General features: G+C 41.8%; 14 protein-coding genes across 14 annotated transcripts; 11 read left to right on the forward strand and 3 right to left on the reverse strand.

Annotated features, from left to right (window-relative positions):
• Nucleotides 1-3,542: 3,542 nt before the first annotated feature.
• On the forward strand, nucleotides 3,543-11,248 carry LOC134405763 (vomeronasal type-2 receptor 26-like). The gene is made up of 4 exons (XM_063137017.1): nucleotides 3,543-3,830; nucleotides 7,940-8,167; nucleotides 8,701-8,827; nucleotides 10,350-11,248. The coding sequence occupies exons 1-4, from the start codon at nucleotides 3,543-3,545 to the stop codon at nucleotides 11,246-11,248; spliced, it is 1,542 nt and encodes a 513-aa protein (XP_062993087.1).
• A 3,729-nt stretch (nucleotides 11,249-14,977) lies between these two features.
• LOC134405764 (vomeronasal type-2 receptor 26-like) lies at nucleotides 14,978-32,152 on the forward strand. The gene is made up of 6 exons (XM_063137018.1): nucleotides 14,978-15,153; nucleotides 17,813-17,990; nucleotides 21,399-22,250; nucleotides 28,691-28,918; nucleotides 29,414-29,540; nucleotides 31,251-32,152. The coding sequence occupies exons 1-6, from the start codon at nucleotides 14,978-14,980 to the stop codon at nucleotides 32,150-32,152; spliced, it is 2,463 nt and encodes an 820-aa protein (XP_062993088.1).
• A 2,381-nt stretch (nucleotides 32,153-34,533) lies between these two features.
• Nucleotides 34,534-48,421, forward strand: LOC134405765 (vomeronasal type-2 receptor 26-like). Its single transcript, XM_063137020.1, has 6 exons — nucleotides 34,534-34,799; nucleotides 36,939-37,116; nucleotides 39,266-40,126; nucleotides 41,909-42,136; nucleotides 43,532-43,658; nucleotides 47,523-48,421. The coding sequence occupies exons 1-6, from the start codon at nucleotides 34,534-34,536 to the stop codon at nucleotides 48,419-48,421; spliced, it is 2,559 nt and encodes an 852-aa protein (XP_062993090.1).
• A 7,113-nt stretch (nucleotides 48,422-55,534) lies between these two features.
• LOC134405766 (vomeronasal type-2 receptor 26-like) lies at nucleotides 55,535-67,801 on the forward strand. The gene is made up of 5 exons (XM_063137021.1): nucleotides 55,535-55,749; nucleotides 56,625-56,916; nucleotides 64,085-64,312; nucleotides 66,518-66,644; nucleotides 66,900-67,801. The coding sequence occupies exons 1-5, from the start codon at nucleotides 55,535-55,537 to the stop codon at nucleotides 67,799-67,801; spliced, it is 1,764 nt and encodes a 587-aa protein (XP_062993091.1).
• Nucleotides 67,802-72,079: 4,278 nt separating this feature from the next.
• On the forward strand, nucleotides 72,080-80,234 carry LOC134405767 (vomeronasal type-2 receptor 26-like). The gene is made up of 6 exons (XM_063137022.1): nucleotides 72,080-72,270; nucleotides 74,606-74,783; nucleotides 75,149-76,009; nucleotides 77,136-77,363; nucleotides 78,192-78,318; nucleotides 79,330-80,234. The coding sequence occupies exons 1-6, from the start codon at nucleotides 72,080-72,082 to the stop codon at nucleotides 80,232-80,234; spliced, it is 2,490 nt and encodes an 829-aa protein (XP_062993092.1).
• Nucleotides 80,235-86,267: 6,033 nt separating this feature from the next.
• On the reverse strand, nucleotides 86,268-92,637 carry LOC134405768 (vomeronasal type-2 receptor 26-like). The gene is made up of 4 exons (XM_063137023.1): nucleotides 91,957-92,637; nucleotides 90,363-90,467; nucleotides 89,837-89,963; nucleotides 86,268-87,169 (listed from the first exon to the last, which is right to left on the reverse strand). Exons 1-4 carry the CDS (start codon nucleotides 92,635-92,637, stop codon nucleotides 86,268-86,270), a joined length of 1,815 nt encoding a protein of 604 aa, XP_062993093.1.
• Nucleotides 92,638-105,718: 13,081 nt separating this feature from the next.
• On the reverse strand, nucleotides 105,719-120,778 carry LOC134405769 (vomeronasal type-2 receptor 26-like). The gene is made up of 6 exons (XM_063137024.1): nucleotides 120,576-120,778; nucleotides 115,321-115,612; nucleotides 112,352-113,191; nucleotides 110,077-110,301; nucleotides 108,764-108,890; nucleotides 105,719-106,620 (listed from the first exon to the last, which is right to left on the reverse strand). Exons 1-6 carry the CDS (start codon nucleotides 120,776-120,778, stop codon nucleotides 105,719-105,721), a joined length of 2,589 nt encoding a protein of 862 aa, XP_062993094.1.
• A 9,114-nt stretch (nucleotides 120,779-129,892) lies between these two features.
• On the reverse strand, nucleotides 129,893-141,803 carry LOC134405770 (vomeronasal type-2 receptor 26-like). Its single transcript, XM_063137025.1, has 6 exons — nucleotides 141,601-141,803; nucleotides 138,910-139,087; nucleotides 134,590-135,426; nucleotides 133,746-133,970; nucleotides 132,431-132,557; nucleotides 129,893-130,794 (listed from the first exon to the last, which is right to left on the reverse strand). The coding sequence occupies exons 1-6, from the start codon at nucleotides 141,801-141,803 to the stop codon at nucleotides 129,893-129,895; spliced, it is 2,472 nt and encodes an 823-aa protein (XP_062993095.1).
• A 9,821-nt stretch (nucleotides 141,804-151,624) lies between these two features.
• On the forward strand, nucleotides 151,625-162,931 carry LOC134405771 (vomeronasal type-2 receptor 26-like). Its single transcript, XM_063137026.1, has 6 exons — nucleotides 151,625-151,842; nucleotides 153,937-154,114; nucleotides 154,740-155,603; nucleotides 158,365-158,592; nucleotides 159,589-159,715; nucleotides 162,030-162,931. Exons 1-6 carry the CDS (start codon nucleotides 151,625-151,627, stop codon nucleotides 162,929-162,931), a joined length of 2,517 nt encoding a protein of 838 aa, XP_062993096.1.
• Nucleotides 162,932-167,207: 4,276 nt separating this feature from the next.
• Nucleotides 167,208-179,256, forward strand: LOC134405773 (vomeronasal type-2 receptor 26-like). Its single transcript, XM_063137027.1, has 7 exons — nucleotides 167,208-167,425; nucleotides 167,596-167,604; nucleotides 168,098-168,266; nucleotides 170,066-170,926; nucleotides 175,924-176,151; nucleotides 176,513-176,639; nucleotides 178,355-179,256. Exons 1-7 carry the CDS (start codon nucleotides 167,208-167,210, stop codon nucleotides 179,254-179,256), a joined length of 2,514 nt encoding a protein of 837 aa, XP_062993097.1.
• Nucleotides 179,257-181,563: 2,307 nt separating this feature from the next.
• LOC134405774 (vomeronasal type-2 receptor 26-like) lies at nucleotides 181,564-198,416 on the forward strand. Its single transcript, XM_063137028.1, has 7 exons — nucleotides 181,564-181,641; nucleotides 187,209-187,396; nucleotides 189,080-189,371; nucleotides 192,253-193,110; nucleotides 194,380-194,607; nucleotides 196,238-196,364; nucleotides 197,515-198,416. The coding sequence occupies exons 1-7, from the start codon at nucleotides 181,564-181,566 to the stop codon at nucleotides 198,414-198,416; spliced, it is 2,673 nt and encodes an 890-aa protein (XP_062993098.1).
• A 1,122-nt stretch (nucleotides 198,417-199,538) lies between these two features.
• Nucleotides 199,539-219,670, forward strand: LOC134405775 (vomeronasal type-2 receptor 26-like). Its single transcript, XM_063137029.1, has 10 exons — nucleotides 199,539-199,716; nucleotides 201,877-201,947; nucleotides 203,997-204,094; nucleotides 204,690-204,765; nucleotides 204,850-205,037; nucleotides 206,811-207,102; nucleotides 210,592-211,452; nucleotides 212,518-212,745; nucleotides 215,251-215,377; nucleotides 218,769-219,670. Exons 1-10 carry the CDS (start codon nucleotides 199,539-199,541, stop codon nucleotides 219,668-219,670), a joined length of 3,021 nt encoding a protein of 1,006 aa, XP_062993099.1.
• Nucleotides 219,671-223,107: 3,437 nt separating this feature from the next.
• LOC134405776 (vomeronasal type-2 receptor 26-like) lies at nucleotides 223,108-232,565 on the forward strand. The gene is made up of 6 exons (XM_063137031.1): nucleotides 223,108-223,319; nucleotides 224,483-224,774; nucleotides 227,100-227,960; nucleotides 229,022-229,249; nucleotides 230,401-230,527; nucleotides 231,664-232,565. Exons 1-6 carry the CDS (start codon nucleotides 223,108-223,110, stop codon nucleotides 232,563-232,565), a joined length of 2,622 nt encoding a protein of 873 aa, XP_062993101.1.
• A 6,599-nt stretch (nucleotides 232,566-239,164) lies between these two features.
• On the forward strand, nucleotides 239,165-255,481 carry LOC134405777 (vomeronasal type-2 receptor 26-like). The gene is made up of 6 exons (XM_063137032.1): nucleotides 239,165-239,373; nucleotides 247,513-247,804; nucleotides 249,727-250,587; nucleotides 251,606-251,833; nucleotides 253,528-253,654; nucleotides 254,583-255,481. Exons 1-6 carry the CDS (start codon nucleotides 239,165-239,167, stop codon nucleotides 255,479-255,481), a joined length of 2,616 nt encoding a protein of 871 aa, XP_062993102.1.
• The last annotated feature ends 6,836 nt before the right edge of the window (nucleotides 255,482-262,317 follow it).

Consider the following 262,317-nt stretch of genomic DNA (forward strand, 5'->3'; position numbering starts at 1 on the left):
TGTGCGCCCCTTCCAACTCTGCTATTCTATGATTCTATGATTCTAAGAGGAGAACATGGTCAGGGACAGCACTGTGGCTATTCCTAATTGGTTAGCCACAGAGGTCAATATCACAGCTACAACACACCTCACTCAGCATCTTCCAAATATGGAGATATTCAATTTACACATGCACAAACACACACACACACACAAAGAGGCCATAGCTAGATTTACGGTTTATCCCTGGATCGTCCAGGGGTCAAACCTGTTAATCTAGGTGACACACAGGGGATCCAGTGCTCAGGCAGGGGCGAACCCTGGATGATCCTTAGGTCTAGCTGTGGCCACAGAGAGAGCTCTGATTGGGCACGTCTCCACTCAGACATTAATTGGTGGGTTTGGAAGCAGGCAATCTCTGTTCTGGAAGATTGAGTCCTCCATGGATGTTTATGGTTACCAGATAATTCTGGGGTGGAGAGCACACCCCTACTAGATACTAAAATATGCTGGTACTTTAAGCATTTTAACCCTGCTCCTTTTTGCCTTCAGCCTTCCCACATCTAGAATGTTGCCCCTGAGACTTTGGTAGGATCTCCACTACTGCTTTATTGTGATATTGAAGTGAACTGACAACTGTTGGGGCCCATGACACATCTACACCAAGCAGGATATAACACTATGAAAGTGGTATGAAAGCAGTATATGGGATGTGTCATGGGTAGGGTGACCCTATGAAAAGGAGGACAGGGCTCCTGTATCTTTAACAGTTGCATAGAAAAGGGAATTTCAGCAGGTGTCATTTGTATAGATGGAGAACACGGTGAAATCCTGTCTTCATCACAACAGTTAAAGGCGCAGGAGCTATACTAGAGTGACCAGATTTAAAAGGCGGCGGGGCACCTGTAGCTTTAACTGCTGTGATGAAGAGGGAATTTCACCAGGTTCACCATATATACAAATGACACCTGCTGAAATTCCCTTGTCTATACAACTGCTAAAGGTACAGGAGCCCTGTCCTCCTTTTTATATGGTCACCCTAGTCATGGGTCCCAACAGTTGCCAGTGCACTTCAATACTACTATAAAGCAGTAGTGGTGGTCCTGCCACCACATTCCACTTCCATACCACTTCCATAGCACTATATCCTTCTTGGTGTAGATCTGGGTTTTCTTCAAAATTCAGTTTGGCACTAAAACAGAAAGAGGTTCAGCACCGTTGCCATACATTTTACTTCATGACAAGTGAGATTTCCACTTTGTGAATTATTCCTTTTCTTTAATAAACAGACAATGCTTATGCCATGAAAAAATAAAGGCCTTGACAAAAAAGTACCTCTTTATTGGTAGTTATTGGGTAGGCCTCTGTGTCTCTTCCTGTCCCAGCATGGAGGACTAGAGAAAACCTCTGCTGGGATGTGATAAACATGTTTTGCTCTCTACTGTTACATGAACAATTCTAAACAGGTAATTATCTCCTCTGTAACGATCAAATTAACCATGATTACTTCATCTTCAACACCCATGGAAACTGCAGTAAGCACCAGCAAAACTATGAACCAAGATGCAAGGATGTTATTAATATCCCCTGTACCATTCCGACCTGGGGTTGGAGATAGTCAGAGTTCTGTCTGTTTGATCTCTGAGATATTTTAATGCACAGCCAGGTCCACCCATTAACTCAGTGGCCATTGAAGTTAAATGTGGGTTCAGCTGAATGGGACTAAAAAAGGAACAATATCACGCAAATCAGTGTCAGCTTTATTAGTGCTTTTGCCTCAGATGGGGTGCAAGATTCCTAACATCAGATGCAGCATCAGTGACCCTCTTCCTGTTCTCCATAAATATTCCCAGTCTGGAGACCTCATCATTGCTGGCATTATGTCTCAGATCTACATATTTTCAAACCCAATCACCTTCAAAAGTCTTCCCTCTAATGAGCTCTTTGAAGACATGATGTAAGATTAAAACAAAATAAAATAAGGGGGGGGTCTGTGGTAGTCAGAGAGGAAAAGTCTGCTAGTTGGTGATGTGTTTTAGAAGGACTAAGCTGAGGAAGTGAATAGCTGACGCCTGGTTGTTGTGCTACTCTTTCTTTTTGGACAATCATATGTGATGGGTGGAAATTCAGAATACTGAGGAGGTGGCTGTGTTATGCTAAGAGGCTTCCCTAAGATCTTGTCTGAGGAAGGTTACACAAGCAGGCATAAAACAACAACAACAACAACACCTAGGTAACCTGACCAAGCATCTAGCAGTTATTATTATTATTATTATTATTATTATTATTATTATTATTATTATTAATATTTATTTATAAACACCATCAATTTGCATGGCGCTGTACAGAATAAAACAAAACAAGACAATCTGCCATATGGCTTACAATCTATAATCACCGTAACAGACAGGGGAAGGAGGGGGGAAGCCAATAGGAGTAGGGGTATCGAGGAAATCAAGCTGGGTGGTTCTTTTACCTATGCCCACAGGTATAAGAAAATGGCTCTATAAATCTTTGGCTCTATAAATCATAAGATTCATAGCTTTCTGCATAACTAGCACATATACTAAGACTGCTCCCTAATATACTAATATATACTATTTATATATACTAATATTGCTCCCTGCCTCAATCCAGAGGGAGAGGAGGGGAATTATTATTATTATTATTATTATTATTATTATTATTATTATTATTATTATTATTATTATTATTATTGCTACTGGGAGGCTTTAAAGCTGTCATGCAGAACTGGTAGTAGTCGAAAAGGACCAGCTTGTGGAACTCCGAGTTATATTGGCAGAGTGTTCCTTAATTTAGCTTGACCACTTACGACTTACCAGAGAGAGAGAGAGAGAGAGAGAGAGAGAGAGAGAGAGAGAGAGAGAGGGTAGAGTGCAGGGAAACAAATAAACAAACAAAAAACCTTGAAGTTATTCATATGTTTGGTCTCATGTGCTTGATTTATTTTTTATTTTTTATTTTATTTTATTTGGTGGTGGTGCTGGTAATAGCTGACTTGGGAGGGATATGGATCAGGTCGTGGTATGGAAGGGGGTCTTTAATATTTCCACCTGTATTCCCAATCAGTGTCCTTCCTTCAGTGCCTGTATTTTTCAAAGGGAGGGAAGCTCCTGCTGAGACCCATGGGAACTGGACCATGGTGGGAACAATTTGTGAAAGCTCCCTCAACACACACAGCAGAATAATCCATATGAATAATGCCATGTCTAGTTTCCCTCAAAGTATTTATAATTCAGTATTTTGACTAAAGTGTCTCAGTTCTTTTGTTTATTGATATTGAAGGTGGCTGGATTCATTTCTTATCATGGTTTAGATAGATGATGTTCTGATCAGATTGGGGCCATATTTAGTCATACTTAGAGGAGGCCAGTTGAAATCAATGGGACTTATGTTAGTAATGTTTAACTTAAATTTTACTGATTTCAATAGGTCTACTCGAATGGCTTTGCAATCCACTGCGTCAACCTTTAGTTTTTTCACAGAGTATTTTTTTTAACCAAATGCACTGTAACACAGCAAGAAACTCTCATTACAGAGTCATGACTCATATCTACCAGCATATCCTGGCCTTGGCATTTGCCATAAAGGAGATAAATGACAATCCCATGATTTTATGCAATGTCACTGTAGGCTTCGATATCTACAATAGCCATTTCAGTCCAAGTTGGACCTATCGTGCTTCACTGGAACTCTTCTCGACCAAGGGCAGATTTGTCCCGAACTACAAGTGTGACATCCAAAGTAATCCCGTAGCAGTCATCGGAGGACCCAACTCTGAAGTCTGCCTCCACATGGCAACCATCCTGTGCATCAACAAGATTCCACAGGTATGATGTATACATGGAACATGGAAGTTTAAGAAACATTCACACATTCCCTTTACATTTACAGTAGATACAGTTTTGTGGTTTGGAGATGGAAATGGAAAGTGTTGTGACTGAAATAAATTGCGTTGACATATTGCCATTTTTATTTATGCTCCCTTAACCTCCCATTTGACTATTTATAAATAGGCCCTTTCCATACATGGCTTTGCCCTTTAGGACATTCTGAAAACATCAGTAAGTACAAAGAGGAGCTAACTGTCACTCACCTTGCATGCAGAAGTTTTCAGTTTAAATATCTGGCCTCTCCAAGTAGGGGCTTATCTACACCAAGCAGGATATTCCACTATAAAAGCAGTATGAAAGTTGTATATAAAAGGCACGTGCCACACTAGTGCTGTATAGCAGTATTGAAATGAACTGCAGGATCTACACTTCTGCTTTATAGTGCTACTGAGGTAGATTGACAAGTGTTTCGGCCCATGACATGTCTACACCAAGCAGGATACACCACTTCCAAAGTGGTATGAAAGCAATATATGGTATGTGTCATGAGCTCCAACAGTTGTCAGTGCACTTCAATAGTCCTGCCTGAAACCCTGGAAAGGCAGTGTCCATTAGTGTCAACAAAACTAGCCTGATTCTTCTTCTTTTCCTATGTAAAGTGGAGCTGTTGGTGAACCAATTGAGGTCACTAATGGGAACAAACCAGTCAGTGTTGAGAGAACTCCACTCACTCTTGCATGGGCTTTATTCTTTTTCTCAATTGCCAGTTTCGTTGTTTACGAATGGATTTTTCTAGTTTTGTTTTGGTTTTTTATTTGCAATTTTGTAAATTGCCCTGGAAATGAACATTGAAACGCTAGAGGTGGGGTTTTTTTTTGGAGTGGTGGTTGTAATAAAATAGCACATATATTTTATTATCATCATAATGTGACACATGCCACCACTAAAAAATACAGTACTTTGATACTTTGGTGCAACATTCTTCTAGAACGTTGAACCATGTACATTGATGGTGCTATATAAATAAATAATAATAATAATAATAATAATAATAATAATAATAATAATAATAATAGTGTATCCAATCATTGGTGCATCTACACCAGCAGAAAAAATATCTATTATGGTGGTGATGATGATGATGTATCAACTGATATACAGGCAATGCAATATGCAGGCTATTGCACTCCAAAAGCAAACCAAATGACCTCTAGTTGTGTTATAGTGGTCATTTGTTTTGTTTTTGGGGGTACCAAACGAAAGTACCAAGCTATTGGAGGTTATGAAAAGGCGGGTGGAGCTAGGGGAAGGGTGTCTCATCCAGTTTTTGTTTTTGGTTTTAGTAGGCAGTTGGACACAAAATGTGCAGTTGGGAAAAATGTGCAGTTGGAAATCAGATAAGCTGCAGTTGGAAAAAGTGGTGAAAATATAAGACCCGTGTTATGTCTATGTGTTTATTAAGAACTCAACAATAGACAAAGTCAGCGATGGCATGTAACACAAATAATGTAAGGATGCAGGTGAAAGAGCCCTTGATGGTGTGATTGATGTTGCTGGGTCTTGTGACATTGTTGTCTGAATAGATGTGAGGGCAGAGTAAGCACTAGGATCTATTACGTGGTCTGGTACCTTTGTTTGTGTCTCTGTCCTGTGTACTATGGTGGTTAGCATCTGCTTTAGGTTGGGAGGTAGTCTGTAGCCCTGTCAAGGCGACTTTAAATTTAAGGTGCTACTGCTGTTGGTGATAATCTGTCCAGTCATGAAAGAGAAATAATGTGTTTGGCTTGTGTGGTGTGTGTGTGTGTATCTGACAGGGCATTAAATTCTGCTTAACCCCCCCCCCCCCATGGTGTAGTCATCTATGATTCCACTTGGCTGGATTAAGATTTTGCCCCAGGTTTGAGGTCACAACTCCTTTTTAATAGGAAGACTCAAGCTGTCTGGTCCATTGGAATTCCATCAGTGTAAGAGGAAATAAGGAAAAATTGGAAAACTACTGGCTCAAAATTTGATATCTCAACTATATCTTAATTTATGTTTCAATTTAAAGGCGACAATTCTCTTCTTCTTCTCTCATTTTTATTTATGTTCTTTAGCTCCTCTATGGCTCTACTCCAGAGACTCATAATAAAAACCAGGCTGTTTTCAGCCACCAGCTGTTACCAAATATAGACATTCAATATTATGGCATTCTCCAGTTGCTGTTGCATTTTGGATGGACATGGATTGGGATAATGACTGAGAATAATAACAATGGAGAGAGGTTTGTACACAACATGGCTCCCATGTTTTCCCAGAGAGGTATCTGCTTGGATTTCATTGAAAAATTCCCAATGATTACTTTTATTAGTGACATTACTGATATGGTTGCAGAAGGGATTGAAATACAGAGTGTTGTTTTGAGAAGCACTGCTAATATAGTGTTAGTTAATGGTGAAATTGATGTCATGATACTTTTGAGAATGTTTCCTGCCTTCTCAGAATACGATGATATACCAATTAAAAAAGTCTGGATTATGACCGTCCACATGGATTTCACCTCACTTCCCACTCAACGAAGTTGGGATATAGACTTCCTCCATGGTGCTCTGTCATTCACAATTCACTCAAAGGAGGTGTTTGGATTCAAGAGATTTCTTCAGAGGAGAAACCCTACTTTGGAAAACAAAGATGGCTTCATCAGGGTCTTCTGGGAAAATGCATTTGAATGTTCATTCCCCAATTTGTCCAGAGCCAAGCAAGTTGGGACCATCTGCACTGGGGAGGAGAAGCTAGAAACTCTTCCTACTTCTGTGTTTGAAATGAGCATGACCGGCCACAGCTACAGCATCTACAATGCAGTCTATGCTGTGGCACATGCTTTGCACGCCATGCATTCCTCTAAAAGCAAACACAGAGCAATAGCGGATGAAAGAAGACTGAAGCTTCTGCATGAAGAACCATGGAAGGTAATGTTCTGAGCACACTAATTCAGACAATTCACCTTATATGTGGAAAGATAAAGAAGGTTCAGACTGTGTAGCAAGCTGTCTATCTATATCTATCATTCTATCTATCTATGAAGGCTTCTTACCTTCTAAGTGTCATATTGTATATGACATTGCAGATGTCACTTTGAGTTGATGACTCTTTCAAACATTTTAAAAAAGCAGCTGCTAGGAGTCCTAGGTCTCATTGAAAGTGCTGATGGAGACATTTAAGGCCCTCAACAGCCTGAGACCAGATTATTTAAAGGGCTGCCTGTACCTATGAGAGCTTGCATGGATCTTACAATTAGCTACATGCAGCCCTGCTCGTAAGATTCATCAGGCTAGTGGGCTCAAGAGATTGGCAGCCTTCTCAGTTGTGGTCCCATCATTATGGAATTCCATCCTGGGGGAGATGCATCTGGCTCTCTCATTGGTTGTTTTAAATCCTTACACCAGCTAATCAGGTTTGAGGTTGGCCCAGGCTTTCAACTTGTGACTTTAATCATCACTGCTATTTTTGCCATTTTATTATTTTAGTGCTGGCTTTCAGATTTAATTTAAATTGTTATTGTGAATTTCTATTTTTAATTTTTCTAATTTAGATGATGATGAAGATGATGATGATGATGATGTGTATGAAACACCTTCAGAAGGCTGTATAGCTTTGAAATATGGAATATAAATATGAATGCATGTATAGATGAATCATAAATAAATCATATGGCTTCCCACAGCCATATCTGGAACTTCCTGCACACAAAGCCTGTCCGCTACTGAGCAATAAACCTTTTTTTAGTCTTTTGAATATCAATACTGATTTTTTTCCAGCGTTATCCTCCTTGGGTTGCGTTTTCCTTAGGTATTAAGTCAGAAGGAAAGGTTCTGTCCTGATTTCATGTCCTGTGTTTTTTTTCTTTTTTCTTTTTTGGATCTGTTATTATGCATTCTGTTGATGATGATGATGATGATGATGATGATGATGAAGTGCTTAGTAATATTAAAGGCTTAATTGCTACTTGCACAATAGCCTGATTAAAACTTTTAAAGGGTTCATAGGATTGTCCATATGCCTCAAGTGGGGAAATATCATCATCCTTCTGTACCTCTTTATGAATTGTTCTTCCTTTGCTTTACTAGCTCAACCAGTTCATAAGAAGCATCACATTCAATAACAGTGTTGGGGAAAAAGTTTCCTTCAACCAAAATGGAGAGTTAAAGGCTGGATTGGATGTTAAAAACTGGCTCATGTTCCCAAACAAGTCGTTTCTCAGAGCAAAAGTTGGATGGATAGAGCCCACGGCTTCCCAAGGCTATATGTTCACCATTGTTGATGAAGCCATTGTGTGGTCAAGCAGTTTTAACCAGGTAGGGACCAGGCTCTTGTATCCAGCAGTCAGTTCACCAATGTGTTAGAAGTGTTTCACTGAAATGGCAGTGGATTCATCTACATCAAGCAGAATATTGCACCTTGAAACCACATCAAGCAGGATATAGTGGTATGAAAGTGTGTATGGTATGTGTCAATGGGCCCCAACACTTGTCAGTGCTCTCCAACACCGCTATAAAGCAGTAGTGTGGCTCTTGCCTTTTATATACCAGTTTCATAGTGGAATATCCTACTTGGTGTAGATGGTCTACACCAAGGAGAGAGAGAGAGAGAGCGAGAGCATACAGTTCTCTCAATGACCACTACCTAATTGCACAAGGATTTGGTACGTGGATGGTGAACTGCAAAATGTGATAAGGAAAGGCTGGCTATACCTGGCTGGCTGGTGTTTGTCTCCCACTGGCTGCCCTGCATGACTTTGTCTAGAGGAGTTCCAAAATGCAAAGGAAATATTAACATGAAGAACAAACAAACATCAACAAAACTTTCTTTGTCTTTCATGTGTGGACAGGCACAGCCCCTTTCTCTCTGCAATGCCCACTGCCAAACAGGTTACGCTAGAACCAAGGAGGAAGGGAGGCCATTTTGCTGCTATGATTGCCTTCCATGTCCAGTAGGAAAGATTTCAAACCAGACAGGTAAGTGATGTCATTTATACACTTGATCAAGCATCTTAATATTGGACAAGGTCAAGGCAACCTTTTTGGACCAAAAGCACACTTGTCAATTTGAGAAGCTGTCCTGGGCACTACCACAAAATGGCTGCCATGGGAGGCATGGCAAAGAGCAAGTAGCCTGACCCAAAGACTGGGTAAAAAGCAAATGTGGGGTTTGAGCACCAATACACCAGACAACTGTAAGGAACTTACACATTTCAGCACCAACACAAAACATTTTTGAAAGAATCCCAGCTGCCAATAAGAAAAAGTGTTATTAAAAATAAATAAATAAATAAATAAGCAGGGCGGGGCACAGGGCACCTTAGCAAATACACCCCAAAATAATAATTTTATAGAAATTGATCTGAGGCCATAGATACCACATATGCTAACCTTGCATTCGAGACCATAGAAATTTATTTCCCCTGTATTGAAATGGTAGAAGTAATGGTGTTTACTGATATGAGGGTACAGCCTGATATAATTACTGGTAGTTGAAAGGAGTACAACGTTTGTGCCCACCTGCCCTCCAGAGGCTGGGAATTCCATAGAATGAGGCTACCACGCTGAAGACTCTTCCCCTGGTGGGCTCCAATAGGAGGATGGGTCTATGCAGAACCCCCAGGAGCATGCCCTTGGATAATGTCAGTGACCGGGCAGGTTGGTAGGGGAGAAGGCGCTCTCTCAGGTATCCTGGTCCCAAGCTGTTTAGGGCTTTGTACACAAGTACAAGAACTAAGACTGCGCTCCACTTCTCTTCGGGTTGGAGAAGCAGAAGTGGATTGGGATGCTTTTCCTCCCCTTAAGGCAGAGGCGGGGGCAGCAGAGCGTCGCGGAGCAGATTGAGATGAAGGCAGATCCGTCACCTCGATCCGGAGCTCCAAAAAAAAGGTAAGGGGGCCTTACCTGGTGTTGCCACCACCCGTGCAGTAACGGCGGCAGAGCCAGGTAAGGGGGCAGGGTGGAGGGGGTCTTACCTGGTCTATCACGGCTTGTCACTGGCTTCACTAGAGCCTGCAGCTCAACTCGGAAGTGTAGTACCGGGGCCTACAGTTCCGGGTTGAGCCGCGGGCTCTAGTGAAGCCGGCGATGGGCCACAACGGACCAGGTAAGTGAGGTGCGCAAAGGGTTTTTTTACCTGGCCCTGCCGCCGCTGCCCGTGCAGCGATGGCGACAGAGGCAGGTAAGGGGGCAGGGGGAGGGGCTCGCCAGCTTCACTAGAGCCCGTGGCTCAACCCGGAAGTGTAGGCCCCAAGCGGCTTCAACTGAGCCCGAGAACTCAAACCGGAAAACCAGGCCACAGCTACGGCCTGGTCTTCCTGTATGAGTCCTTGGGCTCAGTTAAAGCAGCCGCCAGACCGTGGATGGATGCAGGTAAGGGGGGAGGAGGTAAGGAGGTCTTACCTCACACCACCGCTGGTGCCGCTGCAGAGATCTATTTGATTTATTTGAATTAAAATATTAAAGGGCGATATAACATAACCTGGGTTTTAATTTTCAGATATGGACGACTGCTTTCTATGTCCACGCGACCACTATCCGAACACGGAACAAGATTCGTGCATTCTAAAAGCAATCATTTTCTTGTCTTTTGAAGAACCTTTGGGGATCACTTTGGCCAGTTCTGCTCTTTGCTTTTCTTCCATCACAGCTTTGGTGCTTGGCATCTTCATGAAGCACAAGGAGACTCCCATAGTCAAAGCCAACAACCGGAACCTCACCCTCATTCTCCTCATCTCCCTCCTGCTCTCCTTCATTTCCGCTTTGCTGTTCATTGGCCGACCTGAGACAATGACTTGTCTCCTTCGACAAACTGCTTTTGCCATCATCTTCTCAGTGTCTGTTTCCTGTGTGTTGGCCAAAACCATCATTGTAGTTCTGGCTTTCATGGCCACCAAACCTGGGTCCAGCATGAGGAAATGGATCGGGAAGAGACTGGCATCTCCTATCGTTCTTTCTTGCTTCCTTGTACAAGTCACTATTTGTACTGTGTGGCTGACAACGTCTCCCCCATTCCCAGATCTTGACATGCACTCAATGCCTGAAGAAATTGTACTGGAGTGTAATGAAGGGTCAGCCATCATGTTCTATGGTGTCCTGGGATTTATGGGATTCCTGGCCGTTGTTAGCTTCATGGTGGCCTTCCTAGCCAGGAAGTTACCTGACTGTTTTAACGAAGCCAAATTTATCACCTTCAGCATGTTGGTCTTTTGCAGTGTTTGGTTCACTTTTGTTCCAACCTACCTAAGCACAAAGGGGAAATACATGGTGGCTGTAGAGATTTTCTGCATTATAGCCTCTAGTGCTGGCTTGCTGGCTTGCATCTTCTTCCCAAAATGTTATATTATTATGCTGAGGCCCCAGCTGAACAACAAAGAGCAGCTAAGAAGAAGAAATTGATTGAAGAAGCCAGTTAAAACTAATTTCTAACTTTGACATACAGCTGGAAGTCTAAGACTTATGGTCAATTTTAAAAAGAAAGCAATAATAGCTTTATTCTAAGTAAAAAAGAAAAGAAAAAGGATACATAGTCACTTCTACTACCAGAGAGAGAGAAAATGACAAAACTTCATTACAGAGCAGGAAGGAGGGAGCGTTACGTGCTCTCCTTAGACCTGTGTACATGTTCTAATGAGACTTATACCCGCTTTATAAGGAATCTTTAGACATTGGCAATAGAACATCTGTGACTCAGGCCTTAGCTAGACCTAAGGTTTATCCCAGGCCAATGGAGGGGTCGTCCCTGCCTGCTGCCGGGCTCCCCTGTGTGTCATTTGGATGCACAGGGATGACCCTGGGATGATCCTGGGATATAGGCCTGGTCTAGTCATGGCCTAAGTAAGGTAGGGTGACCATATGGAAAGGAGGACAGGGCTCCTGTATCTTTAACAGTTGTATTTGAAAGGGAATTTCAGCAGATGTTATTTGTACATGTGCAGCACCTGTTGAAATTCCCTCTTCATCCCAACAGTTAAAGCTGCAGGAGCCCTGCCCTCTTTTTTATCTGGTCACTCTAGTGTAGCTCATGCAGCTTTAGCTGCATGCATACAAATGTCTCCTGCTGAAATTCCCTTTTCTATTCAACTGTTAAAGATACAGGAGCCTTGTCGTCCTTTTCATATGGTCACCCTAAAGTAAGGTGATTCTTACTTAGTGTGAGTTTCAGTTTCTGGTCTCAAGTGAAGAAGAAAGAATGAGCAGGAGCCTTTCTTCTAGGAGGAGAGACTCCGCAACTTTGGCAGCAGTGTGCAGCACCATGCCCTCAGCACCCAGTAATTCTAGCATCCTGGCCCCATGGCTCTGGGAACAGGGGGCCCTGACTCTCAGAACCTGGGTGTTTTTTTTACAAGATTGTGCAAGCCTCAGGACTTGGATTGGGAAATCCAAATCAGTGAGGCCATTTCATGGCCGCTCTGCCATTTTATGATGGATCCACCATTTTCTTGCACAGCCCTAGGCCACCCCATATAGCCTACAACTCACAGCATCCAGTACCTTGGAGGGCTGTACTTACCAGGTCCCAGGAGCAGAGGGGATACAGGAAGTAGGTGCCACCATTGCCAGGTCCTCCTTGCGATTGCCAGCTTCCCAGGGCAATTGCTGGCTGCCCAGGTCTATCTCCGGCTGCCCAGTGTGATCAGCTGCTGCTGCCTCAATCCGGAAGTCTCCATTGACCCTGGAGGGATCCACGTAACTTTTGCAGGTGGCCTACAGCTGCCTACTTCAAATGGCGGAAGTCACGTGGACTCCTCCAGGGTCAATGGAGACTTCTGGTTTGAGGCAGCAACAGCTGATCATCACCTTGGGAAGCAGGCAATCCTGTGTCCTTATTGATTCTTATCCATTCTCCTTGGTCTGTTTCAGCGCCTTTCAATAATACTAACCATGGCATGTTACCCAGCATCTGCATGAGACCATTGAGTGTAATAATCAGGATTTTTGGAATGTGCTATCATCAATATGCTGATGGCACAGAGCTCTATTTGGCCTTTTCATTACATCGGGTGAAGCTGTGGACTTGCTAGACTGGTGCCTGGCTGTGACAATGGACTGGATTAGGGCTAATAAACTGAAACTCCATCCAGATAAGACTGAGATGCTGTTGGTGAGTCATTCTTCTGACCAGATGAAGGGGTCTCAGTCTGTTCTGGAAGGGGTAGCACTCCACCGAAGGATTGCATGTGATCCAACTGCCAATTTGACCAGGGTGGCTTCACCTGCCCTGCAACTTCAACCATTGGCTGAGGAAACAGGGCAGTTAAAGCAGGTCCCATCCAATGTAATGGGGCCAAATGATACCAGAGTGTCATTTGGTGAGGTGCTCACCTCAGGCTGCTCAAGCTGAGAGGAAGCCTTCCATTTGTTTCTCATAAACTTGGTGGGTTATTTCGTGGGGTTCTCTGCTTTTTGGCATTTCCTTTCCTATTCTAAAGGCTGAAATGCCAACCCTTAAGGCTTAGTAATTGACATTAAGAGCTAGACACTAGGGGTGTGCAAAGTGGGTGTTCTCTGCCTCAAAATTCAACATGGAGCTCTGTAGATGTGATGCTCTGCCTCGATTTTGGGGAACCCCTCCCTCTCCCCCACTTTCTCCACCTTGTGCCTTCCAGATCTATTGGATGGACCACCCCTCTGCACCCAGACACTGAAATAAGGAGCCTCCTTGTGCCTGACTTAGGTGTAGAAGTATTCTCACTGCCAGCCAGCCCTCAAGAACATTTACACTGTTGAAATGTGGAAGATTGACTACTATGAGTGTGAGCGGAAACACACTCCCTCTTTTCCTCCCCCTCACAATGGCCAGAATCAGCAGCCAATTAGTGTTTCCTATTCCCCCAAACACTGCAATTGGAGGAGAACATAGTCAGGGATACCGCTGTGACTATTCCTAATAGGTTGGCCACAGAAGTCAATATCAAAGCTTCCCGTCACCCTACTCAGTGTCTTCCAAATATGGAGATATTCAGTTCACACACACACACACACACAGAAAGAGAGAGAGAGAGAGAGAGGAGGTTACTTCCAGAAACTTTAGAAGCTTTGATTGGACACATCTCCACTCTGATATTAAAAGATGGGTTTGGAAGCAGCCAATCTCTGCTCTGGAAGATCGAATGTTCCATGGATGTTCAGGGTTACCAGATAATTCTGGGGCGGAGAGCAGATCCCTGCTGGATACAAAAATATGCTGGTTCTTTTAGCATTTCTTTGCTCCCTTTTGTGTTCAACACTCCAACATCTAGAATGCTGCCCCTGAGACTTTGGCAGGATCTCCACTACTGCTTTTTTGTGGTACTGAAGTTCACTAACAACTGTTGGGGCCCATGACACATCTACGTCAAGCAGGATATAACACTATGAAAGTGGTATGAAAGCGGTATATGGGATGTGTCCTGAGCCCCAACAGTTGTCAGTGCACTTCAATCCCACTATAAAGCAGTAGTGGAGATCCTGCCACCATATTCCACTTTCATACCACTTCCACGGCACTATATCCTGCTTGGTGTAAATTTGGCCTTTCTTCAAAATTCAGGTTGGCACTGAAACAGATAGAGGTTCTGCACCGTTGCCATAGTTGTTACTACATAAGTAGGATTTCTGCTTTGATTGTGAATTATTCGTTTTCTTTAATTAATAGGCAATATTTATGTCATGTAAAAATAAAGGCCTTGGAAAAAAAGTGCCTCTTTACAGGTAATTCTTTGGTAGGCCTCTGTGTCTCTTCCTGTCCCCGCAAGGAGAACTAGAGAAGACTTCTGCTGGGATGTGATAAACATCTTTTGCTCTCTAGCATTACATGAACAATTCTAAACAGGTAATTATCTCCTCTTTAACTATCAAATTAACCATGATTACTTCATCTTCAACACCCACGGAAACTGCAGTAAGCACCAGCAAAACTATGAACCAAGATGCAAGGATGTTATTAATATCCCCTGTACCATTCTAACCTGGGGTTGGAGATAGTCAGAGTTCTGTCTGTTTGATCCCTGAGATATTTTAATGCACAGCCAGGTCCACCCATTAACTCAGTGGCCATTAAAGTTGAATGTGGGTTGACCTGATTGGTAGAAAAAAGTAACAATATCAAGCAAGTCAGAGTTAGTATTTTTAGTGCTTTTGCCTCAGATGGGGTGCAAGATTCCTAACATCAAATGCAGTATCAGTGACCCTCTTCCTGTTCTCCATAAATATTACCAGTCTGGAGACCTCATCATTGCTGGCATTTTGTCTCAAATCTACATACTTTCAAAGCCAATCACCTTCAGCAAACTTCCCTCTAATGAGCTCTTTGAAGACATGATGTAAGATTAAAATAAAATAAAATAAAATAAGGGGGCATCTGTGGTAGTCAGAGAGGGAAAAAGTCTCCTGATTGGTGATGTGTTTTAGAAGGACTAATCTGAGGAAGTGAATAGCTGAGGTCCGGATGTTATGCTGCTCTTTCTTTTTGGAATAACCATATGAAACTGATGAAAATAATGACTAGTTCAGGGACTTAAATCTGCCATTAGGCAGTTTTGATGGGTATTTCATTAACTTCTTACTGGGGGACGGTTTCTGAATTGGTGGCCCGGTTTACCATCAGAGCAGCAATTTTAAGGAGAAAAATTTGCGATAAGCTGATCTGTATTGACGTGTAAGCCGTTACAGTTGGGTTTTAACATTATTTTAAAGTGACGTGTATTTTACTTTTGTTTCTACATGTCTTGTTTCTTTGTAAAGGCTTTTGCTACACAAATAAAGTTTGTATTGTTATGGTAATAGTGAGCAGGTGGATGCTTTATGCCAAGAGGCTTCCCTAGAATCTTGCCAGAGGAAGGTTACGTAAGCCAGCATAAAACAACAACACCTAGGTCACCTGACCAAGCATCTAGTATGACCACAGGAAAAGGTTTGGTGTCAGAGGAAGTTTGTATCCAAAACCTGGACCTGGCTGAGAGTGTATTTGGCTGGATTGGAGGTTTACAGAATTTGTCCTGAGGAATAATAATAATAATAATAATAATAATAATAATAATAATGAGATTTTTATCAGCAAAAGCTTATCTTCAACCCTTAAGAATTGTCAGTAAGCAGTGTTCTCAAAACCCCAAAGTAAATATTAGTAACACCTTCTGTATAAAATATCCCTTTAGAAAAATACTGGTTTAATAGTTTGTCTGGTCTCTAGTGTTGGTGCCTATTCATGCCTTAAGCCTTTGATAAATATTGCTCTTTTAACCAGTTTTATATATTGTATTGTAGTATTTAATGTTGTTCCCCGCCTCGATCCAGAGGGAGAGGAGGGTGAGAAATTTATTATTATTATTATTATTATTATTATTATTATTATTATTATTATTCAGCTACTGGGAGACTTTAAAGTTGTCCAGCAGAATTAGTGATAGTCAAAAAGGATCAACTTGTGGAACTCCGAGTTATATTGGCAGAGTGTTCCTTAGCCATACAAATATAAGCATTTTCTCTAAATAAATAAAAAAAAAACATGTACGTGGGATTGCCCAGTAAAGAACTAGTCTAATTATATATGAGGCAGATTTGGGGAGTGCTCTATTGATTTCCATTAGCTTAGCTTGACCATTTATGATTTTCCCAAGAGAGAGAAAGAAAGTGTGAGAGGGAAAAATAGAGAGAAAATGGATCACCAAAAAAGGTGGGGAAGAGTGATTTGCATGAACTTTGCATGTGCTGTTTGATATGTATAGATTAAAATAATTATTATGATCTAAAGAGAAACACAGTACATCTCACCATAGTGACTGTGACAAGGTGACCTGCTTGTTCAGACTGTTTTTCAGGTGCTAATGGTGGATAGGCACCATCAGGTGATAGTGGTGATGACCACCAATTTGGACTGTTTTAAAAGGGGATTAGAGGAATTCCTGAATGAGAAGGTTATCAATGGCTACTAGTCCTGATGGCTATGTGCCACCTCCAGTCATCAGAGGCAATGAGCCAATGTACACATCCAGTATCAGTAAGCCTATATACACCAGTTTCTGGGGAACATGGGCAGGAGGGGGCTGTTGCACCTGTGTCCTGCTTGTGGCTTCCTGGTTGACAGCTGGTTGGCCAATGTGTGAGGAGAATGTTGGACTGGATGGACCCTTGCTCTGATCCAACATGGCCCTTGTTTTATGCATTTTACTGATCAGGGTATCTCATTTTACAAGGTTCTTTGTGGGGTGGAGTGCTGGAAAAAAATTAAATAAACAAAAAATGAAGTTATTCATATGTTTGGTTTCGTAAGCTTAATTTTTTTTGGGGGGGGTGGTAATAGTTGACATGGGAGGGATATGGATCAAGTCATGGTATGGAAGGGGGTCGTTAATATCTCCACCTGTATTCCCAATCAGTATCCTTCCTTCAGTGCCTGTATTTTTCAATGGGAGGGAAGCACCCACTGAGACTAATGGGAACTGGACCATGGTGGGAACAATTTGTGAAAGCTCCCTCAACACACACAGGAAGCTAATCCACATGAATAATGCCATGTCTAGTTTCCCTCAAAGTATTTCTAATTCAGTATTTTTATTACTGTGTTTCAGTTTATTGATATTGAAGGTGGCTGGATTCATTTCTCATTGCGGTTTAGATAGATGATGTTCTGATTAGCAATGCCAATTTCTAGTAGTTCAACAGTTGTGGGATTGTGGCCATATTTAGTCATACTTAGAGGAAACCCAGTGAAATCAATGGGAGTTAGGTTAGTCTTGTTTAACTTAAATTCTACTGATTTCAATAGGTCTACTCTAATGGCTTTGCAATCCACTGCATCAACCTTTAGTTTTGTTACAGAGTATTTTTAACCAAATGCACTAACACAGCATGTAACTCTCATTTCAGGTATATGACTCAGATCTACCAGCATATCCTGGCCTTGACATTTGCCATAAAGGAGATAAATGACAATCCCATGATTTTATGCAATGTCACTGTAGGCTTCGATATCTACAATAGCCATTTCAGTCCAAGTTGGACCTATCGTGCTTCACTGGAACTCTTCTCGACCAAGGGCAGATTTGTCCCAAACTACAAGTGTGACATCCAAAGTAATCCCGTAGCAGTCATCGGAGGACATAACTCTGAAGTCTGCCTCCACATGGCAACCATATTGTGCATCTACAAGATTCCACAGGTATGATGTATACATGGAACATGGAAGTTTAAGAAAACATTCACACATTCCCTTTACTTTTAGATGTTGTTTTGTGGTTTGGAGATGGAAATGGAAAGTGTTGTGACTGAAATAAATTGCGTTGACATATTGCCATTTTTATGTGTGCTCCCATAACCTCCCATTTGACTATTTATAAATAGTCTTTTTCCATATGTGGCTCTGCCCTTGATGGCATTCTGAAAACTACAGTAATTACAAAGACGAACCAACTGTCACTCTCTTTGCATGCAGAAGTTTTCAGTTTAAATATCTGGCCTCTCCAAGTAGGGACTCATCTACAACAAACAGGATATTCCACTATGAATGCATTAATGAGAGGGGTACATAAAAGGCAGGAGCCACACTACTGCTGTACAGTAGCATTGAAGTGCTCTGCAGGATCTACATTACTGCTTTATCGTGGTACTGAAGTACACTGACAATTATTGGGGCCATGACACATCCACACCAAGCAGGCTACAACAGTATGAAAGTAGTATGACGGCTGTATGTAGTATGTGTCAATGGGCTCCAACAGTTGTCAGTGCACTTCAATAATCCTGCGTGAAACCCTGGAGAGCCAGTTTCCATCAGTGTCAACAAGACTGGCCTGATTCTTCTTCTTTTCCTATATAAAGTGAAGCTGTTGGAGAACCAACAGTTGTCCCTCCTGGGAACAAAACTGTCAGTTTTTGGAGTATTATTTACTACATTTCTAATCTTCCAAATAAGTAATGCCCTCTACCCATATCTAAACATGCAAAATTGGAGTATAGTAAGGATGCTGAACCTTTCTGAGCTTGACACCTCGATTCCATTTCTAAGAAGCTTTCGAGGGCTGCATTCTGGCGGTAAGTGGGGCAAAAGGCCAATGAGGCAGGGCCACAATAGACAAAACCTCTGAATGTTTTAGCTTAAAACTCTTACTGCCAGGAAATAAGTCATAAGGGAATAATTTCAACATCTTAGAATGTGGGGAGAATGCAGAGAATTTTTGGAAATGACCAAACGATTGGAGGTTATGGAAAGTGGGAGTGAGCTAGGGAAAGGGTGTGTAGTCTAGGGCTTTTAGTGTGCAGTTGGACACAAAATGTGAAGTTGGGAAAAATCTGCATTTGGAAAAAGTGGTTAAAAATAAGACACGTGTTTTGTGTTATGTGTATGTGTTCATTAAGAACTCAACAGAAGACAAAGTCAGGGATGGCATGTAACAAAAATTATATAAGGATGCAGGTGAAAGAGCCCTTGATGGTGTGACTGATGTTGTGTCCTGTGACAGTGTTGCCTGAATAGATGTAGGGGCAGGGTTGGCACAAGAATCTATTTCATAGTCTGGTTCATCTGTCTGAGGCCTTAGCTAGACCTAAGGTTTATCCCGGGATCATCCCGGGGTCATCCCTGTTCATTTAAATGACACACTGGATAACCCGGGAGCAGGCAGGGACGACCCCGGGATGATCCCGGGATAAACCTTAGGTCTAGCTAAGGCCTCAGTCTCTGTCCTGTGTACTATTGCTGGTTAGCTTCTGCTTCAGGTTGGGAGGTTGTCTGTAGGCCAGGACTGGCCTGTATCCTAAGGTTTGTGTGAGAGTAGTGTCTATTCTGATGATGGGTTGGAGTCCACTGATGATCCGTTGCATTGCTTTCAACTGGAGGCTGTGGGTGACAACCAGTGGTGTACTTCCCTTGGTCTGTCATCCTTTTGGGTATCCTTATGACCCTGTCAATCTTACTTTAAGTTTAAGGTGATACTAGTGTTGGTTATAATCTGCAAGTCATGAAAGAGAAATAATGAGCTTCATCACACCAAGGTTATACTGTGCAATCACTGTGAATTGCGTGTAAAGGACTCCTATATTTTCCAGTTTATAATCGGCTTTGACTGTGAAGTACTCCCATGCATCCTGCTTTAATTGTGCTTCAAAGGCAAAAGAACCTACCTATTTTGGTACTACTTTTGGAGTGAATCATTTATTGTTGTTTTCCGAGCGGCCACTGGGGGTGCAGGAGCAGGATTTGATACGCTTAAAGAAAAATTAAACAAATGCTTACATCTGCGTAAGTTTTAAAGATAAAGACATCAAAATTGGCACAGTAATAGACATTAAGGAGGGCTTTAAGCATACCAAATTTGAATCGGATTGGGTCATCCATTGACGTTTTAAATGCTTTTTTACATTTCTCTGCCTTTGCATACTCCTCCTGGTATGCAAAGGAACTTAGGAGCGTTGCAACAACAAGAACAACAACAAAAGCCTTACAAAAAACACCCAGCGCAGCTTGGGTGTGGTGAGGCCATTGCGGGTGGGGGTGGTTAGACGAGGCGTGGAGGCCATCAATTGGACGGCCTTGCATCGTGCCACTCAGGAGGGGAGGGGTTTCCAAGGTTATTTAACTGGGAAATGCACCCCTCCCCTCCTCTTCTGATTAAAACGGCTCCCTCCCGCCCTTCCCTGTAGGTAGTGTGGTTTATCGGTTGTCACTAGGAGGCCAAGTAGGAATTTTTTACTTACAACCTACCGTTAAGGTTATAAGTTTTTTCGCCTACTTCACACTGCAAGACAGGCTAGGTTGCTGTAAATAGGTTGGTTGGTGTTCTCTGTTTTGGTCACATTGGTTGGCAGGGAAGCGGAGATCTCCACATGGTTAGGGCTGGTGAGCATTCCACGGCACTTAACTGTGATGGGTAAACATCTGAGGCTCAACAGCTGCGAACCCTACGGTCCAGCTGGGGAGATAAGGGTTACCCTTGAGACCGACCTTTCTCACTCACCCGCAGACTTACGTCATGGGGAGGGGTGACACCGGAAGGTCTCCCACCCCAAAAGGGGGAGCCAAGGGGTGGTGGAACGTTTCGCGCCACCCTATGGGCAGGAATGTTTCACCCAAGAGAACACGGCTTCTAGCCGTTTTAGAGGAGATGACCACTTAGGTTCACCCTTCTGCAGTTACGTTTAATAAATGTGGCCCAGTTTTATATCCAAACACTTGTGTCGCCTCGTTATTTCCACACTCCACTCACCGCAACAGCTTTATGCTGTAGAGGATAATTCGAGGGAAACAGGTATGTGGGATTAAACCTAATGTGTTTGGCTTGGTTCTGTGTGTCTGACAGAGCTTTTGTGCAGCTGAAAAAAAATGCTTAAAATCCCCTGTGGTGTAGTCATCTACAATTCCACTGGGCTGGATTAGGATTTTGGGCCAGGCCTGAGGTCACGCTGCCTGGTCCATTGGAATTCCGTCAGCTTCAGAGGAAATAAGCAAAAATTGGAAAGCTACTGGGACAAAATTTGAAATCTTTACTAGATCTTAATTTATGTTTTGAGGCTGCAATTGAGAGGTGAAAAATTCTCTTCTTCTTCCCTCATTGTTATTTATGTTTCTTAGCTCCTGTATGGCTCTACTCCAGAGATTAATAATAAAAACCAGGCTGTTTTCAACCACCAGATGTTACCAAATGTAGATATTCAAAATTATGGTATTCTCCAGTTGCTGTTGCACTTTGGATGGACGTGGATTGGGATAATGACTATGAGTAATGACAATGGAGAGAGGTTTGTGCACAACATGGTTCCCATGTTTTCCCAGAGAGGTATCTGCTTGGATTTCATTGAAAAATTCCCAGTAGTTACTTTTAGCAGTGACATTACTGATATGGTTACAGAAGGGATTGAAACACAGAATGTTGTTTTGAGAAGCACTGCTAATGTAGTGTTAGTTAATGGAGAAATTGAGATCATCATAGGTTTGAGAATGTTTCCTGCCTTCTCACAATATGATGATATACGAATGAAAAAAGTCTGGGTTTTGACATTCCAGATAGATTTCACCTCACTTCCCTTTCAAAGAAGTTGGGATATAGAATTTCTCCATGGTGCTCTGTCATTCACAATTCACTCAAAGGAGGTGTTGGGATTCAAGAAATTTCTTCAAATGAGAAACCCTACTTTGGAAAAAGAAGATGGCTTCATCAGGGTCTTCTGGGAAGAGGCATTTGAATGTTCCTTCCCGAATTCCATCATAGGGCAGGAAGTTGAGACCATCTGCACTGGGGAGGAGAAGCTGGAAACTCTTCCTACTTCTGTGTTTGAAATGAGCTTGACTGGCCACAGCTATAGCATCTACAATGCAGTTTATGCTGTGGCACATGCTTTGCACGCCATGCATTCCTATAAAAGCAAACACAGAGCAATAGCGGATGAAAGAAGACTGAAGCTTCTGCATGAAGAACCATGGAAGGTAATGTTCTGAGCACACAAATTTGGACTTTTCACCTTATATGTGGAAAGAGAAAGAAGGTTCAGACTGCGTAGCAAATTATCTTTCTATCAAGGCTTCTTACCATCTAAGTGTCAGATTGTACTTGACATTACAGATGTCACTTAGAGTTGATGACTCTTTTAAACATTTTAAAAAGCAGCTGCTAGGAGTCCTAAGCAGTATTGGGAGTATGGCACAACGGATGATGGCTTAAACCTTTCCTCTCACCTATGGGAGGTGCCAGTGAGAGCTTTCCTTCTATGTTATTGCAAGGAAAGGCATTAACCCCACCCCACCCCACATGCTGTGGTACTTACCCTGAAAGAGGTCAGCACTGAAACAGCCTTGGGGCTCATCACCACCAAGCAGGATATTCCGGTATGAAACTGGTATGAAAGCGGTTTATAAAAGGCAGGAGCCACACTATTGCTTTATAGTGATATTGAAGTGCACTGACAACTGTTGAGGCCCATGACACATCTACACCAAGCAGGATATAACACTATGAAAGTGGTATGAAAGTGGAATATGTAATGTTTCGATGGGTCCCAAAAGTTGTCAGTGCACTTCAAAACAGCTATAAAGCAGTAGCGTGGCTCTTACCTTTTATATACTGCTTTCATACCACTTTCGTAGTGGAATATCTGCTTGCTGTAGATGAGCCCTTGTTCATCCTGTTTAGTGACTTATGCTGAGGAATGGAGTGGGGTGAGTACAACCCCATTTGTCCCCTTGGACCTCTCAGTGGCATTCAATACCTTCAACCATGGTATCCTTCTGAATTGCCTGGCTGGAGGGTTTGTTGCCATGGTTCCAGGTTTTTGTTCAAGGGGGAACCCAGAAGGTGGTGCTTGGGAACTCCTGTTCTACTTCCACTACTTTGTCATCTAGGGTGAATTAGGTTCTCAACCATAACCACTAAGTTCTCCTGGAAATAGTGCTATCAGTCAAGCACAGATGGCATTAGTAGCCAGAAGTGCCTTTTTCCAGCTTTGACTGATTTGCAGGGGTTACCATATCTGGAGATAGCAGACCTGAGCACCAACACTCATGATCCAGTTACCTCCTGATTAGACTACTTTAATATGCTATGTGGGCATGCTTTTGGAGACAGTTCGGAAGCTTCAGATAGTGTAGAATAAAGCCAAACATTTGCTTGCGGGAGCCACATGATTGGAGCACATTACGCCATTTTTGTAACGGCTACTGTGGTAAGTGACAACTATTTATGACACACTGAACAATTACTATGAACATATAAATACAATGATGAATGCCAAACTGTCAAAGTGGAGTACACAGCAGCATAAGATAGTAGTTAGTCTGTTAAATCACTCCTAACACTTTAATTGCAGGCAGCTGCTCTTGAAGATCCATTGGTGGATAACCATGCTTGAAATGAGAAGTACTCAGTAATTATTATTATTATTATTATTTATTTATATAGCACCATCAGTGTACATGGTGCTGTACAGAGTAATGTAGTATAAATGTGTTAAAATATTTTGTAATTATTATTATTATTATTATTATTATTATTATTATTATTATTATTATTAATGTATTTATTTATTACCCACCTCTCCCTGTGGATCAAGGCAGGGAACAACACTAAATAAAATATAATACATAAAATTAGTTAAAAGAACATATGAAACCAATACAATATTAAAATAACAATCACAGCGTCTTAAAATTCTTAGATTTAAAATTCATCTGTGGGGGATCTACACTATTGCTTTTAAAGTGCTTTAAAGCACTTTGAGAACGTTTTTAAAACTGTATATGCAGTGTGTCCTGGGTCCCAACAGTTGTCAAAACTGTTATAAAGCACTTTAAAGCAGTAGTGTAGATTCCCACCCACCCCGGATAGGCCTAATGGAAGACAGTAGTTTTTACGGCTGTCTTAAACTCAGGCCACAGCTAGACCTAGGGTTTATCCTGGGATCATCCAGGGTTCACCCCCGCCTGAGCACTGGATCCCTTGTGTGTCACCTAGATGAACAGGTTTGACCCCTGGACGATCCAGGGATAAACCTTAGGTCTAGCTATGGTCTCAGAGAGCATAAAAGGAACACAAAAGAAGGATCTCCACCCTGTGGTCAGAATATGAAAGGAGAGTCAAAGGAAGGTTCTATTGTGGTGTAAATGCCACTGCAATTACATCTGCATTGTTGCAAATCATCTATTTTAGAGGAATAATCAAGGTGAGCATAACAAAGGTGTAACTAAGTATAACACTATAATTAACACCCAAATACACATCCAAGTTGTAACATGCCTATATAGTAATATATAAAGTTGAATACGTCAATATAACAAAAATCACACATTACATGTACTGATCTAATGCATGAATACCACACATAACATGATACGACAGAATAATGCATGTAAACCCAGGCAATAAAATGATATATAGTATGTTAATTGATATAAGTGCCTCTGAGCCAAACCCATGAGGTAATCCAAGTATTCAGGTTATTCGTTCTTAAACACCCCTATATCATCAATGTGGATTGGTAAGCTGCTACAGGTAAAAGTCTTACATGTCACTGTGATAGAACCTGGTGGACTGAAAATACTATGGAAAAATGTAGATTCCGGAGATTTAACAACGTTTCAGATTCCTTCTTCAGTAACCATACTATATTTCTCAAAATAGTTCACTGAAAAGTTTGACTCGCCTTTCATATTCTGACCACAGGGTGGAGATCCTTCTTTTGTGTTCCTTCTGTGCCTTTCCTTTTTGTGGAAAGAGAGAGCATTCTCAGAGAGAGCATGGGGGCGGCAGAAGAAAATGTCCTCTGGGTAACAGTTGCCAGCTTAGGGCCTTCCTAGATGAGGCCTTAGCGCGCCTTCAGACCCGGTTTCCCTGCTGTGTGTCCACATGAAGCACAGGGGAATCTGGCGGCAGGCCGCGCTGAGGCCTGGTCTAATGCGCCATAAGCGAATTCGCTTATGGCGCGCCTTTTCCCAAGCTCCAGCCTCAGGCCGGGGCTGGGGGAAGTGTAGTGACTTCCGAGGCTTTTTGCGGCTACTCGCTTACTCGTGAGTAGCCGCGAAAAGCCGCAGACCTGGCACAGCGCTCATACAAGCACTGTGCCCATCGGCCCAGGGGGGGAAAGAGGGGAGGGGGAAGGATGGCAGGGTGGGTGGCAAGGGGGGGCGGGTGAAATCGCGCCGCGTGCCGCCACCCGCCCGAGCAAGCAGGCGAGCGGCGCTTGCCCGGGCAATGCCTGGCATGGGGCGGCATTGCCCGGGCAAGCGCCGCTCGCCTGCTTGCTCGGGCAGCGGCGGCGCGATCTCACCCGCCCCCCCTTGCCACCCACCCTGCCATACTCCCCCCCCCCCCGGTAAAAAAAACACACAAAAAAGGACTTACCAGTCTGCCGTCTTCGGGCCGCACCCGGCCCCTTTAAAAAAATAAATAAATGGTGGACGCCGCAGGGATCCGACGTCCCTGCGCGTCCGACGTCTGGAACCCTGGGCGAGGCGCACTAACGTTAGTGTGCCTTGGCCCCGCCTCCCTGCCGGGATAACCCGGCAGGTCTAGCAAAGCCCTTAGTTGTGGCTGACTGGAGTAAATCCTTCCCAGAGGACTTGAGTGCACGGGGCGGACTGTATAGGAGAAGGCGATCCCTGAGTAACCTGGACCCAAACCATGTAAGGCTTTAAAGGTAATAACCAACATGTTATACTTCACCCGGAAACTAAGGGCCTTCTTAGACGAGGCCTTAGCGCGCATTCTGACCCGGCTTCCCTGCTGTGCGTCCAGATGACGCACAGGGGACGCCACAGACAGGCCGCGCTGAGGCCTGGTCTTACCTGCCATAAGCGAAGTCGCTTATGGCGCGCCTTTTCCCCCAGCTCCGGCCTCAGGCCGGGGCTGGGGAAAGTGTGGAGAGTTCCATGGCTTTTCGCGGCTCCTCGCTTACGAGGAGCCGCGAAAAGCCACGGACCTGGCACGATGCGCTGTGCCCATCGTGCCAGGGGGTGGGTGATCCGGGGGGGGGAGATGGCGGAGGGCGACGAAGGAGACGACGAGGGGATGGCAGAGGGCGACGAAGGAGATGGTGAGGGGGGGCGGAGGGCGACGAAGGAGACGACGAGTGGATGGCGGAGGGCGACGAAGGAGACGGCGAGGGGGTGGATGGGATGGATTAAATAAAAAAAACCCCTTACCTTCTCCGGTGGCTTCGGGCCCCACATGGCCCCTTTTTTTAAAAAAAAACATGGCCGACACTGCAGGGCTTCTGTCGTCCCTGCAGGTCGGCCGTCTAGGAGGCTGGGCAGCGCGCGTTAAACTTAGCGTGCCGTAGCCCCACCTCCCTGCCAGCTTATCCCGGCAGGTCTAGCAAAGCCCTAATTGGCAGCCAGTGAAGTGATTTTAAAGTAGGTAATATGGTCACCCTTAGGTGTACCGATGACCAACCTGGCTGCCATATTTTGAACAAGTTGAAGTTTCTGGACTAGGCACAAAGATAGCCCCATGTAGAGCACATTGCAAAAGTCAAGCCTCGAAGATAAATCTTGGAAGTGACACAGCTGGCTTATCAGCCAAAGCTGATAGTAGGCACTCCTGGCAGTCACATCTATCTGAGCTGTCATTTGGAGTGACTGATCCAGAAGCACCTCCAAGCTGCGAACACAGTCTTTTAGGGGAAGTGTAACCACACCCAGAACTGGTTGACACACCTCCAAACCCACGTTAGGGCCCTCCATCTTGACTGGATCCAGCTTCAGTTTGTTTTTCCTCATCCAGCCCATTACCGCTTCTAAGCATTCATTCAGAGGAGGCACATTATCCTTAGCTGACACTGTTGTCGAAGGCATAGAGAAATATATTTGGGTGTCATCAGCATACTGATAGCACCCCACATCATGCCTCCCAGTGGTTTCATGTAGTGGTTTCATGTTTATATTGTATTTTATATTATGGTTTTATACTGTTGTTTTATACTTTGAATTGTTTTAATTTTTGTGAACCACCCAGAGAGCTCCGGCTATTGGGTGGTATAGAAATGTAATAAATAAATAAATAAATAAATGTCGATGTTGAACTGAATTGGGGATAGGATGGCACCTTGTGGTACACCATACATCAGCCCCTTCTTTGAGGAGCAGCTATCCCCAAGCATCACCATCTGGAACCTACCCGAGAGGTAAGACCGGAACCACTGGAGTGCAGTGCCCCAGTTTCCCAAACCCCTCAAGCATTCCAGAAGGATACCAAGGTCGAGGGTATCGAAAGCTGCTGAGAGGTCCAAAAGTGGGTTTGAGGTTTGGGGTTAAGGGTTTTAATGGTTTGAGGGTGAGCTAGAGGACACCCTAACTTTTCATAAGCCAACTCCAAATATAATCGAATCAAATCCACCTGCTTGGAAAGATATGAGATACCTGGAGGAAGATTGTCTTAATGTGGGTTGAGGGTTTTAATGGAATTGTTTTATATGTTATTGTAAAGTGCCTCGATGCCAGAAATGGTGAGGCGGTGCTATAGAAATGCTTTAAATAAATAAATAAATAAAAGTGCCAGCAGGGATACACTCCTCCTGCCAATACTCCTGCGGAGATCATCCACTAAGGTGACGATAGCAGTCACAACTCCGTATCCTGCTCTGAACCCAGTTTGAAATGAGTCTAGAAAATCTGTACCATCCAAGACTGCTTGGAGATGGAAGAACTGAAATGTATAAATATTACAGAAGTGGAATTTATAAATACCTTCAGTTAGGAGAAAGAACGTACGGTATAAACACTGATTTGTATATTCCCTCTAATGAACATCTGTAAAAATACAACTCGTCAATTTTAATTTGTGTTTCATATTCATTTCTTGTTTTCTATTGTTATTAATAATTATTAAAGGCAACTGGTCTAAAGTTAAGCATATAATTGTTGGAATATTTATCACATAAGGCTGCCTACTGGGTTGGTCCATTGTTTCAATTGCCCACTATGCTGACTGACAAAGATTCTCTAAGTTTTCTGATAGGAACCTTCCACAGCCATATCTGGAACCTCCTGCATGCAAAGCCTAGGTGCTACTGAGCAATAGCCTTTTTTGAGTCTTATGAATATCAATGGTCAATTTTTTCGGGCTTATCCTCCTTTGGAATGCATCTTCATTAGGTATTAAGTCTGAAGAAAAGGTTCTGTCCTGATTTCATGTCCTGTACTTCTTTTTCTTGTCTTTTTTTGGTTCCATTATTATGTATTCTGATGATGGTGATGATGATGATGATGATGATGATGATGATGCAGTGCCTAGTAACATTAAAGGCTTAATTGCTACTTGCACAATAGCCTGATTAAAGCTTTTAAAGGGTTCATAGGATTGTCCATATGCCTCAAGTGGGGAAATATCATTATCCTTCTGTACCTCCTTATGAATTGTTCTTTCTTTGCTTTGCTAGCTCAACCAGTTTATAAGAAGCAACACATTCAATAACAGTGCTGGGGAACAAGTATCCTTTAACCAAAATGGAGAGTTAGAAGTGGGATTGGATGTTATCAACTGGCTCGTGTTCCCAAACCAGTCCTTTCTTAGAGCAAAAGTTGGACGGATAGAGGCTACGGCTTCCCAAGGATCTATGTTCACCATTGGTGAGGAAGCCATTATGTGGTCAAGCAGGTTTAACCAGGTAGGGACCAGGCTCCTGTATCCATCAGTCAGTTCACCAATGCTGTAGAACTGTTTCACTGAAATGGCTCTGTCTCTAGCACCCTCATGAGTATAATAATTGAGGAGAAGGACATTGGGATCACAACTTTGGGGCCAGCCCAAATCCTCACCATGCTTGTAATGGTAGGGCATAGGCAATGGAGGCTGGTGGCTTTGATTACAGTGGGGTTGTGAAGTAGGTTCTGCAACTTGGATAACTCCTTTAGAGTTCTGGCTGGTTCTGAGAGAAACACAGAGAGGATTCAAAGCCCCAGCAAAAGTAAGACAGACAGGCTGAAAGAGTTAGAGTGAGAGAGAGAGGGAGGGAGAGAGGGAGAGGGAGAGAGAGAACATACAGTTCTCTCAATGACAACTACCTAATTGCACATGTATTCAGTAGGTAACATATTGTAGAGGAGTTCCAAAATGTAAAGGAAACATCAACAAAACTTTATTGTCTTTCATGTGTGGACAGACACTGCCTCTTTCTCTCTGCAATGCCCACTGCCAATCAGGTTACACTAGGACCAAGGAGGAAGGGAAGCCATTTTGCTGCTATGATTGCCTTCCGTGTCCACTAGGAAAGATTTCCAACCAGACAGGTCAGTAATGTCACGTATACACTTCATCAGGCATCTTGATATTGGACCAGGTCAAGGCAACGTTTTTGGACCATGGACACACTTGGCAATTTGAGAAACTGTCCTGGGTACCATCACAAAATGGCTGCCATGGGAGGCAAGGCAAAGAACAAGTAGCCTGTCCAAAAGACTAGGTAAAAAGCAAATGTGGGGTTTGAGCACCAATACACCAAACAACTCATAGGAACTTACAGTTCTCAGCAACAACAGATTTTTTTTTTTTGAAAGAATCCCATCTGCCAATAAGAAAAATGTTATTAAAAATAAATTGGCAGGGCAGGGCACAGGGCACCTTAGGAAATACCCCAAAAAATAATTATCTGGAAGTTGATTGGAAACCATGGATACCTCATATGCTATCCTTGCATTTGAGACTAGAGAAATTAATTTCCCCTGTATTGAAACCTGGCATCAGTTATTCACTTCCTCAGTTCACAATGAAATGGTAGAAGTAATGGTGTTTACTGATATGAGGGTACAGCCTGACATAACAACTGGTATGTTTTTGTGCTTCTGTTCAACATCTTCTTGTTCAACATCCAGTCAAATTTTAAAATGTTTTAAAAGATTTTAGGATTTTAATAATATAGTGGTTTTATGTTTTAATCAGTTTTATGTATTTTATATTTTTGTATTCAATGCTGTTCCCCGCCTCGGTCCAGAAGGAGAGGCGGGTAAGAAATTATTATTATTATTATTATTATTATTATTATCATCATCATCGTCATCATCGTCATCACAGTAATAATGACAGAAATTATAGCTGTTCCCCGCCTCGGTCCAGAAGGAGAGGCGGGTAAGAAATTATTATTATTATTATTATTATTATTATTATTATTATTATTATTATTATCATCATCATCATCGTCATCACAGTAATAATGACAGAAATTATAATTTTGACACCTTAGGGGGAGGTCATGACCCACTTCCCATTGAAAGGATGCTTTTGGAATGAGTTTTTACCAGGTTCCTATACCGAAATGAATTTGAACACAGACTGATCTCTGTATCAGAATTTAAGTTTTGCACTACTCTAAATATTGGTCTACCTAATTCCTGTTAACAATGAACTGTTCTGCACTTCTTGGACTAATGTGTGGATCAAAACTAGATTTTGCACTGCTCCATATACACTCATACAAAAATCCTATTCAAAAAAATTAATTGATCTCACTTCTCAGATTAATGTGTGGATCAGAACAGACCTATGCACTGGATGTTATCCTTATTTAAATACCATACAGACAACTCTGGGCATATATATGGAAATGGAAAGGAACAGAATGATAGATAAAACTTTTTTTTAATGTTTTAATCTTTTGCAAACAGTACAGGGGGCTTTGGCTAGGCTGTGGTATAGAAATGTAAATAATAATAATAACAATAACAATAATCATAATCACCAATGTGTGATTCCAAGCAAGGCACATCCAATGATAGCACTGAACTTCCATTAATGAATTGGGTCCACAAAGACCTGGATTATGCATTGAACATTCCTGAACATCAAAAACTGAAAATGTAGCGGTATGAGAAGTCTACAATTTCCCCCACCCCAGCCCTATTTAAAGCCAACCTCTGTCATTCCAGGTTCTGTGGTATTAGAGATTGTTATTTTAGTTCAAATATTAGGGAGCTGTATATTCAAACCTGGGTTTTAATTTTCAGATATGGACGACTGCTTTCTATGTCCACGCGACCACTATCCGAACACGGAACAAGATTCGTGCATTCCAAAAGTGATCATTTTCTTGTCTTTTGAAGAACCTTTGGGGATCACTTTGGCCAGTTCTGCTCTTTGCTTTGATTTCATCACAGCTTTGGTGCTTGGCATCTTCATGAAGCACAAGGACACAGCCATAGTCAAAGCCAACAACCGGAACCTCACCCTCATTCTCCTCATCTCCCTCCTGCTCTCCTTCATTTCCGCTTTGCTGTTCATTGGCCGACCTGAGACAATGACTTGTCTCCTTCGACAAACTGCTTTTGCCATCATCTTCTCAGTGGCAGTTTCCTGTGTGCTGGCCAAAACCATCATTGTAGTTCTGGCTTTCATGGCCACTAAGCCAGGGTCCAGAATGAGGAAATGGATTGGGAAAAGACTGGCATCTTCTATCATTCTTTCTTGCTTCCTTGTACAAGTCACTATTTGTACTGTGTGGCTGACAACATCTCCCCCATTCCCAGATCTTGACATGCACTCAATGCCTGAAGTAATTGTACTGGAGTGTAATGAAGGGTCAACCATCATGTTCTATGGTGTCCTGGGATTTATGGGATTCCTGGCCGTTGTCAGCTTCACGGTGGCCTTCCTAGCCAGGAAGTTACCAGACAGTTTTAATGAAGCCAAATTTATCACCTTCAGCATGTTGGTCTTTTGCAGTGTTTGGTTCACTTTTGTTCCAGCCTATCTCAGTACAAAGGGAAAATACATGGTGGCAGTAGAGATTTTCTCCATTATAGCGTCTGGTGCTGGCTTGCTGGCTTGCGTCTTCTTCCCAAAATGTTATATTATCATAATGAGGCCCCAGTTGAACAACAAAGACCAGCTAAGAAGAAGGAATGATTGAAGAAGTCAATTAAAACTAATTTCTAACATCAGCCGGAAGTAATCATGTGATATTTAAACAATGAAAGTGGTATGAAAGTGGTATATAATAGGCGGGAGCCACACTACTGCTTTATAGTGGTACTGAAGTGAACTGACAAATGTTGGGGCCCATGACACATCTACACCAAGCAGGATATAACACTATCAAAGCCGTATATCATAGAATCATAGAATAGCAGAGTTGGAAGGGGCCTACAAGGCCATCGCGTCCAACCCCCTGCTCAATGCAGGAATCCATCCTAAAGCATCCCTGACAGATGGTATGTGTCAATGGGCCCCAACAGTTGTCAGTGCACTTCAATACCACTACACATCAGTCGTGTGGCTCCTGCCTTTTATATACTGCTTTCATACCACTTTCATAGTGGAATATCCTGCTTGGTGTAGATGAGCCCTATGATTCTCAGATACTTGGTCATTCCTCATTTGTGTGGTTGGCTGGGAAATGGAGTCTGGGTTTTGTTAGAAAGAAGATGGAGACAGGGATGGGGATGGAGGCAGAGAAGACAGATGGTGTCACAAGGCCAGCTACACTCTGATCAATGAGTGGAAGGAGACCAGGGCCTAATCTGCACTAAGCAGGATATTGCACTATGAAAGTGGTATGAAAGCTTTATATAAATAGCAGGATCCATGCTACTGCTTTATAGTGGTATTGAAGTGCACTGACAAGTGTTGGGGCCCATTACACATACAATATACTGCTTTCATACCACTTTCATAGTGTTATATCCTGCTTGGCGTAGATGTGTCATGGGCCATAGCTAGACCTAAGATTTATCCCTGGATCGTCCATGGGTCAAACCTGTTTATCTAGGTGACACACAGGGGATCCAGTGTTCAGGCAGGGGCGAGCCATGGATGATCCCAGGATAAACCTTAGGTCTAGCTGTGGCCATGGTCTCCAACAGTTGTCTGTCCACTTCTGTACCACTATAAAGCAGTAGTGTGGCTTCTGTGTTTTATATCCTGTTTTCATATTGGTTTCTCCGCTGTGGCACCCCGGTTGTGGAATGAGCTCCCCAGAGAGGTCCGCCTGGCGCCTACACTGTACTCCTTTCGTCGCCAGCTGAAGACCTTTTTATTCACTCAGTATTTTAACACTTAATTTTAACTTAAATTTAAATTATACTGTTTTAACTCTGTATTTTAACCTTATATCAATTTTGCTGAGTGGTTTTATCCTGGTTGTGCTTTTTATATTGTATTTTGTATTTGTATTTTTAACTTGTTGGTTGTTTTATGATGATTTTAATTTTTGTGAACCGCCCAGAGAGCTTCGGCTATTGGGCGGTATAAAAATGTAATAAATAAATAAATAAATAAATAAATTCATAATGAAATATCCTGCTTGGGGTAGATTGGTCCCGGATCTAACAGGGTGCCTGATTCTGGTTGCCCTTCTCTTCCAATGACTTTACTGCTGCCACCAGGTGGAATTCTTCTTCCCCTTCCCCTCACAACAACTCTGTGAGGTAGAATAGGCTGAGAGTCAGAGACTGGTCCAAAGTTACCCAATGAGTTACATGCCAAAGGGGAATAGAACCCAGATCTCCCCAGTCCTAGTTCAGCACTCTGACCACTACACCACATTGGCTCCCACCAGAGAGGTGAAACAATTAGTATACATCTGCCTGAACATTAGATGCACATCGTCAACATTGTTTAGGCTGCAAATCAAGTGAGTATCAGACAATTGTACCTATTTCTACATCGTTTCTTGCTAAAATATTGAACTGTTCTCTTACAATACTAAATACTTTGTGACCACCGAAGTTTCTATTTGGGTACTAAAGTATTGCAAGGGGGAGAGAAAACAAAAAGACAAACAAATAAAAAATTGTAGGAATAAGCAATTTGTATCCTATCTCCAAATACAGAAATTACGATCACTTTCTTCCTTGGTAGCAGAATTCTTTCTTCCTCATACCTCATTTTTTCCTGAGCACCTTTTTTTTTTAACTTCCAGTCATTAAATACCCCCTGTATACCTCTTGATGTCCCACTGAAAAGTTGATAATAAACATGTCTTCTTGTACAATGTCCCATGGGGGCTGTAATTACGAGTACATGATTATCTCAGTTCTAACTATCAATTGAACCATGATTACTTTCACTTATCTCTAAGTCTACAGAGAGCTGCAGTACCCAACATGATTCAAAACCAAAGTGCAGGATTCAATTAATATCTCATACACCAATCCAAGCTGCAGCTAGATATTACCAGGACTCTGACAGTTTGGTCGATGGTAATTTTCACTGCACAGTCTGAGCTGCATACCAACCATACGACCATTTAAACCCTGCTGTTCTATTCAGCAAAGGACTCAGTGAAGGATAATGGCAGGATGGGTGGACTGGTTCAGAGCAGACATTGTTTCATTCAAGACAGTGGTATTTGTGGCACTGATATTCCTGTACTTGCCGCAGGTGGTGTGTAAGATTCCTGATCTTAAATGCATCATCAGTGACCCTCTTCCTATTCTTCACAAGCATTATCAGTCAGGAGACTTTATCGTTGGTGGCGTTATGTCTCAGATCTACATATTTTCTTCTCTGGTGACCTTTAAAGGACTTCCCTCCACTGACCTCTTTGATGACATTGTGTAAGGTGTTTTTGTTGTTTTTTGTTAATTTGACTGTTTTAAACACAGACACATTATGCATACATTTAAATCAGTTTTTCAGGGATGTCTGTCCATAGATTAGTGTTAGCTTCAGTGGAGGAGTGAGTGATTACTATTGCATCTTACTCTTTCCCACCTCTCCTCTTTCTTTATCATCATCATCATCATCATCATCATCATCATCATCATCATTTTTTCTTTCCTTTCAGCAGTAGCAGCCAATTCTTCTTCAAGTATGTTGATTCATTAAGAAATTGTTGGCTGGAGGGAACAAATCCTCTGTTGGGGTTGAAAAGTAGTCCAACTTCCAACCTACTTATTTGAAAGAACACTAGGGATGAAAAGAAATATTTAATTTAGGCCACATTGGTATTTTGGTAAGCATAGTTTTTGTCTTTATGGCTTTTTAAAGTCGTCATCATCATCATCATCATCATCATCATCATCACAATGTAAGTATCATTGTGCAGCTCTGGGAGAGAGAATGAAAATGTAGAGGGAGGCCCATCTTAGTTGTGATATGGGTTAAAATGATACACTCATTCTGGAATTGGTTGATATCACTACTCAAAAGTTGAGGCTAAATCAAACTTCAATTTCAAACATAAACAATGAAGATGAGACAGATTTGACAGATACTGCCACCTCTTCTCCTAACTAATTCTTAAAGGAAATCTTAAGGTAAAATTAACTTCTATCCAAATATCTGATTCCTCTAGGGTAGGGCTGGGCAAACCTGGACATTTCTGCTGCCTCACTATACATTTATTTATTAATACATTTGTATCCTGCCTCTTATCACGGGGATCTCAGGGTGGTGTACAAATAAAATCAGAACAATATAAACATAAATAATTTACACAGATAAAAATGCATTAAATTGTTCACAAACTAAAACCAGTAAAAACATTTTTTAAAGCAATAAACCCATAGACATCAGGAATGCCCCACCCCTTGCCCTTTTAAAGACGTATCTACCCAGGGAATGTCTCTTCAAAGTCTAGATTGATGAGGTTGAATCCAAGGAAGTTCTTCTGGATCTATCCCATATACATCCAATGGATGAACCCTCTCTGGACCTACCCCTTATTTGTAGATACTGATCCATAATTGAAAATTGAGTTTGCAACATTTACCAGTGGCTTTATTTTTGTGTGTTTTAACACTTCAACATTGTTGAGGTAGAAGGGCAAGTAGGAGGAAAAGCTGAAGTTACAGAATGCCACAGAAAATGGTACATGCACATTATGGTTCACAAACTCTGAAATAATAAAAAGTGATAACAATTCAAAAGTTGAAAATCTAGAAATTATTAAATTATTTATTCTAAGGATAAATCTAGATGATGAGAATTACAGAAACATCCTTCTATTGACTAATGCCTTTCAAAGAGCTTCATCCCATGTACCTGCTTCCCTCGGATTATCTTCGTAGCGCTAAGCTTTCACGGTTGTTGTTGTTTTTGCTATCGGGCGACAGTGATCCTTTGCATACCGGGAAGTTAGTTTAAGAGGAGAAATGTAAAAAAATCATAAAAAAATAAATGGATGAACCTATTCAATTCAAATTTGGTATGCTTAAAGCTCTCCCTAATATCTATTACTGTGCCAATTTTGGTGTCTTTACCTTTAAAGCTTCCACAGATGTAAGCATTTCTTTAAAATCCTGCTCCTGCTCCCCAGCGGTGGCTCAGAAGATACGCTCAAAAAGTAGGGGCTAAATACAGCAAATCTTTTGGCTTTACAGAACAATTAAGGCAGGATGAATGGGAGTACTTCACAATCAAAGCAGATTATAAGGTGGAAAACTTCTGAGTCCTTTGCATGCAATTCGCAGTGATTGCACAGTATAACGCTGGTGTGATAAAGCTCAAAATGGTACCAGAACTGGGCTTCTGAACACAGATGGATTCGGAAAAATTTGTGCAGTGTATTAATCTGACGTGTAGCATATTCATATCATGGACTAATTGCACTGTGACACAGCATATAACTCTCATTACAGGGTCATGACCCAGATCTATCAGCACAATCTGGCTTTGGTATTTGCTGTGAGTGAGATCAATGAAAATCCCCAGATTTTACCCAATGTCACCCTGGGCTTCCATATCTTTAATAGCCATTTCAGTCCAAGTTGGACCTATCATGCCTCACTGGAACTCTTCTCTACACAGGGCAGATTTGTCCCTAACTACAAGTGTGACATTCTGAACAATCAGGTAGCAGTGATCGGAGGACCTGGCTCTAAAGTTTTTCTCCACATGGCAACCATCCTGTCCATGTACAAGATTCCACAGGTACAATGGAGCATGGGAGGTTAACCACCTGTTCTTATATCCCTTGCCTTTCAAAAGTGCTTTGGGAATATTTGCTTGTTCTGGCAATGGAAATGGGAAGCATTGTGATTGAAATAAAGAAGGGCATTTTGCTCGAAGCACATTAGTGAAAGGTCCAAAACTTATGAAGAAAATCAGATTTGTAAAGCAAATTAGTTCATTAATGCTTCTTTATTCTAGTGCAATATTTATGAATATGAGATTGGAGAACATCTCTCTATTTGATAAGGCTGTGTAAATCATAAACTACAACTTGAGTTTCAGGAACAGTTCATACTACGGATGTTCACAAACACCCGGCTTCAATTTGGACTCACTGAGCAAATTTTTTACAGTTTTGTCATATCAGCCAAGAGTTTGAGACAGTTTCATTGTGAACTTCAAGCCCTTAAAGACAGGTTAGAAACTGCAGTTAGTAACATTGCAGATGTTATACTACTAGTGGGGATCACTTACTGGGGTCCCCTTTAGGTCTCTACTTCATTAACCCTACTGCTGATTAGGATTCAATCCAAAATAGCAGATACCTCTTTTTTTTGTCCTGTTCATTCCGTTGAGGTAAAGTTGTCATCAACACAAGAGAAGAATGTATTGAACATTTTGCAGAATTAAAGGTAGCTCCAATCCCCCATTACTACAATGGGACACCTCCAGGACTGCTCGAAGCACACTAGTGAAAGGTCATTTTAATCAGATTTTTTTTAAAAAAAACTTCCCCTAAGAAAAGATGTTCAAGGGCTAAATAGAAAATGGTTAATAAACAGAAAACAGAACTAAATAAAGTATTTTCTAATGGTGCCATTTTTAGTTTAGGAGTAGTAGCCGAGGGGCTATAGGATATGGTGGAGGCCTTGCTACACTAGCATAATGTGAGAAAGACCTTGGCCATGAAAGATATGCTTGTGTAATTACTGCCTATTGGCTACCAGACCATGTTTAAGGTTTAGGTATTAATGCACAAATCCCTAAACAACTTGGGACCAGGATATGTGAGAGAACACCTTCTCCCTTACCAACCTGCCCAGTCACTGAGGTCATTGGAAGGCATGCTTCTGCGGTTCTACATGGACGTTTACCCAAATTGGAGTCCACCAGGAGAAGAGCCTTTAGTGTAGTGGCCCCTTCTCTTTGGAACTCTTTGCTCCTGGAGGTCAAGCAGATACTAATAGTATGCTGCTTCTGATGCCTCCTGAAAACAACTCTTTCCCAGGAAGCATCTCTGGAATCTATTTTTGATATGGTGTAGTATACAAATTATTATTATTATTATTATTATTATTATTATTATTATTATTATTATTATTGGAACACTTGGTACAGCACTCTGCCAGCTGATCTGATTTGTTGATACAGCTATGTTTAATGCATAATTGATGCATTCGATTATTCCAAATAGGGATGAGAAACACATCTGGTTATCATTTTAATGTGAACATATGAAATGTACACTTCCCTTTCCTAGACATGGACCACAATGTGAACCAAATGAGTTATTCCAATTCCTGCACATTTTCGCATCTATCTGACTCAGGACCAGCTACACCCTGGTCTGTGAGTGGAAGGGTGACCAGGCCAAGCAGAGTGCCATGCTCCTGTTTGCCCTCCATTTTGTGGTCCTTTTCCGCTATCACAAACATGCATATATTACAGAAAGGTGTGCACAAAAATGTTTTAATGGGGGAGGGGGGGGGAGAAATCCCTTGCAAAAAGTTGTATATTTGAAAAAGTACATAAAGAAATGGCTATAATTTTGTGAAATGTTAAGAAACATGTGACATTTCATACAGGGATTCTCTCTCTCTCTTTCTCTCTCTCTCTCTCTCTCTTTTAAAAAGCAAACTTATGTGAAAATGGAATGGGAAGAATCTAAGTATGGAAGAAGGAAAAAAGGGGAAGTGAGTGAAAGTGAGTTTGAGAGGTTCCCTAGTCCTGCAGTAGCTCAACCCATATGCTCCTTGGGCATTTCATTTTATTCAGAGGAATTTTTTTAAAAAATGATGATGGATGTAAATTGGCATTTAAGGTCTACCATATGGAAAGTATAACACTACACAAAAACAAAAACCCTAAGAATTCTTGGCCTCCTTTTGTTTTTATTTCTTTTCTTTAGCTCATATACGGGTCTGCTCGTGAGACACATAAGAAAGAACAGGCTGTTCTCTACCACCAGATGTTCCCAAATTTGGACTATCAATATAAGGGGATTCTTCAGTTACTGCTTCATTTCACATGGACGTGGATTGGGGTGATATCAGGAAATGATGACAGTGGAGAGAGGTTTATACATAATGTAATTCCTATGTTTTCCCAGAGTGATATATGCTTTGAATTTATAGAAAGATTCCCAATAGTGTCTTTTTCCAATGATATTGCCGACATGGTGGAAAAGGGAATAAGCTTATACAATGTTGTCATGAGAAGCACGGCTAATGCAGTGGTGATTCATGGTGAAATTGAGAGCATGATACTTTTGAGAATGTTTCCCAGCCTGTCAAATTATGAAGATATATCGATGTCGAAAAAAGGTAAAATTTGGATTATGACAGTTCAGATGGACTTTACCTCGCTTCCCTTTCAAAGAAGTTGGGATATAGAATTCCTCCATGGTGCTCTGTCATTTACAATTCACTCAAAAGAGGTGTTGGGATTCAAGAGATTTCTTCAGAGGAGAAACCCTACCTTGGAAAACAAAGATGGCTTCATCAGGGTCTTCTGGGAAGAGGCATTTGAATGTTCCTTCTCCAATTCCATCACAGGCAAGCAAGTTGGGACCATCTGCACTGGAGAAGAGAAGCTAGAAACTCTTCCTGCATCTGTTTTTGAAACGAGCATGACTGGCCACAGTTACAGCATCTACAATGCAGTCTATGCTGTGGCACATGCTTTGCACGCCATGCATTCCTCTAAAACCAAATACAGAGCAATGGTGAATGAAGCTAGACTGAAGCTTCTGCATGAAGAGCCATGGAAGGTAACGGCGTCAGCATACTAATCCAGTATTGCTCACTATACCTGTGGGAACAGAAAAGGATTACAGACTGAGTAGGAAGTTATATTTCTACCAAGGACGGATCTACACTACTGCTTTAAAGTGCTTTATAACAGTTATAAAGTGCTTTAACTGCTTTAAAGCTCTATAAAACTGTTATAAAGCACTTTAAAGCAGTAGTGTAGATCCGGCCCAAGTCTGTTTAGTATCTAAAGGCTGAATTGCACATTATGTTAAACAACATTAAGCACTCAGTGTTAGTATAACTTCTACTCGTGTGGGTTCTTTGGGGCTTAATTAGATAAACTTGCAAAGAATATATCTTGAACAAAACCTGCCTGTAATAAACATTCAATCACAGAAATATGCCACAACATGTCCTTCTACATGCAAACAACAACAACAAAACCATGGATCTCTTGCTTGTAGCTCAATCCCACATGGTTTTGCATCTCCAGGTGCCGAATACTCTGGAAGTCCCTTTTGTAGACTCTTTCTCAACTTTTATTTCACAGGGCATTCAGAGTATTAGCTCTGCAATAATATAATTAGCAGAAATATCAAAAATGCAAAGAAATGATTCCCCACCCCTTGAAATGCTACTATACACAGTTAACAGTTCAATTTACCTTATACAAGATGATAAGAGCTTATAATCAAACAGAAATTCTTCTAATACTCAGCTTTCAGCAGAACTCTTTCTCTTTCTTTTTGCTGTTCCTTCTCCAGCCCTCCCTCTGAGTGAGAGCCCCACCCAAGGGACTAAACCATCTACTCCATAGGGGTTACATTAGCTTCTTTCGTAGATTCCTTTTTTCTTATGTTAATAGTATGTATATTCACCTGGGCAAGTGTGCACAAAGCTGTTGGTCCAATTGCACTTGATTTCAAATCAGTTTTCAAAGTGTCATTAAATGGTTGCTTCACAGATGGACATGACTTGACCAAACAGTGGGTGAGAAAAACGATGTAAGGCGGACTCCTTTGCTTGTGAATAGCAGATGAGTGGATTTGAGCTGGCCTGAAAGAGCCCCAAGTCTTTTCTTTTCAATTCGTATCCCACATTTCAGAATATATCGGTTGGGGTGGTTAACAACAGCAGAAGCAAAATAAATAAATACTAAAACAACATTTAAAATCAATTTTATTTATTTATTTATTTATTTATTTATTTATTTATTTATTTATTATATTTATATACTGCCCCACAGCTGAAGCTCTCTGGGCGGTTCACAAAAGTTAAAGCAGTAAACATTAAAAAAGTATACAAAATTTAAAAACCATCAGAAACATAAAAACAACAGTATCCATTGAAAAAACAACAGTTCTGGGGTCCGTTAGAAAACAAACTTAGCGTTGTTAAATGCTGTTAAATGCCTGGGAGAAGAGAAAAGTCTTGACCTGGTGTCTGAAAGATGTTGGCGCCAGGCGAGCCTCATCAGGAAGATCATTCCACAGTCGGGGAGCCATCACCGCAAAGGCCCTCTCCCTTGTTGCCATCCTCCGAGCTTCCCTTGGAGTAGGCACTCAGAGGAGGACCTTAGATGTTGAGCACAGTGTATGGGTAGGTTCGTGTCAGGAGAGGCGTTCCATCAGGTATCTATACCATTTAGCTTGACTAACACCTATACACGACTAGAACTTGTTGGGATGAAGGAGGAACATGAAAGAGAAACAGACATGAAGGATAGGGAAAGAGATGGCTCAGTACCCATACGTCTCAAGATCTTTATGAGTTGCATTCCTTTTACTTGTCCATTTTAGCTCAACTGCTTTCTGAGAAGCGTGTCATTTAATAACAGTGCTGGAGAGAAAATGCATTTTGACCACAATGGAGAGTTAGAGGCTGGATTTGATATTATCAACTGGGTCACATTCCCAAACCTTTCCTTTATCAGAATGAGAGTTGGAATGATATATCCCAAAGCCCTTCTGGGTGAGGAGTTCACCATTTTGGAGAAAGCCATTGTTTGGCCCAGCAGGTTTAACCAGGTAGGGGCCAGGAAACCTTGGGGATGTATCCAGAAGTGTTTTACCAGAGCTCCTAAATGGGTGCGCTGTTTAGACCTGTGCTGCAGAACTTTCACCCATGGGCTGGATATGGACCATGATGCCTTTGGATTTGACCTGCAGCCTTCTCTCATTGCACCCTCCATCTCATACAACAATTAGGATTAGGGGGGATTTATTCACGAGGAGGCAGAAAGAAGCCAGAACTGGAGGACGCAACACCTACAGTCCACAGGATGGTCCTGGGACTGCAGGAAAAGCTGGGTTTTCTGCAGTTTCTCATATCTCCCAGAAAACCCATGCCAATCCCCCCTGCCCCCGGATGCACAGGGACTCGGTCGTGACCAGCCTGGCCTGCTGGCCTAGTGTAGACACAGCTGATGGTAACTAGTGAGGAAAAAGAGAGAGAGGAGAAAAGTAAGATGAGAGGAGGAGGAGGAGGAGGAGGAGGAGGAGAAGGAGGAGGAGGTGGTGTGGGGAAAAGAGGAGGAGAAAAGTGGAAGCATGAGAATGGAATGTGTGTGAATGAATTAATGTATCAATGAGGGTGTGAATATTTTGTGTGGGAAGAAATGAAAGGAAAAGAATGCAGGGTGGATGGATGATTGATTAATTACGTATGGTCTTATTAAGACTAACATGAAAGAGGGGGAAAGGTTTGCATCCACCTTCCCACACATAAGTCCAAAACGTATGGAAGACCCTGGAACTCTTTCTCCTACCTTAAATAGCTGAGGGCTGTCTAAAACTGAGGAAGGCCTCCTGGGGCCTGTTGATCTGCACACTGTCAGTTAGACAATACAAGTTTAGGGTCGCAGCTACTGCAGGGCTTCATCACAATGCTCCATTTTGAAAAAGCCAGGGATATACCTGGACTTTTTCAAAGGAAGCAACATCAACATGACACTTCCACCATGTAACATTGCTCCGTGGCTAACACAAGGGTGTAGCCTGGTGGAAGGCAATCAGCAATTGGTGGCCTTCCACCCGGAAGAAAGCAGAGGTGGCTCCGGAACCCAGATGGCCACCCAGAAACCCTGAGCTCCATCCTTGGTGTCAGGATCACTTGACGGCATCCCAGCAGAGGGAACGTGTGCACTGAAGGAGAGAGGCTCAGCCAACTAGGTGCCATGAAGACAGCCCCCTGGCTGTCTTAAATAGTCTTAAACAGCTGACTGAGTTCTCTCTCCCATTAGTGAGCCTGGCAATAAACAGCTCTGCCATTAACATAATATCTTCCCATTTATCTCCTCTCACTAATTCCAAATACAAATCTGCCCACCTATATGGGGTACTGAAATTGTGTGGGCTTTCTAACTACAGAGTAACCACTGAGATCCCAATTGCAAAATAGAAATCATTCTCATTTATGGACAGGCACGGCCCATTTCTCTGTGTAATAACAATTGCCAGTCGGGTTCCAGCAGGATCAAGATGGAAGGGAAGCCATTTTGCTGCTACAATTGTATTCTGTGTCCAGAAGGGAAGATTTCCACACAGGAAGGTAAGCAGTGTCAACACAGAGGTTACTTTTTCATCAAAAAGGATTCTTGCGATTCCTCACTGAAGGCAGTTGCTGATAGGATGAGGGTAGAATTTGATGTTGGAGGAAAATTCTGAGAGTGCCTTGGACTGCAAGAAGATCAAACCAGTCCATACTCCAGGAAATAAAGCCAGACTGCTCACTTGAGGGAATGATACTAAAGGCAAAACTGAAGTACTTTGGCCACATAATGAGAAGGCAGGACACCCTGGAGAAGATGCTGATGCTAGGGAAAGTGGAAGGCAAAAGGAAGAGGGGCCAACCAAGGGCAAGATGGATGGATGATATTCTGGAGGTGACAGACTTGACCTTGGGGGAGCTAGGGGTGGCGATGGCCGACAGAAAGCTCTGGCATGGGCTGGTCCATGAAGTCACGAAGAGTCGGAAGCGACTGAACGAATAAACAACAAAAATTGATGATTTTAGATTTCTTCTGCTCAACATCTTAACAGAAACAACAAAAAATTGTATAGCTTACCAAAACAAAATGAAATAGAGATAACATAGAATTTTAAGGATGCTTGAGCTATTTGAATTTCCAGAATTCCTGTACAAAATGACCTGATTTCTTCCTCTCAGACTAATATGAAAATACTAAATTGTAGTGTTGCTATCCACTAGAATTTACACTGCTCTGCATGTTCCAAAGCAGCATTTGGAATCTCAAAATATTTATTTAAACAATATATTCAGATAAAACACACATTTAAATACACATCTTAGAGGATTCTTTTCTCTCTCTCTCTCTCTCTCTCTCTCTCTCTCTCTCTCTTTATTACAAACACACACATACACAAGTAGATTAATGACTGAACATAATGGGATGGAATGTGAGATATAGCTGTTAATGACACAGACCAGGAATAGAGAAATTATTTCTTCTCTATCAATGTGTAATATCTTGCTGGAGAAGACAGTTGCTGAGTTGGGTTCAAAGCCCAGGATCACCCAAAGAAATTAAGAGAGTGCCCTTTTTCTTGTCTATTTCCAGTTCTTAAGTGTTCAAATATAATCCCATTCCATCCCATTTTCCATGGAAAGCTTTACACAAAAGCATTTATATTTATATTTAATTGTACATACCCTCCCCCTAAAATCCACATTTTATATGCATTTCCACCTAAAAAGGCAAAATTTGGGGTGTATTTTCTGAGCTCAGAATTGAATTGCACAGTTCAGAGAAATGTACCATCCAAATGACAATTGTGTTTTTAACTGTGAAGCAAATAATAATAATAATAATAATAATAATAATAATAATAATAATAATTCTTATCCGCCTCTCCGTTTGGATTGATGCAGGGAACAATAATAAGTACAAAATACATAAAACTGAATTAAAAACATAGTATATGTAATTAAACCATCCTAAAAGCATATTAAGGACATCCTATGAAGTGTTAATATGGTCAGTTTGCTTAAAAATGCAGACTTGGTAAAATTGTCCAGTATCCTTAATCCACAGAACTTCCCTGAGAATGGAACTTTGAAAGTATAATTGTATAAGACAGGGGTGTGCACGGACCCCCCGCTCTGCTTCACTTGCAGATCTGCGATTTTCGGAGCGGGCCGCTTTGCCCCGCCCCCGCTCCGCCCACTTCCACTCCGCTCCGTTCGGAGATCTGGATCCGGATCGGAGCTCCGTTTTCCCCCCCCCCATAGGGTTGCATTGAAAGCTAAAAAATTATACAACTTTTTTTCTGTTCAAGTTAGAAACCTCACGTTTGGCACCTTGACACCTCATGACACACGCACGCCAAGTTTCAAGGGAATCCCATCATCCCCTGATTTTTGGGGGATTTTTGAAAATCGGGCACCCCATTCACACCCCTTTTGATAGCTCCGTCAATTTGCACGTTAGAAACCTCAAACTCAGCACCATGATAGCTTATCCATGTGTCCACATGGACGCCACGTTTCAAGGCAATTCCATCATCCCCTGATTTTTGGGGAATTTTTGAAAATCGGGCACCCCATTCACACCCCTTTCCATAGCTCCGTCAATTTGCACGTTAGAAACCTCAAACTCACCACCATGAAAGCTTATCCAGGGATACATATGCACACCGAGACTCAAGGCAGTCCCATCATCCCCTGATTTTTGGGGAATTTATGAAAATCCAACACCCCTTTCCATAGCTCCGTCAATTTTGCACGTTAAAAAAACCCCTCAAACTCACCACCATGAAAGCTTATCCAGGGATACATACGCATGCCGAGACTCAAGGCAGTCCCATCATCCCCTGTTTTTTGGCGGGGCTTAAACCTGCAAAATTTGGAACTTCCAAAACTCCAAGTGAGCACAGGAAGGACTTCTCCCCTGAGTCAAAGCCACACACACACAACATCCCTGCGAGGTGGGCAGGGGAGGAGGGAGGAAAGGCAGGCAGGCATGTAGCTGGCATTTCTGGGGGCATAAGGAAGTGAGCCAAGGATAAGCCAGTAATGCATATAAAATGGAATAAATAAACAAATAAATAAACGAAGGAGGGGTGGAATTAAAAGCAGCAGTGTTGCTGAATAAACAGCAAGAAGAACTTTTTTAAAAAGGCTATATCTGTCTTTTACCAGCAATAGGGGGACGTGCCCGGGGGAGAGGGAAGCAGCTGCCAGTTCAGCTCAAGAAAGCCATCGCTTCAACAACAGCTCTAAGAAGTAAAACGCTCACTTCAACTCATAATAGGCATCGCTCCACCACTAAGAGAGAAGTAGAACGCTCACTTCGACTCATGATAGGCATTGCTCCACCGGGTTACTTTCTTTGGAAGGCTCTAATGGCCTTCCGGTACAGGAGAGAGTGGGGGCACGTCCACGATGAGATGCCCTAGGGGAGCTCATCCCCTTGCACCACATATTTTCAGTTGTTCCCCAAAGTTAGGGTGGGTAGCAGTGCTGTGTTTCTATCTCTTATTCTTGGCTTAGTATATGATTTCAGGTTGTGTTTGTGCATTTGGTGGGGCTACTGTGTTAAAAAAACACCGGGAAACGTCCGTTCAGATGAAGAAAGAGAAGTTTCCCAGAATCCCAAGTTACCCGTTTTGCCTATGCCCTCCTCCAACTTTGGGATCATGTGATCATGACCGGGAGCTGACTCTGCCCCTCAGCCCTTTGAAAAAGGTATTTTTCCCGCCGATTTTTTTAAAAATTCTAGTGCGTGACCTGCACCACGCAGAGAGGTGAGAGTAGTCTCAAAATGACCCCCATCCACGACTCTCTGTGCACAAGAATTTTCAGAATGATAGCTTAAAAATCAACCCAGTTATCCCCGATTGTTTTCCTCAATGCAATCCTATAGGCGAAAACCGCCGTTTGACCCGCGCTGTCCGTTTGTTTACCCGATTTGTAAAAAATTCTAGCACGCAACCCGCACGACGCAGAGAGGTGAGAGTAGTCTCAAAATGACCCCCATCCATGACTGTCTAAGCACAAGAATTTCCAGAACGATAGCTTCAAAAACAACCCACTTATCCGCGATTATTTCCCGCAATGCAATCCTATGGGCGAAATGTTTTCAAGATGGCGATCGGAGCGCTCCGCCTGAACTAGGAGCTCTGAAAAATGGTCGCTTCTCTTCGCCTTGCTTCTAGGGGTCCACGGTCCACTTCTACTCCGCCTCTGGGTAAGGTGGAGCAGGCCAATCCGCTACTGCTTCTCCGCTCCTAATCGGAGCGGAGCACATTCCTAGTATAAGAAGTAAGAATTTGATGGTTCCCCCCTCCTCACCTTCCAACTTACCAGTCTTTATTCAGGAAGATATTCAGATTGTCTACTTTTGTTTATGTCAATGTAATAAACATAGGGTTGCTATTTTGTTTTCTTTTGTAGACATGGGTAACTGCGTTCAGTGCCCAGAAGATCAGTATCCAAACATGAAAAAAGATTCATGTATTCCAAAAGAGATCATTTTCTTGTCTTATGAAGAACCTTTGGGGATTACATTGGTCAGTATTGCTCTTTCCTTTTCTTTCATCACAGCTTTGGTACTTGGCATCTTCATCCAGAACAAGGACACACCCATAGTCAAAGCCAACAACCGCAACCTCTCCTACACTCTCCTCGTCTCCCTCCTGCTCTCCTTCCTTTGTGTTTTCTTATTCATTGGCCAACCTGAGACAATGACTTGTCTCCTTCGACAAACTGCTTTTGCCATCATCTTCTCAGTGGCGGTTTCCTGTGTGTTGGCCAAAACTATCATTGTAGTTCTGGCTTTCATGGCCACCAAACCTGGGTCCAGCATGAGGAAATGGATCGGGAAGAGACTGGCATCATCTATTGTTTTTTCTTGCTTCCTTGCACAAGTCACTATTTGTACTGTGTGGCTGACAATCTCTCCCCCATTCCCCAATTTCAACACAGACTCTTTGACTAAAGAAATTGATTGGGAATGTAATGAAGGCTCAGCCATCATGTTCTACTGTGTTTTGGGCTTGATGGGCTTCCTGGCGGTTGTCAGCTTCACAGTGGCTTTCCAAGCCAGGAAATTGCCTGACAGTTTTAATGAAGCCAAATTCATCACCTTCAGCATGTTGGTCTTTTGCAGTGTGTGGCTCTCCTTTGTTCCCACCTACCTGAGCACAAGGGGGAAATATATGGTAGCAGTGGAGACCTTCTCCATCATCGCTTCCAGTGCTGGCTTACTGCTTTTTATCTTTTCTCCAAAATGCTATATCATTGTGTTGAGGCCTGAGTTGAACAACAAGGAGCATCTAAGAAGAAACATTTGAGAGATATAAAATTCACTGGACATTGTCTAACTTATGAGAACCTGGAGTAAGCAATGAGACTTAGGACAGCAATCATGCATCTCCTTACCTGGAAGTAATCCACATTCAACTCTATGGGACTTACTTCTAAAAGTTAGTGTTTTCTCCCCCTATTTTTGGGCAGTTCCATCCTATCCAAGTTTTTCTTGAATAGGATGGAATTCTCCAAGAACTGATTATTGTGGAATTTAGGGATGTACAAAAATACTGTTCCTGTTTGCAAATCATGCTAACATGTCCTGTTTGCACAACCCCAAACATGATTGTAAGGATGAAAATAATTGTGGGAATGTGGATTGTGGGAAATAATGAGACGGACACAAAGTTGGGATTTAAACAGGGCCACATTTATTAATAGATCTGCAGAAAGGGCGTCTTCTCTAATCAGGCCTCATGCCATTGTTTTATCAAGCAAGATGTTCACGGCCTTAGAGTGGCACCTCAATGCTCGCCATCTCCCCGGCTTTCCCTTTTAAGGTAGGGAGGCCTTCCATGTCACCCCCCCTTCTTGTGCCGCAGTGCTCTGAGTGGGTGAGGAAGGTTGGCTTATAACTGCCAGCTGGTCTGCAAGGCTTGCAGCTGGGGAGCCTCAGGAATTACCCATCACCACAACGGTGCCTCTGAATGCTCACCCTCCCCAACCTGCTCAAGATGCTCGCACATACCTGCCACAGGGCGCAACAAGCCTCTTGCTTAGTCGTTCTCCCTCCACCTACACAGGATCTCAATCCAGCAGGTCCTGCTGCAGATCTCGTAAATGCCCAGCATTACTGAGTTCAGACAATTGTGCCTTGTCTGTCCTATAATGCTCCCTCCGCATTACTACAGTTGCTGGGTCTTGGGCACTCCAATCCCCATGTTTAAATAATTCATGTAAATATCCAATTCTCTATTAAATTTATTTATTTATTTATTTATTTATTTATTTATTTATTTATTTATTTATTACATTTCTATACCGCCCAATAACTGGAGCTCTCTAGGTGGTTCACAAAAATTAAAACCATTCAAAGTATAAAACAACAGTATAAAACCATAATATAAAATACAATATAAAAGCTCAACCAGATAAAAACAGCAGCAATGCAAAATTACAAATTTAAAACACCGAGTTAAAAAATTTATTTATAGACTGTTAAAATGCTGGGAGAATAAGAAGGTCTTCACCTAGTGTCTAAAAGCATATAATGTAGGTGCCAAGCGAACCTCCTTTGGGAGCTCATTCCACAGCCAGGGTGCCACAGCAGAGAAGACCCTCCTCCTGGTAGCCCCTAAGTGGGCCCATGCCCTTCTTAGAATTGAGCATGATTGCATCACAATTTCAGGCAACCACCCAAATAGGAACCTACTATCTTCACAGCTCTCTCTGGGAATCTGGCAAGACTGAGTATTCACCTCTTTATGAGTATATGCGCTAGTATTCACCTCTTTATGAGTATATGCTCCTTCCCAAACTCGCTAGGAATCAGCAGGATTACCTCGCAATTCAGGGCAGCCACCCAATTGGTTACATGCCATCTTCCCGGCTCATTTTGGGAATCCCAAGTATCCCAAATTCCACAAAAGCCTGTAACTGCCAGGCTTCTCTTTCAAGCCATATCTGCCCTACCGCTGTACTTTGGCATACCAGCCAATTTGCGTCTCTGAATCAAAGATTGACGTAACAGTGGTGCATCTACACTGATCTGAGAAGACAATAGCTATTAAAATTTTCATGGATGGATGGACATATGTACGAAAAGACTTGGAACACCCTTTGCAAACAGCTTGCACTCTGTTCCGTGTGAATTTGGAAGCTGTGGCCTAAGGTAGCCCTGCCTGGCAAACTTTAAATTGCCAAAAGGGTGTTCAGTTAAGACCCCTTACAAGCATAAGAGGGGCATCCAGATGTCCTACCAAGGACAGAAAAAGACTCCAGGACTTTTACTGGATAAGAATCGGCAATTCACACACTTGAGGCTTTACATCTTAATCACCGAAGCATAATAAAGACTGTACCCTTGGGAGACACAATGTCCTGAACCAGAAGGAGGCATCTTATCATGTACTCATTGCTCATGGATAGGGATCCAGGCTGCCATCTTATTGTAGGTAGATTGGAAAATTCTCCCCGGTGAGATGGTATTATCTGGCACCCCCCAGCACTTGTTAAAAATGGCCAGAGCAGCATCTTACTAGGGATGGTTCTGGCTGAGAAGCTGCATCTGTGAGACACACATAAAGACAGCAAAAGGTCCATGGGAATAGGCCAGTACTGCTTTAAATGCCTTTCCCCTTGAAGGCAAAGGGACCCTGCATTTTTAGGATCAGGGGCCTGTTGCTGGTGGCTAAGGATTGTATCATGTCCTAGTCATCTTAAGCTCACAATTCTCCCCACATGCTTCTGGACAGTCTCTGGATATGCCCTAACCCAAGGCAGGGGGCTCTCACAAACCCTTGTACTGCCTGGTGCATCAGCATGTTAACTAAAGCCAGTCCTCCATATGTAATAACTAGATGTTATATGCAAGAATAAAAGTCAACATCCCTGGACTGTATGAAGGTGGTGTGCATATGTCTGAACTGTTACTGTTGTCACAGCAGAATACTCAATAAGGTTATAGAACGGTTCTCCTGTAATTGAAAGCCACAGCGATAGAGGGGGAAAAAACTCCAAATGAAGGAGGTCCCTCTCCATCCCAGAAACCTCTCCGTCCAGCCCAGCAAAGGATCCTGTGCTCAGATAGTCACACACTTGGGTCGCAGCCCAACCAGACATCCTGGTCCAAGGTTATAGTGTTCGCTATTCAGGCTTACGTGAGAACTGCTCCTGCCAGAACCAGAGAAACAGAAATGTACCTTTATACCACTAAGGGAATTAAATTCACAGAGTTTGGGTATACTACCAGGGCACCTTGGCACTGGACTATACAGCCAGGGCACCCGAATCCACTGAGATATGACAGCTCCTTATCTGCAATCATGGAGTATGTGAACCTGATATTTTCTCCGGGTTCCGAAGGCAGCCGGGCCTGCTGGTAGGTGCAGCCTAACACACATCAACATCCAAAAGTATAAGGTTTGGTAAAATGGTTTAGGAAATGGTCATGGGCCTAAAAAACAGCCCTTGCTGACCCAAACCTCCTTTCCATCCAGCACTGCAACATCTATTTTCACTGGCATCAGCTCTGCCAGCTTCCCACCAACTTCTTTCTTCATCCCAGAGGAAGTTTAGATGTCAGTGCTTGTCCTGAATAGACCAGGCAGGTTGTTACCTGACCGGTTGACAACTTCATCTACTCCTACTTACACTGGAGTAACGAATAAAGGAAGCTGGATGTTACTGATTTCATAGAACCATAGAATAGTAGAGTTGGAAGGGGCCTACAAGGCCATCGAATCCAACCCCCTGCTCAATGCAGGAATCCAACTTAAAGCATCCCTGACAGGATGGTTGTCTGGCTGTCTCTTGAAGGCCTCTAGTGTGGGAGAGCCGACTATAGGGTGACCAACTGTCAGGATTTCCCCAGATTTGTCCTGGTTTTTGTTCTTTCCATGGTGTCAGAGGGTATTTTCTATAATTTTCAATAATGTCCTGGAATGACACGCCTTCCCCTTTAAGGCTGCCATTAGCATGGCAGGAGGGAATGACATGCTTTCTTGAGGCACATCATTCCCCCACCCCGAGCTCCAATTGAGGTCTTAAAGGGGAAAGTGGGTCATTCGTGGACATTATAGAAAAGGCCCCCATTGGAGTGGATGGTGGTGGTGCAGAATGAAATCCTTTCCCCTCCTCCACTCCAATCGGGTTCTTTAAGGTGGCGGGGGAATAACGTACTTTCTGCAGGACTCAGAAAGCTGCTTCCCCACACACACACTAGGTGTCCTCTTTTTTGGTTTCCCAAATATGGTCACCCTAGCCGACTACCTTCCTAGGTAATTGGTTCCTTGCTATCAGTCTCATGAGCCCAGCACTGCCAACATTGTCTGTCATCAACTGTTCAGGGATTCAGGCATGATTCCTTCTCAGCACTACCAAGAGATGAGGGGTTTGAACCTGGGACCCAGTGCATCCCACTGCATGTGGAAGAAGTGTTCTCTTACTTGGAGCTATGGGCTCTCAATCACCTTATACCCAGGTGTTAGAAGAGATGGTATATGAGCCAAGGACTCCCAACCACCCAATAAGGGTTCCACTTGCAAAACTAGGCCCCCTAAACTAAGGGTATAAGAGGAAGGGTGGCAGAGTAGCACTACCCCCCCCCCAATGCTCACACAAATAAGAGCCAGTGTGGTGTAGTGTCTAAAGTGTTGGACTGGGAGTCAAGAGCTCCTGGTTCTAGTCCCCCAGCCATGGAAACCCACTGGGTGACTTTGGGCCAGTCACAGATTCTCAGTGCAACCCACCTCATAGGGTTGTTGTTGTGGGGATAAAATGGTGAGGAGGAGGATTATGTACGCTGCCTTGGGTTCATTGGAGGGGAAAAGGTGGGGTATAAATGCAATAATAAAATAAATATTACTGTCCATTTGAATTAAGAGGCACCAGCCACTGCTTGTCACGCCCTGATAAGCAGTGGCCTACTGAGCAGGCCTCTTCAATTGAGTAGGCCTGCTGTGTTAATGAAGGCCACCAGCCACAGGGCTCACCACCCCTGTGGATTAAGGGGCACCCACCATCCATCGCCTCTCCCTCATTCAAAGGTGGAGACTGCCCTAATAATGGGCTGGGGGGTTCTCACAAGAGCACCCCCCCAGACACTGCAAATTCTTCATTCAAATGGGGTGGGTTAAACCAGAGGCCCCACTCCCCTATAAAAGCATCCCACACAAGGAGGAATGATGGTGGGTGGCTTCTTCCTGCATGAAGGGATTCCTCTTTCAACCACGCCACTGTCATCTCCTTGCTCATATTTGGCTGGAGACGAGAGATCCCGCAAGGCCTGATGGGCTGACAGTGTTACAGCCCATTGCCACTGCTGCCTGGCCTGGCTTGAACAGCCTACCAGAAAGAGGGAGAGGGTGGAGGGTGCAGCAAGGACCAGCAGCTTGGCACAAAGGACTGGTCCTCCTAGCAAACCTATGGCCAGCACGGCCGAAGATGGGCATTTCCCATCCCTAGTTGCAGCCACTCAGGACTCTGCTGCCTCTAGAATGGAGGTGCAGATGTGTTGATCTGGCTGCCGGGTATCTGCCATTGCCACTGCGGCCTCACACCCTCTCTGTTTGCTGCTGCCCGGGAGGAGAAAGGAGGTCACATGAGGAAGTTGCCGCCACCACTGTCATTGCTGCAGCACCTCCTCTCCACAGCGTGCTCTGCCAGCTGCCCGAGCACAACTGCAATGCTTGGCAGCCATCACTCAAGGACATGCCAGGGGATGAGAACAAGGACAAGATCACCAGTATTGCTGCAGCCTCAGCCTCGCCCTTCTCTCTGCATGCAACGGCTCCTGGAACACATCCGAGGCGATCAGCAGCTGTGCTTCAAAGAAGAGGAGGAGGGGAGGGATAAGAGCCAGGAGGGCTCAGATTTCCCCCTCCAGGCATGGTCAGAAGGCATTTCTTCCATATTCCATCTGAAGACTGGCTGGATATAGTTCCGCAGCACGTATGACCCGATTAGCATGTGTGAGCTGAGCGCAAGGTTTCCCCCCATACTCCAGGAACAGTTTTGCATGATGATGATGATGATGATGATGATGATGATGATGCGGGGGAGTTCCTGCACATAACAGCCAAATTGGTACAAATTACTCAGAAATTTGTGTGACTTGCTTCGAAATATGTAGAAATTGCAGAACCTTTTTGGAGTATTAGCCAATAATCACAGCCTCTTGCTGCATAAAGGCCATGGATGGATCACTAAAGTAGTTAAATAGCTTGATTTTGTTGAGAGGTGCATTACAGTGACTTGTGCTATTGTTTGAATGGCCCATAGCACTGTAAACATTCATATTTATGATCAGGTTGCCTGATTTTCATTCTCCTCCTCCTTCCTCTTCCCTGTCTTTTTTCTCTTGCAAAGAACTTGGAGTTGCTCACATTGTCCTCCTCCTCTTATCCTCACAACAACTTTGTTTGGTAGAATAGGCTGAGAATCAGAGAGTGGTCCAAAGTTACCCAGTGAGTTTCGTGCCAAGGGAAGATCAGAACCCAGATCTCCCGAGTCCTAGTTCAAAACTCTAACTACTACGCCATATTGGCTCCTACCAGGATGGTGAAATATTTAGAATACAGCCTGAAGATTAGATGCACATCCTCACCATTGTTTAGGCTGCAAATCAAGTCAGCATCAGACAATCCTTGCAGCTATTTCTATGTGGTGTCTTGCTAAAATATCGAACTGTTCTCTTACAATAGTTAATACTCCATGACCACTGCTGGATTTCTATTTGGGTACTAAAATATTGCAATTTGGGGTGAGGGGACAAAGGGGGGAAAACGCTGCAAGAATACGTAATTTTAAAAAGTTATCTGCAAATCCTTTGAATATTCAGTTTTGTGAATTGCCCAGAGAGCTTCAGCTATTGGGTGGTATAGAAATGCAATAAATAAATAAATAGTTTGTATCCTATCTCCAAATACAGAAATTGCAATCACTTTCTTCCACTAGAATTCTTTCTTCTTCAGGCCTCCTCTCCTCTCCCCCCCCCCACCCCCAGGACTTTTTTTCCACTGCCAGTCATTAAAAATCCCTGTTTGCCTCTTCCTATCCCACTGAAAAGTTGATAAATATGTTTTCTTGTACTATGTCCCATGGGGGCTGTAATTCTGGGTAGGTAATTATCTCATTTCTAACTATCAATTGAAACATGAATACTTCTACTTTGACTCAAGCGAGCTGTAGAAACCAACCTAATACAAAATGAGATGCAAGATTCTATTAATATCCCATAGACCATTCCAAGCTACAGCTAGATATCATCAGGGCTTTGTTAGTCCTATCGATGGTAATTTTATTTTTCACTGCACAGTCTGAGCCACTTACCAACCATACGACCATTTAAATCCTGCTGTTCTAGTCAGCAAAAGACTAGAAGGATAATGGCAGGACAGGTGGACTGGTTCGGAGCAGAGATTGTTTCATTCAAGACAATGGTATTTGTGGCATTGGTATTCCTGTACTTGCCGCAGGTGGTGTGTAAGATTCCTAATCTTAAATGCAACATCAGTGACCCTCTTCCTATTCTTCACAAGCATTATCAGTCAGGAGACTTCATCATTGGTGGCATCATGTCTCAGATCTACATATTCTCTTCTCTGATGACCTTTAAAGAACATCCCTCCACTGACCTCTTTGATGACATTGTGTAAGGTTTGTTTTTTTGTTTTGTTTTAGTTCATTTGTCTGTTTTAAACACACACACATTATGCATACATTTAAACCCAATTTTTAGGAAGGACTATCCATAGATTAGTGTTAGCTTTAGTGGAGGAGTGAATGATTACTATTGCATCTTACTTTTTCCCACCTCTCCATCATTATCATCATCATCATCACCATCATCATCTTTTTCTTTGCAGCAGTAGCAGCCAATTCTTCATCTTCAAGCATGGCAGGATTTCCACTACTGCTTTATAGCACTGTTGAAAAGCACTGTCAACTGTTGGGGCCCATGATACTTTCCATACAAATTTCATAGTGTTAAATTCTGCTTGGTATAGGTGTGTCACATGTTGAAGAAGTGTTCAGCTGTAGGGAACAAATTCTCTGTTGGGGTTGATAGGTAGTCCAACTTCCATCCTACCGACTTGAAAAAATGCTAGGGATGAAAAGAAATTTTTCATTTTAGTCACCCCTACAATTTTGGTAAGCATAGCTTTTGTCTAAATGGCTCTTTTTAAAGGTCATCATCATCACAACGTAAGTATCACTGTACAGCACTGGTTGAAAGAATAAAAATGGAGAGGAAGGCCCATCTTAATTGAGATGTGGGTTAAAAAGATACACTCATGCTAGAATTGATTAACAGCCGAACTCAAAGTTGAAGATAAATCATACTTCAATTAGAAACATAAGAAATGAAGATTCTTATGTTACCTAATATCTTTCAAAATGTTACCAGCACCTGGCTTCTGAACACAGATGGATTGGGAAAAATTGTACAGTATATAAATCTGACATGTAGCATATTCATATCATGAACTAATTGCACTGTGACACAGCATATAACTCTCATTTCAGCGTCATGACCCAGATCTATCAGCATAATCTGGCTTTGGTATTTGCTGTGAGTGAGATCAATGAAAATCCCCAGATTTTACCCAATGTCACCCTGGGCTTCCATATCTTCAATAGCCATTTCAGTCCAAGTTGGACCTATCATGCCTCACTGGAACTCTTCTCTACACAGGGCAGATTTGTCCCTAACTTCAAGTGTGACATCCTGAACAATCCGGTAGCAGTAATCGGAGGACCAGGAGCAGACATTTTTTTCCACATGGCAACCATCCTGTCCACGTACAAGATTCCACAGGTATAACGGAGCATAGGAGGCTAACAAGCTGTTCTTATACCCCTTGACTTTCAAAAGGGCTTTGGTTTCTTTGTTTCATTGTTTGTTCGTTTTGGCAATAGATATGGAAATAGGAAGCATTGTGATTAAAATAAAGAGGCACATCTTGCTTTAATCACACTAGTGAAGGGTCAAAAACTTATCAAGACATTCAGACTTGTGAAACAAAATAGTTCATGAATTCTCCTTTATTCTAGGGCAAAGCTATCAATATCAGAATGAAGAACATCTCTCTATTTGATAAGATTTCATAAATCATGAACTATGACTTGCGTTTCAGGATCAGATTATACTAGGGATGTTCACAGAAACACAGCTTCTATTTGGACTCACTGAGCAAATCTTTTACAGCTTTGTCACACCAGCCAAGAGTTTGAGACAGTACCAGTGTGAACTTCAAGCCTTTAAGACAAGGTAGAAACTGCTGTTAGTAAAATTGCAGATGCTATACTACTAATGGGGACCACTTGCTGGTGTCTCCTTTAGTAATAATCAGTATTGAAGGATTCCACTTCATTAACCGTTCTCTACTGCTGATTAGGATTAAATCCATGATAGCAGATCCCCTTTTTCATCCTATTAATTCTGAGAGGTAAAGTTGTCAGCAACAATAGTGAAAAATGAATTGGACATTCACCAAGTAAAGATAGCTCCAACCCCCCCATTACTGCTTCCATTACTATGGAAGACTTCTGGGAATGTGTTGTAGTTTTTCACACACACACAAATGATACATGTCTTCTGGTTGGCTGAGTAGTGTGTAACTTACTTTCAGGACCACCAATTTGGATGGCTTTCAAAGAGGATGAGACGCATTCCAAGAGGATAAGGAAATTAGTGGCTTCTCAGAATGGTCATACGTGTAGCAACCGCTTGATGCTGCTGTTGCACTCATGCACTTTGTGGATTCACACATAGGGTGACCATATGAAAAGGAGGACCGGGCTCCTGTATCTTTAACAGTTGCATAGAAAAGGGAATTTCAGCAGGTATTTGTATATATGGGGAACCTGGTGAAATCCCCTCTTCATCACAGCAGTTAAAGCTGCAGGAGCTATACTAGAGTGACCAAATTTAAAAGAGGGCAGGGCACCTGCAGCTTTAACTGGTGTGATAAAGAGGAAATTTCAGCCAACCAGAAGACGTGTAGCAGCATCTGCCTGGCGCCTACACTGTACTGCTTTCATCGCCAGCTGAAGACCTTTCTATTCTCTCAGTATTTTACTTAATTTTAACTTAAATTTAAATTTTACTGTTTTAACTCTGTATTTTAATCTTATATCAATTTTGCTGCGTGGTTTTATCCTGGTTGTGCTTTTTATACTGTATTTTGTAATTGTGCTTTTAACCTGTTGGTTGTTTTATTGTGGTTTTAATTTTTGTGAACCGCCCAGAGAGCTTCGGCTATTGGGTGGTATAAAAATGTAATAAAATAAATAAATAAATAAATAAATAAATTTCACCAGGTTCCCCATCTATACAAATGACACATGCTGAAATTTCCTTTTCAACACAACCGTTAAAGATAAAGGAGCCCTATCCCCCTTTTCATATGGTCACCCTATTCACACAAGTAGTTGGTTGGTTTGGTTTTATGTAAACTGAATGCTGATCAAGTTGCATTCTTCTCCTAATCCAGCATGACTCTTCTTATGTTCTTTTACTGCCACAAAGATATCACTTCTCTCTACTGTTCTTCTTTTGTTCTGGCCCAGATATATTGAACAGGGCCTCCAGTCTCAGATTCATGCATTTTCATGCAGATTTATCAATCTATAATCCTACTCCTGCTCCCTTTCTGTTGACCTATTCCTTTTGAACAAGGTATACCATACAATGGCTATATTGCAATCAGGAGTCTAATCACACCAAGTCTCCCTGATACCACTTAGACTATACTTACCTTCTTGAACTGGAATTGCAGGTTTTCTTGTTAGTTTCCCAAGAACATGCATTAGTATAAAAAACAACACAGCCCATTGGATTTCACCCTTCCCTGTTTTCTTACTGAATTTGCCTGCAAATTACTGGATACTATTTTGACTACCATTCTCCTTCATTTCTCATACATGTTCTTGTCCCTAATGTTTGGTTGGTACTTACATGTGGGGCATTGACCACCCATCATAGGAGTCACTTTTAAGCCCTATTGGTCTGGCTTGCAGCACTTCAGCTAATCTTGTTCTTCCCAGTCCTTGCAAAGTGCACCACATCTAGGGTGACCATATGGAAAGGAGGACAGGGCTCCTGTATCTTTAACAGTTGTATTGAATAGGGAATTTCAACAGGTGTCATTTGCATATATGGAGAACCTGGTGAAATTTCCTCTTCATCACACCAGTTAAAGCTGAAGGTGCCCTGCCCTCTTTTAAATCTGGTCACTCTAGTATAGCTCCTGCACCTTTAACTGTTGTGATGAAGAGGGAATTTCACCAGGTTCCCAATATATACAAATGACACCTGCTGAAATACCCTTTTCTGTGCAACTGTTAAAGATACAGGAGTCCTGTCCTCCTTTTCATATGATCACCCTAACCACATCTCATGCCTGTAGTCCTTCATTTTACTAACAAAGGCTTCTGACAAAGAAAACATTTCCCCCCCTAGTGACACCATTTGCACAGGTCATTGTTCCCTTCCAGTATCCTGTTTGACCTAATAACACCTTCACTTTTGACAGGAAGAAGTAATGAAAACTTTTTATGGTTATTTCTCTGTTTAATTTTTATCAGATTTTTTTTTAAAAAAAGTTTCTCCTGAAACCAGATGTTCAAGGGCCAGATAGAAAACTTAATTAACAAAAACCAGAAATAAATAAAATATTTTCTAATGATGGCCTTTTTAGTTTAGGTGTAGTATCTGAGGGGTGGTAGAATATGGTGGAGGCCTTGCTATACAAGCATAATGTGAGAAAGACCTTATTATTATTATTATTAAAGATGGGCTGGTGTAATTGCTGCAAAAAAAGATGGGATAAACCTAAATATGAAAGAAGGGAGGGACTGAAATATGAAAGAAAGGGACTGAAAGTGAGTATTAGAGGTTTCCCAATCCTGAAGTGCTTCAACCCATATGCTCCTTGGGCATTTCATCTTTATCACAGGAAATGGGGGGAGGGGGGATGAAGACCCAAATGTGAAATCTGAGATGGATGTGAATTGGCATTTAAGGTCCGCCATATGGAAAGTATATTACTACACACAAACATTGTTTCCACAGATACCCTAAGACTTCTTGGCCTCCTTTTGTTTTTATTTCTTTTCTTTAGCTCATATGTGGCTCTGCTTCCAAGACACATAAGAAAAAACAGACTGCTTTCTACCACCAGATGTTCCCAAATTTGGACTATCAATATAAGGGGATTCTTCGGTTACTGCTTCATTTCATGTGGACATGGATTGGGGTGATATCAACAAATGATGACAATGGAGAGATGTTTATACAAAATGTAATTCCCATGTTTTCCCAGAGTGACATATGCTTTGAATTCATAGAAAAAATCCCACTAATGACTTTTTCCAATGATATTGAAGAATTAGTGGGAAAGGGAATAAGCTTATACAATATTGTCATGAGAAGCATTGCTAATGTAGTGGTGATTCATGGTGAAATTGAGAGCCTGATATTTTTTAGAATGTTTCCCAGCCTGTCAAACTATGAAGATATATCGATGGTGAAAAAAGGTAAAATTTGGATTATGACAGTTCAGATGGATTTCACCTCACTTCCCTTTCAAAAAAGTTCAGACATAGACTTCCTCCATGGTGCTTTATCATTCACAATTCACTCAAAGGAGGTTTGGGGATTCAAGAGATTTCTTCAGAGGAGAAACCCTACCTTGGAGAAAGAAGATGGCTTCATCAGGGTCTTCTGGGAGGAGGCATTTGAATGTTCCTTCCCCAATTCCTTCATAGGCCAGGAAGTTGGGACCATCTGCACTGGCAAAGAGAAGCTAGAAACTCTTCCTGCATCTGTTTTTGAAACGAGCATGACTGGCCACAGCTACAGCATCTACAATGCAGTCTATGCTGTGGCACATGCTTTGCACACCATGCATTCCTCTAAAACCAAATACAGAGCAATAGTAGATGAAGCAAGGCTGAAGCTTCTGCATGAAGAGCCATGGAAGGTAACGGCATCAGCATACTAATCCAGGTTTGCTCACTATACCTGTGGGAATGGAAAAGGTTTACAGACTGAGTAGGAAGTTATATTTCTACAAGGGGCCTTGCTAGACCTACCGGTGTTCTGTGCTTGAGGAGGGGTGAAAGCGGGTTTTTCTGAATAGGTGTGATGCCTCAGGGTCCATACTTTGTGTGGGTTGTCCCGGTGTTGGAGGGGGGTTGTTGCAGGAGTTTGTTGCGGTTGTGGTTCTGTCGGGTCAAGCACAGGATGCGGAGCCACACCGGCCTGATTTTCGGGGGGTGTGTGTCTGTCCGCGGTGTGATTTGTGGTAGTACGAAAGAGCGCAATCCACGGCGGTTGGCGGCGGCGGCAGATGAAGTGCCGCTGCTGCTTATGTTGGACCCCCCCCCTTGGGCTGGGCACAGGGGAGCCAGTTGGCATTGGGGGATGATCCACAGGGGGCATAGCCAGTGGTGGCAGGAGGATGGGAAAGAGTGGCATTGTTGAGCAGCACCATCGACAAGGCATAGATGCTGTCATTTGCTTTCGGGGTTGATGACAGATGTATTGTGATCTGACGACAGTCGTCTGCATGTGCACTCTGTGCCTACATCTCCCATCTGGCCTCTGCTTATTTCCAGTGATGACCCGCTGTGCACTCCTCCCCCATCCCGCGGAGCGGTGGTATCTCCACGAATAATAGTATGTAACTGATTGTACTACGGGCACGTGGTGGCATTGCTGACTGACCTCTCATTATGGTTCCTCACATGCTGGTACTCTGTCCACATGCCCTTGGTTTTAGTGTGACACTCTTCTGCGGTTCGGTTATGGCCTCTCTTGCCCATCTCCAGTGCCACTTGTTGGAACACATTGAAGTTGCAGTGGCTAGCCCTCAGCTGCTCTTGTATCCTCTGTTCTCCCCAAATGTCCAACAGATCTAGTATCTCCTGGTGCCGCCTAGTGACCCCCTCCGCTGTGGAACCATTCCTGATACCTACACACGGGCCAAGCAGAAAGAAGGGGGGGGGGCTCGTCAGTTTTCTCACCAGCGGAGGTGCGAAACCGGCATCAGCAGCCTGCCACCGTCACTCCGCCCCCCCACCTCACCCAGCAAATGCAGACAGAAGGATGTGTGTGTGTGTGTGTGTGTATTGACACAGTGCAAAGGGGGCCCAGGGCACATGCCCACCCCCTCAGCTGATGCTTCCCTCACCTTCCACCTGCCGCCACATGGGCAATGGAAGATGGCCGCCCACCCTCTCCTGTTGCCCCCTTACACCCAGCTGCCCCGTACCCACACCAATAGGCACACAGCTCTGCCTGCCTCTTCCGTGCCCATCATTCCCCCACTCGCCTTTACATCATCTGCGCAGCCTGCACCACCGGCATTAGGACGGTACCTGCAGCTGCCCACCGAGACAATGGAGAGGGTTCAGCCCACCAACTTCCCGTTAAAGTTGGATGCCCGTCTTCCTGAAAAGTTTCTCACACAGAGGTAACAAGCTGCACATAACCCACACATCCACAACACCCCAACTCACCAGACAGTTTTCTGTTTGTCCATTTGTGCGCAAAGCAGATCCGTTTATTAAAAAAAAGCCACTGCACCGCGCCGCTGCCATAGCTGCACACGGGGCACAAATGGAGGATGAGGTTTGGCCAAAACCACTGGCCACTCCCCTTAGCACACCTTCTTCCTTACCATTATTGACCTCACCAGAAACCGCACTGACCTCATTTTGTCCCACACCTCCTCCGCCCACATCCAAATTAGCCCACGCCGGCAGGAAATACTGGGCTTAAAGCCGATACACAAAACACGGGAAAACAGAGGCTTCTACACAGGATCGACATGAATCCTGGTAAATGTCATGTGGACCTGTAAGGATGACGCCGGTATATAACCTGCACTACAGCCCAGTCTAGCAACGGCCCAAGTCTGGTTAATATCTAAGGGCTGAATTGCACATTATGTTAAACAACATTTAGTTCTCAATGTTAGCCTTTTGTGTAGCTTCCCCTTTTCTGATGTTAATAGTAGGTATATTCATCTGGGCAAGTGTGCATAAAGCTGTTGGACCAATTACACTTGATTTCACATGGATTTTCAAAGTATCATTAAATGGTTGCTTCAAAGATAGACATGACTTGACCAACCAGGAGGTGAGAGAAACGGTGTCAGTAAGCAGCTATCTCCTTTGCTTGTGAATAGCTGATGGGTGGATTTGAGCTGGCTTGAAAGACCCCCAAATCTTTTGTTTTCATTTTTTATCCCAAATTTCATAATATGTCAACTAGGTGGCTAACAACAGCAGAAGCAGAAAAATAAATACAAAAACACCATTTTAAATCTATACCATTTAGCCTGACTAGAACACCCATAGATGACTAGAACACCCATACATGGTTGACATATTTTAATGTTTCCTGCATTTTAATCGTAATTTTTACCCTAATTTTTCTTCCACTAAGAAGCTTGCCTGGAGGCACTTTATTTCATTTCAGGTCATGCTAAGACCACAAAGTATTGGTCCCTGTGAGTGTGTCCCCATGCTGAAGGATTAGTGAAACTCAGTGACCCTGTTCAGATGACACACTAACCTACGGTGGTTAAGCATTTTCAGTTAAACATTATGGCTTAGCATGTCATGTGAACCATGCTGTGTGAAAGATTCCTAAATGTGGTGTCTACATAACCATGGTTTAAACATGCTCACGTATGATTTGCTGCAAAGGGGTTAGCAGCCTAACCATAGCTTAGTGTGTTGTCTGAGCAGGCCCACTCACAATGAAGTGGGAGATCCCAACATGTCCCAAACATATCTTGAGTTGGGTTAGTTCATCTCTCTAACTAGGAGGAGTGATAAGGAAATGATGGGAGGAAGGAGTCACATGAAAGAGAAAGGGATGTGAAGGAGAGGGAAAGAGAGCTTTCAAATGGCTCAGTACCCAGATGTCTCAAGATCTTTATGACTTGCATTCACTTTACTTCTCCATTTAGCTCAACTACATTGTGAGAAGCAACTCATTTAATAACAGTGCTGGAGAGAAAATGTATTTTGACCACAATGGAGAGTTAGAGGCTGGATTTGATATTATCAACTGGGTCACATTCCCAAACCTTTCCTTTATCAGAGTGAGAGTTGGAACGATATATCCCAAAGCCCTTCTGGGTGAAGAGTTCACCATTTGGGAGAAAGCCATTGTCTGGCCCAGCAGGTTTAACCAGGTAGGGACCAGGAATACTTGGAGTTGTATCCAGCAGTGGTTTTACCAGAGTTCCTAAATGGGTGCACGGTTTAGACTTGTGCTGGGGAACTTTCACCCATGGGTTGGGTGTGGACCATGGTGCCTTTGGATTTGGGTATGCCTATATAGGGAAAAACACACACACCAATAAGCGTGGATGCTAAAAAGAGAGATCAACTCTGGTGCTTGATAAACATGTTAAAATTATTTGATTCTTTAAATCCAAAATTGCTCATTTTTGGATTTGAAGAATAAAATAGTTTTTAACACGTTTATCAAGCACCAGAGTTGATCTCTCTTTTTAGCAGCCACACCTTTGGATGTGACCTGCATCCTTCAATCATTGCACCTTCCATCTCGTACAATGGCTTAATCTACACCAAGAGGGATATTGCACTATGAAAGCAGTATGAAAGCAGTGTATAAAAGGCAGGAACCACATCAAACAGGATATAGCGGTGTCTGAAAGCGGTGTTTGGTATGTGTCAGTGGGCCCTAACAGTTGTCAGTGCACTTCCATATTTCCTGGGGGTGGGGAGAGGTTCTATTCCTATGAATGCATTTTTCTAAGTGTAATTGGCATGCAGTGTCATTTGAATAGGCGAGAGGGAGTCACAAATTGCAATGGAAGTACTAACCCACCCAGTGTTCTGTGACCACATGAAGACTACCACCTTGTGGAAACTTTTCTCATGAATAAAGCTCTCATGGATGCAAAAAAGAGCTTAGAAAACAAACCCTAATTGCAACATGTGCTGTCTGTAGAAAGAAGATGCTGTTAGCTAGGGAAGGATGAGACAGAGAGAGAGAGAGAGAGAGAGAGAGAGAGATGGTGATGATGATGATGATGATGATGATGATGATGATGATGATGATGATGATGATGATGATGAAGGCCCTTTCTATACCTAAGGTTTATCCCAGGAAAATGGAGGGATCTTCCCTCCTACTCCCGAGACCCCTGAGTGTCATTTGCATGCACAGGGATGATGGGGGGGGGAAGGCAGGTGTAGAAATGGAAGAAGAAGAAGAAGAAGAAGAAGAAGAAGAAGAAGAAGAAGAAGAAGAAGAGGAGGAGGAGGAGGAGGAGGAGGAGGAGGAGGAGGAGGAGGAGGAGGAGTTAGAGAGTGTAAGAGAAAGAGTGGAAAAGAAAAGTGGAAGCATAAGAATGGAATGTGTGTGAAAGAATTAATGTATCAATGAGGGTGTGGATGTTTTGATTGGGAAGAAATGAAAGGGAAAAGAATATCCCTTGAACATTTTGTGGTTAAGCAGTATGTTTTAGTGCATTGTCTGAACCAGGCCAGAGAGAATGAACAGGGGCAGCTCTGGACCTGCCCTCTTTTTATTCCAGCCCACCTCCCCTAATGTTTGGAAGACACGGGATCTCCTACTGTCCACACCTGGGGAAAGCCTCCAGGGGCCTGTGGATCTGCACGCTGTCAGTTCGACAATACAAGTTCAGGGTCACAGCCACTGCAGGGCTTTGCCACAATGCTCCATTTTGAAAAAGACAGGGATTTACCCCAGCTTTTTCAAAGGGAGTGACGTCAACATGAGATTTCCACCATGCAATGTTGCTCCACGGCTAACACAGAGACAAAAGAGGAAGTAATTTGAGGAAGGAAAACATGGGCTGAGAAGCGAAGTAGGGAGCATGTTAACTCCTGGTAAGATGGAGCTCTATGCCTGTAGCACTTGGTGAAATTCCCTCTTCATCGCAACTGTTAAAGCTGCATGAGCCCAGCCCTCTTTTGTATCTGCTCACTCTAGTATAGCTCCTGCTGCTTTAACTGTTGTGATAAAGAGGGAGTTTCATCAATTGCTGCTTGAGTACACGACACCTGCTGATATTCCTTTTTCTATGCAATTGTTAAAGATACAGGAGCCCTGTCCTCCTTTCCATATGGTCACCTGAGGCAGTGCCAACCCAACACCATGAAGACAGCCCCCTGGTTGACTCAAATGGTCTTAAACAGCTGACTGAGTTCTCTCTCCCATTAGTGAGCCTGGCAATAAACAGCTCTGCCATTAACATAATATCTACGTATTTATCTCCTCTCACTAATTCCAAACACAAGTCTGCCCACCTACATGGGGAAGAGAAATTGTGTGGGCTTTCTAAATATAGAGTAACCGCTGAGATCCCAATTGCAAAATAGAAATCCTTCTCATTTATGGACAGGCTCGGCCCATTTCTCTGTGTAATGATAATTGCCGGTCGGGTTACAGCAAGATCAAGAAGGAAGGGAAGCCATTTTGCTGCTACGATTGTTTTCTGTGTCCAGAGGGGAAGATTTCCACACAGAAAGGTAAGCAATGTCAACACAGAGGTTACCTTTTTGTCAAATAAGTTTCTAGCAATTCTGCAGTGATGGCAGTTGCTGATATGATGAGGGTAGGATCTGAAATAAACAAATAAATAAATAAATATAATTGTATAATAAGAAAGAATTTGGTGGTTCTCCCTCTCTTAGCAATTCTTATTCCAGCAATTATTCAGTTCATTGATCTTCATTTATTTCAGCATAATAAACATGGGGTTGCTGTATTGTTTTCTTTTCTAGACACGGATAACTGTTTTCAGTGCCCGGAAGATCAGTATCCAAACATGGGAAAAGATTCATGTATTCCAAAAGAGATCATTTTCTTGTCTTATGAAGAACCTTTGGGGATTACACTGCTCAGTTGTGCTCTTTCCTTTTCTTTCATCACAGTTTTGGTACTTGGCATCTTCATCAAGCACAAGGACACACCCATAGTCAAAGCCAACAACCGGAACCTCACCTACACGCTCCTTCTCTCCCTCTTGCTCTCCTTCCTTTGCACTTTGCTGTTCATTGGCCAACCTGAGACAATGACTTGTCTCCTTCGACAAACCGCTTTTGTCATCATCTTCTCAGTGGCAGTTTCTTGCATCTTGGCCAAAACCGTCATTGTGGTTCTAGCTTTCATGGCCACCAAACCTGGGTGCAGCATGAGGAAACGGGTGGGGAAAAGACTGGCATCCTCTATCGTTCTTTCTTGCTTCTTTGCACAAGTCACTATTTGTACTGTGTGGCTGACAATCTCTCCCCCATTCCCCAATTTCAACACAGACTCTATGTCTAAAGAAATTGATTGGGAATGTAATGAAGGCTCAGCCATCATGTTCTACTGTGTTTTGGGCTTGATGGGCTTCCTGGCCTGTGTTAGCTTCGCTGTGGCTTTCCAAGCCAGGAAATTGCCTGACAGTTTTAATGAAGCCAAGTTCATCACCTTCAGCATGTTGGTCTTTTGCAGTGTGTGGCTCTCCTTTGTTCCCACCTACCTGAGCACAAGGGGGAAATATATGGTAGCAGTGGAGACCTTCTCCATCATCGCTTCCAGTGCTGGCTTACTGATTTTTATCTTTTCTCCCAAATGCTATATCATTGTGTTGAGGCCTGAGTTGAACAACAAGGAGCATCTAAGAAGAAGAAACAATTGAGGGATATAAAATTCACTGTCCCTTGTCTAGCTTAGGAGAACCAGGACTAAGCAATGAGACTGAGGCAGCAATCATGCATCTCCTTACCTGGAAGTAATTCACATTCAACTCTATGGGGCTTATTTCTAAAAGTTAGTGTTTCCCCCCTGTTCTTGGATAGTTCCATCCTATCCACATTTTTCTTGAATAAAATGGAACTCTTGAAGAACTGGATGTTATGAGAATGTGGAGAGTGGGAAATAATGAGGCAGAAACAATGTTGGGATTTAAACAGGGCCACATTTATTACTAGATCTGCAGAAATGGAAATCCTAAAAGGGCATATTCTCTAATCTGGCTTTATGCCATTGTTCTATCAGGTGAGATATTAATGGCCTGAAACTGGCGCCTCAATGTTTGAAATCATCCTGGCTTCCCCTTTTAGGATAGGGAGGCTTTCTGTGGCCTCCCCCCCTATTCTTGGATAGTTCCATCCTATCCAAGTTTTTCTTGAATAGGATGGAACTCTGTAGGAATTGGATATTATGGACCTTAGGTATTTACAATGACATTGTTTCTGTTTGCAAATCATGCTAATAGGTCCTGTTCGCACAACCCCAAACATGATTGTAATCAGGAAAACCATTCTCTGGATTTTTTTTACAATTTGAAAACTATTTTTGGTGTCTGTTGATTAAGATTCAAGATTAATTCTTTATCTTCACATTTGGTTTAGGTCTATTTTCTATATTCTTCTCAGCAATACCTTACTGGCAGAGCTCTCAGTTTTCATAAGCACTCAGCTATTCCCAAACAGCTTTGTAATTGTTTTTTTCTCTTTCTGACTCTTCTTTTATTTCTCCCTTCCTCTGCTCTTTGAGCTTACCCCCTTTTGCCTCAACTTGAATGACCTTTATTCTGAATTCTGTCTCAAGGAACTAAAGAAAAACCCGTTTAAATGCCAGTGACATTAAGTGCTCCACCACACCTTGGAAGTAACATTGGCTACCATTGCTTCTCCATTAGGGTGACAATATGAAAAGGAGGAGAGGGCTTCTGTATCTTTAACAGTTGCATTGAAAAGGAAATTTCAGCAGGTGTCATTTGTATATATATGGGGAACCTGGGGAAATTCCCTCTTCATCACAACAGTTAAAACTGCAGGTGTCCTGCCTTCTTTTTAATCTGGTCACTCTAGCATAGCTCCTGCAGCTTCAACTGCTGTGATGAAGAGAGAATTTCACCAGGTTCTCCATATATACAAATGACACCTGCTGAAATTCCCTTTTTTATGCAACTGTTAAAGATACAGGAGCCCTCTCCTCTTTTTCATATGGTCACCCTAATTCAGTCCCTTGTTGTGAACATTCTGCTTCTCTCACACACAGCAGGAGAGAGCAGCAACTTTGGTTTAAAACATATTTTGCAGTTAATCTGGTTTTTCTTGTGGTGCAAGGAAGACCAGAATGGGTGGAAGGTGTGCGAGAGGCAGACGACGTCATGTGTGCTACCTCTGAGGAATCCATGAGTGCCCAATAATGAGTGTTCAATAAAACACTTGTTGGATGGAGCTAAAAGTTTCAGACTAAATATCTTGGGAAAGGAATCCCAAAGCAGAGGTGCAGCTGTCAAGAACATCTAGTTTCTTCCTTTTAGCCTGCATGTGTTTCACATTGTTCTCAAAAGTCATTTTCTCTTGAGTTTGTGTGGTGAAGAATATTCCCACACTCTCAGTTCATGAAGGTCAGTGTAACTTGTACACAGCTATCCACCCAATTCTGCTGACAAACGTGGCAAACGTCTTGTGTAATGCCATTTATTTATTTATTTAGTTAGTTTATTACATTTTTAGCTCTCTGGGCAGTTCACAAAAATTAAAACCATAATAAAACAACCAACAGGTTAAAAGCACAAATACAAAATACAGTATAAAAAGCACAACCAGGATAAAACCACACAGCAAAATTGATATAAGATTAAAATACAGAGTTAAAACAGTAAAATTTAAATTTAAGTTAAAATTAAGTGTTAAAATACTGAGTGAATAAAAAGGTCTTCAGCTGGCGACAAAAGCAGTACAGTGTAGGTGCCAGGCGGACCTCTCTGGGGAGCTCGTTCCACAACCGGGATGCCACAGCGGAGAAAGCCCTCCTCCTAGTAGCCACCTGCCTCACTTCCTTTGGCAGGGGCTCACAAAGAAGGGCCCCTGTAGATGATCTTAAGGTCCGGGCAGGTACATATGGGAAGAGGCGTTCCTTCAAATAACCTGGCCCCAAACCATTTAGGGCTTTAAATGTCAATACCAGCACTTTGAATCAGGCCCGGACCTGGACTGGCAGGCAATGAAGTTGTAAAAAGACTGGCGTAATGTGATCTCACCAGCCAGTCCCTGTTAGTAAACAGGCTGCCCTGTTTTGTACCAGCTGAAGCTTCCGGACTGTTTTCAAAGGCAGCCCCACGTATAACGCATTGCAATAATCCAAACGAGAGGTTATCAGAGCGTGGATAACTGTAGCTAGGCTATCTCTGTCCAGATAAGGGCGTAGATGGTATATCAACCTAAGCTGATAAAAGGTCCTCTTTGCCACTGAGTTCACCTGTGCCTCAAGTGACAGTTCTGGATCCAAGAGCACCCCCAAACTACGGACCCGATCCTTTAGGGAAAGTGCAACCCCGTCCAGGACAGGGCAAACATCACCTCACCGGACAGAAATGGATATGAATGAATTGCTCATATCCATTTTAAGGTGGAGATTAACATGTTCTGGCTTTGCATGATCTATCAGGGTGGTTTAGTCACTATATGTGTCTTCATCCATTTACTGCAAATTGAGTTAATATGTTGCATGATCCATGTGTCTGCACACATGTGCTTGCTGGAGAGGGCTTTGCATGGTTTGCTCACCATACTCAGGGCTGGCGCTACCATTAGGCCACCTGGGCAGCTGCCTTGGGCGCAGACCTCAGAGGGGCGCAGTACTGCCCTTTAAGGGTCACAGTTCTATACAAATCACCTGTTTTAAGAAAAAATAAAAATAAAAGGAAAATATAATAGTTCAGAAACGCTTCTTGAACAGCTGAATCGAAGTTGGCAATGTGTGTGTGTGCGTGCAAGTAGCTCGTCTTGCCTAGGGCGCAAAATAGTCTGGCACCACCCCTGACGATACTCATGTTGGGGTTAGGTTTTTACCCACAGAAGGAAAAGGACTCTAAAGAGTTAAAAAGATGTCCTTGGCCAGATTGTCTCTGCCAGGAGAAGTCCAGTATGAAGCAGATTCCTCCCTGGCCTACGTGCGGTACGAGAAGTACAAGATGAAGAGACTATTGGTTAATTGGGCCAAGGAGAAAAGTGTATTTAAGAAGTCCATGTTGTAAGGCTCCTTACTGCTAAGACATTATCCTTACTGCTAAGATATTATCTTCACTGCTACGTTGTGATTGCTGTACTGTTGGTGAAAGGACTGTATATATGACCATTTATTCTGTAAGTAATTTATTTAGTGTCAGTAAAGTTTCTTACTGACCAAAGACCGTGAGTGCTCTATTTTTTGTTCTTAACTCCAAGCTGAAACCATTTCCAGCTCCACGCTGCTGCTGCTATTCGCACTCTGCTAAATTTTTGGGTAAACCATTACCACGATAACTCATGGTTACCCCATAGCAACTGAAATGTCTAATCAGCTTCTTTACTAGGCCAGTTTTGAAAAGCTGTCTTAATATGCAACCTTTGGAAAAAGTCGTTTGATTTATGCCTCAAAAACAAAACAAAACATTTTAAACAACATTTTCTTTGTGGTGATTTTACTTCTTAAGCTGATGTTTTTCTGAGAGCCATTTCCCATTGTAAGTCATTTCAAGACTCCGTATCTTTTGCCAGTCCCAGTGAGGAGGACTGGAGACAATTTCTGCTGAGATGTGATCAGCATTTTTTCTTCTTCTGCAATATCCAATCAACATGTAATTTGAAACAGACAATTATCTCCCCTATAATGATCAAATCAACTGTTGTTACATCAGCGTTGTCTGCATGTCCCAGAGGGTCTGGAACTAGTCCCCACAAAACAGCAGAAAGCTATTAATATCCCCTGTGCCATTCCAAGCTTTAGCTAGATAATCAGGGCTCCATTTTTCTCATCACTGATATTTTTTTAATGTGAAGTCTGAACCAGACATCAACCAATTCTGTGACAATTCAAGTCAAGCAATGGAACCAAGTGAAGAATAACATTGCAACTGGTGAATGGGTTTCCAGAAGGAATTGCTTCACACATAATGATGGGATTTGGCATATTGTTATTAATGCTTTTGAATCCAGTGGTGTGCAAGAGTCCTAACTTTAAATGTAGCATTGCTGAACCTCTTCCTATACTTCACAAGCATTATCATTCAGGAGATCTCATCATTGGGGGTGTCATGTCTCAGATTTACATTTTTTCCCATCTGATAACCTTCAAAGAACGCCCCTCAAAGGAAGTCTTTGAAGAGATTCTGTAAGGATCCTCCCCCATTTTACTATAGCATACATCTATCCAAATAATATTCTCAGTAATTTCTGTCCCATAATGTTGAGGTGTGAATTTGTCTCCAGTGGATTTGCATGGAGTGATTGCATTGTCTTCTTTCTTTAATTAATGACAGCCTACCCCTGTTTATGCCATCTTATTTATCTTCATTGTCACCATTATTGCTGTCTTTGTATTCCTTGTCAGTAGTTTACAGCAAGGATATGATACTCCATGCCTCCATGTACAATATAAGAAGCTCCAACTGATGATTAGGGTTTTAATTGATATATGGTGCAAACAAATTCTTAATCTGAGTAGGCAGGAAGAGCAACTTGTATGGATCTTCTTGTATGGATTATTATCCTCTTCCTCATTCATTTCCATCTAGTAGTTCCAGGCAGGGATCTGATATTTCAAGGCTACTTAGAAAGCTGCCTTGTACTGTGTTAGACCATTGGTTCATCATGCCCAGTATTGTCAACACTGGCTGGCAGCAGCTCTCCAGGATTTCAGGCAGAATTGATATTTCCTTGCTCTACCTGAAGAAGCTGGGGATTGAACCTTCTGCATGCAAAGTGTGGGCTATATTCCTCTGAGCTATAGCCCCTATAATTGTTGTCAAACTTCTGAGAATGTTGTGATTATAAGATATGAAGTAATGGTAGGTTGGGATAGTTGGGCAAATGAAGAATACTAATTTTGCTTTAGCTAGTAACAGGACTAGCATTAACATCTGGGATGCCATCAGAGGGGAAGGAAGCAGCTGCTGAACTTTGCAACATGGGGCTCATCTACATCAAGCAGGATATTCCACTATGAAAGTGGTATATAAAAGGCAGAAGCCACACTACTGCTTTATAGCAGTATTGAAGTGCACTGACAACTGTTGGGGCCCATTGAGACATACTATACACTGCTTTCATACTGCTATATGCTGCTTGGTGTGGCTCCATCCTTTTATATAACTCTTTCATAGTGGAATATCCTGCTTGGTGTAGATGAGCCCTAAGAATCAAATGCCTGAACTTGCTTTTTCTTTTTTCCCCCTTCTCCCTCCCCATCCCCTTTCCTTTTGTGTCATGTTTTTCAGATTGTAAGCCTGTGGGCAGGGACTGTCTTAAGAAATATGTTTGTAAGACACCTTGAGAGCCTTTTGGGCTAAAGAGCAGGATAAAAGGACTAAAATAAAAAAATTCCTGGAAAGTTGCCAGCACCTCCAGTGTCCCAGTAGGGACCAATCCTGATGATTGCTCTGGAATCATCAGCCAAAGCAGTGTCGGGGAGTTGGGTTTAGCCATCATTTTAATTCCCCATTGAGCCATGGAACACTTTGGTGGGGGAAAACACATATAGGATTGTAAAAGTTTACACTAGTAAACTTGTGTTCCATTGAAAGCAATGGTCAAAGGTGATCAGAATTAATTGAAATCTCATTTATTTCAGTGGGGCCTAATTGGGGCTAACTTGCAATTTAATTAAGGCTATTGTCTGATATCTACTCAAAAATAAGTCTCACTGAGTTCAATTGAGCATAGAGTTCAGCCTTAGGTTTGGATCCAAACCATTATCACCGTTAATGTTCAAATGTAAAATCTTCAGGATTTCTAATTCCATTGTTATCCTTGCAGTGCCTAAATCTTCATCATATGACCTTCATTGTTAAGACCAGAGATAAGTCTATCTCATGTTGGCTCAAGCTCCACAAAATCAGGAAATTGGAACCTAAGGGTGATACATGAGCAGATGTTCTCCTTGACCAGTCAAGACATTGCACAATGTCATGAATTCTGCTTGCTTACAAATTTCCCCTCATTTGCCCACATTTTTCCTTGTTTTTTACAAGCCCAAACCCAGAAGGTCCCACCAAAGATACCAAATATTATTCTGGTCTTATATTGTCTCATGTGAAGCATCTGAGCTTTTTTTGCATTGCTGGGAGAATCGTCCTTTGAATTAAGCCATGCCCTTTTTACTGTTAAGAACATAGGGAAATCTCTATTGGGTCAAACCAAATGTATGCCTAGTCTAGACAGACAGATGTGTATGAGAAGTCCACAAGCAGGGCATAAGCATGCAGAAAAATGCTGCCATTTTTTTCATCAGGCAGTATATAGCACTGTTAACCATCACGGTTAGTGTTACATGTGATGGTGCATCTCATATTTTGCAGCAGTTGCACTGTGATAGCATGTAAATCTCTTTGCAGGATACTGAGTCAGAACTACCAGCACATCCTGGCCATGGTATTTGCTGTAAATGAAATCAATACAAAATCACAGATTTTACCCAACATCACCCTGGGCTTCCACATCTATAATAGCCAATTTATTCCAAGTTGGACATTTCATGCCTCCATGTGCGTTCTCTCAACACAGAATAACTTCATTCCAAATTACAAATGTGATGTCCAGAACAATCTGATAGCAGTTATTGGAGGATCTAGCTCTGAAATCTGTCTGTCCATGGCAACCATTGTGGACACGTATAAGATTCCACAGGTAAATTGTGTGGATGGAGTATAAACCTTAATTATCCATTCATATCACCCCCATAAGATTTTGGGTTTTAGAGAAACTAAAATAATGAGATACCTGGCATTGGATGCTGTTCAGATGTCAAATCTAATATGTCAGAGTTGTGTAAAAAACAATTGATGGGAATTTATTTATTCAAGAATGATATAAATCCAGAACAAGAAAAATTAACTCTCAAAAGCATGTGCAAGATGTTGCAGCCTTACACCCTGACCATATCCACATTTATTGGGAGGAAATATGATACTGTAGGAAGTGTATCACTATAAAATTAAATGCTTCTAAAAATTGAATATGTTTTATATCCCATACCATTAAAAATATTTTAGCTCATATATGGTTCTGCTCCAATGATGAATAAACAGTTTGAAGCTCTTTTTTCCCTGTGGATGTTCCCAAATGGAGACCATCAGTATGAGGGGATTCTCCAATTGCTGCTGTTTTTTAAGTGGACATGGATTGGGGTGATGTTTGTGGATGATGACAATGGAGAGAGGTTTGTACAGAATGTGGTTCCCATGTTTGCACAGAATGGTATCTGCTTTGATGTCATAGAAAGATTTCCAACAATTACGTATTTCAATGACATTGATGAAATGGTGTCACAGGGAATTAAAACCTACAGTGCTGTCATGAGAAGCACTGTTAACGTATTGATCATTCATGGTGAAATTCAGACCATGATTTTTTTGAGAATGATTCCTGATTTGTCAAAATATGAGGATATACCAATAAAGTCCAAGGGTAAAGTCTTCATCATGACAGCCCAGATGGAGTTCACATCACTTCCCTTCCAAAGACGTTGGGACATAGATATCATCCATGGAGCTTTAGCATTTTCAATTCACTCAAAAGAGGTGTTGGGTTTCAAGACATTTCTCAAGATGAGAAACCCCACCTTGGAAAAAGAAGACAGCTTCACCGGAGTCTTCTGGGAAGAGGCATTTGAATGTTTATTACCCACATCAAGAGTAGACTTACAAGTTGGGGCTACCTGCACTGGGGAGGAGAAGCTAGAGACTCTTCCTGCATCTGTTTTTGAAATGAGCATGACTGGCCACAGCTACAGTGTCTACAATGCAGTCTATGCTGTGGCACATGCCATGCATGCCATGCATTCATTCAAATGTAAACACAGGCCCCTGATAGATGGACAGAGGCAGAAGATTCTAAATCAACAGCTATGGCAGGTAATGTTCTGAACAAATTAACACACAAGAAATCACCACATCTGTGGGAGCAAAGAGAGGCTATGCTGTGTAGAAGTGAATGTTTCCTGTCCATTTTGCTTTCCCCCATGGTCTACTTGAAAAAATAAAATAAAGTTCTTTCCATCATGAATAAGAAGTCATTTTTAATTTTTTTTTTAGTAAATTATTATCATAGCTGAACTGAAATAAAACTCTCATCCATCTGCACCAGCTAAATTCAATTAGAATATCCTTTCCCAGATTAATAACTGGGACCAGAAGGTCTAAACATATAAGTCCAATTCTGGCCCACGTACCTGTATTTTTCTGAGCTCGATTCAAGGAGCTGATTTTAGCCTTACATGGCTCAGGACTGCAACACCTCTCACAACCTGAACATGCCCTGATACTATGATCAACACCTGAGGCCTTCCTCTGAATGGCATTTACGGACATCATTTATTCAAGAGGGAAAATACGTAATTTCTGAAGCCTCCATTATGGCTCTGAATGAGAGCGGATAGCTGCCAAGCACTCATCACAGGCGCTCAGAGCACAGGTCCACAAATGTACTATGGGTGACCGACTGGAACCAGGGGGCAGACATGGGGGAGTCTGTCAGACTTCTGGACTCAGTCAGGCACCTGCAATAATCCTAACGGCACATTGCTAAAGTGAAGGTTTCTGAAAATGTGTCATAGTAGATGACAATTTTTTGAAAGTGCAGCCTTGCAAATCACCAGGCGAGGATGAAATGTGAGATCACCTTGCTGGACATGATCATCCTTAAGGTCATGGTACCATCAACAAATGGAGAGCAAGAAATAATTTCACTGTCAACTTGTCATTTCCAAAATGGCTTCCTTAATTGGCCTTTTCCAGTCCATACTGAGAGTAGCAGTGAATTTGAATGCCCATTTCAGATTTGCCATCCTATCCTCATGCCTGTCTTAGCCACTAGGAGCTTAACAACAACAACTTCCCCTATTATAAGCCTACATTAAACTTTTAATGGAAAAAACTAACCACAGCCCTGAAATAGGGGGAAAAAAACACCATTGTTCTTTTGTATATTTATATTTGCATGGTTTTTACTTATGACTATTTTTTTCTCCCTCTCATTCAGCTCCACCACTTTCTGAGAAGCATCTCATTTAACAATAGTGCTGGAGAACAGGTTTCCTTTGACCCCAACAGAAAACTGGTCGCTGGATTTGACATTATGAACTGGGTCGCATTTCCCAACCAGTCCTTTCTTAGAATCAGAGTTGGAAGGATAGACCCACAGGCTTCCCCAGACAATGTGTTCAGCATTCATAAAGATGCCATTGTGTGGCCCAGCATTTTCAACCAGGTCTGTGTATATTATCTTTCAACCAAAGTCATATTCAAGGTTTTCAAAAAGTGATTTTCATAACACAATGTGAAAAAGCTGTATATCTGGTATTTAAGTATAGCATGAAACTTATCTGCATTAGGTAACTAAGAACTGATTGTCAGACTCAACATGCATCAACAATAGAAAGAAAGCACATGCAAGTTGTTCAATTAAACACACACACACACACACACACACAGGTTTTCAAAAGAAAGTGATGACTATGGATTTTCAACCAAGGCCAAAAAAGAGTGAAATTGTCAGCTAACGTTCAAAAGTCCCCTTTAAGAGGCAGAAAGTGGAAGTGACATTCTGATTTTTCCAAACCAGATACAGGATGGAGAATACAATATGCAAAGGTGAATATGAGGTTGTGGAAAAGTGATGATGAACAACTGAAGGCCACTTATTTTTCTTCTATTTAGAGCAACCTTCCCCAAGCTGATGTCTTCCAGTGTGTTGCCCTAACCACTGTATCTTATTCCATTCAATACAACTCAAGAAATCTTATCAGCTTCTATCAATGCAGGCATCACCCCTGGCTCACCCCAAACATCTCATACAGATGTTCCCTATTGAAATTGCGCCTGCATTTCCTGGAGGCAACTGAAGTGGTCTCATCACCCTCATTTTATCACTCTAAATACAATAATAAATAGGTTAGTTAGTTATCAGGATGATTAAAATCTAAAAGGAGACAAGCATCCAACCAGAAATAGTCCCAAACCTGGCTGGGTGGATTGGATGGCAGCTGATAAAGTTAAACTAAATTAAATTAAAGTGTTTTCTTCCATTTGGTGACAGGCACAGCCCCTTTCTCTTTGTAATGACAATTGTCATGTGGGTTATAGTAGAGTAAAGAAAGAAGGGGAGCCATTTTGTTGCTATGACTGCATTCCATGCCCACAAGGGAAGATTTCAAACCAGAAAGGTAAGAGAGATATAGATTATATCAAATAGACAGACTTCTACTCTATTGTTTAAACCGTTGTTTATAATTTTTACCACATTTTAAAAGTTGCTCAAAATTCATGTGGAGGAAAAGAGGAGACAATTCCATATTCCAATTAATATGCTAGTGCTCTTCTATTTATCAAATTGGTAGAAGAAGAAAAGTTGGAGCTGGGAATATAATGTAATTCTTGATATTCAAAGAGAAACGTCTCCTTCAGTAATAAGGCCAAGGTCCTTCTACTGGGTCTATTTTCTAAAACTTCTACTACTCTTGGAAACCTTAAATATGCCTTCCTTTGAGTATAATTATGTGAGAAGTTTGCAAACTTGTTTTTCAAGTGTTGACCTTGCAGCTCTCACTTAAGGTTTTGCAATACTGAGGCTTAGGCCTTAGCTAGACCAAGCTTTATCATGGGGCGAACCCTGGGATTGTCCCTGTGCGTCCACATGATGCACAGGGGATCCCAGGATCAGGGAGGGATGATCCCTCCCTTGCCCCGGGATAGAGCCCTCCCCTTAGGGCCCGCTTTTTCCACGGCCCCGAGCTAAGGTCGAGACTGGAACGTGTGGCCCGTTGCTGTGGTTTGACCCGGCTCCGTGCGATTACCCACATGGAACCAGGAACTGCGCACGGCATGCAGCACTCCTCAGGAGCACTACACCCATCGGGGTTAGGGTGGGGACGCAGGAAAAGTACTTTTTTTAAAAAAAGAGTACCTTTAGCACATGAGCATTTGGGCGCTATGTCCCCTTTAACAATAAAAAAATGGCGGGCACAACGCCTCCCTTCCTGAGGTCGTCACACCTCACATGTAAACAGAGGAGGGATCTCGCATTAAACCCAATGTGAGATCTTCCCTCCTCTGTCCTGGATTACACGGTAGGTAATCCAGGATGGAGGATTACCTGTAAGTAAGGTTTACTTACACAGTAGGTAAGGCCATACATATTTTATGTCTAGAAAGATCAGCTGTGCTTTCTTTTTCAGATACGGATGACTGCTTTCAATGCCCAGAAGGACAATACCCAAGCCATGGCAGGGATTTCTGCATTCTGAAAGATATAAGCTATTTGTCTTATAAAGAACCATTGGGGATCAGTTTGTCCACTATTGCTTTTTTCTTTTCTTTTATCACAGCTTTTGTGCTCGGCATCTTTATTAAGCACCAGGACACTCCCATTGTCAAAGCCAACAACAGGAACCTCACCTTCACCCTCCTCATATCCCTTCTGCTCTCTTTCCTTTGTGCTTTGCTATTCATTGGCCGACCTAATAATGTGATGTGTCTCCTTCGGCAAACTGGTTTTGGCATCATTTTCTCTGTGGCTGTTTCTTCTGTGTTGTCCAAGACCATCATTGTGGTACTAGCTTTCATGGCCACCAAACCAGGCTCCAACTTGAGGAAATGGGTTGGGAAAAGACTGGCATCCTCTATTGTACTTTCTTGCTTCCTTATACAAGTGGCTATTTGTACTGTGTGGCTGTCAGTCTCTCCGCCATTCCCAGATTTTGACATGGATTCCATGACTGAAGAAATTATTCTGGAGTGTAATGAAGGTTCACCTATCATGTTTTACTGTGTTTTGGGCTTTATGGGATTCTTGGCCACTGTCAGCTTCACTGTGGCTTTCCTAGCTAGAAAATTACCTGATTGTTTCAATGAAGCCAAGTTTATCACCTTCAGCATGTTGGTCTTTTGCAGTGTTTGGTTGTCCTTTGTGCCATCCTACCTGAGCACCAAGGGGAAAGACATGGTGGCTGTGGAGGTCTTCTCCATCTTGGCCTCCAGTGCAGGGTTATTGGCTTGTATCTTTTCTCCGAAATGTTACACCATCATTGTAAGGCCTGAGCTGAACAAGAGGGAGCAGCTAATAAGGAGAAATAATTTTTAAAGCTTTTTGGAACTTATCCTGCTAAGGTTAGTTGTGATCATGATGCCCCCAGCCCACATTTTCCCCAAATGCTGTATTGTTGTAGTAAAACGTGAGCTAAACAGCAAGGAGCAGAGAAGAGAAAAAGAAGAAATAAAGTATGTTAAAGTCCATGACCCTGAACTAACTAAAGCTATCCATTTGTTGTAAACAATGAGATTTACATTTAATGTGGTTACTGAATGGTTTCTGGTCACAATGGATATAAATAATGATGAACATCAAGGGGTAGGGAGCAAGATTTAAGTTGCTAGCAAAATTGTCTCCTCTCATTTGACCCATTCATTATATCAGCAGACAAATTCATACCTATTGATGTTCATTGATACCCCCCATTAGCTTTTTCAGTGGAATATCTTCCTTGGTGTAGATGAGCCCCAAGTGTCACATTTGGAGGTGAAAGAGTAGGGAGACACTTGTTGTAAGTCTAACCTGTTCCTTTGGTTTCACTGAACTTAGTCTTGTTTACTTCACACAAACAGAACCTTGTTTTCTGATGGGGGTTTATTAACTCAGTAGAGACTGAATGTCTTGGATACAGTGCTTTGAAGTTAGGACAGAATCTAAATGAATACATCATAGTTACATTACATTCTCTTCTTAACAGCTTAATATCAACACAAAACCCATGGAATAAATTTATAAGCTTTTTGCAGCTGCATGGTCATTTCTTTTCAACATCTCAGAGATATTGGTACCAATTGGGTATTGTCTTCCAATGCAATTTCTAGCTTGCCTTAAAAAACGCAGAGGAAATGCTAACACACAACTTTCATCATAACTTGTTTCCCCCCCCCCTTGGTGCCCCATAGTGTAAGACCACAGGAGAATTCTGTTGAGATACAATAATCCTATTTTGTTTTGTTTCCCTCCTGCAATGTCACATTATTTCTGCTGTCATTATCAAATCAAGTACAACTATTTCTAACCATTTCCAAATCCTTAGATAGTTTCAATGGCAACAAAGTAAAAGTACAAAATAACACTGAAGAATGCTATTAATAGCCCCAGTGCTGGGGTCAAAGATAGGAAGTGCCCCGTACGTCTGGTCCCTGATATAGCATCATCCAAGAGCACTTGAAATTCACATTGGGTGATTGATGTTGTAAATTCAAGTTATGCAGTAAAGTTGGGCTGAAAATGTGGGAAGAGATGAATTGGTGTCCAGAAAAAATATATGTTTACATAGAATTATGGTACCAGTGATGTTGACATTGTTGCTGTTGCCTCAAGGGACATGCAAGGTTCCTCTTGTTCAATGAAGCATCAATAGTCTTCCAATTCTCCACAACTATTATCATTCAGGAGAGCTCCTCATTGCTGGCGTCCTTTCTCAGATCTGCATTTTCTCCAGTCCATTAGGCTTTGAATAGGATGACCATATGAAAAGGAGAACAGGGCTGCCATATCTTAACAATTGTCTAGAAAAGGGAATTTCAGCAGGTGTCATTGGTAGGCATGCAGCACCTGGTGAAATTTCCTCTTCATCACAACAGTTAAAACTGAAGGAACAATGCCCTCTTTTGTATCTGGTCACTATAGTTATACTAACTATATATTATAATGTTGGAAGGATAAATGTTCACCTCCCATAATGCAATGGACTGAGGACTTAACAACACTATCACCTTTTGAATGTGTGGTATATAGATGCCACTTGCAAGTGGAAAAATACATGGATATTTGTTCTGCTTTTCTTGAAATCTATGCATAATTCTCTCCTTTTTTATGAATAGTGCATCATATGCATATAATGTTTGTTCTTTTTTCTCTCGCCACAATTTATTTTCTGTTCTGTTTTGTTAAATTCACAATAAAAAATAAAAAATAAAAAAATCTCAACCTTCTTTCTCTCCTCAATATGAAGAGCTGCCTATATATTTTCCTGCTAAATTCTAATCAAAACTGAATAGATACTGAAAGCATCATCACACGAGGAAATCACATTTCCTTACCGTCGCTTCTCCCCCTCCTGCTTTTGTCCCTCATTACTTCTGCTTTCTTCCTGGAGGGGAAAGAAGAAGTAAACAAAGACCATGTGGCCCATTCAGGGCGCATTTTTATTGCAGCATTTTTCCTGCACACAGCTGGAGATCTCACCACATTCCATTTTTTAAAAAGTCAATTTTTGGGGGGTCCCTTTTGTGACAGAAAAACAAGTGGAAGGAATGTGAGGCGCACGGGAGGCAGACATCACAATCTAAAGGATGCGCACACATCTGTAAGTGGGCAGTAGTGAGCATGCAATAAAAAGCTTGTGATATGAACCTCTAAAAGTGGTATGCTCTTGGCAAATTGCCATTTTGCCCACATGATAAAACAGTGGGATCTGAAGTGAGATCTGAATGTTGCACAATTTGCATGAGAATGGCAGGATTTCTGGCCATTGAATAATAGATTGGAATCTTCTCATGGCCCAGTCCAGATAAGGCTTTCATGGCTAGTCCCTTCACTTATTATTTATTACATATGTTTATATACTGCTTTCCACAAATCTTTGAACAATGTGACACCATCAGAAGTGTCTGTCTCCACCATCAGGGGGGGGAGCGCCCCCACAACAACCACAAAACTAGAGGAGATTTTCATTATTCCCTTGTTGAGATACCTAGGGAGAAAATGCACCATCAGTGATGGAGTTTTGGTTCCCCTGGTCATGAATGCCAAGAATACTGGTTTTCTCCAGGGCCATCAGAATGGCTTCTCTTGGACATATAGTTGAATGACAAAGCTGCAGCTTTCAGATTTTGACCTTGTACCCAAATTCAGGGTTTTGTCATAGAAATGTGTGATTAATAGTTAAACTTGATTGAACCATTGCTGTTTACCAGCTCTTCTCCAACTTGGTGCCCTCCAGTTGCATTGAACTACAACTCCTATTATCACCCAGCAAAGATGGTCAATGTTAGCTGGAGGTGATGGGAATTGTACTTCAAATACAAGTTGGGAAAAGCTGTAAAACTAAACACTTTACACAGACATGGATGACTGTTACCTTGGTAAAAAGCACACTCATAATGATTTTAGGGATATTAACTTTAAGTAGTTTAGTACGTTATTGGTAAGACACATTATGTGAACAATCATCTACACCTCCATGAGCCTGCCCAACCATTGAGATCAGTGAAAGAGGCTTTACTTTCTGGGCCACCAGCAACAGCTATTACGATACACAGTACTAGGGACAGGGCCTTCACAGTGGTGATGGAACACCTTTGAAAATCCTTCCCCAGGAAGATACATAGCTTGGGGTGGGAAACTGAATAGACATTTCTTCCAGTCCACATTTGATACCTAAACACTACTACTACTACTCCTTCTCCTTCTCTCTCTCTCTCGCTCTCTCTCTCTCTCTCTCTCCTTAGATAGACCTACCCATTTTAAAATGAATGGAATCTCATTGATTGCAATGTATCTATTCCAGGTATGAAGAAATCTGGAACCAACTCAGTAAGAATCAAACTAGAAAACAGCATAGGAAGAGATCACAGAGAAAACAAATTCTTTACATAAACCTGAAGTAATTTGCACGACTTTTCAAAGGTAATCTGATAAATATACTGCATTGGAGAAATCAGATGTACCAAAGTGATATATTACCATATTCAGCTCTGATATCCTCAGAAACATGCATAGGTGAAGTTCCAGTCTAATCTAGATGTTCATGCATTCCCCTTTCCCCGTTTTTCTTAAAATCAAGGTGCTTTTGAAGTCATGTAGAAATACTCTGTCAATAATGATCAGGACATGTGTGAATGCTTCAGCCTTCAGAAATGCTTCAGCCCCTCTGAAATATTGTTTCTCTGAAGCAATGTTTTTCTGGTTAGATATTGGTTTTGTTTTCTAGAATTGAAACTTTCTCATGTCGTGTGTTAGAGAAAGGCAAGTAGGAAACATTGTATCATAGAATCATAGATTGGTAGAGTTGGAAGCTGCCTATAAGGCCATTGAGTCCAAACTCCCCCCCCACTCAATGATCCCTGCATTATTATTATTATTATTATTATTATTATTATTATTATTATTATTATTATTATTATTATTATTATTGAGCAGGGGGTTGGACTTGATGGCCTTATATCCAAACAGAGAAAGATTTGGGAGCTAGTTTGAATGTGTGTATATGCCTGTGCTATACAATTATAGGGTCTCAAGCATGAGGGTGTTGTGCTGTTTGGTGAAGGTAAAAGTCAAGTTGTGTGAACATAGTTTCTTCATGCTGCCCTGCAATGTGACTGTATGTACAATCTAGTTTAGTGTGATATGGTTTGTAAATATGTGTCAAATTAAAGTGTAGCAAATATATTCTGAAGCAAATTTACTCTGGTGGTCTTCTTCCAGGGTACTGACTCATAATTATCAGCACATCTTGGCCTTGGAATATGCGATAAAGGAGATAAATGAAAATCATCTGATATTACCAAATGTCACTTTGGGTTTTCACGCCTGTAATAGTTATTTCAGTGCAAGCTGGACCTATCTTGCTGCAATGGAGCTTCTGTCCACATGGGACAAATCAAGCCCAAATTACAAATGTGGCAGCCAAAATAATATGAAAGCAGCAATTTCGGGATTGGAGTCTGAAATTGGCCTTCACATGGCAACCATCTTGAGCATCTACAAGCTTCCCCAGGTAAGAAGTGTTCATGGGGTATGGAAAATGAACAAGTTTTCTTTTCTTTTCTTTCTTTTCTTTTCTTTTTACACATCTGTATTTTTTGTTTTGTTTTGCTTTTTTGTAGGATTGTGAAGTTCCTGGAGTGGAAAATACACAACACAATCCAGGGCCCTTTCTACACCTAAGGTGTTATTATTTTGTTCTTGTTTTGTTTATCAACCATGTCTGCTTGGTCATATGCATTACTTTGGGTGGACAATAGACATGCACACTCACACACAAAAGATTAATTATTCCCTCATTCTTTTAGAAGATAAAGAATAAGGTGGCAGCAGCAAAGGAGAGGTTTAATATTAGACGTCACAGAGGCTGGTGACACCACAAAGACATACCCAGCATTGCAGCCTGTATGCTCTACCACTACAGCCTAATTCCACCATCCAAGTGAAATTTTATTTATTTATTTATTTATTTATTTCATTTCTATACCGCCCAATAGCCGGAGCTCTCTGGGCGGTTCACTACATATAATAAATTATAGGTTGGATACTAAAGGAGGAGACACTGGCCTCATCTACACCATGCAGGATATTGCACTATGAAAGTGGTATGAAAGTGGTATATAAAAGGCAGGAGCCACACTACTGCTTTATAGTGGTATTGAAGTGCACTGACAACTGTTGGGGACCATTGACATATAGCATATACCGTTTTCATACCACTATAACCTGTTTGGTGTGGCTCCTGCCTTTTATACACTACTTTCATAGTGCAATATCCCACATGGTGTAGATGAGCCACTGCATGCATGGGGATCACATTTAGCACCCACAAACCCTGCCCCTTTCATCCAAATTGCAGTAAGCTAAATTTTGTGTTTATGATTGGTCCCTATTGGCTGTAATGAATGGTGTTTTGCCCTGCTCAAGATCCAGTTACAATTCTAGTTAAAAGACTCTGAATTACAAGACAAGTAACAACACTCCAGATAATGATTCAATGTAATATTATAGAAGAAAACCTTTTGATAAACCTTTTTTAATGTCAGTTGCAGGATTTTGGAATTCCTTTGGCAAGACAAAGTGAGCTACTAATGCTTCCTCCACAACCACAAATGTTGGGATATAAAAGTATATAAAAGATATAAAAGTAGAGAATTTTTCCACACTCCCTTTTAACTTATTAGGTGTTCTTGGGCAATTACAAGAATGGTGATTCCGCTAGGCTAGAGAATGGCCAACACTGGCAGTTTTTGTAGCTGCCTTGTCTCAGCAGAATATTCTCCTTCTCCTCAGTAGGGCCAGTTATGACTTGGAGTAGATGGACCATAATGCTGGGCTGCTTGAAGCAAAACCCCCAAGAAACATAAACTTTCTTCATCTTTTTCTTTTTGTTAACTGTTCCCTTTTGTTCAGATCAGGACTCAGCAAAATGATGTAGAATTTGGGGAAAAAGACACAAACCAGTAACCCAGCACTAGAGGCCAAGATGGAGAAGATCTCCACAGCCACCATGTATTTTCCTTTTGTGCTGAAATAGGTTGGAACAAAGGACAGCCAAACACCGCAGAAGACCAACATGCTGAAGGTGATGAACTTGGCTTCATTAAAACTGTCTGGTAAAGTCCTGGCTAGGAAAGCCACAAAGAAGCTGAGAATGGCCAAGAAGCCCATAAAGCCCAGGACACAGTAAAACATGGTGACTGAACCTTCATTGCATTCCAGTACAATCTCTTTAGTGGTGGAGTGCATGTTGAAATCTGGAAATGGAGGAGATGTTGCCATCCAGATAGTACAAATAGCAGCTTGAATTAAGGAGCAGAAACAAACAATGGAATTGCCCAGTCCTTTCCCCACCCATTTCTTCAACCTGGATCCTGGCTTGGTGGCTTTGAAAGCTAGAATCACAGTGATCGTTTTGGCCAATATGCAAGAAACTGCTACCGAAAAGATGAAGCCAAAAACAGTTTGCTGAAGAAGACAGGTCCATTTCTCGGGTCGGCCAATGAAAAGCAAAATGCAAAGGAAGGAGAGCAAGAGGGAGATGAGGAGTGTGTAGGAGAGGTTCTGGTTGTTGGCCTTGACTATGGGAGTGCTGTGGTGCTTCATGAAGGTTCCGAGCACCAAAGCTGTGATAAAAGAAAAGGCAAGAGCAGAAGTGGCCAAACATATCCCCAAAGGCTCTGCATACGACAAGAAAGCTATATCTTTGGGAATGCAGAAATCCCGGTTATTGTTCGAATAATGGTCTTCTGCACATTTTAAACAAAAATTCATATCTGGAAGAAAGAAAAAAATTGCATACCCAGGCAAGTTGTATTCAAACACACTTCATATGTAGCAGGGGTCCATAACTTTCAGCCGGGGGCTGCATATGCACTCTAGACCTTAACTGTGGTCCCCACATGTTGTCTCATCTCTTGCCACTACCAAATTTCCTCCCAGGTCCATCCTGATACAGAACACTATTCCCTTATTACTCTTATTTGAGAAAGGCTGTCAATTTATTTCCAGGTGAAATATAAAGTGTTGGTTATTACTTTTAAAGCCCAACATGGTTTGGGTCTAGGTTACCTGTGGGAACACATTCTTCCATACAATCCGCTCCACACACTCAGGTCCTCTGGGAAGGGTTTACTCCAGTCAGCCACAACTAGGCTGGCAACTGTTACCCAGAGGACCTTTTCTTCTGCCACCCCCAGACTGTGGGATGGCCTGCCAGAGGAGATTCATCAGCTAAAAGCTCTCTCAGGCCTCATCTATACCAAGCAGGATATTGCACTATGAAAGTGGTATATAAAAGGCAGGAGCCACACTACTGCTTTATAGTGGTATTGAAGTGCACTGACAACTGTTGGGCTCCATTATTATTATTATTATTATTAGTAGTAGTAGTAGTAGTAGTATCCTGCATTTTGCCCAATACTGGGCCTCAAGGTGGTCTTACAAAGTTTAAAACATACATTGTAAAACCTAGGAAAAGAAATGTTAAATAAAATAAAATAAAATGTTTAAAATACGCAACAAAATTATAAGTCATTAACATAGGGCTTTGCTAGACCTGCCAGGATAAGCCGGTAGGGAGGCGGGGCCAAGGCGCGCTAACGTTAGCGCGCGCCGCCTCAGCTTCCAGACGCTGGATGTGCAGGGACGACGCAAGCCCTGCAGCGTCCGCCATTTTTTTTTTAGTTTAAAGGGGCCACGTGCAGCCCGAAGACTCTGGAGAAGGTAAGGGTTTTTTTAATTAACCCCCCCATCCGTCCTCCCTCGCCATCTCCTGTTCGTCGCCCCCTCCCTCCCTCGCCATCTCCTGTTCGTCACCCCCCGCCCTCCCTCGCCATCTCTGTTCGTCGCCCCCGCCCTCCCTCGCCATCTCCTGTTCATCGTCCTCCGTCCCCCCTCGCCATCTCCTGTTCGTTGCCCCCCACCTTCCCTCGCCATCTCCTGTTCGTTGCCCCCGCCCTCCCTCGCCATCTCCTGTTCATCGCCCCCGCCCTCCCTCGCCATCTCCTGTTCGTCGCCCTCCGTCCTCCCTCGCCATCTCCTGTTCGTCACCCCCCGCCCTCCCTCGCCATCTCCTGTTCGTCGCCCTCCGCCATCCCCTCTCCTGCCGGTCTGGCCTTCCCTCCCCCATCTCCCCCCCGGATCACCCCCCCTGGCACAATGGGCACAGCGCTCGTATGAGCGCTGTGCCAGGTCCATAAGTGAGTAGCCGCAAAAAGCCACGGACCTTCCTAGATGTTTCTCAGCCCCGGCCTGAGGCCGGGGCTGTGAAAAAGGTGCACCATAAGCGACTTCGCTTATGGCGTGTTAGAGGAGGCCTCAGTGCGGCCTGGCGCTGGATTCCCCTGTGTGTCATCTGGACGCACAGCAGGGAAACTGGCCCACAAAGTGCGCTAAGGCCTCGTCTAGCAAGGCCCATAGATGGAGGACCAAATTACTCTCTAAAGGCCCTCAAACAAGTTTTAGCCTGCTTCCAAAAGCCCATCAAGGAGGGAGCCAGTCTAGCTTCCCTGGGAAGAGAGTTCCAAAGCACTGGAGCAGCCACCGAGAAGGCCCTCTCCCATGTTCCCACCAAGCGCGCCTGTGAAGATGGTGGGACTGAAAGAAGGGCTTCTCCGGAAGATCTTAAAGCACGGGCCGGCTCATAAGGGAGAATACGATCTTTCAAATAACCTGGACCCGAGCCATATATGGCTTTATAGGTCATAGCCAGCACTTTGAGTTGTGCCCGGAAACAGACTGGAAGCCAGTGGAGCTGTTTTAACAGGGGAGTTGTCTGCTCCCTGTAACCAGTCCCATTGACACATACCATATACTGCTTTCATACCACTATATTTTATTTATTTATTTATTTATTTATTTATTACATTTTTATACCGCCCAATAGCCGAAGCTCTCTGTTCTGCTTGGTGTGGCTCCTGACTTTTATATACCACTTTCATAGAGTAATTTACTGCTTAGTGTAGATGAGGCCTCAGAGTTTAAGACAGCCGTAAAAATTTGTGTCTTCCCAGCAGGCCTAACCAGATGAATTTTAAACCTAAGAATTTTAAGATGGTGTGATACTTATTTTAATATTGTATTGGTTTTATATGCTCTTTTAACTAATTTTATGTATTATATTGTGTTTGGCGTTGTTCCCCACCCCAATCCAAAGGGAGAGACAGATTATTATTATTATTATTATTATTATTATTATTATTATTATTATTATTGTGATTTGTATCACTGGGGAAGGGGGTGGAGAGGTTTTCGATTTCCTCTCCCTGCAGTTGTCACACAGAGCACTCTTTCTCTGCTGTTGGTGGCAGGGAGGAACAAGTGATTGGTACCTGGATTACTGGGATGCGTCACCTCAAGTGTGCAATGTTTTAGATGTCAGGGAAATGAGTGATATGTAAATGGTGGATCATGGCCAATGTATCAGATGTAACATCTCTTACCCTTCTGGTTTGAAATCTTTCCTTCTGGACATCGGAGGCAGTCATAGCAGCAAAAGGGTTTTCCTTCCTTCTTCATCTTCCTATAACCCAGCTGGCAATTGTCATTGCACACTGAAAGAGGCTGGATCTTCCCATAAATGAAAGAAGAGATGCTTCAGCCTTCAGAAAAATATTATTTGGGAGTTTTCATCTTCAAAATACTGGGGCTGGGGATAATGATTAAAATCTCAGCTGGTTCATTATAGAGGTGGAATCACAATGGACAACAAACCACTTTGGCCATAGCTAGACCTAAAGTTTATTCCAGGATTGTCCTGGGGTCAAACCTGTTCATCTAAGTGCCACACAGAGCATCCAGTGCTCAGGCAGGGACGAACCTGGGATGATCCTGGGATAAACCTTAGGTCTAGCTACGGCCTTTGTGAACTGAGAAAATAACCACCTTGGTTGGTTTCAGAAATCCAGTGTAGAAATGCAATAAATAAAATAAATTGTGCAGCCATGTTGAAAGATGCTCAGGTCCTACCTGGTTAAATACCCTGGGCCACACAATGGCACACTCAGAAATGGTGAATGCTTCATCTTGGGGAGCATTTGGGTTTATCCCTCCAACTTTGAGTCTGAGAAAGGACTGGTTTGAGAAAGTGATCCAGTTTATGATATTGAATCCCCCTACTAATTCTCCATATTTTTCAAATGAAAGCATTTCTCCAGCGCAGTTGTTAAATGAGATAGTTCTAAGGAAGTGGTGAAGCTACATAAACAAACAAATAAATAATAATAATAACAACAACAACAACAAACCTCTCCCAAATGGAATTAAACATCTTTGTAAGATAAGCTTTCACACCTGAAACCTAGCGTTTGGGTGAAACTGTGCTTTGACCACAGTTTAAACTTACCAATTTCACTGAAGGCAAACAAATGAGGTTTAGAGACAAGTACTAGGCATTTATAAAGGCTAATTTCAACATGCAATTGCTATGGTGGCAATATGGTGGTGATGGCGGTAGTAAAAGTATTTTAGAGAAGTATTCCTCTTTTATCCTGTTCCGCCAAATATTCTCACAAATCCCATCCAATCATATTGCAACATATTGGCCTACTTCTCCTCCTCCTCCTCCTCCTCCTCCTCCTCCTTATTATTATTATTATTATTATTATTATTATTATTATTATTGTCTTAGGGCTTAATTACATGAGGCTTTTGTTGCATACTCATGATTGGTCACTCACAGATGTTTACAGGTCCTTTACACAATGTTTTCAACCTCCAGGGTGTCTCCCATGCTTTTAGAGATTTAGCTCACTTTCAAAAACTTCAGGGAAAACCTGATAAGGAGTCTTCAAAGTACAATTCTTTCCCATGAAATTCTGGAGTTGTGCTATAAGCACAGTGCCATCTATTGGCTTTAAAATTAAACATAAGGTATTCCCCAAATCAAAGTATGTCTCCACCCATGTAAAGGAACCAAACTTATTCCTGCAGAGAATCTGGAAGTAGAAGCCCCAGTAAGGATGCAGGATTTTAGCATCATGTGGTGAAGTCATTAAAGATATGGGACTTGAATAAGCATTCCCACTTTGTCTTCCCTCCCAACTTATGTATATCTGTTTTCTAAACACAGTGAGAATTTAAGCATACCCCACCACACACACACATAGATACACAAGCATACAAACACACACTCACAGAGAGATGATCAACTAGATTAGTACATTATTTCCCCAATGGGTACACACAAGATACTACAAGACTAGTAAAAAGTTGTAGTCCTCAGACATGGCCAAAAGAATCAAGTCCATCATGGAATTAATGTGAACTGACTCAGGATCACCAATGATGAACTGGCTTTGATAGACATATACTGACATATCAGTAAAAACATAGCCTTGGGGGGTGGGGGAAGAGAGAGAGATTTCTAAACTGTCCAGTGGATATGGTTGCACAGATTGATTGATTGATTGATTGATTGATTTCATTTATATACTGCCCCATAGCCAGAGTTCTCTGGGTGGTTTACAAAAGTTAAAAACAATGAACCTTAAAAACAAATATACAAAAATTTAAAAGCATGGACACAATGAACTCTCATTAATTTGTATACTCAAGCGATTACCTGCCATGGCTGTTGTTTCAGAAGCTTCATTTTTTCTCCATTCCTCATTGTTCTATGCTTCAAGATGGATGGATGCATGGCATGCAAAGCATGTGCCACAGCATAGACAGCATTGTAGATGCTATAGCTGTGGCTGGTCATGCTCATTTCAAAAACAGATGTAGGAAGAGCCTCCAGCTTCTCTTCCCCAGTGCAAATTTTCTCAATCCACTTTTCTTCCACATTGTTGGGGAATGAGCAGTCAAATGCCTGTTGCCAGAAGTCTTTGATAAAACCATCTTCTTTTTCTAGAGATGGCTTCCTCATCTTGAGAAATTCATGAAATCCTAATGCCTCCTTTGAGTGAATGGCAAAGGATAGCGTGCCATGAAGGAAATCTATGTCCCAACCTCTTTGATAGGACAGTGATGTGAAATCCATCTCCGCGGTCAGAATCCACACTTTGCCTCGCCCCTTCATTGGCATATCCACAATTTCAGAAAACCAGAACATATTTCTCCAGTCTACCATGGTCTGAATTTCACCATGAACGACCACTGTATTGGCTCTGCTACCCATGGCAACACTTAATATTTTTGTCCATTCTCTCACAATTTCAGTGATGATGGTGAAAAGTTGTATTTTTGGTAATTTCTCTACGAAGTCAAAGCAGATACCACTCTGAGTCAAGAGGGGAAGCATGTTCTGTATAAATGTGTCTGCACTATCAACATGGAGGTAAATCACCCCAATCCAGGTCCACTGGAAATGCAGCAGTAAATGGAGAATCCCTCTGTATTGGTGGCAGCCGTTTGGGACTATCCAGTACAAGGAAACAGCAGGGGGTTTGCTATATCTCTCTGGAGCTGGGGCATATATGAGCTAAAGAAAATAAAGAAAAAAGAGGAAAGGGATGTGTGTGTGTGTGTGTGTGTGTGTGTGTGTGTGTGAATTTACCACAATTATACCTTATGCCAATTTATAAATATATATATATATATATATATATATATATATATATATATATGGGGGAGAGAGGGAGAGAGAGAGAACAATCCTTTGCTCTCTAGACAGGATCTGGGGTACACAGGCTATTTTGATTTCCTGGCTCTGAACACACAGACAGGGCTCCAAGCTGGGGGCCAAGAAACCCATTTTCACAGCCTCTTGCCTTACCCCCTTGTAGACAGTATGCAAACAACCATGCTAGCTGCTCCTACAAACTTGCAAACATGAGTTTCTGGATGTAGAAGGGGGCATTCCTGGGGGCAGGGAGGGGAGGAGACTGGGGAAATGTGAGGGACCCCCAAACCTCCCTAACCTCCTTCCTTCCCCCTTCCCAAAGCCTCTGCTAGATGGGGGGTTGGACTCAATGCCCTTAGAGGCCCCTTGCAACTCTACTATTCTATGATTCTATGGTTCTACAGATGGGCAAAATCACCTGTCTAGCTAAAATACAGAGCAGGAGGTGCAACCTACCTCCTTATCTGAATTGGATATGCATAAGCCTCTGAGTTCGGAGGCTTACAAGTACCCTGGATATACCCAAGAGCATTGTGTCCTAAAATACTGCAGTATAGAAGAGTATGATAAATGCAGCTAGAAGAAAAAACAAACCTGTTCAAAGCAGAATAAACCTCACTTACTGGGGATTCTAAAGTCCTGATTTATTTTGTATTAATTTTTAGAATGTCTTCAACTTGATAATTTGGGCAATACCAAGATTTACAGATTCACTCAACCTGCATGTGTATCTAGGTCTGTATGTGCCAAATTTAAGAACCAGGCAGATTAAAAATGTTCTCATTTTATGTGAACGTGACAGAATTACAAAGACAAGACAGATCTACACCTTGTATCACTTATTATGATCCCATCATGGTAACACTATATCTCTCTGGCACATTTATACTTCATATGACACACAATGGCATTTGTTGTAGGGATGTGCTCCACTCCGATTAGGAGCGTAGAAGCAGTAGCGGATTGGCCTGCTCCGCCTTACCCAGAGGCGGAGTAGGAGCGGACCGTGGACCCCCTAGAAGCAAGGCGAAGAGAAGCGACCATTTTTTGGAGCTCCGAGTTCAGGCGGAGCGCTCCGGTCGCCATCTTGAAAACATTTCGCCATAGGATTGCATTGCGGCAAATAACCGCGCATAACTACGTTGTTTTTGAAGCTATCGCTCTGGAAATTCTTGTGCTCAGAGAGTCGTGGATGGGGGTCATTTTGAGACCACTCTCACCTCTCTGCGTTGTCCATGTCGCGTGCTATATTTTTTTGAAAATCGGGTCAACCGCGCGGCTCAAACTGCGTTTTCGGCTTTTCGCCCATAGGATTGCATTGAGGGAAAGAATCGGGGATAACTGGGGGGGGGGTTTAAGCTATCATTCTGAAAATTCTTGTGCACAGAGAGTCGTGGATGGGGGTCATTTTGAGACCACTCTCAACTTTCTGCATCGTACGGGTCGCGGGCTAGAAGTTTTTAAAAAATCGGCGGGAAAAATACCTTTTTCAAAGGGCTGAGGGGCAGAGTCAGCTCCCGGTCATGATGATCCCAAAGTTGGAGGAGGGCATAGGCAAAACAGGTAACTTGGGATTCTGGGAAACTTCTCTTTCTTCATCTGAACGGGCTTTTCCCCGTGTTTTTTAACACAGTAGCCCCACCAAATGCACAAACACAACCTGAAATCATATACTAAGCCAAGAATAAGAGATAGAAACACAGCACTGCTCCCCACCCTAACCTTGGTGAACAACTGAATCGATGTGGTGCAAGGGGATGAGCTCCCCTAGGGCATCTCATCGTGGACGTGCCCCCACTCTCTCCTGCACTGGAAGGCCATAGAGCCTTCCAAAGAGAGTAAAACAGTGGAGCAATGCCTATCATGAGTTGAAGTGAATGGTCACTTTTCAGTGGTGGAGCAATGCCTGTTCTGAGTCGAAGTGAGCGTTTTACTTCTTCTCGGAGCTGTGGCTGTCAGTGTCTTGAACTGGCAGCTACTTCCCCCTCCCCCGGGCACGTCCCCCTATTGCTGGTAAAAGACAGATATAGCCTTTTAAAAAAAGTTCTTCTTGTTGTTTATTGAGCAACACTGCTGCTTTTAATTCCACCCCTCCTTTGTTTATTGATTGATTTATTCCATTTTATATGCATTACTGGCTTATCCTTGGCTCACTTCCTTATGCCCCCAGAAATGCCAGCTGCATGCCTGCCTGCCTTCCCTCCCTCCTCCCCTGCCCACCTCGCAGGGATGTTGTGTGTGGGGTGCCCGATTTTCAAAAATTCGCCAAAAATCAGGGGATGATGGGATTGCTTTGAAACTTGGCATGCGTGTGTATATCTCCATGAGGTGTCATGGTGCCAAACATGAGGTTTCTAACTTGAACAGAAAAAAAGTTGTATAATTTTTTAGCTTTCAATGCAAGCCTATGGGGGGGGGGAAACGGAGCTCCGGATCCGGATCCGGAGCTCCGGGCGGAGCGGAGCGGAAGTGGGCGGAGCGGGGGCGGGGCGGAGCGGCCCGATCCGGAAAATGGCGGATCTGCAAGTGAAGCGGAGCGGGGGGTCCGTGCACACCCCTAATTTGTTGCGATATTTTGGATAATGGGAAATAAAAAGCAGAAAATAATATTATGAAAGCAGTATACAGAATGTGGATTATGCCCCAACAGTTATCAGTGCACTTCAATACCACTATAAAGCAGCAGTGTAGATCTAGCCAAGGTTCTAGAAATGATGGCCATGGCTAGATAAGGCGATCTCCCAGGGATCTCCCAGGGATCATCCCAGTGCAACGACATGACGCACAGGGCATCCCAGGAGCAGGGAGGGATGATCCCTCCCTTGATCCGGGATATCACCCTACCCTTTCCCCCCACTTTTCCTGCAGTCTCAGGATGATCCCGAGACCATGAAACATGTTGCCAGGCGTCACGGGTTGTCCCAGCTCCTCTTGAGTAACTGCAAGGAGCCAGGAACCAGGCACAGAGGTTCAGGAGCTCTGTGCCCATCAGGGGTGGAGTGGAGGGAGGGCGAGTTGTTGTTTTTTTATTAAAAAAAACTTACCTTTTGTTTGAGTGCTCATGCACGCCTTTTCCTTTTAAAAAAATCCAAAATGCCGGCCGCGATGTTGTCGTGGCACGTGTAGATGAGGGCGACGATCTCACGATCATAAAATCATGAGATTGTCGGCCTCCAACCCCCTCATCTAGCCATGGCCTATGTAAATCCAGAATATTTAATTCAGTGGGGGACAAATACAGATGTGTGTGTGTGTGTGTTTAAGGGATTTATGTCCCCACTCTTCGGCAAATTCTTAGGATAGCTTACACAATTTATAATATCAATAAAACAAATTCTACTATTACTAAAAGAAGAAGAAGACATTAAAACACTACAGTGCAAAAGAGTATGGTAAAAGCAGTCAGAAGAAAAAACAAACCAGAAAATTCATCCATTTTGCTCAGCAATTGTATGACACATTAATGAACCTGCTTTGTGTAACTCCTTACTATGTCTCTATATGCGTACGCTTAGGTTGATTATACAATGTTGAATGTTATCGCATTGTAAAAAATAATAATTTGGGTGCAGTTGTGTGCTGTTCAGTATTGTTTCTCTGCTGCCTCAGTTCTGTGTTTTGGCTGCATAGATGCCATAGCAAGCAGTACAAAAACATGCTCTCATAATTTGGATTGACTTACATTAGGGATAGATTGATATTTCAGTTTGGGTTTGTCTCATTTTCCCAGTCTTAAGTTTGGTTCCTCTTGATCTTGGAGAATTTCTCCATATTTATTTATTTATTTATTTATTTATTTATTTATTTATTTCTATACCGCCCAATAGTCAAAGCTCTCTGGGCGGTTCACATTTTTAAGTCAATTTATCCAAATACATGGCAATTGTATAGTGCAAGGTACCTGTGGTTCTCAGAGGAAAGAGGACAACTTGATTTTGCTGAATGTATAGCAACATCAAGAAACATAAATCATTGATTGGGCCTGGGAAGGGATTGAAACGTTCTCTTTGACAACACACAGGTAAAGAAATATTTCTGAATTAATTTATTTCACAAGTCCAAACAAAGATTATTTCCCCCCTTTTCAGGATAGAATCTTTTTAACACCATGCACCACATTCCTCTTTATTTCACTCACCCACTACTTTCAACCTTGAATCCACAAAACCATGGCCGCAGCTAGACCTAAGGTTTATCCCAGGATCACCCCGGGTTCGTCCCTGCCTGAGCGCTGGATGCCCTGTGTGGCACTTAGATAAACAGGTTACTCCTTGTATAAACCTTAGCTCTAGCTATAGCCCATATCTGAAAGGCAAGGAAAATGTGAAGATTGCATTAAATTCCCATGCTCCAAGCACATATCTTACCTGTGGTATCTTGTAGATGCCCAGGATGGCAGCCATGTGGAGACAGATGTTAGAGTTTGGTCCTCCAATGACTGCTACTGCAGTGTTCTGTACATCACATTTGTAGTTAGGGATGAATTTGCCCCATGTGGAAAGAAGTTCCAATGAGGATTGAAAGGTTAAACTTGGTCTAAAATAATTATTATAAATTTTGATTCCTAAAGTGATATTGGGTAAGATTTGAGGGTTTTCATTTATCTCTTTTACAGCAAATGCCAAGGCCACGATATGCTGGTAGATCTGAGGAAGTGACCTGAAATGAGAGTTATGTGCTACTACTGCTGGCATTAGCCACATTACAGCTGGATATATATTTCTGAACAACATTAGACTAAAATATAGGGTATGACTCCAGTTTAGGGGGAAAAACAAATAAACATGGACAATTAGTATACATACACAAAGAAACATAATGATAGAAAGATAGATAGATAGATAGATGAATAGTCCAATACAGAGCAAGTGAAAATGCTACTGCTGCTGCTACTTCTGTTACTACTTGCATTACTTCTGCTGCTACTATTGCTTCTACTATTTTAGCTACTAAACTATGGCCTAATCTACAGCAAGTAGGATATTGGTATGAAAGTGGTATAAAAAAGGCAGGAGTCACACTACTTAGGGTGACCCTATGAAAAGGAGGAGAGGGCGCCTGAATCTTTAACTGTTGCATAGAAAAGGGAATTTCAGCAGGTGTCATTTGTTTATATGGAGAACCTGGTGAAATTCCCTCTTCATCACAACACTTAAAACTGCAGGTGCCCTGCCCTCTTTTAAATCTGGTCACAGTATAGCTGCAGTATAGCTCCTGCAGCTTTAACTGTTGTGATGAAGAGGAAATTTCACCCATGTATACAAATGACACCTGCTGAAATTCCCTTTTCTATGCAACTGTTAAAGATACAGGAGCCCTGTCCTCCTTTCCATATGGTCACCCTAACACTACTGCTTTATAGAAGTATGGGGCCATTGAACACATACCATATACCATTTTCATACCACTATATCCTGTTTGGTGTGGTTCCTGTCTTTTATATACCACTTTCATAGTGCGATATCCTGCTTGGTATAGATTAGACCCATGTGCTGTAGGCATATGTTGCCCTTTTGAAATAAATCAAGATTCAGGGCTGGATATTCCCTAGTCAACTGAAGCAAATGGCAATCCAGAGAGCTGGCCTGCTTGTGAATATTATGAAGAAAAAGAGCTCCTTACATGGGCTCACTAGCAAGTTCCTGATAAGGATGTTTTCTGAAGGATACAAGACGAAATGTGAAGAAGACCTGAGAAATTATACCAGCAATGATGAGATCCCCAGACAGATAATACTTGTGAGGAATAGGGAAAGGCTTAACAGTTGGACATTTAACAATAGCTATATTGCACACACTCACTGGGAGTAGAACTAATACAAACAACAGAAATCCAACCATCTTGCATGAAAATTTGAATTCTGGCCACCAATTCATGAATTCCTACATAAAAGTTACTGAGAGCGCAGCCTGGCATGAATGGCCACTGACCTGGTTAATTAAATGCCAGGACTGTACCATGTAAAGCATCAGCCATCAGAGTGAGAGAACTCTCTACAGCCCCTGTTACTCTGAATGGCTCACGGCATATTAATAGCTTCCTCTAGACTTACTTCATAATTTTGCTGGTGGCCAGTGGAACTCCCTAGAGACTCGGGGAAGAATTGGAAGTAATTCAGGTGAATTTGATAATTATAGGGGGTGGTGGTATAAATACTTATTCAGAACTATTGGTTGTCTGTAGCACTGCAGAAGACAATATGTTTATCACATTTTACCAGAAGTCTTCTTTTTTCATTCTTTCTAACAATTCAGTCACATAAGTCAGCTTGAGGGGAATATTCCTTGCAGAAATGTGAATCTATGCTTGCAGAGTACAGACTGAATCTAATACTATTAGTAATAGACATTTTGGTAGGCATGACCCCATTCTTCACCGCTATTATGGCTGCAAAAACCATCCAATTGTAACTCAGGCCTTAGCTAGACCTAAGGTTTATCCCAGGATCATCCCGGGGTCATTCCTGTTCATCTAAGTAATGCACAGGGGATGCCGCCGTGATGATCCTGGGATAAATCTTAGGTCTAGCTAAGGCCTAAGGGGGGTATACCTGTTTGTTTTATTTTGAATTTATTTCCAATGATAGTCAATGGGAGTCATGAAGCCTCAGATTTCTGAATCTTGGCTCAAGTACAGTACCCAGTAAAAGCAGACAGCCTCTGAATTGGTCCAAGCAGAATTGGACCATTTTCTGAAGCACAAAAAGGAAACCAAGGCCATTGCTAGACCTAAGGTTTATCCCTGGATCGTCCAGGGGTCAAACCTGTTCATCTAGGTGACACACAGGGGATCCAGTGCTCAGGCAAGGGCGAACCCTGGATGATCCCAGGATAAACCTTAGGTCTAGCTGTGACCCAAGTCAGATTTGGGGTCAGTGCATACCTCTATGCCCTTCTGTACAGCTATAACATATTGGTGTTTGAGAAGTATAATCAATAATGAGTTTACCTGGTCAGGAATACTGGTGAAGAATCCGGTTAGCAGTATGTGTCTTGCACATTGTCTTTGTCAGCAGCACCATTCGAGGTAAAATCATCCCATCTAGGCCTTAGCCAGACCTACCTGCTATCCTGCGACGGAGGAGGGAAGATCTTGCATTGTGTTTAACATGAGATCCCTCCTCTGTTTACACGTGATGCATGACAACCTCAGAAGGAGAGGCGTTGCGCCCACCATTTTTTTTATTAAAGGGCCAGCAGCGCAGAAACTTTTTAAATTTTTTAAAATTTAAATTATTTCCCCTGCTCTTCCTACCCTACCCCCAATGAGTGCAGCTCCCAGCTCCTCATGAGGAATCACGCAGAGCTGGGTCAACCCACAGTGCCCAGCCACCCATTCTGCAGCCTCAGAAAAAATGGGGCTAAAAAGGAGGGCGAGATCCTGGGGCAAGGGAGGGATCATCCCTCCCTGGTTCCAGGATCCCCTGTGTGTCATGTGGATGCACAGGGTTGATCCCTGGGATTACCCTGGGATTTTGCCCCATCTAGCTATGGCCCTAGACACCATTTGCCCAGTTGCTGCATTGCTCTGTGTGTGTGTGTGTGTGTGTGTGTGTGTGTGTGTGCACATCTATCTATCTATCTATCTATCTATCTATCTATCTATCTATCTATCCATTCTGGGTTTTCTTTTTAATTTATGTCCACACAACAGATACAGCCATAACCAAAAGAATATGTGCCCCCGCCCCCTAATCCTGACTAAGGATGCCTGAAAATCTGCAATGGATTCAAATGAGTTTTTATTGACTTGCAGATTCTGCAGTGGACTGACTTTTTCTAAGTCACACAAGGTTTGTGGACCAGTGGACTGTTCCCCCCACACACTTTGGTGGTGGTGGGGATTTTGCACTTGTTTGTGTCCTTGTGCAAATGCACATTAGTGCCACTGAAATTGAGAACAAGTAGATTGAAATTCAGGTAAAATAAATTTGATTCCATCAATGAACAGATCATGGAACAAAAGTGTCATTTCCATCCAGAGGCAACCATGTCATCCTGCCTCAAGACCCAATGAAAGAATATATATATATATATATATATATATATATATATATATATATATCAGAAGTGTCTTAGGTGGGATCTACACTAATGGTTTAAAACATTAAGGAAGGGTTGTGATAACTTATTGGGTCACATGACGCTATGGTTCTTAAGTTTTATCATTGTTGTGTTTTTCTTCCTTCTTTCGTTGTATTTCCTCCATTGTGATGTTTAAATAGCAGTGCAAATGTTCGTATGTGCCCCCTTATATCAGAATAGTTGTATCTCACTGACTTTTGAATCACTGATTGTCAGCCAATCACTTTCCTGTGGGCGTGGATACTTCCTTTCGGCGCCTAAAAATAGTGCAGTATAAGCTCCAAAGGGTTTGAGGGAGGAAATTTAAAAATCATAACAAATCAACTGATGACCCAATCTGATTAACATTTGTTATGCTGAAAGCCCTCGTAAAGACCTACCAATGTGCCAATTTTGAACTTTTTATTTTTAAAACTGACACAAATGTAAGCATTTGTTTGATTTCCAATAAAAATCATAAAAATTCAGCAGAGTGTGTGGAAGGAAAAACCAGGAGATCAGGAAGTGGGTGGAACAAAGAGACCAATGATGAAGAGGAAGTACAAGATACAATGATAAAACAAACAGTGTGACCTGCTGTAATCAATGAATACTGGGAAAGCAAAAGGTTAGTAACGTGACGTTACTGGAGTGGGCCACGTGACATTTAAAAATGACACAAATTAAAATGTTTCTAGTGGTAGGAAATTTTTTAATAAGCACTAGTGTAGATCTGCCCTTAATGCAAATACACTCCTCTCTATCACAGTCTACAATAAAAGTAACAGAAAATCCTTTCAATTTTGTCTCTTTATTAGCTGCTGTCTTTTGTTCAAATTGGGCCTCCATACAATAATATAACATTTGGGGGTAACGATGCACCCCAGTAACCCAGCACCAAAAGCCAATATAGAGAAGATCTCCACCATTATGTTCCACTTTGTTCCAACTCAGGTAGGTTGGAACAAAGGACACCAGAACGCTGCAAAAGACCAACATGCTGAAGGAGATAAACTTGGCTTCATTGAAAGTATCTGGCAAATCTTTGGCTTGGAAAGCCACAGAGAAGCTAACAATAGCCAAGAAGCTCATAAAGCCCAAAACACATAAAACATGATAGTTGAACCTTCATTACACCCCAGTATAATTTCTTCAATTAATGAATGTGTGTCAAAAAGAAAGAGTGTGTCAAAATTGTGTTATTTGTGTGAAGTTTTTTAGATCATGCCTAAGACCCAAATTTAGAGCTTATTTGCAGGTCTATGGTCCATTTCGGTGTATCAGTTCATCCTCTGATTTTTAGGATATTTTTTAAAAAGTTTAATGTTTTAAAATTATTATTTTTAGAATACACTGTCATTTTTCAAAGATAAAGAGAGGAAACTTAGCACCATGATAGCTCCTAAATAGGGCTTTAAGCATGCCAAGGTTGAAGCATATCAGTTCATCACTTGCTTTGGGGGTGGGGATTTTTAAAGTTCAAACTCAAACCTCATTGGGGGTCTAGCAACTTGAGAAGTAACCAAGTTTCCCCAAAAAAGAAATGAAATTACAGATACAGACATGAAAATTAGCACCATGGTAGGGCTTCAGTAGGGCTTCAGCCATTCCAAGTTTGAAGCAGATGGGTTCAACCCTTGTTTTTTGTTGGAATTTTATAAATCTGTGCTTTATTGTGTACTGCTTGTGCACAACACACAGCGCACACACACACGCAAAGTAGAAGACAGTGAGAGACTCAACAAGACAGAACTCGGGATATTATTATTATTATTATTATTATTATTATTATTATTATTATTACTGCCTGTGCTTACAGTTTAGTAACTCAACTCTGAAGGAAGGAACCAAAAGGGATCCTCTTCCTAACCTCTTTGATTAAGGGGATGCTTTGCAATCCCAATTTCCTATTAGAGTCAGACAGGCTCTTTTATTAATAAGAATTATTATTATTATTATTATTATTATTATTATTATTATCTGTGCAAACCATGGAGTAAGTTAACTCTGAAGGACCCTGAAACTTTGCAAGCCGAGAAGGAAGTCCCAGAAATAAACACACAGACACCAGAGCTTGGGATTAAATAGGGCCTCTTTATTTACACATGGAGATTCTCCCCTCCATGGATCTGTGCGTGAACATGCGGGAATCAAATTTATTTCCTCAGGCAACTAGCCTGCCCATCAGGGCAAGCCACTCAGCTGAAAACAGGGGTTGGGTGACCCGGCCCCCTTTTCAACTACACTTGCGTGTTTGGTGAGACCAACCCGCGTCATCTCCACTCAGGCTGCACAGCCGAGTAGATGAGACAAGAAGGTCCCCAAAGGCAAACCATATCCTGGGACGAAGGCTGCACAGCCCCTGAAGAGCAGGACCTCTGGATTGCCAATCACCATAAAGGTGCCAGAGTGCTCACCGTCCTTATCCTGACTTTCCAAAATTCCCGCACAGCCCTGCCATTTATAATTAACCTATTTATCTTCCACTTCTAAAGATTGGATCCAGTATGGAGTAGGCGAAAACCTGCATATTACTAAATGACAGAGGAAATTCCTACTCAGCCTCTCCTACAAAGGGGACGACTGGTTATAGGGAGGGAGGGAGGGGTCGAAATCGAAAGAGGCTAATAGCCTCGTGGGGGTGAGCCTTTATATGCTTGGCTCTATCCCCCACCTCGTGAGGCTGTACACGTGCAGAGCACATGCTACATCTTCTCATTATTCCTGGCTCCCCACAGCCCACAAAATCCGTCCTCCGCCCAAGCCGTACCAGCTGGGTGGTGATCGGACATCTTCCTTCTAGCCTCCTATTAAGGGGATGCCAAAGCATCTCTCACTGACTATGTTTTGAACTACTGCGCTGGTTTGTTTACTTTCTGCCAGCTTCTCTGGGCCAGCCTGCCTCTCTGCCCTCCTGGTGCCTGGGAGATGTAGATGGGCTGGGTGGATCATCCCCACAAGCCTATGGCATACTTGCTCCCAGTGCTTCATGGGCATAGCTGCCTGCAGCCTCTCCTCCTCTGTGCCTCCCTCACAGGGCCATTTTGTTTGCTTTCTGTCAGCCTCTCTGTGCCCGCACACATAGCTGCCACTCTGCCTGGTTTGTTTTTCTGGCTTTGAATCAATACAATCCTTGGCTCACTTACTCGTGCCTGCATAGCTACCTGCTGCCTGCCTAAGCACCTACACACTTCTCCAATATTACCTGCCTGTTCCTGCCTTACAGTGCTGGTTTGACTCAGTTTCTGAGGCATATTGCACCCAGCCAGGTAATGTGTGTATTTCAGGTAGCCTGCTTTCCCTGTTTCTTGTCTGAATGGGAAGGGCCTCAGGGATGTGTTAGCTTCAGAACTCACAAAAGAAAACTCAAGTAAGGGAGATTTGCACTTCAAAAGCACACAGAGATTAGGGAAGGGATAGTGTGAGCTTGATTACACACCTTCTCAAATTGCTCTTTGCTTTGAGTGGCTGCTTTGTTTCCTTGAAAAATCACATTTTTAGCATTGGATTACAGAAATTCCACTGCACAGATGTATCTGAAACTTGGCAAACATAAGCAGTTCCAGGGCATCTGTAAGGTCACAAACTTTTGTGTTTGTCTCATGAAAAATGAGAAAGTTACAGCACTTTGCTTTGACTGGCTTGCATGAAAAATCACATTTTCAGCAGTGGATAACAGGAAAACCACTGCACAAATGTGTCTGAAGTTTTGTACACATGAGCATCTCCATGGCATCTGTAAGGTCACCAACTTTCATATTTCTAGGTTGAAAAATATAAAGTTATAGGTGTTTATTTGTTCCAATGCAGGTCTAAGGGAATGATTCAGACTTCCAAACCTTGATTCAGATTCAGACCCAAGGTGAGGCGAACTGGGCCTGAATTGATCTGAAGGGAATTGGGCTCAATTCAAAAGGTCTGAATGATGATCCGAAGTGAATCATGTGTGTGTGTGTGTATCCGTGCATAGACCTACTTAGCATGTTGTGTTTAACATGGCTTAGCATGTTGTGTGGGCTGTTCCTAACTGTGGTGGCTACATAACCATGGTTTAAACATGCTCACTAACAGTGATTAGATGAAAATGAAATCAATGGGATATAGTAGCAATGGGACTTGATAATGGCTTATGTTATTCACATGCAAACTAAAGGATTTCGTATTATTTAATGTTTTCATCTTAGAAGCTGGCTACATTGTATCTCAGGCCTCACCACAATGAAAAATGGACTGGGGTAAGCTGAATAACACAACATTAAGATGGGGGAAGACATCCATTGCCACTATATTACTATCAATTTTAGTTAGACATAATTGCATTTAATCAAAAACAATGCAACAACTAAGGGCTTTGCTAGATAAGGGGTTAGCCTGGGCTGATACCCAGGCTCGCCCCTGTGCGTCCAGATGATGCACAGGGGATCCTGGGTTTAGGCAGGTGCTTGTGCGCTCCTGTGGACACGGCCCTTTAAAAATAAAAAATGGCAGACACAACAGGGCTTTCCTTTAGCCCATCGCATCTGAGGTATAGACTGGGGCGACAGCCCACACTAGCTGCAGCGATGGCTCGCCCCTCCTCCTGACCGGACTTTCAGGTAGGTCTAAGCAAAGGCCAAAGTTTCCATTTTTAAGGCTTGCAAGTGGATGTAGTGAATATGAACAATTTAAATTGAAATGATGTGATATAATCATGTTCTTTACTTCTTTACTCTCATTAGCTGATGTTTATTGTTCAAATCAGGCCTCAGCAAAATCATGTAGCACTTGGGGCAAAAGATGCAGACCAGCAACCCAACACTGGAGGATAACATGGAGAAGATCTCCACAGCCACCATGAATTTCCCCTTGGTGCTCAAATAGGTTGGAACAAAAGAGAACCAAACACTGCAAAAGACCAACATGCTGAAGGTGATATACTTGGCTTCATTAAAACTGTCAGGTAACTTCCTGGCTAGGAAAGCCACAGTAAAGCTAATGATAGCCAGGAAAAATAGAAACCCCAAGACACAGTAAAACATGAGAGTGGAGCCTTCATTACATTCCAGTAGAATTTCTTCTGTCATTGAGTGCATGTCAAGATCTGGGAATGGGGGAGAGGTTCCTAGCCACACAATGCAAATAATGACTTGAATAAGTGAGCTGGAAAAAACAATGGCATTGGACAGTTGTTTGCCCACCCATTTCCTCATCCTGGATCCTGGCTTGGTAGCCATGAAAGCTAGAACCACAATTGTAGTTTTAGCCAAAACAGAAGAAACTGCCACTGAGAAGATGATGCCAAAAGCAATTTGTCGAAGGAGACATGTCATCTTCTCAGGTCGGCCAATGAATAGGAAGGTACAAAGGAAGGAGAGGAGGAGGGAGAGGAGGAGCGTGTAGGTGAGGTTCCGGTTGTTTGCTTTCACTATAGGAGTGTCCTGGTACTTAATGAAGATCCCAAGCACCAAAGCTGTGATAAACGAAATGGAAAGAGCAACAATGGCAAAAGTGATACCCAAAGGCTCTCCATAAGACAAAAACACTATATATTTTGGAATGCATAAATCCTGGACATTATTTGGAAACTGATCTTCTGGGCACTGAAAACAGTCATCCATGTCTGAAAAAGAAAACATAGCTTACAGTATATGGAAGCCTAAGAGGTCATCAATGCTCAATATTATAACACTTTGTTGGAGGACTGCTAGGGTAATTTCTGAAATGCACGTTTATAAGCTTCTCATACAGTTGTAATTCACTGGGAAATGCCAGGAGCATCTCAGAAGTTTGGACCTTCAAGAACAATGCTAAGCACTCCTTTAGTGACATGCATTTGTGACATTGAAAGGCAGCCAGTATGGTTCTCTCCAAACTAACTGTAAGGGTGAGGGGCAGGATTCCTTGGTTCAAAGTCAGACTGTTGTCTCTAAAGTTGGATCCAGGAATCCAAATTATCCTATGCCCAATTCCTTATCCTCTCTAGGGGGTCATAGGATTGTGCTCACTTTACTACATTAAAGTGGAAAAACGCCACAGACTCTTACTGGGTTTTCTACTTGCTGAGTAAAAAGATTAATAAGGGAACAATAAACATTCCTCCCCCATTCCTCCCCCTTTTTTTTGCAGTTTCCATTGTGCGAAAATTCCCAATGTTCTATTTATGCAGCTAGCAAATAGTGATACAACATTACAGGAATATTGTGTTATCCCTTAAATGCAACAGCCCTTTGAGGACGGTGTATATTTTTACTGCATTTTCAGTGAGTTAAATCATGGAATAGTGGGGGGTGGGAAGAGGCACAGGAGGTCAGAGGATGGTGACATCATGAAAAGGAGCCACAAACGTCAGTGAGTAACCGATCTTAATCACACTACCTAAGCCCTGGCTGAAGGAGCCGAAAGAGTTTATTTATGTCCCTCAGAATTACCATTGGTTCCAGTCTTATTTGAGTCACGTGCATTGCACGTTCATTACATTGGGCCTCTTCAGCTGGCTGACTATTTAAAGAACCTATCGGTGGCTAAATATTGTATTGCTTTCTCCAAGGCCAGATGCAATGTTTATTGTATTGAATTCCTTCGGGGCAGATATGCTGGTGTCCCTTATCAGGCACAACGGTGCCCCTGTAGGAATATGGAAGTAGAGATGATGGAGCATATCCTTCTGTCCTGTAGCTTTTATAATCAGGCCCGTCATCTTATGATCACCCCATTGTTGAGTAAATTGTCCAGAAGTTCAGACAAATTTTATGTTAAGTTTCTGTTGGAAGATAAGTCCTCAAAAGTAACTTTGGCTGTTGCTAAATTTCTTACAGTGGCGGCCAGGATCAGAGCTCTCTGTGTATTAGATGAAAGTTGACAATAGTTCTAACTGTCTGATGTTTCCTGTTTGATTCTTGTTTTTTCACGGATCTATGGATCACAATAAATATGTATGGTATTTGATCCACAATTTAATAAAAATAGAGCAAATGGTAATTTTATAAAAATTGCAACTCTATGTGGCTCCTAACCCTTTTGCAGCAAGAGTTTAGTGAGCATGTTTTTTATATATAATTTTATTTAAATTTTTACATTATATAACAGACATCAATTTAATCTTACATATAAACACAATGGATAATAACAGTAAATTATATTAACCATAATAATAATAATAATAATAATAATAATAATAATGCACCCTATCCTAAACTCTGGTCATGTAGCCACCATGGTTAGCAATGGTTCACACAATATGCTGAGTTGTAGTTCATAAGACATGCTAAGCTGTAACGTTTAGCAGAAAATGTTTAAACTTCATGGTTTAGTGTGTAGTCTGAAGAGGGCCAATATGAGGGAAATCAAATTAAAAAAATGATGCCACCTACATCTACCAAATTATAATGTATATTGAAGGAAGTAGAAGACCAGCTAACATACTTGGAAAAATAACAACAGGAGAAATGTTGAATATATTTGGAGTAACTTAAATAGATATACACTCTTCATGTTTTTAACAGAAAATTCAATTCTGCTTCTGACTGAGGGTATTCATTTCAAGTGTGGTGTGTGTGTGTGTGTGTGTGTGTGTGAGAGAGAGAGAGAGAGAGATGGTATGTTGACCGTCTCTCTGTGTGTATGCACAAATGTCATGTGTGCATTGAGTGTTTGGGGCAGAGCAGGGCCTTGTACAGATGGCTACCAATAGGACTATCATGACCTTGATCTATCGCTGACAACAGCTAACCATTTTATTATTTCATTCATTCAATGCAACTTACCTGTCTGGTTTGATATCTTCCCTTTGGGGCACAGAAGACAGTCATAGCAACAAAATGGCTTCCCTTCTTTCTTGGTTTTACTATAACCGAAATGACAGTTGTCATTGCACATGGAGCGAGGTATTTCCTGTGCATGAATGAAAGAACCAGTTGCAGAAATGTTCAGAAGAAAATGTTTTTTGGGATTTATTTATTTATTACATTTTTATACTGCCCAGTACCCAAAGCTCCCTGGATGGTACACAGAAGAATAAAACAGAGCATGATGAAAACATAATATAATCCCATAAAAGATTAAAACAAAATAAAACAAAACACCGGAAGAGTAATGATCTAAAAACAAAGTAACACATTAAAAAAACAAAACTGAGGTCCTAAGACAACAAGTCTAAAAATGCTGAAGGTGGGGGGGGGGATTCAGCTTTTGCCATAAAGACCACAATTAGGTGCCAGGAGAACATATATAGGAAGAGTATCCCACCACTGGAGTGCCACCACTGAAAGAGGCCCTTCTGGAATTGCCCTTCCAAGTAGGAGTGGAATGACTACACTCCTTCAATTAGCTGAGATAGTTTATCCAGAAGAATACCATGGTTGATGGTATCTCAACCCATGGAGAAGTTGAAGATTGGAAAATGAGGAACTGAGGGAAACTGAAGTTGACTCACCCACATCCAATTCATCAGACACTCATCTCTCTGCCGGTACCATCTGCCCCTGCTTGCATTGACACACAAGTTTTTTTGAGGCTTGGTGAGTGTCCAACGACATCTGGAGCCACCATTGAGGCTCTGGAAATTATGTGTTTTCCTTGATGCATAAATGGGCCCTTTTCATTTCTGAATCATTTACACAATCCAGAAAATAAGTAATTTCCAGAGGCTCCATTGTTGCACAAAACATAGGCTTTGGATGAGAGCAGATGGCTGATGAGTGCTCATCAGGCTGCGTGGGCTCATGAATGCACCATGGGCTCCAGACTGCATCTGGAGTTGATGGATGTGAGGGAGTCCTTTGGAGTCCTCTACTCAGTTGGGCATCCACAACATCTCTATACAACCCTGGTCGAGGAAGGCTACATGTGTAGAGAATGCTCCCAGCTTTATAGGTTATCCATACAACTCTTGTAGAGTGTCAGGGACAACCATAGGAGGGAAAAACTACTATGCTCATTTTCAGGATCCATATGTTTCATCATATGTTGATTAAACTCACAAATCAAATGTCTAAACAGCTGGTGCTGTTTAAGTCCCTCAACAGGGTACCACTTTTGGAACACTGAGGGAATGACTTGGAATGTGTACATCCCCTACCTGCTTGAATCTGCTGGGCCATACAATGGCATCCTCATTAATGAACACTTTGGCTGAGGAAGGCTTTGGGTCTACCCTTCCAACTTTGACTTTCAGAAAGGACTGGTTTGGGAATGTCACCCAGTTGATGATGTCAAATCCAGCTATTATTTCCCCATTCTCATCAATGGAGACATTTTCACCAGCATTGTTCTTAAATGAGGTGCCTCTCAGGAACTGGTGTAACTAAATGGAGTTGGAAGGAAATGATGTCATTATATATCCTGTATGGTAATCCTTCAAACTTCAGAATGATGTTTAATAGTTCATTTACAACACCGTCCCATCCATGTCTATCAATACATAAGACCCAAGGAGTTCACTGAGTTTACTCCCAGGAAAATGTGTATAGATCGTTGTGCCACAACACAGGCTCTTTACAACAGGCCTGTCCGTGGACCCTCCCTACTCAAGCTAAGTACCACCATTTTATGAGCCTGAGATGAGGGACAAAACCACCTTTCTACAAACTATGTGGAGAAAGGGGTTAAACAGGAATAATTTCTGGAATAAAATACTGCACTGTTAATTATATGTGCTGATGGTGAATTAAGGTCAGAACTAGTGTTATATGTATATAACTGCAGATGATAAATGCCAAGGAGACACATGAGATTTTTGTGGTAGTAAAACAAACTGAATAAAAATTTATTTCAATGTTCCCAAACTTTGTTTCATAATAAAAATTTTCAGACCCTTGTTAAAACCTCTCATCCAATCCTTCCTCTCTCCTCATACACCCTTTCCTTTCTCTCACACCTTCACTCTTGAACTTTCTTTATTATCAGGATTGTTTAATATACATCAACTGACTATCTGCACACTACACTCAAAAGACAACCCTCTTTACCCTGATTGTCTAATTCTCCCTCGAACCAAAGTACTTTAAACACACACACACACACACCTATCACCTCAGTTATTCCCTTATATATCCTCCTCCCCCCTCCTAAGATATTCAATCTCCACCCACTCAGGTCAACATTCTAAACACAATAGACTTACAAATTCTAGACATACATTAGGGAACTGACTTGTGGGGTGTAATGCCACAATTGTATCCTTCAAAGCTGCACACCAGCTGACAGTAACTAAGGTCTCAGTTGAAGCTCTCAGAGACATTTACAAAAAAATAAAATAAAAAGGAAACCCTCCTCCTCCTCAACAGTAAGACAGAGTGATAATAAAAAGGTCATGGTTAAAAGAGGGGGGTGTCACCTGGTGCTGAACAGTAAATTGACTCAGCACCAGGTGATCCTCCGGGGGGGGGGTGTATTTCCAAAGTTGGAGCATTATAACACAAAAGGCCATGCTGAGAGAAGCACAGAAGACTGAGGGCCCAACATGATGGCACCACGTTGGTACCATGAGGCTTTTGGCTCCCGCATTTTTGCTCCTTCCGGGTATCTGCAGAGGAAGGAGCAGAAATCCAGAGTTGCATCCATAGGGGGAGGAAGAGAGGGATGTGTGGCACTCAAACCAGCTCTCCTCCCTCTGACTTCCCCCTGGCTACCCCATTCCTCTTCCATATTTTAATTTTTTTAATCTGTAATTTTATTTTAAAAAAATGAGGGGAGAGGAATGGGGATATTCCTCCCCACCCACCCCCATTTCTTTTTTTACTTTCTGTAATTACGAAACTTTAGATTTACAGATAAAAAATAAGTAAATGGAGGGGTAAGGAATAGGCCCTGTGCCCCCCTTTTTATTTATTTATTTATTTATAGATAAAAAACTTTTGTAAAAGTACTGGGGAGGGGGGAAGAAACGGGGCAGCCGGGGGGCGGGGAAGAGAGTGATGCATAGTGCCCGGACTCTGCTCTCCTTACTCAGAGCTCCTGGAGTTTTGCCCCCTTCCCTGTCCATCTGACAGTGACCAATCAGGAGTCGCCATCAGCTGTGACATGCCTCTGCAGCACAAAAAAGTCAGGGTAAGTGCCCAAATATTTTAAAGCAGAGTTTTTTGGGGGGTTTGCCCTTAGATGGCTTCAGGATGGCAGCTGCATCACATAGATGACCTGCTGCCACACGAGATCCACAGCATGGCCAACCCCTTGTCAAGATGTACTCCATGACTTTCTCAGCACATATCGTAGAGAGGACTCGGATGACATTGGGATAAACCATCCAAGTCAGATGCCTAATTTGTGTGCCTCTTGCCATCTCAACTAGCAGAATAATTAGATCCCACCACACACACCCAGCTTTTGTGAGGAGTTGCTCCAATAAGACTTACCTGCCATGGCTGTTCATGCATCAGATTCTGTCTCACATGTTCCATCTTTGTTCTCTGCTTTGATTTCATTGAATAAATGGCATGCAAAGCATGGGCCGCAGCATAGACAGAATTGTAGATGCTGTAACTGTGGCCACTCATGCTCATATCAAAAACAGACACAGGAAGAGTCTCCAGTTTCTCCTCCCCAGTACAGGTTCCCCCATTTTCCTTGTCTAAAGAACAGTTAAATGCCTCCTCCCAAAAGCTCTTTATGAATCCATCTTCTTTTTCATTGGCAGGGTTTCTTAACTGAAGAAATTTCTGGAATCCCCAAACCTCCTTTGAGTCAACTGCAAAGGATATCGCACCTTGGATGAAATGTATATCCCAAGTTCTTTGAAACCCAAGTGAAGTGAAATCCATCTGAGCTGTCATAATCCAGACTTTGCTCTTGATGGGTATACATTCAAATTTAGAGAAGTGGAACAGCATTCTTAAAACACTAATGGTCTGAATTTCACCATGAATGAGGAAGGCATTGGCAGTGCTTCCCGTGATGACATGAGATGTTTGAAACCACTCTGCTCCTGTTTCAGCCATGCTATCTGAAAAAGATATTTTGGGAATCCTTTCTAAGAACTCAAAACAGATCCCATGCTGTTCAAATATGGGAAGCACATTCTGTACAAACATTTCTCCATTATCATCATCAAGAAAAACCATCCCTATCCAGACCCATCTGAAATGCAGCAGGACCTTGAGAATCCCCATATTCTGTTCTGTCCCATCTGGGAACATCCGGTGGAAGAAAACAGCTTGAGATTTGTCTTTCATCACTGGAGCAGAGCCATAGATGAGCTTCAGCAAAAAGTATAATGAGAAGAGAAAAGAGATATACTTACTGAAAAGGTTGCCCAATGTTGAATTTTGCTAACCTTTTAAAACATACTATGACAACTAGGTATTTGCAGCAAAGGTTTCCAGAGTATCCTCACTGCCTAATAGTACATGTGCTGTGGTTAGTTCCAGCTTGAACACTGCTTTGGAGCTGGATGGTTTTCAGTGCCACATTGGTGGACCTACATCCAAGAGGTTCTTCAGATGGGGGAAATCACATTTCGCTTCCATCACTTTGCCCCATGCTGTAGAAAGAGGAAGAAAACAAAGACCATATGGCCCATTCAGTGGGCATTTTTATCACGTTGTTTTTCCTGCACACAGCAGGCAATGGTGGAACATTTCACTGTAGGAGAAAAATAATAGATTTTCTGGGTCTTTTTTTTAAAAAAAATGGGGAAATGACCAGAAGGAGTGGGAGGCATGCTGAAGCTGGACAGGGTCATGAAAAGGACCTGTAAAAATCTGTGAGTTCCCAGTAAAGAGTGTGCTATAAAAGAACTCATCTGATGATGCTCCTAGATGTCTCTTTTTACAGGAATAGATTCAGGAAGACTATGCAACTAAATCTATCATGCAACTGAAGCTACCATTCCATGTTACATGTATCCAACTGGCAAGCAATACTATCTTCGTAGAATGACAGAGTTGGAAGGCCCCTTGAAGGTATCTAGTCCAGCCCCTTTGCCACAAGTAGCTCGTCTGAAAGCATTAGGAACATAGGAAGCTGCTTTATACTGAGTCAGTCCTTTGGTCCATCTAGCTCAGTATTGCCAACAATGACTGTCAGCTCTCCTGAAGATGCTGGTGATCAAACCAAGGTCTTTCTGCATGCAAAGCACATGCTCTACCACTGAGCCATGACCCCTCCTCTTTCCCTTCAGCTAGTTGAGACTGCAATACTGCACCCATTTACCCATGAATAAGCTACAGCAAATTCAATGGGTCTTACTGCTCCATAGACATCTATAGGATTGCATTAAATGCAGGACTTTTGTTTCAGGCTTACAAAACTAAACAAAATGCTTTCTTGGAGGGGGGAAGAAGGCATGCAGGGGGTTGATTAGATGAGCTTCAAGGTCACCTTCAACCTATCGTTCTATTTAAATGTTATTGGTTGCAGTTGGCAAACTTACTCTGATTGAATTTGTTATTTAATCAGAAAGTAACCAATTCAAAGTTCTCCAGTGTGAGCACAAAGAAAACTTTAATACAAAATTTTGTTCCATGCATACAGGTTTTTGCGGATGCACAATATCAAGGTGATATTGATATTGTGAGCTATGTCTTGAGTTGGGCATAGCCTCATGTGTCATCATATTATGCACCCCCTTTCTGGTTGGTTGTTGATCACCAGAATCAGAGCTACAACAGTGGCAGCAGGTAATGTGGAAGCAGTTTCCATAATCCCACACAGAAGAAGTAAGGTCTCTCCTCTGCAAGATCTCCAGAGAGAGCTTCCATGTTCAGAGGTAGTATAACTTTGCTTGCAAGAAGAAGGAAGATCTCTCTCTCTCTCTCTCTCTCTCTCTCTCTCTCACACACACACACACACACACACACACACACACACACACACACACACAGAGAGAGAGAGAGAGAGAGAGAGAGAGAGAGAGAGAAACCTGGCTTACTATTGTGGGTTAATAAACCCACAATTTTCTCCCCATGAACTGGAGTGAGGGAGTGCACTGTCACCCACATGCCCATCACTGCTTTTATTCAACAATGTATAATGGGCTGGATCACAACTTCTTCAACTTATTGTATGAACCAGAGCACTGGATTATTCAGGGGCTATTGAGTGAATAGTTTCATGTCTCACATGGATCTAGAATTGATGGACAGCATCTCACCATTTTCACAGGTCATTTAACATATATATGTCGACTATATCACTTAGCCCTAATGCATACCTATCATACACAAACATAAAGTTAAAAACTACTTCGTTAGTGCTTCATTAGCAACATACCATAAAGACCTGTAATGAGACTTGCCACTTTCTATCTTCAAACCACATCACTGCTTTTCAAAGGGAAGGGAGGTGTGGCTTGTTGAACTCCCCTTGCTCTGTTCATAACATGTACCTGTGGAATCTTGTAGATGCCCAGTGTGGTTGCCATGTGGAGGCAGACTTCAGAGTTCGGTCCCCCAATGAGTCCTACTAGAGCATTGTGGATGTCACATTTGTAGTTAGGGATGAATTTGTTCCGTGTGGAGAGAAGTTCCATTGAGGCAAGGAAAGTCCAGCTTGCAAGGAAAAGGCTATTATAGATGTTGAAGCCCAAACTGACGTTGGGCAAGAACTGAGGATTTTCATTAATCTCCTTTACTGCAAATACCAAGGCCAGGATGTGCTGGTAGTTGTGAGTCAATATCCTACAATGGAAGTTTCATGCTGAGTCATGGAACATTGGCTTTAGAATATGGCATACTCTGAAGCATTGGATCCAGACAGCTGGTAACATGGGAACTGGGATAGCTTAAGAAGGAATAGGTGATAGGTGGAGATAACATCTCTCTTTTCCCACTAGACTAGTAGACATGGTGAGGGCTGTCTGTGTAGGAAGAAGTGAGTCTGTGCAGGAAATGGGTCTGAAAAGGAGGCAGAGAACTGCCTTTCCTCTATGCAAGAAATTATGTACCACAATGGGTTCCCCTAGAAATCTGGTGGACAAGAGGAATCTATTGAGTCCACCTTTGTACCCATCTTACCTCGTCTTATGCTCAGCCTGTATTTAGCTCTGTTCAGGTGTAATGCCTGAAAATAATGTATGCCCAGAAGTAATGGTGACAGGACTGCACACGCCAGCATCACTCCCAATGTCCTTGACCTTCCTGTGTTGAGCAGGGAAGTATTCATGGGGCTTTTACTTGTGCTCACTTGAATGCAGGCAGAAGCTTCCATAAGTGCAGGAACCCTGCTTGATCAGGTGTCCTGATCACATGGAGGTTTATCAGGTTTCCTGGTGACACTCATGCTCTGCAGATTTTTCTGTTCATCATGAGAAGTTTGAGGACAGAAGGGGTGGGGTGACACATTTTAGAATATTGGGGACAGTGGATGTGGTACCTTCCCTTTTACTCATGTCATAACACCTGAACAGGGATTTAATAAATCTTATACAATAGACACTCTGTAAGTCTGCAGTGTCCTCCTTTTCAGGAAACTGAACCTTGAGTGAGTGACAGGACACTTGAAACCTTTCACCATTTAGAAGCTGGTGTGCACCACTACACATAACAATAATAGATACAGCCATTACCAACTGCTCCACAGCGGTATCACATTGATAAGGTAGTTCCATATGATGTAGAATGCTGGCATTTGGTACACATGTTCTACATCTTCTACAATTCTCAAAATAGGACTTCTCCCCCCACCACCATACTTAGAAAACAACAACATCAAGTAACTAAAGGCATTGAATGGAATGTTAGTTGGAGCTACATTAACCTTTCATGTGCTTGAATGAGGTTGCATAGTGGGATCTCCAGTAGAAAAGCTCATTTGTTTGCACATATCATAAATAAATAAATTAAATAAATAAATAAAATGGTGTATCAAAGTTCCAAAATTCTTTCAGGATATCTGATCAACTGGTTCTCCAAGCAGTTGTCAAGGGTGATCAAAATATTCCAGCAAGAAGGAACTAAAAGATGTAAATCTAAACACATATTTGAAGAAATAGTTAGAGAATGCTTAATAAATGAAATGAGGAAGTAGCATCATGTCATCTGCTCAGGGACTAGAAATGGTTAGATGAAAGTAGAAATAGAATATTTTCTTCACTTGTATTCAACGATAATCAGGAGTACATTGCAAAAGGCCATAGTTAAAGATAAATTTAGAAAATTCAAAGGAAGTCAGAGATCACAGAACTTGTAATAGGCAAAGGCTCTGTTCTATTCAATATAGATTACATTGACAGAATCAATTTGCAAACCTATTTCCCTACCAATTCAGGATACAGTGTCAAATAATCACTCATAATCATTCCTTTGCTATGGTAATTGGATTGATCTGGAATTAGTCACACTTAGGCCACAGCTAGACCTAAGGTTTATCCTGGGATCATCCAGGGTCCGCCTCTGCCTGAACACTGGATTCCCTGTATGTCACCTAGATGAACAGGTTTGACCCCTGGATGATCCAGGGATAAACCTTAGGTCTAGCTATGGCCTTAGAACTGGACCATTAAAATGAATGGGACTTAAATTGATCACAACTAATGTAATTCCTATTGATTTCAGTGTGTCTACTTTAAGCATGACTAAGTCCTCATCTACACCAAACAGGATATTGCAGTATGAAAGCAGTATATAAAAGGCATGAGCCACACTACTGCTTAATAGTGGTATTGATGTGCATTGACAACTGTTGGGGCCCATTGACACATATCATATACCACTTTCATACTGCTATATGTGCTTGGTGTGGCTCCTGCCTTTTATACTGCAACACATTATACATGGGGCTGCCTTTGAAATGGTCTGGAAGCTTCAGATGGTACAAAACAGGGCAGCCCGTTTACTAACAGGGACTGGCCGGCGAGATCACATTACGCCAGTCCTTTTCCAGCTTCATTGGCTGCCAGTCCAGGTCCGGGCCCGATTCAAAGTGCTGGTATTGACATTTAAAGCCCTAAACGGTTTGGGGCCAGGTTATTTGAAGGAACGCCTCCTCCCATATGTACCTGCCCGGACCTTAAGATCATCTACAGGGGCCCTTCTCCATGAGCCCCTGCCAAAGGAAGTGAGGCAGGTGGCTACAAGGAGGAGGGCCTTCTCTGTTGTGGCACCCCGGTTGTGGAATGAGCTCCCCAGAGAGGTCCGCCTGGCGCCTACACTGTACTCCTTTCGTCGCCAGCTGAAGACCTTTTTCACTCAGTATTTTAACACTTAATTTTAACTTAAATTTTACTGTTTTAACTCTGTATTTTAATCTTATATCAATTTTGCTGCATGGTTTTATCCTGGTTGTGCTTTTTATACTGTATTTTGTATTTGTGCTTTTAACCTGTTGGTTGTTTTATTATGGTTTTAATTTTTGTGAATCGCCCAGAGAGCTTCAGCTATTGGGCGGTATAAAAATGTAATAAATAAATAAATAAATAAATATACTGCTTTCATAGTGCAATATCCTGCTTGGTGTAGATGAGGCCTAAGTCTCAATCCAACTCATTATTTTGTTCAGTGGGTTTGATCCAGATATGCATAGACATAGGTAGGATTGTTCTGGCAAACAGATGTTTTAATAGACATCTTAACACCTCTCACACATTACTTTCCAAAAATACACACACACCTATACCTTGGATTAGTGAAATAAACACATAACTCTAGCCTTAAAAAAGAAATATGTGTGAAAATAAAGACAACCCATATAGTACATTTCTCAATACAGGAGGTGTTGTAAATAATAATAATAATAATAATAATAATAATAATAATAATATATTTGTTACCTGCCTCCCCCTCTGGATCGAGGCGGGGTACAACACAAATGCAAACATCATATAATCAATTAAAACTTTTAAAACTTGAAGCCAAACATAGGAAGAATAGATGCACCTAGGGATGAGTGAATCTCCCAATTTCATATTCTCATGCATTTATATATTTTAAATCTAAAGTTCTTTCTTTGCTGAATATAGAAAACTTCATGAATTTCAGAACGTTCTTATCAGAAACAAACTGAAATGAAACTATGTCCCATCTGCACTGGCATAAACCAATAAATACAGCTACTCCCAAGGTGAAGAGGACCATTAGACAGATAGCTCTTAAAGAAGAGGAACTTGTTAGTAGAAAAATAAGACAGCAATTTGAGTTTGAAAGCACAGTGATTCATGCCCAGACATTTAAGAGCAAAACACAAGATGTCCTGGGCCCAAATTGACAAATCTATCTAGTTCAGTTTCTCCTGCATTCATTTAAAAATGACACAAAACTTGTTATTTATGCCCTGAATGTGGAAAATAATCAACCTTCAATGAAATGGAATTCTCACCCATCCCTACATGCAACAACATTTTATGTTTCTGACAGTGAATAAAGTTCTTATTCTGCAGATCTGTTGTGTCATCAGCTCCAAGAAACAATAGACCATGTAACAACAGAATGTAAAATTCCGGCATGAATGGACTATATGGACAGACAATACAGATACAAAAGTAATTCACCAACAATTGGCCATCAAATTCAACCTCATCAAACAATCTACACCATACTATAGATACTCACCTGAAACTATCTTGGAAAATGCAGATCATAAAATATACTATGAAAGAACAATTCATATGGACAATCAACCACACACAACAGTTATAGACAAAAAAGGGGGGACTCATTGACACAGCAATAATGACAAAAAATGTTGTAGAAAATGAAGAAAAAGATGATGATGATGATGATAATAATAATAATAATAATAATAATAATAATAATAATAATAATAATAATATATTTCTTGCCCACCTCTCCACTTGGACTGAAGCGGGGAACAACAGTGAAAATAAAACACATTAAAAACTGATTAAAACACCCTTAAAACATCCTAAAAACATTCTAAAATTTCACTGGATAGGCCTGCTGGAATAGATAAGTCTTTATTGCTTTTTTAAATGCTAAAAGACCGTCAAGTTGATGAATCTCCTCCAGCAGGCCATTCTGCAGTCTGGGAGCAGCAAAAGAGAAGGTCCTTTAGGTAATACCCATCAGCCTAGTTTTGGTTGACTGAAGTAGATTCTTCCCAGACGACCCGAGTGTGCGGGGCAGATTGTACAGGAGAAGGTGATCCCGCAGGTAGCCTGGACCCAAACCATGTAGGGCTTTAAAGGTAATAACCAACACTTTATACTTTGCCCGGAAACTAATTGAAAAGAAAAATATACACCACTGGCTATCAAAGTTAAAGAACTATGACAACAGGAAAAGGTCACAATTATCTCATTAATCACATCAGTCACTGGTATCACATCAAAAATCTATACAGAAAACCTTCAAAAACTGGGCCCACCAAAATGCATCCACACCAACATCCAGTGAGCAGTCATACTTAAAACATGTCCAATAGTCAAGAAATTTCTGAATCAGTAAAAGACAGCATGATCTGGCAAAGCCTATCATGTCCATCTAGGTAACCTGCCACAAGCAAGAAAAGAGATGATGAAAGTGGTGGTGGTGGTGGTGATGACAATGATGATGATGATGATGATGATGATGGAGGTATAGTGTCAGATATTTCCCAAACCATTGAAGCAAAAACCACTTGGGGCAAATTGCCTGAGAATATTATCTGGACAGATGCATTATATGATTAAAACTATCAACTACTCACACAAGGTCTTCAAAGCGTTCCTGAGAGGGCTGCTTTTCAAAGGTAATTGGAGCGGAAAACATGTAGATCTGAGAAATAATGCCACCAGTGATGAAGTCTCCTGGTTGATAGTACTTGTGAAGAATGGGAAGAGGCTCACTAATGGTGCATTTAGCCCTAGGGACCTTGCACAGCACCTGAGGCAGTACCACTAATACTGCCATCGCCACCACCAGAAATATTATTGTCTTCCAAGATAACCTTCCTTCTTTGCTCCCATTGGCCTTTTCCAACATTGACATTTGAATGCCTCTGACTTGAATGGCTGCTCACTTGGCTGATCAGAGTACAGTGTCAGTAATTTGACTGATGGGGCTCTACAAGCCCAGGATTTTAATAGCATTTCCCCCTCTTATTTTATAATTTCCACAGAGGTTACTGGGATTACTTAGGGAGTTTAAGAAGTAGAACTATTATGGTTATTTTGATAATTATAGGGGAGATAATCATCTACTTGAAGTTACACTTTACCTAAAACTTTTCAGAATATAGCATGTTGACCACATCTTAGCAGAAATCTTCTCCAGGTATTCAAATCCAGACTTTTAAGAGCTAAATACTCAAGGCTCTGGTCTAGTTGAATGACTCTATCAGTTTTAGCTTCTTCCACAGCGATTTCCCCCCCTTAATCTAAATTTATTTACATCCCTTTGTTGCTTATGTTGCTTTTAGCATAGGCTTTGAATTACCTTTCATTCCAATTAGTGCTGTTGTAGTAATTATTATTACTGTTAGTAGTAGTAGTAGTAGAAGTAGAAGTTCATTGATTTATGTATCACTGAACATATACAAGAATATATCTCAGAGGTTCACAACAAAATCCCAAGTACATCAATATACATTGTTATTATTATTATTATTATTATTATTATTATTATTATTATTATTATTATTTCTATACCACCTCATAGCTAAAGCTCTTTGAGCTGTTTACAAAAGATTGAAGCATTAAACAAGGGTCTCTACTTCCCTTGCTCAGCTTCGTCCATTTTCTTCTGCTGCCCCTTACGCCTGGAACGCTCTTCCAGAACAGCTGAGATCCACAAGTTCAATCGCAGCTTTTAAAGCTCAGCTAAAAACTTTTCTTTTTCCTAAAGCTTTTAAAACCTGATGTTGTTTGGACTTAATACTGTTAGTTTTACCCTACCCTGTGCCTGTTTACCCTACCCAGTGCCTGTTTGCATTCTCTTCCCCTCCTTATTGCTTTACTATGATTTTATTAGAATGTAAGCCTATGCAGCAGGGTCTTGCTATTTACTGTTTTACTCTGTACAGCACCATGTACATTGATGGTGCTATATAAATAATAATAATAATAATAATAATAATAATAATAATAATAATAATAATAATTAAAACCATAAAACAGACAACATACAAGGATGACATCCATTTAAAAACAACATCCAAGCTATGGCCACTCTCTCATCCTAGCCAATTGCCCCCCCCCTACCCCTCAGCTCTCACCAGAGGGATGGTTGGATCTCAGCTACACCAGCTATCCTTCACTCTTATCCTAGGATAGCACATACAACACATTCATATACACACTTGCCTGTGATGGGACAAGAACCTTCCCCATTTCCCTGCCATCAGCTAGCCAGCCAGCTTATATATCCCCTTCCCAGGAGGGGGACAGGTGGAGACAATGGCTGCTCAGTACCTAGGGGGGCTGATCCTGTGGGAAGCTGGAGTCAATCAGGCAGCAGTAAAAGGCAGAGTTGGTAGTGATGGTGGCAGCACCCATCCATCCCAGATGAATTTTAAACCTAAGAATTTTAAGATGTTGTGATTGTTATTTTAATATGGTTTGATTTGCTCTTTTAACTCAATCAGTCAATCAATCTTTATTTACAGTCAACAGACCACCATTACAACATATAAGTACAAAGATGTAATAAAAATACATGATGGTAAAGAAGAAGGGATACAAAATCTGTAAAAATGCTAATCAGTAGGCTTCAACTAATGATCAGACATCCATGAGTGGTCTAATGAGAATAGCCAGATACAAAAAAATAAATAAAAATATTTAGTGTTGTTTCCCGCCTCGATCCAGAGGGAGATGGTTCCTCTCTATTCGGCCCTGGTTAGGCCTCATCTAGAGTATTGCGTCCAGTTCTGGGCTCCACTATTCAAGAAGGATGCAGACAAGCCAGAGCGTGTTCAGAGGAGGGCAACCAGGATGATCAGGGGTCTGGAAACAAAGCCCTATGAAGAGAGAATGAAAGAACTAGGCATGTTTAGCCTGGAGAAGAGAAGATTGAGGGGAGACATGATAGCACTCTTCAAATACTTTATTTATTTATTTATTTATTTATTTATTTATTTATTTATTACATTTTTATACCGCCCAATAGCCGAAGCTCTTAAAAGGTTGTCACACAGAGGAGGGCCAGGATCTCTTCTCAATCCTCCCAGAGTGCAGGACATGGAATAACGGACTCAAGTTAAAAGAAGCCAGATTCCAGCTGGACATCAGGAAAAACTTCCTGATTGTTAGAGCAGTGCGATGGTGGAATCAGTTACGTAGGGAGGTTGTGGGCTCTCCCACACTAGAGGCCTTCAAGAGGCAGCTGGACAACCATCTGTCAGGGATGCTTTAGGGTGGATTCTGCATTGAGCAGGGGGTTGGACTCGATGGCCTTATAGGCCCCTTCCAACTCTGCTATTCTATGAATAATAATAATAATAATAATAATAATAATAATAATAATAATAATCCATTGTATATTGAAATATGTGCCCAGTTTAAGAACTGGGTAGATTAAAATTTGCAACTTTTATGTAAATGCAATAGAATTACAAAGGCAGAGATTTGGAAACTATGACAACCGAGAGTACTATATTCACTGGGTGGACAACCAACCAACATTAAAGGTTGCCACCAGTATTGAAACCTACCTGGATGAGAGCTGGAATTCATCAGATCTTGGCATGGCATAGATCTTTGCCTATTCACCTGTCCGTCCTTCTAGTGCTAAGCTGCTGTGTGAGATTTAGAAGACAAGGCATGTCTGGCCACAAAGATACCATAGTGAGCACAACAATAATATGCTGTCATAATTTGTACTGGACTTACATTTAGGAATAGATTATATTTCTAACAGATTTTCCCCACTTATTTATACCCATTTTTTTAATCGAGAACTGATTTGCAAAATTTGGAGAAATGAGATTGCGAAGGACAACTGAGTTTTGGTTTTCATTGTTCAACAGTGCAAATTAGGCAATTAAAATGTTAATTAGATGGATCTTGTCCCCTCCCTGTTTATTACACAGATTCCCACATCATGTTTGGCCCAGGTCACTGATTCAACACTTCTCAGTTACACCCTTTATCCCTTATTTGAATCACATCAAGTTAACTTCTTTTTTAAACAATATCATTGGGTGAGGTAAAGTCTCAATATTTCACTGTGATGGCAACATCTTATTCTCCTATATGAAACGCTCTGGCAAGGAGCCAATGTGCCACTTTAGGTAAACTCCAAATGCTTGTGAAACACTTCCCACCACCCTCTGGCTAGCATAGATTCAGAGAAAATTATTTCACACAGATGCCATGTCACAGAGTGAAACTCTCCTGAGAACCAGTGCATGTGCACTGGTGTTTAAGAAACAGACATTGAGACCATGGGTGTTAGAACTAGTTGCATCCTGTTTGTATCCTGGCTTATATTTACATCATTGTGCCTGTCTTCTTTGTTTCCCACAGTGTATATAAATATATTGTAATAGATTCTTCTATGGGGAAGGCATTCCTCCTCCCTTGATGGCACAGGTCTTGAAGGTCATGCAAACACTCACTTGAAGTAAGAAAAACCTGACTCCTTAGTCCCCTTCACACATGAAATACGCAATTATACTGGAGTATAATTGCTGCTAGCCCTCACCTTGGTGTCAGGTATGCTGTTTTCTCTGCTATGGAAAACACTGTTGGCATATCAGAACTGATGGATTCTATGTGTGAGTACCTGCTCATGCAAAAAACCAATAAGGTGAAGGTGACAAACTTGGCTTCATTGAAAGTATCTGGCAAATTCCTGGCTTGGAAATCCACAGTGAAGGTAACGATAACCAGGAAGCCCATAAAGCCCCCCCAAAGAGTGACCCTGTTCAGACAACTTGCTGCTTAACCACAAAATGGTTAGTGGAATGCATTCCATTAACAATCTTGTAGTTAAGCATCATGGTTTAGTGTGTTGTCTGAACCAGGCTATTAAAACATGATAGTTGAACCTTCATTGCACTTCAGTATAATATCTTCAGTTAATGAATTCATGTGAAAATCTGAGAATGGGGAAGAAGTTGCCACCAATATGGAACAAACAGTGGCTTGAAATAGAGAACAGGAAAGTACAATGGAGTTGGCCAGTCGATTCCCCATCCATTTCCTCGTTCTAGATCCTGGCTTGGTAGCCATGAAAGCTACAACTGCAATAGTAGTTTTGGCCAATACAAACTGTTACTGAGACGATGATGCCAAAAGCAATTTGTCATAGTAGACATGTCACCTTCTCAGGTCAGCCAATGAATAGGAAGATACAAAGGAAGGTGAGGAGGAGAGTGTAGGTGAGGTGTAGGTGATGCCCAAAGTAGTTTGTCAAAGTAGATATGTCACCTCATCAGGTTGGCCAATGAAAAGCAAAGTACAGAGGCAGCAGAGCAAGAAAGATATGAAAAGAGTATAGGTGATGTTCTGGTTGTTGGCTTTTAGAATAGGAGTGTCTTTATGCTTTATGAAGATCCCAGTTACTGAAACTGGGATGATGGAAAAGGAAAGAGCAAACATGGTCAAGCTGACCCCCAAAGGTTCTTCATAAGATAGGAAGCTTGTATAATTTGGAATGCATAAACTTTTGCCATGGTTTGGATAATGTTCTTCTGAGTAATGAAAACAGTTGTCCATGTCTGAGAGGGAAATTGATGTTCAATAGGATGTGACAACCATATTCATAGTAAAATTTATTTATTTATTTATTTATTTTATGACATTTATATACCGCTTCACAGCCGAAGCTCTCTGGGCGGTTTACAACAATGCAGAAATCAACATTCTATATCCCTCTTTTAGATTCATAGAATCATAGAATAGCAGAGTTGGAAGGGGCCTACAAGGCCATCGAGTCCAACCCCCTGCTCAATGCAGGAATCCACCCTAAAGCATCCCTGACAGATGGTTGTCCAGCTGCCTCTTGAATGCCTCTAGTGTAGGAGAGCCCACAACCTCTCTAGGTAGCTGATTCCATTGTCGCACTGCTCTAACAGTCAGGAAGTTTTTCCTGATGTCCAGCCGGAATCTGGCTTCCTTTAACTTGAGCCCGTTATTCCGTGTCCTGCACTCTGGGAGGATCAAGAAGAGATCCTGGCCCTCCTCTGTGTGACAACCTTTTAAGTATTTGAAGAGTGCTATCATGTCTCCCCTCAATCTTCTCTTCTCCAGGCTAAACATGCCCAGTTCTTTCAGTCTCTCTTCATAGGGCTTTGTTTCTAGACCTCTGATCATCCTGGTTGCCCTCTTCTGAACACGCTCCAGCTTGTCTGCATCCTTCTTGAATTGTGGAGCCCAGAACTGGACACAATACTCTAGATGAGGCCTAACCAGGGCCGAATAGAGAGGAACCAGTACCTCCCGTGATTTGGAAGCTATACTTCTATTAATGCAGCCCAAAATAGCATTTGCCTTTCTTGCAGCCATATCGCACTGTTGGCTCATATTCAGCTTGTGATCTACAACAATTCCAAGATCTTTCTCGTTTGTAGTATTGCTGAGCCAAGTGTCCCCCATCTTGTAACTGTGCATTTGGTTTCTATTCCCTAAATGTAGAACTTGGCATTTATCCCTATTAAATTTAATTCTGTTGTTTTCAGCCCAGCACTTCCGCCTATCAAGATCACTTTGAAGTTTGTTTCTGTCTTCCAGGGTATTAGCTATCCCACCCAATTTGGTGTCATCTGCAAATTTGATCAGCGTTCCCTGCACCTCCTCGTCCAAATCATTAATAAAAATGTTGAAGAGCACTGGGCCCAGGACTGAGCCCTGCGGCACCCCACTCGTTGCCTCTCCCCAGTTTGAGAAGGTTCCATTGATAAGTACTCTTTGAGTCCGATTCTGTAGCCAACTGTGGATCCACCTAATAGTTGTTCCATCTAGCCCACTTTTAGCTAGTTTGTTAATCAGAATGTCATGTGGTACTTTGTCAAAAGCTTTGCTGAAGTCAAGATATATGACGTCCACAGCATTCCCACAGTCCACAAGGGAGGTTATCCTATCAAAAAATGAGATCAAATTAGTCTGACAGGATTTGTTCCTGACAAATCCATGTTGGCTTCTAGTAATCACTGCATTGGTTTCAAGGTGTTTACAGATTGACTTCTTTATAATCTGCTCCAGAATTTTCCCAGGGATGGATGTCAGACTGACTGGTCTGTAGTTCCCAGGTTCCTCCTTTTTGCCCTTTTTGAAGATAGGGACAACGTTAGCCCTCCTCCAGTCATCCGGCACCTCACCCGTCTTCCATGATTTTGCAAAGATAATAGACAAAGGTTCTGAGAGTTCTTCCGCTAGCTCCTTCATTACTCTTGGATGCAGTTCATCGGGCCCTGGAGATTTGAACTCATTCAAGGAAATTAGGTGTTCTTTGACCATTTGTTTATCAATCTCAAACTGCAATCCTGCCCCCTCAACTTCTGCTTCACTTTTTCCAGGGGGGTCATAGACCCGCTTTTGGGAGAAGACCGAGGCAAAGTAGGAATTGAGCACTTCAGCCTTTTCTTTGTCATCTGTTATCAATTTGCCATCCTCATTAAGCAGCTGAACCACCATTTCTTTCCTCTGTCTTTTACTACTCACGTATCTGAAGAAAGCCTTTTTATTGCTTTTAGCATCCCTCGCTAATCTCAGCTCATTCACAGCTTTAGCCTTCCTGACGCCATTTCGGCACTTCTGCGCCACTTGTCTGTACTCTTCTTTTGTAGCCTGGCCTTCCTTCCACTTCCTATATGTATCCCTTTTTGTTTTCAGTTCATCAATAAGCTTTTTGTGGAGCCACATTGGTTTCCTCTGTTGTCTTCTATCTTTTCTCCTTGTTGGAATTGTTTGTAACTGTGCCTTTAAAATTTCATTTTTTAGATACTCCCACCCATCCTGCACTCCTTTTCTCTTTAGGCTCCCTTGCCACGGGACCTTACTTATTATAGTTCTGAGTTTATTAAAATCAGCTTTCCTAAAATCCAGAGTACATGTATGGCTACGCTCGACTTTTGTCTCCTTCATAATCAAGAATTCAAGTATGACGTGGTCACTTTCCCCCAGAGTTCCCGTAACTGCCACTTTATCCACTAAGTCATCCCTATTGGTCAATAACAAGTCAAGGATTGCCGATCCTCTAGTTCCTTCCACCACTTTCTGTAGGAGAAAGTTATCACCCATACATGACAGGAATTTCTTGGAAGGGCCGCTTTTGGCAGTAATGGTCTCCCAACAGATATCAGGGTAATTGAAGTCCCCCATCACTACTACATCACACTTCCTTGAAACACTGGTAATTTGTTTCTCAAAAGTTTCGTCCTCGTCTTCTCCTTGATTGGGTGGTCGGTAGTAGACTCCGATTATCATATTCTTTTTATTCCTAGCCCCATTTATTTTAATCCAGACGCTCTCGACGGGGCTCCCAATCTCATCCGCCTGTATTTCTGTGCAGGGATAGGTATTTTTAACATATAGTGCAACTCCACCTCCCTTTCTATTTCTTCTGTTCTTTTTGAACAAGTTATATCCTTCAATTGCTATATTCCAGTCATGGGAGTCATCCCACCAAGTTTCAGTTATACCTATCAAGTCGTATTTGCCTTCATGTAATAAGAGTTCAAGTTCATTCTGTTTGTTTCCTATGCTCTGGGCATTAGTATATAGACATCAAAGACCATGTGTTTTATAGTCTGGCTTTGTTCCTACCTTGTTGCAGACACTATTTTGGGACACTGTTGGAGCTGTTCTCTGTACTGTGGTGCATTGGCCTTCATCCATTGTTGCCTCAAAATTTACGTCTCCCACCCCCGTAAGATTCAGTTTAAAGCCCTCCTGATGAAGTTCTTCATGCTGTGGCCGAACTCATTCTTTCCAGCCCTTGTGAGGTGCAACCCATCCCTTGCCAGCAGTCCATGTTCCAAGTAGCGTAGCCCGTGGTCCCAGAATCCAAAGCTCTCACGACGGCACCACCTTCGAAGCCAGTCGTTCATCCGGAGTATTTTTCTTTCCCTTTCTAATCCTCTTCCAAGAACCGGGAGGATGGATGAGAAAACTACCTGGGCCCCAAAGTTCTTCAGTTTCCTTCCCAGAACTTCAAAGTCTGAAATGATTTCTTCATAGCTCTGCTTGGCGACATCATTTGTTCCCACATGGATGTATCATACCATTATATTTCCATGAACTCATACTCTTGGGTTGATCCGTAATGACGAAGGGTGAAGTGATCAAGTGAATATCAAGTGACTTCCCTTCATAGACCATGGATATTACAATTGTTCTTACTTTAATTAGTATATTGTCTGCATGATACACTGTGATACTTCTTTGTTTTGTTCTTTGACGTGTTATATTCAAGAACATATTAACATGAAGGTTATTTATTATTTATTGGAAGAATTTGCCCTCTCTCTTCAGCCAAAAAAGAAAGGAGAAAGAAAGAAAAGCAGAAAGAGTGTGTCAAAATTGCGTTATTTATGTGAAGCTTTTTAGATCATGCCTAAGACACATATTTAGAGCTAAATCTGGGGTCTATGGCCCATTCCAGTACCTACAAATTGATATCATAAAATTTTCAGCCTTTGCTAAAATTAGCTCCTTTTATGAACATGAATGGAAGTACAATGTTTTAGCTGGAATAATATTATTATAATTTAAAACACCTTGGTGCAAATGATTAGATGAAAATGAAATCAATGTGATGAAGTAGCAATGGGACTTGACAATGGCTTACATTATCCACAGGCAAACTAAAGGATTTCAGATTATTTAATGTTTTCATCTTAGTAGCTGCCTACATTGGATCTTAGGCCTCACCACATGAAATTTGAGGTGGGGAAAGCTGAATAAAACACTGTTAAGATGGGGGAAGACATCCATGGACACTATATTACTATCAATTTTAGTTAGACATAATTGCATTTAATCAAAAATAATGCAACAACTTTGTTTTGATGTTTAATGCTTGCAAAGGGATGTAGTGATGATGAACACATTAAATAGAAATTATGTGATAGAATCATATTCTTTACTTTGTTCCTTTCATTAGCTGATGCTTATTGTTCAAATCAGGCCTCAGCAAAATCACATAGCACTTGGGGCAAAAGATGCAGACCAGCAACCCAACACTGGAGGATAACATGGAGAAGATCTCCACAGCCACCATGAATTTCCCCTTGGTGCTCAAATAGGTTGGAACAAAAGAGAACCAAACACTGCAAAAGACCAACATGCTGAAGGTGATATACTTGGCTTCATTAAAACTGTCAGGTAACTTCCTGGCTAGGAAAGCCACAGTAAAGCTAATGATAGCCAGGAAAAATAGAAACCCCAAGACACAGTAAAACATGAGAGTGGAGCCTTCATTACATTCCAGTAGAATTTCTTCTGTCATTGAGTGCATGTCAAGATCTGGGAATGGGGGAGAGGTTCCTAGCCACACAATGCAAATAATGACTTGAATAAGTGAGCTGGAAAAAACAATGGCATTGGACAGTTGTTTGCCCACCCATTTCCTCATCCTGGATCCTGGCTTGGTAGCCATGAAAGCTAGAACCACAATTGTAGTTTTAGCCAAAACAGAAGAAACCGCCACTGAGAAGATGATGCCAAAAGCAATTTGTCGAAGGAGACATGTCATCTTCTCAGGTTGGCCAATGAATAGGAAGGTACAAAGGAAGGAGAGGAGGAGGGAGAGGAGGAGCGTGTAGGTGAGGTTCCGGTTGTTTGCTTTCACTATAGGAGTGTCCTGGTACTTAATGAAGATCCCAAGCACCAAAGCTGTGATGAACGAAATGGAAAGAGCAACAATGGCAAAAGTGATACCCAAAGGCTCTCCATAAGACAAAAACACTATATATTTTGGAATGCATAAATCCTGGACATTATTTGGAAACTGATCTTCTGGGCACTGAAAACAGTCATCCATGTCTGAAAAAGAAAACATAGCTTACAGTATATGGAAGCCTAAGAGGTCATCAGTGCTCAATATTATAACACTTTGTTGGAGGACTGCTAGGGTAAATTCTGAAATGCACTTTTAAAAGCTTCTCATACAGTTGTAATTCACTGGGAAATGCCAGGAGCATCTCAGAAGTTTGGACCTTCAAGAACAATGCTAAGCACTCCTTTAGTGACATGCTTTTGCAACCTTGAAAGGCAGCCAGCATGGTTTTCTCCAAACTAACTGCAAGGGGATGGGACAGGATTCCTTGGTTCAAAGTCAGACTGTTGTCTCTAAAGTTGGATCCAGGAATCCAAATTAACCTATGCCCCATTCCTTATCCTCTCTAGGGGGTCATAGGATAGTGATCACTTTACTACATTAAAGTGGAAAAACCCCGTAGACTCTTACTGGGTTTTCTACTTGCTGAGTAAAAAGATTAATAAGGGAACAATAAACATGCCTCCCCCATTCCTCCCTACCCCCTTTTTTTGCAGTTTCCATTGTGCAAAAATTCCCAATGTTCCATTTATGCAGCTAGTAAATAGTGATACAACATTACAGGAATATTTTGTTATCCCTTAAATGCAACAGCCCTTTGAGGACGATGTAGTGGGGGGTGGGGAGAGGCACAGGAGGTCAGAGGATGGTGACATCATGAAAAGGACCCACAAACTTCAGTGAGTAAAATTCTCTAAAGTCTCTAAAATTCAATCCAGGAATCCAAACTATCCTATGCCCTAGGACCTGCTACAGATGGCTACCCACCAGATGGCTACCCGCCAGAGGTAATCAATGCTAAATATTATAAATATTTGTTTGAGTACTGCTATGGCAAATTCTGAAATGCACATTTATAAGCTTCTCATGCAGTTGTAATACACTGGGAAACAGTAGGCGCATCTCAGAATTTTGGACCTCAAGAACAACAGTAAGTGACATGCATTTGTGAGCTCATATAGGAAGCCAGCATGGTTCTCCCAAAGGCAACTGCAACAGGGTGGGCCAAGAAGCTCGGATTACAGGGTCCAAAGTCAGACTGCTGTCTCTAAATCTGGTTTCAGGATTCCAAACTATTTCGGATTCCAAACTATCCCCTGATCCTCTCTAGGGGCCGTAGGATTGCTCTCTAAGGACTTCTCTACACTGGGGGGGGGGGAACAAACCCTTACCAGGTTTTTGACCAACAGAGTAGAACATTCCCTTAGTGACATGCGTTTGTTTGTTGCATACGGACCATTCTGTTTAAATTTTAAGTGTATAAATTTGTGTTAAGATTAAATACATATTGTATGAACACATGATTTTACATACACTGGGATACATCAGGAGCATCTCAGAATTTTGGACCTCAGAGAAAAATGCTAAGCACTCCCTGAGTGACATGCTTTTGCAACCTTGAAAGACAGACAGCATGGTTCTCTCCAAACTAACTGAAAGGGGGTGGGGCAGGATTCCTGGTCCAAAGTCAGACTGCTGTCTCTAAAATTCAATCCAGGAATCTAAACTATCCTACGCTCTAAGACCTGCTACAGATGGCTACCCACCAGGCCCATCATGATCTTGATCTATCCCTGACAACAAGTAACCATTTTATTGTTTCATTCATTAAATGCAACTTACCCGTCTGGTTTGATATCTTCCCTTTAGGGCATGGAAGACAATCATAGCAACAAAATGGCTCCCCTTCTCTCCTGGTCTTACTATAACCAAAATGACAGTTGTCATTGCACATGGAGAGAGGTCTTTCCTGTGCATGAATGAAAGAACCAGTTCCATTAATATTCAGAAGGAAATATTTTCAGATATATTTATTTATTACATTTTTATACTGCCCAATACCCAAAGCTCCCTGGATGGTACACAGAAGAATAAAATAGAGCATGATGAACATGTAATATAAACCCTTAAAAGATTAAAACAAAATAAAACCAGAGTAAGAACCACTGGCACGGAAAAGATATTAAAACAAAGTAACACATTAAAAAAACAACTGAAGGCCTAAAACAAGACTAAAAAGCCTGTGGGGTAAAAGGGATTCAACAGGTGACATAAAGACCACAATGTAGGAGCTAAGTGTGTATATATAGGGAGGGCATTCTACCACTGGAGTGCCACCACTGAAAAAGGCCCTCTTGGAACTGGCCTTCCAAGTTGGCACGGAATGGCTACACTGCAGTACCTCCACCACCCAGCTCAGATAGCTTATTTATTTATTTATTTATTATTTATTTATTAAATTTTTATACTCACCCACATCCGATTCATCAGACACTCATCCCTCCGCCACCACCATCTGCCCATGTTTGCATTGATGCGAGCTTCTATTGAGGCTTGTCAAGTGTCCAATGACATCGCCAGCCTGTCCACTCTTGTCTCGAGCCACCATTTAGTGCAATGATGGAGGATTTGGGAACTAGGCATTTTCCCTGTTGCATAAATGGGGCTTTTACAGCTGCCATTTACATGATGGGGAAAATAGGTAATTTCCAGAGCCGTTGTTGCACAAACATTGGCTTTGGATGAGAGCAGATGGCTGATCAGTGCTCATCAGGCTGCATTGTCCTATGAATGCATCACGGGCTCTGAACTGCATCTGGGGTGTGTGGATGTTAGGGAGTCTGTTGGACTCCTGTACTCAGTTGGGTGCCCACAACAACCCTGTACAACCCTGGAAAAGTAGGGTTCTACAACTTGGAGGAAGTCTACATGCACAGCTAGTGCCCCCTGCATAATAGGTTATTCATCCAACTCTTGGAGGGTGTCAGGGACAGCAATAGGAGGGAAGAACTACTGGGCTGTTTTTTTAGGATTCCTCTCACATATGTTGATTAAACTCAACCAGCACCAGCCTGAATAGCTGGTGTTATTTAATGTCTCAACACGGTACCACCTTTGGAACACTGAGGGAAAGACTTGGAATGTGTACATTCCCTACCTGCTTGAATCTGCTGGGCCATACAATGGCATCCTCATTAATGAACACTTTGGATGAGAAAGGCTTCGGGTCTACCCTTCCAACTTTGACTTTCAGAAAGGACTGGTTTGGGAATGTCACCCAGTTGATGATGTCAAATCCAGGTATTATTTCCCCATTCTCATCAAAGGAGACATTTTCACCAGCACGGTTCTTGAATGAGGTACTTCTCAGAAACTGGTGGAGCTAAATGGAGATGAAAGGAAATAATATTATAATATATCCTGTATGGTAAACCTTCACACTTCAGAATGATGATTAAGAGACCATTTATAACACAGTCCCATCCATGTCCATGAATACATAAGTCTCAAGGAGTTCAACTGCGCTTACTCCCAGGTAAACAGTTGTATTTTGCATCCTTCAAAGCTGTATATTGTCTGACAGTAATTAAGCTTTTAGTTGAAATTCTCAGAGTCAATTACAAAAGAAAGAAAGAAAGAAAGAAAGAAAGAAAGAAAGAAAGAAAGAAAAGGAAACCCTCCTCATCCTCCTCAACATTAAGACAGAGTGGCAATAAAAAGAGGGGGTGTCACCTGGTGCTGAAAAGTAAGTTGACTCAGCACCAGGTGATCCTCCCCCAAAGGAGTATTTCCAAAGTTGGAGCACTATAACTCAAAAGTCCAAGCTGAGAGAAGACCATGACTTTCTCAGCACATATTGTAGAAAGGACTCAGATGACATTGGGATAAGCCATCCAAGTCAGGTGGCTCCTATGTGTGCCTATTGTCATCATGACTGGCAGAGCAATTAGATCCTACTACACACCCCTGTCTTAGTGAGAACTTCCAGCCATAAGACATACCTGCCATGGCTCTGTGTACATAAGAGTTTGTCTCACGCCTTCCATCTTTACTCTCCGTTTTGATTTCAATGAATACATGGTGTGCAACGCATGGGCCACAGCATAGACTGCATTGTAGATGCTGTAACTGTGGCCACTCATGCTCATATCAAAAACAGACCCAGGAAGAGTCTCCAGTTTCTCCTCCCCAGTGCAGGCTCCCCCGTTTTCCTTGTCTAATGAACAGTTAAATGCCTCCTCCCAAAAGCTCTTTATGAATCCATCTTCTTTTTCATGGGCAGGATTTCTTAACTGAAGAAATTCCTGGAATCCTCGAACCTCCTTTGACTCAATTGCAAAGGCTATAGCACCATGGACGAAATGCATATCCCAAGTTCTTTGAAACCCAGTTGAAGTGAAATCCATCTCAGCTGTCATAATCCAAACTTTGCTCTTGATGGGTATACCATCAAATTTAGAGAGGTGGAACAGCATTCTTAAAACACTGAAGGTCTGAATTTCACCATGAATTAGCAAAGCATTGGCAGTGCATCCCGTGACAACATTGGATGTTTCAAACCACTCTTCCACCGTTTTAGCAATGCTACCTGAAAAAGATATTTTGGGGATCCTTTCTAAGAATTCAAAACAGATCCCATGCTGTGAAAATCTGGGAAGCACATTCCGTACAAACATTTCTCCATTGTCATCATGTAGAAGAATCCCTATCCAGAACCATCTGAAATGCAGCAGGAACTTAACAATCCCCATATTCTGTTCGATCCCATCTGGGAACATCCGGTGGGAGAAAGTGGCTTGAGTTTTGTCATTCATCACTGGAACAGAGCCATATATGAGCTTAAGCAAAAAGTATAATGAGAAGAGAAAAGAGACATACTTGCTGAAAAGGTTGCCCAATGGCACAGTTTTAACTCTTCATCTTTAATTTGAATTTTGTTAACCCTTAAAAATTACTAGGACATCTTGGCATCTGCAGCAAGAGTTTCTGGAGTATTCTCACTGCCTAATAGTACATGGAATGGAATCCTACTCTGTGCTTAGGTAAAGCTTAACCACAATAGGGATGAACAGCTTCCTCTTTCTTCAGATGCTGAAGAAAGAGGAAGTAAACAAAGACCATGTGGCCCATTCAACAGACATTTTTATCAGACTGGTTTTCCTGCACACAGCAGGAAATATTTGCACATTTCACTGTAGGAGAAAAAAAATCTGATTTTCTGGGGTCTTTTTTCTTTTCTTTTTAATGGGAGCATAACCAGAAGGAGCAGGAGTCATGCAGAAGGTGGATGGTGTCATTAAAAGGACCTGAAAAAAATCATGAGTGTCCAGTAATGAGTGGGCTATAAAATGCTCATCTGATGATGCTCCTAGATGTGTCCGTTCAAAGGAATTGACTCAGGAAATCTGTGCAACTGAAGCTATCAAGCAACTGCAGCTACCATTCCATGTTACATGGATCCAACTGGCAAGCAATACCATCCACCCTCATAGAATGAAAAAAGTTGGAATGGACCTTGAAGGTCAACTAGTCCAAACCCCTTGCCACAAGTAACACATCTGAAAGCATCAGGAACATAGGAATACAGGAAGCTGCTACATACTGAGTCAGTCCTTTGGTCCATCTAGCTCAGTATTGTCAACACTGACTGACAGCTGCCCTGGAGATGCCGGGTTTGAAACAGAGACCTTCTGAATTCAATCAGATGATCTACCACTGAGCCATGGGGCCTCCTCTTTCACTTCAGCCAGTTGAGGCTGCAATACTGTACCCATTTACCCAGGAATAAGCTACAACAAATTCAATGGATCCTACTGCTTAGACATCTATAGGATTATATTATTTATTATATTTATATACCATCCCATAGCTGAAGCTCTCTGGGCAGTTTACATTACATGCAGGGCTTTTGTTTCAGGATTACAAAACTAACCAAAAAGTTTTTTTGTTTTTTTTTATGGGGGGGAAGGGGGAGTGAAGAAGAATGCTTAACTTGTAGCTTATCCTACAACAGGCAGGGGGTTGACTAGATGAGCTTCAGGATCCCCTCCAGTCTACTGTTCTATGTTCTATGTTCTCCATGAGCCCCTGCCAAAGGAAGTGAGGCAGGTGGCTACCAGGAGGAGGGCCTTCTCTGCTGTGGCACCCCAGGTGTGGAATGAGCTCCCTAAGGAGGTTCGCTTGGCACCTACATTATATGCTTTTAGACGCCAGGTGAAGACCTTTTTATTCTCCCAGCATTTTAACAGTCTATAAATAAATTTCAACTTGGTGTTTTAAATTTGTAATTTTGCCTTGCTGCTGTTTTTATCTGGTTGAGCTTTTATATTGTATTTTATATTATGGTTTTATACTGTTGTTTTATACCTTGAATGGTTTTAATTTTTGTGAACCTCCCAGAGAGCTTCAGCTATTGGGTGATATAGAAATGTAATAAATAAATAAATAAATAAATAAATAATGGTATTGGTTGCCAGTTGGCTACTTCTAACTAGTGATTGGCAAACTTACTCTGATTGAATTTGTTATTTAATCAGAAAGTAACCAAACAAAAAGTTCTCCCATGTAACCTCATAGGAGAATTCACTTTTATTATGAAATCTTGTACCATGTATATGTTGTTGTTTTGCAAACACACAATGAATCTTGATCAAGATGAATCTTGGGAGCTATATTTTGAGTGGGGCATAGCCTCATGTGTCATCACATTATGTGCCCTCTTTCTGATCAGTTGTTGATCACCAGTATGAAAAATCCTCATGTTCAGAGTCAGAGCTACAACAGAAGATGAGGGAAGGAGCTAATGAGGAAGCAGCTTCTCTAACCCCACACAGAATTCATAAGGGCTCCATTCAGAAGACACCTTAAACCATGGCTTTTAAGCACAGTGGGTAAGCAAGAAAGCTGAGCTGTGTTCAGAAGACACCTTAAACCATGGCTTTATCCATGGTGAATAAAGCAAAAAGACTTATTAACCATGGTTAAAACCATGGTTTAAGGTGTCTTCTGAACATGGCCTGGCTTTCTGGCTTAACCACTGTGGTTAAAGCCATGGTTTAAGGTGTCTTCTGAATTGGCCCATGGTCTCTTTTGTGCAAGATCTTCAGAGAGCGCTTCCATGTTTGCAATTTTCTGGGCATGAACTGGAGTGAGGGAATACACTGCCCTCCACATGCTTCTGCTTTTAATCAACAACTTATAATGGGCTGGAGCACAACTTGTTGAGCATGCTGTATGAACCAGAGCACTGGGTTATTCAGGGGCAAAACAATCCAGTGTTTAACCCATGGTTTGCCATAGGGTTACTATTGGGTTGTTTAGCCTCTAAATAATTCAGTGCTCTGGTTTCACATCTCTATTTATTTATTTATTTATTTATTTTTATACCACCCAATAGCCAAAGCTCTCTGGGCAGTTCACAAAAAATAAAACCATAATAAAACAACCAACAGTTTAAAAACACAATTACAAAATACAGTATAAAAAGCACAACCAGGATAAAACCACACAGCAGAAATTGATATAAGATTAAAATACAGAGTTAGAACAGTAAAATTTAAATTTAAGTTAAAATTAAGTGTTAGAATACTGAGAGAATAAAAAAGGTCTTCAGCTGGCGATGAAAGGAGTACAGTGTAGGCGCCAGGTGGACCTCTCTGGGGAGCTCATTCCACAGCCGGGGTGCCACAGTGGAGAAAGCATGTCATACTCAAAAACCTTTGAAGTGGCCAATCACAGGTTGTAGATTAAAAGTGGATGTGAGGAGTGTGCTGGAGGTGGCATGCTCACTTGCTCCCACTAATGCCTGGCAAATCATGGGTCAATTAACCCACAGTAGTGTATTGTGTGTGAACCAGGTCACTGTTACCAGTTTGGGTATGCAGTGGATCATTACTATACCATGACATTTGCATATTGTCCAAATGATTATTTACCAATATTTCAGATCTTGAGTGAACATGGAAAATCATTAACACTACATGTTAAATTGAAAGATTTTTTTTGGGGGGGGGGCCTTTGTTTGGTTTATTGAGTGGTAAGACTAGTTTCGTGCCTCACATGGATCAAGAATTGCTGAATGGACAGCATCTCACCATTTTCACAGGCCATCTAACATGTGTATGACAACAATATCTCTATCACCTATCATACATGGACATGAACTTTTTTAAAAAACTACTTTGTTAGTGCTTCATTAGCAACACCCCATAAAGACCTATAATGAGACTTGCCACTTTCTATCTTCAAACCACATGACAGCATTTCAGAGGGAAGGGAGGTGTGGTTTGTTGAACTCCCCTTGCTCTGTTCATAACATGTACCTGTGGAATCTTGTAGATGCCCAGTGTGGTTGCCATGTGGAGGCAGACTTCAGAGTTCGGTCCCCCAATGAGTCCTACAAGAACGTTGTGGATGTCACATTTGTAGTTAGGGATGAATTTGTTCCGTGTGGAGAGAAGTTCCATTGAGGCAAGGAAAGTCCAGCTCGCAAGGAAAAGGCTATTATAGATGTTGAAGCCCAAACTGACGTTGGGCAAGATCTGAGGATTTTCATTAATCTCCTTTACTGCAAATACCAAGGCCAGGATGTATTGGTAGTTGTGAGTCAATATCCTACAATGAAAGTGTCATGACGTGTCATGGAACATTGGCTTTAGAATATGACATACTCTGAAGTGTTGGGTCCAGACATCATAATACTCAGAGTAGACAGATAATATATTTTATAAATATATGTTTTACTAACTGTGCAGAAATATTGACAAAGCTACCTGGAAGTGCATTTGAGAAATACTAGGTAGCACACTCAAACCCACAACCAACAACTTTCAAAACTATGCTCCAAACTCACAGTCTTGGGTTGATATATGCAAGGATGGTAAATTACTGGTGTAGAATAAATAACTTAACTGAAGAAAGACTCTCAAAGATTTGTCTGGAGGAACAAAACAAAAGTCCACTGTGCAAGGCACTTTTGGCTTAAGAAACTTTTTAAACTCCTTCCAAACTTTGGATTTTCTCACCAGACACTCAATCCAACACTGACAGCTAACAGAAATATTTTCAAACAAAAAGTGTTGGATGTAGGAGCGCAAAATGATATAACAGTGCTCACATTCTTAAAAACAGAGGAATGGTTAGCTAGCACTAAACATCTGCACAAATTTGAGAAATATCTATCAGTACCCATGAAAATGGAACACTGGAAAGCTCTTATAAGTTTAAGATTTAAACAAATAGATACTATTATGAAATGGGGGAGATTCCATGGCAGAAGACAGGTTGTGTGTTTGTGGTGAGCCAGTGCCAGAGGACATAGTACATTATGTATTTGACTGTCGACATAAAAAAGGTCATTTAGAGCCTGTTTTAAAGAAAGTAAAATACAGGGGTGTTAAGGAAAAACTGAGTTATTTATTACATTCAACCAACCCATATGTGACTCAGGGGGTTGCACTATTTGCAGCAAAAGAGGAATCTGTTGGAATCCCAATCTTATTGACATCTTATCTCCATTTTATGCACAGCCTGTGTTTAGCTCTGTTCAGGTGTAAAACACCCACCGACCCACACATCTGGGATTAATAAAATAAACACATAACTCTAGCCTTAAAAAAGAAATGTGTGTGAAAATAAAGACAATCCATATCGTACCTTTCTCAATACAGGAGGTGTTGCAAATAACTTGAAGCCAAACACCGGAAGAATAGATGCACCCAGGAACAATTTCTCCCAAATTCATATTCTCATGCCTTTATATATTTTAAATCTAAAGTTCTTTCTTTGCTGAATATGGAAAACTTCATGAATTTCAGTTCATTCTTCTCAGAAACAAACTGAAATTAAACTATCACCCATCTGCACCAGCAAAAAAAAAAGTAAATTCAGCTATTCCCAGAGTGAAGAGGACCATGATGTACCTATTAGACAGATAGCTCTTAAAGAAGAGGAACTTGCCAGGAGAAAAATGAGGCAGCAATTTTAGTTTGAAAGCACAGTGATTCAAACCCAGACATTTAAGAGCAAAACACATGATGTCCTGGGCCTGAATTGACAAATCTGTCAATTTCAGTTTCTCCTGCATTCATTTAATTTTTTTATTATTTATGTCCTGAATTTGGAAAAGTAATCAACCTGCAATGAAATGGAATTCTCACCCATCCCTAATTGCACAATTATTTTTATGTTTGAAACAGTGAAGAAAGTTCTTATTCTGCAGATCTGTTGTGTCATCAGTTCCAAGAAACATTAGACCACGTAACAGAAGGATATAAAATTCTGGCAGAAATGGACTATATCGACAGATACAATAAACCTGCAAAAATAATTCACCAACAACTGACCATCAATTCAACCTCATCAAATGATCTACACCATACTATACACACTCACCTCAAACAATTTTGGGAAATGGAGAACATAAAATATACTAGGACAGAACAATTCATATGGGCAAGACAATGCTTTGCAATCAACTAGACATAACAGTTATAGACCAAAAAAAATAAAACCCACCTCATTGACACAGCAATGCTGAATGACAAAAATTGTAGAAAAGGAAGAGGAAAAGAGAGAATAATATACACCACTGACTATTGAAGTTAAAGAACTATGGCAAACAGAAAAGGTCACAATTATCTTATTAGTCATGTCAGTTACCGGCATCACATCAAAAAACCTTACAGAAACCCTTCAGAAACTGGGTCCACCGAAATACATCCACACCAACTTCTAGAGAGGAGTCAAACTTAAAATATGTTCAATAGTCAGGAAATTCCAGAATCAGTAAAAGACAGCAAGACCTGGGAAAGGCTGTCATGTCCATCTAGGAAACTTCCCATGAACGAGAAAAGAGATGATGATGATGATGATGATGATGATGATGATGATGATGATGGAGGTATAGTGTCAGATATTTTCCAGACAAGTGAAGCAAAAACCACTTGGGGCAAATTGTCTGAGAATATTATCTGGACAGATGCATTATATGATTAAAACTATCAACTACTCACACAAGGTCTTCAAAGAGTTCCTGAGAGGGCTGCTTTTCAAAGGTAATTGGAGCAGAAAACATGTAGATCAGAGAAATAATGCCACCAGTGATGAAGTCTCCTGGTTGATAGTACTTGTGAAGAATGGGAAGAGGCTCACTAATGGTGCATTTAGCACTAGGGACTTTGCACAGCACCTGAGGCAGTAGCACCAATACTGCCATCGCCACCACCAGAAATATGACTGTCTTCCAAGATAATCTTCCTTCTTTGCTCCCATTTGCCATTTCCAACATTGACATTTGAAAGCCTGGAATGGCTGCTCACTTGGCTGATCAGTGTCAGGAATTGGACTGATGAGGCTCTACAAGCCTCTGACCCCCAGGTACAGAAGGCACACAGGTTATTAATAGCATTTCCCCCTCTTATTTTGTAATTTCCACAGTGGTTACTGAAATTACTTAGGGAGCTTAAGAAGTAGAATTATTATGGTTATTTGATAATTATAGCGGAGATATAATTATCTACTTGGAGTTACACTTTCTCTCAAACTTTTCAGAATATAGCATGTTGACCACATCTTAGCAGAAGTCTTCTCCAGGTATTCAAATCCAGTCTTTTAGGAGCTAAATATTCAAGGCTCTGGTCTAGTTGAATGATTCTATCAGTTTTAGCTTCTCCCACAGTGATTTTCTCCCCAAATCTAAATTTCTTTCCATCCCTTTGTTTCTTATGTTGCTTTTATTATATGCTTCAATTTCATTCCAATCAGTGCTGTTGTATTATGGCTCTGTTAACTAAGAACCCCGCAATTTAAAATATTTTCCAAACATATGCCAAAGTTTTGTGCTAGTTTTGTGCCATTTTGTGCCACAAACCCCGAGTTTTGTGCCACCCCATGAAGCCCAGAAATTACATATCCTTAGGTGTGGTCTCGTGAATGGGAAAAGATTCACATTCTCAGATCTACTCCAAACTGGTGCCAAAAATGAGGGCTTGTTTTGTGCCATTATGTGCTGCAAACCCCGAGTTTTGTGCTGCATCCTGAAGTGTGAAAACTACATACCTTTGGTGTGGTCTGGTGAATGGGGGGGGGGAATTCACTTTCTTGGATCCACTCAAAACCAGTGCAAATGTTTTGTGCTAGTTTTGTGCTGCTTTGTGCCACAAACCCTGAGTTTTGTACCACCCCAGGAAACACAGAAATGACATACCCTTAGTGTAACCTCCTCCAGAATAGGCTGAATACTGTCCATCCAGACAGAAGAACCACCCACTAACAGCATCTCAGTCTTGTTTGGATTGAGTTTCAGTTTATTAACCCCATCCAGCCCATTGTCACAACCAGACACTGGTTCAGCACATCCACAGTGTCACTGAAGATGAGAAGAAGTAGAGCTTCGTAATATTAGCATACTGATGACAACACAATTCAAAACTCTGCATGACTGCACAAAATGGTTTCATGTAGATGTTGAACAGCATGGGGGAGAAAACTGACCCCCTGTGGAACCACATGCTGGAGAAGCCACAGTCCCAAACAATGTTCCCCAAGCACCTCCTTCTGAAGTCAACCCGCCAGAAGGTGGTGCTTTCAAGATATTTTAATATATATTTCAATATATGTTAAAATACATCAAAAATAGCTGAAATATTTATATAAAACATTGATGAAATCGTATTCACTCAGGGAAGGCCTAGGTAAAGAAATGGGTCTTCAACTTGTGACTAAGCACGATAAATTTTGGGACCCCTGAATACCAGAAGGGAGATCCTTCCATAAATTGGGTGCCACTATCGAGAAGATGGCAATCTGCAAGTCATGCTGCAACCAGCAAGGCTTCCTCTGAGGAATGTATTGCTCAAAAGGTCTATATTGGGGGGAATCTGATCTACCTGATTCCCATCTATCTGACTTTTCACACTCACAAGCACTTCCTATATCAGCCCACAGGCTATTCAACCCACAGACCCACACATTTAGCTTCCAAGTGAACTAGTCGTCACCCCCAATCTGGTTCTTGTCACAGGTTCTGATTGATTTAAATACTGTTCTTGTGTGTTGATTTGCACACAATTATTTTACCAAATTACTTGCTCCAATTGTAGGGTGTACATTTGAAAGAACTTGCTGGCTGAATGATTTCCCCATTATTTTGAAGAATCTTGTGTGGGTGGACTATTGAGTCCCTAATTCTTGTATGTTTAAAACACAGAGGAATTCATCAGCCTTCAGCAATCAGAATGTTTTTTAAAGAACATGTTATACTGTCAAAACTGTAAAGTGCTGGTAATTTGGTGGGCCTGTAGTACTTGAAAATTCAGAAGGATGACTACTAGGGGTGTGCACGGACCCCCCGCTCCGCTTCACTTGCAGATCTGCCATTTTCCAGATCAGGCCGCTCCGCCCTGCCCCCGCTCCGCCCACTTCCGCTCCGCTCCGCCCGGAGCTCCGGATCCGGATCCGGAGCTCCGTTTCCCCCCCCCATAGGCTTGCATTGAAAGCTAAAAAATTATACAACTTTTTTTCTGTTCAAGTTAGAAACCTCATGTTTGGCACCATGACACCTCATGGGGATATACACACGCACACCAAGTTTCAAAGCAATCCCATCATCCCCTGATTTTTGGCGAATTTTTGAAAATCAGGCACCCCACACACAACATCCCTGCGAGGTGGGCAGGGGAGGAGGGAGGGAAGGCAGGCAGGCATGCAGCTGGCATTTCTGGGGGCATAAGGAAGTGAGCCAAGGATAAGCCAGTAATGCATATAAAATGGAATAAATCAATCAATAAACAAAGGAGGGGTGGAATTAAAAGCAGCAGTGTTGCTCAATAAACAGCAAGAAGAATTTTTTTAAAAAGGCTATATCTGTCTTTTACCAGCAATAGGGGGACGTGCCCGGGGGAGGGGGAAGTAGCTGCCAGTTCAAGACAGCCACCAACAGCTCTGAGAAGAAGTAAAACGCTCACTTCAACTCATAACAGGCATTGCTCCACCACTGAAAAGTGACCATTCACTTCAACTCATGATAGGCATTGCTCCACCGTTTTACTCTCTTTGGAAGGCTCTAATGGCCTTCCAGTGCAGGAGAGAGTGGGGGCATGTCCACGATGAGATGCCCTAGGGGAGCTCCTCCCCTTGCACCACATCTATTCAGTTGTTCACCAAGGTTAGGGTGGGGAGCAGTGCTGTGTTTCTATCTCTTATTCTTGGCTTAGTATATGATTTCAGGTTGTGTTTGTGCATTTGGTGGGGCTACTGTGTTAAAAAACACGGGGAAAAGCCCGTTCAGATGAAGAAAGAGAAGTTTCCCAGAATCCCAAGTTACCCGTTTTGCCTATGCCCTCCTCCAACTTTGGGATCATCATGACCGGGAGCTGACTCTGCCCCTCAGCCCTTTGAAAAAGGTATTTTTCCCGCCGATTTTTTAAAAACTTCTAGCGCGCGACCCGTACGATGCAGAAAGTTGAGAGTAGTCTCAAAATGACCCCCATCCACGACTCTCTGTGCACAAGAATTTTCAGAATGATAGCTTAAACCCCCCCCCCAGTTATCCCCGATTCTTTCCCTCAATGCAATCCTATGGGCGAAAAGCCGAAAACGCAGTTTGAGCCGCGCGGTTGACCCGATTTTCACAAAAGTATAGCACGCGACCCAGACAACGCAGAGAGGTGAGAGTGGTCTCAAAATGACCCCCATCCACGACTCTCTGAGCACAAGAATTTCTAGAACGATAGCTTCAAAAACAACCTAGTTATGCGCGATTCTTTTCCGCAATGCAATCCTATGGCGAAATGTTTTCAAGATGGCGACCGGAGCGCTCCGCCTGAACTAGGAGCTCCGAAAAATGGCCGCTTCTCTTCGCCTTGCTTCTAGGGGGTCCGCGGTCCGCTCCTACTCCGCCTCTGGGTAAGGCGGAGCAGGCCAATCCGCTACTGCTTCTACGCTCCTAATCGGAGCGGATCACACCCCTAATGACTACATGTTTGAATCCACTCTTGTGAGGGGTGGTGGACATCTACCTACACAAAGAAAAGTGGAATGGTATTCAGTTCTAGCCTCAGCAGTTTCCTCTGGCTGGTAATGTTCAGAAAAATGTCTTCTGAAGGACCACACAAATATGGGGAGAAAGGTGTTAAGTGATACATTCCATGAAGAATTAAGAGGCAATTTCAAATCCATGGTACAGGGTTATGTGTTTGAATGATCTCCCATAAGTAGTCAAATAGCATCTGGGAGGCCAATATTTTTATTATTAATGTCACTGTTTTCATCATGACATGCATATCTAAATCTAGATTTAATAGATTATCAAATATACATTAGAACAGCTAATGTGGAATATATCCTCTTTTTCCACATTAGTTGTTCTCTGCTGTTTAATTCAGGTCTCAGAAAAATAATACAGCATTTGGGGAAGAAGATGAAGCCCAGTAATCCAGCAGTGGAGGTTAAGATAGAGAAGATCTTCACAGCTGCGGTGTATTTCTCATTGGTGCTCAGAAAGGTTGGACCAAAGGACACCCAGACATTGCAAAACACCAACATACTGAAGGTGATAAATTTAGCTTCATTAAAACTGTTTGGAAATTTCCTGGTTAGGAAAGACAAAGAGGAAAGACCATGTAAAGGAGAGTGCACCCCAGCGCTCTGCTGGTTTTCACTGGATTTAGCACGGATCCCCAGGCACAGACACTCACAGCTCTCAATGTGAAGTTTAAGACCTTCTTATTTAGGTTAAGGGTAGGATTACATGGGGTAAACAGGGTAAAATTTCAATAAAAAGCATGCATAGTATAAGAACCCAATACTGCCTGCAAATACCTACTCCCACCCAAGACGTACTGGCAGGGAAGGAAACAGTCATAGTTCAATAGCAGTCTCACATTTTATGTCAACTTAGAGATTATCACAGCATGGATAAATAACACCACATATGGACTCAGCTGGTATACAAGCAAAAGTTGGTACCACTGAAATAACTTACATGTCCATTGAAAAAGTTAGATCAAGGAACAATGAGGCAAATGGATCAAGCAATAAACTTGGATGCATTGAATGTATCTTAGAGCAGATCTACACCAAGCAGAATATAGCACTATGAAAGCTGTATGAAAATGGTATATGTAGGCAGGATCTACACTACTACTGCTTTATAGTGGTATTGAAGTGAACTGACAACTGTTGGGGTCCATGACATATTCCATATACCACTTTCATAGTGCTATATTAGGGTGACCATATGAAAAGGAGGACAGGGCTCCTGTATCTTTAACAGTTGCATAGAAAACGGAATTTCAGAAGGTGTCATTTGTATACATGGAGAACCTGGTGAAAATCCCTCTTCATTACAACATTTAAAGGTGCAGGAGCTATACTAGAGTGACCAGATTTAAAAGAGGGCAGGGCACCTGCAGCTTTAACTGTTGTGATGAAGAGGAAATTTCACCAGGTTCCCCATATATATAAATGACACCTGCTGAAATGTCCTTTTCAATACAACTGTTAAAGATACAGGAGCCCTGTCCTCCTTTTCATATGGTCACCCTAGCTATATCCTGTTTGGTGTAGGTGTGTTATGGGCCCCAACAGTTGTCAGTACACTTCAATACTGCTATAAAGCAGTATTGTAGATCCTGCCTTAGTAGGCTCAATTGGCTTGTGGATTGATAACTTTGGATTCTTTACTTTTTCTTCTTATTAGGTGGTCCCTAGTGTTCAATTCAATTCTGGCCTCCTCAAAATGCAGCTTTAACTGTTGTGATGAAGAAGTAATTTCACCAGGTGCAACATGCATACAAATGACACCTTCTGTAATTCCCTTTTCTATGCAACTGTTAAAGGTACAGGAGCCCTGTCCTCTTTTTCATATGGTCACCCTACCTTAAAATTGGTGGTGAGGGTTCCCCTGTTGGATCCTGGAATGGATCTTGGTTATGTTTTCCATTGCTTTGTTAATTGCTGAGGATCTGGAAGAACAGAAGACTCAGCAGAAACTTAAAGGTCAACTCTACACCTGGACATTGAGTGTCATAATTGAATAATTGTCTAACTGATTGTCTTCAATTAAGGGTTGCAAGGAGTTGCATCATTGTACAGGTTGTCTATAAAACTAAATGTGTTTTCATGTTCATTCTTACTTCCATGTCCCTTACCCAACTTGATGTGAGCTGTATTGACTGACCGTTTGTAAGTATTTGTATCTGTACTGCCATAACTAAATTATATATTTATTTGCCAGTAAAAGGTTTGTTTTAACCTACATGAATCTCTGTCTTAATTCACGTCTTTGCTGACTTGGCTGAGAACCACTGCAACCTCTTCTAGTCTCTGGAAGGCCCAGACAGAGACTTAACACAAAAGGTTATGTGCCAGAATCCCAGTCTGTGCCATAACTAACCAGCTATTAAAGCCATAACTCAACAGGTTATGGGCCCAGTACAACAAGCTGAGCCATAACGCACAAGTTTTTCTCAGCAAGTGCAGTAGGACTAAAGAACCTTGGTTGATTAAATCCCTGAGCGTCTTTGTAAAAGTCGTTGGGAACAGACAACAGAAGCTATTTCGGATAGCAGTGTCTGGAAAATCACACAGAAAAGGACTGGCAGGAGTGGTTTGAATTTAAGAGGGCACTGAGGAATCTGAATCTGGATAGACGGTCAGGCCCTGAGAGAAATTAAACCACTGAAGAGGTTGTAAACCAGAAAACAACCTGTTAAATTGAAATTATGGCAGTAAATGTTGGGAACACTGTCCCTATTGAGTTACTTACAGACGAAAATTATATGTCATGGTCATTTAAGATAGAAATGAGCCTAAGAAATCTTGGACTGTGGGAAGTTGTAATAAATGCCCCAGCAGAAGATTTGAATGCAGCCGAGTTACGCGAGTGGGGACGTCGCGCTGAGAGGGCAAAAGCTCAAATTGTTTTGTCTATGAGGAACGATCAACTGTCTTATATAAGCAGAGAAGACACTGTTGACGTTATCTGGACTAAACTCAGACTTGTATATGTCAGAGAGACTGCAGGTGCTAGAATAAGCTTAACAAGAAAGCTTTACCGTACACTTATGAAAGAGGGAGAAGATATAAAAGCTCATTTGCAGGAATTAAGAGACTGCTTTGAAAGTTTAAGTGCAGCGGGCTTACCCTTAACAGATGAGATGAAAGTGTACATGGTTTTGTCCAGTTTACCACCGTCTTGGGACGTGCTGGTGACAACGTTAGAAGCACTGTGAGTCCAGGACATGTCATTAAGTACAATCTCTGGAAGATTGATAGAAGAGCAACAAAAGAAAAAATTACGAAAGCAAGCCCAAAGCAGTTCAGGTGACAAACCAGACATATTTCCAAAAGGGTCTGGGTATGAAGGGGTTAAGGCTTTGGTGAAGAAGGAGGAAGATGAGTCAGCATTTTCAACTTCGAAAAAGTCCAAGCCTAAAAAGTTTCTTCAGGTGCCAAAAGTTGGGGCATATTCAAAAGGATTGTAGAGTCAGATTACAATCAGAGCCCAATGAAGAAAAACCCCGAGGGAAGAGTAAATCAGCGCAGCTAGTCACGGCAGAAGTGAGAAGTCAGCTCTGCAGGCAAGCGGAAGGCGGGAGCAAGAATTGGCTCATAGATTCGGCTTGAACCACCGTGATTTCTAATAGACGTGACTTTTTTCCAGAACTTCAGGGACTCCTCTGAAAAGTCTATAGCGCTGGCCGATGGGACGAAAATCCAAGCGTCTAGGGAAGGGTTGGTCGGTGAGCCTTGAGAGGCAGAGGTCCCTTCCATACCATTTATGCAGAGAATGTTTAGCCCGCCGCAAGTTGGTGATCCACCAGAGGGGCAATGACCTTGGGCTTCTGAATGAGAAGGCCCTGATATTGCAAGTAGGACTAGACGTAGATTATACATGGAGATGTTGGCCAGATATGTGGATCGTATGGTCAAATATGCTGCCTCGATGCCATTGGTGCGAGGGATGGGGAGCCAAGATTTAAATAGGGCTGTTAAGTGTAAACAGGGAGATTAGATGGACCCTACAGGTCCTGTTATTTGCCTTCCAGGCAAGAGCTTTATAGGGCAGACGAAGTTTATCTCTCTGATGCAGGGAGTGATATTTTCCTGCAAGATCTGCATGTGGCTTTGCGGGACTTCATCCCGGGTTGGTGGGGGAAGGGCACCTAAGTCGAGTCTTGGTGCCCTTCATTGGCAGGGATATGTGCGGGAATTGGCTATATTAGATAGGGACGGTGAGCACTCTGGCACCTTTATGGTGATTGCCATATCCGGACGGCCTGCTCCTTGGGGCTATGCGGCTCCAGTGCCGGGATATGATATGCCTTTGGAGACCATCCTGTCTTCACCTACTCGCTGTCCCTTATGGCAGTGGGCGGGGGTGTCATAGGGTGGTCTCCCCACACTTACAAAGTGTCACATAAGGAAGGAGCCGGATTTCCTGACTCCTTGCTTTGGAGGGTGGCTCGTCCATAAGCCAGGCAAGCAGCCTGAAATAAGGACTTAATTCTCGCACTTTCACATGCAGATCCAGGGAGGGATGAATCTTTCTAATTATTAATAAAAAGGCCCTAGTTTAACCCAAGCTCTTGTGTCCGTGTCTTTATTCTATGCTTTTGCTTCCTCTCGCAAATATATGATATGCTGAATAGCAGCTTGAATTAAAATAGGAGAAACTTATCAATTCTGGAACTTTTAACATTGCTGTATCTGTGGCAACACTTTGGATCATAAGAACATGAGAATAGCTGTGCTGGATCAGATCTAGGGCTCATCTACACCAAGCAGGATATTCCACTATGAAAGCGGTATATAAAAGGCAGGAGCCACACGAGTGCTTCATGGCAGTACTGAAGTGCACTGACAACTGTTGGGACCCATTGACACATATACCGTATATCATTTTCATAACACTTTCACAGTTTAATATCTTGCTTGTTGTCCTGCGCCCCAACAGTTGTCAGTGCATTTTGCTACCACTATAAAGCAGTATGTGGCTCCTGCCTTTTATATACCGCTTTCATAGTGGAATATCCTGCTTGGTGTAGATGAGACTCTAGTCTAGCATTATGTTCATTATGTGAACCACCCAGAGAGCTTCGGCTATTGGATGGTATAAAAATGTAATAAATAAATAAATAAATAAATAAAAATAATGTTCACACAGAGGCAAACCAGCTGTCAACCAGGAACCCACAGGTAAGACACGTGTGCAACAGCAAACTCCCACCAATGTACATCAGCAACTAGTATATATAGGCTTTTGGCTTTTGGCATTTTGACTACTCCATGAAGTAGACTGTTGAATCCAAGTTTCAAATTCTTTAGTTCAAAACTTGTCATTTTTATTATTAGAAAGTTGAGGTTTATAATGATAGAACTCTGTGTGTGTGTGTGTGTGTGTGTGTGTGAGAGAGAGAGAGAGAGAGAGAGAGAGAGAGAGAGAGAGAGAGAGTCACTTTAACTAAAGGGGAACTCCTATGTCCGTTTATTTAAAGTATATGGCTTAAATTGAAACTTTTGCCTGACTCAACAGTTTTTGTATTACATTTTCCTATCTTAATGACTCCTTTTTTTGTTCCTGTTAGGTTTTTGTTTGATGGATGGTTTGTTGTTCATTTTAAGTTTAGAGGACCAATAAAGACTTCTCCAGAGTTGTACTAAACATATTTTCTTCTGATATGCTGCAGTTTGCATATAATTCTTGGGTAGATGATTATCTACTCTATACTTATCTAATTTAAGTTGGTTATTTCTACCTCACCCATCCCCCAAGCTCCTAGGAGATCCATTGGTATTTAGCAAAACAATGAGCCAAGAATGTTACTAATATCCACAATGACATTTAAAGTTAAAGCTAGAAGTAAACAGGGTTCCTTCCTTCAGTGTGATCACTGGGGACTTTATGCTGTGCAGACTGAGCTTCAAACCAACCAAGCGAGGGCTCTCCAAAGTCATATTGCACTGTTCTAAAATATTCACAGGATGGTGTGGGAACTGGTCAATTGGTGTCTGGAAGGAAGATTTCTATTCAACATGCTGCTGCTTATGGTGTCGCCATTTATGTTGCTGCCACTGGTATCATACAATGCTCCAATTGATGAATGTGTTGCTAGTGACCGCCTTCATATTGTTCACAAGTATTATCAGCCAGGAGATCTCATCATTGGCGGTGTAATTTCTCAGATCTACACATTTTCCAGACTTATAACCTTCAAAGAACGTCCCTCTGATGCACTCTTTGATGAGCTAGTGTAAGAATTTGATTTCCTATATGCATCATGCATCTCTCTTTCTCTCCCCAGATAATATTTCCTTGTAAAATCACCCACTTGATTTTAAATTCAGATAAATATTAAATGACTGTAACTGTTACTTCTCTTTTGTTTCAGGATGGCAAGGATCTCTTCTTAAGCCACTAGTGATAGTAGCAATAGCAGTAGCACTATCGGCAGGATCAGAAAGGCAGTTTGCCCTCCCTTTGTCAATAATACTAGAGCCTAACCTGGGGGGTGGGGGGTGGGATCTACACTATTGCTTTTAAAGCGCTTTAAAGCACTTTGAAAACGTTTTGAAAACTGTATATACAGTTGTCAAAACTGTTATAAAGCGCTTTAAAGTGCTTTAAAGCAGTAGTGTAGATCCCCCTGGGGTCATCCCATGAAACTGATTGATGGGAGATTTAGGAAAGATATAAGGAAGGACTTCTTAACACAGCACATAGTTAAACTATGGGATTCAATACCACAAGATGTAGTGATGGCCACCAACTTGGATGGCTTTAAAAAGTGAGTTGGATAAATCCCTGGAGGAGAAGGCTATCAATGGCCAGTCCTATGGCTATGTGTTACCTCCAGTATCAGAGGCAGTAAGCCTGTGTGCACCACTTGCTGGGGAACATGGGCTGGAGGGTGCTGTTACACTCATGTCTTGCTTGTGGGTTCCTTGTCAACAGATGCTTGGCCACTGTGTGAACAGTGTGCTGGACTAGATGGACCCTCAGTCTTAGCAGGGGGTTGGACTCGATGGCCTTATAGGCCCCTTCCAGCTCTACTGTTCTATGATTCTATGATACAGCATGGTTCTTCTTATGTTCTTATTAGGTGTAGCAGTAGCACTACCACCACTACTATCCTTTGCATTAATGCCTTTGGCTTGGCCATTTTTGTAAAACTTCTTTGGACTGGGGCCATACAAGCCATGCATTAGGTATACAGTATAACAGACATGTTTAATATGTATAAATGTTTAATATTCATGTTTGTGTTTAATCCATATATTAAACATGTAATAAACATAAGAAACTAGTCATTCTGTGTCTAGTTGCAAGTAGCACACAGCGACCCTGTTCAGACAACGTGCTAAACCATGCTGCCTAAGCACAAAATGGTTACTGGAATGCTTAACCATGGTTTACAGTGTCATCTGACACACCTTTCCCCTAACCATCTGCCCTGTTAACCACATAGCCTTAGTGGTTAGGCTCACTAAGAAAAACTAAACCACAAAAGGGTTAAAAGTGTTGTCTGAAAGCATTCCGCATGTGTTTAGCATTAACCACAGCTGAACATGGTTAAGCTAACCACAAAGCCCAGAGTGTTGTCTGAACCAGGCCTTTAAGAGATATGTAGACAATATGGTAGAGATTCAGAAGGCAGCAAAATGGGCAGGACTGGATCTGAAGGGCTTAAGTTATAGGAGGTCACTGATGGGATAGCATATAGGAGGGAAACTTCACTGTAAGAGATGTTCAGCAATGGCACCAATTACATAGTGGTGCTGAACACTTTTTCTACTGGGTTCCTTCAAGCAAAGATTATTATTTTATTTATTCATTAATTTATTTTTATTTATTGCATCTATATCCCTCCTTCCCCCCCCCATGGAACCCAATGGGGCATACATAGTCCTCCTCCTCTCTATTTTTATCCTCACAACAACTCTCTGCGACTCACCCAAAGTCACCCAGTGAGGTTCCATAGCCTAGTGGGGACTAGAACCCAGATATCCTGACCCCCAATCTAACACTCTAGCCACTACACCACACTGGCTGTCCCCATCATCATGCATCTCTCTCTTGAGGATACACTAGTCTTGGGGTCCCTGCACTGAATATAGTGTTGGATTAGTTGGCCTTCAGGGTCCCTTGTATGATTTTATATTGAACTGAAATATATCAAATCTTATATATAGAAGCAGATATAATGTAATGCTGCACATAACTCTCAATGCAGGGTATTGATTCAGAACTACCAGCACATCCTGGCCTTGGTATTTGCTATGGAAGAGATCAACAAACATCCCCAGATCTTACCCAATATCACCCTAGGCTTCCGCATCTATAATAGTTATTTTCTTGCAAGCTGGACCTATCTTGCCTCAATAAAACTTCTCTCCACACAAGGAAAGTTTGTTGCTAATTACAAGTGTGATGTCGAAAATAATCTAATAGCTGCCATTGGAGGACCTAACTCTGATATTTCTCTCTTCATGGCAAGCATTCTGTGCATGTATAAGATTCCACAGGTAGGTTGTGCATGTGGGACATGGGAGTTTAACAAGCCATATGCCCTACTCTTGTTGGTAAAGGTGATCTTTGGGAGTTGGGATGGTTCTGGAAATAGGAAGTGTTGTGACTTCAGTTATAAGCAAATGTTTGTAGAGGAGGTCTTTCTCCACAAGACTAAATGTATTTCAGCAGAACATCTACATTATATTCAAAGAATAGCAATACTATTTCATAAACTTAAAGGGTGTTGTTGTGGATACCATGGACTGCAAATAAGACAAATAAATGGGTTCTAGAACAATTTAAAGCAGAACATTCACTAGAAGTGAAAATGTTGAAATTGAGGCTATCATTATTTGGACATATAATGAGAAGAAATGACTCATTAGAAAGTATAATAATGCTGGGCAAAACAGAAGAGAGAAGGAAAAGAGGAAGACCATACAAGAGATGGGTTGACTCCATAAAGGAAGATACAGACATGAAGTTACAAGATCTGAATAGGGTGGTTTACAACAGATGTGAATGAAGGTTGCTAATTCATAGGGTCAACAAAAGTGAAAGTTGACTTGAAGACACCTGTTTTTATTGATTTATTTATTTGTAATTTCTCTCCCTACCTCCTCATGCTCTTTTTCTTAGATCATATATGGTTGTTCTCCAGTCATTAACAGCAGAACCCAAGGACATTTCTATCACCAGATGTTTCCAAGTGGGACCTTGCAATATAGTGGAATTCTTCAGTTGCTTCTGTTTTTTGGATGGAAATGGATTGGGGTGATGTTTGTAGATGATGATAATGGAGAGGAGTTTGTACAGAATCTGCTTCCAATATTTTATGACAGTGGTATCTGCTTTGACTTCAAAGAAGCCTTACCAAGAACAACATTTTCCAGTACCATTGAAGATACTGTAGACACGTGGCTTGAAACACATATGGTTATCTTGAGAAGCACGGCCAGTGTTATACTCTTCCACGGTGAAATTCAGACCATGATATTTTTGAGAATATTTTCCCAGATTCCAGAATTTCTCTACATTCCAACGAAAACCAAAGGTAAAGTCTGGATTTTGACAGCCCAGATGGATTTCACATCACTTCCCTTTCAAAGAAGTTGGGACATAAAGTTCATCCATGGTGCTTTATCCGTTTCAATTCACTCAAAGGATGTGTTTGGATTCCAGAAATTTCTTCAGACAAGAAACCCCACCTCAGAAAATGAAGATGGGTTTATCAGGGATGTCTGGCAAAGTGCATTTGAATGTTCTTTTCCTAGCACTCTCAATTTAGATAGAACATTTGAGAAAACCTGCACTGGAGACGAGACGTTGGAGAACCTTCCAGGGTCTGTTTTTGAAATGAGCATGACTGTTCATAGTTACAGCATCTACAATGCTGTCTATGCTGTGGCACATGCTCTGCAATCCATGCAATCATCAAAATTCAAATACACAAAAATGGCAGATGGTCAAAATCAGAAGCTTCTGAATCAAGAACTGTGGCAGGTAATCTCCTAAGGACACTAATGCAGGGGACTTAACATATCTCTGTGTGCCCCAGTAAGGCCTAGATTGTGTGGGAAACTCTCTGTGTCAAGTTAGAGTTTCAGCATCTATCTACTACGGACTTAGCTAGACCTAAGGTTTATCCCTGGATCATCCCGAGGTCATCCCTATTCATGTAAATGACACACAGGGGATCCTGGGAGCAGGTAGGGATGACCCCGGGACGATCCCGGGATAAACCTTAGGTCTAGCTAAGGCCTAGGTCTGTCATAGGGTGCCTTCTCAGCCAGTTTCTGCTGCTCCAACTTGCATAGGTACTGTAGTGGACTTGATTATTTGGGGTATGCCTGATGTGGACAGCTGATTATAACTACTTTTATAGTATTATATTCATCAAAACATATGAGCGCATAGGGCATTTAGATCATCATTTCTTTGTAATGTCCTTGTTGGTTTGATCCCCCCCCCCCCAGTCATAATATGTTTAATTTCATGAATTGCACTTGAGATTTGTTCAAACGGATGGGTGCAATTTATGCATATTAGTATATTACCTAGATATAAATGCTTTTTTGAAGGGGAAAAAAGTGGGGGGGGGAAGGTATGAGAAGATGAACTGGATTTCAGGGAAATGCCCAATGGCTCGTCTCACAAATGCAAGGTGAAATCAGGTGAGCCTAAAAAGACTGGATTTCTCCATGACAGACATTCTGAATTCTGCTTCATTGTTAGGGTGTTTTATCATTTATTTTTGTGGTGTTTTTGATCTTGCATTATCACTGCAAGGTGGCCAAGCGTGTTGTGTGTGGTTTTCTTTCTCTTACACATCTCTCCATTACTCTGCAGCCTCCCAGTCTCCTTACACTTCCTGATCTAATAATAATAATAATAATAATAATAATAATAATAATAATAATAATAATAATAATCCTGCATTTTGCCCAATACTGGGCCTCAAGGTGGCTTTACAAATTTTAAAACATATACAAACCTAGGAAAATAAATGTACCAAAAATTTTACAATATTAAAACATAAACTTCACAAGTCCTTAACATAGATGGAGGACAAGATTATTCTCCAAAGGCCTGCTGGAACAAACAAGTTTTTGCCTGCTTCTGAAAGCCCATTAAGGAAGGAGCCAGCCTAACTTCCCCAGGAAGAGAGTTCCAAAGCACTGGAACAGCCACCAAGAAGGTCCTCTCCCATGTTCCCACCAAGCACGCCTGTGAAGATGGTGGAACTGAAAGAAGGGCTTCTCTTGAATATCTCAAAGCACAGGCAGGCTCATAAGAGAGAATACGGTCTTTCAGATAACCTGGACCCGAGCCATATAGGGCTTTATAGGTCATAACCAGCACTTTGAATTGTGCCCGGAAACAGACTGGAAGCCAGTGGAGCTGTTTTAACAGGGGAGTTGTATGCTCCCTGTAACCAGCCCTGGTCAACAATCCGGCTGCAGCTCTTTGAACCAGCTGGAGTTTCCGAACACTGAAAAATCCATATACAAAGAATTACCTCATGATGTCTTCTCTTGGGCATTAATAGTAATGTGGGAGCCCCTACAGGCTGCTGGAGAGATGATTGTACCATGAAAGTCAGGGTGCCTGCACACACTCCTGGGCCACCTCTGATGTAAGAACAAGAATCAAACGCAACAATGAGGATATATCTGAAATTTTCTCTTCACTGTTGTATTTCTTGTCAAAAGCAATTTCTTTCTTTTTCTTTCCTTTTTTTAAAATCAGATTGAATGAGAATGGTCAGAAAACAATGTGAGAGGAACTTTTGGCACAATAATATTCAATAAATTCATTTGGTAGGGAGGTATACTGGTGGACTCCATCCAGATCTCTACCCATCCCTATGTCATTGGGCCTGTTCAGGAGATACCTTAAACCATGGCTTTAACCATGGTGGTTACACCAGAAAGCCAGGTTGTGTTCAGAAGACACCTAAACCATGGCTTTAACCATGGTGGTTATACCAGAAAGCCAGGCTGTGTTCAGAAGACACCTTAAACCATGGTTTTAACCACGGTGGTTATGCCAGAAAGCCAGGCTATGTTCAGAAGAACTTTAAACCATGGCTTTAACCATGGTGAATAAGGTTTTTTGATTTATTCACCATGGTTAAACCCATGGTTTAAGGTGTCTTCTGAACACAGCCTGGCTTTCTGGCTTAACCACTGTGGTTAAAGCTATTGTTTAAGATGCCTTCTAAATGGGATCATTGTCAATTAGAATATGAATTGGCGCACCTTGTTTACATGATAGATGTTTCCTATAAGTGATCCCTACCAGAAAATGGATCTTCCATGTTTAATTGATTTTCTGTTAACATTGTAGAGTGTGACATATGGGTTTTTTAAAAAATATATTTTTAATTATGTCAGCTGTGATTTTGTTGAATGATGGGTTTTTTTCTCCTTGATTTATTATGTATTTATTTGATATTTACAGTTTTACCTTTGGGAAGGCTATTTGCCAAAATTCATTGACTAGTAGTGTATTTTTACTTCATTTTAACAATTATAGTATTAAAAGGTGAAATGGAATGGCTTTCAACAACACTTTTGGCAGTGCTGAAAAACATCCTTACTTTCGTCACTATTTTGGGGTAATGTGAAAAAGGAATGGAAGTAGCCCTATGAGAGAAGCAGAAAACATTGTTCACAATTCAAAGGGGCACATTTTCCCCACATTGGCCCTTGCATCATCCTGAATATCCTTATTAATTACAATTTCCGTTGTCTCAGTGTAGCTCCACCACTATCTAAGAAGTGTCTCATTCAATAACTCTGCTGGAGAAAAAGTTTCCTTTGACCAAAAGGGAGAATTAGTATCTGGATTTGATATTATCAACTGGGTCACATTCCCAAACCAGTCCTTCCTTAGAGTCAAAGTTGGAAAGATAGACCCCTTTGCTCCACTAGACAAACAATTTACCATTTCTGTGGATGCCATGATATGGCCCAGCTTGTTTAATGAGGTAGGGCTTGTCTGCATTTTGGTGCGTATCAAATCATTTCGTTATATTTGAATAAGTAGTTCACCATTTAGACATCGAAGAAACTGTGTTTTCTGTCAGTTATATAAAATTCTTGTGAATGGATGAAGAATAAACAAAATAAAGCCATCCATCTTTGGCAAGTTGCTTCAAGTGGATGAAAATGGCAGAAAACTAGGGATGGGTGATAAAGCCACTCTGGCCATGGCTAGACCAGGCCTATATCCTGTGATCATCCTTGTGCATTCAAATGACATTCTGGGAGCAGGCAAGGATTTTCCTGGGGTAATCCTTAGGTCTAGCTAAGGCCTAAATAAAAAAAATACTGTATTTGATTTACCCAATTTGCACCTCTCAAACTTTTCAGTAAGTCCAGAACAGGTTGTATTCCCAGATCTGCATTTCTGATAAAGCACATCTTGGGGGGAAATGTGCATGCTAGGGGAAAGTGGACACAAAATGCAGTTGTGTGGTATCAGTGTACACAGAATAGTAAATGGGGATTTCCCAAAGCAAGATTTAGTCTTGAACTCAAAACAAACCAGGCAGGTTCTGTTGTAGTCCAAATTTAATCAGACTGTTTTCCAGAGAACTGAATCAGCATCCAAACTGAATCTTGTGGTTGGTTGTGCATACCTCTAAATGTAACATCTGGATGGGAAGTAAGACCAAAGCTTCCAAAAGCTTATTGGATGCAAAATGCTTTCCACAGATAATACTGTTATGCTATTTCAGTAGCATATTGTACACCATTGTTAAGTGCAGTGTTATTTTTTTGTCAGGCCAGCATCAATATTGCCGTGTGTGCACACATGTGAGTAAGCATATGTATATGACCCTTGACCTGCCACTCAACATCACATGGTGTTCTAGGAGCCAAAGTATTCGTGCAGCCCCACTGTAGATCAATGAGTAAAATGTAAAGTGGAAGCAATGTTCTTTCATTCTTAAAATATACTACCTTTCATTTTCACACAGGTACAACCTCTTTCTCTGTGTAATGACAATTGCCATTCTGGTTATAGAAAGACAAAAAAAGAAGGGAAGCCATTTTGCTGCTACAATTGCCTTCCATGCCCACCTGGGAAAATTTCAAACAAGATTGGTATGATATGTCAAGAACATGGACAATTTTTCTAGTTCATATTTATTTTTCAATGTTTTGATCCAACAGATACAAATCTGGATGTATCAATACTCACTTCCCTGAAGGTTAATGAAATGCTCATAATTCAAGGGAGCTGCTGATAACTGGACAATATCTGAAATAATTGCTGTTTGTGTATGCTGTTTGTTTATTTCTGGGGCACATTCCCCAGAAATAAGCAACTGGAGAATGATTTCAGCTGCACATTCAAGCAAAATACAGGAAACAATAACTTCATGAAAGCAGAGTGTGATCTCATTTGGGGCTTTCTAATAATGCTTGATTACTGCAATAGGCCTTCTGTGTAGATAGACAGATCTAAAAACTAGGGCTGTGCAATGCTTCAGATCTGAGGCCATAGCTAGACCTAAGGTTTATCCCAGGATCATCCTGGGTTCATCCCTGCCTGAGCGCTGGATGCCCTGGGTGGCACTTAGATGAACAGGTTTGACCCCAGGACAATCCTGGGATAAACCTTAGGTCCAGCTAAGGCCTATATCCTGAATCTGAACTGAATCAGGGTGATTCAGACCTCCCTAAAACAGATCCAAAGCAAATCGGGGGAGGTCTGAATCACTCTGAAGCGAATCGGATTGTCCAAATTGTTTCAGACCAATTTGGAGATTTGGACCCTTTCCCAAGCACGTAGAGAAATGAAAACTGGCACCATGATAGGGCATAAGTAGGGCTTCATCTCTGCCAAGATTGAAGCATATCGGTTCATTCCCTGATTTTTAGGAATTTTGTTAATGTTTGAGGTTTTAAAATAAGTTTTTCAAAATACACAATCATCATGTACATTGATGGTGCTATATAAATAAATAATAATAATAATAAGATAAAGAAAATAAACTCAGAACCTTGATAGGTCATAAGTCAGTCTTTAGGCATGCCAAAGACTGACTTATGACTTTTGTAGGAGGTTTTTTAAAAATGTTTGAGGTTTTAAAATTAGTTTTTTAAATTACACTTTCATTTTTAAAGGTAAAGACATATAATTTGGCAACATGATAGGTACTAAGTAGGGCTTTAGGCATGCCAAGTGTGAAGCACATTGGTTTATCCCCTGATTTTTAGGATTTTTTTAAAGATTTCCACCTCAATATTACTGTCCCCATTTACAAAAATACATTCATCTCTTTTTTTAAAGATAAAGAGAGGACACTTAGCTCCGTGATAGATTCTAAATAGGGCTTTAGGCATGTCAAGTTTGAAGCACATTGCTTCTACCCCTGATTTTTAGGATTTTTTTTAAAGTTTGATTTTTTTTAAAAAAAAAATAGTTACACTGTAATTTTTAAAGTTAAAGTCACTTAGTTTGGCAACATGATAGCACCTATGTAGGGCTTTAGGCTTGCCAAGTGTGAAGCACATTGGTTCATCCCCTGCTTTTTAGGAATTTTAAAAATATTTCCCCCTCAATATTACTCTCCCCATATTGCTCCCAGCCTAGTAGTGTGTATTGCAGTCAGTACACAATTGTTTCTTATCTTAATGGGAAACTCATGAATTAACTTCAAAAGACTCACGTAGGGGAGATTAGAACTTCAAAACACACAAGGAACAGTGTGTGCTGATTGTTGATTAGATAAGACACCTTCTGAAATTGCTCTTTGTTTGAAAAATCACATTTTAAAAAAGTTATTGCGACCAAACTGCTGCACAGATCTTTCTAAAAATTTACACACATCACAATCATGACTCCATCTGTTACATCAACAAGGTCCATGTTTATATCTTGGGGGGAAAAAGTTATAGTCATTTATTTCTCCCAATGCATGGCTATACGGAAAATGTGTGATCTGAATCACAATTCAGACCTCTGAATCTTGCTTCAGATCTGGGTCCGAGGTTGGTCAGTGGGGTCTGGATTGGTCCAAGGAAGATTGGGCCCAATTCAGAAGGTCCAAATGAGGCTCCAAAGCAGATTGAGAGGGTCCATGCACAGCCCTACTAAAACCCCATGTCTTTTCGGGCATCAGGTGATTACTTTTTTTCATTCTTCCAGGCATTTAAACAAACCTTTTTCTAGTGTTTTTTATGTTATATTCTGCTGCTGGCTTTAATTTGTTTTCATATGGTGTAATTATTTTTATTATTTGTTGCCATTTTTATCTTGATTTTATTCTGCACTGTTTTTATTCTTTATTTTAACGATTGTATTTATTTTTAATTTATTCTACACCACCTAGAGAACTTCAGTTATTAGGAAGTTTATAAGTAAAGTAACAAATGCATGCATGCATATATACATAAATGTTTTCTTTTCCAGACATGGACGACTGCTGCCAATGTCCAGAAGGTTATTACCCAAACCATTACCAGGATTTATGCATGCCAAAAGATATACACTTCTTATCATATGAACAACCCTTAGGAATCAGTTTGGCAATATCTTCTCTGTCATTTTCTTTCATGACATTTTTAGTGCTTGGGATCTTCATTAAGCACCACGACACTCCAATTGTCAAAGCCAACAACCAGAATCTCACTTATGCACTCCTTGTATCCTTACTGCTCTCCTTCCTTTGTGTTTTCCTATTCATTGGTCGACCTGACAAGGTGACATGCCTGTTTCAACAAACTGCTTTTGGCATCATCTTTTCAGTGGCAGTTTCCTGTGTGTTGGCCAAGACAATCACTGTGGTTCTTGCTTTCATGGCCACCAAACCAGGGTCCATAATGAGGAAATGGATAGGGAGAAGTCTCGTAGCCTTCATAGTTTCCCCCTGCTCCCTTATCCAAGCTGCTATTTGTACTGTGTGGTTGGCAAGTTCTCCTCCATTTCCAGATTTCGACATGCACTCAATGGCTGAAGAAATTGTGCTACAATGCAATGAAGGTTCTCCTATAATGTTTTTCTCTGTCTTGGGCTTTATGGGTTTCCTGGCTATTCTCAGTTTCAATGTGGCTTTTCTAGCCAGGAAGTTACCTGACAGTTTTAATGAAGCCAAGTTCATCACCTTCAGCATGTTGGTCTTCTGCAGTGTCTGGCTGTCCTTTGTTCCAACTTACCTGAGTACAAAAGGAAAATACATGGTAGCTGTGGAGATCTTCTCCATCTTAGCATCCAGTGCTGGATTACTGTGTGGTATCTTTCCCCCCAAATGCTATATCATTTTGCTGAGGCCCACCTTAAACAGTAAAGTGCAGCTATTAAAGGGAAAGCATTGAATAATCTCAGAATAATTACCCTTATTCAGCAAAAGATACCTGTGTGTCACACTGTAAGCAAAAATGGAAAGTTTTGTGTTATCTTTGAAAAATTAGCTGGAGAGAAATTATTGGCTTATTCCTTCCTATATGATCAAAAGGGCAGGGCTCCTGCAGCTTTTACTGTTGTGATGAAGAGGGAATTCCACCAGGTGCTGCATGCATACAAATAATACCTGCTGAAAATCCCTTTTCTATTCAACCATTAAAGATACAGGAGCCCTGTCCTCCTTTTCATATGGCAACTCTATATTAAGGAGTGTCCAAAATGCAAGGAAACTACAGCTGTTGAGGACCACACCATTAGCTTGGAGCTGGCTGGGTCCTCATGGCAGAGCAGTGGTCCCAGGTTTGTCTGTTCACTGAATTGACACATGGAGTCTATGTAATTGAAGCCATGATGCACCTGAAGCTACCATGCAATGACCAAGTTTACACAATCACATGGAATAAAGAAGCTACTCATTAAAAACACTCAAAGTCAAGTTTTTTTTTTTAAAAAAAAATATTTTGTTATAACAAAAGAAATACATGTGAAAATACCAGCGAACTTGGGGCCAGCTTTCGCTACAGAACATAATAAAGAGGCTCCTTGCAGATAGAACACCACCTTGGCAGTTGGGACAGGAAGCTGTATTCCAAACCTGGGATACTGCCTGAAATGTACTAGCCCAATACCTACTTTAAAAAGCAAGGGACAGTAACATCTAGTAGTACTGGCAATTTGTAAATAACTTCTTAGTATTTCTAAGTGTCTATATAGTATATGTGACCTCTGAGGAAGACCCTCCTTTAGGGTCGAAATGCATTTGGTCTGGGTTTTTTTTTTAAAAAAAATCCTTGACTTTGAGTGTTTTTAATGGGTTCTTAGTATTTATTAGTGTGTTCTGAATGTGTTCTTAATGTTAGACTACACAGTCCTACAGTAGAAATATACTTTTTTCTGCACTAGTGAAACTTATTAATGTATTAAAAGGCTTTTATAATACTTATCCACCTCTGTAGTATATGTGTACATGGATAGTGATACGATCTGCCCCTTTCTCTTACTTTATTGTCTTTACTTTAAGGGGCCTGGATAGCTCTTTTGCTTATCGCAGGATAGAACCTGACAAATATGTAGGCAACATATTTGATTTAAACAAACCTTTTTGTTTCATGATGTCAGTTAAAATGTTCATTGTTCCTAAAACCATAATAGGAAGAGGTAGAACCAATCCTAGAAATGTAATAACTATAAGACATGTGATTTTTGAATCTATTGAGGTCAAACACTTCCTGTTATGTATAGAAGAATGTTATAGTATTCCAATCTGGCAAAGAGATGCCAAAGATGGATTAAGGAGAACCTCATGTTTTCAAGTTCTACTTCAAGGAAAGTAGAATCCCATACAGCACAAAGTGAATAACACTAACATAGGAAGTCCAGCCAACCACCAACAGGACCTCCATTTTATCAGGATTGAGCTTAAGTTTATTATCCAATATTCATTATTGGACTGAGGCACTGGTTTAGCAAGATCACTATCTCATCATGATTGGATTTTAAAAAGAGAGATGAAGTTAGGTGCATCATCTGCATCATCATCATCATCATCATCATCATAATAATAATAATAATAATAATAATAATAATTCTTACCCACCTCTCCATTTTGATTGAGGCAGGGAACAACAGTAAACAGTAAAATACATAAAACTGAATTAAAACATAATATACATTGTTAAAACATCCTAAAAACATTCTAAAAACATCTTAAAATTCCACTGGATAGGCCTGCCAGAAGAGATCAGTCTTTACAGCTTTCTTAAATGCTAAAAGACTGTTAAGTTGACAAGTCTCCTCCAGCAGGCCATTCCACAATCTGGGAGCAGCAGAAGAGAAGGTCCTCTGGGTAATAGTTTTTAATCTAGTTTTTGCTAGCTGAAGTGGATTCTTCCCAGAGGACCTGAGTGTGCAGGGCGGATTGTATGGGAGAAGGTGATCCTGCAGGTAACCTGGACCCAAACCATGTAGGGCTTTAAAAGTGATAACCAACACTTTATACTTTGCTTGGAAACTAATTGGCAGCCAGTGAAGAAATTTTAAAACTGGTATAATGTGGTCACCCCTAGGTGTACTGGTGACCAGCCTGGCTGCCATATTTTGAACTAGTTGAAGTTTCTGGACTAGGCACAAAGGTAGCCTTATGTAGAGCACATTGCAGAAGTCGAGCCTTGAAGTTATCAGCACATGCACTACCGTCTTTAGGTCTTCTAACTCTAGGAAGGGGCGCAGGCTGGTAGATGTTAAAAAAGCATGGGAGGCCAAATAAAGCCAGCAGGGTGGCATAGCATAATTGTGAGGGAGTAGAGTAGTGGTCCACCACTTAAAATCAGCCAAGGAGGTAGAACTAGAACCACCTCAATACAAACACCTTATCACAACACTAGAACCACCCCTCATCCCTAATCCAGAAGGATGCATTGCTCAAAGGAATTGAAAGGCACTCAGAGTTCCAGGTGAATCAACCAGGCTGTACTCCCCTTCTTACTCTCCTTGCAAAAGCCATCCTTCAGGGTGAGGAAGGCAGTTTCAGTAACAAACCCAAGTTTGAAGTCCAACTGAAATAGCTCTAGAAACTCAGGCCTTTGCTAGACCTAAGGTTTATCCCGGGATCGTCCTGGTGTCATCCCTGTCTGCTCCCAGGATCCCCTGTGTGTCATTTACATGAACAGGGATGACCCCGGGATGATCCCAGGATAAACCTTGGGTCCAGCTAAGGCCTCAGTCTCATCTAAGAATGATTGCAGTTGCACAGCCGGTGCATACTCCAGTGTGTTCCCTCGGAAGAGGTTGCTAGCTACTGACCCATCAAATAGACCCTGATTTGAGTACCAACTGACTTGACCTGTCTAAGTGCTAGGACTTATATAACAGGGCCTCCAATGATAGGCTGACCATATGAAAAGGAGGACAGGGCTCCTGTATCTTTAACAGTTGTATTTAAAAGGAAATTTCAGTGGGTGTCATTTGTATATATGGAGAACCTGGTGAAATTTTCTCTTCATCACAACAGTTAAAGCTGCAGGTGCCCTGCCCTCTTTTGTATCTGATCATGCTAGGCAGGGCTCCTGCAGCTTTAACAGTTGTGATGAAGAGGGAATTTCACCAGGTTCTCCATATATACAAATGACACCTGCTTATATTCCCTTTTCTATGCAACTGTTAAAGATGCAGGACCGCTGTCCTCCTTTTCATATGGTCACCCTATCCAATGATTATTGTGTATACTGTGCAGGTTCATATGGAAGGCCGTGATCCTTCAGGTATCCTGGCCTCAAACCATTTCAGACTATTTAGGTCAAAACCCTCACTTTGAATTGTTCACGCATCTTGTTCATATAATCAGGGCTCAACAAATGCAACTCATCCATCAATACATAACCAGAAATTACTCTGGATACCTTCGCAGAGTGACCTGACTCAAATGTCACACCAGATGTGAGCAATTTTATCATCACATTGTTTTGCAAGAGTTGCTCACAAAAACATCAGGCTGCAGGAGAACCCAACCACCTATGGTAAAAGAGCTGGATGGTGCTGTGAGAACACACATAATGGAAGCAGCCATATTTTCCCTACACTAATGAACATGGCAATAATGCTACTTCATGATAGAGCACTGTTCACATTTGGACATACTTTCACAAATTACAATGGGGTATTTTGGTGATGAATTTTATTTTAGGGAGTCAGTTTTCATCAGGATTTATCGCCTGTTATTTCCTTCTCATGCCTGTCTTACTTTCTTTTGACTGTGACTCATTAAAACATTCTTGCTCTCCCTTTGATTATGGAGATGACATGACTGAAATGTGATAAACACACACACACACACATACACACACACACACACACACTGTTTTGTAGAGAATCTACAAGGAGATCTGGGGATTATCAGTCCTGTAATTATCATGTGAATCATAATTACTTCTACATTGTCTCTTGTCCCTAAGGGCTTCCAGTGGCCATGTGCAGAACTGTGACCTAAGACCAGAGGATGCTCTTTAAATTTCCTGTATCTTTCAGAGCTGGCGCACCATGTATACACAGACCTCTGTCTGTCTGCTCTTTACACCTCATGATTCTGGCTTTGAATTAGATGAACGAAAGTCAGGATTTGCAACTCAGGGGAAACTAGAATGGCTATGTGAAAAGATATGAATGGTTTAAGTTGAAGATTTCTTTTGAAAGATGGTAGTATTTCTGCCATTCATGTTAGCACTGTTGCCCCAGGTTTTAGGCAAGAATCTGAGTGTTCAGTGTTCCCTTAAAGAACCTACTCCTATTGCTCATAAATATTACCAGTCAGGAGACCTCATCATTGCTGGCGTTATGTCTCAGGTCTTTTTACTTGCAGATACCATAAGCTTTGATAAACATCCAGTGGAGGACATCCCTGAAGACTATATGTAAGGATGATGTTTCTTAATCATATCAGTAACTAATATATTTCTACCTTTGACTTATGGCAATCCAAACTCAATTAGTTGAACATCAGTCCCACTGAAATCAATGGGACAAGTTAGCCACCTCAACTCAAGTCCAGTAAGTAAGTTCAGCTAATTTGGTCTGGATCCAGCTATTACTAGTAATTTATTTATTTATTTATAAAATTTCTATAACTCTGAATGGCCAAAGCCCCCCTAGTTCTCCTTGTCCTCCTCTCCTTTACTGTCAGGGAATTCAGTCTCACTGAAATGTGTGTGTGTGAAGAGTAAGTTGTAAGCAAACAGAATTTGTAACATTGTACAACATCATTACTAATCACGGCTTACATCTCCTAAGGCATTAGCCTTAATTTCCAGTTTCTTGGAACTTGAGCCAATATGACATAGCCATAACTCCAGTTTTAAACTGGGAGAGGTATGTGTGTGTGTGCATTATATTAAACTGAACTGGAGCAAACATCCTGATCTGAAGAAGAGACACTGTTACACAGCATGTAGCTCTCATTGCAGGCTAATGACACAGCTTTACCAGCACATCATGGCCTTGGTATTTGCTGTAAAGGAGATCAATGAAACCCCCCAAATCTTACCCAATGTCAGCCTGGGCTTCCACATCTATAATGGCGATTTCAGTGCAAGTGGGACCTATCTTGCCTCATTGGAACTTCTCTCTAGACGAGGGAGATTCATCCCGAACTACAAATGTGATGTTGAGAATACTCCAGTAGCAGTCATTGTGGGACCTAACTCTGACTACTGTCTTAACATGGCAAATGTCCTATCTATGTACAAGATGCCACAGGTAAGATGTTAGCATGAAGCATGAGTGATCAACAGGATATTCACATTTGTCCTGGACTATATATCTCACCAGGCTACAGGTCTGAGATTGTGTGGTTCATAACAGAAGTGGTTGAAATGGTATCCTAGCTGTATATAATCTACTTGAATGTCAGGCAGAAGGGTGCAGTTTAATATGCTGCCTGTTATGTTAGATTTGTAGGTGCAGTGAAGGTTCCCCCACCATTCATAATTTAGTATCCCAACACACAATCCATAATCAAAAGCAGAGATGTTGAATCACTTTCAGCCTGAGAGCTGAATTCTACTTTGGAGAATGACTTGGGGACCCTTAGAGGCACAGATTGTGTCCTTGAGATGGAGGTTTTGCTCGCCTGATCTAGAGTCTTAATGGGACAACTCTGGAAAAAAATGCTTGATTTTGCTTAATGGGCCAAAGAAATCAATTTGATTTGTTTAATCTCCATTAAACCATGTATGGCTCAACCATAGAATGATGGAACAGTGCTATGAATTCATCTTCAGTAAAAACGTCGTGCTTGACCTATATTATTAGTTGTAACTGTTACAGAATTGTCTAATTAAGTTTCCATATTTTCATAGGTATATGCCTTCCATGTTATAGTGGTGACGTTTATATGTGATAAAGATGTTTGTAGGAAAAGTGGGAGGGTTCTGGTGCACCTGTCCTGCTTGTTCATCTCTGGCCGATGGCTGGTTGGCTACTGTGTGAACAGAGTGCTGGACTAGATGGACCCTTGATCTGATCCATCATGGTGCTTTTTATGTTCCTATGTAATCTCTGCTTGTTCTTTTTATGATCTCTGAAATATGAATGGGCCAGGAACAAAATAAAAATAATCCCAAGAAAATGGTAATTTTGGGGTGTAGGTTGAAGCATATTTATTTATTTATTTATTTATTTATTTATTTATTTATTTTAAAAAGAAATCTTTGCAGAAAACCAAGATGGACAATTTTAAGAATATGTCTGAAGTTATTATTTATTTATTTATTTATTTATTTATTTATATAGCACCATCAATGTACATGGTGCTGTACAGAGTAAAACAGTAAAACAGTAAATAGCAAGACCCTGTCGCTTAGGCTTACATTCTAATTAAATCATGGTAAAACAATAAGGAGGGGAAGAGAATGCAAACAGGCACAGGGAAGGGTAAACAGGCACAGGGTAGGGTAAAGCTAATAGTATAAAGTCCAAACAACATCAAGTTTTAAAGGCTTTAGGAAAGAGAAAGGTTTTTAGCTGTGCTTTAAAAGCTGTGATTGAAGTTATCTCCATATTTCCTTAAAAATGACATGCCATTCTTAGATCATTATGATGCTTTGGATCCAGGATCTGACTTCCTTGAGTGGAAGAACACCACTGATGAAAAGTCCTTCTGGCTGATTTTGGGGGTATCTCCTATTGAGTAGAGTTTCCCATTCTTGATACAAAGTCTCTTATGTAAATGTATTTTCCAAAAATGGAATTTTATGATTTCATTACATCAACAGATTTTTTTCTTTTCCAAAAGAAGTTGTTATTATTATTATTATTATTATTATTTATTTATATAGCACCATCAATGTACATGGTGCTGTACAGATAATCCTCCTCATTCAAAAATACCAATTCAAGAAATAAATGAAACCCAGATTAAAGATTAGTAGTAGTAGTAGTAGTAGTAGTATTTACATTTATATACTGCCTTTTAGTTGAAGCTCTCTGGGCAGTTTACAAAGTTTAGTTAGTGTTTGATATCAGTTCAACTATCCACTTTAATATGTTATTTTTAGCTCATCTATGGCTCTTCTCCCATGGTGAATAACAATATCCAAACTGCTTTCTTCCACCAAATGTTACCAAATGGTGCTCATCAATACAATGGTATTCTCCATTTACTCCTGCATTTTAACTGGATATGGATTGGGGTGCTTTCTCTCAATGATGATACCGGAGAGAGTTTTGTACAAAACATTCTTCCCATGTTTGCTCAGAGGGATATATGCTTTGAATTTATAGAGAGATTCCCCAAACCAACCTTTTCCAGTGAGTTGACTGAAATGGTGAAAGAAGGTTTTGAAACAGGCATGGCTGTTATGAGAAGCACTGCCAATGTGGTGGTTGTGCATGGTGAAATTCATACCATTATGGCAATGAGAATGCTACCCAAGGTTGCAGAAATGGAGGGAATTCCAATGTCAATGAAGACAAAAGTGTGGATTATGACAGCTCAGGTGGATTTCACCTCATTTTCCTTCCAAAGAGATTGGGACATAAATTTCCTCCATGGTGCTGTATCATTTGCAATTCACTCAAAGGATCTTCTAGGGTTCCCGGAATTCCTTCAAATGAGAAAACCAACCTTGGAAAAAGAAGATGGATTTATTAGGCTTTTTTGGGAAATGGCATTTAACTGCTCTTTACCTCATCCTTCATTAGATGAGACAGCTAGGCAACTCTGCACTGGGGAGGAAAACCTATGGACGCTTCCTGGCTCTGTTTTTGAAATGAGCATGACTGGCCACAGTTACAGCATTTACAATGCCATTTATGCTGTTGCATATGCCTTGCATGCAATGCATTCATTCCAATCCAAACATGGAGCAATAGAGGATGGTGTAAGTTGGAAACTTTTGAAACAGCAGCCCTGGCAGGTAATATACTCCTCTGAGTGATGCAGAAGCATCCATATGCCACAAAAGGTACTTTAATGCATACAGACTGTTCTCTCTAAGAAGCTTAGAATGTTGGCATTTAGGTAATAGGTCTTCCATATCTTCCATTTTACAAAGTTCAGTGACTTCTGCTTCGATTAAGATCATATCAGACTTGACTCTAATCATTCATGACAACTGTAGTTGTAGTCTTCTAGGGCCTAATGTACACCAAGCAGGATATTGCACTAAGAAAGCAGTATGAAAGCAGTGTATAAGAGGCAGGAGCTACACTACTGCTTTATAGTAGGGGTGTGCACGGACCCCCCGCTCCGCTTCATTTCCAGATCTGCCATTTTCGGAGCGGCCCGCTTCGCCCCGCCCCCGCTCTGCCCACTTCCGCTCCGCTCCACTCGGAGCTCCGGATCGGAGCTCCGTTTTCCCCCCCATATGGTTGCATTGAAAGCTAAAAAAGTATACAACTTTTTTTCTGTTCAAGTTAGAAACCTCACATTTGGCACCATGACACCTCATGGACATATACACACGCATGCCAAGTTTCAAGGCAATCCCATCATCCCCTGATTTTTGGCGAATTTTTGAAAATTGGGCACCCCATTCAAACCCCTTGGGATAGCTCCGTCAATTTGCATGTTAGAAACCTCAAACTTGGCACCAGGACAGCTTATCCATGTGTCCACATGGACGCCCAGACTCAAGGCAATCCCATCATCCCCTGATTTTCGGCGTGGCTTAAACTTTTTAACTCACCCCAAATCAAGTCCCATTCTACAACTATGTCAATTTGCACATTAGAAACCTATCCTTTGGTCCCATGACAGCTTACCCATGTGTCCCCATGGACACCAAGTTTCAAGGCAATCCCATCATCCCCTGATGTTAGGGGAAGTTTTGAAAATCGGGCACTCCAGTATGTCAGGGATTTAAAGTTGCAATGCAGACAGCTCAATGGGGCCAGTTCAAAGGAAATCCCAACATGCCTCTTCTCATGATGACTAATAAAATATTAATACTACTACTAATATGTATAAGAAGAATAAAATATTAATACTACTAATAATATGTATAAGAATATACTATATACTACTAAGAATATATATAAGAATATAATAATATGTTAAAATGTAGGGAAATGGGACAAGAAGTGTGTGTATGCTTTCCCCAAAATGCTCAATCTGTGGCTGCCTGTTGCACTTCACAAAAGCAGTGCACACACAGCACACTCACAGTCCAAGTTACACAGAGAAGAAAAAGAGAATAATATTTTTTTGGTATTTTTTTGTATATAGATAGAAGGAAACACAATCAGGATTTAAGAGAGGGGAGGGGGGAAAAGAACCAACCAAACACTACTACTAATATGTATAAGAAGAATAAAATATTAATACTACTAATAATATGTATGAGAATATACTAATATACTACTAAGAATATGTAAAAGAATATAATAATATGTTTAAGAATATTACTAATAAATGTAGGGAAATGGGACAAGAAGTGTGTGTATGCTTTCAAAAGAAAGCTTTCACAAAAGCAGAAGGAACACAGTCAGGCTTTAAGAAAGGGAAGGGGGGGGGGACAACCAAACAACCAAACAAACACACACTCCAAAATTTAAAAGTAAAGTTTATATTAAATCAAAGTAAGGGAAAAACACAGGGCAAACTAAGCTAAAAGTCAGAAAGAAGCAAACAAACACACACGCGCCAAGCTAAATCTATCCTAATCGATCTCCAAAGTCCAAACACAGCAGCAGCACTAACTAACTAAGTCCTCTCTCCACGAACACCAACCCACAAAGAGACACAAAGCAGAAAGCTCTCAGGGTGACTCTGGCTTAGTCCCGCCTCAAATGCTGGGATTGGAGGATGATGCTTCATGAGGTGATCAGTTCTCATCAGGATTGGGAGTTGAATGTGCCTGTCATCGTTTCAAAAAAAAACAAAAAAAACCCCAAACCGTTTGTTGACCCGATTTTTAAAAAATTCTAGCACGTGAACCACAGGACGCAGAAAGTTGAGAGTAGTCTCAAAATGACCCCCATCCACGACTGTCTAAGCACAAGAATTTTAGCTTAAAAAACAATTAGCTTAAAAAACAACCCAGTTATCCCCGATTCTTTCCCGCAACGCAATCCTATGGGCGAAAAGCCGAAAACCGCCGTTTGAGCTGCGCTGTCCCTGTTTGTTGACCCGATTTTTAAAAAATTCTAGCATGCGACCCGCACGACGCAGAGAGGTGAGAGTAGTCTCAAAATGACCCCCATCCACGACTCTCTGTGCACAAGAATTTCCAGAATGATAGCTTCAAAAACAACCTAGTTATCCACAATTATTTCCCACAATGCAATCCTATGGCGAAATGTTTTCAAGATGGCGATCGGAGCGCTCCGCCTGAACTAGGAGCTCCGAAAAATGGCCGCTTCTCTTCGCCTTGCTTCTAGAGGTCCGCGGTCCGCTTCTACTCTGCCTCTGGGTAAGGCGGAGCAGGCCAATCCGCTACTACTTCTCCGCTCCTAATCGGAGCGGAGCACATGCCTACTTTATAGCGATATTGAAGTGCACTGACAACTGTTGGGGCCCTTTGACACAGACCATATACCACTTTCATATTGTGGTTGGGGTGGCTCCTGCCTTTTGTAAATCACTTTCATACTGCTTTCGTAGTGAAATATACTGCTTGGTGTAGATTAGGCCTTTGTCTGCTCATGAACATTAGATGGGGAACTGTTGATAAGCATAGTTGATGGTGTGGGGTGGGTTTTTTGTGGGAGGGAGGAGGTATTGGCTTATATCTATAATAATTTTATTTAATGAACAAAAATGCCTTCAAGTTGAAGACCAAAGTGATGGCTTTCTCAAGTTGGTTTAAGGTCCACAAAGTCAGGAAATGGGTAAATAAGGCTGATATTGAGCTGGTTCAGATGACACGCTAAACCATGCTGCTTAACCACAAAATGGTTAATAGAATGCATTAAGGTCAATGCATTCCATAAACCATTTTGTGGTTAAGCAGCATGGTTTATCATGTTGTCTGAACCACATCAGTGTAATGTCACAAATTGTTTACAGCCTGCCCTTCCTTGGTCTTCCAGGTCCAAATAAAAATTGGGAGGAGGGAGTTCATGGGACCAGCACAACAGCCTCACATCGTCCTAGTCCAGTACAGCCTAATGAAGTAGAGCTGTGCACAACTGGCCTCTCCAAATTTTCCACCCTATTTGTGGATAGAGAAATTGGGAGGCAGGAATTTCACCAACTTTCTCCAAGTGGAGGAGAAATTCTCCAATAAATTGTCACAGGTTGGTATCACCATTGGCAAAGGTTGTAGAACAGATTCTTCTTTCCCCCCCTAAAGTTTTTTCCCCAGTGGTTTTCTTTTTTCCTTTGCATACCCACTGCTGCAAATAGTAACATCACCAACTGTGTTGGCAGCCTGTCCACCATTTTGCATCCTCCACAATGCCCCATATACCTAGCATCACCCCAGGACACTGAGGGGAGGGAATGAAGTCACCACAATAATAATAATAAAAAAAGTGGTGGAAAAAAATGGGGAGAAAATTCTTAGAGGTATCCTTTTATTTCTAGGGAGGAAGGAAAAAAAAAACCTCAGGTATTTCCTGACAGTTTTCTTTCCCCATGAAAGGGGCTTCAATTTTTCTGCCTCATTCTCAGGGCAGTCTATAATTTATTTTGAATATGTGTTGGTGGTGTTTTTGACCTTAACTAATCACTGTGAGGTGGCTGAGGATACTGTCTACATTTTCTTTTCCATTACACATCTGTCCATTGCTCTATTGTCTCCCTGTGTGCCTGCATTTTCTGATCTGAAAAGACCCTATGCGAGGAATAAACTCATGAGGTCTTCCCCAGGCAGGAAGTGTGGGAAGCCAAGGAGGCTACAGGCTGTCAGAGAGATGACTGTACAATGAAAGATTGTGCACACTCCTCAGTCATCTCATAAGTAAAATAAGCACAAGAACCCTGAATGAAACCCATGAGAATTTCTCTGAAATTTCTTCTCCTTTGAATTTCTTTTCGAAAGCAATTTCTTTTCAATCAGCTTGAATGAGAATGGTTAAAAATTTCAAGGGAGACATTTTTGGCACAGCGCTATTATAAAGCACCTAAACCATCATAAGCAAGCATAATTTATGACATTGCACATGCACAATGTCATTGCTTTATCCCGGGGCATATATTTTAAGGCACCATCCTTAGCTTCCAATTGCCTGGCTTTGTGGAGCTTGAAGCAGCATTAGTTAATCATTTTGACATGCCAATTAAAAAAATCAATAAACATGGAAATTGTCAGCACTGAAGTCAGAGGGAAATGAAATACAGAGAGTTCCACTTACAGACCACACACTCTGTTTATATATGTGTAACAGAGGATAACACTGTAGTCAATGACATCTTGAAAGGAAAGGAACCTCTCATGTAAGCACTGAGTCATTACTGACTCTTGGAGGGACGCCAGCTTTCGCTGACGTTTTCTTGGCAGGCCTTATAGCGGGGTGGTTTGCCGTTGCCTTCCCTGGCTGTTATTACCTTTCCCCCAGCTAACTGGGTACTCATTTTACTGACCTCGGAAGGATGGAAGGCTGATTCGACCCGAGCCGGCTGCCTGAAACCAGCTTCCGCTGGGATCGAACTCAGGCTGTGGGGAGAGTTTCAGCTGCAGAAACTGCTGCTTTACCACTCTGTGCCACACAGACATCTTATGCCATTATAAATTTGATCATCTTTAAGGAGCCACAAAACACGTTGTTGTTGTTGTTGTTGTTGTTGTTGTTGTTGTTGTTGTATGTAATGAATTCCCCTCTGGAAACTACCATTAAATCTACACCCCATAAAGCATTTAAAGGGTCTCCTACTCATTGTGAACCATGATCATCTAGATGTGGTTGGTTGGTTGGTGCCTGTCTTCATACACATCTTCATGCATTCCTTCCCATTCTCCCACCCATTTAGCTCCACCAATTTCTGAGGTTTGTCTCATTTAACAATAGTGCAGGGAAAGAGATTTCCTTTGACCAAAATGGGGAAATCGTTGCTGGATTTGATATTATCAATTGGATCATATTCCCAAATGCGTCCTTTATTAGATTAAAAGTTGGATTGATGGACCCGGAGGCTCCCCGAGACAAGAGATTCACCATTCAAGATGATGCCATTTTGTGGCCCAGCAAGTTTAACCAGGTATAGTTCTGAGTGAATCAGTTCTTCTGTGCTGAAGAATTAGTTAAGTGTTCAAATACTGAAACAGTGGCCTCTCATGGTCAAGCTAGATAGGAGAAAAATATGGAAATTTCACTGATGCATATAAACCACCCAAAACAGCTCTATTGAGCAATTACAGTGGTAACAGAATCACTCATATTACTACCCTGTTTCTTCGGGTTGTACCCCACCTTGACCCAGAGGGAGAAGCGGGTAACAAATAAATGTAATAATAATAATAATAATAATAATAATAATAATAATAATAATAATAATAATTTTAAAACATGCCAGTGTGATGAAAACCACCAAACTATTCTGTTCTTTCATTTATGGATAGACACAGCCCCTTTCCCTGTGTAATGACAATTGCCATCCAGGTTATAGCAAGACAAAGCAGGAAGGGAAGCCGTTTTGTTGCTATGGTTGCCATCCATGTCCAGAAGGGAAGATTTCCAACCAGAAAGGTAGGAAATGTATTATACAGTATGCACAAACTATATTAGGTATGATGTTGCATGTGCACATAAGAAAGTTATTACTCTGGTTTAAATTGTTTGGAGGTGACTGATAAGAGGATACAGTTTAGTAAAGCATTCCTCAACCTGGAACCTTCGAAATATGTATGTTGGACTAAAATTCCATCCACCCTTCCTGCTCCCACCTCCACTTCACAACCCTCACTCTGTCCTTGCTAGTCCCAATTCAGCCTACACAATTTGTGAAAATTGTGTCTGTAATTTGTAGAAGTGGGGATTGATGGTGGTGGAGAGGAGAACAAGTTCTGGGGTTTGGGGAACAAATCCCTGGCTCGGCTCACAAAAGCTAGCTGAGCCAGTGGCTCCATGGGAGTCCATTGGGCTCTAAAAAGTCCAGACCTACCCATAATGGGCATCCCTATTTGAAACGATAAGGGATCTCTGAGCCCTCAGTGTTCCTTGCCCTCCAGAAGCCAGGAATGAGATGCTTGTTCACTAGAGCAAAGCTCCATGCTGAAATCAGTGTGTGTTGGCTTCGATGGGTTCCAATCATAGCTGTAAGACCGGTACCATCGAGGTCCTCACTACTGAATGCTTTTGACCACATTTTAGCAGAAGCTTCAATTGATCTCTCTCAGAGAGAGACAAATGGAGGGTGCACTGATCTTGACCAGACAGCCTAGTATGGCCACTTTGAGCCCTGCCTTGCCCAAGGTAGAGGAGCAGATAAGCACTTTTAAAAATGGACATAATTTCCCTTCACCTGCTGAGTCCCAGGAGTTTCAGCGTGCCCCAAAAAACTCAGTTACAGGAATGGATAGCGCAGACCCAGAAAGAGGTCAGTTGCCATACAAATTATACCCTCCTACTCTGCATCTGCTTTTCTATTGTATATTGTGTGCATATTTTGGCAGAGGGGACCAACTTCCCCCTGTCCTTTTTGTTATTCTGATGGTGCCTCAGGACTAGCTAGATTGCAGTGCACCTTGTAGGGAGAAACCTCATCAATTCCTTTCCTCCCCACTTCTATGGCCTCATTGCATTCAGCCCTGATGCTTTCCACCTGGAATGAAGCATATGGGACAACGGGCCACTTTAAATAGTGTACCTGCCTGGACCTTAAGATCATCTACAGGGGCCCTTCTCCATGAGCCCCTGCCAAAGGAAGTGAGGCAGGTGGCTACTAGGAGGAGGGCTTTCTCCGCTGTGGAACCCCGGCTGTGGAATGCGTTCCCCAGAGAGGTCCGCCTGGTGCCTACACTGTACTCCTTTCATTGCCAGCTGAAGACCTTTTTATTCTCTCAGTATTTTAACACTTAATTTTAACTCAAATTTAAATTTTACTGTTCTAATTCTGTATTTTAATCTTATATCAATTTCTGCTGCGTGGTTTTATCCTGGTTGTGCTTTTTATACTGTATTTTGTATTTGTGTTTGTAGACTGTTGGTTATTTTATTTTGGTTTTAATTTTTGTGAATGGCCCAGAGAGTTTCAGCTGTTGGGTGGTATAGAAATGTAATAAATAAATCAATAAATAAATTGATTGAAATATATATGAATGAATTACCAATTTAATTTCCAACAATTAAAGACTCTTTTAATTTCTGGTTCATTAATATATCCTCCACAATATGGTATGATTTGTTTCTACCAGGCACAGTACAGGACTTCCATGCATACACAGGTATCTTTTCTATTTCAGACATGGATTATTGTTTTGAATGCCCTGGAGATCAGTATCCAAACAATAAGAAGGACAGATGCCTTCCCAAAGAAATAACCTTCCTGTCTTATGGAGAAACCCTGGGGATCACATTAGCCACTTTTGTTCTCTCCTTTTCTTTCATCACAGTTCTGGTGCTTGGGATCTTCATGAAGCACAAGGAGACTCCCATAGTCAAAGCCAATAACCGGAACCTCAGCTACACTCTGCTCACCTCCCTCCTGTTCTCCTTCCTTTGTATCTTTTTATTCATGGGACAACCGGAAAAGCTGCCATGCCTCCTTCGGCAAACTGCCTTTGGCATGATCTTCTCAGTGGCTGTTTCTTGCATATTGGCCAAAACCACCATTGTGGTTCTAGCTTTCATGGCCACCAAACCTGGCTCCAAGATGAGGAAATGGGTGGGAAAACAACTGGCTAGCTACATTGTTCTTTTATGCTCCCTTATTCAAGCCATGATTTGCAGTGTGTGGCTGGCAATCTCTCCCCCGTTTCCAGACTCTGACATGCATTCAATGACAAAAGAGATTGTACTGGAATGTAATGAAGGTTCAACAGTCATGTTCTACTGTGTTCTGGGCTTTATGGGTTTCCTGGCCATTGTCAGCTTCACTGTGGCTTTCCTAGCCAGAAAATTACCAGACAGTTTCAACGAAGCCAAATTTATCACCTTCAGCATGTTAGTCTTCTGCAGCGTGTGGTTGTCCTTTGTTCCAACGTACCTGAGCACAAGAGGGAAGCACATGGTGGTTGTGGAGATTTTCTGTATCCTGGCTTCCAGTGCTGGGTTACTTGGCTGCATCTTCTTCCCCAAATGTTTTGTGATTTTGCTGAAGCCAGAGTTGAACAGTAGAGGACAGCTTATAACCAGAAATAATTAAAGAATAGATAAGTACATCTGATAGAATTTGCCTGCAATTAAGTTGTGTTATATTCAGATGCATGTACTTCGAAAATAAAGATAGTTGTTTCCAGATCATTGTCACATTTGTATAGGGATTCCATGAGATGATGGGGACGTTAACACTTGGGTGCTTCAGAAACAAATGTTCTCAGTTCAGAAAGGAGCAATCCATTACAAAGAGAGGCCCAAGCCTTGTATACTTTGCCTTAGCTAGACCTAAGGTTTATCCCAGGGTTGTCCCTGCCTGCACCCGGGATTCCCTTTGTGTCATTTACATGAACAGGGAAACCTCAGACTATCCCTGGATAAACCTTATGTCTAGCTAAGGCCTTTGTGTCTTATTTATAGTGCTCACCATTAAGAACTATGCATTGGATTAGTGGGTACCATCACAGGGCAAGTGAATACCCAAGTAGAGCAAGAAAGAGAACACTATTCCCTGTACTTTTGGAAGATACAGTAAATGTCAATTTGAACAGACAATTTACTAATAGCAATAGCTTTTAAAGTAATTTAAAAGTAAGCCATTATCTCTATCAGTGCTTGATTACTGAATGTGCTGCTGTCATACTACTCAGCATGTGAGCAAACAAAATAAGGGCAAGGGGTCTCTAGGCCTGAAATCATAATTGATTTCAACATATTGTGATAAATCTACTATATTGTATCTTCGGCCCAAAATGCATTCAGTTTGTAGTGAAATATAACTTTTGTGTATCGGTCTATTGACTGTTTTTTGTTTGGTTGTTTTCTTTGTGTGTGTGTGTGTGTGTGTGAAACTAAACCTCTTATGAAAAAAAAAGACCATTTATTGATAGAAAATGGATGCAGAATAAAAAGGCAAAGAAAGCTCACACATCTTGTCTCCCCACAGAACTAGCAACTCCCAAAGAGTTGGCCTTCCCTGGCCCCAAATCAACAGCAATTACAGATCATCCCTAGAACCCAATTTCTCCAGCTTGGTGGGAACATTTGTTCCTATTGAATTTGGTCTTCCCACTTAGGTACAAATTTTGTTTCAGTTCACTTTTGATAAGCATTTATTTGTTTATTTATTTATTTACAAAATCCACATTTTTCTTCATATTCCAGTCAAATAGAGCTTGAGATTTATTCATTTATTTTTTTTAAAATGTGGGGGATGCAAGAGAAAGTGGAACTGGCAGATTCATTTACTTACTACTCTATTATAAATGAAATTAAGAAACCCAATGAGACATGGGTTACCATATTGAAATGGTGGCCCTCTTACTGGCTCTTGCCCATATGGCTACAGGGTGTAAATCAGAGAGAAAACAATTCACCCACTCAAGATGAAAGGCTTTTCAACCATTTTCCTGTTTGTGTGAATGCAAAGATGTGCACAGATGGTCTTCCCCCCATGTATACCAAATCCTATTGAGGCCATCAAATGTTGTATGTGAAAGTCTGAATAAGTTTTCTGGCTAAACGACATACTACATTAAATTTGTAGCAAGGAGCTGGTCCTCATTTTTTTGTTTGTTAGTGTATGCAACCAAGACCTGATCCACTGGGACACATTGTGTAATTAGAGGAGAGTTAGCCACTCCCCCACCCCCAAATTCACATCCACACATCCACAAGGATGAGAGAGAGAGAGAGAGAGAGAGAGAGAGAGAGAGAGAGAGAGAGAGAGAGATGAATAAACTCTATTGGCACCAGCTGAGTTGTTGTTGCTGTTGTTGTTTTAGTCCTCTAACTAACTCATAAAATATATAAAACAAATACTTATCGCTACTAAGTTTGCTACTAACACAGTCCTCTGCAAATCATTTGAAGGGGCCATTGCTCAAATTTGTGTACCTCATTGTAAATCCTCAGTGAAACACTAAGGGTGCAATCATATGCATATTTAGACAGGAAAAAAGTCCTAAAACTCCCAGTATGCTGGGAACTGTAGGACTTTTTTTCTGTCAAAATATGCATAGAATTATACCCTGTGTCTCAGAAGTGTCTAATTCAACATCTACTAAAATGACTCTGTAGTCATCTTTTAAATTAACAATGAATCATAGCACTCAAGTGTGAAAAGCAATCACTGTCTTGTGATACTGAATCCTTTTGTTCATCTTCATGGATTGCTTTCCCCCCGCCCCACCTTCTCCTAATTTAGCTCCACCAGTTTCTGAGAAATGTCTTATTTAACAACAGTGCTGGGGAAATTATTTCCTTTGACCAAACTGGGGAATTAGTTGTGGGATTTGATATTATCAACTGGGTCACATTTCTCAAACAATCATTTCTGAGAGTTAAAATAGGAACGATGGATGTGGAAGCTCCCCTAGACAAGAAGTTCATCATTCATGGTGGTGCCATTGTGTGGCCCAGCAAGTTTAAGCAGGTAAGATCCATTTCTGAGTGAGTGCAGACACACCCAAGAAAAACCATCAACAGATATTGTCATGAGTTTGCTTGGCTGCAAATAAATCACTTTCCCATTATTCTATGATTCTTCATTGGAGAAATAGTTCTTACCCCTTCCCTCATGGCCAACAGAAAAGTGCTCCTAGATAGACTGTATTAACTTCCACAGATTGAAATGAGCTAATAATATTTCTCCATTCTGTTTCCTTTCCTAAACTGTGAATATTAACTTTTGGATGCCATAGGCTAAAGAAGAATAAGAAGAAGAATAAGAATAAGAAGAAGAAGAAGAAGAAGAAGAAGAAGAAGAAGAAGAAGAAGGAGAAGAAGAAGAAGGGGTGTGTATCACCTTAGACCCTAACCCTGAATCCAAGCTGAAGTGAGTGAATTCAGCCCACTTCAACCCAAACTCTATTCAGGACCTTGGCCAAGAGCAGCTGAAGTCTTTCAGCCAATTTGGCCCAATGGCCAGCCACTGCTCCCCGCCTGCCAGCCTGCCTGCAGGACTTACCTGCAGCCTCTGCTTGTACCAGCCAGCCAGCTGTCCTCCAGGAGAGCCACTTTGGCCTGCCATTGATCTACTGTTGCAAACTATGGCGCCTGGAAAAGGCCATTTCCCACTACTGTAGTTTGCATCAGTAGATCTATGCCACCATAGAGCAGCTCTCCTGGAGGACTTTTGGCATGCCATCACAAGTGAAAGCTTCAGGTAAGTCCCAAAGTTGGGGGGGGGGTAGCAGCTCACTGGTTTTGAGAGAGAGGAGGGGTGGGGAGTCCTATGGACTCCCCATTGGCCTTGTGTCCAGTTTTCTGGACAGCTATCAACAATGTGGGGGGTGCAACAGCCAACCTGCTTTGGATACAGAACCAAATCTGAAGTGGGCAGAGGTGGTTCCAAGGTGCCTCGAGTTGAATCAAGACCAATTTGGAAGCTCTGAATCAGCCTCTGAGTCGAATTGGGTGGCCTAGAAAAATCACACTTTATTTCAAAACCTACGAATAGCTTACATTTCTTGTGAGACACAGCACATTTTACACCTTTCCCCTTACCTAAGAGGGCAAACTGTTTTCCAAAAGATGCTGTACAAATAGATACATGTTACTTATAATATATGCGTCTCTTATCTGTAGATGGGTCAGTGAGGTCAAACCTACCATATGATTCTCTCTCTCTCTCTCTCTCTCTCTCTCTCTCTCTCTCTCTCTCTCTCTCTCTCTCTCTCTGATTTATAGGTAGGCAGTAGGCACAACCCTTTTCTCTGTGTAATGAGAATTGCCATTTAGGTTATAAAAGGACCAAGAAGGAAGGGAAGCCTTTTTACTGCTAAGATTGCCATCAACGACCAGAAGGAAAGATTTCAAACAAGAAAGGTAGGAAATGCACTACATAGTATACAAAGTATATTAGGTATGATCTTGTATCTGCACATTGGAAATTCATTTCCCTAATATTCATGTTGTTGTTTGGAAGTGGCTGACATGATAATACTGTCTAATACAGCAGTTCCCATCCTGGAACTCTCCAGATGTGTTGGACTACAGTTCCCATCATTGGATATGATGGCTGAAGATGATGAGAGTTGTAGAACATCACATCCTCTGGGCAACAGTGTGAAAAAGGGATTTGAATAACCCCCTAAGCTGCCCAGTTGATCAAGTTGGAACAGCTTGGATCTTATGAGAGGGAAGCAGGAGACACAACTGGTTTCTGAAGCAAGCAAGGAAGGGAATAGCAATGAATATAACAAGACAAGGCAAGCAAGCACAAGTATTTCACAGAGAGTCTCACGCCCCCTCTGGGCAAAGAAAAGCTTAGTTACAACACTCACAGAGTTACACACAAACCCTCTGAGGGCAAGAATGTTTTGGAACTGTGCAAGCTGAGCCAATCAGGAAGTGGGAAACAGAGCTCTCTGGATCATCTTTTGCTTTCAATGGGCATAAGGTGATTCCCACCAGATACAGTCCTCTTAGCCCTCCTCCAATCTGTATCACAACCCCATTGAGTCACACCAATACAGCCAACTGAGTCTTGGCAGCAGAGCTTCCAGGATTGCCTCTTGCTTTCAATGGGCAAAAGAAGGTTCACAACAGAAACAACCCCTTCCGCACCCCTCAGTTGACAGTGTGGCTCCTAAGGAGCTTATTTGCTCCTGGTTATCATGGCACTTGGACCATAGCTAGACCTGAGGTTTATCCCTGGATCATCCAAGGGTCAAACCTGTTCGTCTAGGTGACATACAGGGGATCCAGTGCTCAGGCAGGGGCGAACCCTGGATGGTCCCAGGATAAACCTTAGGGCTTTGTACACAAGTACAAGAACCTTAAACTCAGCCCGGTAGCAAATTGGCAGCCAGTGCAGTTCCCTCAGCAGAAGATTTACATGCTGGAAAGGGGCAGCTCCAGAAAACAGCTGAGCTGCAGCATGCTGCACTAGCTCCAGCTTCCGGAGCAGCTTCAAGGGCAGACCCACATAGAGCACATTGCAGTGATCCAATCTTGAGGTTACCAGGGGGGATCTATACTACTGCTTTTAAAGCACTTTAAAGCACTTTGAAAACATTTTGAAAACTGTATATGCAGTGTGTTCTGGGCCCCAACAGTTGTCAAAACTGTTTAAAGCGCTTTAAAGAGCTTTAAAGCAGTAGTGTAGATTCCCCCCCCCCAATGCCAGTACCACCGTGGCCAAGCTTTCCCTGTCCAGGAGAGGCCATAGTTGGCGAACCAGCCAAAGCTGGTGAAAGGCACTAGGGGTGTGCACAGACCCCCCGCTCCGCTTCACTTGCAGATCCGCCATTTTCCGGATCGGGCCGCTCCGCTCCGCTCCCGCTCCGCCCACTTCCGCTCTGCTCCGCCCGGAGCTCCGGATCCGGATCCGGAGCTCCGTTTCCCCCCCCCCCATAGGCTTGCATTGAAAGCTAAAAAATTATACAACTTTTTTTCTGTTCAAGTTAGAAACCTCATGTTTGGCACCATGACACCTCATGGGGATATACACACGCATGCCAAGTTTCAAAGCAATCCCATCATCCCCTGATTTTTGGCGAATTTTTGAAAATCGGGCACCCCACACACAACATCCCTGCGAGGTGGGCAGGGGAGGAGGGAGGGAAGGCAGGCAGGCATGCAGCTGGCATTTCTGGGGGCATAAGGAAGTGAGCCAAGGATAAGCCAGTAATGCATAGAAAATGGAATAAATCAATCAATAAACAAAGGAGGGGTGGAATTAAAAGCAGCAGTGTTGCTCAATAAACAACAAGAAGAACTTTTTTTAAAAGGCTATATCTGTCTTTTACCAGCAATAGGGGGACGTGCCCGGGGGAGGGGGAAGTAGCTGCCAGTTCAAGACACTGACAGCCACAGCTCCGAGAAGAAGTAAAACGCTCACTTCGACTCAGAACAGGCATTGCTCCACCACTGAAAAGTGACCATTCACTTCAACTCATGAGAGGCATTGCTCCACCGTTTTACTCTCTTTGGAAGGCTCTATGGCCTTCCAGTGCAAGAGAGAGTGGGGGCACGTCCACGATGAGATGCCCTAGGGGAGCTCATCCCCTTGCACCACATCGATTCAGTTGTTCCCCAAGGTTAGGGTGGGGAGCAGTGCTGTGTTTTTCTATCTCTTATTCTTGGCTTAGTATATGATTTCAGGTTGTGTTTGTGCATTTGGTGGGGCTACTGTGTTAAAAAACACGGGGAAAAGCCCGTTCAGATGAAGAAAGAGAAGTTTCCCAGAATCCCAAGTTACCTGTTTTGCCTATGCCCTCCTCCAACTTTGGGATCATCATGACCGGGAGCTGACTCTGCCCCTCAGCCCTTTGAAAAAGGTATTTTTCCCGCCGATTTTTTAAAAACGTCTAGCCCACGACCCGTACGATGCAGAAAGTTGAGAGTGGTCTCAAAATGACCCCCATCCACGACTCTCTGTGCACAAGAATTTTCAGAACGATAGCTTAACCCCCCCCCCCAGTTATCCCCGATTCTTTCCCTCAATGCAATCCTATGGGCGAAAAGCCGAAACGCAGTTTGAGCCCCGCGGTTGACCCGATTTTCACAAAAATATTGCACGTGAACCACAGCACGCAGAAAGTTGAGAGTGGTCTCAAAATGACCCCCATCCACGACTCTCTGTGCACAAGAATTTCCAGAATGATAGCTTCAAAAACAACGTAGTTATGCGCGATTATTTGCCGCAATGCAATCCTATGGCGAAATGTTTTCAAGATGGCGACCGGAGCGCTCCGCCTGAACTCGGAGCTCCGAAAAATGGTCGCTTCTCTTCGCCTTGCTTCTAGGGGGTCCGCGGTCCGCTCCTACTCCGCCTCTGGGTAAGGCGGAGCAGGCCAATCCGCTACTGCTTCTACGCTCCTAATCGGAGCGGAGCACATCCCTAAAAGGCACGCCAAGCCACCATAGCCTCTTCAGCCTCCAGCAACAGAGATAGGTCTAAGAGTACCCCCAAACTATAAACCTGATCTTTCAGAGGGACAGTTGAACAGTTGGGAAAATTTGATTATTCCTTGACTAAGAAAGAGTTTATTTGGATGTTATAGTACTCCAACATGGGGGCAGGGTGAAAATGTTCCACCTGATGGGGAAACATCTTGCATAACAGTTATCTGTATACTTCTTCTTTTTTTTTAGAGCCAAACTACTATTTATGATAATCTTTTAGTATGTAGCTGAGTGTTTGCTTTACGGTAGTGTAAAGCAAATGACCATGGTTAGGACTGGAACCAATGCACAGCTCCCAATACCTGGGGGCTAGATAGAAAAAAACACACCAATTGATACACATATGGCCATGTTGTGGATTGGGACCCCTGGGAGGGGAGGGTTACACTTTTCATATGTACAGTTCTTTGACTAAACCTGGGCAGGGGATCAATTAATGCCAATGATTTTTCTTTCTTTTTTAACTCTTTCCAACACAACAGGACCAGGGGAAGGGTGTGTGATGGTGTGGATGAAGACTTAATCTCTCTCTACTGCTGCATGTCTTGATATTAATCATGAATTCATATGCTTATACTAGAATAAAGAAAAAGCTAACCCACAATGTGATGAGCATAATAATGAATTTGGCTCTCAGAGGTACAGCATAGCATAGTTTAGCTGAGATGTGATCATCATCATATTATTATTATTAATTGCCATATTGCAGAAAACTTACAATACCGAACATGTGAGTATCTACCCTGTCATTATCAAAATAATCATAATTACATCTAGTGCTTCTCAACTTCCCCAGGTAGTTTTAGAGGCTATAGCCAAAGCTATGAACAAAGAGTGACACATTTTATTAATATCCCCGATGCTGCTCTGAGCTTCGTCTACAGTCAAACAGGACTCTGTCGCTCTGGTCTTTCCTTCTAAATTCCTAGGAGTTCTGACTTTGGCTCTGCTGAGTGTGTGGCCATTCCAATGAACATTGTGACACAGGGACAGTTGAAAACCAATGTAGGAAGAGACGAATAGTTGTCTACAATGATGGTCTTTGTTTTGTTTTGTTTTTTCAAAATGCTCCTTTTTGTGTTCTTGGAGCTGCTGCCCCAGGTGATATCCAAGCGTCGAAGCATCCATTGTTCCATCGGACACCCTGTTCCTATTCTTCACCAATATTATCAGTCAGGGGACCTCATCATTGCGGGCATTATGTCTCAGCTCTTTATATTTTCAAATGCCATAACCTTTGAAAAACACCCTTCTTTGGAGCTTTCTGACGATCATATGTAAGCAATTTGGTATTTCTACCATAGCATACAACTGTAATGAATATATATCCACATGTGCATGGCTACGACTACCAGTAATACTACTACAACTACCCATCCATATTTAAGAATTACCTGGCTATACAGCAATTCTATTGTATCACAGCTTTTCCCATTATATTAAATAGGAAGAGTGGCAGGTGCTCTTTCATTGCCTTGCATCAGGTTATTTTCAATACCACCTTTAGCACTCATTAAAGGAGGCTCTATATTTATTTATGTATTATTGTATTTATATCCTGCCCTTGTTCCTCCAATTAACTCAAGGCAGCATACATAGTCCTCCTCCTCCTCTCCATTTTATCCTCACAACAACAACTCTGTGAGGTAGGTTGGGCCAAGAGCCTGCGACATGCCCAAAGTCACGCAGGGGGTTTCCATGGCTGACTGGGAATCTTCTGACCCTCAGTCCAACACCTTAGCCACTACATCACTCTGGCACTTGTCCTGAGATTGCAGCCACACTTTATATGCAAGCTTTGCTTCCCATATTGCTGCAATTATTCATTATCTGTTCTTGCGAATGTTTCTGCAACACGTCTGAAAATAGCTGATTTGCTGAGTATATTCCCTTAAGAATCTTACATCTTCTATTGTAATCTAACCCCTGCCTCAGTAATACAATGTTTCTATTAGAATAATAAATCATAAGTATGATCAACAATAAGTATGACCAAATCTCCATTAAATCTGAAATAAGGGTGACGTTCTGAAGGAACTGGTCAAGTTTGATAACTCCAGTGAAAAAAAATATTTTGCATAAACTTGCCATCTCTGTTAAGGTCATGCATATTTGACCGGCCAGGAAACACTTAACATTTTATTTATGCAGTATTTTCCATTTTTATTTGATACAGTATCTTTTTCTATAGGCTTCAGAAAGTAATTTGGTTGAACAACCACAACTGGATTTAACTTGTGCCTATTTACAAACAGAATTTCTTGTTACTAAATTTTTCTATTGTGAGGACATTGAGTAAGAATTAAACAAACAGATGAATCTCCTGTTGGTCCTTTAGGCTTGCAATTTTGTGCAAATTGTAGTGTATATGGATTTGAATTTGCTCAAATCATAATTTCAGTAAATATTCCTATCAGCAATTTTGTGCAAAATCACAGCTTGCGGATAAAAAAAACATGTGGCCATTCGATGGGTGACTGCAGACCATTTGGTGGCTCCCTCCACCTGCCTGGTGGTGTCATGCAACCAGAAGGAGTCTGGTGGGCAGGGCATGACCTCTGGGTATAGGTGGGAGTTCTACATCCCTAATAATGTAAGCAACAAACAGGCATGGGTCAACTCACAGGAGGAATCCTTGAGCAATGCAGTAAGGTTTGGATGATTCATGATGCAACTCAGGACCAGAATAACTTGATCCCAGGTATTGTGTCCTGCCCACCTGGCTCTGGGCAAGAAATACCATGGAAAAATGTGGGTGCATAGAGGGTAGCTTGAAAACAAACCAACTTGTGGCATTGCAAAATATTATTACTGATCAGGAGGCAGATCATGAGCCTTAGCTTCCAATTTCCTGGCTTTTGGAAGATTGAGCCAAGATTAGACCCTATGTATGAATGAACTGAAGTGAGTAGCATGATGTGAAGAAGATGCACTATTGCACTACGTTACTTTCTTTGCAGGCTAATGACGCAGCTCTACCAGCACATCGTGGCCTTGGCATTTGCTATTAAGGACATCAATGAAAACCCCCAGATCTTATCCAATGTCAGCCTGGGCTTCCACATCTATAATGGTTATTTTAGTGCAAGCTGGACCTTTCTTGCCTCATTTGAACTTCTCTCCAGGCGAGGCAGATTCATCCCGAACTACAAGTGTGATGTTGAGAATATCCCAGTAGCAGTCATTGGGGGACCAAACTATGAATTCTGTTTCCACATGGCAACTGTTCTGTCTATGTACAAGATGCCACAGGTAAGATGTGTTTTTGGAGGATTAAGCCAAAGGCAGCCATGCACAGTGGCAGAGGAAAGAATGAAACAGAGAGAAGAAGATATAGATAGGAGGAAAAAGAAAGAACACTAGAATTGTAGAGGAAAGAAAGGGTATAAAATAGGGATACAGACTTTTTTTGGTAGCTGGAGGTGTTTATTCCTGGTTGTACATTTTATTTATCCTATTATTCACTTACTCCTTACTCCTCCTCTAACTCCTCCTTCTACTACTTCTACTGTTGTTTTGTGGTGTGTGTGTATTTCCTATTGAGTTATGTGTAACTAAATTTAGGGTGACCATATGAAAAGGAGGACAGGGCTCCTGTATATTTAACTGTATTGTAGAAAAGGGAATTTCAGCAGGTGTCAATTGAAGGGGGTGAAATTCTCTCTTCATCAACACAATTAAAGCTGCAGAAACCCTGCCCTCTTTTGTATCTGGCCACTCTACTATAGCTAGTGTAGCTTTAACTGTTGTGATTAAGAGGGAATTTTACCCACTTCAATTGACACTTGCTGCAATTCCCTTTTCTACATTACTGTTAAAGATACAGGAGCCCTGTCCTCCTTTTCATATGGTCACCCTATTAAATTTGTAATAATTAGTTAGGTGTAATGAAACTTTTGTGAACTTTTCCTTCCTTGAAATTATCCAGCACACATCTCAAGGCCCAAAGATGTTTTAGGTTACCATATTTCTTAGATTCTAAGATGCCATTGATTGTAAGACGCACACTAATTTCAGTACCACCAACAGAAAAAAAGCTTTGATTCTAAGAAATAATAAAGATGCATCCCATCGGGGAAAAAGTGTGTCTTAGAATCAAAGAAATATGGCAGTTTAGTTTACTCCACCAGAGGAAGTAAGTCTTTCTCTGTTCAATGGGGTTTACTCAAAGGTAAGCATGCATGGGCTTTTAGTATGTAAATGCAGTTGAAAGTGCAATTTACTCTTGAGTAAGGGAACAAGCAGATCTCTATTTCATGAAATTGGAGATGCACAGCTTCGCATGATGAAAGGAAAGGAAAATCGTTCCTTTGCACTGTTAGACTATGAGGATAACGTTTTAAGAGAGGGATTCAAGAAATCTTAAAAAAGCAAGAGATGAACCAAGCTGATTCAAACTTAGCATGGCAAAAGCCCTCCTTAAGAGCTATCACTGTGCCAATCTTGATCTCTTTTATCTTTAAAAATACACGGATGTAAGCATTTTGGTTAACTTGGAGCAACGGATCAAACCTGAAAACTTTACAAAAGAAATTAGTTAAAATGATTGTTCATCTGCCCACCCTTTGAAATGAGCAATACAAACCTTCATTCCCCGACCCCTCTAAATCTTTCCCAAGCCAAGCGGCAGCAATAGTTTCCTTCCATGCGCTGCCTCCTCCTTCCTACAAATGGCCTCCTTTCTCTAGAGTTTGTTTAATATCATCTTAGGGGAAAGTGTACTGTGTTGGTTTACCATAATTGCACACTTTCAGGCTGCTGTACTATTGTAATTGGCAGAAATAAATATTTTTTAAAAAATAAAAAATTAACTCCAGGGGAAAGGATGGTGCTATATAAATAATAATAATAATAATAATAATAATAATAATAATAATAATAATGGGGCAGGGTGGAAGATTTCGTTGGCATAGTCACGATCCAGGTGAAAAGAAACATGAGATGAAAGAGCACAACAATACAGAGATGTGGAATTGCCCAGTGCTTGACTTGTAAGGAAATGGAGCAGGAAAGCATGGATAAAAATTGGATTAAAAAGTAGGTGTGATGCAGCTCTTGGTCTCACAGTTAAGCCTTATTCCCCCACTGGAGCTACAGACCCCTCAATGGAAAGGCCTGAGGCATCACCTGTCACCAAAACATGGAGACATTTGAGGGCCAGGATCTCTTCTCAATCATCCCAGAGTGCAGGACGTGGAATAATGGGCTCAAGTTACAGGAAGCCGGATTCTAGCTGGACATCAGGAAAAACTTCTGTTAGAGAAGTACGACAATGGAACCAGTTACCTAGGGAGGTTGTGGACTCTCTCACACTAGAGTCATTCAAGAGGCAGCTGAACAACCATCTGTTAGGGATGCTTTAGGGTGGATTCCTGCATTGAGCATGGAGTTGGACTCAATGGCCTTATAGGCCCCTTCCAACTCTACTATTCTATGATTCTATGAAAACATTGCCACAGAATGATCACCATCCCTGTTTCCTCTAACCGTGCCAAACCCTAGAAGCCTGCAGGCAAATGGGACAAAATAATGCCAAAACAAGACACTCTCTCCACACTTACAGTGAGAAGTAGGCAAAAAGACATATACTGTGTAATCTGTACAGCACCATGTACATTGATGGTGCTATATAAATAAATAATAATAATAATAATAGCCACTTCCAATCAGACTATGAACTAAAGAAAAACCCTACTTGGCCCTCAATAGGATGCTGAGGTCCATTTCTACACCTTCTGTTTTCCAGGAATCATCCCAGGATCATCCCTGTGCATGCAAATGACACACAGGTGAACACAGGAGCAGGCAGGGATGATCCCTCCATTTTCCTGGGTTAATCCTTAGGAGTAGAAAGGGCCCTGGTGAACCCACACTGCACACAGGGAGGGAGGGAGGGATCCACAATGAGAAGAGGCTGAAGCAGCTGATAATACCTCAGCCACCCCAACCCTCAGCCACTGGCATGTTCCTATCGCCCAAGAGCTAGACATGGAGGAAAGGCATTTACATTAACAGTAATTAAGAAAACATTCATTCATCCTGGTCAATATACTATCTCAATAAAACATGAAGTAGGGATTGATATCAGTTGTCTTCCATCTCTCTCTCCCTCTCTCCTTAATAATTTCTTCAGCTCACCTATGGCTCTGCTCCTATAAGGAATGACAATATCCAAACAGAGTTCTTGCACTGGATGTTCCCAGATGAAGCTCATCAGTATAATGGGATTCTCCAGTTACTGCTGCATTTCAGGTGGATGTGGATAGGGGTAATTTTTCAGGATGATAATTCAGCAATATTTGTTCAGAATGCTCTCCCAGCATTTGCTCAGAGTGGAATTTGCTTTGCTTTTATAGAAAGATTCCCCAAACTAAGTGTTTCCAATGACTTTGATGCTATGATGGAGGAAGGTTTTCAAACAAGCATCATTATCATGACAAGCTCTGCCAATGTTGTGGTTGTGCATGGGGAAGTTCATAGCATTATGATACTGAGAATGCTATCCCAGGTCGCAGAAATGGAGGATATATCAATGACAATGAAAGCAAAAGTCTGGATTATGACAGCCCAGGTGGATTTCACATCATTTTCCTTTCAAAGGAGTTGGGACATACATTTCATCCATGGTGCTCTGTCCTTTGCAATTCACTCCAAGGATCTTCTAGGGTTCCAGGAATTCCTTCAAATGAGAAACCCAAACTTTGAAAAAGAAGATGGTTTTATCAAGGTTTTCTGGGAAAAGGCATTCAACTGTTCTTTTCCTGATAGTTCTTTAGATATTGAAGCTGAGAGATTCTGTACTGGGGAGGAAAAGCTGGAGACTCTCCCTGGATCTCTTTTTGAAATGAACATGACTAGCCACAGTTACAGCATCTACAATGCCATCAGTGCTGTGGCACATGCATTGCATGTCATGCCTTCATCGAAACTCAAATACAGAGCAAGGGCAGGTGGCAGCAGATGGAACCTTTTGAACCAACAGCCATGGCAGGTAATATATCTACATCTGATTGATGCAGAAGATTTTAATCTCTTTTTAACTGCATATATTTATTGTTTTATACTGTACTAGCAAAAAAGCCCTTCATACGACAGGTGTAGAGGAGCAGTCTGTTGAGGAGGTTAGTGGGTTTTGGCCCCTCTGCTAGGCCGGAAGCTCCTGGCAGTTATCTTTCTCGGAACTTGGAACTTCCATAGAAAGCCACAGTTCTGAGAAATGTCACTAGATTGTGCCAGAGGGCAAAACCTAGAAGTGGCTTGGAGGAGCCCTGTGGCCTTCTATCTTGAACTTCCCTAGATGGCAGTTATTTAACTTGGAACTTCCATAGAAAGTCCTGTGAGCTCAGAATTTTTAAAAATGCAAATAGGAGAGAATGCAGAGGCAGTGGATTGGCCTGTAAGTGCAAATAGGAGAGAACATGTGAATAGGAGAGAAGGCAGAGGCAGTGGATTGGCCTACTGGTTGGCGATGTCATGTTGACATCACCAACCAGTAGGCCAATCCACTGCTTCTGCCTTCTCTCCTATTTGTGGCTTGGAGGAGGCCTCTGGACTTTTATATATAGATAAATGTTTTTATCTGTACACCACTCTGAGATCTTAATGATAGGGAATGATAGGGCAGGATATAAATGTTTTAAAATAAATAACTAAATAAATAATATTGATGGGTGGAACATCTGGTCCTGAACTGTGTAGATAGCTTTCACTCTGTGAAGGATGGAGATGTTGGGTAGTCCTGTAACAATGATTGTGTCAGTGAAACAGGTCTTTGCACAAAAGAGTTGTGTTTTACTTCATACAAAAGGACTCCCAAAGGCTTATAGAAATATTATAGGAACTGAAATTAAATAAGCTTTAATAATTATTAAATAACAAGACACTGCATGTTCTCTGTAATTTGCAGAAGACACAGAATGTGCATTAGTTGGAGAAAAGTGATGAAAGAGGAGAGAAGGGAATCAGCTCTCTCTCTCTAACACTATAGGACCGGGACTTTAAGATTAGCAGGGCTTCATGCCATGAGTTTTAAAAAAACCAACATCCCTTCCAAATATCATCATAGTTGGACTTACAGAGCATTGAAGGATACATGTCCTCCTATTTGTGTGGAAAAGTTGAAGATATTGTTATGTCCCAATATCTTTTAAATTGTTTTTAAAATGAAATGGGCAATGAATAATGATTAGTATACCATTGTATTATCTTCAAATTAGAGTTTAATTTCTGTAAATTGCCTTTTTTTCCTATACCAATTTAGATCCACCACTTTCTGAGAAGCATCTCATTCAACAATAGTGCTGGTGGAGAAGTTTCCTTTGACCAAAATGGGGAATTAGTAACCGGGTTTGATATTAACAATTGGGTCACATTCCCAAATAAAACCTTTCATCGAGTGAAAGTTGGAAAGTTGATCCCACAAGCTCCCCCAGAGAAGAGGTTCACCATTCATGAGGATGGCATTACTTGGCCCAGCAGGTTCAACCACGTAAGGTTCATTTCACACCATATCCAAATTGTTTTTGTACCAAAACCTCCTTCAAATTTCTCAAATAATCTCTTCCTCTTTAAAACAAACAAACAAACAAACAAAAAACACTTCCATGAATTTCTTGCTTCCTAAAATTTCTTTAGAACCATTTTTGGTGGTGATTTTGACTGGCATTTTCATTCAGAGGTACGCGTTGATGTTGTGTAGGTTTCCCTTTAATATTACAGCTCCTCATTGCTCTGCTGGCTCCTTTGCTCTTCACAGCTCCTGATCTGAAAATCCCTATGGGGTTAATTAGACCAGGATGTCTTGGAAACACTCAGGTAGTCAGTGCAGCTGGCACAGTATGTGGTCAGATCATGTTGCCCGCACCAATACTCAGGCGGCTGCATTCTGCATCAGCTGAAGGTTCTGAACAGTCTTCAAAGGCAGCTCCATGTACAGCGCATTACAGTAGTCCAGCCTGGAAATGACTAGTGTATGGATAACTGAGGCAAGGTCTGTTCTCTCCAGATACGGCTACAGCTGGTGTACCAGCCTAAACTGGTAGAATGCACTCCTGGACATCACAGCCACCTGGACTTCCCCAGTTAGCTCAGAGTCTAGGAGGACTCCTAAACAGCATATTTGGTCTTTTAGAGGGAATGCAACCCCATCTAACACCACTTGTAAACCTCCATCCAAAGTAGTTGTTTTTCCAACCCCACAGTACCTCTGTATTGTCTGGATTAAGTTTCAGCTTGTTCATCCTCATCCATCCCAAAACAGCCTCCAGACACTGGTTCAAGAGTTGCACAGCCTCCCTGGGAAGTGCAGCTGGAAACGAGAGGTACAGCCGAGTATCATCCACATACTAATGACATTTCAGCTCAAACCTCCTGATGCCTTCCCCCAGTAGTTTAATGGTGATGTTAAAAAGCAAGGGGGTTAAGATAGAGCCTTATGGTGCCCCACAGGCTTATGGCCATGGGGTGGAATAGAAGTCCCCCAGCACCACCTTCTGAGACCTTTCCTCCAGAAAGGACTGGGACCACTTTAAAATCATGCCTTCCAAGCCCAATCCAGATAAAATTTCCAGAAGGATACCATGGTTGATGGTATATAAAATATCTGAGAGGTCCAGAAGAACCAACAGGGTTGTACTCCCCACTCACAGCTGACACAATACAAAGTTACTGGAGTAATAGTGAATGTTCTAATACAGATGATGATGATGATTATGATGATGATGATGATGATGATGATTATCTTACCTGCCTCTCCCTTTGGATCGAGGTGGGGAACAACGTTAGTTCAACAATACAAAATAAACCAAATACATAAAATTAATTAAAAGTGCATATAAAACAAATACAATATCAAAAGAACATTCAAGACATCTTAAAATTCTTGGTTTAAAATTCATCTGGGGAGGCCTGCCAGAATTCATCTGCCTAGTATTGGCAGAATGTCACATAACGAGTTCTCTCTGAAAGCAAAGCCATTGTACCATACTAATATCAATTATTTTGTATATGTCGATTTATAGTAGGACAAGTGAGATGCCAACATTTACATTATTCTCTCTCTCTCTCTCTCTCTCTCTCTCTCTCTCTCTCTCTCTCTCTCTCTTTTAATGTGTGGGCAGACAAAACCTCTTTCTCAGTGTAATGAGAATTGCTGTTTAGGTTATAGTAAAATAAAGACCGAAGGGATGCCATTTTGCTGTTATGATTGCCGTCTATGTCCAGAAGGGAAGATTTCAAACCAGAAGGGTAGGATATATGTTGTACAATGTTTATAAGAGGGTAATGTCTGATATTACAACTGAAATAAAAGTGTTCTTTATTTTACTACATAACATCATGATGGCTTGTAGCAGCAGGAGAAGACTGAAGACATCATCATCAGTAGTGTTTGGGTATGACCTTCCCTTTTATGGTTTCCTGTAGAAAGAATGAACTGAGAAGTAAAAGAGGGATTTCAGAGAACAAGTTTAGATGATTGCAGTGAAGGAAGGATCCATTGTGGGTTCTGTGCATGTGGCCATCATTTTGTTATTCCCTGCACTGCAGTGTTGCTTGTCAGAACCCAGTGTATGGCATAGAAGTTTAGGTGGTCATACAAATCCTACAACCAATGACAGGCAATTGTAAGTTGTAGGCTGGGTATGACCCATTTCCCCTGCTGTGTCATGTGCTGGGTTTGGCTGACATGCCAAAAAACACTGCAGCACAGGGAACAATGCAAATGGTGGTTGCCTGTCTGGGGGAAAGATAAGGCAGCCAAAATGGTTGCTTCCTCGCTGTAATCATGCACACTGGGGCCATAGCTAGATGGGGCTTTATCCCAGGAGGATCACTGGGATCATCCCTGTGCATCCAACAGGACACACAGGAGATCCTGGGATCAGGGAGGAATGATACCTCCCTTACCCCGGGATCTCACCCTCCACTTTGGCCCTGATTTTTCCATGGTCCCGGGCTGAGCCCGAGACTGTGGAATGGGTGTCTGGGCACTGCGGGTTGACACGGCTCCATGTGATTCCTCTCGAGGAGCTGGTAGCCACACCCATTGGGGTAGGGTGGGGGGAGTGGGGAAGGTAATTTACATTTAAAAAACTTATTGTTTGCATATGAGCGTTGGTGTGCTGCTGCCCCTTTAAGTTTTTTTTTTTTTAAATGGCGGGCACGATGCCTCTGCTTCTGAGGTTGTCACGCATTGCATGTAAACAGAGGAGGGATCTCATGATAAACAGAACATGAGATCTTCCCTCCTCCATCACGGGCTAACCAATAGGTGTAGCTATGGCCTGTTAGTCATAGCATCAAACATGGAAGGATTTTGAGTTGTTCTATTTTACTTCTAGCAAACACAACAGTGAAAGCATCCATGTACATGTTTTCATTGTTGTTCTTTTTTCAGATATGGATGACTGTTTCCAATGCCCTGGAGATCAGTATCCAAACAGTAACAAGGATGGGTGTGTTCCAAAAGTAATAACCTTTTTGTCTTATGGTGAACCTTTGGGGATCACTTTCACCACTTTTTCTCTTTCCATTTTGTTCATCACATCTCTGGTGCTGGGAATCTTCATGAAGCACAAGGAGACTCCCATAGTCAAAGCCAACAACCGCAACCTCAGCTACACTCTGCTCATCTCCCTCCTGCTTTCCTTACTATGTATTTTCTTATTCATTGGACAACCGGGAAAGCTGCCATGCCTCCTTCGGCAAACTGCTTTCGGCATGATCTTCTCAGTGGCTGTGTCTTGCATATTGGCCAAAACCACCATTGTAGTTCTAGCTTTCATGGCCACCAAACCTGGCTCCAAGATGAGGAAATGGGTGGGAAAACAATTGTCTTCCTCCATTGTGATTTGCTGTTCATTTATTCAAGCCATGATTTGCAGTGTATGGCTGGCGATTTCTCCCCCGTTTCCAGACTCTGACATGCATTCAATGACAAAAGAAATTGTACTGGAATGTAATGAAGGTTCAACAGTCATGTTCCATTGTGTTCTGGGCTTCATGGGTTTCCTGGCCATTGTCAGCTTCACTCTAGCTTTCCTAGCCAGAAAATTACCAGACAGTTTTAATGAAGCCAAATTTATCACATTCAGCATGTTGGTCTTCTGCAGTGTGTGGCTGACCTTTGTTCCCACCTACTTGAGTACCAAAGGGAAATATATGGTGGCTGTGGAGATCTTCTCTATCTTGGCTTCCAGTGCTGGATTGCTTGGTTGCATCTTCTTCCCAAAATGTTACATCATTTTGCTGAAGCCGGAGTTGAACAACAGACAAAATCTAATAACAAGAAATAATTAAAGAATTGTGAAGTGTATCTGGTTGAGATTGCTATAGACATGCCACATTGTATTCAGCTGCATGTGAATAGAGAGAGTGTTTTCCATATCATCCTCCCAGTTCTATAAGGATTCCATGAAATGGTGGGGAAATGTGAAGAGGATGTTTAGAAACAATTCTTTCCATCCCCCCCAAAATGGAAATAAAAGCAAGTTATTGCAAAGTGTAATTTAAGCCTTGAGCAGTCTGTCCCCAGTTAATAATACATGAAAACAACATGAACTGCAAATGGAGTGCTCTGTATTTATGGTCTCCCTGGCCCTTCCCCGAAAACTACAATAACAAATGGGAGGAATTGCATGAACTTTATGGCAATAAAGCTGAGAGTCTGGAGGAAGGAATAGTAGGCATCAATTTGAGTTACAGGATTTGTTCTCTCTTCAAACATAAAATAGTTGAGCCAATTCCAATGGGTGAACAACCTTGTTTTCATAAAATCATAAAACAGTAGAGTTGAAAAGGACTTATAAAGCTAAGGAGTCCAACCCCAGTAGACGTAATGGTCTATTTTTTTTTTAACAGAGTCATTATGGATTAATATAGTACATGATAACATTGGAAATAGGAGATCATATGTACTTCAAAGGAAGCCAAATTGCAATTTTATTAATTACAAACAGCCCGAGGGATTACTAGCCAAGCCAGAGGGCCACGTGGAAATATGGCAACCCCGATGGCCAGATTTTCCTGAAATTGCTATCACTAGGGATTCCTTGTTAGAGGAGTTGCAATTCAAATAGAAAAATAAAAAACCCTCAAGCCTTGAATGACGGTTGATTATGTGTGGAAATCAGTGAAGTTCTCACAAAAAATACCTCTGGAGGATAAACTAAGCCATGAACACAGGGTGACCATATGTCCGGATCCCCCTGGACAAGTCCAGAAATGGGGGGGGGAATCCTGCATCCAGGGGGAAATGTAATAATTTATTAAAATGTCCGGAAGTTCTGATCTCCCCCATGCCACTCCAGCCCAGAGCAGCACGGGGGATGAGCTTGGAAGACGTGTTTCTGGTGCAGCCAGAAATGTGCCCTCCACCCCTCCCCCACTCGGAGCTAGCCACAACTTGCCTTTCTTGGCCTCATGGTGGCAGCCAGTGGCTTCTCCGCACTGCTGCCACCACGCCCGCCACCCCCTCCACTGCCAACTGCTTCTGCAGCTGCAGACGGCCCTGCAACAACAGCCACCCCTGCAGCAGCCCCGTTGCCTCCCCCAGTCCAGCAGCACTGCAACAGCATCAGCAGCCCAGTACAGCCAGCCAGTGAGTATCTAGGCTTGTGGCTCTTGGGCTCTGCTATCTTTCAGAACATCCTTCATACCATGGGCTATTCCAATCTTTGCAAACCTAGGTCTATTTGCTAGTCTTAAACTATAAGCTCCCTCCCTCCTCGCTCATCTTGTCCTCTCCATCTTTCTGTCCTCAAGTTATTTTATGTCAAATTTTCTTTTCATAAGGTGTGAGCCTAAACATCTTAACAAGCAGCTCAGTGCATTGAGCAATTTCCAGGGCAGGAATGTAGCATCAGTGCTTTCAGTTTCCAATCCTATGTTTTCACGAGCCAAACACAAGTTCAGAAAAGTTGCTTTTAAAAATAAAATGAAAGCTCAAACTATCTCACAAAGGTGCAATCCTATCCATGTTTAGACAGAAAACGGTCCTAGAAGCTGGCATGGCTGGCTGATTGTTGCAAGACTTTTGCAATTTAAACAAGCATAGGATTCCAGTTTGAACTTTAATCAAGATCTAAGAGTAACTCCCCAAAGCTGCTTATGGATAGGTATGGCCCCTTGAGCCTTGAGAGAGTGGAAGGGTTTTGCCCTAACTTCTTGTCAGCTACCCAAAACACAAAGAAAAGATTCCACAATTCTTTTTCCCCCTTATGAGTGCCTGGGGAGCTTGTAGAGGGGGGAAAAACAATCTGGTAAGAATATGGTGCCATTTATCACTCTGAATACAAAATGTTATTGCTAGGGTAAGGTGAAGAGGCTTATATATTCTATATTCATTTATCTGGGAGTATTTATTGAAATCAATGGGACATGTTTCTGTCATTTCTTTGGGCAATTTTCGTTGGGATTGGGGGTTCTGTTTTCTGCACATTGGGGCAGTGTAAATTCAGGAGCTATTTGGATAAAAGGAGTGAAATAACATAGAATCATAGAATAGTAGAGTTGGAAGGGGCCTAAAAGCTCATCAAGTTCAATCCCCTGCTCAATGCAGGAATCCAACCTAAGGCTTACCTGACAGATGGTTGTCCAGCTGCCTCTTGAAGACCTCTAGTGTGGGAGAGCCCACAACCTCCATAGGTAACTGGTTCCACTGTCATACTACTTTAACAGTCAGGAAGTTTTTCCTGATGTCCAGCCAGAATCTGGCTTCCTGTAACTTGAGCCCGTTATTCCATGTCTTCTCAATCATCTGGGATGGAGAACAGCTCCTGGTCCTCCTCTGTGTGACAACGTTTTAAGTATTTGAAGAGTGCTATCATGTCTCCCCTCAATCTTCTCTTCTCCAGGCTAAACATGCCCAGTTGTTTCAGTCTCTCTTCATAGGGAGTTGTTTCCAGACCCCTGATCATCCTGATTGCCCTCCTCTAGATCCTTGTCTAGAATTGTGATAATGGGCATCCATTCTGGCCTTGCTAATGACAATGGTCATGTTTACATGGTTAATGAACAAGAGATATAATGACACATTTTTAAATTAGTTTCTCGCTGATAAACCAGAAGTTGAACCAAGCCTTTAGTCCATTTTGTTCCATGGCTAATGTTTGCATGGTAATAGTATTTTGTACTCTTTCGGAAGTATAGCTTCCAAATCACGTGAGGTACTAGTTCCTCTCTATTCGGCCCTGGTTAGGCCCCATCTAGAGTATTATGTCCAGTTCTGGGCTCCACAATACAAGAAGGATGCAGACAAGCTGGAGCGTGTTCAGAGGAGGACAACCAGGATGATCAGGGGTCTGGAAACAAAGCCCTATGAAGAGAGACTGAAAGAACTGGGCATGTTTAACCTGGAGAAGAGAAGATTGAGGGGAGACATGATAGCACTCTTCAAATACTTAAAACGTTGTCACACAGAGGAGGGTCGGGATCTCTTCTCAATCCTCCCAGTGTGCAGGACGTGGAATAACAGGCTCAAGTTACAGGAAGCCAGATTCCAGCTGGACATCAGGAAAAACTTCCTGACTGTTAGAGCAGTACAACAATGGAATCAGTTACCTAGGGAGGTTGTGGGCTCTCCCACACTAGAGTCCTTCAAGAGGCAACTGGACAACCATCTGTCAGGGATGCTTTAGGGTGGATTCCTGCATTGAGCAGGGGGTTGGACTCGATGGCCTTGTAGGCCCCTTCCAACTCTGCTATTCTATGATTCTATGATACTCTTTCTGAATGCTTGGTTGCTTGTTCATTGATCTAGATTTTTTGTATTTGTCAACTGCTTCATTTGTTCAGTGCAGCATTGTTCAGGTTGCAATGCTGAATCTGCGAGTATGAATATGACTATGAGAAAGGTGTGGATTTGCAGTCAGCAAAGATATTTGGGGGAAAGAGAAACTGTATCACGCAGAGTATAGCAAGTTTCAAAGTATAGCAAAAGCTACAAAAGTAGGAATGAGTAAAGTTAGTTTCAGATACATTGAATGTCTCACTTGTTCTTTATTCCAGTGATTTTAACATTATGGTGTTATGTAGAACAGGTTTGCCTTAATTGTGTGCAGTGAAATCACACATGTGACCAAGGCCATGTTTGGGTTGGCACATCCCCTTGGGGCTGGGCATGTTGGTGGGCATGCTTCTTTGGGGGCTGGGCATGTCGGTGGGCACCCCCCTTGCTTTGGCCATGTTGTCCTCCTTTTTGGTTTCCAAAATATGAGCACCTTACATGAACATGCATTGATTCTTTGAGAGAATGGGTTGGTTGGGATGATAGTTGTAATGAGAGGGTTGGAGTGAGTATAGAGAGCAAAGGAGGTGGAAGAAGGAGATGTATGTTGTAGTGATCAGACACGAAGTGAGATGTACAGTGAACTGTGGCTGGTCATTAAGGAAAGCCTTCCTGGAATAACGACGTTTTCAGGAGGTGCAGAAAGGAATACAATGTTGTCACCTGCCTGACCTCCAGAGGCAGGGAGTTCCATAGGAAGAGGCTATCACGCTGAAAGCTCTTCCCCTGGTGGACTCAATCACAGAATTGGTCTATGTGGAAACAGCAAGAGCACGCCCTTGGATGACCTCAGTGACCAGGCAGGTTGGTAGGGGAGAAGGCACTCTCTCAGGTTCCTGGTCTGAAGTTGTTTAGGGCTTTGTACACAAGTACAAGAACCTTAAACTTGGCCTGGTAGCAAATTGGCAGCCAGTGCAGTTCCCTCAGCAGAAGATTTACATGCTGGAAAGGGGCAGCTCCAGAAAACAGCTGAGCTGCAGCATTCTGCACTAGCTCCAGCTTCCAGAGCAGCTTTAAGGGCAGACCCACATAGAGCACATTGCAGTGATCCAATCTTGAGGTTACCAATGCCAGTACCACCTTGGCCAAGCTTTCCCTGTCCAGGAGAGGCCATAGTTGGCGAACCAGCCGAAGCTGGTGAAAGGCATGCCAAGCCACCATACCCTCTTCAGCCTCCAGCAACAGAGATAGGTCTAAGAGTACCCCCAAACTATAAACCTGATCTTTCAGAGGGACAGTTGAACAGTTGGGGGAAATTGATTATTTCTTGACAAAGAAAGAGTTTATTTGGATGTTATAGTACTCCAACATGGGGGCAGGGTGAAAATGTTCCACCTGATGGGGAAACATCTTGCATAACAGTTATCTGTATACTTCTTCTTTTTTTTAGAGCCAAACTACTATTTATGATAATCTTTTAGTATGTAGCTGAGTGTTTGCTTTACTGTAATGTAAAGCAAATAGCCATGGTTAGGACTGGAACCAATGCACAGCTCCCAATACCTTGGGGCTAGATAGAAAAAAACACACCAATTGATACACATATGGCCATGTTGTGGATTGGGACCCCTGGGAGGGGAGGGTTACACTTTTCATATGTACAGTTCTTTGACTAAACCTGGGCAGGGGATCAATTAATGCCAATGATTTTTCTTTCTTTTTTAACTCCTTCCAACACAACAGGACCAGGGGAAGGGTGTGTGATGGTGTGGATGAAGACTTCCAAGAATTCCAAGAATTCCAAGAATTCAGCCACAAACTCAGCAAACAAACAGTGGAGTTTGTCGTCAGCTGTGCTATGAAATAACACAGTTAAGTCTTTAATGTCAGAGTACAAGACGTTTAAACATGAGGCAGAGTCCAGTTCCATTCCAAAAGTCAAAGGCTTATGAGAGGTAGAGAGAGTCCAAGGAAACAGTCCAGAGGTCCTGGGATACGAGCAGGTCACAAATTCCAAGCCAGTCCGAAGTTCAACCAGGATACAGGGTCACCAAGATCCAAAACAGGAACCAAGAGCTTTTGCCAGGATGCTCAGTTAATCTCTGGCAAAGTTCCTTTTGTTTCCCAGCTCTCTAAATACCCCTCCCTGGCAGCTACAGGTGTTTCCTATTGAGCTGGCGTCTAGCAGAAATAGGCAAAGACCTGCACCGGACTTCCTTTTCCACCCTATGCTGCCTAAACAACTGTGCAGGTAAGTTTGTGGCTTCTCCCTCTGTGTCTTCTGAATTGGCCAAACTCCCTGCTGGTTTAATTACCGGCACACTGTTACTTGGCTCTGCCTCCACTTCATTCTCTGAGTTGGCCCCACTCCCAGCTGGCACCAGTCCAGCAGCCGTGACACTAGCCTCCGTCTGCACCAGTTCTGCTTCCTCCTCCTCTGAGTCCATCCCTAGAAACTCTTCAGAGAGCCTAACACAAGGTTCCGTATGCTTATACAAGAATAAAGAAAAAGCTAACCCACAATGTGATGAGCATAATAATGAATTTGGCTCTTAGAGGTATAGTATAGTATAGTTTAGCTGAGATGTGCATCATCATATTATTATTATTAATTGCCATATTGCAGAAAACTTACAATACCGAACATGTGAGTATCTACCCTGTCATTATCAAAATAATCATAATTACATCTAGTAATTCTCAACTTCCCCAGGTAGTTGTAGAGGCTATAACCAAAGCTATGAACAAAGAGTGACACATTTTATTAATATCCCCGATGCTGCTCTGAGCTTCGTCTACAGTCAAACAGGACTCTGTCGCTCTGGTCTTTCCTTCTAAATTCCTAGGAGTTCTGACTTTGGCTCTGCTGAATGTGTGGCCATTCCAATGAACATTGTGACACAGGGACAGTTGAAAACCAATGTAGGAAGAGACAAATAGTTGTCTACAATGATGGTCTTTGTTTTGTTTTGTTTTTTCAAAATGCTCCTTTTTGTGTTCTTGGAGCTGCTGCCCCAGGTGATATCCAAGCGTCGAAGCATCCATTGTTCCATCGGACACCCTGTTCCTATTCTTCACCAATATTATCAGTCAGGGGACCTCATCATTGCGGGCATTATGTCTCAGCTCTTTATATTTTCAAATGCCATAACCTTTGAAAAACACCCTTCTTTGGAGCTTTCTGACGATCATATGTAAGCAATTTGGTATTTCTACCATAGCATACAACTGTAATGAATATATATCCACATGTGCATGGCTACGACTACCAGTAATACTACTACAACTACCCATCCATATTTAAGAATTTCCTGGCTATACAGCAATTCTATTGTATCACAGCTTTTCCCATTATATTTAATAGGAAGAGTGGCAGGTGCTTTATCATTCCCTTGCATCAGGTTATTTTCAATACCACCTTTAGCACTCATTAAAGGAGGCTCTATATTTATTTATGTATTATTGTATTTATATCCTGCCTTTGTTCCTCCAATGAACTCAAGGCGGCATACATAGTCCTCCTCCTCCTCTCCATTTTATCCTCACAACAACAACTCTGTGAGGTAGGTTGGGCCGAGAGCCTGTGACATGCCAAAAGTCACGCAGTGGGTTTCCATGGCTGACTGGGAATCTTCTGACCCTCAGTCCAACACCTTAGCCACTACATCACTCTGGCACTTGTCCTGAGATTGCAGGCACACTTTATATGCAAGCTTTGCTCCCCATATTGCTGCAATTATTCATTATCTGTTCTTGCGAATGTTTCTGCAACACGTCTGAAAATAGCTGATTTGCTGAGTATATTCCCTTAAGAATCTTACATCTTCTATTGTAATCTAACCCCTGCCTCAGTAATACAATGTTTCTATTAGAATAATAAATCATAAGTATGATCAACAATAAGTATGACCAAATCTCCATTAAATACTTATCTGCAATAAGGGTGACGTTCTGAAGGAACTGGTCAAGTTTGATAACTCCAGTGAAAAAAAAATATTTTGCATAAACTTGCCATCTCTGTTAAGGTCATGCATATTTGACCGGACAGGAAACACTTAACATTTTATTTATGCAATATTTTCCATTTTTATTTGATACAGTATTTTTTTCTATAGGCTTCAGAAAGTAATTTGGTCGAACAACCACAACTGGATTTAACTTGTGCCTATTTACAAACAGAATTTCTTGTTACTAAATTTTATTTATTTTATTTATTTATTTATTTTTATACCGCCCAATAGCCAAAGCTCTCTGGGTGGTTCACAATTTCTCTATTGTGTGGACATTGGGTAAGAATTAAACAAACAGATGAATCTTCTGTTGGTCCTTTAGGCTTGCAATTTTGTGCAAATTGTAGTGTATATGGATTTGAATTTGCACAAATCATAATTTCAGTAAATATCCCTATCAGCAATTTTGTGCAAAATCACAGCTTGCGGATAAAAAAAAATATGGCCATTCAATGGGTGACTGCAGACCATTTGGTGGCTCCCTCCATCTGCCTGGTGGGGTCATGCAACCAGAAGGAGTCTGGTGGGCAGGGCATGACCACTGGGCATGGGTGGGAGTTGTACATCCCTAATAATGTAAGCAACAAACAGGCATGGGTCAACTCACAGGAGGAATCCTTGAGCAATGTAGTAAGGTTTGAATGATTCATGATGCAACTCAGGACCAGAACAACTTGGGCATTTTTTCATGATCCCAGGCATTGTGTCCTGCCCATCTTCCTCTCAGCATGAAAGGCCATGGGAAAGTGTGGGTGCAGAGAGGATAACTTGAAAACAAACCAACTTGTGGCACTGCAAAATATTATTACTGCTCATGAGGCAGATCATGAGCCTTAGCTTCCAATTTCCTGGCTTTTGGAAGATTGAGCCAAGATTAGACCCTATGTATGAATGAACTGAAGTGAATAGCATGATGTGAAGAAGATGCACTATTGCACTACGTTACTTTCTTTGCAGGCTAATGACGCAGCTCTACCAGCACATCGTGGCCTTGGCATTTGCTATTAAGGACATCAATGAAAATCCCCAGATCTTACCCAATGTCAGCCTGGGCTTCCACATCTATAATGGTTATTTTAGTGCAAGCTGGACCTATCTTGCCTCATTGGAACTTCTCTCCAGACGAGGCAGATTCATCCCGAACTACAAGTGTGATGTTGAGAATATCCCAGTAGCAGTCATTGGGGGACCAAACTATGAATTCTGTTTCCACATGGCAACTGTTCTGTCTATGTACAAGATGCCACAGGTAAGATGTGTTTGTGGAGGATTAAGCCAAAGGCAGACATGCACAGTGGCAGAGGAAAGAATGAAGCAGAGAGAAGAAGATATAGATAGGAGGAAAAAGAAAGAACACTTGAATTGTAGAGGAAAGAAAGAGTATAAAATAGGGATACAGACTATTTTTGGTAGCTGGAGGTGTTTATTCCTGGCTGTACATGTTATTTATCCTATTATTCACTTACTCCTTACTCCTCCTCTAACTTCTCCTTCTACTACTTCTACTGTTGTTTTGTGGTGTGTGTATGTGTATGTGTGTGTGTTTCCTATTGAGTTATGTGTAATTAAATTTGTAATAATTAGTTAGGTGTAATGAAACTTTTGTGAACTTTTCCTTCCTTGGAGTTATCCAGCACACATCTAATACAATTACTCAAGGCCCAAAGATCTTTTAGGTTACCGTATTTCTTAGATTCTAAGAAGCCATACAGACTATTTTTGGTAGCTGGAGGTGTTTATTCCTGGCTGTACATTTTATTTATCCTATAACTCACTCCTTACTCCTCTTCTAACTCCTCCTTCTACTACTTACTGTTGTTTTGTGGTGTGTGTGTGTGTGTGTGTGTGTGTGTTTCCTATTGAGTTTTGTGTAATTAAATTAGTAATAATTAGTTTGGTGTAATGAAACCTTTGTGAACTTTTCCTTCCTTGGAATTATCCAGCACACATCTAATACAATTACTCAAGGCCCAAAGCTGTTTTAGGCTACCGTATTTCTTCAATTCTAAGATGCCATCGATTGTAAGACGCACACTAATTTCAGTACCACCAACAGAAAAAAAGCTTTGATTCTAAGAAATAATAAACGCACCCGCAATTCTAAGATGCACCCCATTTTTAGAGATGTTTATATAGAAGGGGGGGAAGTGTGTCTTATGATTGAAGAAATATGGTAGTTTAGTGTACTCCACAAGAGGAAGTAAGTCTCTCTCTGTTCAATGGGGTTTACTCAAACGTAAGCATGTATGGGGTTTTAATATGAATTGGAAGTAAATGCAGTTGACAGCAGTGCAATTTACTCTTGAGTAAGGGAACAAGCAGATCTCTATTTTATGAACTTGGAGATGCACAGCTTCGCATGATAAAAGGAAAGGAAAATCGTTCCTTTGCACTGGTAGACTACGAGGAAAAGGATTTAATGGAGGAATTCAAGAAATCCTAAAAAATCAAGAGATTAACCAAGCTGATTCAAACTTGGCATGGCAAAGGCCCTCCTTAGGAGATATCACTATGCCAATCTTGACCTCTTTAACTTTAAAAATACACAGATGTAGCATTTTGGTTAACTTGGAGCAAAGGAGGGGACCTGGCCAACTTTACAAAAGAAATTAGTTAAAATGATTGTTCATCTGCCCACCCTTTGAAATGAGCAATACAAATCTTCACTCCTCCCATCCTGTAAACCTTTCCCAAGCCAAGGGGCAGCAACAGTTTCAATCCATGCGCTGCCTCCTGCTTCCTACAAATGGCCTCCTTTCTCTAGAGTTTGTTTAATATCATCTTAGGGGAAGTGTAGTGTGTTGGTTTTCCATAACTGCACACTTTCAGGCTGCTGTACCATTGTAACTGGCAGAAATATTTTTTTTTTAAAAAAATAAAAATTTAACTGTGGGGGAAAGGAGAACAAAGGGGGCAGAGTGGGAGATTTTGCTGGCATAGTAGCACTCCAGGTAAAAACATACAGGAGATGAAAGAGCGCAACAACGCACAGATGTGAAAGTGCCCAGCGCTTTATTCGCTAAGGAAAAGGAGCGAGAAACCATGGATGAGAACTGGATAAAAAATGTAGGTGTGATGGAGCTCTTGGTCTAACAGTTAACCCTTATCCCCCTATTGGAGCTGCAGACCTCTCAATGGAAGGTCTGAGGCATCACCTGTCACCAAAACTTGGAGACAGGTGAGGGCCAGGATCTCTTCTTGATCTTCCCAGAGTGCATGACAAGGAATAATGGGCTCAAGTTACAGGAAGCCAGATTCTGGCCAGACATCTGGAAAAACTTCCTGACTGTTGGACCAGTACAATAATAGAACCAGTTACCTAGGGAGGTTGTGGGCTCTCCCACACTAGAGGCATTCAAGAGGCAGCTGGACAGCCATCTGTCGGGTTTACTTTCGGGAGGATTCCTGCATTGAGAGGGGTGTTGGACTCGATGCCCTTATAGGCCCCTTCCAACTCTATTATTCTATGATTCTATGAAAACATTGCCACAGAATGATCACCATCCCTGTTTCCTCTAACCATCCCCAACCCTACAAGCCTGCAAACAAATGGGACAAAATAAACCTAATGCCAAAACAATGCACTCTCTCCCCACCTACAGTGTGAAGTAGGCAAAAAGACACATAAGCCTCATCTACAGCAGGCAGGATATTGCACTATGAAAGCAGAATGAAACTGGTATATAAAAGGCAGGAGCCACACTACTGCTTTATAGCCATACTGAAGTGCAATGGCAATTGTTGGGGTCCATTGACATATACTATATAACGCTTTCGTACTGGCATATCCTGCTTGGTGTGGCTCCCACCTTTTATATACCACTTTCATAGTGAAATATCCTGCCTGGTGTAGATGAGGCCACAGCCACTGCCAATCAAACTATGAGCCAAAAAACAACAACATACTGGGCCTCCAATATGATGTCCAAGGCCTTTTGCTAGACCTACCTTCAAAAGCATGATGAAGGAGGGGAGAGCCCGTGATGCAACTATCGTGGGCTGTTGCGCTAGTCTGTACATCAGGCACGATGAGTTTACGAAGAGAGCCATCGCGCCTGCCATTTTTTAATTGTTTAAAGGGAGGATGAGCAGGAACGCTCATGCACCCAGGTAAGTGCTTTTTTTTATGAGTAAAATCAGTTCCCCCACTCCTTCCACCCTGTCCTCGATGGGTACAGCGCTCCTGGGTAGTGCTGCGCCCCGTGTGCGGCTTCTCCCGGCTACGTGTGAGTAATTGGCAGAGCTGGGAAAAGCCGCGGCACGGGCTACACGCTCACGGCCTGAGACCATGGGAAAAATTGGGCTTAAAGGGGTAGGCTATATCCCGGGGCCAGGGAGGGTTGATCCCTCCCTGAGTCCAGGATCCCCTGTGCGTCATCTGGACTCACAGGGGCAATCCCAGGTATCAGCCCAGGATATAGCCTGGTCTAGCAAAGGCCCAAGTGAACCCACACTGCATGCAGGGAGGGAGGGAGGGAGGTATCCACAATGAGAAGAGGCTGAAGCAGCTGATAATGTGTCAGCCACCCCATCCCTCAGCCAGTGGCATGTTCTTATCGCCCAAGAGCTAGACATGGAGGAAAGGCATTTACATTAACAGTAATTAAGAAAACATTCATTCATCCTGGTCAATATACTATCTCAATAAAACATGAAGTAGGGATTGATATCAGTTGTCTTCCATCTCTCTCTCTCTCTCTCTCTCTCTCTCTCCCTCTCTCCTTAATAATTTCTTCAGCTCACCTATGGCTCTGCTCCTATAAGGAATGACAATATCCAAACAGAGTTCTTGCACTGGATGTTCCCAGATGAAGCTCATCAGTATAATGGGATTCTCCAGTTACTGCTGCATTTCAGGTGGACGTGGATAGGGTTATTTACTCAGCATGACGATAATTTAGGGGGATTTGTTCAGAATGCTCTCCCAGCATTTGCCCAGAGTGGAATTTGCTTTGCTTTTATAGAAAGATTCCTCAAACTAAGTGTTTCCAATGACTTTGATGCTGTGGTGGAGGAAGGCTTTCAGAAAAGCATCATTATCATGACAAGCTCGGCCAACGTTGTGGTTGTGTATGGGGAAGTTCATAGCATTATGGTACTGAGAATGCTATCCCAGGTCGCAGAAATGGAGGATATATCAATGACAATGAAAGCAAAAGTCTGGGTTATGATAGCCCAGGTGGATTTCACATCATTTTCCTTTCAAAGGAGTTGGGACATAAATTTCATCCATGGCGCTCTATCCTTTGCAATTCACTCCAAGGATCTTCTAGGGTTCCAGGAATTCCTTCAGATGAGAAACCCAAACATTGAAAAAGAAGATGGTTTTATCAAGGTTTTCTGGGAAAAGGCATTCAACTGTTCCTTTCCTGATAGTTCTTTAGATATTGAAGCTGAGAGATTCTGCACTGGGGAGGAAAAGCTGGAGACTCTCCCTGGATCTCTTTTTGAAATGAACATGACTAGCCACAGTTACAGCATCTACAATGCCATCAGTGCTGTGGCACATGCATCACATGTCATGCATTCATCAAAACTCAAATACAGAGCAAGAGCAGGTGGCATCAGCTGGAACCTTTTGGACCAACAGCCATGGCAGGTAATATGTCTACATCTGATTGATGCAGAAGAGTTCACCATATTGATGGGTGGAACAACCGGTCCATGCCCTTGTAACTATGGGCATGTCTACACTTGGAGGAGGAGAGGGGGAGGATCTCATGATATGCTGATTGCGAGATCCTCCCCCTCAGTACACATGGGCCATGTGACATCCCAGACATCGTGCTCATTGCGGCGGCCATTTTTTCCCAACAGCAGCTGAAGCACATGAGCACTCCAGCAAAAATTTCAAAGGTAAAAATATTTTTCAAAACCAACCCTGCTCCCCTCCCCACCCCTGATGGGCATGGAGCATGTAAAGAGTTCTATGACCCATGCCCAGTTCCTGGCTCCTTACATTTACTCATGATGAGACAGGATGAAACTGGGACAGCCACCCACACTTCCTGCGGTCTTGGGACAATCCCAATTCCACAGGAAAAATTGGGCTAAAAGCCATCCCGGTTCCTGCGCATCATGTGGATCCACAGGGATGTTCCCAGGGCCATCCTCGGGATAAGGCAATGTTTAGACATGCCCTATGATTGTGCCACTGAAACAGGTCTTTGCACAAAGAAGTTGTGTTTTACTTCATACAAAAGAACTCCCAACGGTTTATAGAAATACTATAGGAACTGAAATTAAATAAGCATTACTAATTATAAAATAACAAGACACTGCATGTTTTCTATAGTTTGCAGAGGACACAGAATGTTTATCAGTTGGAGAACAGTGATGAAAGAGGGGAGAAGGGAATCAGCTCTCTCCCTCTAACACTATAGGACCGGGACTTTAAGATTAGCGGGGCTTCATGCCATGAGTTTAAAAAAATCAACATCCCTTCCAACATCCCCTCAAAAATATCATCATAGTTGGATTTAGATACTACTGAGGGATATGTGTCCTCTTATTTGTGTGGAAAAGTTGAAGATATTGTTATATCCCAACGTCTTTCAAATTGCATTTAAAATGCCAAGGACAATGATTTATAAGTATACCATTGTAATATCTTCAAATTGGAGTTTAATTTCTGGAAATTGCCTTTTTTCCTATGCCAATTTAGATCCACCACTTTCTGAGAAGCATCTCATTCAACAATAGTGCTGGTGAAGAGGTTTCCTTTGACCAAAATGGGGAATTAGTAACCGGGTTTGATATTAACAATTGGGTCACATTCCCAAATAAAACCTTTCGTCGAGTGAAAGTTGGAATGGTGAACCCACAGGCTCCCCCAGAGAAGAGGTTCACCATTCATGAGGATGGCATTACTTGGCCCAGCAGGTTCAACCAGGTAAGGTCTATTTCACAATGGACTTTTCTAAAGAGAAAATCCTGCAACTCTACCACAGCTTTCTGGCTTCCATTTCCATCCCACAATCACAATGTCCTCACCTTACACTTCCCTTCCCTCTCATTTCCCTCCCCCCCTTGAAATTGAAGCTCTATATTTTTCATTTATACAGCTGCAAAATGGCACTGTCTCCTGTCTCTTTAACAGTGTGATGTCCTCTTTTCACAGTGAAATGGAACAGGGGTATTATTATTATTATTATTATTATTATTATTATTATTATTATTATTGTTGTTGTTGTTGTTGTTGTTGTTGTTGTTATTATTTAGTACTTACATTCCATTATCTATTATCATGCAGATAAAATGACTGGGGCATTGGAGGATTGCAACCTTATGAAACTGACCAGTCATGAGACTGCTCTAAACAGCCCATTTAGAGGAGCTCCCAATGAATCTTTTGACCCACACCTTTATTGAAGCTTTTCCTTCGGGATTCTTTGCCATAATAACATCAGCTCCTTTTCACATTATTATTATTATTATTATTATTATTATTATTATTATTATTATTAATTTATATAGCACCATCAATGTACATGGTGCTGTACAGAGTAAAACAGTAAATAGCAAGACCCTGCCGCATAGGCTTACAATCTAATAAAATCATAATAAAACAATAAGGAGGGGAAGAGAAAGCAAACAGGCACAGGGTAGGGTAAACAGGCACTGGGTAGGGTAAAACTAACAGTATAGAGTCCAAACAACATCAGGTTTTAAAAGCTTTAGGAAAAAGAAAAGTTTTTAGCTGAGCTTTAAAAGCTGTGAGTGAACTTGTGGATCTCAGATGTTCTGGAAGAGCGTTCCAGGCGTAAGGGGCAGCAGAAGAAAATGGACGGAGCCGAGCAAGGGAAGTAGAGGCCCTTGGGCAGGCGAGAAACAAGGCATCGTGGTTTTTTCCTCTCCCTGTGTATATGTTCTATTACACAACCACTAGCAGTTGTTATGGTATAGCAGAATGGTGCAAATGCATGAGGCTTCTATATTACCCAAGAATATTGCCCAAGAATGGTAAATTAGATACAGGGTGGTAGTTATCTGACATCATTGGATCCAAATTTGTTTTTGCTTTTTTTCAACAAGGGCCTCACCACAGCTTCAAAGCTGTGAGGACCACACCAGACCTCAAGGTGGCATTGATTACCCCATTGGTCCAGGTATCCAGCCCAGCTCTGGCAGATTTCAAAAGCCAGGATGGACAAGGATCTATTTATTTATTTATTTTATTTATTTATTACATTTTTATACTGCCCAATAGCCGAAGCTCTCTGGGCGGTTCACAAAAATTAAAACCATCATAAAACAACCAACAGGTTAAAAACACAAATACGAAATACAGTATAAAAAGCACAACCAGGATAAAACCACGCAGCAAAATTGATATAAGGTTAAAATACAGAGTTAAAACAGTATAATTTAAATTTAAGTTAAAATTAAGTGTTAAAATACTGAGTGAATAAAAAGGTCTTCAGCTGGCGACTAAAGCAGTACAGTGTAGGCACCAGGCGGACCTCTCTGGGGAGCTCATTCCACAACCGGGGTGCCACAGCGGAGAAGGCCCTCCTCCTAGTAGCCACCTGCCTCACTTCCTTTGGATCTAAAGGGCAAGTAGTAGGGTTCAGCCCCTCAAGGAGTTTAGCCACATCCTCAGGTTGCACAAGCTGAAAGGTATCCATAACATGACTAGATGGTGCCCTAGCCATTCATATCAGACTCTGGCATCTGTCAGCATGAATATGAGTGAATTATCTGAAAAGTGTCCTGCGATTTGTTCACTGCAGGCCTCTGAGGGTTCAGGTTGTTGTGTTTCAAGACCTACACCTAGGAGGCCTTGAACCACATGAAAGAGCTCTGCTGGATAACACGGAGCAGATGCAATGCTGGTGGAGAAGTAGCATTCCTTTGCTGCCATCACCACCACACAGTAAGGTAGCAAATGGATTCTTATCTGTCTTAGGTCATATTCATTCTGAGACTTCTACCATTTGTACTTTAATCATTGACAGAATACCAAGGAGCTGACACAATACAAAGTTACTAGAGTAATAGCAAATGTTCTAATAGATGCTGCTGCTGATTTAATTACCCGCCTCTCCCTTTGGATCAAGGTGGGGAACAACGTTAGTTCAACAATACAAAATAAATCAAATACATGAAATTAATTAAAAGTGCATATAAAACAAATACAATATCAAAAGAACATTCAAGACATTTTAAAATTCTTGTTTTAAAATTCATCTGGGAAGGCCTGCCAGAATTCAACTGCCTAGTATTGGCAGAATGTCACATAATGAGTTCTCTCTGAAAGCAAAGCCATTGTACCATACTAATATCAATTATTTTGTATATGTCAATTTACAGTAGGACCAGTGAGATGCCAACATTTAAAATATTCTCTCTCTCTCTCTCTCTCTCTCTCTCTCTCTCTCTTTTAATGTATGGGCAGACACAACCTCTTTCTCAGTGTAATGAGAATTGCCGTTTAGGTTATAGTAAGATAAAGACCGAAGGGAAGCCATTTTGCTGTTATGATTGCCATCTATGTCCAGAAGGGAAGATTTCAAACCAGAAGGGTAGGATATATGTCATACAATGTTTATAAGAGGATAATGTCTAATATTACAACTGAAATAAAAGTGTTCTTTATTATACTATGTAATGTCATGATGGGTTGTAGCAGCAGGAGAAGACTGAAGACATCATCATCAGTAGTGTGTGGGTATGACCTTCCCTTTTATGGTTTCCTGTAGAAAGAATGAACTGAGAAGTAAAAGAGGGATTTCAGAGAACAAGTTTAGATGATTGCAGTGAAGGAAGGATCCATTGTGGGTTCTGTGCATGTGACCATCATTTTTTATTATTCCCTGCAGTTATTATAATATAGTATAATATAACCCTATTATTAATATTTTATTATTTTATTATTCCCTGCACTGCAGTGTGGGTTGTCAGAACCCAGTGTATGGCAAAGAAGTTTAGGTGGTCATACACATCCTACATACACATCCTACAATTATACTACATAATGTCATGATGGGTTGTAGCAGCAGGAGAAGACTGAAGACATCATCATCAGTAGTGTGTGGGTATGACCTTCCCTTTTATGGTTTCCTGTAGAAAGAATGAACTGAGAAGTAAAAGAGGGATTTCAGAGAACAAGTTTAGATGATTGCAGTGAAGGAAGGATCCATTGTGGGTTCTGTGCATGTGACCATCATTTTTTATTATTCCCTGCAGTTATTATAATATAGTATAATATAACCCTATTATTAATATTTTATTATTTTATTATTCCCTGCACTGCAGTGTGGGTTGTCAGAACCCAGTGTATGGCAAAGAAGTTTAGGTGGTCATACACATCCTACATACACATCCTACAATTATACTACATAATGTCATGATGGGTTGTAGCAGCAGGGGGAGATTGAAGACATCGTCATTGGTAGTGTGGGGGTATGACCTTCCCTTCTTTGGTTTCCTGTAGAAAGAATGAACTGAGAAGGAAAAGAGAGATTTTAGAGAACAAGTTCAGGTATTTGGCATCAAGACCAGTCCAGTATGGGGGCAGAAAGTTGGCTATGTCCAGGGTGGTGGAAAGGGGTTCACATTAATGTTCAACACCATGCCATCCACCACCAGTGCTCCTGGCATGCAGGCCATGAAAGGAATCAGTCAGCAAATGGGCTGGCCAGTGACAGGATCCATGTCCTACGCTGTTGCCAAACCTATTAAAGTGAGTCAATAAAGTTGTGGTCAATTTATTTCCTCAGCTATGCCTGTGTGTTTAATTTGTTCTCTTCCCTTTGCCAACCATACCCAAGCAAAACAAAAATCCTCCAACTTTGAAAACAGCAAGCTATTGAAAACTGAGCCGAAAGATCTGTGGCAGAATTTAATAACAGCATCTAAAATGAATGACTCAGCTGCTTTTTGGAGGATAATTGCTGGCGGCATGTATAATTATTCAGTTAAACTAAATGCCTGTATTTCTCCCAATGTATGGGAGACATATTTTAAGAGTATCTATGCAGAGAATAACGGAAATCCCCAGGGTTTGCGGGGAAGTCTGGAAGATATGGAGGATTGGCCAATGGTATCTACCCGTGAAATTACTAATTTGATACACCAACCAAAATCAGGCAAGGCCCCAGGTCCTGATAATATTCCTGCTGATCTATTAAAGGCCAACCTTGATTGGTGGGCGCCTGTCTTAGCATCTCTATTTACTTGGATAGATCATTCGGCTTGTATTCCAGATGATTGGGGATTAGCTATCATCATCCCAATTTATAAGAAGGGACATAGATCAGACCCAGCCAACTACTTAGCAACTACTTAGTAGACCAATCAGTCTACTTAGCATTATTAGCAAAATTTATGCTCGCCACCTTCTTGATAAATTATTGGATTGCCTCCAGCTAGAAAATATAATTGAAGAAGAACAGGCTGGATTTAGAATGGGAAGATCAACAACGGATCAAGGAATTGTTCTTCAACATCTAATAGATAAATATGCTTCTCCCAAAGCTGGTGCTCTTTTCTCTGCTTTTATTGACTTAAAGTCAGCATTTGACCTTGACCCTAGAGATAAGTTATGGGCAAAATTTGAGAACACCAATATTGATAGACGATTACTATTGCTCATACGTCATCTGCATGAAAACACCAGGCTTCGGGTTAATTGCAATAAGGAAGGGGTTTTATCAAGACCAGTGTCCACAGTGTCAAACAGGGATGTACTTTGGGCCCCACTTTGTTTAATTTCTATATTAATTCAATCGTGAAGAGATGATCAAACTCTGACTTTCATCCCCCCAAGTTGAACAATCACCCTCTCTCAATACTCTTATATGCTGATGATGCTGTGTTGCTGTCCCTAACTAGTATTGGGATGAGACGTATATTGAGGGCTCTGCATTTATATTGCACTGAGGAGCAATTAACAATTAACTACTCTAAGACCAAAGTGGTGGTCTTTAGTCATGGGAAAATTAAACATAAATGGACGATTAATGAAAATCCTATTGAACAGGTTACTGGTTATAAGTATCTGGGAATAATGTTCCAAGCCTCTGGATCATGGTCCATCCATATAAACTATGTGGTGGCTAATGCAAGGAGGCCAACTGCTGCCCTGATGAGATTTTTTCTCAGTAAAGGTGAGCAACATATTCCCTCTGTTATTCAGGTGTTTGTGGCCAAAATTATTGCCCAAATGTTATATGGATCTCAATTGTATGCTTATTATAATCTTCGACATCTGGAAATTGTTCAGACCAAATTCTTGAGAGCAATATTTTTAATACCTCACTGTGTCTCCAATGCAGCACTGCGGTTAGAAGCTGGGATAGTCCCTATTGAAGCCCGCGCTAGATTTTATATGATAAAATTTTGGCTAAAACTGATATTTGTACCAGTAGGGCTGGCCCCTCTGACGTTGCTGGATCCCTTTCAATCGAAATGGAAAAAGCATTTGGGTAAAGAATTATCTTTATTAGGATTTTTCCCCAATGCTTTAATAGCCTTAGGATATTCAAATGCCAAGCCAGCAGTTAAACAAAGAATTTGGGATACTGTACTGCAAGAGCATGTAAGTTCGCTATCTCAATGCAGCCCCTTAAGGGACAAGATCTTTGTACACAGTGCCTATTTGGCAAAAATGACTCTACCTAAATATAGAAGGGCCTTTACATTAGCGAGATTTGATGTTTTGCCCTCTAAGCTCTTGGATGGAAGATTCCAGGGAATTCCAGTCCAAGATCGACTTTGTCCCTGCAATAATGGGGAAGTAGAAACAGTGGGCCATGTACTTCTACACTGGTTGCTTCCTTGCTGGAATCATGCACACTGTGTCACAATCATAGCATCCAACTTGGAAGGCTTTTGCGTTGTTCTATTTTGCGTGTAGAAAACACAATAGAGAAAGCATCCACGTACACGTTTGTATCGTTGTTCTTTTTTCAGATATGGTTGACTGTTTCCAATGCCCTGGAGATCAGTATCCAAACACTAACAAGGACAGTTGTGTTCCAAAAGCAATAATCTTTTTGTCTTACGGCGAACCTTTGGGGATCACTTTAACCACTTTTGCTCTCTCCATTTTGTTCGTCACATCTCTGGTGCTGGGAATCTTCATGAAGCACAAGGAGACTCCCATAGTCAAAGCCAACAACCGGAACCTCAGCTACACTCTGCTCATCTCCCTCCTGCTCTCCTGCCTTTGTGTCTTCTTGTTCATGGGACAACCGGAAAAGCTGCCATGCCTCCTTCGGCAAACTGCTTTCGGCATGATCTTCTCAGTGGCCGTGTCTTGCATATTGGCCAAAACCACCATTGTGGTTCTAGCTTTCATGGCCACCAAACCTGGCTCCAAGATGAGGAAATGGGTGGGAAAACAATTGGCTAGCTACATTGTTCTTTTATGCTCTCTTATTCAAGCCACGATTTGTAGTGTGTGGCTGGCACTTTTCCCTCCATTTCCAGATTTTGACATGTACTCCATCACAAAAGAAATTGTACTGGAATGTAATGAAGGTTCAACAGTCATGTTTTATTTTGTTCTGGCTTTTATGGGTTTCCTGGCCATTGTCAGCTTCAGTGTCGCTTTCCTAGCCAGGAAATTACCAGACAGTTTTAATGAAGCCAAATTCATCACCTTCAGCATGTTGGTCTTCTGCAGCATGTGGCTTTCCTTTGTTCCAACCTACCTGAGCACAACAGGGAAGCACATGGTGGCTGTGGAGATCTTTGCTATCCTGGCTTCCAGTGCTGGTTTACTTGGTTGTATCTTCTTCCCAAAATGTTATGTCATTTTGCTGAAGCCAGAATTGAACAACCGAGGACAGCTAATAACCAGAAATAATTAAAGAATAGATAATTATATAGGTATTTAGCTATATGTGAATAGGGATAATGGTTTCCAAGTAGGGATTCTCTGAGATGGTTGGGGAATGGGAAATGGGATGCTTTAGAGGCCAAGTTCCCTCTTAACAGGAAGCCATGATTTTTGGAAATGTTCAGGATGACAGTGAAGGGAGAAAGGCTGGTGAGGAGTGGTTGCACAACTTAAGCAGCAGCATCTCCTTCCCAGGAGGGAACTCCAAAGCCAATCAGTGATTTGATGAGGTGGGGCACAGAGGCGGACCAAGCAGAGTGAGATCTCTCCATTGTTCTCATTCCAGTTTGATCAGAGACTCCTATGGTTGCAGGATATAATAATAATAATAATAATAATAATAATAATAATAATAATAATAATAATAATAATAATAATAATTCTTTCCCATCTCTCTGATTGGAACAAGGCAGGGCAAGCATAAAATACGTAAAATACTTATTAAAAACATAATATACACTGTTAAAAACATCCTAAAAACATCCTAAAAACATCCTAAGAGCATCCTAAATGCATCCTAAAAGTTTATGACTTTCCCACCAACCCACTCCTTTTAGTAAGTTATTTTGCAGTGCCGGAAGTAGTCACCAGTAAATGGGGCTGGGATGTTACTTTACCATTTGACAAAGACTATGCAAGGATTTTGTCTTCCCCATTGAAAGATTAATTCCATTGTAAATAAATTGATCTGGACTATCAGTAATATTTTTTGGTGTGTGCTTCATTTTATAACATTTAGCACACCTTACATAGGTGTGATAGGCATTGGGCTTGATCACGGGGTGAAGGGTAGCAGGATTGGTCTCCCTGCTCCCTCATGGTGAGGATTCCTGTAAGGGATCTCGGGAATGTAGCATCAAGACCAGTCTAGCATGGGGGAGGCAAGTTGGCTGTATCTAGGGGTGGTGGAAAGGGGTTTACGTTAATGTTCAGCACCATGCCATCCACCACCAGTGCTCATGGCATGCAGGCCATGAAAGGGAATCAGTCAGCAGATGGGCTGGCCAGTGATAGGATCCATGCCCTATGCTGCCACCAAACCTATTAAAGTGAGTCAATAAAGTTGTGGTCAGTTTATTTTCCCAGCTATACCTGTGTGTTTAATTTGTTCTCTTCCCTTTGCCAACCATACCCAAGCAAAACAAAAATCCTCCAATTTTGAAAACAGCAAGCTATTGAAAACTGAGCCCAAGCCTTATATAGTCTGTGCCTGGTTCATAATGCCTCAAAACGATAAAGCTCAGAGCCTTGAGGGTGGGTATTTTACGTATTATTATTAACAATTACAGAATGAGTTTTCACTTTAAACTGAACGTAATTGAGCCAATTGCAATGCACAAACAACTTCTCTCTTTGTTTGAATAGGTTTCTCTGTTCCACAGTTCAGTCCAAAGAAAATGACAAATCACCACCATCGTCAGCTCCTCTGTGTGGTCGCCGGCTTCCCAGGATGATCAGCAGCTTTCCAGGGCAATCAGTTGCTGCTGCCTCAATCTAGAAGTCTCCATTGACCCTGGAGGGGTCCACATGACTTCCACAGTTTGAAGCAGGGAGCTGTAGGGCACCTGCAGATGTCACGTTGACCCCTCCAGAGTCAATGGAGACATCTGGATTGAGACAGCAGCAGCCGATCACCCTGGAAAGCTGGTGATCACCCTGGGAAGCTGGCAATCGCACACAGGACCTGGTGATGGTGGCACCTACTTCCTGTATTCCCTCTGCTCCTGGGCCCTGGTAAGTACAGGCGTCCCAGGTACTGGATGCTGGGAGTTGTAGGCTGTATTGGGGGGGGGCTAGGGCTGTGCAAGAAAATGGTGGATCCATCATAAAATGGTGGATCTGCCATGAAATGGCCTCCGTGATTCGGATTTCAGAATCCGAGGCCCGAGCTTGCACAGTCCTAATGTTTCCTATCCTTCTTGGTTGTGATCAGTGGCATTACATGGGTGGCAACATGCTTTTTAAATGAATGCTTCTTGCCCTATATGTTCAATTGTCTTTACTGAGACAGCACCAGCTGGTGGCAAAATTATAGTTCAATACTGAGATTACATGCTAGGACATGGTGTATTTCCCCGGATATTCCTACATTATCCCTGGGCTTTTTTAAACCCAACCAAAAACCCTATATGTTCCAGGGGATAGCACAGGGGGGCCTTTGGATTCTGAGGATGTCATGAAATGAACCCACAAATTTCTATGAGTGGTCCAATCACAAGCATGCTATTAATCACTCATTCAGAGAAGCTCAAACATCCAAGCCTTGAATGTAGGTTGATTTTGTAGGGAAATCAAATCAGATGAGTTGCCAGAGGTGGTATCTCTAGGCTGAACTACGCCACTGACATGCAAGATTGGGGATGGGGATTGACGAGTCCTCCATGCTCTGCAGCCATGATGAAACAAGCTTCTGGAGGAAGCCGGTAAGAAAAAGAGCCCAGCACCACAGGCTCCTCCTGCTGTGGTGGTTCCCACAAGTCTCCTCATGAGGAAACAGTTGTGCATCCTCTGTGCCCAGCAACTGTGATCGAAGAAGCTTCTGGGGAAAGTCAGGGATGCCAGAGGAAGCCAAGCCCAGGCACCGGCACATGTCTCTTCATGCACTCTGCAGCTGTGATTTGAAGAGCCTTGAGGGCTGAGCGCAGTCACCATATATAGGTGCAGCCTCCCCTCCCCAGCTACTGGCGCCAAACACCCACCCAATGGTGGGCAAGCACATCTCTTCTCCACCTGCAATAGCCTCCCTATGGCCATGTATCAAACACAAACGTTTCATAGAAATCAGATACCATTACAATCTGTTGCAAGTTTCTTTGACTTCTCTATGTGTGTGTTGAGAAATGGAGGATTTTAATCCAGACGTCTGGTGCACTGTGGTCCCGACCTGAATTGGAGCCACACATGTGTACACCAGAGTAAAGAAAGAGCTAAACCTTCAGCTATAAACCACATGATAAGTGTAATGTGTAGTCTGGCTCTTTCTTTAGCTCAGTTTTCTGCAGGGGGGACCATAGTATACTTTTTCTGAGATGTCATCATCATGTTTTCTTTTGCAATGTCATTGAAAAGCTGCAATTCCAACTATGTGATTAACTGCCACGTTGTTATCAAATTAATCACAATTACATCCACTCTTTCTCCCACCTCCAGGGACTTCCAGTGGCTGTATGAAAAGTTATGAACCAAGAGTGGAGCTTTTTATTAACATCCCTAGTGCCATTCAGAGTTTAGTCTATAGTCAAACAGAGCTCAGTCAGTCTGGTTGCAGTTTATATACACCTCAGAGTTATGATTTTGAATCAGCTGAGCATTTGGCCATTGCAATGGGGCTTTGCCAATCAGGGACACTTGTATAACAATATAGGAAGAGATCACTTGTTGCCTAAAATGAAGTTCTTTTTTTGCAAAATGGTCATTTTTGTGCTATTAGTGCTGCTGCCCACGGTGTTGGACCAACATCTCATTGGTCAATGTTCCATCAAAAACCCTGTTCCTATTTTTCACAAATATTATCAATCAGGGGACCTCATCATTGCTGGCATTATGTCCTTGGTCTTTACACTTTCAAAAACCATAACCTTTGAAAACCACCCCTCTCTGGAACTTTCTGATGACCATATGTAAGTAGTTTGGTATTTTCACCATATCACATAATTGCCTCTAATCTTGTGTGAATGGCCAATTACGGCAAATATGGTGCACAAGACCAGATCTGTGAACTTTCAGGAGCCCAGTTTTTATGGAAAATGCTGGCTCCCAGCCAGCTTGCAGGGAGAAGTAGGTAACTGTGGACACTCGTGGACCACCCACTGAGCAATCAAGGGCCTTGTGTGAACCCAGGTGAGCTTGTCCATCCCTACTTTTTAAAAGCAATTCCTTTCTATCAAATTTAATTGGAATGATTGAAAAGAAAGTGGAAGATTTTTTTCGCACAACATTAGTTTTAAAACAAGCTATCATCATAATTAGACTGACATAGGAGTTCTTATATTGTAAAAAAATGTAGGCTTTATGACAAGGTCTAGGGGTTAGGAGAGAAGACAGAGAAATGGGAATGACTGAATAATTTAGATTTGTGAGTAGCTCTTGAAAAGGTAAATTTCACTGAGATTAACTTAGTTTGTTTTAATTAGGTGCTTTGAAGCCACTCAAGTCAATTGAAACTTCCTATCATCTGATCAGACATCTGTCAATGGGGAGTGATAGCAGGAAATTGAAAACTGAAATATAAGTGTAGCAATTTTGGAGGTTGAGGAAATGCACTGCATTAAGCCCACCTTGATTTGGGAGTTAAAGTCCATGGAAAAGTTTGGGTGCATAGAGGCTATGCTGTAAACAAACCATATTTGTAGCATTGATTAACATCATATTTGTGGCATTGATTAACACATCATTGAAGGCATTGCATCCTCCCCATCCTTCACCTTTGATTCAAATTCCCTGTCTTTGTGGAGCTTAAGGCAATATGAGACTATTGTCTTAAACTGGCCAGCTATGTGATGATTGAATAGGGTGACAATATGAAAAGAGGACAGGGCTCCTGTATCTTTTACAGTTGTATTGAAAAGGGAATTTCAGCAGGTGTCATTTGTATATATGGAGAACCTGGTGAAATTTCCTCTTCATCACAACAGTTAAAGCTGCAGGTGCCCTGCCTTCTTTTAAATCTGGTCACTCTAGAATAGAGTGACCAGATTGAATATACTGTAAATAGGAATGAAGTGAAGAAAAATGCACTGATCTGAAGAAGACACATTGTTGCATTATGTGGCTTTCCTTGCAGGCTAATGACACAGCTCTACCAGCACGTCATGGCCTTGGCATTTGCTATAAATGAGATCAATGAAAACACCCAAATCTTACCCAATGTCAGCCTGGGCTTCCACATCTATAATGGTGATTTCAGTCCAAGCTGGACCTATCTTGCCTCATTGGAACTTCTCTCTAGACGAGACAGATTCATCCCAAACTATAACTGTGATGTTGAGAATATCCCAATAGCAGTCATTGGGGGACCTAACTATGAGTTCTGCATCCACATGGCAACTGTCCTATCTATGTACAAGATGCCACAGGTAAGATCTTTCCATGCAGGATCTAAGTTAAGGGAGAAATGAAGAAGGGGGAGAAAAAAGCAGAGAGAGAAAAATAGGGAGATGAAGAAAAGGAGAGAATGCTACAATCCTAGAGAAGACGTTTCAGAGCTGCTGGAACTAGGGAACTCACCTTAAGGATGGGCTTAAGTATTTATTGTTCTATTTCTGAACAAATACAAAATGTTGTGGTGGCTGTTTATTAAAGCAATGGCCATAACAAGACAGAAATTACAGAGACTCTAAAACAAGAAGCAATGACAGCCTCCTGCATAGCCTCATATCAGAAGTATGAACAAAATCCTTGATAAAAACTTTGGAAGAAAAGCCACTGTTTCCAGGTCTAAACTGAAGTCACTGACTAACCCTGCTCTCCTGTTGTGCAGAAGATGGGAGAAAAGGTTCTTTTGAAATTGGCCGTGGACCACAGTTTCTGTGGTTAAGGATGAAGCAAAAAGTGACAAAGAGAACACAAGGAGATAAAATGAAGTAGAGAACTGAACACATGACCTGAAAAGGCAAATTTAAGTACAGGGACAGCATGGGAGAAGGAGTAGGCAGCAAATGACTGAATGGCGGTTGTGGTGATGGTACAGAAGGAGTAGGAGAAGGCAAGAGCATGAGTGGGAGGGTGCTGTTGCAGCATGTCCACTTTGTTGGTCCCTGAAAGACAGCTGGTTGACCACTGTGTGAACAGTGTGCTGGACTAGATGGACTCTTGGTCTGATCCAGCATGGTCCTTCTTATGTTCTTAACAAAGCTGAGGTGTGATACCACTAGGAAAGGTGCACCAAGATGAAGGATAGTCAGCTGGTGGTGGAGTACTACTCAGTTTAATGATAATTACATATATTGATAGGAAACAGATGCACCCACACACAAAAATCACTTTGACCAGCAGATTTTTGTGAACCGCCCAGAGAGCTTCAGCTATTGGGCGGTATAAAAATGTAATAAATAAAATAAAATAAATAGATCAGCAAATATTTGGACAGTTTGTGAGGGATTGCTAATCTAAATTTGAAGGCATGAGGGAAAAGTGCAGTAGGCTTCCAGTAACTTCCAATGCAGTCATTGTTACTAGGGATGTGCTCCGCTTCTAATCGGACCGGAGAAGCAGTAGCGGAGCGGGGGGCTTCGCCTGCCCTTAAGGCGGAGGCGAAGAGGATTGGGGGGCCGGCGGAGCGTGGCGAACAGGATCGAGGTGAAGGCGGATCCTTCGCCTCGATCTGGAGCTCCGCCGGAAAGGTAAGTGGGGTTTACCGGGCCCTGCCGCTGTCGCTGTCGCCCATGCGGCGACGGCAGCAGGGCCCGGTAACGCCCCCTGCCCTCCTCTCCCTTACCTGCCTCCGTCCGCGGTCTGTCAGCGTCTCCAATTGAGCCCGTGGTTCCAGCAGGAAGTCTGGGCCGCACGGCCCAGACTTCCTGGTGGAACCACGGGCTCAATTGAAGACGGTGACGGACCGCGGACGGAGGCAGGTAAGGCCCCCCTCCCCCTTGGTCCCTTACCGGGCTCTGCCGCCGTCGCCGCATGGGCGGCGATGGTGGCAGGGCCCGGTAACCCCCTCCGCCCTCCTCTCCCTTACCTGCCTCCGTCCACGGTCCATCAGTGTCTCCAATTGAGCCCGTGGTTCCAGCAGGCAGCTCCAGCAGGAACTGCGGGCTCAATTGAAGACGGCGACAGACCGCGGACGGAGGCAGGTAAGGCCCCCTCCCCCTTGGTCCCTTACCAGGCTCTGCCTATGGGGGGGGGACCAGAGTTCCGATCCAGATCCGGAGCTCTGAGCGGAGCGGAGTGGGCACAGGCGGAGTGGGGGCGGGGCGGAGCGGGCCGATCCGAAAATGGCGGATCTTAAAGTGAAGCGGAGTGGGGGGTCTGTGCACACCCCTAATTGTTACCATGTTATGATAAAATTCACAGCAGTTCATCTCCGTGCCTTCTGGTTCTGTTATTAATATGGTGCCGTATGATATGGAATGTCCATCAGCCAGTACCATGATCACACCAGGTTTGCCACAAGCTTCTGCTGACTGTACAAATCCTGGAACCGCAATGTCACATGTGCCAAGGATGATGTTAAGTCACATGTGTTTCACATCCCAGGCAAACCTGCATGTCTAAAAGCCCATTACATTAATAGTATTTATGAAAATATCAAATCTTCCTGCTTAATATAGCAATTGAATAAAATATGCAATATTGATTGATATCAGTGGTCTTCTCTCTCTCTCTCAATCTCAATCTCAATCTCAGTCTGAATCTCAATCTCAATCTCAATTTCAATCTCTCTTTGATATTATCTTTAGCTCACCTATGGCTCTACTCCTATGCGGAATAATAAAATCAAAACTATTTTCTTCCACTGGATGTTCCCGGATGGAGCTCATCAATACGATGGGATTCTCCAGTTACTTTTGCATTTCAAATGGACATGGGTAGGGGTAGTTTCTCTGGATGATGATCAGTCAGAGGAATTTGTACAGAACGTTCTTCCTAAGTTTTCCCAGAAAGGCATTTGCTTTGATTTTATAGAAAGATTCCCAAAACTAACATCTTCCAATGACTTGGATGAAATGGTGGAAGAAGGTTTTAAAACAAGTATCATTGTTTTGGAAAGCTCTACAAATGTTGTCATTGTGCATGGTGAAATTCAGACAATGATGACAATGAGAACTCTACCCAAGATGGCAGAAACAGAGGATTTATCAATGGAAATGAAGACCAAAATCTGGATTATGACAGCCCAGATGGATTTCACATCATATTCCTTTCAAAGAAGTTGGGACATACATTTCATCCATGGTGCTCTATCCTTTGCAATTCACTCAAAGGATCTTCTAGGTTTCCAAGGATTTCTTCAGATGAGAAACCCTAACTTGGTAAAAGAAGATGGTTTTATCAAGATTTTCTGGGAAGAGGCATTCAACTGTTCTTTACCCCATCCTTCCTTAGACAAGGAAGTTGGGGGATTCTGCACTGGGGAGGAAAAGCTGGAGACTCTTCCTGAGTCTGTTTTTGGAATGAGCATGAATGGCCATAGTTACAGTATCTACAATGCCATCCATGCTGTGGCACATGCTTTGCATGTCATGCATTCATCCAAATTCACACATAGAATGATGATAGATGGAATAAGGTGGAAACTTTCAGATCAACAGCCATGGCAGGTAATATTCTCATCTGTTTGATGCAGAAGAGTTCATAATATCTATGGATGAAACAATAGGTCATTAAGTGAATAGAAAACTCTCTCTTTTTTTGTATGAAAGCTAGAGATGTTAGACAGCTCTGCAACTTCGACCATGTCAATGAAACCAGGCCTAACACACACACATGATGAGGTTTACTGCATCTGCTAGGAGTCACCAAATTTATGTAAATGTTGAAGGTCCTAAAATTAAAAGAAATCTGAAAAAGAAAATAGCAAGACACCAAGCCTGCTCAGTGGTTTCCAGGAGCCTCAGAATGTTGTATTTATCTTGACAACAGTTGAAGAATAATGATGAAAGCGGAGAGGATGGAATTGGTCTTCATAGAATCATAGAATAGTAGAGTTGGAAGGGGTCTATAAGGCCATCAAGTCCACCCCCCTGCTCAATGCAAGAATCCACTTTAAAGCATACCTGACAGGTTGTTGTCCAGCTGCCTCTTGAATGCCTATCATGTGGGAGAGCCCACAACCCCCCTAGGTAACTGGTTCCACTGTCATACTGCTCTAACAGTCAGAAGTTTTTCCTGATGTCCAGCCAGAATAGTGCTTCCTGTAACTTGAGCCCATTATTCTGTGTACTGTACACTGGGAGGATCGAGGTGAGATCCCAGCCCTCCTCGGTATGACAACCTTTCAAGTATTTGAAGAGTGCTATCATGTTTCCCCTCAATCTTCTCTTCTCCAGGCTAAACATGCCCAGCTCTTTCTTCTGATCCCTAACAAAGTAGTACAGTGGTATTAACATTAGCATGGGTTCATGCAATGAGGTTAAAAGCCCAGCATCCCCAGACCATCAGCCGTAGTGGACTTTAACTGGAATTGAATGATACGTCTGGTCTTTCTAGCATGTAATATTTAATATACTCTGGTTATGCCCCTTAATAAGAACCCATTGGATCTCTATTATAAATTACATTGAAAATGTCATTGGCAAAGAATTACCTTCAGTATAGCATCGTAGCATGTTCAAAATTAATTTTTATCTGATGAAATTGCCTTTTTCCTCTACCAATTTAGATCCATCCATTTCTGAGAAGTGTCTCATTCAACAATAGTGGTGGGGATGAGGTTTCCTTTAACCAAAATGGGGAATTAGTAACTGGATTTGATATTGACAATTGGGTCACATTCCCCAACCAGTCCTTTCTTAGAATTAAAGTTGGAATGACGAATCCACAGGCTCCCCCAGAAAAGATGTTCACCATTCATGATGATGAGATTATTTGGCCCAAGAGATTCAACCAGGTAAAGTCCATTTCACAGTGGGCTTTTGTAAATGAGGCATTTAACTCACACCTTTGCTGAGGCTTCCACTTTGGGATTATTTGCCTGCTCCTTTATAGGTATTTTTTCTAGGGCTGTGCTCCACTCCATTTCAGATTCCCGGATCCATAGCGGAGCAACCCAGTCCAGACCCACTAAATTCAGATCTGGATCAGGTCTATGGACCTCTGGATCAAAGCAAGGTGTTTCGCTTTGATTCAGATTGCTTCACCTTGATCTGGAGCTCCAAACGCCATGTTGAGCGGTTTTTTCCATTGATTTATATTGGAAAAGAAAAACGCCTATAACTTTTTTGTTTTTCAAGATACATACAAGTAACTGGGTTAGCTTCTAAATAGATTCTTATTCATGTCAATTTTGAATTAAATCAAATCATCCACTGTTTTTCAGAGAATTTTTGAAGCTTCAACCCCATTTACAAAACTGCATTTTTCAAGACACACACATGAAACTGAGCACCAGGATAGCTTCCACATAGGACCTTAAGCATGGCCACTTTGAAGGAAATTGGATCATGCTCTGACTTTTAGCAATTTTTAACTATTTAACCCTTAACCATTCCCCAATTTACAAAACTGTATTCATCTCCATCATTTTTCAGGATACAGACATGTAACTGGGTACCTTGATAGCATCTAAATAGATCCTTAGTCATGCCAATTTTGAAGCAAATTGGATCATCCCCTGATTTTTAGGAATTTTTAAAAGTTAAACCTCAACCACAATATTCTTCAGAAATAAAGTGTATTGGAAAGGAGATAGTGAAAGTGCATCTCAGGACAATATTAGCACATCAAAGGCAACACAGTGCAAAGGGGACACTGTGTTCCCTTTGAAATGCTGTCATCCTGAAATGCACTTTCCCTATCTCCTTTCCAATACACTTTATTGTTGGGACAAACAAACACTCTCAGGCTCTGCAGCAGCCCTCCAGCCTGTTGTCACATAAAGAGTTTTTTCCCCCCTGAAGACAAACCATTATGCAATGCTAGCATCAATGTAATGTGTATCTGTAGTTTTATATTTGGAGCATTGAGATGACATCTCACAAACTATTCTCTCTCTCTCCCTCCCTCCCTCTCTCTCTCTCACTCTCTCACATTTATGGGCAGGCACAACCCATTTCTCTGTGTAATCAGAATTGTCATTTAGGTTACAATAAGAGATCAAAGGAAGGGAAGTCATTTTGCTGTTATGACTGCCAGCTATGTCCAGAAGGAAAGATTTCCAATGAAAAGGGTAGGAGAATATTGTACAGTATTCATCACTTATATTAAGAATGGTCTAGCATGTGTACACTAGATGTTTAAATCTTATTTAATGGTTTTGCAGGTGGCTGAGAAATATGAGAAGTATATTATTATTATTATTATTATTATTATTATTATTATTATTATTATTATTTTGATCCATGCAGATTTGAGTGCTTAGCTTTTAAGGACTGGGAATCCTTATGTTTTTAATCATGGTTACAGTGCTAGATTGGGTTGCCACATATTCTTTCTTTTTCCTTCTCCTCATCTTCTTCTTCCTCCTCCTCCTCCTCCACATTCTTCATCTTTAACAACAACATGGCAGTCAGGTACATCATGGTACTCTCATCACAAATTTGTTCATAAATTTGACAGACTTCAGATTATTATTATTATTATTATTATTATTATTATTTTAAGAAAATAATAGAATTTGGGAGAAATATAAACTGACAGATTCCTCCATGTCAACTGAGAAGAGTATATGCTCTAACATTTCCACTGAGATACAAGTTCTCTTTCAAAAACCAACTAATATTTTGATGGGTTGTATCAGCGACGAAGATTTCAGCATATATAGAGATGATGGTTGTCTATTAGCATACTTAGGAATTGAAGATTTTTTTTCTTTTTCTTATTCATTATAAATGACATTTCCTTTACATTGGGTCAAAAACTGCATTGCTCCTCGATCCTAGCTGAATATGACTTCTTGAAAAAACAAAGAATTTAGAAGGGTATAGACATGGTATTCAGAGCCATCCCAGATACAGCACTGAGTCATTACTGACTCTTGGAGGGACGCCAGCTTTCGCTGACGTTTTCTTGGCAGGCCTTATAGTGGGGTGGTTTGCCGTTGCCTTCCCTGGCCATGATTACCTTTCCGATCGAAGGCTGAGTCGACCTGAGCCGGCTGCCTGAAACCAGCTTCCGCTGGGATCGAACTCAGGCCGTGGGGAGAGTTTCAGCTGCAGAAACTGCTGCTTTACCGCTCTGCGCCACACGAGGCTCTTATTCAGAGCCATAGCAGTCATCATTCAAGGCTTTCTAAAGGTTTTATTTTATTTCTAACAGTCACAATATATAGGACTTCCATATACAGAAATATATTTTCTTTTCCAGACATGGCTGAGTGTTTCGAATGCCCAGGGAATCAGTATCCAAACAATAACAAGGATGGGTGTGTTCCAAAAGGGATAACCTTTTTGTCTTATGGCGAACCTTTGGGGATCATTTTAGCCACTTTTGCTCTGTCTTTTTCTTCTGTCACAGCTTTGGTGCTTGGAATCTTCATGAAGCACAAGGAGACTCCCATAGTCAAAGCCAACAACCGGAACCTCAGCTACACTCTCCTCATCTCCCTCCTGCTCTCCTGCCTTTGTGTCTTCTTGTTCATGGGACAACCAGAAAAGCTGCCATGCCTCCTTCGACAAACTGCTTTCGGCATGATCTTCTCAGTGGCCGTGTCTTGCGTATTGGCCAAAACCACCATTGTGGTTCTAGCTTTCAGGGCCACCAAACCTGACTCCAAGATGAGGAAATGGATGGGGCAACGGTTGGCTAGCTACATTGTTCTTTCATGCTTCCTTATTCAAGCCACGATTAGTAGTATGTGGCTGGCAATTTCTCCCCCATTCCCAGATTGTGACATGCACTCAATGACAAAAGAAATCATACTGGAATGCAATGAAGGCTCAACTCTCATGTTTTACTCTGTCCTGGCCTTTATGGGTTTCCTGGCCATTGTCAGCTTCACGATAGCTTTTTTAGCCAGGAAATTACCAGACAGTTTTAATGAAGCCAAATTTATCACCTTCAGCATGTTGGTCTTCTGCAGTGTGTGGCTATCTTTTGTTCCAACCTACTTGAGTACCAAAGGGAAATATATGGTGGCTGTGGAGATCTTCTCTATCTTGGCTTCCAGCACTGGGTTACTTGGTTGCATCTTCTTCCCAAAATGTTATGTCATTTTGCTGAAGCCTGAATTGAACAGCAGAGGACAGCTAATTAACAGACGTAATTAAAGAATAGATATCTCATATAATTTGCCTGTAATAAAGTCACATTGTATCCAACTACATGTAATAAGTAACTGGAAATTCTGCTTTCCAGATCATTGTCTCAGTTGTATGGAATTACACAAGATACTGCATTTAAAATATACATGTACCCTCCCATTCAGACAAGATCAAACCATTAGAAGTTGATCTCCAAGCCTTGGGCACAACTCAAAAATAGCACCATTCTACCCAACATCAAACATTGCACTCAATATTTTTGATTTCCCTGTCTCTTTCTTGAAAGCTATGCTGTCAAGGTGGGAGAATGAGAAGGATGTTGTAGACCAACTCTAGATTATTATTATTTTGGTTAGCATTTGAAAGGGGGGAAATGTAAATAATTAATGAGAAATTTCCAAGCTCAAAGCCTGAAATTGGGGGCGGAGATATTGTACCCATTAGTTATTTTTAAGTTAAGTCTAAAACAGTTGAGCTCATTGTTATGGGTAAAGTATTTCCATTCTTGTCTTAATAGGTATGAATTTCTCAGTCCCATCCATTAAAAAATGAGTAATCTTATGATCACACCCTGAGCTTTAAATTATTCTGTCAAGCTTGCAAAGACACATCTGTGGAGTTCTTCCCAATGGCATTTATCCCTTTTTCTTGAGCTTCCTGAGAATCAGTAACACTTACATATTTCAAGCAATTGGGAAAACCTCTGCATTCTTAATTGATTAGTTATGGATTAACAGGGAGAGGGTGGGGTGGTGGGAGTTACTTGGGAGGGTGACAAAGTTTTTTCCGAAGTGATACTACTTGTCCAGAAGCTCAAACAAAGAACTTGCAGTTGTCTATTAAAAATGTTTCATTAAATATCATTACCAGCTACATCTCATCTTCTCAAATTTGGATCTTATACTCACATTATCTTTAAATAGGGCATGTAAGCTTTTACCAAAGAATGAACAAGAATATGTGCTCCATTCTTCTCCTTCATTTAAGAGAACCAGTAAACTAGAGCTATGAGATCTGGGGAACAAAGCTCCAGCATCTTTCACTTTATGCTTTTCTCCACCTCAACAAGGACTGAAAGCTACATTTCATGAAATGGCTAAAAGAAAACAAATTCTGATTGATGATGGGAAATGTTCTTGAGTAGAGTATTATGATCCACCAGCATATCAGTGAAGGCCAGCAAAGAGACATACTTCACAAAATACAAACCCAACCCCCCAAAAAGCATGAAAATATCATACTCTAGCACAAACCTTTTGCATAGGTATGGAGAATAAATGTGAAAGTATAATGTACAAAGAGTATTTTATTTTCACGCTACAGGTTGTGGCAGTGGCACCCAACTCAGGATTTGAGGCACAAACCTTTGGCATAGGTTCTAAGATGATATCACAGTGTGTGTGTGTGTGTGTGTGTGTGTGTGTGTGTGAGAGAGAGAGAGAGAGAGAGAGAGAGAGAGAGAGAGAGAGAGAGATGAACCTACATTTGATGTGTCAGTATAGAGTTTTGCGTCGTGATATAAAATCTGTGGCACAAAACTGGCACAAAACTTTGGCATATGTTTGGAGGAGATATTAGTTTGGGGTGGGGTGGGGGATCATAGTCAACAGAGCACCCAAATAGGCCATGAGCATATGGTGAAACATAATAACCAGTTGAAGAGGCCTAAGTTCCACCACAGAAGAGGTACACATCAGAGCCAGCTGGTGAGGAACACCATCTATTGGTGTTTCTGTGCTAACTGGTGTAAAGCCCATGTTGCAGTGGGCTCTAGCAGTCCTGCCCCTTTCCTGCTTTTTTTGCCCCTCGGTCCCCTTGGCATGGAGGGGATCATGAATAATGCAAATGTGACTCATTCATAGTGAACCCCCCCTCCAAAATTTGCATGTCATGTGGCCCTGTCCTGCCCTCTCCCTCACATACCCTGATTGAACACCTCCATTCCCTTCTACGTCCCCACTGGTGGCAACAGCCTAGCCACATGGCTGTGCCTGGGGCCAGCCTTCATGCCACACTGATTGGCCAAGCAGGGTTGTCTGTTATCCCACTGGCAAGGGGCTGCACTACCTGTTTGTCATGGAAAATAATAATTGCTATTTAAGGTCAAGCTTTACACTTTTTCAAACTTTTTTTTTTTTACATGCCTACATTGTTCAAGCTTCAGTTTAAAACAAAAATGTGGAAAATTGGGCTGGTAAATCCCAAGTAATAAGCCTTACACTGCCATATTCTTATTAGGGATGTGCTCCGCTTCTAATCGGACCGGAGAAGCAGGAGCGGAGCGGGGGGCTTCGCCTGCCCTTAAGGCGGAGGGGAAGAGGGTTGGGGGGCCGGCGGAGCGTGGCAGAGAGGATCAAGGTGAAGGCGGATCCTTCGCCTCGATCCGGAGCTCCGCCGGAAAGGTAAGTGGGGTTTATCGGGCCCTGCCGCTGTCGCTGTCGCCCATGCGGCGACAGCGGCAGGGCCCGGTAACCCCCCCCGCCCTCCTCTCCCTTACCTGCCTCTGTCCACGGTCCGTCAGCGTCTTCAATTGAGCCCGCGGTTCCCCCAGGAAGTCTGGGCCACGGCCCAGACTTCCTGGGGGAACCACGGGCTCAATTGAAGATGCCGACGGACCGCGGACGGAGGCAGGTAAGGTCCCCCTCTCCCTTGGTCCCTTACCGGGCTCTGCCACCGTCGCCGCATGGGCAGCGATGGTGGCAGGGCCCGGTAACCCCCCTATGGAGGGGAATGGAGCTCCGATCCGGATCCGGAGCTCCGAGCGGAGCGGAGTGGGCACAGGCGGAGTGGGGGCGGGGCGGAGCGGCCCGATCCAAAAATGGCGGATCTGAAAGTGAAGCAGAGTGGGGGGTCCGTGCACACTCCTAATTCTTATACATGATGCCTGAAACTTCTGAGACAATGTGGGGAGACTTGGGCTAGATCTACACCAAGCAGGAAATGACACTTTAGAAACATTTTGAAAACTGCATATGGAGTGTGTCCTGGGCCCCAACTGTTGTCACTACTGTTATAAACTGTTTTAATTTTTTTATTATTATTATTATTTATTTTTCTACAATACTTAAACGTACACATTTACATTTTCACATAAAAACAACAACAACAACATACTACATAATGTTGAAATGTTGAATACATAGTATCTTATCTTACTAACATAATCAAAATTAACATACATTGTTATAAACTAGGGGTGTGCACAGACCCCCCGCTCCGCTTCACTTGCAGATCCGCCATTTTCTGGATCGGGCCGCTCCGCCCCGCCCCCGCTCCGCCCACTTCCGCTCCGCTCCGCCCGGAGCTCCGGATCCGGATCCGGAGCTCCGTTTCCCCCCCCCATAGGCTTGCATTGAAAGCTAAAAAATTATACAACTTTTTTTCTGTTCAAGTTAGAAACCTCATGTTTGGCACCATGACACCTCATGGGGATATACACACGCATGCCAAGTTTCAAAGCAATCCCATCATCCCCTGATTTTTGGCGAATTTTTGAAAATCGGGCACCCCACACACACCATCCCTGCGAGGTGGGCAGGGGAGGAGGGAGGGAAGGCAGGCAGGCATGCAGCTGGCATTTCTGGGGGCATAAGGAAGTGAGCCAAGGATAAGCCAGTAATGCATATAAAATGGAATAAATCAATCAATAAACAAAGGAGGGGTGGAATTAAAAGCAGCAGTGTTGCTCAATAAACAACAAGAAGAACTTTTTTTAAAAGGCTATATCTGTCTTTTACCAGCAATAGGGGGACGTGCCCGGGGGAGGGGGAAGTAGCTGCCAGTTCAAGACACTGACAGCCACAGCTCCGAGAAGAAGTAAAACGCTCACTTCGACTCAGAACAGGCATTGCTCCACCACTGAAAAGTGACCATTCACTTCAACTCATGAGAGGCATTGCTCCACCGTTTTACTCTCTTTGGAAGGCTCTATGGCCTTCCAGTGCAAGAGAGAGTGGGGGCACGTCCACGATGAGATGCCCTAGGGGAGCTCATCCCCTTGCACCACATCGATTCAGTTGTTCCCCAAGGTTAGGGTGGGGAGCAGTGCTGTGTTTTTCTATCTCTTATTCTTGGCTTAGTATATGATTTCAGGTTGTGTTTGTGCATTTGGTGGGGCTACTGTGTTAAAAAACACGGGGAAAAGCCCGTTCAGATGAAGAAAGAGAAGTTTCCCAGAATCCCAAGTTACCTGTTTTGCCTATGCCCTCCTCCAACTTTGGGATCATCATGACCGGGAGCTGACTCTGCCCCTCAGCCCTTTGAAAAAGGTATTTTTCCCGCCGATTTTTTAAAAACGTCTAGCCCGCAACCCGTACGATGCAGAAAGTTGAGAGTGGTCTCAAAATGACCCCCATCCACGACTCTCTGTGCACAAGAATTTTCAGAACGATAGCTTAACCCCCCCCCCCAGTTATCCCCGATTCTTTCCCTCAATGCAATCCTATGGGCGAAAAGCCGAAACGCAGTTTGAGCCGCGCGGTTGACCCGATTTTTAAAAAAATATTGCACGTGAACCACAGCACGCAGAAAGTTGAGAGTGGTCTCAAAATGACCCCCATCCATGACTCTCTGTGCACAAGAATTTTCAGAACGATAGCTTAAACCCCCCCCCAGTTATCCCCGATTCTTTCCCTCAATGCAATCCTATGGGCGAAAAGCCGAAACGCAGTTTGAGCCGCGCGGTTGACCCGATTTTTTAAAAAATATTGCACGTGAACCACAGCACGCAGAGAGGTGAGAGTGGTCTCAAAATGACCCCCATCCACGACTCTCTGTGCACAAGAATTTCCAGAATGATAGCTTCAAAAACAACGTAGTTATGCGCGATTATTTGCCGCAATGCAATCCTATGGCGAAATGTTTTCAAGATGGCGACCGGAGCGCTCCGCCTGAACTCGGAGCTCCGAAAAATGGTCGCTTCTCTTCGCCTTGCTTCTAGGGGGTCCGCGGTCCGCTCCTACTCCGCCTCTGGGTAAGGCGGAGCAGGCCAATCCGCTACTGCTTCTACGCTCCTAATCGGAGCGGAGCACATCCCTATTATAAACTGTTTTAAAGCTGTGTAGATCCTGCCCTGGAATGTGTGGTTTTAAAGGAGAATTTAGATACATTTGGCCATTTGGATGTGGGGATTGTGTTCAATCTGGTCCATCTGTGTTTTGCAGATTCTGAGGCATAACTCACTCCTCCATCCTCTCATTGGGGGGTGGGGGATGTAGATAACTCAACCACAATTCATGGAACTTTCAGTGGTGTGTTACACTTGTCATATATTTCTAAGCTCCCCATAAAATCAAAGCACACAGAAATAAGTTGCTACAGAGCAGACTGGCAATAGAACAGAGATGTATATTAAGAAGGTGTTCCTTTTTAAAAAAAATAATGTTGTATACATTTGCATATATCGTGGAGGAATAAATACACAACTCTCTGATTCACACGGGGTTTGTTTCATTCACACATACATAAGGACCATCCCCCCTTTGGGAAGTGAGATGCTGTCCATTACAAAACCTTTCACTTTTATTAATAGCAGGAACCATTAAAACAGTGACTTATTATTACCATATTAGGAAAATTAGCGAATTCATCTATTAGTTGAAGAACAATCTCAATGTGCATTTCTCTTTTCCGTGTGAACTGGCTAAATACATTATGAATTCCACCCACAGGGTTAGATGTCTTTGTTCTGTTACTTCTAGATAACGTTACTGATTATGCCTGCCTTTTCCTTTCAAGTATATACTCTTTCTACACAGAGCTCCATTGTAATTACACGTAAACAAAACTCCAATTTGAATTTCTCTCACAATGCAAAACAGATGCCATCTTAGTTTCCTTCTAACTACAACACACACTACATTTTTAAGTTTTCACTCACAATATTTTAAGCAACTTTCACATTTTTCTATGACCAAATTTGCATACAGTTCCAGAAAGTTAAAAAAACAAACACCATGTGTACCATTAGAAAACTCTGTGCAGCTCAGAAAAGCAGATCTCTCATGGAAATATTTTGTCATAAAAACCTGCAATGCACAGAAATGACATCTCTGGGGGCGGGGATTTTAACCCACCCATCTGGTGCACCATGGTCTTACTCTATACAGAAGCCTCACAGTCATGAAAAAGCTAACCTTCAGCTATAAACTACACCATTAGTGTAACATGTAGTTTGGCTTTAACAGCTCAGTTTTCTGAAGGGGAACCAGAGAATACTTTGGCTGAAATGTGATCATGCTGTTTTATTTTTCAGTGACAAAGAAAACCTATAATTCTGAATATGTGATTAACTCCTCTGTTATTAACAAATTAATCATAATTACGTCTACTACTTCCCGCATCCCCAAGGAGTTCTAATGGCCACATGAAAAACTATGAACTGAAACTGAAGTATTTTATTAATATACCCAAGAACATTCAGACCTTAGTCCATAGGCACACAGGACTCTGTCAGCCTGACTGTTCCTTGTGTACACCTCAGATGTATGAATTTGCATCCACTGAGTGTGTTACTATTGCAGTGAAGCTGTCTTACTCTGGGACACGTTAAAACCATCTAGGCAGAGATTATTTTTTTGTCTAAAATGAAAATCTTGTATTGCAAGATGGTCATCTTTGTGGTATTGCTGCTGCTGCCCCTGATGTTAGGCAAATATCCATCGTTGCAATGTTCCATCAGAGACCTTGTTCCTACTCTTCACAAATATTATCAATCAGGGGACCTCATCATTGGTGGCATTATGTCTCAGGTCTTTATATTTTCAAATACCATAACCTTTGAAAAACATCCATCACTGGAGCTTTCTGATCATATGTAAGTACTTTGGTGTTTTCACCATATCACACAATTGTAATGAATATATTCCCTCATTTGCCATATTTCTACTACTACTAACCATGTTATTCTCAGTAATTCTTGTGGACTCTAGCACCATTCTGTGATGAGCTCTATCCATAGTTACAAATTTCCTGAGTATGCAGCAATTCTAATCTACCACACTTTTCCAAATATATTGAACGGGCTCAAGTTAAAAGAAGCCAGATTCCAGCTGGACATCAGGAAAAACTTCCTGACTGTTAGAGCAGTGCGACAATGGAATCAGTTACCTAGGGAGGTTGTGGGCTCTCCCACACTAGAGGCCTTCAAGAGGCAGCTGGACAAGCATCTGTCGGGGATGCTTTAGGGTGGATTCCTGCATTGAGCAGGGGGTTGGACTCGATGGCCTTGTAGGCCCCTTCCAACTCTGCTATTCTATGATTCTATGATTCTATGATTCTAATAGGAAGAGAAGGAGACAGGTTCTTGTCAGGAGGGTGATGTGTTTCACAGCAGCAGAGCATGCACAGAGTGCAAATAACACAAGCAGAACCAGAGGATCCAGGTAGCAGATGAAACAGTCCAATGAAGAAGGAAGCACTCAGACACAGTAGCTTTAACTACTAATCTAAGTTTACTTTACAAGTATATACAGAGTAAAATACAGAATGACGCTCCAGCAAACTCTCCAATATTCTTTCTCCAAACTCTCCACACTGATTCCCCATCAGTAAAATATTTATACAAATGAACACCAATCACAGTGTTCTCATGTAATGTGAACACTGGATTGCATCAGCTAATTTGCTGTTCTGCCCAGATACCCTCCACCTGTGTATCTGGCCTCTTTCCAAAGTCTTGAGATGACTTCTTCTTAGGTCTCTAGTTCCAGCAAAAACTTACACAGGTTAAAAACCTGACACCCCTCCTTTTTTCTGAAACTAGAATTTATACATATACATTTAACTTATCATTCCAAGCTGTTTGATTAATTCCATATGCTTATGTACACTTAGAGGCTTCGTTAGTACATCAGCAACATTCTCATTTGTGTTACAGTAAATAAGATCAATTAATCCTTCTTGCACAGCTTGTCTTACATTGCAGTAACGAATGTCCACATGTTTGCTTCTTGTATGCATTCTTTCAGACTTTGCCATGTGAATGCAAGTCTGATTGTCCTCAAACACTTTAATTGGTGTTCCTACCTGCACTTTTATGTCTTTTAGTAATTGTACAAACCAAATTACTTCAGTGCAGACTTCAGATAAAGCAGCAAACTCAGCTTCTGAAGTTGACAGTGCTACCAGACTTTGTTTCCTGGATTTCCACCCAATTATTTATCACAATTCCTGAAGTGGATTTTCTGTTTTGGGTATCGCCAGCCCAATCACTGTCCACATAGCACTCTAAAAATAATGTGTCTGACGGTTTTAACTTTAATGACACATCTATAGTGCTTTTCAGGTATTTAAATACTCTTTTTACTGCTTGCCAAGCACTATTTGTGGGTTTTGAAACAAATCTACTTAGAATGCCAACTGCATTAGCTATATCTGGCCTAGACCACTGTGCCAGATATAGTAGACTTCCAATTGCAGATTGGTATATTTCCTTATCACAAAATTCTGCATCTTGATCATTACATTGAAATCCTGCCACCATGGGGGTTTTAGCACCATTACACTCCTCCATGTTGAACTTTGTAAGCAGATTCCTGATCTTTGATTTCTGGCTTAATTCATAAACCCCTTGTTTCTTTGTGATTTCTACTCCCAGATAATCATGTATCTGACCCAAATTTTTTAGTTCAAAGAATTTACCTAATTGTTTTTCAAACTCTTCAACCTGGGCTTTTGTTCTGGCAATCAAACAGATGTCATCAACAAATGTCAGTAGCCACATTTGTTCACCTTTTACATTTTTTGTGTAAAAACATGGATCTGCTATTCCATTACTGAAACCCAATGATTCAAGTGCTTCATGCAAACATTGGTTCCAATTTCTAGCAGACTGTTTCAAACCATAAATTGCCCTGTTTAATTTGTATACAGAGCCTGGCACTTGAGATTCATACCCTGGAATTTGGGCCATGAAAACAGTTTCTTTTAGTTCTGCATTCAGATAAGCAGTTTTCACATCAAAATGAAAAACTTCACAATCATATTTTGCAGCCAGAGCTAATGCAATTCTCATAGATTCAGCTCTTACTGTGGGTGCAAAAACTTCATCAAAATTTACATTTTTTCTTTGTGTGAACCCTTGAGCAACAAGTCTTGCCTTGTATTTCGTTTCTCCTGTTTGCAAGAATTTTTTCTTAAAAACCCACCTACAACCTACTGCTTTTTTCACCTTTAGGTAGCATTGTAGGGGTAAAAACATTGTACTTCGCCATAGACTTCATTTCTTCATCCATGGCCTCAAACCATTTTTCTTTCTCTGGCTTTGAGAGCTTCAGTACATCTTCAAAACTTTCAGGCTCATAGCTCACTTGGCAAACCCTGACTTCACTTGCTGTGAAACGATCAGGTGGAATGCCTTTGTTACTTCTTTCTGACCTTCTGGGGACAAAAGAACTTGTAGCTGCCTCCTCCTCCTCCTTCTTTGGACTTAAAAAAGTTTGGCTATCTAACCTAGCTGCTTGCTCTTCCGCTAGTTGTGGTGTTTTTTCAGAATTTTTACTCTCTGGCAAAAACACTTGACTGCCATGCAAACGTTCCCAATTACATTGCTCTTGGAATTCAGCAGACCTGGAAATAATTACCTCTCCATTGTCTGCATAAAACCTGTATGCCTTTGAACCTGGAGCATACCCCAAGAACGTCATTTTCCTGGCTTTAAACTGTCCTTTCCTCCTAATAGCCTTTGGAACATGTACCCAAGCAGTGCTACCAAACACTCTCAAATGAGACAGTGATGGCTTTTTTCCAAACATTAGGAAATATGGACTACTGTTAACTGCTGTACTCCACAGTCTATTTACAATGTAATTTGCTGTAAGCAGTGCTTCACCCCAAAAATGTGCTTTTAGTCCAGAATCAGCCAACATGGCATCCTTCATGGTTTGCAGAACGCCATTTCGCCTTTCTGCGACACCATTTTGCCATGGGGAATATGGGGCACTACGTCTGGCTGAGATTCCTTTGTTCCTTAGCCATTTCTGAAAATCAGTAGACATAAATTCCCATCCAAAATCACTTTGAAGTTGTTTTACCTTAGTAGAGAATTTTCTCTCCACCCAACTTTGCCAATTTTTGAAAATTTCAAACGTTTCACTTTTGTTCTTCATAACATAGCAAAAACCATATCTGCTATAGTCATCCACCAGGATTAAAGCATACCTCGCCCCTCCTAGTGTTTTAGACATGGGACCAATCAAGTCAGCATGCACCAGCTCAAAAATCTGCTTGGTGACTCTGTCACTCTTTTTACATATTGGAGCAACCTTTGACTTTGCCAATTTGCATGTGCTGCAGTCTAAATACTTTTCACAAGATTTTAAATTAAGTCCTTCACACATATCAGGCATTTTCTGCAGTACTTTGAACCCTGCATGTCCCAAACGTCTATGCAACAGGTGTATACAATTGTCATGTACAGGTGTGTTGCTAAATACAGAACATACATCTTTAGAACCTCCTTCTCCCTTGGGCAACATTTCATAAAGATTGTTTTTCAGTACACCTAGAGCCAAAACCTCATTTTCTTTGAGCACTTTACATTCTTTGTTTGAAAACATTACACTGTATCCTGCATGGTCTAAACAAGACACACTTAACAAATTATGCTCAAGACTTGGCACACATAATACTTTGTTCACAGTCTCACCCAAACTTGGAATGAATACAGGTCCTTCTCCAGCAACAACTGACACTTTGCCATCTGCCAACGTAACATAGTCCCGGTTGGTAGAATGCAATTTTTTAAACAACCCCTTATTGTTCACAATATGTTGACTGGAACCACTGTCCATCAGCCATGTGCTTTTTGGGTCATTTTCAACAGCCTTGACCACGGAGACTTTCGGTTTTGCAGTTTTCTTTTTCTTGCCTGAATAAGCATGCTTCTCCGTCTGGCTAGGGCAATTCTTTCGCAGATGCTCTGTGGAACCACAACGAAAACAGCGCCTCACTGCAAACACTCGCTCCTTATCTTCACAAGCTGCTTGTTTGGTGGGAGTTTCTCTTGGCTTAGCAGTTTGCTTCTCAAGCTTCTTTTGCTCTTCTTCTAACAGCCGGCCGGTCAGAAATCGTAACGTCAGCTCACTTTCACGCATAGCCTCCAAACTCATGACAAGGCTATCCCATGAATCATCTAGCGAACTGAGAACAACGTAGACTTTATGACATTCAGTAAAAGTCATGCCTCGCTCTTCCAGGTCTGCGAACAATTGCCTCATCATGTTGAGATGTTCAGACACACTGGAATTTGGCTGCAGTTGAGCTCTGTACAGCTTCCGCGTTAGCGTGACCTTGCTCACGGCCGAATCTCTCACATAAATCTCTCGGAGATTCCTCCAGCATTCTTGTGCTGACACCAACCCACGAACATGTACAAGTTGATTATCTTCCAGACACAAAATAATGCTGGCTAGAGCTTTCTCTATACTTCTCTGTTCACCTTCATCTGGCTGAGCAGGGGGATTACTGACAACTGTCCATAAATCCTCCCTCCGGAGATATTGCTCCATCTTGACGCTCCACGCCAGATAGTTGTGCTCATTCAAACGGCTCAGGGACAAACCTCCCAACGCCATACTTGACGCCATCTCAAAAAACTGCACACAGATGTCTTACTTGCTTTCTTCTAGCCCCTCCTAGGCAAACAGCAACGACATTCACCAGGCTGCAGATTGAGAAGACTCTTCTTCACTTCCAGGACTCCAACAGCAATTTGCCACCACACTGGAACACCTCTAGTCAGGCTGAGCAATCTGGGCCCATGACCTGTCAGGAGGGTGATGTGTTTCACAGCAGCAGAGCATGCACAGAGTGCAAATAACACAAGCAGAACCAGAGGATCCAGGTAGCAGATGAAACAGTCCAATGAAGAAGGAAGCACTCAGACACAGTAGCTTTAACTACTAATCTAAGTTTACTTTACAAGTATATACTAGGGGTGTGCACGGACCCCCCGCTCCGCTTCACTTGCAGATCCGCCATTTTTCGGAGCGGGTCGCTCCGCCCCGCCCCCGCTCCGCCCACTTCCGCTCCGCTCCGCTCGGAGCTCCGGATCCGGATCCGGAGCTCCGTTTTTGCCCCCCCATAGGGTTGCATTGAAAGCTAAAAAAGTAAACAACTTTTTTTCCGTTGAAGTTAGAAACCTCACGTTTGGCACCATGACACCTCATGGGCGTATACACACACACGCCAAGTTTCAAGGCAATCCCATCATCCCCTGATTTTTGGCGAATTTTTGAAAATCGGGCACCCCACACACAACATCCCTGCGAGGTGGGCAGGGGAGGAGGGAGGGAAGGCAGGCAGGCATGCAGCTGGCATTTCTGGGGGCATAAGGAAGGGAGCCAAGGATAAGCCAGTAATGCATAGAAAATGGAATAAATCAATCAATAAACAAAGGAGGGGTGGAATTAAAAGCAGCAGTGTTGCTCAATAAACAGCAAGAAGAATTAAAAAAAAAAGGCTATATCTGTCTTTTACCAGCAATAGGGGGACGTGCCCGGGGGAGGGGGAAGTAGCTGCCAGTTCAAGACAGCCACCAACAGCTCTGAGAAGAAGTAAAACGCTCACTTCAACTCATAACAGGCATTGCTCCACCACTGAAAAGTGACCATTCACTTCAACTCATGATAGGCATTGCTCCACCGTTTTACTCTCTTTGGAAGGCTCTATGGCCTTCCAGTGCAGGAGAGAGTGGGGGCACGTCCACGATGAGATGCCCTAGGGGAGCTCATCCCCTTGCACCACATCGATTCAGTTGTTCACCAAGGTTAGGGTGGGGAGCAGTGCTGTGTTTTCTATCTCTTATTCTTGGCTTAGTATATGATTTCAGGTTGTGTTTGTGCATTTGGTGGGGCTACTGTGTTAAAAAACACGGGGAAAAGCCCGTTCAGATGAAGAAAGAGAAGTTTCCCAGAATCCCAAGTTACCTGTTTTGCCTATGCCCTCCTCCAACTTTGGGATCATCATGACCGGGAGCTGACTCTGCCCCTCAGCCCTTTGAAAAAGGTATTTTTCCCGCCGATTTTTAAAAAACTTCTAGCCCGCGACCCGTACGATGCAGAAAGTTGAGAGTGGTCTCAAAATGACCCCCATCCACGACTCTCTGTGCACAAGAATTTTCAGAACGATAGCTTAAACCCCCCCCCAGTTATCCCCGATTCTTTCCCTCAATGCAATCCTATGGGCGAAAAGCCGAAACGGAGCCCCGCGGTTGACCCTATTTTTAAAAAACTTCTAGCCCGCGACCCGTACGATGCAGAAAGTTGAGAGTGGTCTCAAAATGACCCCCATCCACGACTCTCTGTGCACAAGAATTTTCAGAACGATAGCTTAAACCCCCCCCCAGTTATCCCCGATTCTTTCCCTCAATGCAATCCTATGGGCGAAAAGCCGAAACGGAGCCCCGCGGTTGACCCTATTTTTAAAAAACTTCTAGCCCGCGACCCGTACGATGCAGAAAGTTGAGAGTGGTCTCAAAATGACCCCCATCCACGACTCTCTGTGCACAAGAATTTTCAGAACGATAGCTTAAACCCCCCCCCAGTTATCCCCGATTCTTTCCCTCAATGCAATCCTATGGGCGAAAAGCCGAAACGCAGTTTGAGCCCCGCGGTTGACCCGATTTTTAAAAAAATATTGCACGTGAACCACAGCACGCAGAGAGGTGAGAGTGGTCTCAAAATGACCCCCATCCACGACTCTCTGTGCACAAGAATTTCCAGAACGATAGCTTCAAAAACAACGTAGTTATGCGCGATTATTTGCCGCAATGCAATCCTATGGCGAAATGTTTTCAAGATGGCGACCGGAGCGCTCCGACTGAACTCGGAGCTCCGAAAAATGGTCGCTTCTCTTCGCCTTGCTTCTAGGGGGTCCGCGGTCCGCTCCTACTCCGCCTCTGGGTAAGGCGGAGCAGGCCAATCCGCTACTGCTTCTACGCTCCTAATCGGAGCGGAGCACATCCCTAGTATATACAGAGTAAAATACAGAATGACGCTCCAGCAAACTCTCCAATATTCTTTCTCCAAACTCTCCACACTGATTCCCCATCAGTAAAATATTTATACAAATGAACACCAATCACAGTGTTCTCATGTAATGTGAACACTGGATTGCATCAGCTAATTTGCTGTTCTGCCCAGATACCCTCCACCTGTGTATCTGGCCTCTTTCCAAAGTCTTGAGATGACTTCTTCTTAGGTCTCTAGTTCCAGCAAAAACTTACACAGGTTAAAAACCTGACAGTTCTTTCACTGCTTTGTACAAGGCTATTTGGATAACTGCTGTACTTCTCATTAAAAAGGGCAGTTCTTTATTCATAATTATTGAAGTCTAACATTCTTCAGTGTTCCGACAGAGATCTGATAAAACCAGAATACGCGTAGGTAGCAAGAGAGGCAACGAACAGCACCTGTGGACTTGCTACCCCCTTTCACATTTTAAATAGAGCTATATGCAAGTGGCACATTTGTGGGCAAAGAAATCAATGATGATTCCATCGAATTTACCCTAAACGAGAACAACTTCTTCAATAGTTTCTCATGGGTATGCCTCATCATTTACAGGGGCTCAAGCAATTTCTGTTTTCACACTCTTACTGCAAGTGAAAAGAGCATCACGTGTGTTTGCTAGCTCATACTGATGTACGCAACAAATTTCCTTGTGTCAACTCACAGGAGGATGGGTCATTGTTTGCTGATCCCTGATTCTGTATCCTGTCCATCAGGATTTTTGTATGGAAGACCAAGGAAAAAGGTGGATGGCTAGACAGTAAGTTGTAAACAAACCAAATCTGAGATATTGCATGACATCAACATGGGTCATGAGGCACACCAGCGAAGGCAATGAGCCTTAGCTTTCTGCTTCCTATCTTTGTAGAGCTTATGGTAACTGAAATAAATAGCTTGATCTGAAGAAGGTGCACTGTTGTATTGTACGTGACTTTATTTTGCAGGATAATGACACAGCTCTACCAGCACATTGTGGCCCTGGCATTTGCTATAAAGGAGATCAATGAAAACACCCAAATCTTACCCAATGTCAGCCTGGGCTTCCACATCTATAATGGGCATTTCAGTGCAAGAGGGACCTATCTTGCCTCATTGGAACTTCTCTCCAGAAAAGGGAGATTCATCCTGAATTACAAGTGTGATGTTGAGAATATGCCAGTAGCAGTCATTGGGGGACCTAACTATGAATTCTGTTTCCACATGGCAACTGTCCTGTCTATGTACAAGATGCCACAGGTAAGATGTGTTCATGGAGGGTGTAAGATAAAGGCAACAATGCAGAAGGGCAGAGGGAGAAAGAAGCAGAGAGAAGAAGAAATAGAGAGGCAGAAAAGAAAAGAAAAATTTAGTATCTTAAAGGAAAGGAAGAGTCAGAGCTGCTGGAACTAGAGAACTGACTGAGAGAGCTGGGTCAATGGCAGAGAGACGTTGCTTGAATCATCGAACTGCATAAAATAGGGACACAGTTTAGTTAGAGCAGCTAGAAGTGTTTATCCCTGGTTGCTGTTATATTTACCCTACAGCTCATATGTTGTTGTTGTTGCTGTTGTTGTTGTTGTTTTGTGGGTGGGTGACTGTATTTCCAATAAACATTGTACTTCAGTAAAATTTACTTTGCGCAATTTAACTTTTGTGATCTCTTCCTTCTTTGGATATAGAAAACCACTATCTAATCAAGTTTCAATAGGCCTAGATATTTTGAAAGATGGTTTAGGATAGGCAACCACAGGGTGGGGGAGATATCTAACTGATGGTGGTAGAAAAGGCCACAGGAAGGAAAGAGCAAAAAAACAGTAAAGGCACACTATTTTTTTCCTGTTTTCCCTTCCATTCATACAAAAGGGCTTTGTCAGCCCATCACACTTGTTAAGTCCCAATAAACAAGCTAGATTATTATTATTATTATTATTATTATTATTATTTATTTATTTATATAGCACCATCAATGTACATGGTGCTGTACAGAGTAAAACAGTAAATAGCAAGACCCTGCCGCATAGGCTTACATTCAAAGATAAATAAGGAAGGGTACCTGAGTGTTGACCAGGACAAACAATTTAGACCAGGTGGCACCATAGTGAATGGAGCTCTCCCATAACCAAAGGTAACAATGGATTAAGTATTTATTATTCTGCCTCCCTGAACAAATACAAAATGTTGTTTATTAAAGCAATGGACATCATAAGATAGAAATTATGTAGAGTACCAAATGGGAAGCAAGGAGAGTCTCTTCCCAAACCCCGTATCAAAAGAATGAACAAAAACGTAGCAAGAAAAATCACTGCTCCCAGGTCTAAACTTGGGAGCCATGGATTAATTCTGCTCTCCTGTGGTGCAGAACATGGGAAATGGCTTTTGAAACTGGCTGCGGTCAAGAGTTTCTGTGGTTGAGGGAGAAGCAAAAAAAACAGACAAACAGAACACATGGTCATAAAACAGAGTGGATAACTGAGCACACAACCTGAAAAAGCAAATATAGGAACAAGTGGACCCTGGGGATAAGGAGAAGGCAGAAAGTGACTGGAGTGGGGGGGAGTTCAGGAGGAGGAGAAAGAGGAAAGGAAGCTGTGGTACCACCAGGGAAGGTGCACCAAAGTGGAGGATAGTCCAATACACAACTGCAGCAACTGGTGGAGTTGCAGGCACTTGCTTGATATGTATGTTGACACGAAACAGGCATGTAAAACCACTTAAAACCAGCAGATCTAGCACATATTGGACAGAGTTTGTAAGGCACTGACAAGCTAAACTTGAAGTAGGCTTGAAGGAACTCCCAATAAAGTTATTGTTACCCCTTCATGATATTATTCAATATTAATGTTCCCAGCAGTCCATCAACCTTGCCTTAGTATGGAGACCTATGTTGTGGAAGTTCCACCAACCAGTCCTATGAGCACACCAGGTTTGCCACAAGCTTCTGCTGACTGTACCACACCTGGCACCCAAAGTTATGAGTGGCAAGATTGATGTTAAGTCACATCAGTGCCAAGCCAAGGTTTAAAAAAGGAGTTCCAAGCCCACACATCTAAAAGTCCATTGCATTAACAATAATTGAGAAAATATGAAATCCTGCATTAATTCTCAACACTTGAATAAAAGATGCAATATGAATTGATATAATCTTCCATCTCTCTCTATCTTCTTCATATTATCTTTAGCTCACCTATGGCACTTCTCCTATGAGAAATAACAATATCCCAAATATTTTCTTCCACTGGATGTTCCCGGATAGAGTTCATCAATATGATGGGATTCTCCAGTTACTCTTGCATTTCAAATGGACATGGGTAGGGGTAATTTCTCAGAATGATGATCACTCAGAGGAATTTGTACAGAATGCTCTTCCCGTGTTTGCCCGGAAAGGTATTTGCTTTGCTTTTATAGAAAGATTCCCCAAACTAACGTCTTCCAATGACTTTGATGCAATGGTGGAGGAAGGTTTTGAAACAAGCATCATTGTTATGGAAAGCTCTACAAATGTTGTAGTTGTGCATGGTGAAGTTCAAACCATGATGACAATGAGAACTTTACCTCAGGTAGCAGAAATGGAGGATTTACCATTAGAAATGAAGACAAAAATTTGGATTATGACAGCCCAAATGGATTTCACATCATTTTCCTTCCAAAGGAATTGGGATATCAGTTTCATTCATGGTGCTCTATCCTTTGCAATTCACTCAAAGGATTTCCTAGGTTTCCAAGGATTTCTTCAGATGAGAAACCCCACCTTAGTAAAAGAAGATGGTTTTATCGAGGTTTTCTGGGAAGAAGCCTTTCACTGTTCTTTTCCCCTCACTCCATTAGACAAGGAAGCTGGAGAATTCTGCACTGGGGAGGAGAAACTGAAGACTCTCCCTGGGTCTGTTTTTGAAATGAGCATGACTGGCCACAGTTACAGTATCTGCAATGCCATCCATGCTGTGGAACATGCATTGCATGCCATGCGTTCGTCCAAATTCAAACACAAATCAATGTTGGATGGCACAAGATGGAAACTTCTAAATCAACAGCCATGGCAGGTAATATCCTCATCTGTCTGATGCAGAGGAGTTCACTGTATTTCTGCATGAATCAACAGGTCATTACTTGCATAGAAAACTTTCCCACTATGAAGGCTAGAGATGTTGGACAGTCGTATAACTATGGCCTTAGCTAGACCTAAGGTTTATCCCGGGACCGTCCCAGGGTCATCCATGTTCATCTAAGTGACACACAGGGGATCCCGGGAGCAGGCAGGGACAACCCTGCGATGATCCCGGGATAAACCTTAAGTATAGCTAAGGCCTATGACTGTGTCAGTGAGAAAGGGTGTCATACAAACATAATGGGGTTTACTGCATACAGAAAGACTCCTGAAGTGTATATAAACATTATAGGCACTGAAATAAAAAGAAATGTAAAAATGAAATTAACAAGACTCTGTCTCTGGTAGTTTCCAGAAGTCACAGAATGCCAGATGTGAGTGAGAAACCATGGGAGAATAATAATAAAAGTGGAGAAGAGGGAATCAGCCTCCTGCCCCCATAACACAATAGTATGGGGGCATTAGGATTAGCAGTGATGCATGCCATGAGGTTAAAAACAACCACATCCTACATTGTGGATCAATGATCCTGCTCAGACGACACGTTAAGCCACAGTGCTTAAGCATTTTGAGCTAAACATTGTGGCTTAACATGCCCTTTGAACTATGATTTAGCATGCTGTGTGAACCACTCCTAACCATAGTGGTGAAATAAACATGGTTTAAACATGCTTACTAAGTATTTGCTGCTAAACGGTTAGTAGCCTAACCATGGCTTAGCGTGTTGTCTGAGCAGGCTCCAATACAGTGGAATTTAGATAGTGTTGAATAAGACCTACACTATTTCTAGTCTAGGAAAGCTGAAAAGAGAATCTCTTGTATTTCTTCTACAATTGGCATTTAAAATGCTACGGAGAATGAATGACCATCTGCATGCCATTATATTATGTTCAAAATGCTATTTCATCAGATGAAATTGGCTTTTTTTTTTTTTTTTTTTGGTACACATTTAGATCCACCCCTTTCTGAAAAGTGTCTCATTCAACAATAGCGCTGGGGAAGATGTTTCCTTTGACCAAAATGGGGAATTAGTAGCTGGATTTGATATTATCAACTGGGTCACATTCCCAAATAAAACCTTTCATAGAGTAAAAGTAGGAATGATGAACCCACAGGCTCCCCTAGGGAAGAGGTTCACCATCCATGAGGGTGACATTACTTGGCCCAGCAGGTTCAACCAGGTAAGGTCAATTTCACAATGGGCTTTTCTAAATGAAGCGTTCAACCCACACCTTTACTGAGGCTTCTGCTTCAGGTTACGTTACCAGAATAACATAGGCACTTTTACACATGTTTTCTTCTGAGGTTTTCTTTCTCTTCCTGTGTATATGTTCCATTACACAACCATTAGGTTGTGTTGTGGTATAGCAGAATTGTGCAAATACATGAGGCTTCTATATCACTATTGAGAAAAATACCAGACCTTCCTCATTAGAGAAAAACCCATGATAATGGTTGCAAAATATGGGAGTGGTTCTGGATGATGACAATGTCATGTAAAGGATCTGCAAACAACTGTGAGTGATGAACAATGAGTGAACCATAAAAACCTCCTGTAGAATGTATCTAAATTAATCTTGTGCCAAAATCCCCTTCCAATTACTCAGATTATATCTTCCCCAGTAAACAAGCCCTCCATTTTGCTGTGTCCTTTTCAGGTCATTTAGGAATTTCTTTAGCATCTCTTCTGGTGGTGATTTTGACCATACCTGTCATGTCTAACCTTCTCCCACTGGGTTGGAAGAAGGTGTTTCAGGTGATCAATCAGAGTCAGACTCTGAAGTAGGGGAGTCGGCGCCCAAAACAGGCCAGCCTGTACCAGAGAGAGAGAAAGCTCTCACGGGCTCTTCACCAGCTGGAGTGAACCCTGTCCAGAGCTTATCTCTTCAAAGGCAAACAATACACAGTCAGTCGGAAGCCAATATTCTTCCGAGGGGGAATGCATGGAGAGGTTAGCCAATCCTAGAGTACACGCAGACTAAAATGGGCAGAGCTAAAGGAAGGTGAGAGAAAGTCGGCCTGGTTGGTGTCCCATCAGAAGCTGCCTCAGAACTATTCTTTCTGAAGTTAACATGTCTTAGGAAAGGGTTTTCCATTCTTCTTGAAAGGACAATTGTCTCGCTTACTTTGCACAGTTTTTGCCTAGGCGAAAGTTCCTAGAGATTTGACTCTCTTCAGGTGGAAAGAGATGTTTATTACTTGAATAAAGCTTTGTGGATTACTTAGCACGCCTCATTATTGTCTCCCAAGAAGGCGGGAGGCTTTAAGAAACATGACAATACCTTACAATTGAGAAGTAGCCAATGGTTCCGTATAGGTTGCCTCTTTCTATTACAGTGTTCTATTTCTTGTAGGTTCTATTTCTTACAGGTTCCCCAGCTGCTCACACTTCCTGTTCTGTTCCATGGGAGGAATTAGTTTAAGATGTTTTCTCTTTGCCTTTATTTAAAACATGAGTACACTATAGAGTACAACACAAGGCAGTTGACTGAACAATGAAAGACAGGATACTCACACACAGCCCTTCGCTCCCTTGTAACTAATGTAAATGCAAGAAAACTGCACCTCGCCCTTGAAAATTTGAAAGAAATGGCCACCTTTTATTATTTAATAAATAAATGTCTTTGACGCATTCAATATATTTCTCGGTATTGATCATTTATATGAAGTTACCGGAGTAACAGCAGAGGTTCCAATACTGCAACTAGTATTGGCAGTTGTGACATTAAGCATTTTCTTTGAAAACAAAACCACAATGTCATACCTGCATCAATGTAGTTTGCATCTACTTCAGCCATTGGGATGCCAATTCCCAAACTAATTCTCTTTTACTTTTCTTTTTTCTTTGGTTTCTTTTTTGGTCATTTTTTGGCAGGCACAACCCCTTTCTCTGTGTAATGAGAATTGCCCTTTAGGTTACAATAAGAGAAAGAGGGAAGGGAAGCCCTATTGCTGTTATGATTGCCATCCATGTCCAGAAGGGAAGATTTCCAACCAGAAAGGTAAGAGATACATGGTACAATATTTAGGAATTATATCAAGAACGATCTACTATGCGTACAGCAGGAATAAGTTTCGCTTGTTTTTGGTAAAATCTTTTGAAAAATTCACAAATTTTAACATGAATTCAATGGAAAGGACTTTAATTTTAACAAATTGAAGACATGAGAAAGTAAAAACGGCATTTGGATCCATGCAGGTTTGAGTGCTTAGTTCTTAAAAAGTGGGAATCCTTGAGTATTCAACCTTGTTTATGGTGCTGAATTCAGATTGCAACCTCTATTCTTCTGACAGACTCTTCAAGTTTAATGGCAATGCGGCAGGCAGGTATAACATCATCTACGCCTCACAAATTTCTTCATAAATATGATGGACACTTCAGATTATTCCTTCTAAAAGTTAGGGGGGAAAAACCCTGACAGATTTGTTCATGCCAACAGAAAATAGGATACTATCTAAGATTTCCACTGAGATACATGTCCTCTTGTATATGCCACACAAAATATCATGATAGCTTTCAACAGGTGGGAAGATCTCAAAATATCTAGAGATGACTTTGTTTTTAATGTTCACTGTTTTAAACTTTTGTAAACTCCCCAGAGAGCTTTGGTTATGGGTTGGTATATAAATGTAATAAATAAATAAATAAATGATGGTTGTAGTATTAACTGCTTGTTAATCATATTCAAGGGTTGATGACATCATTATTGATGGAGATGAGCTTTCCTTCCCTTGGGCCCAAGACCTGCATTGCTCCTGCATCATCGCTGAATATGGATCTTGTAAAAATAATGAATTGAGTCCTAGCAGCCACAATTCAAGGCTTTCTAATAGTTATGTTTTATTTCTAGCAGAAACAACATATAGAGCGTGTGTGTGTGTGTGTGTGTGTGTGTGTGTGTGTGTATATATATATATATTCTTTTTCAGATATGGATGATTGTTTCGAATGCCCAGGAGATCAATATCCAAACAATAACAAGGATGGGTGTGATCCAAAAGGGATAACCTTTTTATCATATGGAGAACCGTTGGGAATCATTTTAGCCACTTCTGCTCTCTCCTTGTCCTTCATCACAACTCTGGTGCTTGGAATCTTCATGAAGCACAAGGAGACTCCCATAGTCAAAGCCAACAACCGCAACCTCAGCTACACTCTCCTCACCTCCCTCCTGCTCTCCTTCCTTTGTGTCTTCTTATTCATGGGACAACCGGAAAAGCTGCCATGCCTCCTTCGACAAACTGCTTTCGGCATGATCTTCTCAGTGGCCGTTTCTTGCATATTGGCCAAAACCACCATTGTGGTTCTAGCTTTCATGGCCACCAAACCTGGCTCCAAGATCAGGAAATGGGTGGGAAAACAATTGGCTTGCTACATCGTTCTTTTATGCTCTCTCATTCAAGCCATGATTTGTTGCATGTGGCTGGCCATCTCTCCCCCATTTCCTCATGTTGACATGCACTCAATGACAAAAGAAATTATACTGGAATGTAATGAAGGATCAACTCTCATGTTTTACTTTGTCTTGGGCTTTTTGGGCTTTCTGGCAACTATTAGCTTCATTATAGCTTTCCTAGCCAGAAAATTACCAGACAGTTTCAATGAAGCCAAATTTATCACCTTCAGTATGTTAGTCTTCTGCAGTGTGTGGCTATCCTTTGTTCCTGCATATCTGAGTACCAAAGGGAAATATATGGTGGCTGTGGAGATCTTCTCTATCTTGGCTTCCAGCACTGGGTTACTTGGTTGCATCTTCTTCCCCAAAAGTTTTGTGATTTTGTTGAAGCCAGAGCTGAACAGGAAAGGACAGATAATAACCAAGAATTAATTTATTTTTAATTACTTCCAGTTATTAGCTGTCTTCTCCTGTTCCTCTTATAGAATTTGCCTACTGAAGTCACATTGTATTCAGTTGCGTGTAATTACAAATTGGAGATGCTGCCATCTTGATCATTGTCTTAGTTTGTAGGATTTATTTAGATATTGCAAAAATCAAAAAATGAGGAAAAGAACTCCTATCCAGAAAAAAAGCAAAGGTATTGCAAAATTATCCCCAAGCCTTGTGACTGATTTATAATACTTTAAAAGTAAATTGTCATCTTCGCCCTGTGGGGAAGAAGAAGGACCAACCTTAGGTCTAGCTATGGACTGTGTCAGTGAAAAGGGGTGTCATACAAACATGATGGGGTTTACTACATATGGAAAGACTCCTGAAGTGTATATAAACATTATAGGCACTAAAATGAATAGAAATGTAAAGATAAAAAATAAAATAACAAGACACTGAGTTTGGTCAGTAGTTTCCAGGCATCTCTGGGCATGTCTACACAGGTTGATACCCCAGGGATCATCCTGGGATCATCCCTGTGCAGCCACAAGATGCACAGGGGATCCTGGGGGCAGGAAGGGATGTTCCCTCCATTTCCCCAGGATATTGCCATATCCTTTCTTTGTGGCTTTTCCCATGGTCCTGGGATGATCCCAAGAACTGTGGGTGGTGTGGCCACCAATCCTGGGGTAGTAGGGGTCATCAGAGTGAAGGATGGGAAGAATCCAGGGCTATTGGAGGGTGGGATGGGGGGCAGGGTTGGAGCTTTTTTTAACCTACTTTTTCTGTGGAGCGCATTTGCACTCCAGCTCCTCCCTGGACATCGTCATCACACGCCACATGTGAATGCAGTGGGAGGATCTTGCAATCAGCATATCACGAGATAATACCCCATAACTCCCAGAACACTGGGCGGTGTAGACGTGCCCCCAGAATATCAGATGTGAGTGAGAAACCATGGGAGAATAATGTAAAAGTGGGGAGGAGGGAATCAGCCTCTTCGTAGGGTGACCATATGAAAAGGAGGACAGCGGTCCTGCATCTTTAACAGTTGCATAGAAAAGGGAATATAAGCAGGTGTCATTTGTATATATGGAGAACCTGCTGAAATTCCCTCTTCATCACAGCAGTTAAAGCTGCAGGAGCTATACTAGAGTGACCAGATTTAGAAGAGGGCAGGGCACCTGCAGCTTTAACTGTTGTGATGAAGAGGGAATTTCACCAGGTTCTCCATATATACAAATGACACCCACTGAAATTTCCTTTTAAATACAACTGTTAAAGATACAGGAGCCCTGTCCTCCTTTTCATATAGTCAGCCTAGCCTCTTGCCACCATAACACAATATTATTGGGGCATTAGCAGGGATGCATGCCATGAGGTTAAAGACAACCACATCCTGCATTGTGCATCAATGATCGTGTTCAGAGGACACGTTAAGCCACAGAAAGGCTGTTAGTTTGTTTTTAGATTCCACAACTTGGCAGATTCAGCAAAACACAGACAATCCGGTTACACAGAATCCAAAACACAGAAAATCCAGAAAGCTGAGGTCATTCCATTTCATTGTGGATTAACATCTCTCTGTGAGTATGGGGGGTTAATCTACCCATCTGGTGTACCATGGTCCCAATCTGAATTGGACCCACACATAGTTACACTTGAGTAAAGAAAAAAAGGGGTGTTAAAAACTTTCAGCTGAAAACTACACCATTAGTGTAACATATAGTTTGGCTCTTAAGAGTTCAGTTTTCTGGAGGTGGACCATATAAATCTTTGGCTGAGATGTCATCAGTATGTTTTCTTTTGCCATCTTGCAGAAAACCAACCATTCTGAATATGTGATTAACTACCCTGTTATTAACAAATTGGTCAAAATTACATCTACTACTTCTGCTTATCCCCAGGGTGTACCAGTAGCTAAAGCAGAAGCGTTTTATTAATATCCCCAACACCATTCAGAGCTTAGTCTATATGCACACAGGACTCTGTCAGTTCTGAATTTGGATCAGCTGAGTGTGTGGCCATTGCAATGAAGCATCCTTACTGTGGAACCCTCGAGTAACAGTATTGGGAAAGATCAATGGTTGTCTAAAATGAAGTCCTCTTTTTGCAAGATCGTCATATTTGTAGTATTAGTGCTACTGCCCCAGGTATTAGGCAAGCATCCAATTGTTAATTGTTTCATCGGACACCCTGTTCCTATTCTTCACAAATATTATCAATCAGGGGACCTCATCATTATTGGCATTATGTCTCAAGTGTATATATTTTCAAATACCATAACTTTTGAGAAACATCCATCGCTGGAGCTTTCTGATGATCATATGTAAGTAGTTTGGCATTTTCACCATATCATAGGACTGTAATTAATATATTCTTACAGTTGACATATTTCTACTAGGGGTGTGCATTCTGCACTGAAAAACTAGGGGTCTAATGGACCACCAATTGACCTTCAAAACTGTGGTGTTGTTAAAACCATCAGAAACCTGTGGTGTGCTTAGAAGATTGTTCGGAGCCCTGAATTGATCTGTGGGTTTCTAAAGGGTTTTTTAGGTGTCGTCATGGTCTTTTTCATGTTGATGGACAACTAAGTGAACACTTTCATATTAGGAAGATACTGAGTGGTGAGGGAGGAGTAGTTTTGAGATTGACATATGTTGTTAACCAATAGCCACAGTCTCCTCCCTGCCCCCTCCAATTACACTGGTTAGAGGGAGGGATTGCAAATGATATAAGCCATTTTCCCCAGCCCTGAAGCTCATTTGTTTGCTAGCTTGTGGAGTGAGAAAGAGTCCATGTTCCACTCCCCATTTGCACTTCATCTTCTCTAAAGAGAGCTTGCAGAACTTTCAGAAATGAATTTCCTACAAAAATCAAAGCCCCCCTTTGTGTGTCGACTTGGTACCATATACCATGTGTTTAAATTATGGGAGCTGTGTCTGAACTAGACTGAAACTAAAAGCAATTTTCTTCACTTCTTGAAAAACTGATGTTACCTATTTATTTATTTATTTTATTAAATTCATATACTGCCCCATAGCCGAAGCTCTCTGGGTGGTTTACAAAAGTATAAATACAAATGTTCACCCCTCCTCTTTGCCAAATATGAGTGTTGTTGCTCAGAGATCATTTAATCTGAAATACAGTTCTCCCCCTCCTATTTCACTTTTACTCATCTTCAACTACAAAATGACTTTTGCCTCTCTTCAAAGTCACAAGTGACTCAGAGAAATTGGGGTCTGAAAGTTGCCTCTCACTGTCATCCAAAAGCATGTGCCTTCTCTCTCCAACCCAACAGCTGACTTGATAAGAGCTTCAAGGACACCAGGTATGATTCTGAGTTTGAGGCCAGTCTGGAGGCACGTGATAACTCCCACAACCCCACCAGTGTGTAGAAAATGGTAAGATGGAATTACTGTCACTGAGGGTGGGCACACTAATTTCTTCTGATCCACCATCATCTCTATCAAAAAGGCTTTGTAAAATTTTGTAGGGCTTCAAAAAGGGTCCTTCAAGGTCTATTCAAACAGAGATGACATTAGGACAACTAAAACAAGTATATACAAATATAATCTGATCATATCTTTGATTAAGTAGGTTTCTGGTGCTTGTGTATGATTCAAGAATAGATGCAGGTAGGCAGCTTCCCATATTCATATGAATACATGTCTTAAGAAATATTTTTGTAAGCTTTTGAGGGGCTTTTTGGCTAAAGGGCAAGATAAAAATGCTAAAATAAATAAATAAATGCAGTTTGAATGGGCATTCCGTGTCATGTGTTTATCTTAACAACATAAAACAGGATTCCTTAGCCTGCTGTCCTCCAGATACTATTTTGGGATGCATTATTAGAAGTATAGCTTCCAAATCATGTGAGGTACTGGTTCCCCTCTATTCAGTCCTGGTTAGGCCTCATATTGAGTATTACATCCAGTTCTGGGCACCACACTTCAAGAAGGATGCAGACAAGCTGGAGAGTATTCAGAGGAGGGCAACCAGGATGATCAGGGGTCTATTTATTTATTTATTTTATTACATTTATATACCGCCCCCCAGCCGAAGCTCTCTGGGCGGTTTACAACAATTAAAAATAGTCTCACTATGAAGTGAGACTGAAACAAGTGGGCATGTTTAGCCTGGAGAAGAGAAGATTGAGGGGAGAGATGATAGCACTCTTCAAATACTTAAAAGGTTGGAGGGCCAGGATCTCTTCTCGATCCTCCCAGAGTGCAGGACACGGAATAATGGTTTCAAGTTACAGGAAGCCAGATTCCAGCTGGACATCAGGAAAAACTTCCTGACTGTTAGAGCAGTACGACAATGAAACCAGTTACCTAGGGAGGTTGTGGGCTCTCCCACACTAGAGGCCTTCAAGAGTTAGCTGGACAACCACCTGTCAGGGATGCTTTAGGGTGGATTCCTGCATTGAGCTGGGGGTTGGACTCAACGGCCTTATAGGCCCCTTCCAACTCTACTATTCTATGATTCTATGGTTAGTACTATAACACCTAGGGTTCATGTGCATTGGCTATGTCTGCTGAGGGTGATGGGAGTTGAAGTCCAACACATCCTGGAGGGCAGCAGGTTGGAAACGGCTGATGCCAACTGTGGCACCTTGCATGATGCCAGGAACAAAACCATTTTTGGTCCTCTTTCTGCTCAGCCTTTCCGATACTACCAGTTTGTTCTGAAGATAAATAGGAAGAGGCTAAGAATAATGTACAACACAATGAGGTGATCCTTTGTGAAAAAAGGTGAGATAGAAATACACTATTAAAAATATTAAAATGGATTTAATGGTTGCATCCTTTGTAGTTCTTCGCTCATCATCATTTGCCTTTAGTATTTTGCAGTGTGTCTGACAGTGAACATACCAGCTTCCTTTTAGGCTGTTTTAAATAGAGTGGTGTGCAAATGGCCTCTTGAAGTCCCCCACCTATTTCTTTTGACAAAGAAATTGGGGACAATTTCATCACATTTCTCCCAGGGGAGAACCACTTCTTCAATAGTTTCTCATAGGTATGGCTATCCATTGGCAAAGGTAGTAGTACAATTTCTTTTCTTTTTGTTTGTGTTTTACTTATTTATTTATTTATTGCACTTATATACCACTCCCATAGACAGGGCTCTCTGGGCGGTTTACAGAAATTCTAAAATTAAGATTAAAACGAGTATACAAAATTTTAAATCCTAAAACACAGAACATACACACATAAAACATTAAAAACTGTTAAAAAACTAAACATGCGGGTGATTAAGATGTTCCACCATATGACTGGGCAAAGAGGAAAGTCTTAACCTGGCGCCAGAAAGATAGCAGTGTTGGTGCCAGGTGAGCCTCATCAGGGAGATCATTCCATAGTCTGGGGGCCACCACCGAAAAGGCCCTGTCCCTCGTTGCGACACTCCGAGCCTCTCTCGGAGTAGGCACCCGGAAAAGGACCTTAGATGTTGAACGTACTGACCGGGTATATTCATGTCGGGACAGGCGTTCCATCAGGTATTGTGGTCCCAAGCCCTGTAAGGCTTTATAGGTCAAAAACAGCACCTTGAATTGGGCTCGGAAACATACAAGCAGCCAGTGCAAGCGGACCAGAGCAGGTGTTATATGGTTGAACCTTCTGGTTCCCGAAATCAATCTGGCCGCTGCATTTTGCACGAGCTGCAGCTTCTGAACCATCTTCAAAGGCAGCCCTACGTAGAGTGCATTGCAGGAATCTAAGTTGGAGGGTATCAGAGCATGTTAACATGGAAACAGCATGAAACCCACCACCACCACCACAACAATGGTTTTAAAGAAATAAAAAAAATGTATTGAAATTCAGCTTTTATTTTATGGGCTGAGGGAGAAGAATAAAGGATCCTGCTGTTCTTGGGTGAGGTGGGGACTTCCTTCAAAGAAATTTTGGGCCTGTTCTAGCTGTTACCACTATTTCCCTGAAAGCCCTGCAGCAGAGTTAAGGATATCCAGTTCCACGGAAAAGATGGAATTAGTGCTATGCTAAAACCTGCCTCCCAATTTACAGAAAGTGTTCTTTCTCCATCAAAGAGGCTTCCATTTTCTGCCTCATTTTCAGGTTATTTTATAATTTATTTCAATGTTGTTGTTGTTTTTGCTTAACTAATCACTGTGATGTGGCTGAGGGTACTTGCCACGACACAGGCTATGACCAACAGACCCGGCCGCGGCTACTCCCTGCTCAAGCCAAGCATCACCGCTTGATATGCCTGAGGCGAGGGACAAATCCCTCCTTCTTCCAAACTATGTGGAGAAAGGGGTTAAATGGAGAAGGATTTCAATAAAAAAATTAATACACTTTGAGTTATATGTGCTGAGGTGAATTATTGTCAGAGTGGGTGCTAAATGTATAAACTTCGGATGATAAATGGCAAACAGACACGTGGGATTTTTGTGGTAATTAAAAACAAAATAATTAAAATTTATTTTAAAAGTTCACAAGCTTTGTTTCAAAATAAAACATTTAAAAACCTTTTTGAAAACTTTCATCCAATCCTTTCACCCATTCGCATACACACTTTCCTTTCTCTCACACAATCACTCTTGAGCTTTCTTTATTATCAGTATTGTTTAATATACATCAACTAGGTGCACACCACACTCCAAAGACACCACTCTCTACACTGAACCTCAAATTCTCCAGACCCAAGTACTCTAAAACCCCAAGAGCTAACACACAGAGAGTGCTAAAGACTCTAAGAGTACCTTAAAAGTCTCTCGCAATCCCCTCAGTCCTTCCCTTATATATCACTCCTCCCCCTCCCCAGACATTCTAACTCCGCCCACTCAGGCCAACATTCTAAAATCCACA

This window comes from Elgaria multicarinata, chromosome 11 (assembly GCF_023053635.1).
Source record: "Elgaria multicarinata webbii isolate HBS135686 ecotype San Diego chromosome 11, rElgMul1.1.pri, whole genome shotgun sequence".
NCBI lineage: Eukaryota > Metazoa > Chordata > Lepidosauria > Squamata > Anguidae > Elgaria > Elgaria multicarinata.

Excerpts from the sequence above, each read along its gene's own strand:
- LOC134405763 (XM_063137017.1), top strand. The coding sequence starts at position 3,543 with ATGACTCATATCTACCAGCATATCCTGGCCTTGGCATTTGCCATAAAG. Across the intron at positions 3,831-7,939 it reads GCATCAACAAGATTCCACAG|CTCAACCAGTTCATAAGAAG; the intron begins GTATGATGTATA and ends TTGCTTTACTAG. Across the intron at positions 8,168-8,700 it reads GGTCAAGCAGTTTTAACCAG|GCACAGCCCCTTTCTCTCTG; the intron begins GTAGGGACCAGG and ends ATGTGTGGACAG.
- LOC134405764 (XM_063137018.1), top strand. The coding sequence starts at position 14,978 with ATGGGGTGCAAGATTCCTAACATCAAATGCAGTATCAGTGACCCTCTT. Across the intron at positions 17,991-21,398 it reads GCATCTACAAGATTCCACAG|CTCCTGTATGGCTCTACTCC; the intron begins GTATGATGTATA and ends TATGTTTCTTAG. Across the intron at positions 28,919-29,413 it reads GGTCAAGCAGGTTTAACCAG|ACACTGCCTCTTTCTCTCTG; the intron begins GTAGGGACCAGG and ends ATGTGTGGACAG.
- LOC134405765 (XM_063137020.1), top strand. The coding sequence starts at position 34,534 with ATGGCAGGATGGGTGGACTGGTTCAGAGCAGACATTGTTTCATTCAAG. Across the intron at positions 40,127-41,908 it reads TGCATGAAGAGCCATGGAAG|CTCAACTGCTTTCTGAGAAG; the intron begins GTAACGGCGTCA and ends TGTCCATTTTAG. Across the intron at positions 43,659-47,522 it reads GAAGATTTCCACACAGGAAG|ACATGGGTAACTGCGTTCAG; the intron begins GTAAGCAGTGTC and ends TTTCTTTTGTAG.
- LOC134405766 (XM_063137021.1), top strand. The coding sequence starts at position 55,535 with ATGGTATTTGTGGCATTGGTATTCCTGTACTTGCCGCAGGTGGTGTGT. Across the intron at positions 64,313-66,517 it reads GGCCCAGCAGGTTTAACCAG|GCTCGGCCCATTTCTCTGTG; the intron begins GTAGGGACCAGG and ends ATTTATGGACAG. Across the intron at positions 66,645-66,899 it reads GAAGATTTCCACACAGAAAG|ACACGGATAACTGTTTTCAG; the intron begins GTAAGCAATGTC and ends TTTCTTTTCTAG.
- LOC134405767 (XM_063137022.1), top strand. The coding sequence starts at position 72,080 with ATGCTTTTGAATCCAGTGGTGTGCAAGAGTCCTAACTTTAAATGTAGC. Across the intron at positions 74,784-75,148 it reads ACACGTATAAGATTCCACAG|CTCATATATGGTTCTGCTCC; the intron begins GTAAATTGTGTG and ends AAAATATTTTAG. Across the intron at positions 78,319-79,329 it reads GAAGATTTCAAACCAGAAAG|ATACGGATGACTGCTTTCAA; the intron begins GTAAGAGAGATA and ends TTTCTTTTTCAG.
- LOC134405768 (XM_063137023.1), bottom strand. The coding sequence starts at position 92,637 with ATGCTTCCCCTCTTGACTCAGAGTGGTATCTGCTTTGACTTCGTAGAG. Across the intron at positions 90,468-91,956 it reads TGAAACAACAGCCATGGCAG|TCCTTTCTCAGACTCAAAGT; the intron begins GTAATCGCTTGA and ends TTCTCAAACCAG. Across the intron at positions 87,170-89,836 it reads AAAGATTTCAAACCAGAAGG|ATATGAATTTTTGTTTAAAA; the intron begins GTAAGAGATGTT and ends TCTTTCTTCCAG.
- LOC134405769 (XM_063137024.1), bottom strand. The coding sequence starts at position 120,778 with ATGGCAGTATTAGTGGTACTGCCTCAGGTGCTGTGCAAGGTCCCTAGG. Across the intron at positions 108,891-110,076 it reads GGCCCAGCAGATTCAAGCAG|GAAATACCTCGCTCCATGTG; the intron begins GTAGGGGATGTA and ends ATTCATGCACAG. Across the intron at positions 106,621-108,763 it reads GAAGATATCAAACCAGACAG|ACATGGATGACTGTTTTCAG; the intron begins GTAAGTTGCATT and ends TTTCTTTTTCAG.
- LOC134405770 (XM_063137025.1), bottom strand. The coding sequence starts at position 141,803 with ATGGCAGTATTGGTGCTACTGCCTCAGGTGCTGTGCAAAGTCCCTAGT. Across the intron at positions 133,971-134,589 it reads TGTACACAGAGCCATGGCAG|CTCCACCAGTTTCTGAGAAG; the intron begins GTATGTCTTATG and ends ATCTCCATTTAG. Across the intron at positions 132,558-133,745 it reads GGCCCAGCAGATTCAAGCAG|GAAAGACCTCTCTCCATGTG; the intron begins GTAGGGAATGTA and ends ATTCATGCACAG.
- LOC134405771 (XM_063137026.1), top strand. The coding sequence starts at position 151,625 with ATGCTGCTGCTTATGGTGTCGCCATTTATGTTGCTGCCACTGGTATCA. Across the intron at positions 154,115-154,739 it reads GCATGTATAAGATTCCACAG|ATCATATATGGTTGTTCTCC; the intron begins GTAGGTTGTGCA and ends TCTTTTTCTTAG. Across the intron at positions 158,593-159,588 it reads GGCCCAGCTTGTTTAATGAG|GTACAACCTCTTTCTCTGTG; the intron begins GTAGGGCTTGTC and ends ATTTTCACACAG.
- LOC134405773 (XM_063137027.1), top strand. The coding sequence starts at position 167,208 with ATGGTAGTATTTCTGCCATTCATGTTAGCACTGTTGCCCCAGGTTTTA. Across the intron at positions 170,927-175,923 it reads TGAAACAGCAGCCCTGGCAG|CTCCACCAATTTCTGAGGTT; the intron begins GTAATATACTCC and ends CCACCCATTTAG. Across the intron at positions 176,152-176,512 it reads GGCCCAGCAAGTTTAACCAG|ACACAGCCCCTTTCCCTGTG; the intron begins GTATAGTTCTGA and ends ATTTATGGATAG.
- LOC134405774 (XM_063137028.1), top strand. The coding sequence starts at position 181,564 with ATGGATGTGGAAGCTCCCCTAGACAAGAAGTTCATCATTCATGGTGGT. Across the intron at positions 189,372-192,252 it reads CTATGTACAAGATGCCACAG|CTCACCTATGGCTCTGCTCC; the intron begins GTAAGATGTGTT and ends TAATTTCTTCAG. Across the intron at positions 194,608-196,237 it reads GGCCCAGCAGGTTCAACCAC|ACAAAACCTCTTTCTCAGTG; the intron begins GTAAGGTTCATT and ends ATGTGTGGGCAG.
- LOC134405775 (XM_063137029.1), top strand. The coding sequence starts at position 199,539 with ATGGTGGCAGCCAGTGGCTTCTCCGCACTGCTGCCACCACGCCCGCCA. Across the intron at positions 199,717-201,876 it reads CAGCCCAGTACAGCCAGCCA|ATTTTTTGTATTTGTCAACT; the intron begins GTGAGTATCTAG and ends TCATTGATCTAG. Across the intron at positions 211,453-212,517 it reads TGGACCAACAGCCATGGCAG|ATCCACCACTTTCTGAGAAG; the intron begins GTAATATGTCTA and ends ATGCCAATTTAG.
- LOC134405776 (XM_063137031.1), top strand. The coding sequence starts at position 223,108 with ATGGTCATTTTTGTGCTATTAGTGCTGCTGCCCACGGTGTTGGACCAA. Across the intron at positions 227,961-229,021 it reads CAGATCAACAGCCATGGCAG|ATCCATCCATTTCTGAGAAG; the intron begins GTAATATTCTCA and ends CTACCAATTTAG. Across the intron at positions 230,528-231,663 it reads AAAGATTTCCAATGAAAAGG|ACATGGCTGAGTGTTTCGAA; the intron begins GTAGGAGAATAT and ends TTTCTTTTCCAG.
- LOC134405777 (XM_063137032.1), top strand. The coding sequence starts at position 239,165 with ATGGTCATCTTTGTGGTATTGCTGCTGCTGCCCCTGATGTTAGGCAAA. Across the intron at positions 247,805-249,726 it reads CTATGTACAAGATGCCACAG|CTCACCTATGGCACTTCTCC; the intron begins GTAAGATGTGTT and ends TATTATCTTTAG. Across the intron at positions 253,655-254,582 it reads GAAGATTTCCAACCAGAAAG|ATATGGATGATTGTTTCGAA; the intron begins GTAAGAGATACA and ends ATTCTTTTTCAG.